The sequence below is a fragment of the Onychomys torridus genome, chromosome 6 (genome assembly GCF_903995425.1).
Source record: "Onychomys torridus chromosome 6, mOncTor1.1, whole genome shotgun sequence".
NCBI classification, from domain to species: domain Eukaryota; kingdom Metazoa; phylum Chordata; class Mammalia; order Rodentia; family Cricetidae; genus Onychomys; species Onychomys torridus.
The window spans coordinates 23,885,356-24,173,713 of NC_050448.1; positions in this window are offsets into that span (position 1 = coordinate 23,885,356).

The window sequence follows — 288,358 nt, forward strand, 5'->3', positions numbered from 1 at the left end:
GAAAATGATCAGTTATGATCAAAATCTAGTTTTTAAGGAGACCAAAATCTTGCCACAGAAGACAGATTGCGGACAGTGGCAAAAGGAGATTAATGACCCATCGTCTTCTATGCTGACTGTCCTCAACTCTCTATATGTTACTGGAGGGACCTATCTGTCCTGCTTATTATTACAAATTAAATCTGAACAGTACAACAGCACTTATAAACCACTTCACGCAATTCTTTTGATTATAAATAAATAAAAAAAAAAAGAATGCAAGAAGAAAAGTGAGCAAAACATTGGTAATTTGTTTAGCTGTGGTGCAGGCTGTTCTCCGATCAAATTTTGTTTCCCAGAGGAAGGCATCAGTTTTAAATTACACAGCAAGCAGGCACGAGAAAGGAGGCAAACAATCAAACCCTTCCCAGGAGGGGAGAGAAGAAGGCTACAGCTCCAGAGTTCCCATTTAATAAATAAACACCTTCATTTCTGTAAGTTAATTTCACCCCAGGAAATAAGTTTAGTTTTAATTATATTGCCTTATGTCATGTTTTATAAAAGGTACATGGGGTTCATTGACTTTCTCTTATTATTGCTTTGGCTCTTTCCAAAAATATTGCATGTAGATTAAGTCTCCGAGGGAAAGTAGCATGATCTGCAATTATTTGAAATGCAATATTTTCATCTTCCCCCATGTTTGTGGCAATTAGATGGATGACAGCAGCATGTTGTGTTTAATTTTCGTTAAAAACTGGGTTGACTTTTTGAGCTATGTAGGAAAGACCGAGCACTGTGTGCTGCTTGTATTGCTGTGACAGATACAAAAATGGGAGCTATTCATTGCCAGATTCAAGACAAGGCATAAGTACTGTTTTCAGAGTTCATTTTCTTAATATTCTTCAGAATCATGTAGAGATTTCATTGATATCTATTACTACTGGGATGTGAGTATGTCTATATTTTTACACTTAGGATTTTCTTAACCAATTATCTGCAACAATGGGCAGAGGATAAACCAAGAAATTATAACGCAATTGATTAGAGATACCAAGTGAGACCTTCAGAGTAATTGGAATATATGTTTTAAAGTATGTTTGTATTTCAAATAAAACTATATCTGGGGCCAGTGATGGCCATTTCCATCCCCACAGTTTATAGAGAGAAGGGAACAGACCTCATCCTTTCTCAGAAAAAAAAAAGTTGTAACATGTAATTTATAGGCTCGACTATTTATTTCAGTTATTCTTCTATGAGGTACAACTTTTTTTTTCATGTGTGCATTTGCCATTTGGTGGTCATTGAGGCATTCCTTAAGTGTAGAGGACGGAGTTAGCAGAATGACACAGATTGCTTAATGATTACTGCTTGATTTATAGATATTGTATTTGGTATCTAAGGAATCTTAATGCATATAGATGCTGAGAGTCATCAAATATTTCACCCATTTTTGCAAATTATTATAGTACAATTTTACAGGAACTATAGGTATATCTGAGTCTCTGCTAAAATTCTTTTTATTGTATGTGGCTTATCCTGGTTGTTTTATTTTTGTTTGTTTCTATGTTTGTTTTATCAATTCAACACGTTACAATGATTTTTATCCATAAAATTTACTTCGATGAAAATCTGTGGAGAATTTTCTTAATTAGTGATTGATGAGGGAAGAACAAGCACATTGTGTGTGGTGCTAGTTCCAGGCAGGTAGTCTTTGGGTGTGTAAGAAAACAGGCTAAGCAAGGCAGGAGGAGCAAACCAGTCAGCAGCCTGCATCCATGGCATATGCATTAACTATTGTTTCCAAGTTGCTCTCCAGACTTCCCGGGATAATGGACTACAAGCCATAAGATAAAATAAGCACTTTGCTTCCCAAATTATTTTTGGTCAAGGTATTTTGTCACAGCAAAAGAATCCCTCACTAAGACATGAGGTATTTTTCATTGTCATTGGAGTTTTATTATTTTTATTTTGGGTGAGGGTATAATATAAAAAGAAACCTCTCTGTCTAAAGTAGATACTGACACTTAGTAGGGGATAAATCAGGTTTATTTTAACTTCATAACTAATAACAAGTAAGAAAAAGAAAAAAAGAGAAAGAAAAAAAAACATGGATAATGGTAATTCTGCTATTCATGCACTGATATTTGTAGACTGATTAGTGAAATATTTTTGTGCAAATTATTCCATTGATATTAGGATTTGTATATTTTGGCATATTGACTGTATTTTACTAAAAGCAAGCATCTAAGACAAGCAATGCATATCCCAAGAAACAAACTGTCAAGGTATGTTGAATTTGTTCTCTTTGACAAAGTAACTCTGTGCTATACTCTTTAGTCAGGATGAGATCTGAAGGATGAGATATGAGGAGCTTGGAGCTGATACACATGTGTATTTTATATCCTAATTAAAAAATACCGGTCACATAATAACCAGAAGATGCATGTTTATTTTTCTTTTATAAACATTATTATTCCTGATTTTTATCCCTGTTCTGTTTGGGTGCACTGGGCCAATGTGGAATGATTATGTTTGTGTTTCTAGAAAATATAAATTGGTATATTAATATATTCACCCACTTAAAGCTCCAGCTGTGATGGGAAACATAGGACAAACAGTAATGTGATACTTATACATCATAGGAAATTATTTGAAAAGACACACTACTGAGAACTGATTTAGTCTGCTAACACTGGATGAGCAGATCTTTGAAGACCATGCTATCTATGTTCATGTATTACTGTGTTGGTCCAGGTTTCATCTTGTTCTGGTGAATATTTCAGGAAGGCAAAGAAGGAAACTCTGTGTAGCAAGTCAGTATACACTGGAATCCACTTTGTCTCTGCTTGCTTTTAATACTCAAGGGGACCACAGAACAAGGCAGTTGATGATATATATGGGAACAGGGCACAATCCATGGGCTACACGTAGACTGCATAGTAGCTATCACTTTTCTGATGTTGTGATTAAAATACCATGAGACAATAAAAATTACAGGGGGAAAAGTTTATTTTAGTTTATGATTCCCGATTACAGTCCATCAATGCCAGAAAGTAAATGCAGGGCTTGAATCTATCATATATGCAGTCAAGAGAAAAGGCTATAATGTATACAAGCTTAGTACTCTGTTTTCATTCTATACTCTATTCAGCCACCAATATCAAACCAGGAAATGGTACTGCTCACTTTCAGCAGTTGTATCCCCACATCAATTAAGGCAATCCTGAAAGCCTCCTTTATACATGACAACAGTCCTACTTTATCTAGAAGATCCAACATTGAGATGTTATCCCAGTTTTTCTAGGTTGTGTCAATTAAAACTAATAACCATATGTGCATAGATTTTCTTCCTCCTTTTAAATACATATATATTTCACTAAATTCATTAGACTCAACTGTGGAAGCCCAGCTGGGAGACTCTCACATTTTAAGATGGGGTACTCTTGAGGAGAGAGGGATAAGAGATATTAGATATAAGGAGAGAGGCAAGAGAAACAGATAGAAACACATGATAGCCTGAGGAGGGCCTGGCTCATTATCCACTGGCCCCTTCTGTCTCTTCTAAAGGGCTATTTATAGGAATCTCAAGTGGTGGAGCAAAAGACCTCCCCCTAGCACAGCCAAGTGCAAACCCTTCCATCACCTAGTAACCATGCACCTAGTACTAATACAGTTCTGCTGGGTAAAGCAAGATCAGATCTCACTAGGAAATCTTTGTGGGCCTCCACAATTAACTTTATAAGAAGTATGGGAAATAACATGAAAATAGCAAATGTAAGCAATATTAAAATTTCCAAATGGAAGTATATTTTGAGATTATAATATAATAACAAAATTTCTTACCTCCCTTTTCTACCTCCAAATCCCCACATGTGTCTTTCCTTTCTAATTTAGACAGTCTTCATTTAATTTCATAGTATCCCAATCAAGCCCTGATTTGAAGAGGTTGTAGACTCCACTTTGGAGTCCTCATTATGATTTCATGGTTATTATGAGAAGAGTAATTTAGCAGTAAATTTACTGTTTTCCTTCTACCTAAGAAATAGTTGGCCAGTTGATCTAACCCATAATCACATCAGCAATCGTTTTAATTATCCCCTCTTCTGTATTGCCACTTTCAACTAATGACATAGACACTTGGCATAACTGTCCTCCCTCCTTTGAAATTTTTAAGGAACTTTGGCTTTTATAAATAATTCATCATTTTCTGTCAGTTAGCCCCATTTTGTGGAGACAAGTGAGTAGATATGTGAGATTCTCTCATTTGTTTGTATTTGTAAGTCACCATAAAACATAATATGCTCAGGTCTGCAGATTAATTTATTATGGCATTGATGAGGACTTCACTTAAAATCATATTACAAAGGCATATTATTCATCAACATATATCCAATCCAACACAGGTTACATGCTCAAAACATTGTTAAACTCAGGAGTGTTCCAAAATTCTGTTTTTGTTCATTTGCTGTGTTATTTTGCACAAAGATATACTTGGGCAATAATTTTCTCAAGGTCATCGCTAAACAGCTTGCTCCACAAACCAAGTCATCAGAGTAGAAATCTCTCTGTCCATTTGTATTCTTACCTGTCTGTGACAAAGCAGAGAAATAGTGTGAGGAAAGCAAAGTTGAACTAGATCTCTGGATTTTGAAGGACAGCACTAACTTCCTTCTTCTCAACTTGCAACATACCCATTAATAGCTCTTCAAAGTCTCAATTTGCTTCTTTATAGATGATGATAAAAATAACTTAGCAATGATCCTAAGATCTGACCCTACCACTTTTCAATTTCTTTAGTAAGATATTGTAATGATCAGTGATTATAAAATTACCTTCTATTCTAGATGGCTTATGAGTAATCAAGTTGTCATGCCTTTATATTACTCACATTTTATTCAGTTTTAATAACTAATACTTTCTTGATTACCAAATAAAACATTTTGTCATGAACACATGCAAAGTTTTATAAAGTTCTTTTGCTACTAATGCTTATATTGAGTTGATCATGTTCTCCATTTTTTGTGTATGTGTATATGGTTTGTATGTGTTTGTGCATATAGGTTCACATGATTTTGGATGAACCTGTTGTGCATGGTTACATAAGTGGTTGGTTTAAGTTGATATTGGGAGTTTGTCATGATTGTTTTCTACCCTATTTATTGAGGTAAGTTCTCTCTATATGACCCAGAGATTCCCTATAATACAGCTAGTCTACTCAGCTAGCTTGATCAAAGGATCACCAGTCTCTACCTTCTGATGGCATGAATTTCAAATGTGCAATCCAATCCTATGAGCTTTTACATGGGTTCTGGGAACCTGAACAATTTCCTCATTCTTAATGTACATAACAAGCACCTTAACTGCCCAAAAATCTCCTCAGCCACTGATTTTTGTTGTCTATTCTAATGATGAATTTATTCTATCTTACTGACTTAAGTTGAATGATCTTAGCATCTGTAGATGAATCCAACCTTGTTAATAATGCCACATACACTGAATAGATAGCTGTAGGCACTCACAAGAACAAAAGAATTATATTGCCCTAATTAAGGTTAATATAAATAAAGAACATATATCAAGGATAGTATATATTAGGAGAGACAGAAGAAATCCCACAGAGCAATAGATTGATCCATCATCACTTTACAGCTAAGTAGATAAAATTGGAATGTTTGACTCATGTCAGCAACAGAAACTATGCCTTATTTTAACCTCCCTGGATTATCTACAGAAAAGTTAAAAGTCTGCTACAGAAGATCTCTTATGGCATAACAGCTCCTATTAGGAAAACTATTTAGAAACTCACACAATTTTTTTCTTAATTTCTTTGTCTTCTTTATTAAGAAATTTTTTATTCATTTGATGTACCAACCACAATCCTCCTCTCTCCCCTCCTCCTATGCCCCCAGGCTTCCCTCTCCCTCCAACCCATTCCCCATTCCCTCCTCTGAAAAGATAAGGCCTCTCATGGGGAGTCAGTAAAGCCTGGTACATTCAGTTGAAGCAATTTCAAGCTCCTCCCCCTGCATCAAGGCTGTTCAAGGTGTCCCACCATAGGTAATGGTCTCCAAAAGGCCAGATCATTAAATAAGGATGGATCCTGATCCCACTGCCAGGGGCTCCTTAAACAGACAAAGCTACAAAACTGTCTTGTTTATGTAGAGGGCCTAGTCCAGCCCCATGGAAGCTACAAAATTGTTGGTCTAAAGTTCCTGAATTCTCACTAGCTTGGTTTACTTGCCTCTGTAGGTTTCCCCCATCATGAGTTTGATGCCCTTTGCTTATAGAATCCTTCTCCTCTGTCTTTGACTGGACTCCTGGAGCTTGGCCAGGGGCTTGGCTGTTGATCATTGTATCTGCTTCCATCAGTTACTGGATGAAGGCTCTACTATAGAGCAATAGCAATAAAAACAACTTGGTATGGGCATAAAAACAGACATGTGGACCAATGGAATCAAATTGAAGACCCTGACAGTAATCCACACACCTATGAACACCTGACTTTTGACAAAAAAAGCTGAAACTGAACAATAGAAAAGAGAAAGCATCTTCAACAAATGGTGGTGGCATAACTGGATGTCAACATGTAGAAGATTGCAAATAGATCCATATCTTTCACCATTTACAAAACTAAAGTCCAAGTGGACCAAAGACCATAATATAAAAACAGTTAGAAGAGAAAGTAGGATGTATCCCTGAATGTGTTGGCACAGGAGATCACTTCCTAAATATAAGCTCACACCCTTTTATATCAAGATGGGCAGGATTTGGGCACTTCTATCTGCTAACATCCCTATAGAAAGTCAGATCTGCCTGAGACTCAGTTTTTCAATTTTTTAAAATATGACTTATGCTATATCATGTGAATTTTATATTTTGCCTTTTTAGTGAATGATACACTTTTCAAAATAGACCTAAAATGTATTCTTACTATAAATTATCATTCCAATCATTGATAGTCAATAATTTATTTCCTAACAGCAAGGAATGCTACATCTTGTAAAAAACTGACTTCTGAATTAATCATACATAAAATTTATAAAATACTCAGTAGTTTCATGGTTTGGCATTAGATTTGTGAGTTTCCTCAAGTTTATTGTACAAATTCCAATGATTTTTAATAGTATTTAAGTGACATTTTATTCAATATTTATTATGAAAGAAATATATGACTTGTAGGTTCTATTTTAAACAAAGTTCAAGAAAAATTATTTTCCATGTGTAAGTAAGCTCAATTCAGATTCATAGAATACATAATGTATGGAATAATAAACATAATCAATATTTTGATTACATATTTCAGATTAATATAAGCATATGCAGAAATCTTTTAAATTTAAGATTATCAGAATATTTTAGATTCAATTCTTAATACTTTAAAAATAATTGATTTTTCATCTTCAACAAATGGTGCTGGCATAACTGGATATCAGCATATAGAAGAATGCAAATAGGTTCATATCTTTCACCCTCCACAAAACTCAAGTTCAAGTAGATCAAAGACCTCAACATAAATCAAGCTACAATGAACCTGATAGAAAAGAAAGTAGGGAATAGCCTTAAAAGCATTGATATAGGAGACTATTTCCTGAAGAGAAGGCCAAGATCAACAATTAATAAATGGGATCTCATGAAACTGAAAACCTTCTGTAAGGCAAAGGACACTGTCTAAAGGACAAATTGACAGCCTGCAGAATTGGAAAATCACTTCACCAACCTTACATCTGACAACTGGCTGAGCTCCAGAATATATAAAGAATTCAAGAAAGCAGACACACACAAAAAAAATTAAATTAAAAAATGGGGTACAGACCTAAACAGAGAATTTTCAATGGAAGAATCTCAAATGGCTTGGAATCACATAAAGAATTGTTTAACATCCTTAGCCATCATGGAAATACAAATCAAACTGGTTCTGAGATACCACCTTGCATCTGCCAGACTGTATTCCATCTTATATAAATACACAAATGACATTTATGTTAGAGAGTATGGGAAGCAAGTGGGATACTCTTCCATTGCTTGTGGGAGTGCAAACTTGTACAATCACTTTGGAAATTAATTTGGCAGTTTCTCAGAAACCTAGGAATCAATCTATTTTAAGACCTAGTGATACCACTCTTACACATATAAACAAAGGATGCTCAATCATACCACAAGGACACTTGCTCAACTATGTTCATAGCAGCTTTAATTCATAATAGACAGAACCTAGAAACAACCCACATGCCCTTCAGTCAAAGAATGGATAAAGACAATGTGGTGCATTTTCACAAATCAGTATTACTCAGCTGTTAAAAACAATGACATCATGAAATTTGCAGACAAATGGATGGAATTAGAAAAATCATCTTGTGTAAGATAACCAAGACCCAGAAAGACAAACATGGTATGTACTCACTCATATGTGAACATTAATTGTAAAGTAAATGATAATCATGCTACAACGCACAGATCAAGGGAGACTACGTTACAAGGAGGGACCAAATGGGGAAGCATGGATCTCCTAAGGAAGGGGAAAAAGCAAAGATTTCCTGGGTTGAATGTGGGAAGTTGAGGATAGTAATCAGGTTGGGCTGGGTGGGTGGAGGGGTAGAATACTGAAAGAGATGACTGAAAATTGAGTGCTTTTTGGAGTCAGATCAAAACCTGATGCAGGAGAAACTCCCAGGAATATACAAGAATGACCTCAGCTAAGAATCCTAGCAATAGTGGATACATAGCCTGAATTGTCCATCTCCTGTGAGTATATTGGTGACTATCCCAATTGTCACGATAGAGCCTTCATCCAGTAACTGGTAGAAACAAGTGCAGAGACTCACAGTCAAACATTAGACCTAGCTGAGAGAAGCCTGCTAAAGAGAGGGAGGAAGAACTCTTGGAGCCTGAGGGATCAAGAACATCACAAGAAAATCCACAGAAACAATTTCCCTGGCTCATAGGAACTCACAGAGTCTGAACCAACAACCAAGGAGCCTGCATGTGACCAACCTAAGCCCTCTTCATGTATGTGATAGTTGTATAGCTTGGTCTGTTTATGGGACTACTAAGAATGTGAGCAGGGACTGTCTCTAAAGCTCCTTCTGGCTCTTGGGAACCAATTCCCCATACTGGGTCACCTTGACCAGCCTAAATACAAGAGGAGGTGCTTAGTCCTACTGCAACTTGATAGGCCATGCTTTGTTGACACCTATGGGAGACCTGCCCCCTTCTGAACAGAAACAGAGGAGGAGTGAATTTTGAGGGGGGGGGGCATGGGAGGAGAGGACAGAGGGAAAACTGGAGTCAGGATGCAAAACAAACAAACAAACAGACAGACAGACAGATAGATAAATAAATAAAATAAATGATTCTTTGTGGCAGTACAATACTGCTTTTCATATTGTTTTCATTACATGGCTGTTACACATCTTAAAATATGGAATGGTAATTACTCTAACATTGTTCTCTTTGGTCAGGGTTGCTTTGTATTTTGTTGTAACTGTATTCTAAATACTTATTTTACCCACAGATAGATGTAGCCTTTACCCCTCATCAAAGAAGCTCCTCTTTGTAACAGAGAAAGCATTCCAGCATACAACCATTGATCAAAACATTGAGCACCACAGATTGTGGGGTGCTCAGCCCTTGTGTATTTATATACAAAATAACTCATGAAGTGAAGGCATGGGAAACATCATGGAAGAGGGAGAAGAAGAATTTTAAGAGTTAGAGGACCAGGAAATCAATTGTGAGATTTTTATCTTCTAAACTTGGGAAGCTTCATCCTCACTACCACAATAATATGACTACCTAAACAAAACCTGAAAACAGACAATACCAATAGCCATACTAATGTGAAAGCTATAAATCTCATGGAGGTCATCCAAAGCTAAAGTAGTACAAACAACTAAGAAATGCTGAGAGCAAGACAATTAATCATCACCAAGCATGGACCCCTAACTGGCTCTCTAACACCAAGAGGTCAGCCCTGAAGTCATACACATACAAGTAATGCTAAATGGACTTTACAGTTCACATTTATATTTTTAGGTGTGTGTGTGTGTGTGTGTGTGTGTGTGTGTGTGTGTGTGTGTGTAGCAATAATAATTAAAGAAAAAGATGAATTTGAAAAAAAAGGGGCCTGTATGTTAGAGTTGATGAGGTTTGGTGATGGAGAAATAATACCTTAATTTAAATTGTTTAAAAATAAAATATTTGGTATTAATCAAATCTGAAAACTCTTGTGCTTTTAAAAAGATAATATTAATAGAAAAAATACAATCTATAAAATGAAAATATTACAGTATCATGTATCTAATAAAATAATTATTTTACTAGTATAGGAAATATCTCAAAAGTAAATAATACAACAAAAACAAAATAAAATGAAAAGTAAATGTTTGAAAGATAAAATTCTGCATGGAAAGAATCAGAATGTCAAGATAACTTGAAACATCAGAGCAGACTAAAGCCATAAAAATATATGCCAACATACTCATTAGAATAAAAGATCTAAGTGATAAATGTACTATGTGCTATTCAAACTATGAATAAACTTCAATTACTACCTGCTCACCAAGACTTTTCAAAAGAGGCTCCACACCTTTCTATGACTCATTAGTTTTGCTCTACTATATATTCTGTTTATGATAAATATAAAATATTTTCTAAATATAAAACATCATAAATAGACAATAATGTTCATGATAGTTCTATTTATGATAATTCCATAATAAAAATAACATAAATTACTTTATCACTGAGAAATGAATGTGTACAGAAACTGTGTTGAATCCCCAAGATACAAATTCTACTTAGCAACAAATACAAACTATTAAGTGATTAAGAACATGGGTGTATCCTAAAGCTGCCACAGAATTAGAGATATCACCCCCTAAATAAACCTGTCTAAAGTTTAATATCCTTAAAAATATGCTAACTGTAAGTTAACGTATAGTTATAGAAATCAAATCAGGGGCAACCAGGACTGTGGAGGCAGCCTCACCATACTTGTTATGATGTGTCATTTGTGGGTTTATACCCATGCAACGTTATATGAACCATCTTAGAATAATTTATTTCTATATAGTATCAAGAAAATTAAGTGAAATGCTAATGGATATATATCTATACATAAAGCAAGGATAAACATTAAAACACAATAATGCTTTTGAATTTAAACTTTTGAGGAAGAAATTTTGAGAGAGTGAAAGTACAGGAAAGTCAATGTTCAGCAGGGCGCTTATTACTGTTCTGTGTATATAGATGCATATATGGAGCTAAAGATTGATTCCAATGACTTATACAACATCATTAAATTTAATTGAGTCACATTACTGGCTAATTATTCCTCTTACTTTTTATTTGCATTATATCAGTTTCTTTATCTTGAATTAGTATTCTTATAAAAATTATTATGTTAAATTTCTATTACTATCCTATCAAAGTGAATGAATATTTGAAGATTGTTTAATTGTTTAATGTATCCTGGATTCATCCATGTTATCACAATGGCATGATTTCATCCTTTTTCAGTTAGCTGGTAACATTCAATGGTACATGTTATTTGTCTTTTTATCCACTGATGGCTCCATCATTTTCCTTCTCTTTCCCCTGTTGTAAATAGTTCTGCTATGAACAAGAGGTATGGGTATTGTATTGGGATTCTGTTTTCATTTATTTTAAATATCTTCTCAGAGGAAGAATTGCTGGATAGCTAAGGGCATTGCAATTAGATAGTGGGATGGAGTGTCAAAGCTGATAAAAATGGAGGTAGAGCTTTTGAAAGAAGGCAAATAAGGCTGGTGTAAAAAATATAAAAACAGACAAAATCTGTATGAGAGCATGTTCCAATGCAGAAAGGAACCATAACACCATGACTTTTGCCAATACTGACTCTAAGTGCCCTCTAAATAGGGAATGCTTACACCATACAGGAAGCATTGAGCATACAAAGTGCTTTTATGAAAGATGTTTTTCTTTCATTTCTCTAAGAACATCCAAATCAAGACCACTCTACAACTTACAGCTTGAAGTTAATAACCCTCCTAATCTATAGGTACTCAGGCTATGAAAAGGCATTGCCTTGCTTACTCTGTCATGCCTATTATTTAGTGTTATAATTAATTTTCACATCTATTGGGGAGCAAAGAGCTGGTTTCCATAATACTTCATTTAGAGGGTAACTCAAGAAAAGAAAAAGAAAAAGAAAGAAGGGATAGGGATGGAAAGAGGGAGAACAGAAGTGGGAGCAACGATGGCCAAGGCCTTTGCCATAGGAACACTTTCTAAGGTTCCATATTAACAGTTTCTGTGTGTTCCCCTATCTATCACTGGCAATTGCTTCAGGGGCTTTATTACTTTGGTAAAGGATGATAGGATAATTGGTATTAAAAACTCATTTGTGGGCACTGAAATTTGCTATTAAGATGTTATGATTTTCAGCTTTACAGCTACTTGAACAGCACAGTAGTATGTATACTAATTAATAAATAAACATATATCTAGAAATATCCATATGTTCAAGTTTCCAAAAGATGATTAAAATCTGAATTATTATTGATGTTATAAAGTGTGAAATTATGAATTTTTAAAATCTGCAGGCATAGCTGGACCTCACATCCTTTGTAAAAAAGGTCATGGGTAGTAACGGCTGCTCTTGAATGCCTGACTCTTATGTTGTAAAGCAATTTCTTCTGAGATGAAGATATTCATTTCAACTGGCAAGGATGCTTTGAGAAGACAAGGTATTCTAAGGGGTGATGAAGTATTTATTTGTATAGGGAAGCTCCTTCATACTTAGGGGAAAAAAAACTCAGTGGTTTCAGGAAGTTCCTGAAATTGACCAGATATACTGGACCCCTCCTTCTTCAAGCACATATAGACAATAAGAACTGATGGTATAAAATCTCAGATAACCTGAGCAGCCTGAAAGAAGCAGTGCCTATCTGAGGTCCCTGAATGTGATTCAGACCAACTAAGCTACTTGGAAAGGACACTTTTCAGTCTATTAAGCTGCCTTCAAGTTGTGTAGTCTGATACATATTTCCAGCTTTTATGAATTGTTGGGTTAGTAGTGATCCATGCAGCTGTCTTTGAATCATTTCTTCTTATGTAAGTAAATCCTCATCTGCATTCCGGTAACATTGATGAAACTCCTGGGTTCATTAAGTTATACTTTGGTGGTATTCTCACTTTGCTCTCTCATTGGTTTCCTGTCTAGGGGGACTAGATGTTTGTTCATGTATCCATAGGAATAGGGTTACACAATAGTATATAGAAAAATACATATTGGAAAAGAAAATCCAGTGAACATCTCCATTTACACTCACAACAAAGACTTGGCATCAGAAATACCGCATGTATTTCAATGCCCTCTAAGATAAATTCTCACCAATTATGCTTCTATAACTTCTGCATAGCTTCTGCCTGGTAATAAGTTAGTTTCATATCAGTTTCCCAATCTCAAATTATAAAACATGACCCTAGATAATCACAATTCCTTTCACTATATTCTAGTCAAAATGAGATTTCAATCCAATATAGTACCTCATTTCACTTCTCCAACTTATTCATATTCCTAATAAGCCCATGAAATGTGTTGCTCATCAAAATAATAATCTTCCTTTGTTAGTCAATTTAATAATAATAATAATAGTAATAGTAATAAGCTTAAATTGTTAGTCATTTAAAAATTAGATACTCTATGTCTTCCAATAACAGTGTATACTGTAGCTGAAGCTTTCCCTGGTTCTGCCCAGTCCCAGGGACTCTGCAGCTGCTTATAATATAACCACTCAGAAGCTTACATTAATTAAAACTGCTTTGGCATTAGCTCAGGCTTACTACCTACTAGCCTTTACACTTAAACTCAGCCCATTTCTGTTAATCTATATGTTTCCATGTGTTCTGTGGCTTTACCTGTTTGCTGCTACATGTTGCTCCCTTGACAGCGGGCTGGAGTCTCCTGACTCCTAATTCCTCTCCTAGAATTCTCCTTCTCTGCTTATCCCATTACTGGCCAATCAGCATTTTGTTTATCAACCAATCAGAGCAACACATTCACAGCACATGGAGCAATACCACCCATCAGTATATGGAGGGCAATTCAGAAGTATGATATTTGTTCATGTCACTGAGTTTCCTGTGTCTTATTCTCAAGAGTTCTGTTTTATATTGTTTTTAATTTGGGTTTATTGACTCCTTACATTCCTTTAATTACTCAAAAATATCTTAATATAAGTCATGTTATAAGCCATGTTTCTGATTATGTAATTAATGAACAACTTCACTCTATCCTTGTAAGAAATATTACAATTATTTGGATTATAATCCTCTTACCTTGGTACACACATGTGAAGGTCAGAGGATACTTTCCTGGAGTCAATTCTTTCCTCCACCATATGGATTCTCAGAGGTTAAATTCAAGCCATCAGTCTTATTGGCAAGTGCCTTTGTGTACTGACCCATTTTGCTGCCCCAATTTTTACATTTTTGAGAATTTTTTAAAAATGCTTATTCCTCTTATAATGTTTATTTTTCACACATGTAAATATAAAATACATATAATTTGGGCTATTTATACTTATACATGCATATATGCATACATACTTATGTAATTATACAATAATTTATATACAAACATAATGTACATATAAAAAGAACAGGGCTATTGGTACATCTGTTGCTTGTTAAATATAAGGCCTTTGATTAGATATCACCTCCACAAAACAAACAAAAACAACAACGAAACAGAAAGCTGTATTGATGTAACCACCTCTTTTCTTGGCAAACTTTTCTCCATGTGTGTGTCTATCCCGTGGCTAGTGTCCTTCCCCTCATTCTGTGCAAAGCCCTGTATTGAAACTATTCTTGTCTTTTTAGTATCTACATGGCTATGCACCACGTTAAACAAATGAACCACAAATTTCCCTTTCAATAAACGAATAACCTAGTCAGAGCTTCACTTGCAGTATCTGTTCCTGCTAATGCTTTCTTTGAAAATAAAACAGCAGAACAACAGCATGTGAATGCTCTTAAGATAGTAGTCTCTAATTGCTTTAGCTTATTGGTGAGAAATAAAAAGCATGGCAACATAAAGGAATTTGCACCATTGCAGGCTATAGACAAATTTGAGAAGAATGCCAAATTTTCAAAAGGCATAATGCAATTCCTTGTTTCCCACTAAATTGTTTCTTTTCCACTGAGATTTTCTCCTTTTAGATTAAGGTGCGTTTGTTTGTGTGTGTGTGTGTGTGTGTGTGTGTGTGTGTGTGTGTGTGTGTGTGTTTCATTTATTTTGCTCAAGCTAGACTAAGAAGAGTTAACTTCTACTTCTTTGTCTCCCAACAAAGGAAGTCACTTTCCAAGTGATGAAGTTCTGCTCACCGTGCTGATGGACTCCAGTCCTTTCAGTCCTCTATGTGACTATTGTTGCCTTGATAGTCCCAAAATCTATTCAGTCTTATCCGTATGCTCTCTGTCTGAAGGCTGTAGGAATAAACTTCCAGGAGACTCCTTAGTTTTACATTGTCACTTGTCTCTCCTGAGCCCTCCTACAATGCTGCTCAGGTGCACTATGGTAAGGGTTATTTTTGTTTTCCTGAAAATGAGCTCGATGATATTACCTTAATTGTTGCCTGAAGTAAAAATAAGCTTGATGTATATTGAGCTTCAACCACACTTTAGACTCACCTTCAAACTCTGCTTTTGACTAAATGTGTAAAAAGAAAGATATGCAGTCTATAATGGAATTAGTGCAGAGGCCATGAACAAAGACATGCAATGCCTCTACTTACATTCTCCAATGTAGAAAGAAGATTCTAGAAAGCCTGCAGGCAATCCTATATGTGCCATCTTATCTATTTCTTTTTGAGACTTATTACACATTCTATATCAAGAGTCATTTCCTGAGAGGATACAAAGTAGTGACTTCCATATTGTAATTTCCCAGTGCAGAAAAGACAACCTGGTTTCAAATGAGGGACATGATATTTGTTTTGAAATATTTTATTTATTTTTTGATTCATTTTCATGTGTCAGGATTTGACCAAAAGCATAAATGAGTAAGCAGTTGACTAAATGCTTGTGAACAAAATCTGTTTCTTCAAATGGTTGGAAGTCATTGCACTTTAAGTTATAATCAGACAATAAACCAGAGTTAGTGGCCAAAACATAGAGAAGATAGGACTAGGTCATTGCAGGGATCTCACCAGAGAAGAACATCATTTCCTAGCCTTCTCCATCCCCAGTGGCAGTGGAGGCCAGCATCCAGCAGCTCACAGATTGCTTTCTCTATTTCCTCCTGCATGTTCTACTTTATGCAAAGAAGTGGTTCTCAGAGAACAACCAGTTTAAAATGAGAAAAACAGAAAGTCAGAGTACCCATCGCTGTGCCTCTAGCTGTGAAACTGATGGATATTTTCAAGTCTCTCACCAAGCAGCTGCAGCTGCCTGTTCAAAACAGAAGAGGGAGAAGGCCAGGGACCTGGGGGGCATAATCACTTGCCCACAGCAAAGGGGGTAAGGATTATGTTAGGTGAGAACAGTACAATAAAAATAGTGGATCAGTGAAGGAAGGGGAGCAGTTAGGCCCAGGAGAGCTTGTGAGGGAGCCTCAGCCCACACAGAGAAAAACCTGCTGGACCCACTTCATCTTGCAGCTCAGAGATTTTCTTATCCCAGAAGACCTGTTTTCCTCCCTGCTGCCAATGAGCAATCACCACTGCTATTGCCTAATACTTAGAAGGCATACAGAGGCCTACACTTGACCCCAGGTTTCAGTCAAAAGACTTGAGGCAGGTGGAAAAAGTGGGCATTACAGAGAAGCAATCAGAGAGATGTACTTAAAGCCAGGATTTATAAGAAATGAGACTCCAGAAAAACTTATTTACTAAGGAATAAGACATATCATATAATGGTTGTAAGAAATTTATAGATATGGGGAATATTTTCGAACTAAGAGAAAATTTGATTTTAATAGTTTATCCTTTGGTTTAGTTCACCTGTTTTAACCGTGAATATTTAAATAAGTGCATAATGTCCTGATGCTAAAAATCCAAAGCAGTGGAATACACACACACACACACACAGAGAGAGAGAGAGACAGAGAGAGAGAGAGAGACAGAGAGAGAGACAGAGAGAGAGAGAGACAGAGAGAGAGAGAGAGACAGAGAGAGAGAGAGAGAGAGAGAGAGAGAGACAGACAGACAGACAGACAGACAGACAGAAAGATGGAGAGACAGAGACAGAGAAATTCCTGGTCCTGGTTCTTTATTGAAAAGTCCTATTTTATTTATATACATTCCACAGAAATAATTATAGCACAGAGCAGTATTATCCCTTAACTTACACTTTAGAGAAGATTTGACATATTTAATAAATTGGATTTCTCTGGGTAATCTGAACAAAGCAGAATTTAAAGCATTAATCTTTCAAGAAGATTACAGTTTCTAAAAGATGTATAGAAGCTATACAAGAGATGACTCATTTCATAAGGTGCACATACTACAGATTAAGCATTTGAGTTTGACAGCCTTGTGGTCCTATAGAAAGTCAAGTATAGTGATCCCATTAGTGGACAAAGGTATATTCTGGCATGTTAACTGAATATTTGAGGCTCAGATCTCAGGGAGAGACTCTGTGTCAAGAAACAAGATGCATAGCTTCAGTGAAATGACATCAAAGGATGACCTCTGGCCTGCACACATAAGTGTAAACACAGGCATTACTCCAAGTATATGAGGGTTGTAGGAATTCATTCCATTCACCCAATAGCTTTGGGGTAGAAAGCCCTAGGGCATTTCTTGACTACACACATGACCATTTAAGAGTAGAAGGAGAGAGGTCATGTGCTCTCATGGCTGGCTAGGACCGTGTCAAGCAGCATGGAGCAGCTTCTGCTTGGTCCCCATCATTCTTGGACAGGACAGCCGCAGCTGGACAAGCAGGATCAGCAGCAGAGTCTTTCTTGTTCTGTATTAGTGAGTCTATATTTCCACTGCACCTCTTAATAAATTATTAAATAGACTTTTGTGGGTTCACACTTCACATCAACACTAATTTATACACAAACACACAAAGGTATATAGTTTCTTTTATACATACTTATAGCTTCATTATATGTGTGGATATATACATATGTGAGGATATATATGTATGTCTATGTGTTCATAAACAAGCCACATATGAAAACAGCAAATGCTTCAGAAAAAAATGATATGGACTTTTGTTGAGGATTCCTTCACACTCACATTAATAATGGGGATTAGTGAAAGTTTTTAATGGTCTTGAAATTCTGTCTTAATTATTGTGAGTAATCTTATACAGATATGCCTTAGGAAGCAAAATGTGCTGGATGTAAATAAATTAGTCCATATATGACATCCAAAGTTCATGGTCTCAATTTCAAACAGATCTTGATTATAGTTTGCTTATATATAAGTACAGTGCTATGCAAAAGTTCTTCAAGGTGTAGTTGCCAAAAGGAATATTTCTTGAATTAAAATGTAGAATATAGATGTGGGTTTAATGCAAACATATTATTTTAATTAGGTAGAAATGAAAGTTAAAAAGCGGTGTGGAGATCCTATGACCCCTTTAATAAAGATTCCTTTCCTTCTATGCAAGAGATTGGGAAGTTATTTTTGTTTCACTTTATTTTGTTCAGTATTTTCTCTCAAATTTCTAACAAAGATTGTATATAATATATATCTGTCTCACTTATCCAGAGGGCCTGATCCAATTGGGGGGCTCCACAGCTTTTGGTTCATAATTCATATGTTTCCATTAGTTTGTATATTTGTCCCTGTGCTTTTCCAATCTTGGTCTCAACAATTCACACTCTTACAGTCCCTCCTCTTTCTCAACTCCTAGACTCCTAGAGCTCCACCTTGGGCCCGGCCAAGGATCTCTGCATCCACTTCCATCAGTTATTGGATGAGAGTTCCAGCATGACTGTTAGGGTGTCTGGATAAGTGAGACAATTGAATAGCTTGAACTGTTTAGGAGGCACCTAGGCAATGAGACCCAGACCTGTCCTTAGTGCATGAGCTGGCTGTTTGGAACCTTTGGCTTACACAGGGACACTTTGCTCAGCTTGGAAGGAGGGGACTGGACATGCCTGTATTGAATCCACCAGATTGAATTGAATCGCCAGGGGAGTCTTGGCCCTGGAGGAGATGGGAATGGAGGGGAGGGGCTGGGGGGCAGATGGGGGGGGGGGCGGGAGGGGGGAGGACAGGGGAACCCATGGCTGATGTGTAAAATTAAAACACAAATATAATAAATAAAAAAGGATATATATATATATATTCACTGGAAAAGTATTTGTTAAGAATAAACAAATATACAACCTAACATTTCATTAGCTTATTCATACTATATAAGGAAATATTTACATCTTCTGAAACATTTGCATGCAATGTTTAGTAATTTAAATGAGAAACACAATTATGAATAGATATCTCAGAATTTGAGAGGGAGAAGTTACAATAATTAAAAAAAAATCCCTACTTTAGGATAGTTGAGATCATTATAATTCTAAGAGCAAGGTAGCTTCTCCATTTTGCTTGAACAAGTATAAAGTGATTTATTACACAGTAGCATATGCCTAAAGTCAAAGTTATTGGACAATATAAAGGTATGATGTTTAATTTTTTAATAATCAGTTTAAATTATAATATAATTACATAATTTCCCTTCCATTTCTTCCCTCCAACCCCTCCCATTTATGTCTCCCTTGCTTTCTTTTAAATTCATGGCCTCTTTTTCTTAAATTATATATATATATATATATATATATATATATATAGAGAGAGAGAGAGAGAGAGAGAGAGAGAGAGATGTAGAGATAGATAGATAGATACATACATACATATATACATACATACATAATAGTTAGATGACAGAGTATTCCAGTATATGCAACTCCCCCCATGTGTGTGTTTGCATGTATGTGTGTTTGTATGTATGCATTTGTGTGTCTGTATGAGAGAGAGAGAGTTTTAGGTACAGCAGTTGTGTAGTAGATATATCAGTTGGAATTCGGCTCTACAACACTGAATTTGGATTGGTTGTGCTTTTCTATTATGGTCTCTATCTGTCGTGAAGAGGAATTTCCTTGATGAGGAATAAGAATGATGTGTGGAATTTAAGTCCACATAACTGAAAATACCAGGCACTTAGGACAAAGAGCACAGAGGCTTTCAGGTGGATCTGATGTGATGTTTGGATAGAGATTACATTACTTTCAAGTCCTATCAAGCTATGACTCCTATGAACTACAACGGTGGTCAGCAAAACAAAAATATCTTTAAAGCTGAAATAGTGGAATTCATGTCCTAGTGGTAACCAACAGCTATCCTAGTGGACTAAAGACCAAGTAAACTGAAGGAGTACCATGCATAGTATTGAAACTCGACCTAGCCAACCATTGGTGGCCAATGAGGTAACAAATCTCAGAGTAGAGCTTATTATTACACTTTCCTCAACCATTACAAACTCTAACTACAACATTATTCTAAATACTTCCTAAAGTATGTGATCCTCATGGACTGAATATAAACATTTTTAAGACAAAGAATAACAACAAAAATAAAGGCATATTATTAATATACTCATAAAAATAATTTAGGATACCTCAGGTGAATATTCTTTTCCTAATGCAGGCATGCTTAATTGATTTTTAGACTTCAGATTGTTGCTGAGATTATGAACAAGCCAGCCACAATGGGGTGATAGTGAAGTGCAACAAACAGTCCCCACTTTTCATGTCTCATTAGTTGGTCAAGTTGCAATTTCCCCTACCATCTTTATGTTTTCTATGTATACCTGCTCTGTAATTGCTCTCTCTCTATTCACTGTTTGTGCTATAGAATGGGGATACTGAAAAAGGTACCAAATGTGTTGGTGTGTTATCACAAGGTCTTTCCTTTACTTTTGGTGTAACTCTCCTTATCCACTGTGGCAAATTAACTTTGAAGTCTTATACATACTGTAGTGTGAATGAGATAATTCACTATTACATCTAGTGAATTGATATGATGCTATTCATACTTTCTTTATTTTCCCTACAATTACCATCCTGAATCCTACTGGAGAAATAATATAATGCATTATACATAAAGGTTTGCTTCTTTAAATGTGAAATACTCTGAACTTTGAAAGACAGCCACACCATATGGTTTCATAAAGTAGACCTGTACATATTAGGCAGCATTATAGTTAGCCCTTTAGAAATAGTTCCACTTACTTAGCACACATGCTGGGCTCTCAAATAGGAATTATATGCTGAATTCTGCTCTGCTCTTCCAAATCATACTGTATTGGTCATATATATTATAGTCTGTGGGCTTTAGGTTTGTGTTGGTTCATTATCGTTGGTCACAGTACAGGAAGGCACTATTTTAACAGCTTTTCTGGGATATTCTAAGAACTGATTTGCTGAAAGAGTTCTTTGAATAAAATATAGGGAATTAATTGGAAGGAAACAAGGCAATACAGAGGTACTATTTAATATTTACAACAGTAGGTGAATCAAGGTGAAGGGCAAATTCTACTTACAGGAGAGACCTTCTCATTAGAAAAGTTTTAACTCCTGCTGTCCTGCAAACCGAGATCAAATGCATCATCACATTATTGGTTTTCTTTCTGCATGCAAGGAGAGGTTGCATCTAGGCATCTGATTTATAGCCTGTGTTTGGATAACCAAATGAAGCAAACAACACAGATGCTTTATGAGATTTATAATTAAATAAATATGTGAAGTATTCCTGCACATAATGTTCTACATTAAAGTGATGACTTAAGTCTTCACTCTGTGCTTTCAAATGACTTATTATCCTCCTTTCAAGAGGAGATGTGAGAAACTGGGTGGTAAGCTCCATAATGATCAAAAATACCATTTTCTAGATGTTGCTGTGATCCCCAAAGGCACATTCTCTTCACTATCCTTACCCAGACAGTAGTTTTTGTCTCTCATTAGTTAGGAGAGACAGGAGTATTTTTTTTTCATCACCCGTTGGAATTCTCATCTCCACAAAAACAGGAGAGGGAGTTACAGGGCCACAGGTTAACTCTCGATGTTCATTAAAATACCAGGTTTGTCAGGAGAGTGAACAGTGATCATATACTCACTAGTAGGCTCTAGGGAGGAAGCCTTGCTTCAGAGAAGGTTGCAATGCTCATTAACAGCATGCCTGGCTAAGATAAACAGCCCACTCTGAGTGGGAAGCAGTTGCTTTTTACTCACTTATGCTCAAAGAACAGTAGTAAGAGTTTTGTTTCCTGAGCTCCACTTGAAAATTAAAGGCATTTATGTTAAGTATCAGGGAATGCTGTTCAACTCCATTGTGAATTCACAAGGCAATTACACCAAGTCTCTTCCTGTTGGATTAATAGATTCAGGAACCACAAAAGTCATTTGTTTTGTTTTGTTTTGTTTTAATGTAGCATCTCATTCCATAGCCTATATCAGACTGTAACTCACTATGCAACAAAGACTGAACTGGAAACAGCCTGGTCCTGGTACTGGGGCATTAACAACCAACCCTGGATCTACTGCCAATTAACACATTTTCTGGAAATGTGAAATGCTGCTAGTATAAGTATTTTCCCTCTTCCTCCACATTCAGGTCTTCCAGTGCTGAAGCATCTAACAAAATCAGTTGCTATGGTAAGAAAACATGAAGATATAGGTTACATATCCCTTCCTCATGAGCATTGTGGAATTTAAGAAGATGGAGTTCAAACTAGTAATAAACTGCATCCATAATTTTATTATTACCTCTAGATGCCAGAACATCCAGGATGTTTTGCTTGATTGATTTTTGTGATTGGTATTACTGTTTTATTTTTCTTATTCTTTCTTTCTTTTCTCTTCCTTCCTTCATTCCTTCCTTCCTTCATTTCCTTCCCTTCTTTTTTTTTTTTTTTCTTAAGGTCTTTTATAGCCCATCTGGCTTCAGTCACACCACACAGCAAAGACTGGCCTTATCAAACCCAGTTCTTTTGGCTTGCTTTTGTTGGTATGTTTGCTTGAAATACTGAATCTTTTCTATCTAAGATGTCAAATACAAAGCATAAACTCTGAGCTCTACTAGAGAGCAATGTGGAATTTGAGTCTTCTTCCAGTCTCACATATCTGCTTTTGTTCCCTTTCAGGAATTCATCTTAAATGGCCTTGCAGTAGGACACAGGTCATCAACGAAGTTATTTTTTGTATTGCTACCACTGAAAGAGAAATCAACCTTAGGAAGTTTAAAAGGAATGACAGGCTGATCTTCCAGTGATAAGATGCTTAGACTACAACCTAACTGATGAAAACCATTTGCCTGCATCAGTAAACCCTTATAATTACAACCTATCCATCCAAATTACTTGTGTTTCATTATAAATGCTCTACTGATTGGCACTCTGTAGTTATACAAACTGTTTTACTGCCATTTTAGAGAACTTTCACTGTAAACTTTCATATTTTAACAGATACAGAAAATTATATATTTTCTACATTTTTGAGTTGTATGCTAAATAACCCTAACCCTCACAATCATATCTCTCTTTCTAAATAAATGATGCCTAAAACCAACTATTTTTTAGGAGCTAACTTTAAAAGAAAGAAATAATTTAAAAACATAAGGGTATTTCCAGCAGTAGTCTTTCATTATTTAGGATTGTTTTAGCTATTCTGGTGTGTGTGTGTGTGTGTGTGTGTGTGTGTGTGTGTGTGTGTGTTTCCATATGAAGTGGAAAATTGTCCTCTCATGTTCTGTGAAGAATAAGGTCCTATTTCTGAGAAAACACCTACCTGACTCACTGAACATGAAGAAGTCAAGTTGATATCTACTGAGAACTTTCATCCCTACAGGCTAGTGTTCTTGGTACCAGAAGGTACTCTATACATTTCCAAAGGAGAAAGGTAAACACCAACCTACCTCTATACCCTTAGATCTACAATGCAATAAAACAATAATGGTAAAGCTTGTGGGAGTAATCTACCAATATCTGGTTGGATTTAAGGTCTATTCCATGAGATGGAACCCATTCCTGATAGTGCTTGTATGACCAAGAACCTGAGACTAAATTTCCTAAGGGAGACCAAATACTAGTGTTCTGCTAAAGAATCTCACAATAAAATGACTCAATAACATTCTGATATAATCATACATCAGTGTTTTGTCAGCTATCATCAGAGAAACTTTCTGTTGTAGTAGATGGAAACAAATAGAGACTCAGAATTGGACAATGTGCAGAGAGTGAGAGACCTTGAAACACTCAGCCCTAAATGAGATGTTTACATCAAATCCTCCCATTAAGTCTCCCAGAACCCTGAGGAAGAAGAGACAAATATAAGAGCCAGAAGGGATAGAGAACACACACACACACACACACACACACACACACACACACACACACACACACATACACATAAACAAAAACAATAACAACAACAACAACAACAACAAAAACCAGTAGGACCAATACACATATGAACTCACAGAGGCGGAGGCAGCATGCACAGGTGCTCCACTGGTCTGGGCCAGATAAGGTCCTACCTCTAAGACAGAAAGTGGACACAAGCACCTATCCCTCCTCCAGAAGCAATTTCCAATTGGTAACTTCTCAGAAATTAAAAAAAAAAAAAAAAGAAATTAATTTTCTCCAGAAGTATCACTGGGTATACAAAAACTTGTGGTGATATTGTGTTCCCCAATATATCATACACACTAATAAATTTATCTGGGGTCAAAAACAAAACAGCCACTAGACAGACATAGAGGCCAGAAAATGGTGGCACTCACACGTTTAATCCTAACCTTCGGGAGGCAGAGATTCATTTAGATCTCTGTGAGTTTAAAGTCACACTAGAAACAGTCAAGCATAGTGACTCAGGCCTTTAATCCCAGGAAATGATGGCAGAAAGCAGAAAGGTATATAAGGTGTGAAAACCAGGAACTAGAGCAGGTTAAGCTTGGAGGCTTTTGAGCAGCAGTTCAGCTGAGAGCCATTCTGTATGAGGACACAGAGGCTTCCAGTCTGAGGAAACAGGATCAGCTGAGGAATTGTCAAGGTGAGGTGATTGTGGCTTGTTTTGCTTCTCTGATCTTCCAGCATTGGCCCCAGTACCTGGCTCCAGGTTTGTTTCTATTAATAGGACCTTTTAAGATTTGTACCTAAAAACTTTTATTACCAGGACCCAGGCCCAGTAATAGACAGCCACCACAAAATGAACTCAAAGGCGTTTTCAGAGGCTCTTTATCTCATAATGCTTTTTCAGGGCTTTACTACCAATGTTGTTACTATCACTATTATCATATATTATTATAATTATTTAATGATTGATTGAGTGAGTGATTGATTTTACCTTACAAATCCTCTGAGTATATACTATGGTTTCCAGTTTTGTGTTTCTATGGAATTTCTGTGTGTGCATATGTGTGTGTCTAACTCTATATGCTTCTTGTTCTTTCTTTCTTTCTTTCTTTCTTTCTTTCTTTCTTTCTTTCTTTCTTTCTTTCTTTTTGTTTGTTTTTAGAAACAGGGTTTCTCTGTGTAGTTTTGGTGCCTCCACTTTGTAGCCCAGGCTGGCCTCGAACTCACAGAGATCCACCTGCCTCTGCCTCCTGAGTGGTGGGATTACAGGGGTGTGTCACCGCTGCCTGGCAGTTCTTGTACCTTCTTTGGTTGTATTTCTCCCCTTTGTTTTTGGATTCTGTTTTTGTTGTTGTTTCTATTCTGGTTTGTTTTCATTTTACCTTATTTTATTTAATTATTTTTAATATACCTCTTGTATTCTTTTTTCAAAGTTTTTATTGGTTCTTTGTGGATTTTACATCATACATCCAGATCCTACTCATCTCCCCCACCTCTCGCCTCCACCTTATGACCTTGTAACCCCTCCCCAAACACAAAACAAAATTTAAAATATAGCCTAAAAACAAAACAAACTAGAAAAAAAAGGAAGTTTTGGTACGGAAGCTTTCGTGTGGCCTAATGAGTCACACAGTATTCCCCTTAGCCTGTATATCTTTACTTATAAGTGTTCACTGCAATGGTTCATTGGTCAGGCTCAATGCCTGTGGCCTCTGCTACATTATAAAAACTGGGCACTCACTGGGATTTATCCTGGACATCCTGATATCCTTTGTTAGGGAATCCTGTAGCTTTGGATTTGCAGATCCAGCCCCTTCTCATATTCAAGGAGTTCACAGATGAGGAGGATTTGGGCTGCATGGTAGCTGGGTTGCTCAGCCCACCAGTTTTCCCTCATCATCACCACCAGCGAAAGCTCTTCTGTTTGGCTTAGGAGAGGTATATGGCCAGCTCTCCCAGTTGCTGCAGTTGGTGAGGGAAAGGGCCAGCTCTTATTTTCTCTTGACCCTGAGTCTAGCTTTCTGGACCCTGTTGCAGTTGGCAAGGGGTGGGAGCATGTGCAAAGGGCATATTTCCCCCACCCATGCTACCATATGGTGTGTGAGGGTGGGGCACTTGCTGTTCTCCTGCTCTCATGTTCACAAGACCAATGTTGATGTGCCACCAACAGGATCACTTCTAGTGTGCTCTCAAAATGAGGTGCAGGGACTACTTTCCCATGTACTGCAGCAGGTGAGGGTCAGGATCAGCTCTCTATATCTTGTGGTCCTGGGGCCAGCTCTCCTGACTGCTGTAGATGGCAAGAGGCAAGAGGGGGCATCTTTCCATTACCCATACCACTACATGGCTGACAAGGTGGGGTAGGGTCAGTCCTCTTACACTCATGCCCTCCAGGTAGGCTCACCTGTTACCCTAGCAAGGGGGTCAGCTCTACTGTGCTACCCAGGTGAAATGTAGGGCCAGAGTTTCCATTCTCCCACTCTCATGACCCCAGGGCCAGCTCTCCCTCCCACCAGAGGTGGCAAGGGGCAAGGGTGATCTTCTCACCTTTGCCTACTCCACCATATGGCAGATCAGGGGTGGGACCAAATCTATCATGTGCTTTTGAGGGAGTGGATCACTTGTGTCCCTGCAAACAGGGTCAGCTCCACTGTGCTTCCTAGGGTAGGTGCCGGGCAAGCTTTTCTTAGTGCTGCAGCCAGTGAGGGCCAGGATCAACTCTTGTGACTCTGAGATTAGCTTTCCTGCCTGCCATAGGTAGAGAGAGAAGAGGGGTGAGTGAGTTATCTCTCCCTCACCCATGCCACCACTGCATAACAAAGAGTGGGTCTAGCTCTCCAACTTTCATGCCTTCGGGGCATTCACAATACCAAACCCAACTCTACTCTGCTGCCCAGGGGAGTTGTAGGGCCTGTTCTCTCAAATGTTGTAATTGATGAGGAACAGGGCAAGTTCTTTCTAGTGCTGTCCTCACAGAGGAGCAGGATCATTCTTTAGCAACAGGAGCTACAGACCTCACCACTAACTGTGATTGGCAGGACCATGGACCCAAACATGACCTCCAATGGCAACCCAGGCCCAGGTGACAATATGGTCCCCAATGGCAGCTCAAGCCACTTGGATCTGTATGACCCTGAAAAGGCTCAGCTCTTGATCATAAGATGGCCCAAGGTGGCAGTAAGGTCCATGAATATCCACCCAGCCCCCTGAAGCACTTGGAACATAGAACCAGACATAGTCTTTGGCAGCAGGCTGGGCCTGGATGTCACCATGGCTCCAGCAGGCAGGGTCATTCAGAATGGCAAGGACCCAGCAGCAATATGGGTACTCAGCACAATGTGGCAATTCAGATCTTGGACCTCTTTCTGGTCTTTGGTGCCATCACAGGCTAAAGATGTCAACATAGGCTCAGGTCGAATTAGGACCAAAAACCTAGGCAGGGTCCTTGGTAGCAGCTTGGGCAGGGATGTCATCTTGGCCCCAGTTGGCATTATAGACCACCCAGAACAGCATGACCCCAGGTGGCAGCCCAGAACTAGGGAATTGCTTAGTTTTCCATGGTAACCTGAGCCACAGACAACAACATAGACGCCAACCCAAAGGAAAGCCATAGACTAAGACATGGCCTTCTGTGGCAGTTTGTGTTACACCACAGTCTGATGTGGCAGCTCAAGCCTCCCAAGTAGGTATGACCTCAGTGGCAGCTTGACCATTAAGACCAACAGGATCTCAGGTGCTGGCCCAGACCTTGTGCCTCGGCTCATCCTTGGTGGCAGCAGGAGCCACAGATATCAATTCAGAGCCTGGCTGCAACAAGGCCATGGAACCAGATATAGCCCCCTTCAGCACTCCTGGGTGGCATCACTGGCCTCCTGGATCAGCATGTCTCCATGGTCTTGGGTGGCAGGACAGCCCTCTTAGATGCCATGATCCCTGTTGGTGCACTTCCCTCAGACACCAATCTAGTCACAGGTGGTGGCACAGAACCTTTAGTAGTAACGGAAGCCACAGACATCAACACAGACCTCCACAGCTGCATTAGGGCAACAGACAAAGACATGGCCTTTAGCAGTAACCCAGGCCCAGACATAGCCATTCACTGGGATGGCAAGTAAGTTATCTGTATTATCCTGTTCTTCACAATCCTTGCCTCTCCCAGTCCACCTCTCTCTTTGCAGGAAATGGATCTTTCTGCCTCACTCTCTCTTATATTCCCTCACCTTGTGTTCACTCACCTTGAGGGTGATGTGGTTGGATGTGCCTCCTCTACCTCAGAACAAGGGGCCTGGAGGGGAGCCTTCTCTGTCTTCTGTCTGCTCAGGCCTGGAAGTGCTGAGTGGATTGTGGTTGGATGTGCCACTCAAGACCACCTTTTTGTATTCTGATGAGACAAAGAAAAGATGTGGGTTTGTGTGCATAGGTAGGTGGCGAGGTATAGTAGAATATTATTTGAAGGTGTGTTACTTTTGTTTATGTTGCATTTGTTTAACTCTGTGAAGCTGTGTTGCTGTGCCTGTGTAAAACACCTGTTGGTCTAATAAAGAACTGGCCAATACTAAGGCAGGAGAAAGGACAGGCGGGGCTGGCAGGTAGAGAGTATGTATAGAAGGAGAGAACAGGGAGGAGAGATCTGATCTAGGAGCCAGAGGAGGAGGAGGACTCCAGGGACCAGCCACCCAGCTACACAGCAAGCCACTGAGTAAAAGTAAGATTTATAGAAGTTAGAGAATGTGAAAAGCCAAGAGGCAAAAGGTAGACATGATAATTTAGATAAGGAAAGCTGGCTAGAAACTAAGTCAAGCTAAGGCCAGGCATTCATCACTAAGAATAAGCCTCCATTTGTGAATTTATTTGTAAGTTGGGTGGCACCCCCCCAAAAAAAAAGAGTAAAAAGCAAACTACAACAGGGATGGTCTGGAAGGACTGAGAAGAGGAAACCATAATCAGACCATACTTCATGAAAAAAAATCTACTTTTTATAGAAAAAATAAAAAATTATTTAAAAGTTCTTGTATTTAGATTTATGAAAGAAATTTACAGGTGTAGACAGACATGGAATAAAGAACATTTCTGGTTTTACTCCTTCCATTTACAATGTGTAACTTTTTTATATTTATCATCACAATATCTGAACATATATATTTGGATCAAGGTGCTAAGATTTCCCCATAAATAATTTTACCTATTTTCAATCTAGCCTTAAGTAGTGATCACTATTATTTTTATTCCATAGACATAAAAATGAAAATTTAGCTAGGTAATTCAGTTATCCAGTTAATTTCTTTTTAATGTTTTTATTATTATTATTTTTTTAAATTTAAGTATTTTTATTACATTCTTCCTCTTCCCCAAGTTGGTCTAAATCCTCTGCCTCTCCCTACCTATACTTCTTAAGTTCTTTCTCAAAAAACAAACCTAAAACCCAATACAATGCCCAAAGCATATGAAACAAAATACGGCATCACTCAAAAAGAAAACAAACAGCAGAAAACACCAAACTGTACCTAATAGAAGCACACACATAAAATATTGTATGTTGTTGATCAGCTGCTCCTGAACATGAAGCCTCTCTTGCACTGACTGATAAGCCCAGTGCCATTCTAGTGGAGAAAACTGATTTTCCCTCAACCAGAAGGTATAAATGACAGTCCCATTATTACCCTTTACCACAGTTGCTAGGTTTATATTCATTAATGCATGCATTCATTTTTTAAATAACAAAATAAAATAAAATAAAAACTATCACATCAAAGTCAGCTAAGAGAGACCAACTGGAGTGCAAGAGCCCAAGAAGGTTCAAGAGTCAGAGGTTTTCACACTCAGGAGTTAGTGCCATAAAAACATGGAACTGCCAAACAGTCCAAGCTATTCAATTGTCCTTAGTGCATGAGCTGGCTGTTTGGAACCTTGGGCTTACACAGGGACACTTTGCTCAGCCTGGAAGGAGGGGACTGGACCTGCCTGTACTGAAACCACCAGGTTTACATGAATCCCCAAGGGAATCTTGGCCCTGGAGGAGATGGGAATGGAGGGGATGGGATGGGAGAGTGTGGGGGGGGGGGCGGGGGGGGAGGACAGAGGAACCCATGGCTGATGTGTAGAATTGAAACACAAATATAATAAAAAATAAAATTAAATTAAAAAAGAACATGGAACTGGAAGCCATAAGATAAGCTCAGAGGATCTGATGCAGATTCGTGTGGGCCCTGTGCATGTTGCCTCAGTTTCTTGTGAATTCATATGAGCATTGCTCATGCTGATATAGAAGACCTTGTTTTCTTGGGGTCCTCTGTCCCCTCTGCTCTTACATTCTTTCTATTCCACTTCCACAAGGTTTCCTGAGCTCTGAAGGGAGGGATTGGATGAAGACATCTCACTTAAGCTGAGTGTTTCAAGATCGTTCACTGTCTGTATAATGTCTGGCTGTAGGTCCCTATGTTAATTCCCATCTGCTGCAGGAGGAAGCTTCTTGATGAGGATTGAACAAGGCACTGATCTATGAGGATAGCAGAATGTATTATTAGGAGTCATTTCATCAACGTATTTTTTCCTCTTTTTAAACCAGCATTTTCTGGTTTTACCATATGTCCCTAGGCTATCTAGTCTGAAATTCTTCATCACCCAAGCATTGTAAGGTGTGGGTTTCATCTCCTGGAGTGGGTCTTAAGTCAGATTAGTTATTGATTGGTTACTTCCACAATCTTTGTGCCACCATTGCCCTAGCTAAAATTAAGGGGCATCTAGTTAGAGATTTTCTGTCTGGCCCACAGTCAGGACAAATCTCTTTTACCCATCAGTCCCATAGACGCTCAGAACCAACCAAGTAAACACACAGAAACTTACATTGTTTAGAAACTGTATGACCATAGCAGGCTTCTTGTTATCTAGTTTTCTTATCTTAAATTAACCCATTTCTATTAATCTATACTTTGCCACATGGCTCGTGCTTACCATTACCTTACATCTTCCTTGTCATGGTCAAGGCTGGCAGAATCTCTCTCCAGCCTTTTACCTCCCAGAATTTTCTTCTCTCTTGTCCCGCCTATACTTCTTGCCTGGCCACTGGCCAATCAGAATCTTATTTACATAGAGCAATATCCACAGCAGGGGCATTTGAGGGGGTATTACAGAAACCTAATACAGTAAAGATTCTCCTAAAGATACACATATGTGAAAGTGAAGTAAATAAAATAGACAAATAATGGAAGAAACAGAGACCCAAACTGGGCATTTCTTATCACCAAATGAAGTTTCCAGTACTGGGTTTGGGTTACATCTGATTGAGATGTTGGTCAAAGAGGCCCCACCAGAATCCTCCAAACAACCCAAGCTGTTGTCAAGACAAGAGGTTGCTATCCACAACCTGACAGCAAGGCCTAATTGCTGAAGACAACCATATACAACTCACAGAATACAGTATAGTAGAGTTTTTCTGCCTGGCCCACAGTCAGGACAAATCTCTCTTTCCCACCAGTCCCACAGTCGCTCAGACCCATCCAAGAAAGCACACAGAAACTTATATTGCTTACAAATTGTATGGCCATGGCAGGCTGCTTGTTATCTACCTTTTCTATCTTAAATTAACCCATTTCTGTAAATCTATACTTTGCCACATGGCTTGTGGCTTACCAGTGTCTTTATATGTTACTTCTCATGGCAGCAGCTGGCAGTGTCTCTCTCTTCGCCTTCCACTTCCCAGAATTCTCTTCTCTGCTTGTCGCGTCTATACTTCCTGCCTGACTACTGGCCAATCAGCATTTTATTTATACAGAGTGATATCCACAGCATAGAGCTGGTGCCTACATAGAGCCATCAGCACTATGTTCCAGTATCTTCTTTATAGGAAGATACTCTGCATGTTACCAAAAGACCAACATAAATACCAACTACAATATCTTTATCTATAATGGTATATTACCCAGTTAGTAACCTTAGCATTTTGCAGTATTATGAATGTTCTTCTTCTTTAAGGTACATATTTTGTTTGCTGTTTGCTTGTTTTTTTGTTTTTGTTTTTGTTTTTGTTTTCCATAGAAAAAAAGTAAGCAGGAATTTGTGTTGAATCTTCAGAGATTAGTGTTGGTGTATTAGAGATTAGATGATGTGTGCTGCAATTGCTGCAGTCCTGGGAGCTTGCCCACTGGTGCTTAAAACTTCTCTTTACTACTCCATCTTCAGATGATAAAACAAAGCTAACTTAAGGAATATTTTTACCAAAAACTATTATTCTCAATGACAAATTATGCATGTGTATACCAACAAAACCACAACCATACATGTTATTAATTTACCAAAGCTAAATTTGATTTCATACTTGTCTAGAAAATCAAAACATAATTGTGTTTGTTATTAATAAATCAGCTGTAGGAGTCTGTTATAAGTCAATGAATTTATTAAACTTTCTTATAAATAATTTCTACTTAAATGTGAAAGAAATATTGATGATACACAATGGATTAGGTGTAACTCATTATGAAATCACAATATAGTACTTTATTGATAGCTAAAACTTGTACTAATCTACAAATGAAATATATCTCTAGATATATAGGTAGTGCCATTTTTATGAAAATAACTCTTAAACGTTTTAACAGCTGTAAAGAAGACATCTTGGGCCCACAAGCTGGCTTACCAAGTACTTGACATTAATCTTGACAACTTGTGTTTGATCCCCTGGACTTGTATGATGGAAGGAAAGAATCAACTCTGGTAAATTATCCTCTTACATTTACAGGGATTCTGTGTCATGTGTAGCATAACATAAATACACACACATACATTATAATTACATGTAACTTAAAAATTAAAATGAAGAAGTGTTCAGAAAATTGTGAAATGTCATAGGGAATAGCTGCACTATAAACCAAACTTTACAGCCAGTATTATTGAACACAGAAATATTTCTCAAAGTACATGTCCCAATGTTGGAGTTAAACTTCAAAGCATGAAGACATACTAAGGGGTCTCCAGTGGTGCTTCCAGAATTCCTGTGTCATCTTAACTTTGCATTATACCTACATTAGCTTTGACAGTACTGGTGCAATTCCAGGATCCAATGAAAATATCATTATAATCTCGTTGTTAGGTTCAGTGAATGCACACTAATATAAAATATTGATTTTCAAGACATATCAGGCTCTCTTTTCTGGATGCTGTTGATTCTGTTGGAGAGCTTGTGGCTTCCCAGTATTTAATGATGGACCACGTTAACAATGCTGTCATTCCCACTCTCATGGCTCAAGTTTCTCAGTGTTTATTTTTTGAGAATATTTCATTTTTAGACTTGAAATAAAAGAATCCAATAATTCTCTTCTTATTAGATAGATACAATTTCATCTAACGATCACTTTTCCCATGTATTTAAAATTGTTCTTTATATGTTTTGTGTTGTGTGTTGTGTGTTAATTTGGAATTTAAGAAATTGTAAAATTCCTGAAAAGCAAGAACTCAAACTTATGATATACACTTTAGTAAAATGGGTAGCTAATTTTCTCTTGGCTGTGAGCAATACCTGATTAAAAGCACCATAATGGAAAATCAGTTCATTTTGGCTTGTGGTTCTAAATAACATAGTCTGTCTTGAAGGGAGGGGAATGGCAGTAGAGAAGCTGGGTCTCTGGTGGGACCAGGAAGCAAAAGGAGTGAACAGCAAGTGCTAACTGGGTTCACTGCTTGTTCCTGTTCATTCAGTTGGGAAAGATGCTGCCTGCATTCGGGGTGGGTCTTCCCTACTCCATCAATCATCTCTGGAAACATCCTCCCAGACAGGTCATTCTCCTAGCTGATGACCCATCTAATTAACAATAAAGATTTATCATAAATCACTGTTTTATTATAGTAATCATATAATAATAATTAATAATAACTATCTTAATAACTTCAGTGGTGGGATAGCACATTTGATAATATCCTTTTATAGTTATGATAGCAAATTTTGTGTTTTCTGTAGAGTCATAAATAAATTAGTCCATTCTAAAAATATCAATTTGATAATTCTGAAAACAGTGTCAAATAGTAAAAGAATTCACTGTTTCTTTTTTCTTTCAGTACCTTATATATAGTGTGTGTGTGTGTTTGTATGTGTATGGTTTGACTGAAACAAACAAGAATGCAATTTCTATATTGTTCCTATGTGAAGTAAATGATAGCTATTTCTCACTGTACTCCTTTTGACAGAATTAAATTGCCTTTCTAATGTGTCATACTTGAGAGAATCTTTTTGACTTATGACATGGGGTAACACAGCACACATATAAAATACATCCAGTTGGGGGAAAAATGAGTTCTTTTCAAATGTTAAATACTAACTCTTAGTTCACACATTTTCACAGTAACAAGAGTTTTGGCTTTTAAAAAGCCATAAATGGAAAATGCCCTAAAGAGCATCTGGTCACAGAAAGTAGATTAATTTTTTGGTCTGTTTTAGCTTTGAAAGTCCACAAAACTCTTATTTTCATCCTTATTTAGCATTGTTTGCTATATAAATAATTATATTTCTCAATTACAGTGTTCTTACCCTATTGTCTCACCGTATTATCATTGTCATGAGGAATTGGCAAATTTAAATTAATAAGTTGCCCCCAATTATTTTTCAAATCTAAAACAAAGTATTAAAATGCTATAGCCATCTGGTATTTTGTCCCACATTAAATAATAAATCTGCATTAACAGCATTCTCATGGCTGATGAGAGTGGTAAGATCTGATCCTACATCCTGCTCTTTTGTCTGAACCAAAGATGAAATTTTGGAATTGAATCCCTAAGTTTTCCGCATATACATGTGTATGATCTTGTCTGTAGTATTAAAAGTCTCAACACAGGTAAGATTTTGTTGTCATTTAGTGTTAGCAGGACTGTGATGGTTTCCTTTGGAATTCTGTTTCAAACTTTTATGTCCATGTGTCTTAGATGATATTCATATGAGATGTATTTTATCTTAGATGATATTCCTCTAGAATTTTTGAATGTATAGTTGACATGAAAATAGATCAATTAATAATGTTGTACAACATCCTATAAAAATCGTTTGTGTACAGAACATGTATTTATTCTTGTTTGCATATCTCTGCTTCTGTTTTTTCTATACCTCCATATAAATCTAATTAATATTTAACACAAAGAGATCCAACATTTATCACTTACTAGAATCCTTTTCTTTATGATGTGATATAAAGCTTTAGTTTAAGATTAACTATCAGCCAATCATAAACTATTCAACATTAAAAGCCCAACTTAAAACACAGAGTTATTCTGTTCTGATGCCACAGCCCCAAATCCTTTCTTCACAAAGGAGGAGGCTGAGGTGTAGAACACTGAGGATGCATGAGGGAAATACATATAGACAAAAAAGTAATGACAAAACCAGTTAGCAAGTACTAAACAAAACTGGGTTGGTCAATACTTACATGAGTTTGTGAATTTAAGACTGATTTTGATTTACTTTTATGTGTCTATATGTAAGTATATACACAGGTGCCTTGAAGATCTGAAGAGGTTTTCGAACTCTCTAGACCTGGAGTTAGAGGTGATTGCAGGCCACCTGGCAAGGGGGAATAGGAATTGAACTCTGGTCCCCTAGAAGAGCAGCAAGGACTTTTAACCCTTGGTTGATCTCTTCAGCCCCAGTTTCCTAAATCATAGTTTGATATATTTTAGAATTCTATTTACACATGTACATGTGTGGGAGAGTGTGAAAGAAGAAAGGTGAAATCTACAAAAGAAAATAGAAAAAATATTCAAAATAAGATAATTAAAATGTATTTCTGTCTTGCATTTACCTTCTTTAGTCTAAAGGAAATAGAAGAGGAACAATGTAGAAGTTGCAAATTCAAATGCAATGAATAATAGATGTACCTGATAACACCTTATATCAGTAATTGTTCTTCAGAGAAAAATAACTTATATAATATATGTGTTTATGCATATAGTATATGTATGCATATATGTATATATATTCGTATATATGTATACCAACATATATACATGTATATGTAAATATATACATAGACAGAAAGCCTTTCACTAATCGGGTCCAATGACTTGGATGGATGTTTGAAGTTGGCACAGCAAGGGATTATGACCAATTGTTTCAAAGAAGTGAACCCCAGATAGCTTGGGACATTATTTTTTTGTTTATTATATTTTTTTTCAAGACAGGGTTTCTTTGTATAGTTTTGGTGCCTGTTCTGGATCTCACTCTATAGACCAGGATGGCCTTGAACTCACAGAGATCCACCTACCTCTGCCTCCCAGTGCTGGGATTAAAGGCGTGTGCCACCACCACCCAGCAAGCTTGGGCCATTTTAATTTATCCAAATTTATTAGTTTGCATGAACAGTTTTACAATCAGATTGTTTCTTTAAGTCTCTGAAATTAGTTACAATAATTACCAGTTTGTTCCTTTGCTTCTTTCTCCTTCTGTCCCCAACTTTCTCACGGGTAACCATTACCTATTTGATCGATAGTTCCAAAGTTAGAAGCTAAGTGGTATTGTAAGCAACAAAATAAGTTTTCTTTTTCTTTTTCTTTTTTTTTTGGGGGGGGGGCGGGGTTCGAGACAGGGTTTCTCTGTGTAGCTTTACACCTTTCCTGGGACTCACTTGGTAGCCCAGACTGGCCATGAACTCACAGAGATCCGCCTGGCTCTGCCTCCCGAGTACTGGGATTAAAGGTGGGCACCACCACCAGCCGGCCAAAGGAATTTTTCTAACTAGGCAAACCTACAGGAAGGAGAGTGTGCCCAGTTGGCAGCATTTGCGGTTACAGCGTCATGCAAAGTGAAGTACAGTTTTGTCTCTGATGGTTACTGTTTACATCTAGGAGGGCCCAGGTTTCCATAGTCAACTCACCTCACCAGCCAAAGCTGGATCAATTCTTTCTTCATTCTGTACTACTCTACCTCCTATGGGTTTTTTCCTATCATTCTGTGAGCAACATAACTTAGAAACCTACTCTTAGAAGTTGGCACTGCTTATCCTTTGTTTTCATATCACCTTCCTCTCAACTTCCTACAGTATTGGCACAGCTATCAGAAATAAGGGCATTGTGGGTTCCTATGATTCTGCTTCTTTCCCTGTCCTAGGCTATTCCCATTAACTCCTGATATCATCTATTTATTAGCATTTCTTCAAGACTCTTGTGGTTAAAATCATTTGCTCCAGAACTATTATGCAGTTATGTAATATTATAAGGAACCACTGTGACTCTTTCAAGCTAGGCATAAGGTGCTTTGGAAAGGCAACATCCTCTTCTTAAGAAGCTTGGGTTCATGGTCACACTTGAAACATCAAAGGCTTTAGGGGCTGAGTCAAGTCCATGGTATATTTTTAACAATATCCCCTCTGGCTCACCCAGAGGAGAATCATCAGGGAGAAGTTGTAATAGATATTTGTAGTAGATATTTCATCCATAACTCTGAGAAAATGAAACTAGAGGCAGCCAGCAATGTGGCTTGTAGAGCGAAAGCAAGGAGGGCAGGTAGCACATAGGCTCCTGTGCTCATGCCCAGACTTAGGCAGCCAACTGTCCACAGGCTTTGCCACAATGGGTCAAGATCTCCAGGGCCTTGGCACAAGAAAATGTATTTATACTATTCTCAGGTGCCTTGTCCCCCAAAGAAGTTACATGGCTCCATAAATATACGATTTATTATAGAATGGCTTACAGGCTATGGTCTAGCTAGTCCAACAAAACTGTCTACCAACCAAAGATCCAAGAATTCCATAGTGGTTCAGTCCATGAGGATGGATGTCTCAGTTGGTCTTGAGTACATGCTAAAATCTCAAAGAAACGGGCTTTAATATCATTTAAGAAATTGACTTGCCAACAAGGAAGAGAGCAAGCAGGAAAAGAGTGAAGCCCTTCTCACTTCCATGTTCCTTTCTATAGGCTGCCATCAGAAGGTGTGACACAGACTTAAAAGATCTGGGTTAAAGGTGTGTATTACTACCTAAATGATCTGCATTAAAAGTGAGTCTTCCAAGTTCAAATGATTTAATTAAGAAAAATTTTCTCACAGTGTATTCAGTCTCTTGCATTTTAGTACATTACAGATGTAGACAATTTGACACCCAAGATTAACCATCTCATGTATCTTACATTATTCATGATAAACTATTCATCAAACATAAAGTACTAATTTTATTGAAATTAAAGATGTATTTATAAAGTATATTTTGAAGAAATACCCAATATCCCTATGTAAAAATAAACTTATACCCAAATATGTAGTGAGTTGCATTTAAAAACCATACCTGGTATCTACCTTTGAGATTTCTGAATGCCCACAACAATTTAAGAATATGTTCACTATGAACCATTTTATCCCAGCAGGAAATAACAATATAGAACACATAACTCACCTAATGGATTTGAAGTGAATATTAGTTACTGAAATATAGGTAAGAGGTCCTTCCACCACACAGGGAAATCACCAAAAATGTACAATTGAATTACATATTAGAAGACCTCATACTCTCAAAAATAATGGTTAAGAAATATTAAATATGATGTTTCTCGATATGTAGAGTATTTTGGGACAGAGGCATAATGAAGTGAGAGACCATGAGACTGCAGCTTTATAAAATGTGGATCCAACAGAATCATGCAAATTTGAAGGTTTACTATAATCTTTATGGAACGTCAGAGATTGACCACCGCCTATGGAAAAACAATTGAACGCAGAAATTATGAATCTAATATTTTTACATTTTACTCATCTAAATTTCACACACACTCTAAGAAAAGTTAAAACTCTATATATACTAATATTTGAAAATAAACTCAAGTGACACATTGACAGAAATGCATACAGATGATCTTGATGTTAGTGAGTCTGTGCAAGCCTTTATATGACATAATGCACATACACACACACACACACACACACACACACACACACACACACACACTCACACATAATTTATTGCTTATTTTATACAAGTAAATTGAGCCATCTCTAAGATAGTATTTTGAAACAACATAGATTAGATTATTTGAATATTTAGTTGTATTACATACTGTTTAGGTCACATTTTCAAAATGTGAAAGAACAGGTGTGAAATGGAAAAAAAAAAAAAAGAAAGTTTGGCATAGGTGCTAAAAGGGTAACAACATATACTTTTATCAGGGTGCTTCAAAGCCAGAAAAAACTTAGAGACAATTTTACTTTACCACATATTAGTAATGTGGCCTTTGAAATGTCACTCTGTCCTTTCAGATTTGCTTTTTTTCTTCATTTACAAATTCTTAAAGAGGAGATCTCAATAGAAAGTTCTGAGGATTACAGTTTAATTCTTTACACTGTTCTTGCTAGGAATACTTATTCTCTGTTTAGAAACTATTACCATAAAAATAACGAAGTTAATGCCTAAACTAATGCAAAAAAAGTATTTTTCACATTGTTCACTGATGGAAAACATTATAACTGAATATAAGGGGTTTATGGAAATAGCCACCACTTCAGTAATAACAAAGGCAAAATCTTGTGTTTATAAATTGTACTTGGAAAGTTCCCTGTGTTTAAAGCACACCACCAGGCTTGCAATTGGCCATGGATTTTCATGAAATTATACTGTGCACAGGTACAGTACTCTTTTCAATTTTCAATGATGTAGTCAAGATGGTTCCATATCCTTCTTACTAATACAAACACATTGGCTGGTGTACCAGCGTGTATATATACTCATTGTGACAGTTACTTTTCCTTTCTCTTTTCCTGTACAATGAGATGACCTCAGAGATTTTTACATTGATGTCTTTTATTTTCTGACTTATACATAAATTTATTTTTTTAAAAGAACCACTTAGCTAAAATTTTAGGCTAAAAATTTTGATAAAGAAAAGTCTCAGTTGCCAGGTGGTGGATGCATGGCTTTAATCCCAGCACTTGGGAGGCAGAGGCAGGCAGATCTCTGTGAGTTTGAGGACAGCTTGGTCTACACAGTGAGTTCCAGGGAAGGCTCCAAAGTTACACAGAGAAACCCTGTCTCAAAAAACAAACATACAAACAAAGGCACAAACAAGCCTACTTCCAGGAACAATGCCCCAAACTCATCATCGAGCAGCTTTCCCATGGAGTATTTCCCTGCACACAGCACCTTCTCTCCATACAAACCTTTCCTTCTCAGTGCAATACCATCTGTTACTATGAAGAAGCAGTTTCTACAGATTAACCAATCACTTCTGTGTCTTGAATGGGTATGTGTGTGTGAACGTCACATTTTTCTCCTTAATATTTTATTTTATTTTATTTTAATTCATCTTAGAAGTATGTGGTGAAATATGCTGAAAATACCATGTACCCAATCTTAAAGAGTCTGTTTGTTTGAATACCATTGGTCTTTGGTTCAAGTTTAATGTAACATACAATTACAGAGGGGATAACATGGCATTCACTGAGTGAACTTTTTTTTTTAAATTTGCTTTTTGTTAATTATGTTAGGTGTCTGGCAGGGGAAGGGTGTATATGCACTTTAGCACAGCTAACAATGGAGGATATAAGAGGATATTGGATTCGCTAAAGCTTGAGTTACAGGTGTACATAAAGAATATAAATTGAACTCTGGTCCTTCATAAGAACAGTGCATACATTTAACTGCTAAGAAACTCCAATCCCTCACTGAAGATTTGTAAGACCTAAATTAAAAACAAAAAAAAAAAAGAAAGAAAAAAACCTACTTTTTCATTTTTTTCTTTTTTGAAATTTATTATATTTGTGGGTTTTTTTTTAATTATATTTGTGTTTTAATTTTACATATCAGCCATGGGTTCCCCTATTCTTCCCAATCCTGCCCCACACCCACCTCCCCCAATCCCCTCCCCTCCATTCCCATCTCCTCCAGGGCCAAGACTCCCCTGGGGATTCATTTAAACTTGTTTGATTCAGTACAGGCAGGTCCAGTCCCCTCCTTCCAGGCTGAGCAAAGTGTCCCTGTGTAAGGCCCAGGTTCCAAACAGCCAGCTCATGCACTAAGGACAGGACCAGGTACCACAGCCTGGATGCCTCCCAAACAGTCCAAGCCACTCAACTGTCTCACTTATCCAGAGGTCCTGATCCAGCTGGGGGCTCCATAGCCTTTGGTTCACAATTCATGTGCTTCCATTCATCTGGCCTTTCGTCACCATGCTTTTTCCAATCCTGGCCTCAACAATTCATGCTCCCAGAGTCCCTCCTCCTTCTCTACAACTGGACACATGGAGCTCCACCTGGGGTCTGGCTGAGGATCTCTGCATCCACTTCCATCAGTCACTGGATGAGAGTTCCAGCCTGCCCCTCAGGGTGTTTGGCCATCTGATCACCAGACTAGGTCAGAACAGGCTTTCTCACGACCACTGCCAGTAGTCTATAGAGGATGCATCACTGTGAACCTCAGGGGACCTCACCAGCACTCTGCCCACTCTTGATCTCATGTGGTCTTCATCCATCATGGACTACCATTCCTTGTTCTCCCTTTCTGTTCCTGATCCAGCTGGGATCTTCTGCTCCCCCAAGCCTCCCTTCCCTCAAACCTTGCCCTTCCTTTCTCCCAGTCTCGTCCAGGTTGTTCATATAGATCTCATTCATTTCTCTGTCATTGGGTGATCCCTGTGTCTTTCCTAGGGTCCCATTTTCTAGGTAGACTCCCTGGAGTTGTGCAGCAGTCTAGTCATCTTTGTTTTACATCTAGTATCCTCCTATGAGTGAGTACATACCATGTTTGTCCTTCTGTGAGTCTGGGTTACCTAACTCAGGATGATTTTTTTCTAGATCCATCCATTTGCCTGCAAACCTCATGATGTCATTGTTTTTCACTGTTGAGTAGTACCCCATTGTGTATATGTACCATATTTTCTTTATCCATTCTTCAGTTGAAGGGCATATAGGTTGTTTCCAGGTTCTGGCTATTACAAGCAATGCTGATATGAACATAGCTGAACAAATGCCCTTGTCGTATGATTGAGCATTCCTTGGGTATATGCCCAAGGGTGCTACAGCTGGGTCTTGGGGGAGATGGATTACCAATTTTCTAAGATAGTGCCATATTGATTTCTAAAGTGGCTGTACAAACTTACATTCCCACCAGCAGTGGAGGAGAGTTCCCCTTGCTCCACATCCTCTCCAGCATAAGCTGTCTTCTGTGTTTTTGATCTTAGCCATTCTGACAGGTGTAAGGTGGTATCTCAGAGTCGTTTACATTTGCATTAGCTGGATAATTATGGATGTTGAGCAATTCCTTAAATGTCTTGCAGCCATTTGAAATTCCTCTGTTGAGAATTCTCTGTTTAGTTCTATAGCCCATTTTTTAATTGCACTGTTGGGCATTTTGATGTCTAATTTCGTGAGTTCTTTATATATTCTGGAAATCAGCCCTCTGTCAGATGTGGGGTTGGTGAAGACCTTTTCCCATTCTGTAGGCTGTCTCTTTGTTTTGTTGACCATGTCCTTTGCTCTACAAAAGCTTCTCAGTTTCAACAGGTCCTATTGATTGATTGTTTCTCTCAGAGTCTGTGCTACTGGTATTATATTTAGGAAGTGATCTCCAGTGCCAATGCCTTCAATACTACTTCCTACTTCCGCTTCTATCAGGTTTAGAGTAACTGGATTTATGTTGAGGTCTTTGATCCACTTGGATTTAAGTTTTGTGCACGGTTACAGATATGGATCTATTTACAGCCTTCTACACATTGACATCCAGTTTTGCCAGCACTATTTGTTGAAGATGCTTTCTTTTTTCCATTGTACATTTTTGGATTCTTTGTCAACAATTATATGTTCATAGGTGTGCGGGTCTTCAATTCAATTCCATTGGTCCACATATTGGTTTTTATGCCAGTACCAAGCTGCTTTTATTACAGTAGTTCTATAGTAGAGCTTGAGGGCAGGGATTATGAAGCCTCCAGAGGTTGTTTTATTGTACAGAATTCTTTTCGATATCCTGGGTTTTTTGTTTTTCCATATGAAGTTGAGTATTATTCTTTCCAGATCTGTGAAGAAATGTGTTGGTAATTTGATGGGGATTGCGTTGAATCTGTAGATTGCTTTTGGTAAGATCGCCATTTTTACTATGTTAATCCTGCCTATCCATGAGCACGGGAGGTCTTTCCATTTTCTGACATCTTCTTCAATTTCTTTTTTCAGGGACTTAAAGTTCTTGTTATATAGGTCCTTCACATGCTTAGTTAGAGTAACCCCAAGGTATTTTATATCATTTGTGGCTATTGTAAAGGGTGATGTATCTCTGATTTCCTTCTCAACCTGTTTGTCTATTGTATATGTGAGGGCTACTGGTTTTTTTTTTTTTTTTTTTGAGTTGATCTTGTATCCTGTTATGTTGCTGAAGGTTTTTATTAGCTGTATCAGTTCCTTGGTTTAATTTTTGGGGTCACTCATATATACTATCATGTCATCTGCAAATAGGGAAAGCTTGACTCCTTCCTTTCCAATTTGTATCCCCTTAATCTCCTTTTGTTGTCTTATAGCTCTGGCTAAAACTTCAAGTACTATATTAAATAAGTATGGGGAGAGGGGACAGCCTTGCCTTGTTTCTGATTTTAGTGATATTGCTTTGAGTTTCTCTCCATTTATTTTGATGTTGGCTGTTGGCTTGCTGTAGATTGCCTTTATTATGTTTCGGTATGTTCCCTGTATTCCTGATTGCTCCAAGACCTTTATCATGAAGGGGTGTTGGATTTTGTCAAATGCCTTTTCTGCATCTAGTGAGATGATCATGTGTTTTTTCTTTTTCTTTGAGTTTGTTTATATGGTGCATTACATTGATGGACTTTAATATGTTGAAAAACCCTTGCATCCCTGGGATGAAGCCTACTTGATCCTGGTGGGTAATTGTTTTGATGTGTTCTTGGAGTCTTTTTGCCAGTATTTTATTGAGTATTTTTGCATCAATGTTCATGAGGGAGATCGGTCTGTCGTTCTTTTTCTTTGTTGCGTCTTTGTTTGTTTTAGGACTCAGGGTAATTGTAGCCTCATAGAAGGAGTTTGGCAATATTCCTTCTGCTTCTATTTTGTGGAACAATTTAAAGAATATTGGTATTAAGTCTTCTTTGAAGATCTGGTAGAATTTTGCAGTGAAACCATCTGGCCAGGGCTTTTTTTGGCTGGGAGACTTTTAATGACTGATTCTATTTCCTTAGGGGTTATTGGACTATTTAAATGGTTTATCTGGTCTTGATTTAACTTAGGTATGTGGTAACTATCCAGAAAATTATCCATTTCTTTTAGATTCTCCAGTTTTGTGGAGTAGAGCCTTTTCAAGTATGAACTGATGATTCTCTGGATTTCCTCATTGTCTGTTATGTCCCCCTTTTCATTTCTGATTTTTTAATTTGGATGCTCTCTCTCTGTCTTTTGGTTAGTTTGGATAAGGGCTTGTCTATCTTGCTGATATTCTCAAAGAACCAACTCTTTGTTTCATTAATCCTTTGTATTGTTCTCTTTATTTCTATTTTATTGATTTCAGCTCTCAATTTGATAATTTCCTGGCATCTGTTCCTCCTGGGAGATTTTGCTTCTTCCTGTTCAAGGGCTTTCAGGTGTGCTGTCAAGTCACTAGCATGAGATTTCTCCATCTTTCTTATGTGGGCCTTTAGTGCTATGAATTTCCCCTTTTAACACTGCTTTCATAGTGTCCCATAAGTTTGGGTATGTGGTGTATTCATTTTCATTGATCTCTATGAAGTCTTTAATTTCTTTCTTTATTTCTTCCTTAATCCATTGGTGATTCAGTTGAGCATTATTCAGTTTCCATGAGATTGTAGGATTTCTGTAGTTGTTTTTGTTGTTGAAATCTAACTTTAAACCATGGTTAAACCTGTACAGGATACGGACCATTATGTCTCTGTTTCTCCCCTACCAATTTTGTAACTCAAATCTTAAATGGTCTTATTAATAAAAAATAAAAATAAAAAAAAAACTCAGGAGTCAGGTGTTGGGGAGAATTCTGAAAGATCAGAGAAGCAGAACAAGCTACAGCCAACCTCACCTCAAAAACTCCTCATTTGATTCTGTTTCCCTGAATTGTGAGACTGAAAGCTTCTGAGTCCTTACCCAAATCTATCTCAGCTGAACTACTGCTAAAAGCCTAAAAGTTTAAATGCCTCTAGCTCCTGTCCTCATGCCTTATATACCTTTCTGCTTCCTGCCATCACTTCCTGGAATTAAAGGCCTGTGTCTTTCCCAAGCAAGACATGAGATCTCAAGTGCTGGGATTAAAGATGTGTGTTGCCATGCCTGGCTGTTTCCAGTGTGGCCTTGAACTCACAGAGATCTGGATCTCCGTCTCCCAAGTGATAGGATTAAAGGAGTGTGTGTGCCATCATTTCCTGGTCTCTATGTCTAATCTAGTAGCTGTTCTGTTCTCTGATCCTCAGGTAAGTTTTATTAGGGTACACAATTTATTGAGGACACAATATATGACCACAACATTTGTTCACCATAACAGTTCCTGTTTGCCAGGTACCACAAGGCATGCCTCATGGCGCTGGGCAGGACCATGCTTCTTCCTCAAAGCCTGAGGTGATCCAACACTTACATTTCTTAAAGGGGAAAAGGGATGTAGCTTGGTAGGTAAAGGGCTTGCCTGGTGCGTGGACCATATAAGACAAAGCCCATGATCTGATTCCCAGCATTGCCTATAATCCCAGGAGCTGAACTAGGTAGAACAAAAAAAAATCTAGGTAACCCAGGGCAATAACAATTCATAGAGGAAAACTCCCCCCCAGCATCTCTCTTCTGTGCCACCCAACCCTTCCCACGGCCAGGAAGCTCTTGTCTGGGTGGAATCCACAGCTTGTGCTTTTTTCCTGAATGTATGTTGATGGTCCAGGGCCCATAGCCTATTGTTGGTCAAAGTAAGCAGGAATGCTGGGGTGACATAGGAGAGGGAGGCTGGGCATAATAAGAGCTGGGGTTCCTGACCCTTCTCTGTGTCAAGTTGGAGATTTGCTTTTCTAGGGATTTGAATAGATTGGTTTGTTTAAATATTCAGCTGTCTGTTGTGGCTTTTGACACCTCAGTGCTTGCTTAAATATCCTCAGGAGTCATGGAGGACTAAGGACCGAGTTTGGCATCTGTACTTGGAGGTACCTTGAAGTGAACCTGGAACCCTCTTCTAGGAATTTACATTGAGGCATGGTTTCATGGCATGGATTCCTCCGAATTTGCTGCTCTCTCCTCACAGTTCCTAGCAGTGATCACAGGTTAACACCCATAGTATGTTTTAAACAATGTGTAATAACTGTATTCATTTCAACTTGTATATGGTAGTAGTTATGGTAGTAGGTAGAAATAATTATAAGATATTCTGTAAGTATTTGTTAAATTCCATATACTACATATTTGAAATATAAAGTGTTCATAGACCAGTTTCATTATTTGGGATGTTCTATTTTTTTCAAACTGATGTGTATTTAGGTAGTTAGACCAATATTGTTTTATCTTAATCATAATCAAGAGTTTTGACATCACTGTTACAAATTTTAAAAGTTTTATAATATAGTTTTCAATAGCATTTTAAACTTTTCTTAACTCTCATAAAATAATATCATAGTGCTGAAATCATTTGTCAAAAAAATGAAGACAGAATATATCAATGTTTGCTTTCCATATGACAAATTTATTTGAGGATTTTCCTGTTACAATCAGAGATAGTAGAGTATTAATAAATGCAACTGACCAACATGACACTCAGATATAAATTTCTAGTACTACACAGTCATTCCATTGTTTTCTTTATTGAAATTCAGTCAAAGCTATTACTTAGAGTTCACCTCTACTTCATGAGTGAGCATTATTCAAACCCTAGTATTTTTCATTAGGTAAAGGCTTATTCTAACTATCAGGAATATTGTACACATTTTTGCAAAGACTCTCCCATCACCAAATAGGTGTCTAAATTTTACAGATGAATGCTCCTGGTGCTATTCAATGATATTCAATTAATTCCTATCCTGGTTGTATTCTATTTATTTTAAACCTCTCCTCCAGTAAGAGTGTGTGAAATTTCATTTATACTGGAAGTCATGTATGACTTTAGCTTGAGACTAAGATGGAAGTATTGTTTCTGACATTGCAATGAGCAAAGCATAACAGATAATAACATGCCTGATTACTAAAGTATAAGATGTAAATTCTGCTACATTTCTATGCATTAGAAACATCAGAATCCCTGAATTTTAATATAAAATAAAATGAAGTATATCAAATGAGATTCCCCTATCTTGCCTAGTAATAATGTGGTTAATTCACAATATGAACACTTTAAAGGACAAAAAAGAATGTCTTTAAAACACACACACACACACACACACACACACACACACACACACACAAACTTTGCCTTGCTAAGTTTCAAGAATATCTCCTTGGATTTCAAAATACCGTTGAACTTTCCTACACATTCTTCCTTGACTGACTTTACAATATCAATGCCTTGGTAGTCACTTTACCTAAAGAACCAAAGACAAGGATAGTGAATGACCCCATGGCAAAATACAATCTCATAATTGGATGTGAGGAAAATAAAGATGTAGAAGTCCATTAAATAAAAAAAAAAAAAAAAAGAAATACCCTGCATTTCCACTCTGACAGGGCATCTGCTTAGCCATGGTCTATTCAGACTGATAGCTAGGGTGGCAGTCAACTAGCATAAGCTTTTAAAAACACAAAACCAAAGCCATCATTTGTCTCTGAAGTGAATTTAACATACAACATACTTCAATTTCCCTAATAAATGGTGAAACTGAGACATGATTGTGCCTGTGGGGCCTGACTTGATGAAGACATAAAATTTCACTGGACAGTTTTAAACAGTAAGGAAGAAGGCAGAATGGTCTTATTTTTCTTTCAATGATTCACGTCCATATCCTCTCTAATCCCAGGCAGATGAAGTGTGCAGAGGATTTTATTTTCTATGGTTATAGTCAAATAGGCCAGAGAAAACACAGTCCAGCGTTTGCCATCACAGCCTTCAGAGACAGGCTTTGGTGATTCAGTTCTGCTTCTCAGCTGACAACCTGTATGGTTTTTGGGTGTGCTTCAGAAAGATCTCTGTGGATCAATTTTCTCAATAGTGAAGTATGGACAATGTGAGCACACCTTTCATCAAACTGTTCTGGTATTCAGCTTTTTAATATTTATGAAAAAACATAGGAAAATAACTGTATTATGTAAGGCATGGGCATATTACACTTTTAATGAGGGGAAGGACAATTGTATTTTTTAAACACTGCTATATTAACATATGTATAATATACCATTGGGCTGGGAGAAAGTGTTTTCAGTGGAAGAAATGTCATAGTAAACTATCTATACTTGGAACTTTATCATTTTGCATCAGGAGATTGGCAGGGTATATAAGAGTTTGCTTTATGAAGAGACATCCTAGAAGCTATGCCCAACAGACTGGGAAGCACACTGCTATTTCACAGTTGAGATGACCCAGCATCATACTTGCTCTTCCATAACATCTGGATGCCTGAGGCAAAAGTTGTACAATAATGAAGACACCTTGAAGAAGTAACAAATGATTGATGTTAAGATTTTCTGGTCTCAAATTCCCTGAAAGTATAAAGCTCTAACAGGCCATTTGTTTATTTGTTTGCTTAGTGGCTTTCATCTGCCTGATTATACATCCTAGCTTACCAGGATGACTAGAGATAGAAAAGACCCTGTTGGGAAATCCCATTTTAAAACTATCTGGAAGTAATAACCTGTCAAACAAATCTTAGCAGTTCAATCCAGATGAGAAGTCATGTCCCAGTGAGAATAGAAAACTATGGAGTGTGTTGTAGGCTACTCCTCAGACTCCTACAACTGGCCTGCATGCCTTTGTCATCCTAGAAGTCTTGTGTCAGTGTGTTTTTTAGTCCTCAACAGCCCTGGATTGGAATTTGGGGAATTAGTGAAAGACAACATTCAAGGATTACTAGGTCTATATGTAGAGAGAGTGCCTTGAATGAATGGCATGGAAAAGTAGGCTACTTCTAAGGTACAGCTTGAATAGTCAAAATGATTTTATACATGTTGATTTTGACATACCCTTAATTGGGAGTGTAAAATGTGTGGATAATATATAAATAAGCTAATATCATTAATACTCTATGTCTGAAAAAATACAAACATATTTATTTAGGCGTATTCATATTTTTGAAACTCAGAGAAATGGCCTGAGTTTCAAAGTATGACAGAAATCAAATGAGGAGCATATGAAAGCAAGAATGAGAACATGGAACAAGAGGAAACTAGGTTTATATTGACATGAAATACAAGAGAAGATCGATTGTTTTAAGATTCTACAATAAAAACAACAAAACTGTGTTAAATATTTCCTGAAATAAGAACGATAATGTTCAAGGAGACTGTAGGATGTGGTTGCAGTTTAAAGAGAGATATTCATTGTCAGTGGTGAGTACACTATGTGAATTGACAGTCTGTATAGCTAATATTATTAAAAATTCCTTGTAGCGGTTCTAGGGAGTTTTGGTCTGCAGTAAAGCAAATAAATGACAGAAGAGGTTGTTTATGAATACTATAAAATTTCTTTGATTTATTAGAATATACTATTAGGATTGAAGCACTGTTAGGTCTAGGTTAGAGGATGAATAAGCAATAAGAGTGGGTCGTGAAAGAACTGCAAAAGGGGATTCCCTATGAAGTCAAGAAAACTAGACTTACAGGAACAAATGTAAGTGTTGATTTTGTATAGCAACAACCAACACCATGTCCTCCATTGAATAGGTCCTATGGGGTTAATAAGATCAATACTTATTACACTAATTCTTTAAATAATTAATAAAAACAAATGATGGTATTAAATTATCTATCACATAATGATAGTAAAAGGAGGGATATGCTTATAAAATCATCTCTTTCTTATCTTAGTAAGGAGGTATTTGTAAATTATCTAATCTTTATAATAGGTTTCCTCATGAGTCCCTGAAGGGATGACCTGAACTGTGGTATAAGATGATAGAAACTCTAGTTTAATGAAAGATTTTAAAATTAATTGTAAAATATATTGCTTTTATCTTGTGTGATTTTTCTTTACTTGCCACTTCCTTGCAGGACACTTAATATATAGATTACGCCAGTATTTTACTGATGCATACTCTGTGAAAATTGTCATTTAAAAATGTCCACTTGTCCACCGTGATGGCTATTGTTGTCAACTTGACACTATCTGGAATGAATTACAATCCAGAAATGGAAGGCACACCTGTGATCCAGATCTTGAGGCAGAAAGACAACAAGCCTATAATCCAGATCCTGAGGAGGGAAGACACATCTTTAATCAGAGCTCCACCTTCTGCTGTTTATGTAAGGACAATGGAAGAAGGAAAGATTCCTTCTTTTCCTGATTGCCCTTGCCTTGTCCAACACATCCATTCCTTCATTGGCATTGGAACGTATTTCTTTTGTGATTCCATCATATACAGAAGACCAGCTGAGACATCCAGCATCATGGGACTGAGCACCTACTACGTTCTTGTTTGGACTTTCCATTCACATGTAGTCACTATTGGACTATTGGACTGTGCCTTGTAAGTTATTCTAATCAGTTCCATATCTATGTTCTCTGTATCATCTATCATCTATCTCTTTTATATATATTTGTGTGTGTGTGTGTATGTGTGTGTGTGTGTGTGTGTGTGTGTATCCTTAAATTCTGTGGCTCTAGAGAACCCTGATTAATACATTCACTCTCTTCAAAAGATAACTGTTTATATTTGCAGCAGGTAGAAACAATGTAATCTGTCTCTTTACTTAGTTTTGCACATATCCCTTAATGGTTGAGGCTACATGCCAATAATATAAAGTATTGATATTGTTTGCTTATACATGGCAGTTAAAAAATGTTTCAAAAGTGATAAAAATCAATATTCCTTTGGTCATTGAAATGATCTCACTTTTAGATATGTTTAATACTTATTTTCTGAACATTTCATGATCACTGGCACTGGGATAGCCACTCTTTCCCATAAAATGACTTGGAAAAGCTGTTGACTGTGAAGAAGTACTTAGCTCAGAAGTTGGGGTGGGTTGTCACCATGATCCTTTGAATGGTGAAAGTTCTTTGCTAAAATCAGTGTTATGCCATCCTGCTCTCCCTCAAAATGCATGTATACATGAATATATGTATATGTATGTATGTATGTATGTATGTATGTATGTATGTATATCGGCCTTAATACAGTCAAATATGTCATGATGCTCAATCCGTGTCTCTTTTATCAGCATTAAAAATAGGCTATTCTGGCAGTTAATAAAGACTATTATCACAAGATACTTTGTTTTAAATAACTCATTTAAAAAGAAGGAATACCCTCACTAGAGGAGTTTCTGTTTACATTAGATTGTAATTAACACAGATACAATAAGTGAGTACAATGAAGAGAATAAGAGACTATGGAGAGCACAGACCTACATGAGATATCTGTATCATCTCTTGCCAAGGACCAGAGATTGTTACAGAAGAGGGGAGGGAAAGATTGTAAGAATCAGAGGAGGTAGATGACTAGGAGAAAACAGTCTCTGGCTACAGTAGGGTAGCTGGACGTGGGAACTCATGGCTCATGTATGCTCATTAAAAACAGCCTAAGCCGTCATATTAGGACCACACAAATGATGACAATGGAGCATCTCAGGGTCCAAAGCTACTTCTCTATTATAGGACAAAGGTGGGGAAATGTAAATGTGTTCTAAACATTACTATTACTATGTCTCTTATTTTTGAGGTTCTAATTAAATACCTGATTTCTCCCTTCACCTTCCTCCCTGCAACCCTCCCCCATATACCATCTCTTGTTCTATTTCATATTCATGGCATTTTTAAAAATTAATTCTTGTTATACAAACACCACCAGGGCATCCCTGGCAGAAACACCTAGGACACAATTTTTCTGAAATTCATTTCAACACATTAGGCTATTGATATAATCAGAGTCCATTGAAAGCCTTGATCAAGAGTACTTACACAGGATGCATGCTGGTTCAGATGTTCCCTGGCTCTCAGGCTATGGGAAGGAATCCAAACCACCATGAGGTCTGAAACTAGAACTTAAAATACCTGCTAAAAGGACGGATGGTATGTACTGAAGTTGGCAAGTCAGAGAGTTGGAGTTAGCCCAGTGCTAGGTCTTGTCCTATTCTCTAATATTCTCCAAATCCTGACCATGAAGATGTACAGATCAATATTTCACTTGCAGGTTTGGAGCTTGATTTGGTCTGATACATTTTGGTTCTTATTTTACACCTTTTGGAAGTATCATATATATCTAGATATAGATATAGACAGGTAGATTATTATGTTAAAATCTTAGTAAAATATCAATATTACACTTTTGAGCAATGCTGAAACAGTTTAAGTGTTAGGTTTCTGAGTATGTGTGAAGGACACACTTGCACTATAAAACAGAGAGATTGCTCTAGTTTTTCTCTCAAAATTTCCTAAGTCCCATGTGCTAGGAGCTTGGTTACCATAGAGGCATAGTGGAGAGACAGTAGATGCTTTAAGAACTAAGTTTTAATTTGATGACTTTGGGGTATTTATTTGTTGTACTTTAGCCTAAAATCATAAGATAAATGGGTTTTCACCTCCATGAGTGACTAGATTGAAGACTTACCTTGTTATACAACTCAAAGATATTGAACCTACTAATAACAGAGTGAAATCTACAAAATAGTGAGTACTCCCAAAATCTTTTACTTTAGATACAACTATGATTTCATTTACTCTATTATAATATTGGAAATTTTATTGCATATATCTTCTTATCAGTACAAAACATGAAAACATAATGTGAATATCACTATAATATTACAGTAATGTTGGAATAAATTATTATCCCAGTTTAAAAAATATAAATAGCATATCATTATTGACAAATGAAACATAAACAGTGCTAGATGATAAATACAATTTGAAAATTGAAGAGTCAATACACAAGATTTGTTTTGATCATTGACAGTCCAGATTACATGCGTCCTGATTACAACTGGAAGACAGTGAAGTATGGGAGGAATCAAACCGAAGCACAATGAATCTAAGGTAAAAAGTATTTGTAGACACCAAGATGTGCTTAGGATATTTATACACCATGTCAATCGATATTGCTTTGATTGGTTTAGTGAAGAGCTGAATAGCCGGGCGGTGGTGGCGCACGCCTGTAATCCCAGCACTCGGGAGGCAGAGGCAGGCGGATCTCTGTGAGTTCAAGGCCAGCCTGGTCTACCAAGCAAGTTCCAGGAAAGGCGCAAAGCTACACAGAGAAACCCTGTCTTGAAAAACCAAAATAAATAAATAAATAAATAAAATAAAATAAAAAATAAATAAATAAAATAAAATAAAAAAGAGCTGAATGATGAATGGCTAGGCAGGGGCTGTAGGCAGGACTTCCAGGCAAGAGAGGAAGTAGGATGAGGAAATCCATGTGCAGGAGAGAAATGCAGGGAGTCAAGGACAACAGGAGGTGTAAGATGGAAGAGATGTAATGCCACATGATAGAACATAGATTAAATAAAGGATTAATTGAAGTTATAAGAGTTAGTCAGGAACAAGCCTAAAGCTATAGGCTAAGCTTTCATGATTAATAGGAATTCTCCTTGTCATTATTTGAGAGCTGGATAGTGGGACAAAGAAGGACTCATTACATATGCAGTCTGAAGCAGCCATCTTCTATAACCAAGCAAGGCTTTCAGTGGTGGGACTGGGACATCAGCCAACCACAAAACCTTCAACCTACAATTTGTCTGCTTACATGGTGTACTGGCAAAATGGTGGCTCAGAATGTTTGGTGGTGGCCAAACAATGACTGATCCAACATGAGGCCCATGCCACAAGAGGGATTCCATGCCTGACACTGACTGAATGAACAGGAACCAGAGGTTAGATAGCTCAGAGAATGAGGATAGAACTGAAATGACTGGCCAAAACAAAACAAAACAGCAACAACAACAACAACAAAACACACACACACACACACACACACACAAAGAAAACATTCTATCAAATGATTTGTAATGATATTCTGATATTCTGCTATGCTCTTAGATCTGAGTCTATCCCAATCATCATTAGACAGGCTTCATTCAGCAACTGATGGGAGCACATACAGAGATACTCAGCCAAACATATGGCAGGGAATGTCTCTCAGGGAACCCCACAGAAGAGGGGGAGTTAGGACTGTAGGATCCAGAGCAGTCAAGGGCACCATGAGAACACAGCCTGTAGAATCAACTAAACAGGGTTCATATGGGCTTACAGAGACTGAAGCAACACTTATGGTCCCTGCATGTGCCTGTTTAGGTGGAATTTTCATGTGCTGGCAGCCACTCCTAAATAATCACTCAGAAACTTAATATTAATTATAAATGCTTGGTTGATAGCTCAGACTTGTTACTATCTAACTCTTACCTTTTAAATTAACCCACATTTCTTATCTGCTTTTTGCCATGTGGTTCATGGCTTGTTACCTCATTTTCTACATGTTCTGATTCCTCTGTGTCTCTCTGACATCTCCTCTAACTTTGTCCTTCTTCATCCCAGCATCCTTAGTTTGGTTGTCCCACTTATATTTCCTGTCTGGCAACTGGTCAATCAGCTTTTTATTAAACCAATTCCAGTGACAAATCTTCACAGCATACAAAAAGACTATTCCACATCAGGTCTGAGGTAGGTCCTATTCATATATGGTAGGGTACATAGCTTGGTGGTATTCTTGTGAGACTCCTAACAGTGGAAGCAGGGGGGTGTCTCTGATGCTTTTATCTGTTCTTGGGATCTTTTTCCTCATGCTGCTGCCTCATCTAGACTTGACATGAGGGTTCATGACTAGACTTATTGTAATTTGTTATGCTATGTTTGGTTGATATGCCTTGGGAGGCCTGCTCTTTTCTGAAGGGAAATAGAGGGACAATAATATATATATACATACACACACACACACACACACACACACACATATATATATATATATATATATATATATATATATATATATATATATATATGTTAAAAGGGAGGTGGTACAGGGGGTTGGATCACAGGAGGGAGTGAAAACTGCAGTCTGGATGTAATATATGAAAAGAATAAATAACAAAAATTAAAACTGAAAAATTATTTAAAAAAATAACATACAATTAACCTTTGCTATTATCAAGAACAGAATAAAACACTAGTAGTTTTTTCTACATATGGCAGGTAAGTTGCACCATTAATATCAACAATATTATTATCTAGACAACCTAAAAAATGACACCAATGATTGGCATGCTAATGTGGATGGAGATATCTCATAAGAGCTATAAGCTGCTGAGAGAGGAAGAATCTGTCTTCACCTGATAGAAGAGACTCCTGGTAGGTTATCAACCCAAATATATGAACAAAGCTAAATAGATTCAACCAGCTGTATATATACTGTGTGTGTGTGTGTGTGTGTGTGTGTGTGTGTGTGTGTGTGCAAAAAATAAAAAGTCATGAATTTGAGAAGAAATAGTATGGGAATGGGCAAGGAAGGATAGCGGGGTACCTAGCAGAAATTCAATATTCAAATATGAAATTATCAAAAAACACATTAACAAAAGTTAAATCAAAATGAAAAACAAGTACACATACATATTGTGTGTAAAGTTTATCAAAATGCACTGTAGGCATGTATAAAATTATTTAATTATGTAACAACACATTTTGAATAATGTATTTTATATATTATACCTAGTGGTTAAACCTAAAATCATATACATACAAGTAATATATAAAAATGCATTGTAGTAACCCACTTTTCACACAATTTTACTTTGCTATTACCAGAGTAGAATGAACTGAAGGTCAGAATATTGTAGAGGCAGCTTAAAGGCACAGAGCACAAAGATGAAAGAGTCTTATTTTCAGTTACAGTAGCTGATTTATGCCATCATTCAGAGTCTCTCCCAACTCTGGAGGGGATTTGAAGCCCATGAGGTCTCAATTTTTACATCTGCATCTCAGGGAGGAAACTAAGCAGAGTTTGCTCAGCATGGATGGGGGGTCTCTAGTCAGTGTTCCTCAGCACCTAAGTTTCCAAACATAGTAGTTTGAAAGAAAGGCTAAGAGTTCATTGTGATTGTGACTAAATAAGAGCCTTAGGCAGCTGTAACAAGAGTGATAAGAGTCTGGTCTGTATCCTCTGCTACCACACAAAAGGGGACATATACTGGCTTATAGTTTCAATGAAATTTTCAGAATGAGAGAGATGACTTGCAAGGACTTTGAACATGATAACATTCATTTAAATTATTGATTCAATCCAGGTCTAGATTCAAACTTTTAACTTTGGTGCAAAATTGTATAGTTTTTAAAAGTATCTTAAGGCAGACTTGTTCAACAGGCAAAATTCTAAAAGTATAATAATTGTTATAACTAAGAGATTTTAAACTTTGGGTTAATGAATAGTATAAGACCAGATGATTACAGAGTTTTTATGATGCTTAAGAATTACATCTACACATCATTAAGGTAAAACCTCTCAAGACTATATTTATAAAGATTATCCTTTCGAAAAAAAATTGTAGAGATGTTCAAATACATGTTACTTAGGTATTTCTCTCCAGAGGAAATTCTGTACAAAAATGGCTATAAATCATTTACCATTATCACATTTGTGGTACCTAGGGCCTGAATCTGATAAACTTTGGTTATTTTTTTTTAAATATGTTACTATTTTTGTTTTCCAAGAGAAATCAAATATTGGTAAAAAATACACAATAGAACCTGAACTGTATTCACTGCTATATTAAAATATCTAATTTACTTCCTTATGATAGAAAAAGGATGAAATTCCATCTACTATTTCTATTAGGATAAAAGAGTTGGGAAGTACATTAGTGCCTATAATTTTTGTATTAGAAAAGAGACCATCAAAATTCACCCCGAACCAATTATATTGTTCCTATTCTATTTTCAAGCCCTCACTAAGACATGAACATAAATGAAAATAAATGAACTTAAAAACCTATTAGCATAGTAATAATTATCCTTTACTAACATATACAAAACCAATACAAATACAGACTTTTAAATCTCACATTTGACTTATTAAATAAATATAATTTTATCTGCTAATCAAAATAAAATGAACTTTTTAAATTAACAAAATAAGCTAATTTAATCATAAATGGGGTTTCAAATTGTTAAGTGGAGAAACTTACTTTGAGTGTTAAAGTGTTAGTGATTCTAGTGTGTAAATACAATAAACACATATTTCTGATAAGTTGTGTATTCAGAAGCTGGAGGATATGTCTGGATTCATATTGCTATGCTTCTTTTTTTTTTTAACAATGTACCATAGGGGGAAATGTATCATAGCATAGATTAGATAACTATGTGAGCATAGGCGTTTCTTCTCAGAACCCATGTTTACAGGAGACAAGATATTGACTCTAGGAGTATAGTTAAAGATGATTGGAAAAGATGATAATCCTTTAAGTAGCAACAAAGGAAGGCAAATAAGAAAAGTGAGTCATTCTAATGAATTCTAATGATCCATTAATAATTTATGACATTTTATCATATTCACATCTAATCCAGTAATACATCTCTGTAATTCTGAGGGCTGTCTTTAAGAGCCTTTGAATTTTAAAGTATAAATAGAATGACAGGTATCTAGGCTTTGTTCTCAATGGCAGCTTCAAAATCTTGCACCTGTGTTTTGGTGAACAGACTAAGATTGTTCAACGTAAGTGAACTTCATGATTTTCTATACTGAATAGGAATAATATAAATTATTATGCATAGCCATTTTAATATTTGATTAAATGACATTAAATTTCACATAATGTAAATATATTGCAAGCATAGCTTTTACTGAGTTCAATAAAAACCCATGATTCTAATACCTGGCCTGTTTGTTTGTTTAAGACTAAATTGTTTTTTTCAAAGCAGACCATGGCACACCAGGTCATCTATGATGATCTTGTAGTTTTGATTTAATAGTTAATATACTACCAGTTTATTCGTCTCGTATCTGATATTTTGTGTATTACATGATGCCAAAGAAAGCCTGATACCAATTTATCCTGGTGTCAGCTCCATGAAATGAACCTTCACTTGTCTGTTGTTGATGATGTATAGTCATGCTTTCCTTCACCAAACAAAACCTAAATAAATGATCTAGTCTTCCTAATTCTATGTTAATACTTGGATTGCCTATTGAATTTGTAAAATAAGTATTATAGTTACCTTGCCATCACCAATTTTGTGGCAGGCCCATCGGCTTAGATTGCAGAAATCAGGATACTCCCTTCCAGGGTGTGTGCAGAGGATTGAAGTGCTCTTCTCAAACTTAAGTTAGAGAGAATTGATATAATCACTTCTTGTTTCTAGTTTTGAAACTGTAATGTTCTGTTTCCAAAAATACACAAATACATAGAGAACATGAAGTAGTGTCTAGCTTTGGTCAGGTTATAGATGGTGAGGGCTTACACAGGGACACTTTGCTCAGCCTGGAAAGAGGGGACTGGACTTGCCTGTACTGAATCCCAAGGGGAGTCTTGGCCCTGGAGGAGATGGGAATGGAGGTGAGGGGATGGGGGGGAAGATGGGGGGGGGGGCAGAAGGGGGGAGGACAGGGGAACCCATGGCTGATGTGTAAAATTAAAACACAAATATAATAATAATAATAATAATGATAAGAAGAATAAGAATAAGAATAAGAAGAAGAATAAGAAGAAGAAGAAGAAGAAGAAGAAGAAGAAGAAGAAGAAGAAGAAGAAGAAGAAGAAGAAGAAGAAGAAAGGAAAAGAAAAACACTGGGCAAAAGGGGAAAAAAAATGTTCCACAGTCTTATAAATTCAAATTAAAATTTCAGTCCCTTTATTATAGCCAGTCTCTTAAAATCCAAAGTCTTTTAAAATTCAGTTTCTCAACTGTGAGCTTCAGTTAAATAGTTTCTTACCTCAACAGGTAAAAATCAGGGCTCAGTCACAAACAAACTCCAAAGATCTATTGTCTGAGATCCACTCATGATGTTATGGACTCCTCCAAAGGGCTTGGATCATTCTCCTGCTCCACCCAGTGCAGCACACACAGCTGCTGTTCTAGGCTCTGGCTGGCTCCTCTCCATTGCTGCCTCTGTTCTTGGTGGTCATCCCTTTTAATGGCATATCCAATATGCTGATGTCCCTTGCTGCAACTGGGCTGCATTTTCACCAATAGCCTCTCATAGGCTCTCTTCCTGGTGCCACTCCTCAACTTCTTTGCATGAGCCCTTCAGTCCTGAGCCTTCAATTTCAGTTCACTGAAGCTGAACCTTAACCAATGGCCTTTCTAAGCCTTCACAGTGTCAAGCTGCTCCCCATGACCCCTTCATGCATTCAAAACCAATACCTCCTTGCTGACGCTTACACATTACCAAATTTGTCTGCCAGCAGGAGGTACAACCTTGGTCACCTCTAGAACATAACTACTTTGTGCTCTCAGAAAACACTTCCCAGAAGATTTGACCTCAGTGATGGTGGCCTCAATCACAACTAATTTCTTAGCTCCAACTGACCAGTATCAAGTATTACAGTAAAGCAGTTGTACTTTGGGTGTTCTGGCACCATGTCAATCCAAACTGATTCTTCAGCATCAGCTAACCAGAACCACAGAATCTCAATTCAAAACAACAAATATTCCCATTGGAGTCTTTAAACTTTCTTCTGAAACTTCACAAGCCAGGCCTCCATCCTCTGCACTGCTCTCAACATTCTTATCTTCCAGTCTCCCACAGAGCATCCCTCCAAGCTCTTAATACTCAATTATTCTTCTAGCCCTGTGGTCCAAAATCCTTCCACAATTCTCCCAAAGAGGTGATCAGATCTGTCAGAGTAATACTCCGCTACACTGGTACCAATTTATGGTTTCTATTACTGTGAAGGATTGCTCCAGTTTGATGTATGTAAACAAGTCAAATTAATTAGTAAACAGAGAATTACTGTAGCTATTATAATTTACTTTTATCTCACAAATATAATGCTAAACTAAGGTGGGATAAACATTTCTGAGATGTTCCTTAAGCAGGAAATTTCCATATAGTTTGACAATGAGGATGAAATGCTAAGGGATACTGTATGTTTACCTATCATTTACTCATCTATCTGTCTGTCTATATACATCTATCTGTTATACCATAATATACTTAACTATCTGTATATCTATCATCTATCTAGAAACTATCTCTCTATCTACCTATCTATCATCTATCCTGTCATTTATTATCTACCTACCATTTACCCATCTATCATCTTCCACCTATCATAAATCATCTATCATTTATATATCATCTATCCATCTATCTATCTATCATATTTCTACCTATCATCTATCCATAATCTATATATCTGTCTATCTTCCATTTATCCAACTATCTATTATCTTTCTCCCTATCATCTACTGATCTATCTATCTATCCTCTATCTATTATCTATCTACTCTTTAGTCTTACTATCCTTCTTGCCTAAGTTTATCTTTTTATGATATCTTAAAGTCTCTCCTCATTGAACTACACTTAGTTTTTCAATTTTGATAACACTTTTATTTGTACTGATCAGACAGACTTCAAAGTAGACATGATATTTTCAGCTACCTTTAATGTTTAGCTTTTTGAAATACTTACTTTTTGTTACCAGATAGTTTGAACTTACTTTGATTTGAATACAATTTTAAAATTTCTTCCAATACTAATGTATTAAAATATAATCACCTTTTCTGAGAGTTGAGTTTAGAATAATCTAATATTAGAAGTTACATATGGCACCTTTAAGAGGCAGTTGGGGTGACATAAAGTCAATAGAATGGGATTCAATGATGGAATCCTGGCGGCTACTTTAGGAGAGACAGACAGAGAACAAGAGAAAGAGAGAGAGGGGGAGAGAGAATATGTAGAACACAGTTGTACATGGATGTTCAGTCTATAGCCATTCGATGATTTATATATTGCATCCCCAAAGGATCACAAAGGTCATGTACCCTAGTCTTTCTTCCCTCAGCTAATCCCATCATTCCAACCTCCAACACTAATAGCCATGCACTGCTAACACACCAGCTATTCAGGACAGGGAAACAGGCAACACAGAGCCATCACAGTCTCCAAAAATCCAGAGAGGAAATAGAAAAAGAGGAACACAACACCCACTCAGCAGAGACAAATTCACAAATCAGCAGCTAGACCTACAAACATCCCAAACCCAGATGATTAAAAGCTGATAAAAACACAGTCAGTAACAGAGTAACACGGCTCTACTAGAGCTCAGCTAGGTTGCCAAAGCAGGCCCGAATATTCCAACATACCCAAAGCACAAAAATGACCTTAAAATCAACCAGGTGAAGATGAGAGGTCCTGAAGAAGGAAATTAAAATTCAGGAAAATACAAACAATTGAAAAGAAATGAATAAGTCCCTTAAAAAATGCCCCCCCCCCAAATAAACCACATAAAGTTAAAGGAATCAAATAAAACTGTTCATAACCTTCAAATGGAAACATAGTTAATAAATAAAATACAAACTGAGGGAATTCAGGAAATGAAAATTTTAAGAGTGCAAACAGCAACTACAGAGGCAAGGTTCACAAACAGAATACACGAAATGGAAAATCTCAGACATTGAAGGAACAATAGAAGAAATGGATACATTGGCCAAATAAATGTTAAATCTAACAAAAATTCCTGACACAGCACATTCAGGAACTCTGAATATCTAAGAATATTAGGAATAAAGAAATGGGAAGAATTCCAGATCAAAAGCCCCAAAAATATTTTCAACAAAATCATAGAACAAAATTTTCCTAACCTAAAGATGGAGATACCTATAAAAGTACAAGAAGCTTACAGAACAAAAAATAGATTAAACAAGGAAGGGAAGTCCCCTTGCTATATAATAATCAAAACATTAAACATACAGAACAAAGAAGGAACATTAAAAATGTCAAGGGAAAAAGACCAAATAACATATAAAGACAGACCTATTAGAAACATTCCTGAAGTCTCAATAGAGGCTGTAAAAGCCAGAAGGGCTGGGCCAGATTTGCTACAGACTCTAAGAAACAACAGATGCCAGGCTAGAATACTATACCTCAAAAAACTGTCAATTACCACATTCCATGAAAAAGTCAAATTGAGTAAATATATATGCATGTATATTTGCATATACATGCATATATATTTGTATGTACATATATATATATATATATATATATATACATATATATATATGCAAATTCTGCCATACAGAAGGGGGTAGAGGTAAAACTGCAACCTAAGCAGGTTAACTACACTCATACAAAACATGGTAGAAATAATCACAGACCAGAAAAATCAAAAGAAGGAATAATGCCCATACCGCCATCACCACCACCACCACCAACAACAACAACACGAAATGACAGGTAATGCAGAAAGTCCACAAATAACTGACAAAGAAACTATTTACTGAAAAATTATATTTAGAAATACTCACTAACATAGGATAAGACTAATTTGGCACAGACTCCTGGAAGGCCAAGAATTAGTCCCATGCTGCTTCACACTGCCTGAATCAGTCTCCACTGTCCAAGAACACAAGAGAGAGAAGGGGCCCATGTATATCTTCATGTCCTAAGCTAGCTACAAGGCCAAGCCCTAGGGGCTGTTACTCCAAGATCATGGGTATAATTAACACCCATTACAGACAGGAATCCACTATCATTGCTAATTGATATCTCTTAATATCAATGGTCTCAATTTCCCAACAAAAACACAAACTAACAGAATGGATCTGAAAAGAGAATCCACCTTTCTGATGTACCTACAACACACTCCAACATCAAGAATAGACATAACCTCAGAGTAAAGGGTTTGAAAAAGATATTCAAAGAAAATGGACCTAAGAAGCAAGCTGGTATACTCATTTAAATATCTAAAAAAAATAGACTACAAATCAAAAAATAACAAAAGAGATAGGCAAGGACACTACATACTCATCAAAGGAAAAATCCACAAAGATGATATTTCAAAATCCTAGTATCTATGCTCCAAGCACCAGAGCACCCACCTTTTTAAACAAAACACTACTACAGCTTAAATCACATATTGACCCTCACACACTGATAGCTGGAGACTTCAATACTATATTCTTATCAATGGCCAGGAGACCCAGACAAAAAATATACAGAATAAAGTTTGACATAACAAATATTATAAAACAAATAGACTTAAGAGATATTTACAGAGCATTTCACTACAACCCAAAAGAATATACCTTCTTTTCCTAACATCATGAAACTTTCACCAAAATTGATCATATACTTGGACACAAATCGAGAAGTCTCAACAGATAAAAGAAAATTGAAATAACTCACTTCATCTTATCAGACCACAACAAAATAAAGCTAGATATCATCAACAACAGAAACAACAGAGAGCTTCCAAACTATTGTAAATTGAGCAACTCTCTACTGAATAAAAAAAAATGGGCCAAGACAGACAGAAAGAAATTAAAGACTTTCTAGAATACAAAGAAAATGAATAAATAGCATACCCCAAATTTTGGAACATATTGAAAGTGTTTCTAAAAGAAAAAGTTCATAGAACTAAGTGTCTGCTTAAAAAACAAAACATCAACTAGAGAGATCTCATACTATCATACTAGCAACTTAACAACACAACTGAAAATCTAGGACAAAAATAAGTAATCACACCTAAAAGGAATAGACAGAAATAAATAATCAAACTCTGGCCTGAAATCAATAAAATAAAAAGAAAGAAAATGATATAAAGAAGCAGTGAAACAAAGAGTTGGTTCTTTCAGAAAATTAATGAGATAGACAAACCCTTTCCCAGACTTAGTAAAAGGTCAAGAGAGAAAGTATCCAAATTAATAAAATAAGAAACCACAACCAAAACAAAATGCACATAACCAAGGAAACCAAAGATACCAGAAAGATATACTTTAAAAACCTATATTCCAAAAAAACAAGAAAAAAATAAAGAAATGGATAATTGTCTCAATAGGTACCATTTACCAGAGTTAAATCAAGATGAGATAAACAATTCAAATAGATTCACTAACCAATGAAAAAACAAGCATTCCTTAAAAGTCTCCCAATTGAAAACAGTCCAGGACCAGATGGTGTTAGCTCAAAATTATAGAAAGTCTTTTCAAAGAAGAGTTAATTCCAATACTCCTCAAATTATTCCATAAAACAGAAACCAAAGGAACACTGGAAATTTACTTTATGAGATCACTGTTCTTCTGACAACCAAACCATATAAAGACTCAACAAATTGTGAATTACAGTCCAAGTTCCTTTATGAACATTGATTCAAAAATACTCAGTAAAATATTTGCAAAGCAAAGCCAAGAACACATCAACAAAATCATTCACCATGATCAAATAGACTTCATCTGAGAGATGTAGAGATGGTTCAGTATATGAAAATTAATGAATATAAGCCACCATATGGACAAATTGAAAGAAGACTATAGCATGCTAATATTGTTATATGCAGAAAATTCCTTTACAAAATTCAATACCTATTTAGGATAAAAGTCTTGGAAACATTAGGAATACAAGGCATATACCTAAACAAAATAAAGAAAATTTACAGCAAGCTCATAGACAACATCATTTTAAATGGAGAGAAACTCAAAGCAATCTCACTAAAATCAGGAGCAAGACAAGGTTTCCTTTCTCTCACAGCTGAAAAATATAATACTTGAAGTTTCAGCTAGAGCAATAAGACAACTGAAAGAGATCATGGAACACATATTTAAAGAGGAAGAAAGCAACATATTACTCTTCACAGATGATATGATAGTATATATAAGATACCCTAAAAACTCCATTGAGGAACTCCTACTTCTCATAAAGGATTTAAGTAAAGTAGCTGGATACAAAACTAGCTCAAAGATATCAGTAGCCCTCCTATATAGAAATGGCAAACAGACTGAGAAAGAAATTATGGCAACAACAACTTTCACATACCTCAAGTAACATAAATAACATAAACTAACCAAGCAAGTACAAGACATGCATGATATAAACTTCAAGTCTTTGAAGAAAGAAATTGAAAAAGATATATCAGAAGATGGGAAGATTGCTCATGCTCATGGGTAGCCAGGACTCACATAGTTCAAATGGCCATGCTACCAAAAATAATCTGCAAATTCAATGTAATCCTCATCAAAATTTCAACACAACACTTCACAGACATTGAAAGTACAGTTTGAGCTTCACATGGAAATATACAAGACCCAGGACAGTTAAAACAATCCATAATAATAAAATAACTGCAAGAGGTATCACATTCCCTGATTTCAATCTGTACTACCAAGCTTTATTATTATTATTTTCTTTTTTTGTTATTTATTATATTTGTGTTTTAATTTTACACATCAGCCATGGGTTCCCCTGTCCTCCCTCCTTCCGCCCCCCCCCCCACCGTCCCCCCAGCCCCTCCCCTCCATTCCCATCTCCTCCAGGGCCAAGACTCCCCTGGGGATTCATTTAAACCTGGTGGATTCAGTACAGGCAGGTCCAGTCCCCTCCTTCCAGGCTGAGCAAAGTGTCCCTGTATAAGCCCAAGGTTCCAAACAGCCAGCTCATGCACTAAGGACAGGTCCCAGTCCCACAGCCTTGGTGCCTCCCAAACAGTTCAAGCTATTCAATTGTCTCACTTATCCAGAGGACCTGATTCAGCTGGGGGCTCCACAGCCTTTGGTTCATAATTCATGTGCTTCCATTCATTTGGCTATTTGTCTCTGAGCTTTTCCAATCTTGGATTAAGAGCAGAAAGGGAGAACAAGGAACAGCAGAACATGATAAATGATGACCACATGAGAACAGGAATAGGCACAGTGCTAGAGAGGTCCCCAGAAATCCACAATGATCCATCCTCTGTAGACTACTGGCAATGGTCGAGAGAAAGCCTGATCTGACCTAGTCTGGTGATCAGATGGCCAAACACCCTAACTATCGTGCTGGAACTCTCATCCAATAATTGATGGAAGTGGATGCAGAGATCCTCAGCCAGGCCCCAGGTGGAGCTCCAGGAGTCCAATTGTCAAGAAAGAGGAGGGACTATAAGAGCATGAATTGTTGAGACCAAGCTTTATTATTAAAATAAACATGTTGTTTACACAAAGACAGAATCAATGGAATTGAATTAAAGACTCATACAAGTCCACACACCCATGTATACCTGATTTTTGATATAAAGATAAGAAATACACACTTGGGGAAAAAAACAGCATCTATAGCAAATGGTGCTTGACCAACTGATGGATGTCCGCTTGCATAAGAAGGCAAATAAATTCAGATTCATTACTCTGCACAAAACTCATTTCCAAGTGGATCAAAGACATCAACTTAATGCCAGATACATTGAACCTGATAGAAGAGAAAATGGAAAGTAGCCTTGAATGCATAGTCAAAGAACACAATTTTGTGAACAGAACATTGATAACATAGGCACTAAGATCCAATATTTAAGAAAAGGGACATTATAAACCTGAAAAGATCCTGTAAGACAAAATACACTGTCAACTGGATAAAATGTCAGCCTAATAAGCAGGAAAATATTTTAATAAACTCCACCCCTGATAGAGGACTAGAGGACTCATACTCAAAATATATGAAGAACTCAAGAAACTAGATATGGGTACAGATCTAAATAGTATTCTCAATAAAAGAAACTCAAATGACTGAGAAACACTTAAAGAAACATTCAATATTCTTAGCCATCAGGGAAATGTGTATCAAAACTACTTTGGGATTCCATCATATAACTGTCAGAATGGCTAAGATTAATAACACAAATGACATTTCAGGCTGGCAAATAATGGAGCAAGGAGAACACTCCTCCATTGCTGGTAGGAGTACAAATGTGTGCAACCACGTTGGAAATCACTATAGTGGTATAGTTGAAGTTTCCCTGTGTCCTGCTCAGTCCACAGCTGCTCAGATCCAATTAAACATACAGAGACTTATATTAATTAAAACTGCTTGGCCATTAAATCAGGGTTACTACTGAGTAGCTTGCACTTAAACTCAGCACACTTCTGTTAATCTATATGTCACCACATTTTCCATGGCTTTAACTGTGTGCAATTACATGCTGCTCCCTGGATGCCTGGCTGGCATCTCCTGACTTAGCCTTCCTCTTCCCAGAGTTCTCCTTGTCTGGAGAATACTTCCTGCCTGGCTACTGGCCTATCATCATTTTAATTATGAACCAATCAGCGCAACACATTCACAGCATACAGAGCACCATCACCCATCATAGTGGTTCCTCAGAAAGTTGGGAATCAAGATACGTCAAGATCCAGCTACATCACTCTTGGGCATATACCCAAAGGATAGTCCATCCTACCAAAAAGGACATTTTTTTTCAACCATGTTCATTGAATCTCTATTCATAGTAGCCAGAATATGGAAACAACCTAGATGTCCCTCAACAGAAGAATGGATAAATAATATGTGGTACATTTATACAATGGAATATTATTCAGCTGTTTAAAAAATAGCATTACAAAATTTGCAGGCAAATGTATGGAACTAGAAAAAAAGTCATCCTGAGTGTTGCAATTCAGATCTAGAAAGATAAATATGGTATGTATTCACTTACCAGGGTGATATTAGGTATTAAGTAAATGATAACTGAGATACAATCACTAGAACCAGACGACTTAAATAATGAGGAAGGGTCTAAGAGAAGAAAATAGGATAGATTTTACAGGTGGACTTGAGATGCATGGGGACAGAAATTGGGAGGATTGGGTGCAGATGGGGAGAAGAGATATCAAAAGAGAGAATATGAGGAGAGACAGCTGGAATTTAGGGGCAATTAATGGATGATATAGGAACATAGTATAGTAGAAACTTTCTAAAATATCTGAAGGTGATCCTTTTGAGATCTCTTAGTAATGAATGGTACAGAATCTCAACAAATAAATGTCACCAAATAAGGCTTCCAGTAGCAGGAATGTGTTGCATTTAATTGAGTTTTTGCCAAGAAGGGGGTCACATATAAATGCCCATGTAATTCATGATATTGCTAAGACAAAACATTGTTTTTCACAAACTGACAGCATGATGATATCTACATGACTGATTTAAATTGAGACATTTATCTGGAGCCTGCATGGAACCTTCTCCCCCATGTACTAATGTCTTTGGTGCAGGAAGGTATTGTGTAGGCTACCAAAAGAGAAATATAAACAGCAAACCATCCACGAAACTTTTGACCTAAAATCTGTTCTGTGTGAAACATATGCTAGGACAATGATAGCACAGAACTTGTGGGAGTAAACAACCAATGTCTGATTTGACTTAAGGCTCACTCCTTGAGAAGGAACACATACCTGACACTGCTTGGATAACCAAGAGACTGGATAGCCTAGAGACTTAAGGCAAAGCCAAACACTACTGGTTTAAAAAATATACCAATAAAATGACCCCTAATGATATTCTGCAATACTCATATAGATCAATGCCTTATTTGATTGTCATCAGAGAAACTTCCTCAGGTCACACAGGGGAATAGATACAGATACCTGTTCCAAACTTTCTTTGAACCACCAGCTCCCAAATAATGGTACAGTGATTTATCATTAATTCTGAAAGTTTGTCCTTAGCTTAAGTTTGTTCCCAATTAGCTCTTATAACTTAAATTAGCCCATTTATATTAATTTATAATCTGCCATGTGAGTTGTTAGCTCCCCTCAGTTTAGTACTTGCAACTACATTCACATCTAGCTGGTGAATCCTACACCTCAGATTCTTCCCCTGAATTCCTCTCTCTCCCTGGAAGTTCTACCTAGCTATTGGCTCTTTATTAAATCAACCAGAAGTTACCTTAGTCAGGTGAGATAAAAGAGAGACACATCTTCAAAAAGTTTGATCAAACATCTCACAACAGAGACCCATAGCCAGACATTATGTAGTCTAAATGGGATGTCTCCATCAAATCTCTCACCTCACAGCTCAGAGAAAACTGTGAAGGAGGAAGCAGAAAGAATGTAAGTGCCAAAGGGGATAATGGACACCAGAACAAGGCATTCTGAATCAGCTAAGTAAGGGACATATGAACTCACAGAGTCTGAAGTAGCAGGCACAGAGCTTATGGATCTGCACCAGGTCCTCTTCATGTACATAACTGCTGTCAGCTGCTTAGTGTGAGATCTAGTGTGTCTATGATTCTTGTGCCTGCTCTTCAGACTCTGGTCCTCCTTTTGGGCAGCCTTGTCAAATTTTGATATGATAGTTTTGGATTATCTTATTATATTTTATTTTCTCGTTATCAAGCCTGTTCTTTGAGATGCCTGTCATAATGAGGACAGAAAAAGAGTTGATCTAGAGAAGAAGAGAGATGGGGGAAAAAATGGAGTGAGTAGAAGGAGAGGAAACTAAAGTCAGCCTATATAGAAAAGTCAGCCTATGAGAAAAGAATCTATTTTGAATTAAATGAGGGGAGAATAGAAAAAGAAGAATAAAGTTATCTTGTTTTATGTGTTAGTAGGCAGGTCTAGATGCAGAGGAAGCTGTTCCAGAAGTTCCTCAGATGGTAGCACAAGTTAGTGATAGTGATGGAACTGCCTTGTTTTACAGCCCCAACATCACCATGTCACATTATGAAATTTTGGATCTCACTTGTTGTTATTTAATTTATCTCCATATGTATTATTCATCTTTGGTATATATATATTTCTAATAGTGCAGAGCCTAAACAAACTGAGTTGCTTTACCAATGTGAAATCCAAGCACAAGAGACTTCACCTAAGTTCCCCTCAAGTCCTGGAACACCCTTATCTTTAGATGGTCCAGTGTCCTTCATTTTACACTTCTCTTGGTCAAATTTCTGGTGAATTGAGAATGTACTCATTTCGTGTGTGCCATAGTGAGACAATTTCACTTCTGGTTAATGGAACTGAAAAGCAGAAAAGAAATGCACCTTAATTCTAGAACAATTTGAACCTCAGCTCTCTAGCCATAGCTATTTTCAATTCTTATCAGAGAAGCTTCTTTCAGTAGATGGAGATTAACACAGAGATGTACAAATGGCCAAAATGCAGACAAAAATAAACTATTTAGTCTTCAGCTCTAACTGGGATATCTATATCAAAGGCTGTCTTCCTGAGGCTCAGGGACAATCCCAGAAGATATAAGAACCGGAAGTAGACTCCAGCAAAACAGCATCTTTTTCTGGACACCACAGGAGCTCAACAACATCAAATGACAGATCTCATGACTTCCGGCAAAAGAGCTGCACAATCTATAACCAGATAATATCTCAGCATGGATAGGAAGAGCCAGAAAGTCCCACCCTGAAATTAGGAGCCACTGATAACAGATAACTACAGGGAAACAGAGCTTTCTTCAGGGATGAGTCCCCTTAGAGGCTAACCATGCTCCAGTTGATGGCCTTGTAGCTGGCACATACTGGCAGCAGTTAATTGCCTCTGACTTAAAAGGAGAGGATGAAGGAGGAGGAAAAGGACAAGGACAAGGTTGAGGATGGGATGACAAGAAGGATGAGGAGGGGGCGTAGAGAAGAGAAAATCCTTTGAAGTTGGGAGGGAATTTGTAGAAATAGAGGAGAAATTGAAGGGGCTAGAATGGAGGGCAGACTTGACCATAATATATTTTATACATGTATGGCATTCTCAATCAATAAAAATAGAACAGGGTAATACCTTTACCGGGCTATTGAACACTTACCTGCTTCTAAAGATGTACCTTTCCAATTCAAGTATACTTTCCCAGATGATATAATAGCAATGGCTAGAAATGAAACATAATTGAGTCATAGTGGCTGATTTCAGAGACAGTGTTGTTCAGGCATAGTGGTCTAAGTCTCAAACACAGAGGTGTGTTTTGTATGTTGACATTATTTGTCCAAGTGTAGTAGTTTGAATGAAAATGGCCCCATAAGCTCATAGGGACTGTCATTGTGGCCTTGTTGGAGTAGGTGTGGCATTGTTGAAGTGTGTCATTGGTGGTGGGCTTTGAGGTCTCAGCAGCTCAAGCCAGGTCTAGTATGGCTCACTTCTCTTCCTACTGCCTACCAATCCAGATGTAGAAATCTCAGCTCCTACTCCAGTGCCATGTCTGCTTGAATGTCACCACCATGATGATTATAGACTGAATCTCTGAAACCGTTTTCCTTTCTAAGAGTTGCTGTGGTCATGGTATCTCTTCACAGCAATATAAACATTAACTAATACAGAAGTCATGTTCACCTTATTCAGATTTTACCTGAATAAAAATTAAAAAAAAAAAAAAAACTTAGGCAGAAGATGTAATGAGGCTGACAAAATTATTACATAACATGTACAAAGCTCTGGGTTTTGTTCCTCACATGGCATGAATCAAGCTTGAAAGCATTTGGGAGATGGATGCTAAAAGAACACAAATTCAAGCTCATCCAGGCAAAGTTAAAGGCCACCCCAGGTTTAACGAGACCTTGGATTCAAACAGCAATGACAACAAAAAGCATATATACCAAATAGAAGATGGGGAATAGCAATCATTTTCCTGTCAAGTTTATATAAGAATCATTTTCAACATCTCTTTCCTCACAATCCAAGTATCATATTTCATACTACATTAAAAAAAAAAAAGTTTGTAAAGTCCTGGGAAGCAATTTTCAAGCTCACTTACATGTATTGTCTTCTTACCATAAAGAGCACAAAACCTTTTATCTCCACCTACAGTTAAGAAATATGTATCTGTTACAGTTACATTGTTTTTCTACATCTAGCATTTAGGGTAACAGCAAAAAAAAATGCAATAGCTGAAAATAAAACAATTATTCATCTGTAAGACTAAATTAACATATGTAAGATCTGCATTCAACATGTTTCCAAGATCAGACAAGATCGGGCACATTCAGGGAGGTATGGTCATAGACAGATCTGCATTCAACATGCTGTAAACATTTCAATTGTCCATAACTGTTTCTTCCTTTGAAAAATTTCTGCTAAAAACAATGAATTATGATTAGTGCTGTCAACTTGAGAGAATCTGGAATCAGCTAGAAGATGGTCTGGGTGTGCCTGTGAAGGACTTTCTTGACTGTTATTGAGACGGGAAAAACTACCCACTGTTGATGGTACCCATTCTCTGGTAATCTCTTAGACTCTGTTAAATAATAAAGAGAACTGTACAATAGTCACTCACTGTTTTCTGCTTCCTGACTCTGGAGGCAATGTGACCAGATGTTTCAAGCTCCTCCTGCTAGTATATTGTGCCTGCAATGATGGTCTGTATCCTGAACTTTAGGACAAAATAAACCATTTATTAAAAGTATTTTGTCACAGTAATCAAAGTAAAATCTAAAACAATTACATAATTTGCATCCCAATGTTAACATGCATTAGGGAAAAAGTACAAATCTGTAGACAACTATTTTATTCAGTATTATGTATTCACACATGATGGCTTTCTAAATAGGCTATGATGGATCTTGTTAAAATTTAAAATCATATTTTACATTATTAATAATGCCTGCTTATTTTCTTCAATGGAGTAAGTAAACACAATATAACACTATTCTAGTACCTGAGCACAGAGAGTTTACTCATACATCTTGAAAACTGATGCCATGTAGTGCTTTTAAATATCTACAGAATTCAAAAACATTGCTAGTAATAAACCCTTGCCATTAAAAGTAGTTAACAGTATAGTTGTTTTGGATGCCATATATTTACCATACAAAATAGTTCTTTCTCAGAAACACCCCATTTTCAAGGATTTGTTTTTCCAATAAAATGTTGCTTTCTCATGAACCTCACCCTAGGATCTCATCTGCATGGTCAATAGATGGCAGCATAGCTCTTCAGGAAACCACAGAGCTCCAGGCTAGCCTGAGATCACAGCTATTAGCATTCAGAAAATGGTAATCTTTATAAAGCTTGCTCAGTGCATCTTCAGCAATACCTTGCATCTCTGCTGCTGTTTATTTCAAGAGAAACTGATAAAGGCAGGTAAACCATGTATCATTTCTCCATTCTGTTTTCCTTTTTAAACTTTAGGATATCTGGATATATGATTTTGGTGTTCAGAGCTGTCAGGCAGTGGATGGGAGATAACTGCACATGAATGTATGAATCTCCCTTTACTATGAGATCTTGAAATTTTATTTTACCATGAAGTATTAGAGCTTTAAAACTGTCAATAATTTCTCAACCAGGAAGAGCAACAACAACTTAAAAAATTATATGAAAAATTTACCAATATTCACTCTCTCTTTCCTTGGAAGTTGAAGAGTGGACTTGTCCCTTTTGAGTGTCTTCTTTAAACACTTCTCTAGATCTGCTTCATTGGTGAGGAGGTAATCTGATCTGCCAGTATCTTCCATTATACTAGTCATGGATGAGGCAACTGTTTGCAAAAAAGCAGCAATATTACCAGACTGTTAGAAATTTACTCAAGGGTTCTGGGTGCCTGTAAACTTTAGGTTGATAACCCTACATTTATGTCTACAGAAATAAATACTTTGGGGGAATGTATGATATGCTAACAGACATAAGAGAAGAAAGAAGGAGGCACGGTCATATGTGATTTTCAATAGACAATATTTCCAGCCCCAGTCACTATCAGATAGATGTAAGAAAGCATCAGTTGTGCAGTACAAACCAGGAAGAGCCTTATAAATGGTTAAAATATTTCTGAACAACTTATAGGCACCGACTTCTTTTTCATATTACTAAAGTAATCTTTAACAACTTTAAATGTAATTTACTGAGTCTTCTGAATTTTCTGACCTCTTCATTAATTTGCTAATTGAGGAAAGTCCCAAATTTATGTAAATTCTGTTCTTTTTCACTGAGTATAAAATAAAAACCTTCATATGGACACACTTATAAGATATGTTCATAATGGAACAAGATTTTTGCATTTAAAAATACTCTTTTTTAAAAAAAAAAATGTTAAATTAACTGTGTTTAGAAGGCACCAGTCTAGGTTTCTGTGATTATAACAGTTTATTTTTCTATTGTGTTTAGTGAGTCACTCAGTGTACATACATTTAAAAGAATATTTATGACATTGAGACAGAACTGCCCTCTTCACGGATATTTACTTTCTTTCCTGTCCTTTGTCAAGAACAAGCATGAGAAAACAAGTAAATCTTACTATTAAGCACTATCAGCATCATGCCAAAAGTTATTCTGCAGATACGTCCACTAAACAAACCACTACCCCAAGAATGCAAAATGTTGCAATTGTTTAAGTGAAAATGTTGAGGGATGAACAGGAGCTGTTGCTGTACTGTACTCTTGTGTATTCCTGCTCATTCACTTCCCTACTAACAGACAAGGAGGTGTGTTAGTTTCTGTACCTACTCACAACAGTAATACTTGGGATTATTGACTGACTTGTTAAAATTTGATTAACAGACACAAACCAGCAAAAAGAGAGCTGCTAGTAATATTAAAAATTATGTTATGACTGAAATTTTTTAAAGAAATATGAAGAGAAGTTGACTAAGAACATTTTTCTCATAAAATATGGTACTAACTGAAAAAATTCTTTTTTAAAATGTATTCTTCTCTCACATATGGCATCCTGACTGTAAGTTCCTCTCCCTCTCCCTGCTCACACCTCCTCTCCTCCTTCATTCTTCCTTCCTGTCCCTTCAGGAAAGGATAGGCCTCTCAGGGATATCAGCCAAACAAGGCATTTCTAGATATAATTAAACTGGGCATATCCCCTCATATTAAGGCTAAAAGAGGAAACCCAGTAGGAGGAAAAGGGTCCCAAAAGGAGGCAAAAGAATCAAAGACAGCTCCTGATCCCACTGTTATGAGTTCCACAAGAACACCAAACTACACAATTATACCATATATGTGAAGGACCTTGCTCAGACCCTTACAGGTTCCCTGATTGACAACTAAGTCTCTATGAGCCCATATGAGCCCTCTTAGTTAATTTTTTTTCTAGTTCCATCCATTTGATTACAAATATCTTGGTTTCCTTGTTTTTAACAGCTGAGTAATACCCTGTTGTGTAAATGTACCACATATTCTTTATCCATTCCTTGGTTGAGAAACATCTAGATTTTTTCCAGTTTCTGTCTATTACAAAAAATACTTCTATGAAAGTGGTTGTGCTAGTGTCATTGTGGTATGATTGCGCATCCTTTGGGTATATGCTCAAGAGTGGTATAGCTACAATATCCATTAACATTTAAACACAATTCTTTACAGACCATAAAAGAATAATGTTCAACTTCATAAGGAAAAAAATAAGGATAGCTGAAATAATTCTGTATAATAAAAGAACTTTCAGGGGTCTCACCATCCCTGATTTCAAGCTCTACTACAAAGCTATAGTATTTTAAACCACTTAATATTGGCATTAAAACAGTTGGGTGAGTCAATAAAATCAAATCAAAGACCCAGATGTAAATTGACACTCCTATATACACCTGATTTTTTTAAATAAAGAAGCCAAAATTATACAATGAAAAAAAGAAAGTATGTTCAACAAATGTTGCTTGTCTAACTGGATGTCAACATATAGAAGAATGCAAATAGGTCCAGATTTATCACCCTGCACAAAACTCAAGTCCAAGTGGATCAAAGACCAAATACCTTGAACCTGATAGAAGAGAAAATAGAAAATTATCTTGAACACACTGTCACAGGAGACAACTTCCTGAACAGAATACTAATAGCACAGTCACTAAGATTGACAATTAATAAATGAAACCTCATGAAATTTAAAAGTTTCTATATGGCAAGGGACATAGTCAAAAGGACAAAATGGCAGCTTACAGAATGGGAAAAGATCTTCACCAACCCCACACCCAACCAGAGAGCTGATTTCCAAAAATGTATAATGAACCCAAGAAACATATCAAAACAAAGAATTCCTAACAAAAGAATCTCAAATGGCTAAGAAACATTTAAGATGTTCAATATCCTTAGCTGTCAGGGAAATGCACATCCAAACAACTCTGAGACTCCATCTTAAACTTGTCAGAATGGCTAAGATCAAAAACACATGTGACAGCTCATGCTTGAGAGGATGTGGAGCAAAGGGAACACTCCTCCATCGCTGGTGGGAGTACAAATGTTACAGTCACTTAGGAAGTCAGTGTGGCAGTTTCTCATAAAGCTGGCAATCAACCTACCACAAGACCCAGCTGTACTTTGAATTCTAACACATGTAATGGAGATGGCAGAGCCAACTATCTTAAATATTTCTCCAGTCAGTTGTGGTCAATGTGTGTAGGATCTGACATACTGTAAGTACAAGTGCCCTATAAAGTCCTAAAGGTAAGAGCTATTGCTTAATGAAGCATGAATATAAGAAGGTTTAAAGTAATTATTTTCTACCACGTATTCTTAAAAGTATCACAGATTAAAAATATAGGAAATTTGTAACTGGAAGTTTTCCTGTGCCCACCCATCTCCTGTATCCTCGCAGTCCCACAGCTACTCAGACACAAATGAACACACAGAGGCTTATATTAATTACAAACTATATGGCCTATTCTCTCAGGCTTCTTGCTAGCTAGTTCTTACATCTTTAAATTAACCCATTTCTATAAATCTATACTTTGCCACGTGGCTCATGGCTTACTGGTGTCCTTTCATCTTGCTTCTCACGGTTGCAGCTGGCAGCACCTCCTCTGCTCTGCCTTTCTCCTTCCTCCTCTGGGTTAGAATGTCCCACCTAACCTTATTCTGTCTCACCATTGACCAACGGCTTTATTTACCAACCAATCAGAGCAACATATTTTCACAGCATACAGAAAGACATTCCTCCATCAGAAATTTGTATTTTTCTTGAATTTTATCATTTTAATTTTAAACTATAATATTTACATATATATATATATATATGTGTGTGTGTGTGTGTGTGTGTGTGTGTGTGTGTATATATGTATATATAAGACATATCTTAAAAATAAATCAATGATTTATTACATGAATTTATTTTGGAAAATTAATAAGTTAGTTGGCTATAATAGTATGTATTTTTCAGTTTTCAAAAAACTTTCATGTATGAAAAATGGGGAAAATATTCAAATGGAAAAGGAGGGAGAAACCCATTCCAGAAGGAGAAGAAAGATTTAGGGAATAATAGCACCATGGTTGTTTGATAAAGCCTCAAGGAATCATATTATTTTATATTTACCTAAAATTATACATAACACATATTTGTGCAAAGAAAATTATTTCAATTTAGCTGATGATCTTCCCATAAGAAGGAAAGACTAACAAAAACTCCTATAGCAAGCATGAGAAACCTCCTTTCAAATGGCTGATCCAAACAGTCCACATAGGTTATTTTCTATATTTTTGTGAACACATACATATATTTATTCCACAATAATAAGCAAAAAGATGAGGTTAGCAGTAGAATATTGGGGTGACAAATCCAAATAAATTAGAGAGAGACTATCAATGTAGACCTTGATTGTCTCTCAGGTGTTGATAGTGGGCTCCTACTGCTGAAGAGACCACATACTTAGGACACAAGTCTCAGATGATTCAAGCTGGACATGACCTGAACTTCTCCTTCCTATGGCCTAGCTTCCATGCTACCATAAAATCCTGTACAAGTTGTCAAGAGAAGTCAGTAATTAAACAATTCTTCTCAGTTGCCATACCAATAAACCCCAAATCTGACCAGCATAGCAAGGTATCAGTAAAACTGCAGTAAGTGGCACTCACATGTTGGTGGAAACCAACAGCTATTTATGTAGACAAGACACACAATAGAAAGAAAAATCATATCCAGTATTGGAACCTAGTCATCTTAACAAAACTAATGAAGTCATAGAGCTTAGAAAATAATGCACTACTGCAATTTTACTGGACCAGCATAATTCCTAACTACATTCTACATTCTGTCTTTATATCAACAGGTAAGTGTAGCTAGCATCCCTCATCAGGGATGCCTCTCTACAGCAAATGGAGACCAATACTGAAAACCACAGCAATGCAGAGATCAACAGAGGATTGGTAGCCCAGCAACAATGGATATATCACAGCTCCAGTACTTTGGGCTCAGAGAATATCAGAAAAAAAGCTAGCAGAATGATTGCAAGTCCAGAATACTAGCAAATACACTGTGGAATAAGTCTGTCCTAGAAATGGCAGCATAAACAATACTGAAATAATGGCAATGCCAAATGAGAAACTAATGTAAAAGGGAGGAAGTTTCTCTGGGTCTCAACCCTAGACAAAGAACTGCAGGCAACTAATAACTGTTTTGAGAATGAGAATTAGTCTCTCCTAGAGAATAAATCCTTTACTGGTTGTTGAGTGCAGAGTGGTCAGTCTTATACCAAATACACACAAACAATATAAATAGACTAAGCAGGCTATTTTTATATATACTTATGAACATATGCATTACTATACATGTATTTATTCAAAAATAAATCTCCAGTAAGAGGTTGGGGTGGCATGACAAGGTTGGAGGGAGGGTACCTTGGAGGGCTTAAGGGAAGAAATGGAGAAAGGGAAAATGATGTAATTCTAATTCAATTTAAATATCTTTTGAAAAAGTTCATGCTAATTATTTCAAGAAACCACATGGCTAATGACCAAAGGAAATTAATTTGTATTACTTTCTTATTATTTTACAATGTTAGCATATATTATTTAATTTAGGAAATATACTTTGAGGGCATTAGGAGCTGAAGACTCAGGGAGGGAACCATCCTTGACAGGCTAAAGACTATGAAAGCATAGGGAGTACTATCACTTATAGAAGACAGCACTGGATGCTAAACAGAGAGCTAAGCCAGGAAAGACAATTCCAGCAAGATGATAGGCACAGGCCATCCCACAACTCAAGGGTAATTTGCAGACCCCATAGAGAAGCTTGAGCTGGCTCAGGAAAGTCTTAGACCATCAGAGGAAGTTTAGGTACATGGCCTCTGGCAATAAACTTCATTCTCACAGAGGAAAATGCCATCTAAACCCTATAATGACTAAGCCTTCTGATGAACATTGTATCCATATCCACAGAACGAAGAATGAATACTTTAATTTTAAATAATAGTTATCATAAATACAAATGAATGAATAGAAAACTCAACAAGAAACTAAGTCCAGATGTGCAAGTCCAATTGCATAAAAAAGCAAACCAGCATGAAAAACCAAAATCACATATTTTTTCTCAAACTACTAATATCATAGTCATATTCCTAGTCAGAATAATCTGGAATAGATGAAAAATATAGAAAAAAAATGATTAAAATCATTTTCAACCAACTCAAAGGAAACATGGATGCTTTCCAAGAGAACAAAATCAAAGATATAGGAAACATAAGTAAATCAATCCAAAATATTGAAAATAATTCAATAAAGAGATGAATTGCTGAAAATAACACAAATGGAAATAATGGTAGCAACAAAAAACTTCATAAGCCAAATAAAACTTTCACTGGAAAGCAGCCACTGAAGAACATATGGGTCAGAGTATCAGGAATTTTAAAACAATGTTGGGAAACTGCATAATTCATCAAAAGTTAGTGGTAAAAACAAAAACAACAACATAACAATGGAACATGAGTGATTTGGGACACAGGAAAAGACAACTTCAAAATATTTGCATAAATTAAGAACATCATATAAATGCAGAAAAAGAGCACGATTTTTTTAAATTTATTATATTTGTGTTTTAACTTTACACATCAGCCATGGGTTCCCCTGTCCTCCCCCCTCCTGCTGCCAACCCCACCTTCCCCCACTCCATTCATATCTCCTCCAGGGCCAAGGCACCCCTGGGGATTCATTTAAACCTGGTGGATTCATTACAGGCAGGTCCAGTCCCCTCCTTCCAGGCTGAGCAAAGTGTCCCTATGTAAACTCAAGGTTCCAAACAGCCAGCTCATGCACTAAGGACACGTCCTGGTCCCACAGCCTGGGTGCCTCCCAAACATTTCAAGCTATTCATTTGTCTCACTTATCCAGAGGGCCTGATCCACTGGAGACTCCACAAGCCTTTGGTTCATAATTCATGTGTTTCCATTTGTTTGGCTATTTGTTCCTGTGCTTTTCCAATCTTGTTCTCAATAATTCACACTCTTACAGTCCCTCCTCTTTCTGGACAATTGGACTCCTGGAACTCCACCTGGGGCCTGGCTGAGGATGTCTGCATCCACTTTCATCAGTTATTGGATGAGAGTTCCAGCACGACTGTTAGGGTGTTTGGCCATCTGATCACCAGACTAAGTCAGAGCAGGCTTTCTCTCGACCATTGCCAGCACTCTACAGAGGATATATCATTGTGGATTTCTGGGGACCTCTCCAGCACTCTGCCTATTCCTGTTCTCATGTCTTCATTTATCATGGTCTGTTATTCCTTGTTCTCCCTTTCTGTTATTGATCCAGCTGGGATTGGCTGCTCCCTAAATTCTTTCCCTCAAATCTTGCCCTTATATTACTCCCACTGTTGTCCAGGTTGTTCATGTAGATCTCATCCATTTCTCTGTCATTGGGCGGTCCCTGTGTCTTTCCTAGGGTCCCGTTTTCTAGGTAGCCTCCCTGGAGTTGTGTAGCAGTCTATCTACCCAAGGAATGCTCAATCATGCCACAAGGGCATTTGCTCATATCAACATTGTTTGTGGCCAGAATCTGGAAACAACGTAGATGCCCTTCACCTGAAGAATGGATAAATGAAGTATGGTACATATACACAATGGAGTACTACTCAGCAGAGAAAAACAATGACATCATGAGGTTTGCAGGCAAATGGATGGATCTAGAAAAAATAATCCTGAGTGAAGTAACCCAGACTCAGAAGGACAAACATGGTATGTACTCACTCATAGTAGGATACTAGATGTAAAACAAAGAGCACTAATTTTTATCAAAGAAAATTATTTCCCAAATCTAGAGAAAGTTATTCCTTCCCAGGTACAAGAAAAATACAGAGTACTGGATACCCATGAAAAGTAAGGAAACATCTCACAACATATTGTGGTTATAATAATAAAATATGGCAAAAGAAAAGATATGGTGATATGAAAAATAGAAAATTCAATTCACCTATAAAAAAAGGGCCACCAGAAAACCAATTTATTATATAACAGAAACATTTAAACCCATAAGACTCTGGGAAGATATATTCTGAGCTTTGAAAGATCAAAAATGTCAACAGTATCAACAAAAAGCTAAAAATAAATCAATATTTTTCAATAAGAGGTTAAATATTAATGGTCTCAATTCTCCAATAAAAATGCAAAGACTAGCAGATTAGATTTAAAAACAGGATCCACCTTGTTTTTGATATCTATAAAAACAAACTGCATACAGGAGACAGTTATATAGCTTGGGCTGTTTGAGGGACCCCTGGCAATGGGATCAGGATCTCTCCCTGGTGCATGAGCTGGCATTTTTTGAGCCTATTACCTATGGTGGGACACCTTGCTCACCCTTGATGCAAGGGGGAGGGACTAGGTCCTGTGTCAAATTAATGTTCCAGGATTTGCTGATTCCCTATGGTAGGCCTTTTCCTTTTGGAGGAGGGGATAGGGGGTGGGTCAGGGAGAGAGGTTGGCAGGAGGGATGAGAGGGAGATCTGTGTTTGGTGTGTAAAATGAATAAAAAAATTAAATAAAAAAAATCTCAGAACCAGTGATATTAGTACATTAGGCTAAAAAGGTGGAAAACTATTGCAAGCAAATGAAAACAATAAAGAAGCAGATGTAGCTATTTTATTACTTGAATAAATAACTCATATATAGTCAAAAGTGATAACAGTCCTTCCAATCTATTGGGAGGTCATGGTGAAATAACGTAATGATTAAAGTGGTCATAGACTGAAGAGGAATGGAGAGGGGTATATAGAAGGGTTTGAAGGGAAGAAAAGCAAAGGAGAATTTCTGCACTTAAATTATGATCTAAAAACAAATCACAAGATAAAAAAATAATAATAAACAAACATGCAACAAATAGAGGCATATCCTAATTTATAAAAGAAAACTACTAGAAGTGAGGGCATACATTAGTTCCAATTCATGGATAGTGGGTGACTTCAATGCCCCATTCACCAACAGACAGATCATCTGGGGAAAACTTAAATATAGAAATATTATATTTAAGTTATACAATAAATAAAACAAGACCCAACAGACATCTATATAATTTTTATACCAAAACCCTAAGGAATATACATACTTCATAGTAACACATGGGGTTTTCTCCAAAATTGTCTACCTGTGGGGACAGAGAGAAAGTCTCAAACATATGGATAATTGTAGTTCCATGCTAATTCCATCTAATTACAAAAGAAAAAAGCTAGATTTCATTAGCAGTATAAGCTACAGAAAGTTCAAAATTCATGGAGATTAATCAAAACACTACTGGATGGTAGATATCAAGAAAAATATTTTAAATTCTAAGGTTGAATGAAAATGAGCACAAGACAGTTCAAAGTTTATGAAATACAGTAAAGGCAAATATAAGAGGAAGTTTAAATTGCTAAGTTAAAGTGTCAATGTATTTGTGACATAACAAAAGTTGAATCAATGAATGCTGTGGAGTGGTCTTTCTGTGTGCTGTTAATATGTGTTGCTACCATTGTTTAATTTAAAAAAAGCTGCTATGGCCTATGGCAAGGCAGAATAGAGCCATGTGGGGAATCCAAGCAGAAAGACCTGGAGAAGAAGGTAGAATCAGAGGAGATACTGAGCGCTGCCAGGGAAGCAAGATGTAATGCAACACATGTAAAGCCACGAGACAGGTGGTAATACATAGATTAATAGAAATTGGTTAATTTAAGAAGTAAGTACTAGCTAGCAAGTAGCCTGAGCCAAAGACCAAACAGTTTGTAATTAATATAAGACTCTGTGTCTTTACTTGGGACTGAGCAGCTGTGGGACACAGAAAATCTTCCAGCTACACATGATAAACTCTAAGGCATTGTAAAATTTGAGCAAAGAAAATGCCAAAAGATTAGATGAGCAGAAATAACCAATATAGGTCAGAAATCAATTAAATAGAAATTGAGAACAGAAATACATTACATCATGACTGCCAAAACAAAATCAGAATAATAAGAACATTAATAGACATGCAAACATGGAACGCAGAAATCTTAAGGGTCCCCATCCATAGACAATTAGCTATACTCTGACAGCAAAGAGAGAATTAGTCTTTCCCAGAGATGATCCTCCTAATTTGTTATCCAGCTCTCCAATAACATACACATAAGAAACATTAGAGGTCTTCAATAAGTTTCATTTATACAAACAGGTAATAATAATTGAATAATTCCATTGGTTAGAAGAGAGAACAGGGCCACATTGGAGGGGTTGGAAGGAGAAATGGGGAGGGTGTATGATGTAATTATATATTGCTTAAAATAAAAATTATAAATAAACACTTAAAATCAAAATGGAAGGCATGCTTCTAAATTGTTTGTATGAAGCCAATATTATCTGGCAACAAAACCAGATAAGCAATAACTCATTTGAGCTTTGCAGTCATTCAATGTAATCAATTGATTAGATAATTTTGCTGTGTAATAATGCTTTTGTACACAGTATTTTAATAAAATGCAGATTGGTCAGTAACTAGGCAGGAAGTGTAGGTGGGATAAGAAGACAAGGAGAATTCTGGGAAGAGGAAGGCTGAGTTGGGAGATACCAGCCCACCATCCAGCAAGCAACATGTGATGGCACACAGGTAAAGCCATGGAACATGTTGTGACATATAGATTAACAGAAATGGGCTGAATTTCAGTGGAACAGCTAGTAAGTAGCAAGCCTGAACTTATTGCCAAGCAGTTATAATTAATTATATAATTATAAGTGCTTACTTGGGTCTGAGTGGCTGCAGACTGGGCAGGACACAGAAAAACTTCCAACTATAAATATCACCTACATGTGGTGGCAAGAGTTTCCACCTAAAATCTAAGAGAGCTTAAGAAGAAAATTTAAATGTAGCTAAGAGCACCTTCCTAGTTCATGTCACTCATGGTGGGCTGAGGTACAATGATGTGTCCCTGGCTATGGCGGGTTTACTGTGTGTGGGCTGGAGCTACAGCATGCTGGATTCCCGCCAAATTACACAGAGGTTTCTGCAAGCAGTGCAACATGGTGCATGGTGGACATAGCTTTTGCTAGTTAAAAAAAAAAAAAAAAAGTATATATTTCTGAGATATACACTGCTGTATGGAAGCATAGACCCACTGCTTCCTATAGTCAGCTGTGAGTTCTGCCATGTTGGAAAGCTGAGGTGGGCAGAGTCAGCAGCCAAAGCTGCTATTTCAATCCTAGTAATGCTGCAGTTTAAAGCAATAGATTCACAGTGAGTCAGATTCAGATTAAATAAACCTCTAAAGGGTATTTGGTATGTGTAAAAATGTAAGTAGACTTGGAAGAGAGAAGAAAAGGAATGCAGACAATTATATAAAGAAATAGTTTTTAAAAACAAAGTCTTTAATATAAAAAAATAAGCCACATGAAGATGAATATTGCAAAGAATGATTTTGGGACTTTTACCTGCAGAGAGACATTTGATTTTAAACTCTGCTGTTAAACCAACACATGTGTTTTAATGCTATCTTGACTTCAAAATTTGGATCTAAGGATAAGTTGCTTCGGGAAGGAGGCTCTGCTTTTGTTTTCACAGAAAGCAAGAGGCCATGGATTTGTTCCAGGTTAAGATGGATCAGATTTGACCAGCCAAGATCGCCTGACAGGTCTCTGATGACACCATGTCCCAGATGATCCAACATCCAAAAATTGCTTCAAGGCAACTGACTCAGACAATGCAGCCTCACAGACTATTTTAGTCAGGACTTGACCATAATTCTTAATTTTCCCAGGATCCCCTTAAGAATACAGCACCCATTTCCAGCAGTAAGTAGCCTGGAAAAATACACCCATATCCCTAAAAAATGGATTATGGATGTTTGTCTTTGTACAGGTTGTTGATTACAAATTGTTATTGGTCATAGTCAATATATATAAAAGAAAGGGGAATATGATATGGAAATATAGAATATAGATATGATATGATGAAAGGGTGAATTGTTGAGCCTACTTTTAAAAAGCAACTTGTTTAAAATGTTTTACATTGGTATAGATTTTAGTTTATTGCTACAAATGTAAAGTTAATTTTGTTATACTGTATACATATTTTTTCTTTTATTTTCTTTCCTTTTGGGTTTTTTTTTTTTTTTTTTTTTTTTTGAGACAGGGTTTCTCTGTGTAGTTTTGGTGCCTTTCCTGGATCTCACTCTGTAGACCAGGCTGGCCTCAAACTCACAGAGATCTGCCTGGCTCTGCCTTCTGAGTGCTGGGATTAAAGGCATGCACCACCACCTCCTGGCCTGTATGTATATTTCTACTCTTGTTTAAGGTATAATGTTTGGGCAGCTCATTAAATTGTAATGGGTAATTAAGAAATACAGATTAATAATTAGTCTTCTGTGATAGTCAAACTTATAGTCATTTTAAATTTTCTAGGTATACATAGATATAACTCAATTATGTAGGTAATCTTCAAACACTTCAAAGACTTACAGAATATGGCATTTTAAATGTTTTAAGAACTTTGACTTTCTGGACATTGAGACATTTCTGCTCCTTGCAACATCAATCTGCTTCAGAGAAGATAATGGGCATTGAAGAACCTCATTATGGGTTTTGCTTTCTTTTTGTTGAATGCTTGATGATATGTTGTATATACTAGACATGCAGGACACATAGGAAGGTGAGCATTGAATTTTGCAAGGTGAGATGGTCCTTCAGGTTCCTACTTTGCAGAATAAACTGCCAAACATTCTACAGGACACAGAAAAAAAATGACTGAGAGACTAGGCCTATGGGTGGATGTCCCAACTTTACAGAGCAACTTTGAGTAAATGTATAGGCAGAGAGCTGTCTCTGTCATTCCAGATTGTTGGAAGCTGCTTACAATGCTCTTCCTGTTTACTCAGGTAATATTGTATCCTTCTGATATCTTTGATGTAGTTGAAGACTAGTGATAATTTTCCTTGGTTATGATAAAAGATAAAATAGATATAAAACCTTAGACTCACAAATATAAGATAAATAGAATATTTTCTTTGAATTTGCCAAATATAAATGGACTAGATATTATAACTCTAATTCTTGCTTGATAACTGTTCTTATGTTTTTTTGAGGGCTGGTAGTGGTGATGCTGTCTTTTGTTTTCCATGTTTTGGGAGTATTATTGTGCTGTTTTATTTTCTTTTATTTATTTATTTATTTATTTATTTTTATTTATTTTTTTTTGAGAAAAAAAAAACTTAAAGTTTCGTGGATAGGGAAAAGGAGAGAACTTGGACACACTTGGGAGAAGGGAAATTGTCATCAAATTATATTTAAATTTAGAAAACCTAGGAAAGACACAGGGATCACCCAATGACAGAGAAATGGATGAGATCTACATGAACAACCTGGACAACAGTGGGAGTAAGGAAGGGCAAGATTTGAGGGAAAGAAAGCTTAGGGGAGCAGGAGATGCCAGCTGGATCAAGAACAGAGAGGGAGAACAAGGAATAACAGACCATGATAAATGATGACCACATGAGAACAGGAATAGGCAGAGTGCTGGAGAGGTCCCCAGAAATCCACAATGATACATCTTCTGTAGACTGTTGGCAATGGTCGAGAGAAAGCCTGCTCTGACCTAGTCTGGTGATCAGATGGCCAAACACCCTAACAGTCGTGCTGGAACTCTCATCCAATAACTGATGGAAGTGGATTCAGAGATCCTCAGCCTGGCCCCAGGTGGAGCTCCAGGTGTCCAACTGTCCAGAAAGAGGAAGGAATGTAAGAGCATGATTTGTTGAGACCAAAATCCACCAGGTTTAAATGAATCCCCAGGGAAGTCTTGGCCCTGGAGAAGGTGGAAATGGAGGGGAGGGTATTGGGAGAAGGTGGGGGTGGGTGCGGGAGTGGGGAGGAGGACAGGGGAACCCATGGCTGATGTGTAAAATTAAAACACAAATATAATAATAAAAATAAATTAAAAAAGAAAAGCTTTTAAATAATTCAAAATAAAATAGCACCTAGAAATAAAAAAATATATTCTCAGAAATAAACAGATGCATAGTCCCTATATATCTGTGAATTCTATATAGTTAGAAAAGCCATGATTTTACTATCAAATATACTTATCTACCACCAAGAATGAAAAGGATTTGCATTTCCCAGATAATTAGGGATGTTGGACAATTCCTTAAATGTCTTTCAGCCATTTGAGCTTCCTCTGTTGAGAATTCTCTGTTTGGAACCTTGGGTTTATACAGGGACACTTTGCTGAGCCTTGAAGGAGGGGACCGGACCTGCCTGTACTGAATCTACCAGGTTGAGCTGAATCTCGAGGGGAGTCTTGGCCCTGGAGAACATAGGAATAGAGGGGAGGGGATGGGGGGAAGTTGGGGGTGAGGGTGGGAGGGGGGAGGACAGGGGAACCCATGGCTGATATGTAAAATTAAAACACAAACATAATATATATATATATATATATATATATATATATATATATATATATATATATATATTTAATTAATTTTAAAAAGGAATGAAAAGGAATATCCATGACAGAGTTTGACTTAGAAAACTACGAGCTATATATCCTGTTTCATAACTTGTATCCATTCAATACTTCCATTTTTTCCCTATTGTAGCAATTTTTGCTCTTTTTTTCTACATGTTTTATTGTATTACATTTCCATTTATTACATATATGCATATGTTATCCACTTGAGTGAGATAATGGGTTTCTTTTCTGAGTTTGCATAACCTCACTTAATATTCTTCTTTAAGCCCATCCAGTTTTCTTCAGATTATGTGATTGTGATTTTCTTTTGAGATAAACAGTATGCATATAATCTCATAATAATGACATGTTATATGTGATATAATACAGTATAATGAATATTCTATAATATATAATATATAATGTATAACATATCCTATAAATAATCACATTTTTATCATCCATTTATTTGTTAATGAGCATCTATGTTGAATCCAGGTCTAATGCAATAATAGCAACATTTAATATATCTCCTTGAACTTCAAAGTTTAGTTTTATCTGTAACACATAAAAGAAAATGGGGCATAACTTTACAATAGTAATTTTCTTTACTTTTCAAATTAATTCACATTGTATTCTTTTTTACTTGTTATTCCTTTGGCCAGGTTGTCCTCCTCATTGGGATTAATAAGATCTTTAGTCACATCTTTCCCTTGACTGCTACAATTCATATAAATTAAACATTAAAATGTTGGAGGATAATAATATAGTGTATTGGCCACCCATTTGTTCATCTACTCATTCACACATCTATTTATTAATACATCCATTCAATATTCTTAACAATGATACAAAAATAGAAGCTTATTTGTTTTATGACACTGTGTATAACTAACTTACACTATTAAACTATACATACCCTAAAAATTTTATTTGTATATGTTAATCAATACACCCTCACATTATATGTTCTTCTTTTAAGATCTTGTGGAGTTCTGTGGTGAATCCACCTTGTTTGTTATCTCTTAAACTGGAAGACTTTTAAAAAATATTTGAACTTTTAATATTGATTTGGAGTTTTTATTTTAAGTAAAACACATGTGTGTATGTGAGCGTGTGTGTGTGTCTGTGTGTGTGTGTTTGTGTGTGTGTGTGTGTGTGTGTGTGTGTGTGTATACTATTGTCATGGTTTGAAAGAGAAGGGCCTCCATAGGCCAATGCATTTCAATGTTTGTTCCTTAGTTCCTAGTTGGTGGACTGTTTAAGGAGTTATTAGGAGATGTGGCCTTGTTGGAGGAGGTGTCTTACTGGTGTGGGTTTTGAAGATAAAAACTCACGACATGCAATCTATCTATCTATCTATCTATCTATCTATCTATCTATCTTGTTCTCGCTCTATGCTTTCCGTAGATCAGGATGTAAAGCTCTCTGAGCTACTCTCCTGGGGATATGCTTGTCATCTCCCTTCCATGATGACAAGCCCCCAATAAAATGCTTTATTTTATGAGCTGCCTTGATCTTGATTTTTTTTTCACAGCAATAGAACAGTTACAAACACTATCTTAGACTTGATATTATATAGAACTTTAATTTATTACTAAGGTATATTTGTAGCTGTTCTCTTCATGAGCTCATCAAGAACACACTAGGTCAATATAAGGTAAAACTTTTAACAAAAGTATTTAATTTAAAAGTCATGTACACAAAGTGAATAAAAACAACTGACTTTGATGTTTGTTTATAAATATGACTATTCTGAGATTTCAGTCTACTCACAGTGATTAATAGACAAACCATGGTTTAGTCTCTGGGAAGAGGAATAAAATGCTTTAATTGAAACCAAGAAAAACTTTCTTCCCAGCAAAGCAGACAGCTTGAGTTTGACATTTCCCTTAACCTTCTTTCTTTGCCCAACTTTACCAGGATGATGAAGAAGGGACATCTGTGGATGCTAAACCCAGGGTTGAACTGAGTATTAGAACAAGCAATATCAACCTGTAATATAGCTGGTAACAAATTTGTCAAAACTCTTCCTCTAGAGCAGGAATAACAGATGTCATAGGTTTTTTTTATATCCACCAATAAGATAACCATATCACAATATATAATATATGTATATTACTCATTTCAGACTTAAAAATGAAATGTTATTTTTAATAATGAATGTTAAGATAATTTTAGTCAAGTGTCTGTTACTGTAGCAAACCTCTGAGATACAGAATTCATAAGCAGAGATGGTTGGTTTGCCTCACAGTTTATAGGTTCCAATGCATGCTTAATTTGCCCCGTTTCTTTAATATTTGTAGCAAGGAATTACATGATACTTTTAGCTTATGTGAAAGCTTGTTCCATGGATGGGAACAAAATAACAGAGAAGAAGATGCCACAATGGTATAATCTCTGCTAAGGTCGTACAGCTAATTATACAAAAACCTTCTTGAAAAGCCATATTTTAAAGACTCTGACATTTTTGAACAGTGTCCAGATTGGGAAAATATCACTAATGTTATAGATAAAACTATACTGGGTCATGAGACTATACACCTTGTTCAGACATTTGATATAATATTTTTTAATTCACTAAAAATATAAAGAAAACAACAGAGACTATATTATTTTAGTAACTTTGTAGTAATAGGCTATGGCCTATAATCTCTCTAGCTATAGAGCTTTGTTATTTCTATGGTAGCAGGCATGTGTATTTCCTTGAATTGAATTGAAATTCCATTCTAATTAGTACAGCAGCTGTTGGTTACCCCAGACAGAAGTGCTACTATTTCACCATCAGGGTTTCTTGCCAGCAAAAATATTTTTTCAGGGCCTCGTGTATATTTCTGCTCAACAACACAAAATGGGCTCATTGCTTGCCTGGCACTTCAAAATGTGTTAGTCTATTGATTCTGGTGAACAAATACATTAAACCTCTCTCTCTCGTGTGTGTGTGTGTGTGTGTGTGTGTGTGTGTGTGTGTGTGTGTGTGTGTGTGTGTGTGTGTGTGTGTGTGTGTGTGTGTGTGTGTGTGTGTGTAATTTGTATTTTAGGTAAGTTTATAAAACAATAGATTTCAAGAAACACATTCATATGTTTTTCTCAATTTTTATAGATTCACTTACTCCATGAGGTTTCTTTAAGCCTCTGTAACTCTACCTTCCTCATTTTTTCAGATATGTTTAGAAATAGTAAAGGAACAATTGTACTATTATATTGAGAAGTATATATTCCATAATCTCCTTTTACCTTCAGTATTCAGTTCTAAGAATGGTGAGACATATGAAAGTAAAATGGTAATTAATGAAGGGCTTATTAATGAATTGACTTCCAAAGAAATCCACTGACCAGGTTTAAACTAACCTATAATTTTTTCAGCATATCAGACTTTCATAATTTCGTTTTCAGTATTTGAACCCTCTAGCTTTAGCTAGGTAGGTCAAAAGTAAGTATATCTCTATTTTCTTGCACTATTAAATCCCTGCGAATGCAGGTTAATGTCAATGACCTTCATAGATGAGACTAACAGAAGAGAAATATTTATTAGAATTAAAAAATGAGACTATTTTGATGTTGGGCAGGATGTTTGTACTATAATTATGTGAATCAACAAAGTCACATCCTTCAGGAAAGGGTGTGCATGAGGTAAGGGTTTAAATGTAGGTAAGCTGAAGATATGCAAGTCACAGCCTGGCATTTATATCAGACTTTAAGTTGAAGATCTGGAAATAAGTAAGTATGAAACAGAAATAGAATAAAAAGCAGCCTTCAGTCTGTACTTTGAGAGAAAAAAAATATTTTTTTGGTATTTTTGAGACAGGGTTTCTCTGTAGCTTTTGGAGCCTGTCCTGGACTAGCTCTGGAGACCAGGCTTGCCTCGAACTCACAGAGATCCACCTGCCTCTGCCTCTGCCTCCTGAGTGTTGGGATTACAGGCATGCACCACCACCACCTGGCTTGAAAAAAAAATATTTTAAGGGTGAGCTGAAGAACAAAAGTTAGTTAAGGGCTCTTAAGAGAGCATAGAGGGTCACAAATTTAAATGTGACTTCAAGGATGTCAAGAAAAGTTTTTTTTGTTTTTTTGGTTTTGTTTTTGTTTTTTCCTCCAAGGGGCTAACTGCAGTTCAAGCAAGATCACTATTTGAGACAATGTTGACCAAAGTCAAATAAAGTTAGATTCAGGTTAGCTTGGGAGAGAGTGAATGGAGCTGGGAACACTAAAGAAAACATACTCTCAAAGGCTTCCCTTTATGACAGGGACAGATTATATATCTTTGACTGAAAGTTTTGTTGAAAAATTCAAAGTTTTTTCTTTTCTTAATGAAGTTTACTTGGGTTTTTTTTTTTTTTAATTATAGGGAAAACTCATGTGTCAGAAGCACTTGCAAATACAGAAGGCTTGGGAATTGAGATTAGGAAGTGGCACATCCATGATCATGAGCACAGGAGAGGGTCTGTCCTTCACGAAGAAGACACAGTCTTTACAGTAATTATTAGAAGACTAAGGAATTGGACGACTGTGGGTTGTAGTAACTGTGTTCAATGAACAATGGGGAGTGGTCTTAAGTTGAATATCTGAGCCCTCATGAGTTCTTTCATCTCTTCAGCATGCATCCAGTAACTGTCCATAGTAAAAAAACATTTCTTGGTATTGTTTCCCATTTTATGTTTAAACATGCAACCACAAATGTACAAGCTGGATTTTCCTCTCAGCCAAACAAAACAGCCAGATATTCCTAAAACCTTGCATAATAATACAGAGGAAAGCACATGGTGATTGTTTATTGGTTGAAGGAGTAATATTTGGGAGTATTTTGGATAACCTGTATGATAAGCAACTGCTCTTCTTGTTCCTTTGACTTACCAGTTAGAGTTGTGAACAATTTTACTCAAATAAAACCAATAAATTGCCAATGTAAATTACTTAAAAATCATAAAGAGGATAATTTAAGCAAGATTACATCTTTTATTATTTTAACTGTTAATATATGAATATTGTTGGGGGGTTGTTTGTTTTTGTTTTTGTTTTTGTTTTTTGAGATAGGGTTTCTCTGTGTAGCTTTGCGCCTATCCTAAAACTCGCTTTGGAGACCAGACTGGCCTTGAACTCACAGAGATCTGTCTGACTCTGCCTCCCGAGTGCTGAGATTAAAGACATGTGCCACCACCACCTGGCCAAATATTAGGATATTTATCATTCTTCTGGAGTGCTAGTGTTGTTAACTGTGTCTGTGGGCATGCATGTGTGTGTGCATGTACATGTATGTTCATGTGTTTATGAAATAACACAAAATATAAATGTCTGAAAAGGATACTGAGAGCCAGAGGTTCTTAAACACATAAATACAAAATTCTTTGCTGTACAAGAATGAATCACCATGCCAGATTTGAGTCAGCTCTTATATTCAAGATCTTTGAATAGAAATTTGACAGCTGGAGAAGAATTCTTACTGACATCAAATTGAAAATGCTTCTCACAACCTGTTTATTATCATCTTTTGATGGGGCATAAAGACATTCAAAGGATGTTCGTGAAACTTGAAACTAAGAAATGATCCCAAAGTGAAAGAGTGAACATGACTTCTTAGCTTTGTGTTTGTTTCTAATCAAACTCTGATTCCCCAAGATCACAGAGCTATTGTCCTACATCATTGCAAATGGAGTCTAAACACATTTCATTACATCAGCTTCCTGTACCCTGGAGTCATCTGATAGTCACTGTTGCATTTCTGCTTTAGTTGAAACAAGTCACTTCACCATCTGAAGTATGACTATTTGTAAGTGAGTCCTAGAACAAGGAAAAATGTAGTCATAGAATTGAAATACCATTTAAAAATCTCTGCAATCTGTCCCACTACTGGTTCATAATGCATAAATGGTATGTGTGTGTGTGTGTGTGTGTGTGTGTGTATTCTAATAGGAAAATCATAAACCTTTGTTGAAAAAATGAAATGGACAGTACTCGCATATTCCCAGGATATAAGAGACATAATTCCTATGACAAGTAATGCCTGTCTTTTGCCTTTCTGCAATATTTGATATGCATAACACATCTTCTAGTAAATATAGTATATGCATAGAGATCAGCATAAGTTCATAAAAATTGACTGACTAGCTGTCCCAACTGTCTTTCACTATGGCATGCATTACTGGAAAATCTCCACTTTGGAATTCTAAAGTCCCACCTATATGAAGCCTCTCTCAATGGATGCAATTTCAAAACTGAAGCTCTTAGCTACTGTCTAGAAGGGAAAATCACCTGATGTACACATGGAAAGCTTAACTAGGGTGAATATACAAATTTGGAACAATGTGTTTTATTAAATTAACCAGTCCACTTACATAGGCTCCCTTCTATTATGAGCTAAGAATGACCATTATGTTTTGACAATGCATAGATCAAAAATATGTTAATTTGTACTTCTCTGCAGTCTCTTCCCCTTGATTATTTTTCTTCTTTTAGCAGGCTATTATTTTCTCAAGAGGATTTACAAGTAGCATTCATTGGACATGACAAACCTTCAATTAACTAGCTTTCACACATTGTGTATTATTATCTCATTATCAAGTTGTCTTTTTGTTCTTTCTTTCTTTTTTTTACTCTTTAAAGTTATTTATTTATTGTAATAGGCCCACACAAAATTTTCTTAATTATTTTAAATGACACTTTAGTTAGCCATGCACATTTTTTTGAAGAAGTTAACCTAGAAAAGAAAAGAATCCAATTTAAATTTGTTCATGAAAAGGAAAGACTGAATGAAACAACTTATGATGTGAGGAACGAGCAAGGAAGTTCTAGTCTCCTTTTGCTCAAATGTGCCTATTAAGATTTAATTTCCTTATTTGTAATGCTAAATTTGTACTTTGGAATATTTTGCATCTAATGTTGTGGGTTTCTTTGTCTGTGCTTCTATAAAATGAAAATAGTAAATGATTTAAAAGCTGAAATTTTACTTTAATTTATAACATTACTGAGTTCTTATAGGGATGAATTACCATTTACATCACAGTCTTCATTTGGCATAGATGTTTTCTCCAACCTTAGTTTTCCTAGAACAACAGTTTAAGGTTTTTGTGTAACATTTTTGTCACATATCGAAATCCTCAACAGTTTATTCAATGGTAATCATTCATTGTTGAATGACTGTATTGATGCATGGAAGCTTTAGGCAGGTTTCCTCAGTGCCCTGTCATTGGAATCACAGCAAACTGCAACTCTGAAAGCTGGAAAATATGGTACTATGCATTTTAAGGGAAGAGGGATTTCTACACAAATAAGGAATTAAGCACAGCGTAAAGTTCAGATGGGTGGTGAGAATTCTGAGAGGTTATTATTGCTATTCTCATTATCATTTTGCTATAATCAGCTGAGTTTAGGAAAAGTGACATCAAAGTGTTAATAAGCTCAAGTGTTAAGAAGCTTTTTGAGTTTGATACCAGATCTTGTTATTTAGTCAAGACTGGCTTTGCCTCATGAAGTTCCTGCCTCAGCTTCACAAATACTGAGATTACAGGGCTGCATTGTCGTGTCATCATAATAAAAACAGTATTAGTTTCATGGACCTAAATAAAATTGCAAGCATCTCATCCCCTTTTTAAAAGAAGAAAATGATATAAAACTCATAGATTTAAATAAGATACTTTGTGTAGTAAGAAAGTCAAGCACTGGGTGAAAAATAAGTATGTCATATTGGAGTAATAGAAAAGTTTTAAAAGAACAGATTTTAGAAAGTAAGAAAAAAGATATGAAATTCAAATAGTTGCTGTTGGTCTGTGAAGTGAGGCATATAGTCAAATCAGACTCTTACAAACTAATGTAAACTTATAAGGTCTATATGTGTGTAACATTCATGGCAGTGTGGGGAGCACAGAGCAACACTCTTTGTGTCTATGCCCACTTACTGTTTCATTTGAAGTAGGATTATTTTTATTTTGGAAGATTTTCCCCAAATTCCTTGATACATGGCTCACATGCTTCTAGGCAACTCTCCTATCATTGCCTCATATCTTTCAGTAGGAAAGCTGGGATTACTAATGGCAGCTATCACATCCTGTCTTTTATGTGAGATTGTAGAAACCCAACTACATTTAGGCACGTATATATGTCCAACATGTTCTCCATGAGCTATCTTTCTGGCCATATTTTTATATTTTTTATAAGGAATAGCACCAAATCTGAAAACTCTCTATGATTCTTTGTTTATATCACACCAAACCTATACTCATTGTGTTGCTTGGCAACCACAAAAGAGACTTTTATCCCTAGACACCAAATATAATTTCTTCTTAAATATGATACCTTCATGAGTCTTTCTAGATATTACTGAAAGAAAGAGCAAAGACATCACAGAATCACTTTGCCTGACAGCTAGGGAGTTTTACAAAGTGATTTCATTGTTCTCTGAAGATAGAGATAAGTTTTTCCCCAAGCATAAATAATCTCTTTCTGTTGTTCATAGTATTTTCAATACATTTGGTTGTGACTATTGTCTTTTATATCATCTTCTGTAATTTATATTTTATTAAGTATCTGGCCTATGAGATGACATACTTACTTAAAATTTGTTGTTATATGTTTCATGCTTATGTGTTTCTGGATGTATGGCATGTGTATTGATTAATAATCTATCTCTATGAATTCTAAACTTCTCAAAGAAAGAATGTATTCTAATTTTTAAGTATTTATTTTATTTAGTTATGTGCATGTGTTGGATGGTGCACTGGAATCAAGTGCTGAAGGATCTAGAAACATCAGCTACTCATGGAATTTGAGTAACAGGTGGTTGTGAGCTGTCTCATGTGGGTGCTGGGAACTGAGCTAATATCTAATACAAGAGCACTACATGGTCTTAAACACTGAGTTATCTCTGATTGCCAGAGGATTTTAATTACTTTGATCTTTTCTAAAGTTTCTAAAACCATAGCATCACCCTGGAAATGCTTCTGGTGCTAGAGTTCTGGACATAGTAAATTTAAGTGTACACGCTTAATCATAAATAGTGACCTTAAGAAGAAAGCACAGCATAATTTTACAGAACAATTGGGAATATTCTTATAGTGTACTGGACCAGACAGAATAGTCACTGTTAACAAACTGATGCAACAAATATGTCTGGAGCCCCTTATTTCTCACACATGTCTTTACAGCTACTTCTTCAGTCATAATTGATGCTGGGAATGGTTGCAGATTTGCCATTCATAGGCAGGGATAACTATGGAGTTCTACACATTCCAACTGGGTTAGCCATCAGCTAATTGATTATCAAAAACTGGAGTGAGTGATGAGTATTGAGAACAAGTGAATGATAAACATCTAAGTAAAAATATATGCCTATCTGAACATTTTATATTATTCATATGTATTAAAATGTCACATGGTATTGCACAAATGTACAGTTTTGGTATTTCAATTCATACATATATGAGTAAGTAAAAAACATAGAAAGAATATGAAAGCCATATAATCCATTATTTCTTGGAATAAAACTCATTGAAAATTTAAAGAATGCCTATGATTTAGGACTATGTCATTACTTGTGAGAAATGTTTTAAGAACATATGCTATCCTGCGAAAATATTTATCCTTTTCTCTGTTGTATGCCATTACCATCTTTTGAGCCAACAACAATCCACAAATGTGACTGTTGTTTTATACGGTCTGATTGTCTAGGGACATAGACTAATTAAATTTCCTATGTATTGTTAACACTGAGGAAATTTCTCAGTTAACACTACAATTCTTAGTAAGCATCCTGCTTCTTTAGTGATTATCAGAGTTTAAAGTTAACTCTAAAAATAACAAAACTTTTGAAGTCCACAATAAACTTGCCTCAAAGTAGTTTTTGAGATTTTACTAATGTCTCCAATTGTTTGTTAATAGTGGATCAGAAGGAATGCTCCATTAAAATATTGTCTTGTTCCTATAGATATAGGAATATGTCCTCCATTTCTGTTGTCTCCCTTCCAGACTCATTCACTTAATAAACTAAATTAGATTTTTTTATTCATCTAGTATTTTTAAGTGAAAATAGACACCAAAGATCATGCACAAATGCACGCTGAGTATAAAGAATAAAAGATAAACAAAAGTGAATTCTGCAAATATGTTGCAGTTGTTAACTGGGTGGTTTGGTTGGACTCCTAACAGTGTGACTACAGGTGTCTCTCACTCTTTTTGCTGCCACTGGACCCTTTCCTCCTCCTGGGTTACCTCCCCCAGCTCTCATACAGGATCTTATTGTAACTAGTCTTATTGTAACTTGTCATGTGTGTTTGGGTGATATTCCTTGGGAGGTCTCCTCTTTTCTGAAGGGAAACAGAAGAGGAGTGGATCTGAGGAAAGGAAAAGTGGAGGGTCTGGGAGGAGTGGAGGGAGGGGAAACTGTGGTCAGAATATATTGTACGAGAGAGGAATAAAAAAGGAAAAAGAAGAAAAACGCTTCTTGTAACACAATAACATATGAAATTTTCAAGAATGATTTGATTCTAAGCTGTGGAAACCTCATGATTCATATTGGTTTAAAGTTCTTTAAAGATGATACTTATTGACTTAAGACATAATAATACAAAATTTACTGTATGTTGATATTTCTGGTTTCCAAATATTCAGAATGTTAGCTCCTTAAAGATTTGTTACTTGGCCCTAAATGAATATATATTTGGCAATTGCAATAACATTCAGTAGAAACAGATATTTATTTGATTTTATTTTTATTCCATTTCAAACATAAGTAATTGTGATCTCTATATTTAATATTTCAGTATCCAGGATGTTATGTTAACCATTATTTGAAATATGCAGACTAATTAGTATTTTAAAATGTTTTTCTGTGTTTGTTCTTGTAGTGATATTATATATGGCTACTGTATTTCAATAATACTCTTAAAGATTCATCATGAAAATAAATTTAGTAATTTAATAAAAGGTCATCCATTGTTCTCTATTATTTGTGATCCAGAGAAAATGCATTAAAACACATGATAATATAAATAATGAAATAAGTAACAATAAATCTGTGAACAGATCACATTAACAAATAATGGAAAGATTAAATTTATGTACATAAACTGTTTTATTTTTTTTTTATTTTAACATTGAGAAGTAAAGTAACCATTCCAACAGAAATTTGCATTGGAATTGGAGCCTTTAATGGAAAGAGTAGGTTGAAAATTTCAGTGTTTGTAAATCCACACATTTTGATTTAGGTGTGAACCTCCACTGTGGACACCTGTATTTGAACACTCGTGTTTGTTTGGGAAGGATGCCAAAGCTTGAGAAGGTGGAATTTGGCTAGAGGAAATTTGTCATTGAGGGCCAATATTAAAGTGATATAGCACTGCCCAAATTGCTCACTGCCTACATCCTCACTGGAATGCAATGTGACAAGAAGGCTTTTTTTTTTCCCCTGTAGACATTGCTTGCCAGCCATTAAGGGATTATCATCCAAAACTGTGAGCCAAAGCAAACCCTTCCTCATTAAGTTGTTTCTTTTCAATTATTTTTGTCACATCAAGCAGAAAAGAAGCTAATTTACATTATCTATATCACTGTGTAGTACTAGAATGAGCTTAGGTGTCTAGATGTGTCTTATAGTCAGGGAAACAAATGAATGTAATTGTGAAAAAATTAGATTGCATAGAAACTAAAAGCTGCAATTAGAAGTTCAAATGGTAAGAGTCTTTTCCTTATTCTGTAGCATACCATTTTGTCTGCATGATGGTGTCTTTTGCCTTACATAAACTTTTCAGTTTCATGAGGTCCCATTTATCAATTGTTGTTCTTAGTGTCTGTGCTAATAGTCTTCTGTTCTGTCTTTTCCATCAGATTCAATGAATCTTATCTTATATTGATGTCTTTGATCCAATTTTAGCTGAGTTTTATGCAGGGTTAGAGTATGGATCAATTTGTATTCCTCTATAGGCCACCAACTAGTTTGGACACCATCATTTGTTGAAGATGCTGTCCTTTTTTCCCATTGTATATTTCTGCCATTTTAATCAAAACTCGGGTCTTCATTAGTCTGTGATTTCTTTCTGGGTCTTCAACTCAGTTCCATGTAAGTCTTCATGCCAGTACAATGCTGTTTTTGTTTTTGTTTTCTTTATTATTATGTGTTTTAATTTTATACATCAGCCATGGGTTCCCTTGTCCTCTCCCCTCCCGCCCCCACCCCCACCTTCCTCCACCCCCTCCCCTCCATTCCCATGTCCTCCAGGATCAAGGCACCCCTGGGGAATCATTTAAGCCTGGTGGATTCAGTACAGGCAGGTCCTGTCCCCTCCTTCCAGACTGAGCAAAGTGTCCCTGTGTAAGCCCAAGGTTTCAAACAGCCAGCTCATGCACTAAGGACAGGTCCTGGTCCCACAGACTGGGTGCCTCCCAAACAGATCAAGCTTTTAAACTACAGCTTCGTCATACAATTGAGATTGAAGAAGATGATAGAGGATTAATGTTTAAAAATATTTTAAAAACCCCACAAAAACTGAACGTTAAGAAGTAATAAATAAATAAATGAATGAAAGAATAAATAAATAAAAGTGGGGTAAAGTTCTAAACAGAGAATTCTCAACAGAAGAAACTCAAATGGCTGATAAACAGTTTTAAAACTGCACAAAATGCTTAGTCACGAGGAAAATGCAAATCCAAGCTACTTTGAGAGTCTATCTTACACCCATAAAAATGGCCAATAAAATGAATGGTAGCTCATGCTAGAGAGGCCGTGGATTTGATTTCAGGCTCCTTTTTTTTTTTTTTTTAGCACTTATACCTTTTAAACATTACACATTTTCCATGAGTTAGTCTCTTCCATGGTTATTTTCTAGTCATTTTTCATTTCATTGTTTAGTATGTTTTAAAGTATGCTTTAGTTGTAGATTTCCTAAGGCTAGGACAAAAATATTAAACCTAATTTTCTAGTAATTTAAATCTATAAAATCTCTGAGTTATCTAATTACTGTCCCAACATCAAACAATAATTGCAGGATGATGATTCATAAAACAATGCTCCTCTGATCTCAATTTATACTTTCGGTTTTTATGTCTGACTTTGGTATATTCCATTAATTTTCTCATCTGTGTTTCACATTAACCATTAAGTTAGGCACTAATGATAGAAAATTACAACATGTCCACACAGTTGGGCTTGCCTGGTGGACCGCCTAATTATTTCCGGTTCAAAATAGCCATTTCCAGGTCAGAACATCTCACATGGCTAGGACTCCATGGCTTTACATGGTTGCGTAAAGCTTGTGCGCCATGTAATCTACACGCCTGTGTGGAGTAGCCATGTGGTCCTGTACACATGCACAGCCCACTCTTTAAAAAGCCGGCACCATTTTGCACAGGTCTCTCTTCTCTTCTCTCTACTTCTCTTCTCTCCTCTCCTCACTCACATGTGTGCTTCACACAGGCCTGCCACGTCTCTTTCTATCCTATATTAATAAACAGCTTTTCTGTGAATTTGTCGTGTTTGGGACGTTTTCTTGCAGGGTAAGAGCGCCGCCTAAATAACTAACAACTAATATTTTCTTTCAAAGATGAAAAACTTGGCAATGGAACATTCTTTATTTGGTATATATCTTAATTACTGTGCATGAAGTCTGCAGTTTGTTCCCAAGCATTCATTCACTGGCTGTGGTGTGTAAAACTATAAGCCTAGCACTCAGGAGGTGGAAGGAGGGTGATCAGATGCTCAAGAGCATCCTCAAGTGTAGTGAGTGTTATGAAGGAGGTAGAATAATTGGGTCACATTGCAGCTCTTTTTTTCAGCAATAAGCTTGTACTGATAACAACCTCTGTGTTTCATTGAAGTATGTCTTTTAAGCAGAGGTCACTACTCATTCTTAGTGAGAAGTAAAGTGAGTATCTAAAGTTTGGCATTTTCCCAATTAATTTACTCAGAGCCTCTTAAGCCTTCACTCACTTTAGGGATGCTAAAATCTGCCACCAGCAATGTTGCACTTGAACGTACACTGTTATCTGGCCCTTTTGCAGCACTCCCTCTCATTGGCTTGTCCACACAGATAATAACCTAGCTCTCTTCTCTCATCTACAAATGTATCATGCTTTTCATCTTCTATTTCCTGTCCTAGTTGACAACACCAATGAAAACTGCATCAGATGTTATAAAGTTTTTTTTTTGTAATATCATTCCTCATGTTCAATAAGTAATAAAAATGTTCAATTTTAAAATATAGTGAGAGGAATTAACCCAATCCTGATGTCATTGGTAAACAGACTTCTTTGGGTTTAAAGGTATTTATAGTGGGCAATAAAGAGGATAGAGACAAAAGACTGGAAGAAGAATGGAGTCGCTTTCATGAAAGAATCTAGACATTAAAGAAGAAATGAAATAAGGTGATGTTTGGAGAAAAGCATAGATGTGACAGACACTTGCTGTGTGTTAATACATATTAATTTAAGAAGGTAGGATTGAGAGCCCAGAAGAGACAAGGATGTTCCGGAAAAGAGTGGATTAGATACAGAACATAGGTACAGGCAATAAATATGGAGCCACCAGGGAGCAAAGTGGCTGCATTTATGTAGGATATGTTTGCATTTGTGGAATCTCAGCAGGATGTCTCCCTTATATCAGTAAGACTGTCCACATGTGACTTTTCTCTGTTTCCAATGGCATCGCTTTCATTAATTTTTCTGTATGCTCACACAGAGATGATGGTGATACTCTTGTAACTGGTCTCCCTAAATTTTCCAGTGTGTGGATAGTGCTGACAAAACAAGCCTGTTCTTACACACATACACACACACACACACACACACACACACACACACACAGGAGTACAAACACATGCATGAACACATCCATCTGTAGTTGGAGAGCTTCTCTCCAGGTTCCACCAAGCCCCCATGGTCCCACAACCCAGTATAAAATAATCATACAGACACTTACATTATTTAAACTGCTTGGCCATTAGCTCAGGCCTACCATTGTCTAGCTATTACTCTTATATTTAGACCATTTCTGTTGGTCTATACTTTGCCACATGGCTTGTGGCTTACTGGTATCTTTACTTGTTTCTCATGGCAGCGGCTGGCAGTGCCCCCTCCCAGCCTTCCTGTTCCCAGCCTTCTTCTCCTCCTTGTCCCGCCTACCCTATCCTTCCTGCCTGGCTACTAGCCAATCAGCACTTTATTTACACATAGTGATATCCACAGCATCCATCCTTCCATCCTTACATACATACATACATACATACATACATACATACATATGCACATGAAAAGACACACACATGCACACATGTAAACACAGGCATATGCTTATATAAACAAACAAGACTCATGCACACACATATGTGCACAGGCATAAAAACACAAATACTTACACATATATGCATACATGTATATACACACATGTGCATACACACATACACGCATAATTGCACATACACATGCTTGTACCCACATACATTCACATGCACACATGTACAAACATTATATTTATCTGAACAATGCCTGAGACTGCAGTCTTCTTTATGCCATCTGTAGCCTCCTTGCTGATTTTAAATTTCTTTGGTTTTCTGGAACATTCCAGACAATGTATCACCATTCTTGGATAAAGTTGCCCCTGTGATTCACTTCCCTGGCTCCTTATTATTTTGCACCATCAAAGACACTAACTGTCTTTCAGGCCCCGACTACCTTGCTGGGGTCATCTTTGAAAGTGGCTATTACACTGGCCAGTATGAACTATTTTATGAGCCATTCAGAAAAATATCACTTGCCATATTGTAGCCTCGAGAAATGTTTCTTTGATACTTGTCATTGTGAGAGTTTAAGAACTCTCATATATCTCTGTCATTACTTAGTAGAATGACTTCCTTAGGGACACATTCATGATTACTAAGAGTTGTTTTGCCACCTTAACACACAGTTTTCTATGTACATGGATCTTGTGTATATATGAAACGGTTTAATAAATTCAGAGATGATTAAGACAACAGAATGCATTTTTTGGTTTATTTGATAATGTTATTTAGTGTTTGAAATATGTCTGGACTTTGAAAAACAGAAATCAAAATGTATATGTATTATAAAAGAAAGATGTTCTCAAATAAATTTTACATCATCAGTGAAACTGATGTGAAACTGTAGGTACCTGAGGAAAAATAAATATTTTAGAAGAGAAGTGTGAACACAGAAGCAGAGCTTCTAGCAAATGGAAGAGCATAGCTGAGGAGTCAAGAATGAGAAAGCACAGATTCTGGAGGTGGCTGGATACCACCAAAATACACAAAATACTTAACTTAAGATGTCTTTAGGAGTTATATTTGGTAAAGGAAGTATAAGGCAGAGGAAATAAAATAGGAGAAAGAAAACTGAAGGAATGATAGCAGAGATGAAGACTCTTCAAGTATTATCACACACTCAAAATGAATTTGTGATCAGGATGGATGAGCAGTGCTCTTGGACCTCTGTGGGCCTCTTTCCTTTATTGCTCAGATATGTCAGTAGAAGAACTTTACTTCCTAAAATGGATGTAGAGAAACCAGGAGCTCACTGATATCATTTTCTGCTTTATTATATACTGTATACTTTTACATAAATTAAATTAGAAACATAGAAAGCAATACAAAGAATCAATAAAACAAAGAATTGGTTGTTTAATATAATAAGATAAGCAAACCATTATCCAAATTAACTAAAGGTAAAGAAAGAAAAAAATTAACAAAATCAGAAATGAAAAGAGGAACATAACAACAGACATTGAGTGTCTGGCTCAAGATTCATTATGGTGAATTACTGGCCATAAAACAAATTATTAATTTAAGAAAATATTTCCTCCACTAAAAACAAATGGAAGTCAAATTTTCAATTAGTCATTAATTGCTTTGTGAATTTATTTTCAAATTACAAATTCTTGATTAATATTTTCAAATGGTAAATTTGCTCAATCTCCCAGAATGTCTTTCTCCATAATGATGTTTCAAATGACAAAAGATATGTGATGGTCAGTCTTAATTACCATCTTGATTACATTGGGGTTCTAGACATCTCTGGATATGACTGTGGAAGTATTTGCATTAACTAAAACCCAAAAAACTGACATGAATGTTTGCTATACTATATCATAAACTAGGTACATGGATAGGATAAATGTAGAAAATCATTAAAGTTAGCAATTATGCACCTTATGACCTCCTTCCTCCTGGTAGCTATAATTAGAGTTTCTCTGCTCCAATATTGTTCCCTTCAATGACAGCTCAATCCTCTGACACTCAGGAGTCAAAAGAACTATTGCCTCTCTCTAGTTGCACTGCTCATGTATTGTCATAGTAGCAATAATCTAACTAATGCATAGAAGGTATGCAATTCCTTTCTTTATTTGCAAGTGAATAAAGATTATATTTTTCATCTTATGCTTTAAATATGTTTACTTTTATTATGAGAGGGATATTTTATTATCAGATGAAAATATTAAAGATTTTATCTATAACAAATTTAGAAGCACAAATTAATTATCATTAGGAATGTTCTTTTCATTTTCTACTATATATTTTTCAGAAGCTGCAATATATTGGTTAAACTTGTATCTCTTTCCAAATATCAATTTTCCATTTAATCTTTGAGGTACTTTGCTAATCATGATGCCTCAATTAATTAACGGTCTGTATTTATATTCTTTAAGCAGAATTGTGCACATGCTCTCAATTAAGTGGGATTTATTTCCTGCACCCTACATTCCAGGTCTGTTTTAAGGCCTACTCCAGGAGATAGAAACAATACCTTGGGTGACCAAGAACCAGAGACTAGATAGCCCCAAGACCTAAGGTAATTTTTTTAAAGTTGTAAAATGACTCCTAAAGACATTCTCCTAATGACATACCAGTGCTTTACTCCTCTACAACCAGAGAAACTTCCTCCTAAAGCAAATGGGAACAAATACAGAGACACATTGCCAGATTATATGCAGAAAAAGAAAGAAACCTTGGAACACAAAGCTCTACATGGTATGTCTTCATCACATCCTAACCTTCAGAGCTCAGAACATCCTGTCAGAGGCATGAAAGAGTGCAAGAGACAAATTGTGGAAACCAGGAGAACAGAGCCTCTATAGCAACTGAGCAAGGCTCATATGAACTTACAGTGGCAGAAGCAACGTGTAGAGGGCCTACACATGTGTGCACCAGGTCACAGCCAACATCAGATTAAATGGAGAGAAACTCAAAGCAATACCACTAAAATCAGGAACAAGGCAAGGTTGTCCCCTCTCCCCATAGTTATTTAATATTGTACTTGAAGTTCTAGCCAGAGCTATAAGAAAACATAAGGAGATTAAAGGGATACAAATTGGAAAGGAAGAAGTCAAGCTTTCCCTATTTGCAGATGACATGATAGTATATATGAGTGACCCCAAAAATTCAACCAAGGAACTGATACAGCTAATAAAAACCTTCAGCAACATAGCAGGATACAAGATCAACACACAAAAAAATCACTAGCCCTCCTACATCACCCTTTACAATAGCCACAAATGATATAAAATACCTTGGGGTTACTCTAAGCATGTGAAGGACCTATATGACAAGAACTTTAAGTCCCTGAAAAAAGAAATTGAAGAAGATGTCAGAAAATGGAAAGACCTCTCATGCTCATGGACAGGCAGGATTAACATAGTAAAAATGGCGATCTTACCAAAAGCAATGTACAGATTCAACGCAATCCCCATCAAATTTCCGTGGTTATATTATGGCTTCCAGTTTAGTGCATGTAAGGGGCTCTTGAGCATGTGAATGGGTGGGTCTCTGATTCTTGTGCCTTTTCTTGGGCTCTTTTATTTTTCTGTTGGTTTTCCTTGTCTAATTCCAATGTGATGATTTTGTTTTAACTTGTTATATATTGTTTTATTATGTTTTGTTGTTATCTCCTAGAACTCTCTTTTTTTTTCTTTTTCTTTCTAATAAAAACCAGAAAGGGAGTGGATCTGTATTAGAGGAAAGGTGGGGTGGAACTTGGAGGAGTAGATGGAGGGGGAACTGTAATAAAGACATGTTCTGTGAGGATAGAATCCATTTTGAATAAAAGAGAAAAATAGAAGCAAATTTAACTTGTCTAATTGTATTAAAAAATCATTCCAAGTTATTAACATCTAGAGAAAGATCTTAAACATTAACCCTACACTATTGTCCAAAGAGTACTTTCAACCAGTATGTCTCAGTAGACATACATATAAAAAATAATTATAATAAACAATTATTATTGCCTGATTTTATAAATACTTCTACAGTTATAGCTAGTCACACCTCAAATTTTAAACATTCTACTATGTTATCACAAGAATTTGCATTGCTAGTTTATATTTGTTTGTATTTTATTTTATTATTTTATTATTTGATAATTACAGTTATGTAGGTTTTATTGCAAAGCAATAGTACTGAAAGGCAAGATTTATGCCAAATGCTAGCTATACTCTTTAATATTTGTATGATACAAGCATAAAAAGCAACAGTTTTGAATTTATATCCCATCCAAAACTGAGTTCAATTTTGTATTCTCTCAAAATTGCTATTATTTTGTTGATTAAAAATAGAGGCTTGGGCTCTGGAATTCTTGCATACGTTATTAAATCTGAAGGATGAAATAAAATATGTCTGTATACCATTCTGCTTATCAAATGAATGAGATAAGTTTTGGTGATTCCTAGTTCCTTGAAACATGCTTGACAAGAATATGAATGCAATCAAGGCAGAACCCCGGGCTTTCTGATTGCCTTCCATGACAGACAGGCCTCAGAACTGTTTAAAACACCCTGGGGAATTGCTCTCCTACTGTAATAGAATTCACCTTTCAATTGACATAAAAGCAGGTAAATAGGAGTGTGATTTGTTTATGAGAGAAAAATCCAAACTCCTCCCATTCTCTGTTCAGGTATAAAAAGCTCATTATTAGTATGTGTCCAGGTTTACAAACAAAATTCTATTAAGTATCTCTTACAGTCAGTTAATGTCTTTTCTCATTTTCACACACTGTTCAGTCTGTTTCTACCATGTTGTCATACCTGTGCAACTAGACATCTTAAAATAGGTAATATTATTGCTGTATTTATGTACAAAGTAAACTGATTAGATATTCATATGTACTTCTATGTAAATGAGAAATTAATGATTAAAACTCTGTGCTAAAAACTACCCATCAGTATTTTTAATGCTTTTGTAACTTCAGAGGTTATAGAATCATTCTAAAATATAAAATCATTGCATATTTAATTGCAAAGACAGAAGCTGCATTTCTCATTCTGCAAATTCATTCCAGAACTTTATTAGTGAGAATATACTCTCAGCTAATTAGGAATTATAACTTATAATTACTTATATCTGAAGAGTAAAGGATTAATATGTTTTTGAAAAATATCTCAAAATAATTTCTCTCTGGTTTTCTTCCAGCCTCTCCTCACATTCTACTGCTTAGCATTCTTTATGCAACAATGGAGACTGGATTAGAATGGCCTCGATTGCGATTTTCTCTTTGAAACGATATTTGTGCTCATTATGTGAAAATTTGTGCCATATTGCATATTTATGATATTCTCCAGTGGCTGCGCATATGAACCTCCTTGATAGCTATCAGAATAATATGAGTCTAATAAAGACTTAAATGTATGTACAGTGCAAGGTAGTTTCAGATTCTCTTCCTCTTGCTATTCTATCCATCTCCAGTATGAGTATTAAGATTGCTTATTTCACTTATTTCACACAGATTAATTTTGCATATAGAATAAGATAACTTTAGATTAAATTTAGGCAGCCATTATTTTTTCTTTAATATATTTTAAAATTTATTCTCTAAAAATTTCATCTGTGTAAACAATAGAGCTTCTTATAAATTCCCTGGGCTATACCATCCCCTTTTCTCAGACTTCCCTTCACTGAGTCCTCTCCACACTCCATGTCTTCTTTCTTTATATAATCTAATTAGCACTGCCCCTATATGCATGAGTGTAATCTCATCCACTATAGCATGGGCAATCTACAGGCTGACATCTCAGAAGCAAACTAGCCATCCCTCTTCCAGTACCTAGCAGCTGTCAATAGCCCTTTTCAAGAGAAAACAGAAAAAGGGGGTGTAGACAAATTTCTAAACAGTCTTACTAAATAAGAAACACAGAACCAAATACAGAGTTAGAACCTAAGAGATTAGAGCAAGAACCTTGACTACCTCTAACTTACCACTGGCTGTTGTCCTTCCCCTGAGAGAGAGACCTTTTTCCTATGTGTCTTGAGTTTTATTGCTTTCCTGTTCTGCCTTCTCATTGGCTCTAAGCCTACCTACATGACTTTCTCATCACTGCCTGTCTATACAGACCTCCTGGAATCTATGGTTGATACTGGGATTAAACACTCAAGGGCCACCATGCTTGACCCTTGACCACACAGATACTCTGCCTGTCATGTGATTAGATTAAGGGCATGTCTAAAATAATAAAAGTAGGCCACATGCATGCCTTTAATCCCAGCACTTGGGAGGCAGAGGCAGGTGGATCTCTGTGAGTTCAAGGCCAGCCTGGGCTACCAAGTGAGTTCTAGGAAAGGCGCAAAACTACACAGGGAAACCCTGTCTCAAAAAAAAAAATAAATAAATAAACTAAAAAATAAAAATAATAAATAAATAAAAAAGAAGGCCACAATAAATATAAAAAACTATATACCATAAGTACAATAAGTATATATACAATATATACAATAAAGAGTTACATTAACAATGTCAGTCTATAAACATTTAACAAATTCAGAGAAAATACTCCATTACCTATCCATTTTTGTAATTCCAAAGAGTTGTACCTAGTTCACATTCTATCCTAACTTGTATTACCAACCAAAAATATCTTTTGATGTCTTTCAATCCTATACACTTTACACCTCTTCAGTGAATAACAAGGGAAACAATAACTATCTAATCTTCAACTCCCTCACAGACCCAAGAAGGAAATAATATTAACTGAGTAAGCAGGAAATGCAAATAAGCAAATTCTTAAAAGTATGATAAATGACAGAAACAGCTGGCTGCCTGGACAGTCACCCAAAGTTTTGGCATCCAACTTTAGCCTACAGGCATAGCATTTCTGACAGACTTATCTGTGAGGCAGGATTTTCTAAAAGACCATCTTATCTTGTCTTGGCAAGGTTCAGCAGCCTTTTCTTTATGTTCTGCTTGTTCATTTGGGACAGCATAATGTAAGCAGTCAAAGCAAGGGCACTTTCTTGCCCAGTGGGTAATTTTTGCCACAAAGAAAGTACACTCCATATGGAGTTTCTTCAATGTCCATCATCTTCTCTGAAGTATAATGGGGCTGCTGGGAGCAGACATTCCTCATTGTCATTAAAAAAAAAAATGAATCTATGTTATTGAAACATCTTAAATACCATATTCTGTAGATCTCTGAAGTGTTTGAAGATGACCTGTTTATCTAAAATATATTTCTTTTTGACTTTGAAAACATACCTAATATGACTATAAGTTTGATTGCAATAGGTGACTAAATACTAACTTACATTTCCTTATATCTTAATTAGTCAGTAATAGTAAGTTTCAAGGACTAATACTTTGAATTACATTGTTCAATGAGCTGTGTAAGTACAATACCTTGAACAAGATTAGAAATTATATACAGTATTTTTAAAAAAATCAATCTCAAATTTGTATCCATATACAAAATTTATATACAATATACAAAAATCCAATCCAAGGTAAATATTTAAAACTAGTAATTGCTTTTAAAGTTTAGATTCAATAATCTCCCTTTTTGTCTTATCATATCTATATTCATTTTTGTTCTTTTTCTTATTTGTCTAAACAAGAACCCCAAATCTAATCTCCTTTGTTTATCTTTTCCTGACCATTTCCAATAACAATTTGTAATCCACCATCCTAAACAATGACAAATATCCATAACTCAGTGAACAACCAAAAACCACCCACCTCATGTGGACATCATGTTCTTAAAATTACTTCCTGCTGTCTGGGGATGAAGGCGTTAGGGGATCCTGAAAAAAAAAATTGGGTTAATGGTCAAGTTATTAGAAGGTAGTTGCATCTTTTGTCTATTCTCTCCATCATGAAAAAGTACAGGGCTTGTCTCAAGTCCTTGCTTGAGCAGTCAGTGAGGCTGGATCATCTCTGTTAGCCCTCTCGAAATTGTCCTGAGTAGTTTGTAGTCCAAAGCTTACTTTGGTTAGAGTTTGTCAGCTTAGTGGTATTATCATCATCCTGATGGAATCATTGTTGTGGGGTGCCATCAACTTTTTGGAGACCTCAGAGTTTGTGTTAGGCCTGATTTTACTTTTCTTGATAATTTTTTTCTGGGATAATTTTTTCTCTTCTTCTTTGGATACTTCTTTGTCCAAAAGTCTTTACATTTCTCAAGATGCTTGTTTTTATTATCCTGAAATGACAAAAACAAAAATACCGTTTCCCAATCCAAACTTTGGGGAGTATCTAGATCTAATCATTTTAATTTTGATTTATGATTTCTCCTGAATTTTTTGTTCTCTCTTCTATATCTGTTCTATCATCTAGAGCAGCATGGTATTTTACAATAGGCATTAAGTTCTTTAATTGCTCTGTGAAGGACTTTTTCCCATGGTGAAAGAAAAGAACTGATTGGAATTTGTCTTGGGGGCCTTCAAGAGGTCCCTCAGGAAGTTTCCCAATGGCAAAGGGTTGCCTTGTCTGTCTCTCGTTGATCTACATTCCTTAGTCTAATGTTTGCCTTTGCCACACTTTGTGCATAATGCAGAAGGGAAAGGTATTCTCTTGGGATTATTCCTGGAAAAAAAAAAACAAACGTTTCTAGGAGTGCCCTGTTTACAGTCCCTTTTTAGGTGACTTTTTTTTTAAACTACATTGGAAACATCTGACATTATGACATTACTATCTTTTTTTCTTTAAAACTCTGGAAATCACCTCTCCTATCCAAGTATCATCATGGTCATGAGATTTAAAATTCATTGTATCTATGATCTGTTCCTCCAAAGGTCCTGATCTTGTCTTTAACAGCCTAATTACCCTTATGTATTGTGCATTAGCATTTCTAAAAGCCAGATATTCAATTATTACTTTTCTAGCTTTTAAATTTGGTATCATTCTATTTACTGATGAAGACAGCCTTTGTAAGAAATAAGTTCAGATTTCTTTGGTATCCTGTGTAACTTTTGTAAATGACTCTATTTTCTCCCCTACATCTTCAATTCTGTCCCAATCATTCAAGGCTGTCATTTGGCTTAAAGCTAGGGTGTGGTCATCACATAGAAATTGCCTTTCTACATTAGCATAATCTCCCTCTCCAAGAAATTGATCTTGGCAAATTTCAATACCTCTATCCCTACTTCGTTGTTCAATGGTCTCAGCCTCATCCTTCTTGTAATTGGAGACCAGTTTCTAAGATAGCTGTAACCAAATCTCTCCAGTCTTGAGAGATAATTCTATTACAAGTTGACCATGAGTTTAACATCAGCTTCACAAACAGGTAATGCATACCATATGAGACTATAGATTCTTTGAATCTACTCAAATCTAACCTTTGCACAGGAGTCCAGTCAGCTCTTACACAGCCTTGAGCATTTGGCAGTTTCTGTAAGGTTACTGGATAGATTAAGGTTGGCTGTTTGAAAGCCTTAAGCTAAGATTGGTTCACCTTTAAATTCTTATGTCTGTGTCTGAATATTTCTATGATCCGTTTAAACAAGTTTTTCTAAAACTTTTATCTTGGCACTCATATTAACTAACTTTTTTAATGATAAAACAAAAATAATCAAACAAATAATATTTATAATTGGCATTGTATGTATCCCATCAACATTAATTTTCCTCTTATTTAATTGTTCCATTTTCAGAATGTCAACGTATTATCAAACAGAGGCCAAATTCCCTCCATTGTAAAAATGTTTCCCATTTTTTACTGTGGGAAAAAAACTTTCTTTTAAATAATTCCTCCCTTTAATTTAAATAAGAAATCTTAGTTGACTCACCAAATATGCTGACAATGACAATTCAGATGATGGTGTGGCTACAACCCAAGGAATGAGCCCAAGGAAAGCCAGAAGCTATGAGGAGAGAAAAAAAAATGCCAGCTTTCTGCACTAAGGAACATGTGAAAGCAGCTGATTCTGGGGTGTTTGGAGCTTGAGCCTGGGGAGTTTCTTGCAGAGAGGCTGCAATAGAAATTTAGCCAGTGGTTTAGGGACTCCAGCCCACCTGGTGTAGAGACTCTGGGCCTGTGCAGCTCAGGCCTGAGCCAGGGCATGCAAGGCCTGAGAATCAGGGAATAGATTAGCCAGATAGTGGTGGCACACACCATTAATCCTTGTACAGGGAAGCACACAGGCCCTTAATCCCGGAAGTGAGGGCAGAGTGGAGAAAGGTACTTAAGGCGTGAGGAAAGAGGATCTACAACAGTTCAGCTGAGACAGTTTCAGGTGAAGAAGACTCAGTGGATTTCAAGGATTCCTGGAGTTGCTGAGGAAAAAAATGGTGGATGTGACATGCTCTGTTTCTCTGGTCTTTCAGCTTTTACTACAGGATGTGGCTCCAGGTTTTTTACTATAAGGCCATTTACGAATTTAAACAACCCAATCAGAAAACTCTAGCTGGAGTTCTCACCTGGGGCATCGGGACTCTTTTGGCAAACATCTATCTTCAAAAATACTTACATTATGATTCATAAGAGTAGCAAAATTGCAGTTATAACGTAGCAATTAAAATAATTTTATGTTTTGGGGTCACCACAACTTGAGGAAATTTATTGAAGTGTCACAGCATTAGGATAGTTGAGAACCACTATGAGTGACTTCTCTTTCCTCATTAATGGGATTCTTCCGGTAGAGGATAACATAGTCAGCAGCAACTCACTTCTCTTCATTTCCCACTCAGTGCAAACTCACATTTTGACTTGGACTCCTTTCTTCTGAAATGAGAATAAATACAATCATATGGACAATGCAAAAAATGTGGATAGATACATAACCCCTTTTCCTGCTTCTTCAACTGTGTAGTCTCTTTTCCAGTCTAATTATCATAGAGGCTTACGGTAGAGTAGAATCAGCACTTTGCAATACTCAGCTTAGGTGAAAATGATTATCCATATACTTAGGTAATAGCTGTTAAAATATTTACTGCCATATAGATTACATGCAGTTGCTTGCAGATCTTACCACTGTTCATGTTGCTTGCTGTGCCCTTATCCCTTTAAAATTATTCATGAGTTTAAAATAAGATTTCATGAAATAAGAACTCTCCCATATCAGACTGAATGTATAGTCTGTCACTTTCACTATTTTTAATTTCTTGGCTTTTTTTTTATAAACTGAATTTTGAAGTCATTAAAAGGTTTCCAGACACATTTATTTCAGGTTGATTTCTAAATAATTAATTTTAGCCAGTAGGTAGAAAATATGATAATACCAGAAGTATCCAGAATCTTTGAACTATGATCATTAAGAAGCACCATATCAGAATTTGCATCAGCCCTGCAAAATAAGCAAATTTATATCTGAGGAATAAGAGCTTGACTCAAACTCTGGTAATATAAGTGGTGTTTTGTTTTCTTTTTAAAGGTAAACCATATTTGTGATAGGTCATTTATTTTAATAAGGAAGGCATATTATATAGGCATCGAACATTTAAAATTGAAATGCTGTAAGTTGCTTTCTTTAGAGAAAACAGAATTCTAATGGCTAAATAAGTACTTTCCTGCATTCCACATGCATCAAAGGGTCCCCTAGAAAATATGCTTTGCATGTGCAGGCATGCTACACAGAAGATTTGAAGAGATAAGTGATAATGCATGCTGCCAGTTTCAGAGCGGGATTCAGGTGCTTTACCGAACATTGAAAATGCAAAGAAAAACAGTATCTTCCCAATTCTTGGTAACAGAAATATATTTAGAGGTTGCATATCACTGAAAATCTGCTGTTTGAATTAACAAATTAAACATGCAATATAAATTTCATTTCAAAATTAGTGGTTCATGTTAGCCAGATGAAAATACAAACAACTGGAAAAAGGACATGTCTGTGCTGAATGGAACCTGTGAAACTAGATAATATTTCCTGTGACCAGACAATTGATACCTGTATTTGAGGTTTGCGAAACTATCCAATGTTTCTCCAGCAGCTCATAAGCAATTCTTTCAATTTTAGTCATTCACAGTTGCATGAATTTTGCAAACACCACCATCTTTTAAACAGGCTGCTGTCAAATTCCCCAAATACTTATAAAATTGTGAGCTTTGTTGAAAAATTCTATTCTTGTGCCATTTAAATTGCTATTTATCTCTATCCAGAGGAATAAGTCAGGTATCTACAGATCAACATTCTCAGAATCAAAATAACAAAGTAAATTTGGGGACTGAGAGCATAAAAGTTACAAGAAAATATGGTTGGGTTTTATGAGTGTTTGAAAATTAAATTACTAATCAAAACACTGTTAGAAAAATTGAATAATTATTTAGATAAGCCACTTAAAATTTGTAAACAATACTTAAATGTGTACCCTAAAGACAAAAATATTGTAAATTTATTTAAGTCTATGTACCACATCTGTCTCCAATAGTATCAATTATTGGTGGTTTTCCCAAAAACTAAGCATTTTAATTGCTTATTTAGTTTTATTAAAACATGGATATGTCCATATGTCAGTGACTGACATCAAAAATCCATAATGAAAGAATAGTTGTTGATAATAAAGGACTCAGATTTAAATCAGGATTCTTTTCACATTTGTAGGGCACATAAACTAAATTTTTTCAAATACAGTTATTTAATTTTTTAAAACTATGATTGCCTGTGTGATTAAAATGGCAAATTCACGTTTATTTGCAAAAGAATATGCAAACTGCAACAAACTTCAGTAAAGCATTTCTTTTATTGTTTTTAGAGTTTCTGCTGAGTATCATTTTTCACATCATGTATCATGTGTTTTCTATAATGGAATAACATTTAAGTTTATGGTCCTTTAGTATTTTGGCTTAAAGTTTTAGGTATATTCATTATTATCAAAGTAAAAAGAAAATGAAAATGTTACCTGATATTGAAGACAACTGCACTATCAAGTTTAAGGGCATTATATCTCTGCACAGTTTATAAAGTATGATAATAGTTTCCCCAGTGCGAAGTAATAAGAAAATATATTTACAAATACATTAAATATACAATACGTATATTTGTTCATATATTTTAGAACTTATATTTGGAGTATATGATGAAATTCCAGTGTATAAAATTCAATAGACAAGATAACATTAACTTCCAACTTTTTCCATTTCTAGTAAACATAGAACATTTAATTAATTATCAAAATACAAATTCACAATCCCTGATTTAGACATTTTGATAAAATATGCTTTATTCTTTTATTTTAGACCTCTTAGTGAGTTCGGATATATAAATTGTATAGCAGGCTCAGCAGAGACCATGAATATCTGCACCTTAATACCAAGAAACTGGGTGAGTCCTGTGCTTTACAGCAATAGGAACTCCTAAACAGGCATTAAGTTAAGAACCCTAAGGGACACAATTCACAGGACAGCCTGTTTGAGCCAGTGTAATCTCACAGCTAGGGAAATTCAGAGACTCACAGAGTTTTAGAGTCCTGCCTTTGCACATGGTGAAGGCTATGAGCTAAGGAATATATGAACTCTCCAGAAGTGGGAGAGAGAAGAATGGAGGCTTGCTTCTTAAGGTGCAATGAAGAATCCAAATTGTTATCACATTGACTTGAGTACCAGAGACATATTAACTAGCTTAGAACTGTAAATTTATACCATACCTAATTTAAGTCATTTTAAATTGTTGAAAGTGTATTAGTTTATTATAGCACTATTAGGGAGAAGAAAGAAAGGGAATTAGGTTAAGTTAGCAGACAGCAGGGAGGAGAAGAAGGAGGGAGGGAGTGAGAGAGAGAGAGAAACTGACCTTTAGATTAATCAAAAGAGCATGAATCAACAAACTCAAACCAGGCAAGATAAGAATCCAAAATTCTATATGCTTTTCAATGGAAAATAAATCTTGCAAGATGCAGAGGAACAAAAATTATTCATGGGAACAAAAGTAACCATGAAACACAAACCACATTTGGGGGATTCCAGATGTGCATTTAACAGAGGGGAAAACTGTGTGGTAGTTGTTAACAATGTGTTCAAAGTAAATTTATTAATGAACAACTTCAATGGTACAAAAATATAAGATGTGGTATAGCAGAAAATACTAATACAAAGTATTAAAGCTTGATGGCCAATGCCTACTATTTGAACTACTTAGAAAGGCCTTGTCTCAAAATCATTAACATATATGTGATTTCCAGGGTTAGTAAATACAACAATAGACATGAGACATGAACTGATGAAGATAACTCAGTGAAACTTAATGATCGGAAAATGGATACCAGAATATGGTGATCCCAGATGAATAGAGAAGATGGATAAACTAAAACAAAATGAAAAAGAAAAGACATAATCATAAGTAAAATTTGGAAGCATTAACTAAGCAATAATATACAAAATGAAAAAAAAATAAACTTTAGTTAAAGAAGAAAAACAGAAAGAGGGAAACAGTCAAACGGATTGTGACTCAAAATACTAAAATCTGAAGAAAATCAGAAATATGTCCAACCCGTGTTGGAAGAAAACACACAAAACATTCATGTATAAAAATGGGTAACAACTAGGGAAATGACAGATTGTTCATACCAAAGTTTCATAGAGATCGATAAACTGCTTGTGAAAGTAGCTACATAGACAAGGAAGCTCTGCAGACTATTTAATGGAAACAATGTCCACTGCACACTAGCAGGATGAGTTATATATATTAATGTGAAAACAAAGTCTATGTATTATATAACCACACCGTGCATGAACAATATAAAGCTGAAAATTGATACCATGTGTAAACAAAAGTCAAACTAATTTATTTCTAGAAGACCTCCATTGTAAGCAACGCTGAAAGTTATTCAGCAAACTAAAAGAAATATGCCAGTTCAATTTTTATCCGTGTCAAAAATGTAGAGAACAACATTAAAAAATCATAGGCAGATGGGTATAATAGTATCACTGCATTCTTTTGTTTTCTATAGATGGCATTTAAAAATAATAAAATATTCCATAAAACCCTATCCATAGAATTGTACTGCAGACACACAATATAATAACATAAGACCAGTTTCACAAAGGATGGAAACAGAAGATGCAGATAAATTAAAGAACAGAAATGACACAAAGTTATTAATTCAAGATTTTCAAAGCACTACTTTTGCTACAAACAGGACACACACGTTTTATATATATATATATATATATATATATATATATATATATATATATATATATATATATATATGAGAGAGAGAGAGAGGAGTTCCATGAACTTCCTGTCTTATGATCCTCCTTCCTCCTTCCATCTCTCTAGGATGGAGTTTATCGTTTCTTAGAAAAAAAAAAAAAAAATATATATATATATATATATATGAAATAAGGATAGACTATAACCTTCCTAATGCTATTACGTTTAATATAGTCCTTCATGTTGTGGTGACCTCCAATAATAAAATTATTTCTGTTGCTACTTCATCAATAGAATTTTACTGCTCTTTTGAATCATAACATAAATATTTTTGAATACCGAGGTTTCCCGAACAGGTTGCAGTCTACAGATTGAGAACCACTGAACTAAACAAAATGAAATGTGGATCAAACATATATGTGTACATATAAATATATATATGTATATATGCACACACATGTATCTCTCTCTCTTTCTCTCTCTCTCTCTCTCTCTCTCTATATATATATATATATATATATATACATATACATATACATAGATACACACAGACATAAATACATGTATATATAAAGAGAGAGATAAAGTTTCATGAACTTTGTCTTATGATCCTCCTTCATCCCCCCATCTTTCTGGCATGGAGACTATCACTTCACAGGAAATAACTAGTCATCATTATTAGAAATCAAGGTGTTCAGGAATGGGAGAAAATCACAGTAGCATTCCTGACTGTTGGTAAACTAGGAAGCAACCTTGACTAAAGACACTGGACTTACCTAAATGGAAGGCACAAAAACATGTCAAGTTACCAGGTAGGTCAGTAGACTGCAAACCTGAGAAAAGTTGAATCCATGACAAAATGATCACTGTACTGTAGAAGATTTAACCAAGACAAGGACTCTGGAAAACCATGTCTCTTATGGGGTTTGGAAAAGTTTAAATCTCTCTAGAAGCAGAACTATAAGGAGATCCAAGATCTATGCAGCAGTTACAAGGAGTATATTCCTACTTAGTTGTCTGGCTCATCTGATTAAATATTTTTAAAAAATAATTTTTAATTCTGTGTACTCATACAGTCTAAACACATGACACAATTGTTACACCCAAGCATATCCTATATATCATATTCTTGCAATATAAACAGAAACTTGGACTTTTGATTTTGCTTAAAAGTATAAAAACATCATTTCCTAGATATTTCTTGGCATCAGTATGTTTTGTGCTGCTGTTAACTGAAGTTTATTTGAGCTGATTTTATAAACTTGAATTCGTAGTTTGAATCACACAATCATTCTCCCCCAAAAACAAGTAACACTAAGATGGAACATTAGATTTTTCTGCTATTACTCACTAAAACAAAGGGGCTAATGTACTCAGCAACACTGAGACAAATGAACAGACTTAAAATTTCAAAGACTAAATATTCAAAGACTAAAAAGTGAATATTCCAATCTGAAGAGTAGTAAGATTAAGGAACTATGTAAATGTCTTTTTTTTTTTCCTTAGAGTGACTGCTAAACCCCTGAGCTTTTATGTGGTTGTCAAAACATCTAAACAAACTTCATTACTACATAATAAAACAACTCACTTTTAACATTGGTCAGTTTATTGATTTCAGTGGCAAGGGAGATGCATGTATTTTCTTTCCTTGCTATTAATCTCTTGCTTTTGAAACCAATCTGTTACTGTCAATAGAGAATAAAACATGCTAATGATGTTATAATTAAAAATAAAATGAAATGTGGACTCTTGAGGTATTCATGATGAATTGCAAAAAAAATGGCTCTGGGATTGTTTGCAAAATTTGTGATGTTTTTGTAAAAGGATTTTCTTCAAAATTAATGAATTTTAATCTTTTTCTAGTCTAACAACCTTCAACTAGGTAAGACTATTTTTTTCTCATGTTTTTCAACACATGTCAAGTCAGGATGGGCATTTCTCTGTCAAATTCTGTTTATTGCTTCTGTGAAACACAATGACTTCACATCTCTTGATTTAACATTTTTGCTGTGGTTACCCCAAAGTTGTTCAATGAACTTTCACCTTAGACAACCTGTCAACACATGGTTCTCTATCTATATGCCTTTGATGCCCTATTCTCCACTAAAATATGCATTGAGATTTCCTAATCAACCAATGTTTTCATCCTAAAAAGGGTTGTAGAACATTTTAGGCAAATCTAATATACAGAGCTTCACATTGGCTACTGTATTCCAAGTCCCCATTATGCTAGTCTTTATTCTTATCACAGTTAATTGACCTGGAAATTAAGCCAGCCTTTACTGTGACATTACTCAAAAAGGAATCACATCTGACTAATTCACATTTAAAATATTTTATGGAGGGAAATTTAAAAAGATGAAAAATGTGCTTCTTCAGTCAAATATTCTGTAAGTGGCATATCAATTCTGTATAATTCCATGTTTTTAAATTCTGAGGTGTTTTCTGAATCATCTTTTCTCAGTTACTCATGAGTAAGTACATCAGTAGTCAGCATTTTTATTGTTTCATTGGTGAATTTTTTTATCTAATTACATTGGAAAGTAAATTTCTATTTTGTATATACTACAGTATCTACATGAGTGATTAATAGTGTGAACTCAGTAAATGACTGTTGATTCCACTTGCTTTATCATAATCAGCCTCATGCCTGAGAGGGAGAGAGAGAAAGGAAGGGAGGGAAGAGAACTGGAGAGACAGAGAGACAGAGAGAGAAGAGATAAGCAACTATCATTTTGAACAGCATTAAAACAAAGTGCAATTTAGTGAATTATTGAATATCCTTAATTATCAGCAACTTATTATATATATATATATATATATATATATATATATATATATATATATATATAATTAAAATTAAATATCTCAGAAACAAATGATGGAAACTATGGGATAGTATAAGAAAATTACACAGCTATAGAATATTAGTAAAATTTCCAATTTTTTATGTTTATTCTTATGTACTCATTATACTTAGTATTTTGTTACATAGATAATCATTTTTAAGGATGTCATATATTTAGAGCATATTCATCTCTCTCCTTTTACTTCTCTCTCATACTTCTTTCTCCTTTCTCATATTATAAATAATTTGTAAAATAAATATTACATTATTAAACACCAAAGACATGTATTGACAATCTTAATAATTTGTTATTTGCAATATTACAGGGTACAGGTATTTGTGTATTGCCAGTAATGCTAATGAGATATCAATGTATCAGCCTTTTTAGGTGAAGTAATAAATTTCAGTATTTTTTATAAAATTAATGTAACTTTATATATTAAACAATTTACTAGATATATAACAAATTCTAGACAAGAATTACTCTAATTATTTTTACCATAAACTTAGAGGAACAGTTTAATATTGGTGTAAGTTTGAGTATTTGCCTTGAAGATTTTATTTATATTAGGTGTATGATCATTTTTGTGAATATAATTGCATTTTCTGTGCATTCTCTATGTGTTACCCATGTAACACAGAATAAAAGTTCATAAATACTTATATACATATTTTACCTGACTTTATGTTGGTGTAATTGGTGAAAAGTTAAATATGAAAAAGAGATGACATGAAAACAAAACAATAGGCTATTGATGATCATAAGTGTTCACATTCTTGAAAAATTCACCAACACCATATTTAGTATATGAAAGCAATAATAGATCATGGTTAAATGGTATTCATTCTAGACTGTAATGTTGTTTGAATGCTCATAAATAATGATAAGTCTTTATGATATTAATAGACTGAATAAGAAAAAAAATATGCCCAGAGTTAGTATCACTAGGTCAGATAGTAGTTATAGTTCTCATCTTTAGAGGAAACTGCAACGTGTCTGCCCTGGTTTACACATCCACTAACACTCCAAGGGTTTCTATTTCTCCACAACTATATCAGAATCTGCTGTCAATTGTTTCCTTGATGGTCACCATACTAACTGAGATGTGTGGACTCTGAAAATGATTTCAATCTACGTTTCTCTGGTGACTAAGGAAACTGAATGCTTTTTAGAGTATTCTCTTGCTGTTTGTGTTTCTTTTCACTCAGTTAACTGTTTTCTTTGCTACACAGAAGGTTTTAGTTTCATGGGTTCCCATTGTCTATTTTTAGTCTTATTTTATTGTTAAAAGAGCCCTATTCAGAAAAGGATTTTCTGTGTTTATACTGAAGGGTTGTCTGTATTTTCTACCTCTAGAAGACTGGGATATCAAGTATTATAGTGAGGTATATTTTTTGAAGTATTTATAGCCTATTTTATTTTAATAAAATATGTTTTTAGTTGAAATAGAATTGCATCACATTACTCTCTCCAGTTCTTCCCTACAGCCCTCCCAGAAGCCCCAAAGACTTCTCATGTCTTCCTCACTCTCAAGTGGATAGCTTCTTATTCTTTGCTTATTATTGCCAATATGTACACACACACACACACACACACACACACACACACACACATGTGCATACACAAATATATAAGTAAAACCTGCTTTGTTTTCTTGTTGGTGTGTAAATGATTTCAGGGCTGAAAACTGTGCATCTTTGATCTATTTTGTGTTGAGTTTCCTTCAGGATAAGAAATTGAGGTGAAATTATATTCATTCATATCTTGATGTATATCCAGGTTCCTCAGACTCTGGTGACAACTATTCTTATCTAAATTTCTAAGAGATCAATTTTCTCTGTTTACATATATAACTGTGAACATGGAATATTTGTATTTCTATGTTGACTTATCTCACTAAGAATAAAATGTCTATTCTTGAAGAAATAAGAATTCTTATTATTTTCATTTTTAAGCATTACATGCACATTAAAATCTTGTACAGTATATATAATATATAAAACCTGTGTATATATATATATGTACATAAAATATTTAATTACTTTTAATGATTCTATATTTTATTGTCTTTGAAAGATAATTATGTTATAATTTTGGAAATATTTGAATGTAATTCAATATTTTATCATATCAATAAGGTAATAACTTATAGTCTTTAAAGTATTCAAAAAAGGTAAGATTAAATATATTAATTTTCACATTTCATGGGCAGAAGTTAATTTAAAAATCATTTTGTGATATGTAAAGGTTTATAAACATGTTTTTGTTTAAAATATATTATAAAATGGTTCCTCATAATCTATAAACATATTTAGATTAGCAATAGTGTATTTGTTTGAATAGCTCTATCTGCTTTAATGTGTAAATGTGTAAACTAGAAATTAGAGTTAGTGGATTATATTTGCCAGCTCCATTTTAATGCAAATCTCAAGACCTTTATTCTGATAAAGGTAAATTTTGTACATCAAAATTGAAGAAACAATGGGTATTCTAACATCTTCTCTATATAGCTTAAAGATGTAGACAGTCCTAGATTGCAAATGTATATTAAAAAATTCTTCAAATAAACTTTGTGAGGCTTTGTTTAAAATCATAAGGAAATAGTAGCTCTTAAGATGAAGCTGTCTGTTAACTTTTATAGCTCTCTTTTCTTTATGATTGCTCTGTTCCCCACAGTGTGACTGTGAAGTGCAGAAAAAGTTCACAGCAGATGATTATACTAAGACACCAAAGCCACTGGAGTGTGAGATAATCTTTGGAGCTGAGAATTAGTGTCTCAGGCAACCAAGCAGGGGACCAAAGGGGAGCTATTCTTTCAGTAAAGTTTAACAGCTACAGCACACTGGAAGCTGGGAGGCTTATTACTACTCAAATCCATACTTCTGTGGTTCCTCGTTAGTTCACGCTGTAGTTTAGTCTGTCATGCTGATGCCTTCTTACTTCGTCAAATGTAAGCCCAGCACAATATGCATAATAGTTAATGAAATTACTGTAGCTTACAACATTTGAAGCTTAACACACAGATTAAACAAAGAGAATGGTTCTTTGTTAACCCTCTAAAGATCATTTTACTTTCCAAGCAAACTGTTCCTTTTTTTTTTTTTTTTTTTTTAATGTCAGATGTCAGTAAGGACAATTGTGATTCACATGTGGAGAAGAAGGACCATGTTTAGAAGAAAATTCTAAGTGAACAAGAGGTTGGGTATTCAAAATGATCTCTGTTTTTATTTGAACTTTATATTAGAAGATATTAATATGCTCAAAGATAATCAAAAGCTGTATTGCTAATGGAGTTAGAGACAGTTGATTTTTAACTTTTCAGTAATTTTTGTATATTTCAAATGACTACTTTATATAGAATTTTATAGTACTTACTTCTCTTTTATTTTTATTTATTTTTTAATTCCTCTCTCCTATATTATAATCCAACCAGTTTCCCTTCTCTCAAGTAGTACAGTTTCTACACTTTCATGTATCAAGTAATGTATCCTGATCAAATTCATGGAGTATGCATTGCTATTTTGAAATCTTATTATTTTTATGCTTCTGGAGTCAATTAAAGTTAGTCAGTTTTGTTTATGTCAACTTTAGTAAATGTGATTATGATTCATAATCAAGACCTGAGTCATAGTTAGATATTAGCATTTATAAAACTCTATTTTGCTTTTCAATGGTTCAGTGCACACTTAAAAGTAATTGAACTATATAGTTAGTGCTTTAGTTCACACCTAAATAAATACTTATCATTACTAAATAAATATCTATACTGAGCATGCAGATACACTTGCAACAGTACTTAAATAATTTTCTCTTTTATTTATTTAAGACTTAATATAATAAAACAATCTTTAAAACAATATAATCCCAAAGAGTAATTCATTCACTGAAATGCATATTATTATGGCATTAGTAAAAATCAAATGAGATATACTTTAAAAAAAATTGAAGAGTGGAAAAGATCTGGAAATTTGAAGCTGTCATTGCTGCAGCACAAATCCTGAGGACCACACTACCAAATCACTGTGGCTGAACTGTAAAGTTTAAATCACTTACCTTATATTTCTAATTTGAAAGTCTGTCATTGGAAATTTGACACTGAAAAAACAATTGTACTTTTTCCTTTTAGTCACAAGAAACTCCCTGTACCTGTGAGGTTGAACTTACAAAGATTCCTAGTAACAGGGGATATGGAACCTGACCTTGCCATCTTCTGTAACCTGAAAAGGCTTCCAGTAGTGGGACTGGGGAATCAACCCAGCCATAAAATCTATGACCTACCATCTGTCTGCATGCAAGATGAGCTACAGTAAAGATGGTACAGAACTTATGGGAGTGGGCAACTGGTCCAACAAGAGAAACAAATTAAACACCAACAGTGAGAGCGAGCCCATGACTGATACTGCCTTGGTGGCCAGGCACCAGAGGCTGGATAGCCCAGAGACCTAGAATAGAACCACACAGGATTGACTTTAAAAAAAAAAGTCAATGAAATGATTCCTAATGATATTCTGCTACACTCATAGGTCAGAGCCTAGCCCAGTCATCATCACAGAGGCTTCATCCAGCAACTGATGGGAGCAGATGCAGAGACCCACAGTTAAACAAACCCCACAGAAGAGGGTGAGAAAGGACTGTAGGAGCCAAAGAAGTCAAGGACAGTAGGAGAACATGGCACACACTAAGCAGAGATCACAGGAGGGACTCACAGAGACTTAAAAGGACATCATGGACCCTGTATGGGTCTGAACTAGATCCTTTGCATATATGTTATTGTTGTATAGCTTGGTGTTCTTGTGAGACTCCAGCAGTGTGACTAGGGAGTATCTTCGACTCTTTTGCTAGTTCATCGGACCTTTTCCTCCTGTTATGTCACCTTGTCCAGCCTTGATATGAGGGCATGTGCCTAATCTTATTGGAACTTGTTATGGCATATATGGTGGATGTCTCTTGGAGGACAGTTCTTTTCTGAAGAAAAAGAGGAAAAATGGATCTGGGTTAAATGGGAGGGGGCCGGCTGGGAAGAGAGGAAGGAGGGGAAACTGGTTGGGATCTAATCTATGATAGAAGAGTACGTTTAAAAAAAATTAGGAATTGGGAAAAAAAAGAAAATAAGCTATTCAGATATTTCCTATTTGCTCATTTTTTTCTACAAAATCATAATGTATGGAAATTACTGCAAGAGGTATATTATATAAGCATGCTCATAGTTTTTCCATAGTCTCCTATCATCTTTTCAAAAATACTTGTGACTTCTAATGTCTGTGTGGTATTTTCACAGCAGGGATTGTGATTATACATAACTTCAAGCATTAAAACACAAACCCAGGAGATTAGAGATATTAGTAGATAGAAAAGCATCTGCCATTCCAAACTGCCTTTAGATAAAAAGAGCTGTGTCTGCCTCTTGTTTATTATTGACCGACTAATTATGTTATGGAAATTACAAATGATATCCTGCTGTTATTAGAACTTAGAACTCAATACTGATTGGTCTTGTGAGAGCTGCCAAGATATAATAAGAAATGATTGAAGAGAATATAAAAAGAAAATGCCCATGCCTTTTGAATCTTTATTTCAGAATTCATGACTAGAATATCATGACAGAAATACATTACCATGAACTAATAAAGTATGTTATATATTGTCTTTTCTTTTCATTTCATCCATTGACATAAGTTGCTTTTGTAAATGAAATTAATTCATTTAAAATAAATAGAATATAATGAATTTAATCTCTACTATTTTAGTTAATTAATAATTTACATTGGGAATGTCATTCCCAAGTACAAATTATGTTAATCTAATTTAGAACTCAAAAAACATGCCACTTGCATTTTATTGTAATTGAGTGTGTATTTTCTGTATGTGAGCTCAGGTATTCTCATGCAGCAGCATCTATTTGGTGGTCAGAGTATGACCTAAGTTGTTGGACCTCACCAGCCACCTTGAATGAGGCAGTGTCTCTTTCTCATTCAGGTTGTGAATCAATCATGAAAGGTAGGAGCTTATATTTTATTCTGTTCTTCAATTCTGCTTTCTTCCCTGGATGTTCTTTTCAGCAACAATCACTAAAAATACCATATTTGTTGTGGTATCTGTTGGGACTGGGCTTCACATTTCTGCAGTTTGATTAGTTGTGCTTTTCTGTAATGGTCCTAATCAGTTGTAAAGGGGTTTCCTTGATGAGGGTTGAGGACTACAAAAATTTTGTTGGTATAAAGACAAAAGAATGCAGATTATTATTATGGGTTAGGCTGGTCTAGTAAATTAGTGGTTTTAGATTATCCTCCAATAACGATCCATTTACTGAGTAGTTATCTAGATTTCTAGTATCATGAACTCTATCCTTTCTGTTGAACAGTCCAATTACAGAGTTGTTGGTTGTTGCCAAGTTATACATGCCACTACTGTATTCTTAGTATTACAATGCCACTCTAGTCGTTGGTATGGTTCAGAGGCACCATAGCAGGTAGGACTATTGGTTGACTCCCTCCTTTGGAAGCTTTTTTCTTATGAACCAAACTGCAGTTCCCTTGAACTTAAACATTGAAACATCAACCACAAGCATCTCAAAATCTTACTAATTTAACACAAAAGCCTTTTGAAATATTTTAAGATCTCACTGAGTTAACCAGTCTATTATACAATCCATGATCACCCTGCCTCATCTTTTCAAGTGCTTCTATTATAAGCATGAGTTACTACATCTGTCTATAAATGGTACATTTCCAGAAGATATGAAGATGCTATTCCTACTCTGTACCCTGCCATAGATAAATTTTTTGTCCATGGTGGATAAGTAAATAAAAACATAATTGACAGTGGATGTACAAAAACTTACCCAAATCTCTGTGGATTCAGAATGGACATTGTAACTATCTAGAAGTTCACTGAGGTGCAAATTTGAGGCTTGTTCAAGTGCTTGAGTGTATTTCTTAAAGGGGCTGTGCCAAGGCTTTATCTGCAAGTTCATTACAATAAGGTGATTAATATTGGAAGTTGCACAAGAAAACATTGTATTATAAATGTTTAAGGTTTTAATCTAGTTATATCTTCCATATTTAAACTTTTCCACATTTTATCACAAAACTACCATAAATTCTCAGTTGATTATAAAGCATTCTATTAAAATATTGCCCCTATTTTCCAAAAGCCAATTAAGCTTGCCTTCATTTAAAAACATTTATTTATTAATAAGTTTCAAATAACTTTTTAAAAACCCTTTAATAAATTTCAAAAATAATATTATGCCATTTTCTCCCTCCACTTCCTCCCTTTATTACCTATTATCTCCCAGGTAACTTTTCAAACCCCACAAATGCCCTTCTGTTATGGTTAGTATTTATGTCAACTAAACACAAAAAGAGAGTCATTTGGGAAGAGGGAAATTCAAATGAGAAAATTACACCAACTTGTGGTGGATATTGCTCTGTATAAATAAAATGCTGATTGGCCAGTAGCCAAGCAGGAAGTATAGGCAGGACAAGCAGAGAAGAGAATTCTGGGAACAGGAAGGCTGAGTCAGAAGATGCTGCCAGCCGTTGCCATGAGTACCAACATGTAAGAAACTGGTAAGCCACAAGTCATGTGGCAAAGTATAGATTTATAGAAATGGGTCAATTTAAGATGTAATAACTAGATAGATAGAAGCCTGAGCCATTAGGCCAAACAATTTAAATTATATAAGATTCTATGTGTTTATTTTATAAGTGGGCTGTGGGACTGCTGGGGCTTGGCAGGAGCTGGAGAGAAACTCTCCAGCTACACCAACAGATTGGCTTATGGGCAATGTTGTACAGCTTCTTTCCTTCCTTCCTTCCTTCCTTCCTTCCTTCCTTCCTTCCTTCCTTCCTGCCTTCCTGCCTTCCTGCCTTCCTGCCTTCCTCCCTCCCTCCCTCTCCCTCTCTCTCTTTCTCTCCCTCCCTCCCTCTCTCTCTTTCTCTCTCTCTCTCATTCTTTTCTTTTTTTTAAAGATTTATGAGACTGTGTTTCTGTGAATTTTTTTCTTATTTGTGTGTTTCAGGGATGACCACATTGTATGGGATAAACAATAAGCAGGCTCATCTCTAGGGAAGGCTAATTCTCCCTCTTTCAGCAGTCATTAGTTCATGGTTTAGGATTAGGACCCTGTGAAATCTTCCCCATCCATGTTAGTATGTCTATTGATACTACCACTGTTCAAATCTTGTCTATGCAGTTATTTTTAGTAGAAACTGTTTAACAATCAGCTTCCTGTTATTCTGGCTCTTACAGTGTTCTGTACCCTGATCCTTGATCTTCCCTGAGTTTTAGATGCAGAATGGTGAACACACACACACACACACTGAGACTGCACTTCCTGTGATCTATTGATTTCTGAATTGTATCCTTTTGTGGTTTTCTGTGATGGTCTTCATTTGCCTTAAAGAAAGGCTTTTTTCAGATCTGGAAAGAATAATACTCAACTTCATATGGAAAAACAAAAAACCCAGGATAGCCAAAAGAATCCTGTACAATAAAACAACTTCTGGAGGCATCACGATCGCTGACCTCAAGCTCTACTGTAGAGCTACCATAATAAAAACAGCTTGTACTGGCATAAAAACCGACATGTGGACCAATCAAATCAAATTCAAGACACTGACATTAACCTGCACACCTATGAACATATAATTTTTGAAAAAGAAGCCAAAAATGTACAATGGAAGAGAGAAAGCATCTTCAACAAATGGTGCTGGCATAACTGGATGTCAATGTGTAGAAGGCTGCAAATAGATCCATGTCTGTCACCATGCACAAAACTTAAGTCCAAGTGGATCAAAGACCTCAACACAAATCCAGTTACTCTGAACCTGATAGAGAAAGTAGGAAGTACTCTTGAATGTATTGGCACTGGAGATCACTTTCTAAATATAACACCAGTAGCACAGACACTGAGAGAAACATTCAATCAATGGGACCTGCTGAAACTGAGAAGCTTTTGTAGAGCAAAGGACATGGTCAACAAGACAAAGCGACAGCCTACAGAATGGGAAAAGATCTTTACCAACCCCACATCTGTCAGAGGGTTGATATCCATAATATATAAAGAACTCAAGAAATTAGACATTAAAATGCCCAACAGTCCAATTAAGAAATGGGCTATAGTACTAAACAGAGAATTCTCCACAGAGGAAGTTCAAATAGCTGAAAGACATTTAAGAAAATGCTCAACATCCCTAATTATCCGGGAAATGCAAATCAAAATGACTCTGAGATACCACCTTACACCTGTCAGAATGGCTAAGTTCAAAAACACAGAAGACAGCTTATGTTGGAGAGGATGTGGAGCAAGGGGAACTCTCCTCCACTGTTGATGGGAATGCAAGCTTGTACAGCCACTTTGGAAATCAATATGGCACTTCCTTAGAAAATTGGGAATCCATCTCCCCCGAGACCCAGCTATACCACTCTTGGGCATATACCCAAGGAATGCTCAATCACACCACAAGGGCATTTGCTCAGCTATGTTCATATCAGCATTGTTTGTAATAGCCAGAACCTGGAAACAACCTAGATGCCCTTCAACTGAAGAATGGATAAAGAAAATATGGTACATATACACAATGGAGTACTACTCAGCAGAGAAAAACAGTGACATCATGAGGTTTGCAGGCAAATGGGTGGATCATCCTGAGTGAGGTAACCCAGACTCAGAAGGACAAACATGGTATGTACTCACTCATAGGAGGATATTAGATGTAAAACAAAGATGACTAGACTGCTACACAACTCCAGGGAGGCTCCCTAGAAAACGGGACCCTAGGAAAGACCCAGGGATCACCCAATGACAGAGAAATGGATGAAATCTACATGAACAACCTGGATGACAGTGGGAGTAATGAAGGGCAAGATTTGAGGGAAAGAAAGCTTGGGGGAGCAGGAGATCCCAGCTGGATCAAGAACAGAAAGGGAGAACGAGGAATAACAGACCATGATAAATGAAGACAACATGAGAACAGGAGTGCTGGAGAGGTCCTGAGAAATCCACCATGATATATCTTCTGTAGACTGCTGGCAATGGTCGAGAGAAAGCCTGATCTGACCTAGTCTGGTGATCAGATGACTAAACACCCTAACAGTCGTCTTGGAACTCTCATCCAATAACTGATGGAGGTGGATGCAGAGATCCTCAGCCAGGCTCCAGGTGGAGCTCCAGGTGTCCAACTGTCGAGAAAGAGGTGGGACTGCAAGAGCGTAAATGGTTGAATCCAAGATTGCAAAAAGCACAGGGACAAATAGCCAATCAAAAGAAAGCACATGAATTATGAACCAATGGCTGTGGATCCCCTAGCTAGTTCAGAACCTCTGGATAGGTGAGACAATTGGATAGCTTGGTCTGTTTGGGAGGCACCCAGGCTGTGGGGCCGGGACTTGTCCTTGGTGCATGAGCTGGCTGTTTGAAACCTTGAGCTTACACAGGGACACATGCTAGGCCTGGAGGGAGGGGACAGGACCTGCCTGTACTGAATCCACCAGGTTTAAATGAATCCTCAGGGGTGCCTTGATCCTGGAGGACATGGGAATGGAAGGGGAGGGGATGGGGGGAAGGTGGGGGTAGAGACGGGAGGGGAGAAAACAGGGGAACCCATGGCTGATGTATAAAATTAAAACACATAAAAAATAAGCTTTTTTGATGAGGAATGGTAGAAAAACTTGTCTGTGGATATAAGGATAAGATTTAGAATATAATAAGAAATAGAAAAGTGGTAGAATTAGACTTTTTTCTAATGTTCATTACCTCACTAGCCCCAGGAATCTGCCTAGGTTTCCAGTACCAGGTATGATTTCCCTCCTGTTTAGTGGGCCATAAATCCAATTAGACAGCTGTTGGTTACTATCAAAATGCGAGTTCCACTTATTGCACATTTCCAGATACCTTGCCATGTTGATAATTGTGCTCATTCGTATGTGTCAACAGTTGACTATGACTATTAATTGCTTATCTTCTCTGGCAGTTTCCGTAGTATTTTCTGGAACCATTGAAAGTAGACTGCAGGATAGAGGTTTCCAGGTTAGCTTCAGCCCATATCATCTGAGTATATATTAAATGAAGTATTTCAGCTAAAAGAGCCTCACTCACAACCTCTGAAATTCAACCAAGTGTTACATCATTACTCTATATTGTTTTGGGAGTCACTTGGGGCACCATGATTAGTCATTCAAAGGGAAGTTTTTCATGCGTGGTACTTGTGATTTGATTAGGCTATGTTCTTCTATAGAACAACTTTCATGCATACATACATGCATGTATATATTTGATAGATGCATAGATACCTAGATACCTAGAGAGATTGGTGGATGCCTAGATAGATACATGATAAACAGGCAGATATAAACTGTGTATAACTAGTTTTATAATTTCTGTAAGATAAAATAATATAATGAAACAAGCTTGGTATTATCTGTCCCTTGAGCCTCCTTCTGGTGGGGGGGGGGTTGCTTTCATTTTCAAGGTAAAATTTGAATTAGATTTTGGTTGAATCAGATGAGAACACACATATCTCAACCTCTCTTTGTGAGGCATGCATCACTGTAGCTGGTGATGGTTAGGAAAGACAGTCAAATTACTGACAGCTGAGGAAGAAGATCAAATAAAGCTAAATTGCCACTCAGCAGAAAAACAGAAATCAAACCACAAAAACAGGACCTGCAGTGCTTTTGCTGATTTCTCTGATGGAAGACCTGGCTGGTACTGGAAGATGTGATCACAGACACACCTGAGCAAAGATTGCAGAGCAGGAAACAATTTTTTAAAAAGCCTCGGGAACGTTGCTTACTTTTCCTTTTCAGGCATCTGAAATCATGACATTGTTTATTTTACCACCATTCTAATCCACTAAGCCCACCCTAGTCATTGCAAACTTATGCCTACATTATATAGGAAAACAAATGACACCCCAAAATTCATTATATATATATATATATATATATATATATATATATATATATATATATATATATTACACACACACACATACTACACACACATACACACACACACACACACACACACACACACACACACACACTGGAAACTAGATTTAGAAGAAAGGGTTAAACACGAGCAACAAATATAAAAAAATACTAAATGGGAAATACATAAAGTTACATTTCTGAAAAACTGTCAGTTGGTCTGCATATAGAAAATGAATGTCCATGTCACAAGTAATTCATGTCAAGGAAACCAGAATTCTGTAAAAGTGTATTCTTGAGGAACATTCTGAATTACAAAAACGAACATGTGCAATAACATCAAGAAAATATTGTAAGTCAGGTATAAGTTTTGGTGAATGTGTGTGTGTCTTTGTGTGTGTGTGTGTGTGAGAGAGAGAGACAGAGAGACAGAGAGAGAGAGACAGAGAGAGACAAAGAGAGAGAGAGACAGAGAGAGAGAGAAAGAGAGAAAGAGAGAGAGAGAGAGTTTCAGTGTGCATAATGTGACTATGTGTTTGAGTGTATGTGAGTGTGGGAGCAAAGTTGAATGTGAGTGTATATGTGATACAGTATGTATTTGAATGAGTGTATTGGTGACTGTGTATGTATTTGTCTCTATTTATATGTGAGTGTATGACTGAGTATGACTGTGTGTGTGTGTGTGTGTGTGTGTGTGTGTGTGTGTGTGTGTGTTTGTGCTTTGTAATGAAACTATTCTTTCTTCTAGCCCAGAGAGAAAGATGATTTTACTAGAAAGACAACAGTGAAGATTGTAAAAATCAGGTTATCAGGGAATGTGCTGTGAGACTGACTCCTACTAATGCCAGAAGCTACACTCATAATGCCTACCAAGATGACTGCCCAAACAGGAGTTGTACAAGGACAACAGCCATAGAGATGATAAAATGGACAGAAAAAGCCCTCAAGGCCTTAGTGCTACACAAAGAACTATAGGGAAAAAAGGAATACTGAGGGTCAAAAAAATCATCCTCCCCAGGAAAGAGCACAGTTGATTATCCAATACCCTGAAAACATGTGAAAGCATCATATGCAGACTGGGGAATATGTAGGTATATACCCATATACATGTAAGGATAATGAATTTAAAAAAAGGGGGCCATGAATTTGAAAAAGAGCAAGGAAGGGTAAATGGGGGTGGGTACCATGGAAGGGGAAAAGGAAATGATGTAATTATAATCTCAGAAAGTAAAAGAAGTTTATAAGCTGTATCAGTTCCTTGGCTGAATTTTTGCGGTCACTCATGTATACTATCATGTCATCTGTAAATAGGGAAAGCTTGACTTCTTCCTTTCCAATTTGTATCCCTTTAATCTCCTTATATTGTCTTATAGCTCTGGCTAGAACTTCAAGTACTATATTGAATAAGTATGGGGAGAGAGGACAGCCTTGCCTTGTTCCTGGCTTTAGTGGTATTGCTTTGAGTTTCTCTCCATTTAATTTGATGTGGAGCAAGGGGAACTCTCCTCCACTGCTGGTAGGAATGCAAGCTTTTACAGCCACTTTGGAAATCAATATGGCACTTCCTTAGAAAATTGGGAATCCATCTCCCCCAAAACCCAGCTGTAGCATGCTTGGGCATATACCCAAGGAATGCTCAATCATACCACAAGGGCATTTGCTCATCTATGTTCATATCAGCATTGTTTGTAATAGCCAGAACCTGGAAACAACCTAGATGCCCTTCAACTGAAGAATGGATAAAGAAAATATGGTACATATACACAATGGAGTACTACTCAGCAGAGAAAAACAATGACATCATGAGGTTTGCAGGCAAATGGATGGATCTAGAAAAAAAATCATCCTGAGTGATGTAACCCAGATTCAGAAGGACAAACATGGTATGTACTCACTCATATGAGGATACTAGATGTAAAACAAAGATGACTAGACTGCTACACAACTCCAGGGAAGCTACCTAGAAAATGGGACCCTGGGGAAGACACAGGGATTACCCAATGACAGAGAGATGGATGAGATCTACATGAACAACCTGGACAACAGTGGGAGTAATGAAGGGCAAGGTTTGAGGGAGGGAGAGCTTGGGGGAGCAGGGGATCCCAGCTGGATCAAGAACAGAGAAGGAGAACAAGGAATAACAGACCACGATAAATGAAGACAACATGGGAGCTGGAATGGGCAGAGTGCTGGAGAGGTCTCAAGAAATCCACAATGATACAACCTCTGTAGACTGCTGGCAATGGTCGAGAGAAAGCCTGATCTGACCTAGTCTGGTGATCAGATGGCCAGGCACCCTAACAGTCGTGCTGGAACTCTCATCCAATGGCTGATGGAAGTGAATGCAGAGATGCTCAGCCAGGCCCCAGGTGGAGCTCCTGGTGTCCAATTGTCGAGAAAGAGGAAGGAGTGTAAGAGTATGAATTGTTGAGACAAAGATTGGAAAAGCACAGGGACAAATAGCCAAATGAATGGAAGCACATGAATTATGAACCAAAGGCTGTGGAGCCTCCCAGCTGGAGCAGGCCCTCTGGATAAGTGAGACAACTGAATAGCTTGAATGGCTTGGGAGTCATCCAGGCTGTGGGACCAGGACCTGTCCTTGGTGCATGAGCTGGCTGTTTGGAACCTCGGGCTTACACAGGGTTTGCTCAGCCTGGAAGGAGGGGACTGGACCTGCCTGTACTGAATCCACCAGGTTTAAATGAATCCCCAGGGGAGTCTTGGCCCTGGAGGAGATGGGAATGGAGAGGAGGAGATGGGGAGAAGTTGGGGGTGTGGGTGGGAGGGGGAGGACAGGGGAAACCATGGCTGATGTTTAGAATTAAAACACAAATATAATAATAATAATAATAATAATAATAATAATAAATGCAAAAAATATGAACAAGTGCAACTCCATGGTCATGACATAAACTGTATCTGAGGGTAGAATTTTATTTAAATACACTGGAAATCTAAATACAATAAATAAATAAATAAATAAATAAATAAATAAATAAATAAATAAAAGTAAAAGAAATTATTTAAAGAAAAAGTATTTCTAAAGATAAAATATGTGAACAAATTTAATAACAAAACCAAATTCAAGGTGCTTAGGAATCCAGTTCTGCTGAGCATCAGTATTATTTGACAATAAATTCACAATATATTTAAAAAACAATAAACTTCAGTGAATGTGAAATAAATATGGCAAGGATGAGTAAACCCTTGAGGGGGAAGTGTGAAAATTCAGATTTCCGTTTGACTCATTCTCACTAGTGTGGTAGCCAGTACTGGTGGTTTGATGACGCCAGACCAATCAGTCAATTACAACCACTCTGCAGTTACAGACATATATTTTAGGAGATGGTTGTGTAGAAAGCACTGGAATCTGTTTCTCTCTGTGTGTGCCCACAGGAAGAATGATTGCATCAAAGTCCAAGCCCTTATGTGTTATAGTTATAAACTTTAAGACAGATGATGCTTTCAGATTACAGTTGACACCTAATGCCTGAAACAATGGGAAATGAAACTGCAGATAAACAAGGGAACCTCAAAGGACACAGAAAACAGACAACTCAAAAGATATAATAGGTTTGACATCATCTTGTTATACTGGGGTATAATAGAGTATAGCACTTTGAGTATAAACTTGCAACTTACAGGGCCTGTGACTGTATAATAATTTGATTTTTACATTGTCAAACCTCAAATATGTATACTATCTTAGTCATCTTTAAAGGAAATATGTATGTATTAATTTTCTCATAATAAAATATTCTGCAATTAGAATTCACATTTATAAAAAATAACAAAGTGGTATATTTGAGATTTAACATACCCTATTGTGTTTAATACAAAGAAAAATGAATTTTAAAAATAGCATAATGTTCATCTATCTGTCTGCCTTTAAGAATTGGGCATTTCTAGGACAATTAGAGGAAACCTAATTCAATGGAAATCTAAGAGAGTGACCCAAGCAAAGACTCCTAGCAATGGGGAATATGGAGCCTGAACTGTTCATCTTCTGTAACCAGACAAGACTTCCAGCAAAGGGACTAGAACACCAACCCAGCTACAAAACCTTCAACCTACAATCTGTTCTGCCTATAAGGTATGATGGGGTAGTTTTGGTGCAGAACTTGTAGGAGTGGCCAGCCATTGACTGGTTCAACTTGAGGCACAGGCCATGAGAGAGACACCATATCTACTACTACCTAGAGAACCAGGAACCAGAAGATGGCCCAGAGACCTAGGATAGAACCAAACAAGACTGACAAAAAAAAAAAAGTCAATGAAATAATTTGTAAGGAGTTTCTGCTATACTCATAAACCAGAGTCTAAGCACAATCATCCTTAGACAGGCTTCATCCAGACACTGATGGAAGCAGATGAAGAGACCCACAGCCAGACATTAGGCCAAGCTCAGGAAAGGGGAAGGATCGTAGGAGCCAGAGAGGTTGAGGACACCAGAAGAACATGGACTGTACAATCAATTAAGCAGGGCTTATACAGGCTCATGGAACTGGGGCCAAAATAATGAAACCTGCAGGGGTCTGACCTAGGTTCTCTGAATACATGGTGTGTTTGTGTAGCTTAGTGTTCTTGTAGTACTCCTAAGAGTGGGGCTGAGGGCTGTCTCTGACTCTTTTGTCTACTTTTGGGACCTTTACCTCCTACTGACTTGCCTTGTCCATCCTTGATATGGGGGTATGTGCTTAGACTTAATTGTCAGTTTTTCATGCTGTGTTCATTTGATACTGGAAGTCCTGATCTTTTCTGAAGGGGAGCAGAGGAGAAGTGGACTAGGGAGAAGAGGAAGTGGGTGCTGGGACTGGGAGAAATGATGGGAGGGGAAATTGCAGCTGGGATGTAATATATGAAAGAAGAATAAATAAAGTAAATATATATCTTTTATTTTTGGATATTATAATATAATTACATCATTTTCTCCTTCCCTTCCCTACATTCCCTGCAATATGAATTGCTAAATGGTCTTATTAATTGAAAACCCAGAGCCAGGTATTGGGGTGAAAGCTGAAAGATCAGAGAAGTAGAAGAAGCCAGCCACTAGCTTATCTCTACAAAATACTCATCCTCAAGAGCAAGACTTTCTATTTACTCACACCTTATATACTTTTCTGTGCCCTGCCATCTTCCTTCCTGCTGGTGTTAAAGGAATGTGAGCTTCCCAAATACTTGGTAGCAAAGGCAAAAGATCTCAAGTGCTGGGATTAAAGGCATGTGCCCCCATACCTGATTCTGTTCCCTGACTGGCCTTGAACTCAAGGAGATCTGGGTGGACCTCTGCCTCCCTAGTGATGAGATTAAAGGTGTGTGCCACCAGTGCTTCTATGTCTAATTTAGTGGCTGGCTTTTCCTCTGATACCCAGGCAAATTTTATTGGGGTACACAATATATCTCCACGCTCTCCTGATCCCATATCCCTTCCACACTAATGTTTGCTCTTTGTTTTTATTTAGAATCTTGAATTTAGCAATTCTGACCTTGTGAGAATCATTGTGCCTTAGCCTCTCATATGTTATAATCTACCCAAAACAGCTGTTTCACCTTCTCTTTTTTTTATATCCTGCCCCAGCCAGCGGGGTTTCAATGGGGGCGACCCACCTGTGGGAGCGAATGAAAGAACAGGGGACACGAGAGACGACAGCAAGACAGTATTCTGATCAAGCCATCAATCTTTATTTTTCTCTGCATGGCTTATATAGCATAGGAGGGGAAGGGGCAGGAAGGAGGGAAGGGGAAGGGACTTGGAAGGTGTGCAGAATGTGGGAGGTTGTGCAAATGCAGGAAGTCTGCTAGGTCACTGGTCAGGGGCCATTTGTTCTGTTGCTAGGCTACCTGACCATGGAATGCTCTTTACATTTGGTTGCCAAGGCGCCTGACTGTGGAATGTTCTTATCTTTGGGAGCCTCTGGTTAGTAAACAGGTGTTACTGCTCTGGGGAAGGGCGGTGGGCTTATGACTTGTTCTCTGGCTTAGCTAGTACTTTCCATGGTTCATGTTTGGTTCCTGAAATCTTGGTCCCTAACAATATCCTTGCTACCATTAAGTAAATTTCCTTTATTGAAAGCCCCATTCATGAATCATGAGCGTTTTGCTAACACAGGGATGAGTGATTAAGGAATAAAATCTATGCACACATTGAGATAAACTAATGTTCCTTACTTATAAATAAAAATGGCTTTAAAACAAAACTGAAAATGTTTTTGTATGAATTTTTCTACTTAAGATATGTGAACAAAAATCTATTGTCTCTGACTAAGACACCAAGAAACAGTTCTACCCAGGTGTTCCTGGGTGAACTAGTGTGTTTTTTTTGTACTACTTTCAGGAGTATGAGTAACTTACTGGCAGCTATACCACCTAAGAAAAAGTTCCCCTCAGCAGTTGCTATCTGTCTCTATACCCTTGGACAGGAGCATGTCCTTGTATACTCTTCCTCATAGTAACCATAAACATAAACTACCTATACATTTGGAAAAGGACTGGGCTATATGTGACTTCATGCCTAATAATGTTTGATTGTCTATAAACTCTCAAGGATTTCTGTTGGCTCATAGGTCCCTTTTCCATAGGAACTGTTGTCAATAAATGGTTACACAGGAGCAGAGTCTCATGAGTTCTTCCTCTCCTTTGATGGAAAGTCAATGGAATAATTGTGCAGGTCCCAAAGCAATCATAACACTTACAGTTCAAGGAGGCCACACTGGCCTGAAAGCCTTGTTCTACAAAAGTTGTAGAACTTTTGGAATTTAAAACACGATTTGATATTTAAAACAATAGTTGTCTCTAATTTAAGCAAATTTGATGAATAATGATAACAATTAGCAATGGTTAATATTAAATTTTACTTCAATATAGACTAAACTGATAATTTTGCAGGAAATATAATTTCATGTATTCACATAAATGGGGTAGAGAGGAATTCTTTTGAATTTGAAGGAGATCTAGAAAGTAACATCAATCTTTCATGAATTCCCTCAGACATGCTTTAGGAACACAAACCCTCACAATGTCCAAAGCAATGAACAAGTAGTGTTTAAACATATTTTTGTGATGTAATACCATTTATGGTCTTTACGCATATAGAGAACAAATATAATGCTGGTAAACAATTATAATGCAAATGTTTTTCATAAAGTCTGTGGGCATAAATATTATCAAATACATTTTAATTAAATGTTATAAAAAGAACAATTAATTAGATAAAATATACTCATTCCAGAAGAGTAGGGCATTGTTAATATTTATGGTTTTCCATGGTATTTGACAACTGGAAGATTACAAACATCACTTTAAGAAACACTGAGAATGCCTCAGGTTTTTTTTTTTTTTCTTTTTTTTTTTTAAAGCATGTGTGTCATCTGAAAAAAACAAATAATAAAATAAAAAATAAATGTCATTTCTTATTTTGAAAGAGATGTTATTTCATGATACTAGTAGGAAAAATATGCCCCAGGAGAAAACAAGCATTCTGCATAATGTGGTACACTCAATCATTCACATAATGCTCAAGGATGATGGGACATAATTTGTTATATCATAACGAGATTCTCGAAGCACAATGCTAAATCATTATTGCTTCACAAAGTGTTATTGTATGCCTAAAATACTTAATTCAGTAAACTTAAAACTTTAAAATAATAAGGCAGTTTGTATAGTGGTTGATAAAAAATGTAAACAGACAAAATAATGATATTCTACACACAAACTTTAAAACTAGTTTCAACATTTAAGAAAGACAATAACCTCTAAGCTATTGTACTATAGGAGAGAAACACAATAATAGAAATAAATATACTCATAATAGATTATAAACAGTTTATTACAATTTCAAATTCTGGATCCCATTCCTTAAATGTAATAATGCTTAAGAATCTTGGTTAAAAGATGAGTATGTTGCTTGTAGCAAACAAAATGAAAGTCACCGCTTGAACACTAATGTTTCATTGATTTTGTTTTGGAGAATTTTGTCTATGTAGAAGACAATAAAGAATTTTTGTTGGGCTTTTGAATAAAAGTGTACATGTATGTTTTATACATGAAAAATTCATCTGACATAACACTAGAGGCTGTAGCTGATCTGTATCTAGTGAAGAATGTGATCCCTGCCATTGCATGGCTTTGCTAGAAAAGGCAACAACTCACTGTCTGCTTTCAGATCTCTAGCTGACTACATATTTAAAATATAAATCAGCATTTCATGACTTAGCCAGATGTAAATATCACATTTTCCAAGGACCTGAGACAGATTTTTGGGCAATGCTTGTTCTAGAACAAAAGGTAGACTACTTAACAATGGAACAACATAAAAATTCACTCATGAATAGTAGAAAGCGGACATTGGGTAACTAAACTAGAAGAAACAAAGATTCTTATTAGTTCTTTGATATGAACATATATCTTTCAACATTCATGTCTCCACTATTTTTTAGAACTACAGAGTTCAACTCCCCCATTACATACATACATACATACGTACACACACACACACACACACACACACTCACACATTCACGTGTGTGTGTGTGTACATACATATTAATATGTATGTATATAATTTTTTTTGAGACAGGGATTACTTAGTATAACAGGTTTCACTGTTCTGGAACTCACTCTGTAAACCAGGCTGGCCTAGAATACACGAGACCTGCCTACTTCTGCTGTGGATATCGCTCTGTGTAAATAAAGTTCTGATTGGCCAGTGGCCAGGCAGGAAGTATAGGTGGGACAAGAGAAGAGAATTCTGGGAAGTAGAAGCCTGGGGAGACACCGCCAGCCGCCGCCATGAAAAGCAACATGTAAAGACACTGGTAAGCCACAAGCCATGTGGCAAAGTATAGACTAACAGAAATGCGTTAATTTAAGATAAGAAAAGTAGATAACAAGCATCCTGCCATGGCCATACAGTTTATAAGCAATATAAGTTTCTGTGTGCTTTCTTGGTTGGGTCTGAGCAATTATGGGACTGGCAGGTAAGAGAGATTTGTCCTGACTGGGCCAGGCAGGAAAACTCTAACTACATACTTCTGCCTCCCAAGAGTTGGGATTACAGGCGTGAACCCCCACTACCCAGCATTCTTCTTAAATTTTCAGATAGAGTTATCTCTAACTGATGAAAGAATATTGTTTTAAATAACTGCAACACTCTTTGAGCATTATTAGTTCCAGGAGATAAAGATGCTAGTCTCAATTTATTATGATTATGTGATACTGTTCCAAGTGTAAACAGTGTAATGAGTGAGCCAATCACATCTCCGTTTTAAATGTACAATATTGAGGGAAGAAGAATTGAGAGAAATGAAAGTAAAAATCAAACTAAATATGATCTCTTTGGTTGTAATTAAGTTAATAGGATAATTAATCAATATCTCTAGTACCTACTTGTTTCATTTGAACATTTCATCTTTCTTCTACATACTTGGTTTATTTAACTTTGTAAGATCTCTTTTCATTCCTAATTTAGTAAGTGCATTCAGGGGGCACTCTTATTCTGCATTAGTATGCATTGCTGAATATTTTAGTAATAGCATGGTATGGCATAATATCTATACTTGACTATTCAATTATAGAGAGTATTAATTCTTATAATATTTTGCCTGTGTACAAATATGCTAATTGTTATAATTTGAAAAAACACTTCTGACTCAGTAGCAGAAGTACCTGAAAATTTTATGGATATTTTTAGTGGAAAGATTCTTAACTTGAATTGCTTTACATTTAGTTGATTAAATAAAGCAATATTCCTGAGATATTCAAAACACACACTGTGATCTTTTCTTCCCCTACAGAAAATAGGTATGCCCAATGACCCAGGATATTACAGTGGAAGAATAGGTCATAATACTTATTGGTGCTCAGTTTATATGCTGCCTTCTTGAAGCCTGACTCTTCATTGCTGGATGGTCAGATGGTATTTCTGTCTTTCTTTCCTTCTTTCCTTCCTTCCTTCCTTCCTTCCTTCCTTCCATCCATCTATCTATCTATCTATCTATCTATCTATTTATTTATTATCTCCCTATTCATTTGTCTACTTTTGTTTTTGAAAAGTAACTATATATTAATTTATTTAATGATGTGCAATAATAGTGGGCAGGGTAGTTAAAGCATGGTCCTCATTGCAGATGCCATTGCAAGAAAACCCACAGTGTTGCTGATGCCCATGACAGAAGTGGAGTAACCCTCCTGCACAGCTTTTCCACTTGCTTGGCAGTAGCAAGGAGTGCAACTTGGTCTAAGTGCCAACAGAGATAGGGGGCCTGATCCAAAGAAACTGAAGAAAGTTCAAAGGAGCATCTACATTTACATGTAGCCATACCTGCCACAAAAGGATTGTACTGAATAACACAATAAACACTGGACCCAACTGACAAGGGAGCACATACCCTCCCACTTAATTGTGGGTAGTTAATCAGACCATTTCCAGTGCTGGGATACAAAGCATTCTCATGATAACACATGCTGGGACAGGCATTTGGGTGAGATCAAAGCTATCACAGCGCCAATTTTAATTGAATATCCTTAGACTAAAGTATTTTAATTGCTAATTACAAGTCTTCAAGCTGTAACTTTTTTAGGTTCCATAGTCCAGGTTTGGCATTGTAAACCATATTCCACTATCATAGTGAAATAAAACAAATTTCACATCAGTCTTACTCCAGTGGATACTATTTATTGTTATTTTTCTAAGATAATGTAAGGATTACCAGTGTCTTTGAGATACAGACAGCTGATTCATTGCAAAAAAAAAAAAGAGGCTATATTTATTTCGTATAATATATATATATATATATGAAATAAAAAGAAAACAACAATATTTGGGAAGAAAATTAAGTGTTATGTTTAATTTTGATGATTAAATATTTTCAAAATGAAAGAAATATCACCAAATGAATACACAGGCAATAAAACATCTCACACCAGCATAACCTAAGGAAGGAATACACACACACAAGCACACACACACACACACACACACACACACACACACACACACACACTGCCACCATCAACAACTGCTGCAAAATAATAGGAATTAACAATCATTGGTCATTGATATCTCTCAATTTCAATGGACTTAAATCCCTAGTAAAAAGACACTAACAGACTGGATATGATACCACAATTCATCCTGCTGAATTCAAAAAACACACCCCAACATTAAAGATAGACATTTCCTCAGAGCAAAGGGTTCAAAAAAGATTTTCTAAGCAATTGACTCCAAGAAGCCAAAACCAGCAACTGTAACTATTCTAATATCTAACAAAGTAGACTTCAAACCAAAATTCATCAAAAGAGATTGAGGACATTTCATACTAATCAAAGGAAAAATCCACCAAGATGACATCTCAATCCTCAATATCAATGCCCCAAACAGAAGGAAATTATATTTGTAAAGGAAATACTACTTAAGCTTCAATTACACATTAACCCTTACCTATTGATAGTAGGAGACTTTAATACTCCACTCTCACCAAGGACATATTATCCAGACAAAAACTAAAGAGAGAAATACTGGAGCTAACAGACATTATGACCCAAATGGACCTAGTAGATATCTATAAAACATTTCACCCCAACACAAGAGAATGTATTTTCTTTTTTTATTAAAAAAATTATTCTTTTTACTTACCAACAACAGATCCCCCTCTTGTCCTTCTTCCCAATCCTCGCCACCTAGCCCCACCTATGTGTCCCTCATCCCCTCCTCCAAAATGGTAAGTTCTCCCATGAGGAGAGTCTTCAATCAAGGGTATGTGAGTGGCTGTCCTTTTCTGCTTGAACCTCCAAAAAGGTCTCAAGAATTTACTTTCTTATCAGTACCTCATGGAACATTCTACAAAACTGACCATATACTCAGACACAAAGCAAGTCTCAACAGACACAAGAAATTTCAAAATAAGCCTCTGCATCCTATCATACAACTGTGGATTAAAGCTAGATTTCAACAACAACAGGAAACCTATGAACTCATGGAAACTGAATAACTCTCTACTTAATTGTCCCTGAGTCAAGGAAAAAATAAGAAAGAAATTAAAGACTTCCTAGAATTCAATGGAAATGCATGAACAACATACACAAACTTAGGGGACACAATGAAAACGGTGCTAATAGGAAATTCATAGCACTAAGTGTCTGCATAAATAATCTAAAGATATTTCATACTAGTGAATTAACAACACACCTGAAAGCTTTTGAACAAAAAGAAGCAAACAAACACAAGAGGAGTAGACAGCAGGCAATACTCAAATTAAGTGATAAAATCAATAAAATAGAAACAAAACAAACAATACAAAGAATAAATGAAACAGAGAGTTGCTTCTATCAAAAGACACAAAAACTGTTATCAAAACTAACTAAAAGGCAGAGGGAGAATATCCAAATTAACAAATTGTAGAAGAAAAGGGGGACATAACAAACACTGAGGAAATCCAGAGTATCACTAGCAAAAAAAAAGTAATACACAAAATTGGATAATCTACAAGAAATGAAAAAATTTCTTGAGAGATACTACTTACTAATCAGCTAAACAATTTAGATAGATCTATAATGCCTAGGGAAATGGAAGCAGTCCCCCCTCAAAAAAAAAAAAAAAAATCCCAGGGCCTAACATTTTTAGTAAAGATTTCTACCAGACTTTCAAAGAAGAGCTCATACCAATATTCCACAAACTATCCCACAAAATAGAAACAGAAGGAATATTGTAAAATTCATTTCATGAGGCCACTGTCACCCTGATACCTAACCCATACAAAGATTCAACAAGGAAAGAGAGTTACAGACCAGTCTCCCTCATGGACATTGATGCAAAAATACTCAATAAAATACTGGCAAACAAAATCTAAGAACACATGGAAAAGATCATCTACCATGATGAAATAGGCTTCAGCCTAGAGATGCAGGGATGGTTCAACAAATTAAGATTTGTCAATGTTTTCTTTGCACCAGGTTTCTACATGAAGTAGCTGGATACAAGATAGAAATTGCCATCTTATCAAAACAATTTACAGAATTAAATTCAATCACCATCAAAATCACAACACCATTCTTCATTGAATTTTAAAGAATTATGCTCAATTTCATTTGAAAAAACAAAACAAATATACCCAGCATAGCTAAAACAATTCTGTAAAATAAAAGAACTTCTAGAGGTACCACCATCCCTGAATTCAAAGTCTACTGCAGCTTTAGTAATAAGAATTGCATAGTATAGCATAAAAACAGACAGGTGGATCAATGAATTGGAATCAAATACCCAGAAGTAAATCCACGTACCTATGGACACCTGGATTTTGACAAAGATAGCAAAATTATAAAATGAAAAATGCATACTCAACAAATGGTTCTGGTATAACTAGATGTCAGGAGGCAGGACAAGACAAATAGGTTCATGTCATCCAAATTGATGAAAGACCTCAACATAATCCAGATACACTGAACTTGTTAGAAGCAAAAGTGGAAAACAGCCTTGTATGCATTGACATGGAGACAACTTCCTGAATAGAACACCAGCACTAAGACAAACAATGAATAAATGGGACCTCTGGAACTAAAAAGCTTTTTAAGGCAAAGGACTTCATCAATAGAACAAAATGGCAGCCTACAACATAGGAAAAATCTTCACCAATCCCTCATGTGACAGAATGCTGATATCCAAAATATAAAAAGAACTCAAGAAACTCAACATCAAAAAAACAAATAATGCAATTTAAAAATGGGATATACTATCTAAACAGATAATTCTCAACAGAAGAATATCAAATACCCAAGAAATACTTTTAAAAATGTTCAACATCCCTAGCTCCCAGGAAAATGCAAATCAAAAGGACTCTGAGATTCCATCTTATACTTGTCAGGATGGCTAATACCAAAAACAGAAACATGTCAGCTCATGCCTGAGAACAGAAAACACTCCTGTATTGCTGGTGGGAGTTCAAACTTGTTTAGCCACTTGGTAAATCAATATGGCAGTTTCTCAAAAAAATGGGTATTGCTCTACACCGTGACCCAGTTGTTGTTATACCACTCTTAGATATACACCCAAAGGATGCTCAATTATATTGCACACACACTTGCTCAATTGTGTTCATATCAACTCTATTTGTAATAGTCAGAGCCTGGAAACAACCTAGATGTTCCTCAACAGAAGAATGGATATTAAAAAAAAAAAAAATGTGGCACCTTAACACAGTGGTTCTCAGCTGTTTAGAACAATGACATCATGAAATTTGCAGGCAAATGTATGGAACTAGAAAAAGTCATCTTGAGGAGGAAAAAGACAAATATGTTTTGTACTCACTCATAAGTGGATATTAGCTGTAAAGTAACTATGCTGCAATCTACTGACATGGAGAAGCTAGTTAACAAGGAGTACTCATGGGAGACACTGGAATCACCTTCAGAAGGGGAAATAGAGATTTCTTGGGTGGACTGGGGGCAGGTGGGAATGATATTATGAGGAAATCAGGTAGGTGAGATAAAGAGGTGGAGAGTAATAAAAAGATGACTAGAAAGCTGTGGGGCATTTTGGGTGAGATAGAATCCTGGTGAAGGGGAAACTCTTAGGAATCTACAAGGATAACCTCAGCCAAGACTTCAGGAAATAACAGACATACAGCCTGAACTAGCCTTCTCCTGTGACCAGGCAAGACTTCCAGTTGAGGGATCAGAACACCAGCCAGCCACATACCTTCAACTTACAGTCAATCCTGCTTATGGGATGTGTTGGGGGTAAGGGTAGCACAGATATTGTGAGTTTGGCCAACAGATGTCTGTTCCAGCCTCAGACTGATACCATGAGAGTAAGCCCATTCCTGACATTGCCTAGGGGACCAGGAACCAAAGGCTAGATTGCCCCGAGACAGGATAGAACCAAACAGGACTGGAGGGGAAAAAAAGTCAAAGTAATGGTGTCTGTTGATATTCTGCTATACTCATGATTGGTGCCTTGCCTTATTGTCATCACTGAGAGTTCACCCAGCAACTTATAGAAACAGATTCAGAGACCCACAACGAAGTATTACACAGAGCTTAGGGAATCCTGCTGAAGAGAGGAAGGAAGGATTGTAGGAGCTAGAAGTGTCAAGGACACCACATGAAATCCCACAGAATCAACTAACCTGGGTTTATAGGGCCTCACAGAGACTAAACTGACAGCCAGTGAGTCTGCATGAGACTGACCTATTTTGTATATATGAGACAGTTATGTGCCTTGGTGTTCTTGTGGAACTCCTAACCGTGGGAGCAGTCTTTGACTCTTTTGCTCCCTTTTGGGACGCTATTTCTTATATTGGTTTATCTTGTCCAGCCTTAATACAAGGGGTGGTGCTTAGTCTTATTCAACTTGATATGCCATGTTTTGTTGATATCTATGTGAGAGTGGCCTTTTTATGAATATAAACAAAGGGCAAGAGGATGCGAGTGCAGAGAGGAGGAGGGTGAAAGGGACTGGAAGGAGAGGAGGGAGGCAGAACTGAGGCCAGGATTAAAATAAATAAATAAATAAAATTTGTATAAAAGAATATATGGGATGATAGAGATTTAAAAAATGAAGAAAAGCAAATAAAACAAAAAAGCAAATAAGATTTCAGATGAAAATCAAGTGTTGTATTTAATTTTACTGATTTAAATTGAGTAAGTGCTACAAAGAGAATCAAAGACAATGCTTTCATTGTCCTTCTTTCCCCTCCTTCCTACTATTCCTCTCTCCATAAAGTTTATTTTTTCTAAATAAGCACAACATTTTAGAGAGCTTAATTTATAATTATATTTTATTCTGGTTTTATTTATTCTTCTCGTATACAATATATCCTGACCTCAGCCACCCCCTCCCTCCTCTTATTCCCCTCACCTCTCCATTCCACCAGATCCTTTGTTGCACAGTTTCTCTCAGAAAAGAACAGGCTTTATTTAGATCTTTTGGTCTAAAATTTCCCTTGGAATTCTATAGCACACAAATGTATTTATTAGTCAAAGTAAGTACAAAGACTGAATGCTAAGAAAACTGGAAGTTTGGGATTAAACCATAATTTAAGAAAAAAAATGGATGATGTAGCAGACAAGTACATGGAAATACATTGTATATTTAATATAGTATTAATATGAAAACCCATTAAGCATTAAGCGGTGAGTAATGAAAATGAGATTAACATAACAATTCATTGTTGGGTCAATATAATAAAATACCTAATAGATGTAGATTGCAGTGCTAAGGGTGATGGTGATTTAGTACAACATAAATTATTCCAAGTGTTTCAAATATACAGTAGAAAAGCCATTTTGTTGAAAATTATATTTGCTTTCCTTTGTTGTTGTTGTTGTTTTTGTTTTTGTTTTTCAAGACAGGGTTTCTCTGTGTAGATTTGTGCCTTTTCCTGGAACTCACTTGGTAGTCCAGGCTGGCCTCAAACTCACAGAGATCTGCCTGCCTCTGCCTCCAAAGTGCTGGGATTAAAGGCATGTGCCACACCCACCTGACTTATATTTGATTTCTTATCACATTTAAATATTAAATAAAACAATATCATTGTCATGAGGAAGCTTTGAAATTTTAAATTTTATTTAAAAGCCAGAGAATAAAAAAAATACTCCCAGACTTGGTAAATATGAAATATATATGGTACATAGCACAAATGTTGTTATGATCTATAGAAAGTAGAAAGAATAATGATGAGGAGAAGTACCAATCAGACTCTGTTCACAGCACACAGAGGATAGACACTTGTTCAATATAATGTGCTAATACTTAAAAAGTTATGAGGTTATTTTGAAGACATTTTGAGAGACACAGGTAGTGTTTTTACCATGGCAGTATGTCTGTTACACATGGGAACAAACAGAAGCATGAGAATTGATAAAAGCAGATAAAAACTATAATTAATAAATGATATTTTCATGGTATTAAACATTCAATACTGAAATCAAGCTAAAGCAGGACTCTACAGTAAGATGTTCCAACTCTTTATTTAGAAATATGACTAAAATCAACCACATTTGAAAGTGTTGTGAGGCCACAGTGGTAACTGTAATCACCCCTATCACTGGGATAGAAGTCAGTCAACACCATCCAATATTCATGCTTGGATCACACTGTCTGATATTAAACAGTATTTACCAGTTAATCACCCTAAATTAGCATAATAAGTATCTGTCATCAAGACAGAATTCTTGAGAAATTTATTTTTACAAAATACATTGGACTTTCAATATTATAAACATTCAGGATGTCATGTATGTCTATTGAATGAGGCCCTCCCCACTAGGAAATATGAATTCCCTGAATATGAAAATAAAAATGCTTATGAAAATATGAGGGTATTTTTGCTTCCTATATTAGTAAAATATTTTACTTCAGTCTGAGTTAAATTGCAATGCCTTCCTTTGAATTCAAGGGCAAAGTCTTTTCTTGCAATCAAAGAGAAAAAAAAACTACACTGCTGATGTCAGCAAATTTTTAAATAGACCAATTACTTTGGAATGCTGATTGGCTTTTGATTCTTTTAAGAATAAAACTGTAAAAACTTGTAGAAATATGCAAAGTACCTTTTATGAATATCATTGATATAGTTAAAGTACAGAATGCCATTATTTTAATTGAATTACTGCCTGTAGCTAAATGACTAAGAGCATAATAACTTTTCATTTAATTAATTGCTGAAGAAATCCTTAGCCTAGACTAAAAGTATCCATCATGACAATTAGCTTCAGGGTCTAATATATGAAATAAGAGCTTGAGGTCTTAGGAAATGAGCTTGTACATAATAGGCATTCACACCCATCTCATTCCACAAATTCCATCTCCAAGGTACCCTCTGCAATCGTTCCAAGTAAAGATGTTTCTTTAAAAAGCAATTATACCAGTAATTTAACATTATCCAAGCACAGATCAGAGAAACACTGGTGCTTCCTGTGCAGCTAAATTTAGAGAGAGAGAGAGAGAAATTTTGGTGGGGGTGTACTAACTTAAGGCTATAGTTATATACTTTAACATTTCCAAGTGGACAATAAATTTGCCTTGGTAGTTTCGAGAATACCAATTAGGATAAAAATTAACCAATGCTTTGGAAAAAGAAAATATTTTCTCCAAGAGCATTTTATGTTCAATGGAAGACTTGTAAATGTATCAGTGTCAAATACATTTGTACACACTTGTTTACAAGGACTGTACACTGAAATGGCTTGGGGATCCAACATTGGCTCACACCCCTTCATACAGTGTCTTTAGACAAGCTGTGCAATTTTTCCTTTATTCATTTTATTAGTTACTTGTGAGTAGGGGTTTTCCTTAGACTTATAAACTTCAATCTCTATGTGAACCAAGACAATAAATATTTATTACTGTCAGGATATATCTATATATATCTATATAGATATATATATAGATAGATAGATAGATAGATAGATAGATAATAGATAGAGATATAGATATATATTATTAATATGTTGTGTACATAGCAAAACATCTGCAGGAATATGGAAAATAATTAGAAAACTGAAAGAGTTACAGATTTTTAGTTTGCTATAAAACTAAAAATGCTAAAAAACTAAATATGCTAAATAATAACAATTTATTATTTTATGTAATAATTTGCTATTACAAGAGACTATTTTATAGTGACTTGTCATAAAATATTGCATTTAATATTTTATTTAAATGACAATCAATAAATGAAAAATTATACATCATTTGTATAAAGCACAAAAGTCATATCATTATTTTCCTAAATAAAATGTTTTTATTTGATTTTTCAACTAAACATATAAACTAAGAATTTTCATTATGGTATTTTCATAAATAGTTCTTATTTACTTTAAAACATGACTTATTTTTCAAGTACATCAAATATTTGGTAAATTTTTTCTCTTTTAATTCAACAAGGAATTTCGATACTTATATTAATATCACAAAGGTGGTGTTTATAAATACACATTTTGTATGTATATACATGTCTAACTATTTTATTGAATGTATATGTTTTCTTTTTAATGTGTAAAGAGTTATGATAGATAATAGAGACATTGGAATTGAGTTCTGTAGAAAAGTCAACTAAGTATGGCAGTATATCCAGTTACTGACTTTCAAAATGTGTCTTATATAAAAATAAATAATGAGAAAAACAGTTGTTGTATGGATCCTAAATGTTCTTAATAAAAACCTGGAGCCAGATATTAGGGTAAATGCTGAAAGATCAGAGAGACAAAGGAATAAGCCACTAGAGAAATTTTTCACCCCCACCGAATCCTCAGGTCTAATGGAAGGCGAGATTCTATCTCCACGAATCCTCTGACTGAAAGCCTCTGAGTCTGCAGTCAAATCTTTATTTGATACACAATATATCACCACATTTCTCCTTTTTTTGTCTAAAATAATAAAAGGTTATAACTAATGTAAGAAAAACTATATACAATAAGTATATAATAACTATATAATATATACAGTCAAGAGTTACATTAACAATGCCCAATCCATAAACATTTGAGAAATTCAGAGAAAATATATCATTGTTTATCCTATTTTAGTGACTCCAAAATACTGTACCTAATTCACGTTCTATCCTAACTTATATTATCAACCCAAAACTATCTTTTGATATCTTTCAAACCTACATACTTTACATCTCTTTAGTGAATTTCTTTTTTGAATTTACTAACAAGGAAAACTATAGCTATAATTATCTAGCCTTAAGTCCTTCAGAGGCCTGAGAAGCAAATAATACTTCCTAAGTAAACAGGAAGTAAACAGAAGTTCAGGCAAGCGACTTCTAAAAAATGTGAGACATGACAGAAACAGCTGGCTTCCTGGACAGTCACCCAAGGTTCCTCTGCAATGTTGGGGCTTCCATCTTCAGCCTACAGGTTTAGCATATCTGACAGACTTTATCTGTGAAGCAGGAATTTCTGAAGGGCCTTCCCACCTTGTTTTGGCAAGGATTGGCAGTCCTTCATTTTGTGTCCCGCTTGTCCATTTGGACAGCACAATGTCAGCAGTCAAGCCAAGAGCACTTTCTTGCCCAGTGGGTAACTTTTGCCACAATGAAAGTAAATTCCATATGGAGTTTCTTCGATGCCCATCATCTTCTCTGAAGTAGATTGGTGTTGCCAGGATGAGACGTGTGTCATTGTCATGGAAACCTATGCTGATAAAACATCTTAAATATCATATTTTGTAGATCTCTGAAGTATTTGAAGATGACCTGTCTATCTAAAATATATCTATGTTTGACCTTGAAATCAAACCTAATATGACTACAAATTTGATTGTAATGAATAAATACTAACTTGCATTTTTTTAATATTCTAATTAGTTGGTAATAATAACTTTCAAGTACTAGAAATTTGCATTGCATTGTTAAATGAACTTGTTCAATACATAGAACAAGATTATAAGTGTATGTACAGTATTTTCTAACAAAATCAATTTCAATTTTGTATCAATATACACAATTTGTATACAATATACAAAAATCCAATCCAATGTAAAACATTTAAAACTAGTAGTTGATTTTTAAAAGTAGATTTAATAATCTACCTTTTTATCTTATCACATTCATGTTCTCCCATTTTTCTTTTCAGAGTAGATTCAATAATCTACCCTTTCTCTTATCATCTCTATATCCTCTGCTTTCTTTTTGAAAGAAAACCCCTGAATCTAAGCTCCTTTGTTTGGCTTTTTGACTATTTACAATAACACTTTGTAATACACCATCCTAAGCAATGACAAATATCCATAACTCAATGAACAACCAAAAATCACCCACCTCACCTATTGGGAATGTGGACATCATGTCCTTAAAATTACTTCTTGCTGTCTGGGGATGAAGGCATCATTAGGGGATCCTGAAAAGAAAAATTTGTGGTTCATGGTCAAGTTATGGGAAAGGTAGATGTATCATTTCTTGTCCAGTCTCTGCATAACCAGAAAGTGCAGGGTTTGTTTCAAGTTCTGGCAATAGCAGTCAGTGAGGCTGGATCATCTTAGCTGGCCATCTTGAATTTGTCAGGGCAGCTTGAAATCGAAAGCCAATCTTTGGGTGGTGTTTGTCAGCTTAGTGGCATTATCATCATCCTGATGGCATCATCATTGTGTGGTCTCATCATCTTTTTGGAGACTTCAAGTTTGCATTAGGTCAGATTTTTCTTTTCTTGGTAATTTTTTTCTGGGCAGTTCTCTTTCCTTCTTTGGATTCTTATTTGTTCAAAGGTCTTTAAATTCTTCAAGATGGATGTTTTTATTTTCCTGGGAAGACAAAAACAAAAACAATCCCCAACCCTAACTTTGGGGAGTTTCCAAATCTAATCTTTAACAATTTTGATTTATAGTTTCTCCTGTTTTTTTGTTCTCTCTTCTATAGCTGTTCTATCATCCAGAGCAGTATGGCTTTTTATAATAGTCTACAAGTTCTTTAATTATTCTGGGAACAGGTTTTTTCCATGATGACAGTAAAGGATTGAACAGAAATTTATATGGGAACTTCTGAGATGCCCCTCAGTATGTTTCCCAATAGCAAAGGCAAGGGATTACCTTGTCTGTCCCTTGTTGACCAACATTTGTTAGTCCAGTGTTTCCCTTTGCCACACTATTCTGCATAATCCAGAAGAGAAGGGCATTCTGTTGGGATTGTTTCTTGAGAAAATATTGTTCTAGGAACACCCTGTTTACAGTCCCTTTTTAGGTGACCTTATGTATTGCAAATGGAACTTCTGACATTACTATTTTTCTTCAAACCTCTTGAAATTACCTTTCCTATTCAAGCATCATTATGGTCATGAGATTCAATATTGATTGTACCTCTGATCCATTTCCCCCAAGGGTTCTGATCTTGCCTTTAATGGCCTAGTTACCCTTCTGCATTGTGCATTGGAATTTTCAAAAGTCAAAGATTCAATTATTATTTCTCCAGCTTCTGAATTTGCTATCATTTTATTTACTGCTGAAGTCAGTCTTTGTAAGAAATTAATGTAGGTTTCTTTTGGGCCCTGTATAACTTTAGTAAATGGCTCAAATTTATTTTCTACTTCTTTAATTCTATGTCAAGCATTCATGGCTGCTGTGTAGCATAAAGGTCATCATGTAAAGATTGATTTTGTATATCAGCATAATTGCCCTCTCCAAGAAGTTGATCTGTCAAATTTCAATACCTCTACCACTAATCTATTGTTCAATGGTCTTAGCCTCATCCTTCCACAGGTCCTCCTGTGTAATTGAGAACCAGCATCTAAGACTCCTGTAACCACATCTCTCTAGTCTTGAGGGACAATTCTATTACAAGTTGATCATGACTTTAACATATGCTTTACATACAGTGAATGCATACCATATGAGACTATAGCTTCCTTGAATGTCCTCATATCTAACATTTCCTCAGGAGTTCAATCAGATTGTACACAGTCTTGTGGATATTTATCATTTGGTAGTTACTGTAAGGTTACTGGATAAATTAAGGTTGGGTGTTTGAAAGACTTAGGCTGTTTCATTGTAACCTTAAAATACACTGCTGAGATTGGTTTTCCTTTAAATTCTTCTGTCTGGCTCTAAATATCTCTATGATCTGTTTTAACAAATTTTTCTAAAACTTTTATCTTGACATTAATATCAACCAACTTTTTAAATGATAAAACAGAAATGATAAAAATTAATATTTACAATGGACATTATGTAAATTCCATGAAAATCTTCTCATTTACTTGTTCCATTTTTAGATTATCTAAAGTATTATCAAACAGAGACCAAATACCTTCTATTGTAACAATGTTTCATTTTTTTTCCTTTGTTTTTTTTTTTTTTGTTTGTTTTTTTTGTTTTGTTTTGTTTTTTTTTTTTTTTTGAGACAGGGTTTCTCTGTGTAGCTTTGCGCCTTTCTTGGAACTTGCTTTGGAGACGAGGATGGCCTCGAATTCACAGAGATCCTCCTGCCTCTGCCTCCCAAGTGCTGGGATTAAAGGCATGTGCCACCACCACCCAGCTCCCATTTTTTAATGTAGAAAAATACTCTGTATTTTTTTTAACTAATTCTCCCTTTTTGAGAAATCCCAATTGACTCCAAATCTGCTGACAATGATGATTCAGATGACAAGGTGGTAGCAGCCCCAGGAGGGGGTCCAAAGAAAGCCAAAACAAAGAGACCAAAGAGCCAGCTGTCTGCATGGGGGAAAGTGTGAAATCTACTAATTCCCATGTGTTTAAAACTTGAGTGTAGGCTGGAGCCTGAGCCTGAGCCTGAGTCTGAGTATAGGCCTGAGTTTGAGTCTGGATCTGAGCCTGAGCCTGAGCTTGAGTCTGGGCCTGAGCCTGGGCCTGAGCCTAAGCTTGGACCTGAGCAGGATAGGACTCCAGCCCAGGAAGGATGCAGACTCTGGCCTGAACTAGTAGCTGCAAAGCCACAGGCAAGTTGCTCCCTGGACGGTGGTTTGGCATCTCATCTTCCCTGCCTCTCTTTTCTCCTTTCACTATCTCCCTTGGATTTTCCTGACTGGCTTCATCCTGACCTGCCATAGGCCAATGCCGATTTATTTATCAACCAATCAGAGCAATACATATTCATAGTGTGCTGAAAGATATCCCGCAGCAATGAATGAAATACAAAATACTGACCTCTTTTAGAAGCATTTTAGTAGGTTTGGCTAGATTGTTGTCGATCACAATTTATAGATAATTGAGATTATACAAATTTTATCTAAAATTTTGCATTTCCTTTCATTTCTGTTTTTGCTTCTATGGGCCACACTGAAGAATTCTAAGTATCTCTGAAACAATATATGATTCTTTTCAAATCTTTTCTCAGCCTTAGAATCTGTGGCTCTTTGAGGCTGGGAGGCAGGTCTGTATCTCTTTTCCTCAAAGGAGCTTTCCCAGTACACCCTTCTGTGATAACAGTGCTGCTAGGTATTTATATTCATGGTTAAAAATCCCTGCCCATTCTGGTGCTCAGGAGCTTCCCTGAGAGTTCTTCTCCGAGAAGATTTTATAAGACTACAGAGCCCAGCTTCCATGTTCACTGCTCTTACTCTTCTGTAACAGGAATGACTCACTCCCTCACTCCTCTGGAGTCTTTGGTTAAGTATCATATTTTCAGCATGGATGTTAAATCAATTACTCATACACAAAGACTATAAATACAATCTCATCTCTTGTTCTCTAATTCCTTGCTTTGTGTATTTTACGATGTTTGTTAATATCATTTATTTTGTGTAAAATACACTTTTCCCTTGCATACCATTACAAAAAAATTCCAGGGAGGTAAGATTTTCTTTGTGATGGGTACTAGGCTTGCTTTTAAACAGAAACAGGTGAAAATGTAAAAGAATTGATTCATATCTTAAGAATCAATTCATTTAACTATTCTGCTGTGATCTTTACTTAACAATTTTTAATGATTAGTAAATGCTAGCAGTGCTAAAATGTATACCATTATTTAATATAATGAATAAGAATACTACTTTGATGACAAAGGGTCCTAGAATTTCCTTTTCATATAATCAAGTCCAGAAAAATCTACCACTATCTTCAACATGAAGTGATTTTTTAAAATTCTTCTTCAAAAATATGGAGCTAAACAGGCTGAGTTGCTAAATGTGATCTTAGCATTTGTTGTTCTTATGCCAGGAACAATTTGGAAAGTTTTGCTAATAATGGTAACTATAGACTGTCATTATTGCGTATATCAAGGTTAATAGGGGTTATGTAGGATTCTGTTTTTTAGTAAAATATCTGTTTTTTTTTTAATAGTTCTAGACTTTTCATACAATTCTGTCAATTCAATAAGATGATCCTTACTTTTACCATGTTATCATTGTACATTTTTATAAGAAAAAGCAAGCTGGCATCAAGTCTGCCACTTTATCATGTAAGATTCTGCTAAAAAAAATTATATTTATTACTATCTTAACAAAATATTTCAGGCTTTTCATGATTAGAACCTTAGTTAAATATAAGTGAATAAAATAAGAAAAATTTAAATTATGTAATCACCACAAAAATGCAGTACTACTGTGTTCTAAAACAACAATGTAATTATTTACATACATTAAAGAACACTTATTTGTGTGGCACACAACACATTGCATATCAGAATCCATCATCAAACATATAGAGCATATGAGTCGATCTGTATATAAAAATAGAGATAGTTTAATATTCTACACCTGCAGCACAGGAGACAGTCTTCAAAGTTTCTTGGCAGAGAATATGTTCCACTTCATAGACCACTGATCTATGCTGAAGGCATCTGAGGAAAATACACAATAGCCCATTTTGTGGATCAATAGAACATAACAGAGTAGCAGGTGTGAAATAGAGGTATACAGATAATAATTATTTATTGAAGAAATATGTTTTAACCTGATCATGCAATATCACTTCAAAAAATATTTGTATGAGTAAATCATTTTAAAAATTAAGAATTACCACTGAGAAATGAGTATAGAAAATAAAAAATAGTTTGTTCAAGGTCAAAATTAATTTACATAGATAAGCCTTGAGTCTAATTTCTTGTGAAATTTATGTCTGTTATATTCTATTTAAAAACTAAACTTCTGATTATTAGATAGATATAATAATAGTATAAAAAGAAACACTATTTAAACAATTAGAAGCAAATAAGTTAGCTATAAATATTTACTAAACATTTAATTATTTTAAATGTTTTTAATGGGAATTTTTTCAAATTCAGAAAGTATACTTTAATCACTTTCAAGATCTCTCCTGTGAATTTATGCATTTTTCACAGAAAATAATCAGATTTTTTTTTCAAATTTGCAGCCACTTGAGACTCTTGAAAGATGCAATCTTCATTGGCAATTGAAGTCTTTTATTTATTGAACAGTGGGACAGGATGATGACATCAATGCAGTTCCTGCCAATATACTTTCCTACAGATATTAAAACTGGAGTGTGCATGGATGGAAATAAACCCCGACATGGAGCTATCTCCATAGTTTGCCAAGTTCCTCGCAGGCTACTAATCACTACCTGACATTGATTCAATGGAAAGTGAAGTCAGAACACCAAATTGTTTCCCATGTCATAGCCTATTGACTGGCTGCCAGACGTTAATCACCAGATGTCTTTATTGACCTAGGCTAAAATGGGAGCCCAGAATGCACATCACTGAATCTTTCATGGGAAGTTTCCTAAAATAATTTATCTCAGATAACTATATATTTATAAAGCTGCTTGGCTGTAAACATAATTACTGCAACTTATCTCTATATTTATGTTAAAATTCACATATCCATATACTGAGTGTCCACATGAATACAAAATATCAATCTATGCTATTCATGACTGTCTCTAAACTATATGAAGAAGGTTAACTAAAGATGAGGTGATAGGGCTGGAGAGGTAGGCACTTAGTCAGTGCAGGAGTCCCTCATAAACATGAAAACCCAGATCTTTTACTCTTACACAAATAAAAGTGAAGTGTGATGAAAACGTCCACATATATGAGCAAGCACATACACAAAAACATACATCAAAAGAAAAAATAGAAAACAATCACATAAGATAGAACCATAATATATATTTCAATGCAAACATTTATTTGTCTGTGTTTGGAAGTATAAAATTAGGTGTATTAGTTATTTGTCTGTTGCCGTGATAAAATACTATTACCCAAAGCAACTTCCAGATAAACAAAAGGAGATTTTGACTTATATTCTCAGTGTATAGATTTCATCCTAGTGGCTAGTGGCAGACCTAATGTGATGTCACAAACAGGAAGCTGGCTGACCCCATTATTATTCATACATGGGAAGCAGAAAGAGAAACCTCCTAAGACATCCTCAGTCATTTACTTCTTCCAGCAAGGCTGAATTTTCTAAAGCCTCCATCACACCCCAAAAGAGTGCCACCAACAGGGGACAACATGTTCAGATACATGAGCCTATGTGGAATATTTATCATTGAAGCCACCACATGAGGAAAGAGTTCACTCCAAATATATGCATGCATGCAGGCATGTACAGAAGAGCTGTCTGTACTAAGAAATACAGCGATGATATATAGTATACAATGCATGTAGAGATCTTCAAAAATACATAATACGTGAGCTTGGCAGATGACTTTCACAGACTGAATTTCTATTGCCAGATAACATGAAGAGCTATATTCTGATACTATGTGTAATTATATATGAGATATCTGGACCTATAGAGAAACACAGCAGAAAACTTTGTCCATCTTTTCTGCAAATGTGTCTGCCATTTCTTCAGCCCCTGTTTCCTCAGCCAGGTCAATCCCAAAGCTGTGCAGGCAATGGCACTTCTTCCAAGCATTAGGGTTACAGACCTGTGATGGCGTACAGGTTCTACATTTTATTTTAAAGTAGTTTTCAGATATGAATATATTAAATTTTCCTTGGATTAAATATGACAACATATATTAGAACAAATGAGTCTTGCAAATATGAAGGTTGCTTTTTGGTTTATCAACACAAAAACTAAAATAGTGTTCCATATTCAGTCTAAGAAATGCTCAAAAGCTTGAAGCTGCTTTCCTTATCTTGATACATTGTCCTGTTTTGAATGGTATGTATTTTTTCTGTTGTGTTTTTTGTTGTTGTTTTGTTTTGTTTGAGGCACAGTCTTACTCTGTGAGCCAGGAGCCTGTCCCAGCATGTATTATATACCCCAGGCCAGTCTTGAGCCAACAGTGAACCTTTGGCCTCATCCTTCTGATTATTGGAGTTACAGGTGTGAGCTATATACATGTCAGAATTGAGCATAGCTGACATTGTCATAAAGAGTCCACAGCAGCTGTGTCAACTACATGGTGGGTGTCAGCAGTGGAAAAAGGGAATGTCTAGTGTTGAATGGGACATATACATGCAAACTGCTCTACTTCTGGGTTCTGGGTTATAGCTCAGGACCATCCTTACTGTGGTAGAATCATGAGAATCTCAATATTTCCACAGTTCATGAGATTTGTGGTTTAGGGAAAGAAGTCAGGCTATAAACTGGCTTCACAAAATAACCTTTGGATCCTTGTCACTAACCTCATATTTACAATGTAGTAAAATGATGTGGATAAAAGTTAATACTTTAGTTCTACATTCTATCAACAAAACCAGGATAAATGAACTATTTTGTAGATGAAACATGCAATTCCATAAAATTATTTCACTTCCAAATGAAAATCATCCTTCACTGAAAATTTATACATACTTTCTGAGGGATACTTTTGATCTAATGTCAAATATAAATTGTCTCTGTTACATAACTCTTTATCGTTAAAAAAGTGCTGGCAGTTTTTTTAATTATATTATCATTATAACAAAAACTTAATAAGGCTGCTATAGAATAATTTGCAGAATCATATTTCATGCTGTAACAATCAAGGCAAACTTGGGTATCAATTTCCCCCCACTGTGTTTGGGACATGGTCTGTTTATAGTTTTGACCCTGTGCACACCCAGCTGAAAGATCACTAGCTTGAAGGGCTTCTCTTCTATCAACTCCTTTCTTTACAGAGGACCACTGAAATTACAAGTCATACTACCGCACATACTACAGAGGTGGGGTCACATCGTTTTTTTGAATCAAGCTCAGGTCCTCACACTTGTGAAGTAAGTAACTTACCTACCATGCATTCTATGCAGTCCACAAATAGCTATGTCTTTAAAACTGGTTCATCAGGCCTTGTGCTAGTTGTGACCTGACCTAGGGGTGCATCAGCCTGGCAGAATTTTACTGTAGCATTTTTCACACCACTTAACCAATGCAGGTAAAATGAGCTAAGTCATATGAGGCTCTGGAAGATACGGCTTTGTACCACATGCCAATTAAATGTCTGGTATGTCCAAATAAGTCATATGCTTGTGTCTAATCTAACAATGGTTCAAAAATGCAATACAACCACATGCTGGAAAATATGAACAGGATTCTTATATTCAGGTCAGAGCCCATTTGAAAACTTATTTGGGAAATTACCTTGTGATAAGTAAGACACATTTCTCTAAAAATAGTAAACTAATTGTGCTGGTTAGGTTTTATTGTCAAAGAAATAGAACATAAATTGCGTGGAAAGAGGGAACCTCAACTGAGGAATTTCCCAAATTAGATTGGCCTGTGGCCATGACTGTTGGAAATTTACATGCTGATGATTGATTTGAGAAGGCTCAGTCCACCAATCAGCGCCTTCACTACACAGGTGAACCCAAACTATATAAGAAAACCGAATGATTGTCTAAGAGTGAGTGAACCAGTAAGCAAGATTTACGGCTTCTGCTTTAGCTCTTGCTTGAATTCCTACTCAGACTTGTGACCTGGAAGTATAATCTGAAATAATATCTCTTTCTTCCCTAAATTGATTTCGGTTTTGGTGTTTATCACAGAAACAGAATACATATTAAAACAGAAATTAACTGAATAATTTTCTTCTGTTGTATTTATCCTAGAGAGTAGTAATTATGAAAATCTAAATTTGTATGATTGATATTGTTTATAACAATAATAATATATAGTATAGAACTAACTAAGTACAATATAACATTTTTGTCTTAAAATACTGAAGTTTCTCTCAAAGCAGAATAGCATATTGACAAATTCTTCTGATTCAGTGAAAGTAGATCTGTGAAAAATGCAAGAAATGATTTAAAAAATAGGGGTGTCAAATTATATATGTGTCTGACACCTGATTTCTAAACCTCAATTATGATTATAATATGCTTATGGAGAGAACTAAGAGCTATGTAATGCCCACAGCTCTGAGCAACTGAAACCATAGAATTCTCATTCCCTCCAGGGATTGGAACATTCTAATCCAAGGAAAGTGAAGTGTAATGGAAATAACAAAACAGTAAAAGAAACCCTGAGAAGTTACAATGCACCTCTGACACCTCCCAAGCCTGAACTCTAACACAACACCCTCTCTTCCATCTGGACTGAGTTGAGACAATTATCTTCTAGACAGTGGGAAACCAACAACACTCAGACTGGCAAATGTCAAAATATCTGAGATCTTAGTGATTTGCTTAAGATTGGAGGACAGCCATTAGAAGTACAGACCCCATCTCCATTAATATATTTTGTTTAGAAAGGGGATGTAGATGATTCTTTTCTTGGAATGTTTAAAAGCAAAAATAAATGCGGACATCTTTGCTGGATATTCTTAAGTATTTACTAGATGTGTGTCTAACATTTTATGAAATATTAAAACCATATAGTACTGCTAAATTATATTTTCTTGAGTAGTTTTGACATGTGTATAGTATTCTTCTAGTCTTTTTACCAGGCTTACTCTATGTGTAAGCTCATTAGGTATTTAATTCATTCATAATATTATATGGTTAATAAGAGTATAACTTTAGAAAACCTTGAATCACCATAGTTATTGTGTAACTACCATACTCTCAAAATATTTAAACCCAAAGAACTCCTGATTCATGTTCTCTTTTCTATTTCTCTTCTCTTCTCCTCTCCTTTTCATACAATTCCAACAAATTGAGCTTCCCCAATACATAGTATTTAGCTCATGAAGAGATGTAATTTTTAATTAAATTTTCAATGATTTTTATTGATATTTTGTATTACTTTCCATTCACTCATGTACTTATTTTGCTTGCAGAAATGTAATGTCATGTATTTTCATGGTGATAATTGCCAATAATAGACATTCATGTGTTAAACTTAATATCTAGAAGCAAAAATGTATGACATGGTGTTTGAAAACAATTCTCCTTTTAGCTATTGTACTCTCCAGTGCAATGAGCAGGGAGAAAATTTCTACTGTTTTTAAGTCCATCTCTGAACACAGTGCCTCTTTGCTAGATCGTCATCCTTGACAATTGTGCCATGAGTGCATTGGACTGAAAAGTTTGATCTGAGTTTTCATCTGGCTTACTTGATTCAGAATTTACCTTGATTCCTTCCTTTAAACCCAATTTGAAGTACACTTGACATAGTGTATGACTGGGCACACGCCTGTTGGGTAGTGCAACCATTTGTATCTACTTTAAGACTTGCTTCATTCTAGCCTGATATTGGCTTCACCACTTGACTGGCTGCATATTGTTGTGTGTTCTGGGAGATAAACTGTGGTCCTATCTAAGTGATGTTCTTTTTCTGTGTCTTGTATATTTCATTTATGACCTTTTGATGACTCCTGCAATACAGTCGGATGTGAACATGAGAAAACAAGGCAATAATATTTATTGCCAGTTTCAATTCAGAGCAACATAGTTTATTTTCCTTTTATCAGTAACACAGTTAAATAAAATATTACTTCATGACACATAGTGATACATATACTTTAAAAGTCAATGCTTGTTACATTTGTAAATGTAATATATCCAAGCTTGTGCTCTCTTGCCATAGTCTGTTGCACTGAGTATAATCTATGGGTATACAAATCCATATATTCTCAGTCAATCATCTCTAAAACATACACGTGTAGTAAAGTGTGAAAAACTAACGTACTACATTGGATTTTCAGTGGTGATTTATTTTTTTCTGTAGTTATGTTTTCATTGTCTTTATCTCCTTTCTAAAGTACACACACACACACACACACACACACACACACACACACACACAAACACACACTTTTATATATCTACTTGATTTACTTCCTGCCTTGAAAACACATATTCTATTTTCTCTCATTTTCTTCACTGTTGTTTAGTGTAGTTTCCCATAAGTATTTGAGAATTATTTCTTTCAGGCAATGTTACATTCTGCTTAGCCTCTCTATTCCTAGTTCCTCTTTGGTATAGGAGTTAGGAGCAAGTTATTATTTACATTAATAGTATGAATGCTCAGGTTGAACTAAATTTGCTTAAATTAATTTCCAATCCTTTATATGCTGTGAAAAGTTTGGTAAACTTAAGTGTAAGTATGAATCTTCACCCTTTACACATTGTGCTCATATCAAAATTGTTACAATATTAGCTATTGCAATGAATTTTCTTAAAGGTACACATAATGGCACTAACACACACACATGTATCAACAGTAATTGACACAAAGTAATTTTCTAAAAAGAAAACAAATTCAATGAATTTTATTGCATATGGAATTTTCTGAGTTATGTTCATTTTGTTTACTTTTTAATACAATTGTTTTATTAAGGAGAAATTTGCTTCTTAAGGATTAATTAATTGTCTAGATATGCCTCTTGATTTAGTTGTTCAGTCAATAGAAGATAAATGCACTGGTAAGTATTCTACTACACAGTCTAAAATATCCAGTGAAAATAATTATCTATGATTCAACTACCAATGATGCCAAGACAGGACACACAGGCATAAAGTTAGATATGTCAATTATTTTGCTATAACCAGCAAAAGACGCTTTGAAAGACAAGGAGAGATAACATAGTGGTTTAGAGCAATTTCTGTTCTTAAAGAGGAGTACAATTTGGTTCCTAGAACTCACATCATGTGGCTCAAAACCACCTCTCATTTGAACTACCAAGGATCTGACACTCTCTTCTTGTCTCCTCAGGCACCAGCATATACTTATAATACATAAATAAACATAAAATAAGTATTAGTAAAATACCATGAGTGATCAATAAAATTAGATATAGGCCTTTCTAAAATAAATATGAATAGTATAACTTAAACTAGTAATCCCTTGTGGAGGGAAGTTTGTTAATTGCAATTTCAGTTTATGTACATTTTTGCATGTTGTTGGAACTCCAGATTTAGAAAGAAACCTCATAGCTTCAAATTCATTAGAAAGGGTTTCTAGCCAGGCCTGGTTGCATACACCTTTAATCTCAGCACTCAAGAAGAAAGTTTTCTTTCTCAAAACAACAACAACAATATCAAAAACAAAACAACAACAATAAAAGAGGAAAGAAAGAAAGGGGCTTCCTTAATAAAATCGCACTTGTGGACATTTCTTTTCCAACTATATATAATACAGTTCAGAAAAATAATTTGTTTCAAATAAACTTAACATATTAATAGGTTAAATGTAATTCCATGTACATGGCTGTATTAACTTGACAATATTAGTGCTAAAAAAGATATTATGAAGAAGGTAGATTTTTCTGGTAATGAAGGAAAATATATGGACCAGTATCCTAAACTGAAGAAACAGTTGCAATTCATGGAAGTGAAATGAATAGATTTACTAAAAATTGAAAATAAAATGAAAGATAGAATTGATTAACATATTTCAGACACAAAAGAAATCTTATAGTTAGTATTCTAAACGTCCTAAACTGCCTATGTTCTAGAGACTTTGTGTTGATCTTATGATGCTTGTGGAAAGGTGTGAAAGCTTTAAGAGTAAGAACTTAATGTAAAAAATATCAGATCACCAAATGTATGGCTCTGAAGGACTTATTAGGATGACAATTCCTTTCTCTTGTTCTATCTTTAGTTCCTCAGAACTGCAAATTAGAAGAAACTCAACTAGCTGTTGTTTAAATCAGCACTGCTGGTGGCTGGCCACCTCTGCACAGTGGCCAGGCAGAGGAGTGTGCTGGCAGAAGAATCAAGAGCCATGGTTACCTTTCTAGAGCTTCATTGGGAGGGAAGGGGAGAGAGGGAGAAAGAGAGAGAGACAGAGAGACAGAGACAGAGACAGAGAGAGACAGAGATAGAGACAGAGAGAGAGAGAGAGACCTCATGGAGGGAAGAGAGAAGGGGGAAGGGGGAGGGGGCACAGAGGGCCCGCCCGCTTTTTAGGCTGGCCCACATTCCAGGATGATGGCGTAATTAAGGACAAAACCCTTACATATGCTCCAGACTAAGGAAGATTATTGGGGTCAAGCTCCTTGATAGCCCTCTTCCAGGATCAATGGAAGAAATCTACAACCAGCTAATATTCTAATCTTTGACCATAATAAATGAATCTGTGTATACAAAACTCTTTAGTTCATTCACTTTATTTTTCTGAGTGATTTCTCTCTCTACACTGCTTCAATTCTGCTCTTTTACTTAGCTCCTTTCCCTCTATGTGCGATCTTAATTCTTTCATCTTATTTCTTCCCCATCTGGTTCTTCCTCATCTTCCATCAAGTGCTGTTAGGGTCGGCGTCCAAAACAGAGAGCTTCACTCTGATATCGGGTCACAAAAGAAGCTTTATTAGCAAGAGCTCGTGGGACACCAGCGCGAGAAGTAGCCGGTGACTCCGAGTCTAAGGCTCGCAGGCCTTTTAAGAGGCGGTTCTATCAGGGCGGGGGAGCAGGGTCATCCAGAGTGCAGACGTCTCCATGGTCTTTCTCAGAGTCTGGGTGGGTAAATGAATTCCAAGCTTATCTAGCAAGGGGTTATTTTGCAAGCATTCTTCTCAAGCAATTTATCTTGCAAAGACAACTGCAGGCGGTCATCCTTCAAGCATACTGTTATCACAGCATGATGGGCTAACTTTTCTGGTATGGGGCGTGGGGGCAGAGTGCAGTATTTTCCACTGAATCTACAATTAGCAGAGCTAGTGGGGGGGGGGTCTCCTTATTTCTCTTACAATGGTCTTTCATTGCTTCCAGTTCTCATCCTCCAATCTAGTTTTCCTCACTTTATTCCTCTGAGATTATGTTCTATCTACACAACTTAATTTCTGTTCTCATGCTTAGCTCTTCTCTGCCCCTTCACCTCCTGTCTTCTCACAGTCCTAGTTCCAGCTAAGCTCATTCCATCTTGACCTTATCTTTGTCTCAGTCCATTCATCCAGTTTTCTTTCTCCTCCACCTCTTGGGGAACAGGCCTACTCCTCACAGCAGTAAATGTTACCATACAAAAGCCAAGCCTTCAAGGTCCCCATCAGTCATGATAGTCAGCTTCATTTGCAACAAAAGGGAAATGAATAAAGGAGGTAGAGTCAGATAAGGGCTAGAATAAATTGGAAAGGGAGTTTATGTGCTCAAAATATATTCTTATAAGTGGTTAGGTGAAATGTTATGACTCCATCATAGATGTGCTCAAACTACAATCTTATAGGCAGTTAGGTAAAAGAGTTTATAAGTCACTAAAATGTAACAGTCTCTATCTCTATGTCTACATTACTGGCAGGGTGGGGAAACTTTGCTCAGAGCTGGAAAACCTGCCTCATAGCTACACTGCACCTGGTATACAAAGAACCCTTTTGTTCTAAGTCAGTTGTTCTGGAATGCCATTTGGGCTGTGAGAGAAAGGAGAGTCTGAGCTTCATTTGCACAAGAAACAAAGCTATGCAACTAACTTCTGCCTGTCTCCTAGGGAGACAGGGAACAGGTTGTTTCTCTGTAGGGTGTTTACCTCAATTCAAATCAGCTGTTGGTCTGAAAAGCTTATTCTGTCTGCCATTTTGGCCTAGGATGCAGGAGAGGTATTTCAGAAAAATATATTGTTAGTATGAGAGCATGCATGAAATTTATAACAGGAAACAGCTAATGTATTAAAAGCCAAATAACACCAAATACTCCTTGAGATTTGAGTTCCTCTGGAAGAATTTCTTGATTCTTTTAGGTATAGGTTTACCATATACAGCTGAATTTCTACTTCATACTCTTGTGGCTCATAGCACCAGATATGAGGCATGGTGCTTTCTCATGCTCAAGCATCCAACCCAAAATTTCTAGGGTTGAATACTCTAAATCTATGAGCCAAAATCCACCTTTTCTCTATGTACATTGATTATCACATGCATTTTTGTCATAATCACAGAATTCTGAATAATATACAACATTGGTATCAATCAATAAATTGAATTGTTATTTATGGTAGTTGATAAAACTTAAAGATCATTAGAATTCATTTAAATACAGAATTGAAAATGCTGAGGGGATCAGTTATAGAATGCTTGGTGTTGTGTATGTAAAATGTAACAGGAAATTCCAATGATAGTGAAACATATCTGAATGCTGATATAAATACAGATAGAAGGTAGTGATAATTAAGTGGCAAAGGGAAATGATAGATTAACTGTGAACTAACTGCTTGAGGCAATACTCACATTACATTCTGACAAAGGACATGGGCACATTCTGTCTGTGCTATGTGACTCCATCCAACTTTGAATTTTATGATGATCTAATAAGGAAGGAGGGGGATCAAGGCAAGACAGCATTAGGCTGTGAAAATGACATTGCTGGCTTATTTTAGCCAAAATTAAATTAATAAGATGCACAAAGATGACATGTAAATTTTGATTTGTCCAACAAGAAGCATAAGTAATTTTCAGAATATTACAGTAGCTAAAACAAAACAAACAAAAAACAGTAACAGAAACAAGCACACAAAAACCAACCAAACAAACAAAAACTAGCAAGATTACAAAGAAGTCATAGGATAATATAAGGACAGTATAAATCATTTGACCAGGACATCTCAGAAATTTGCAAGACTGTACAGGTCTGCTCTGTCTCAAATATATAAAAATAAATAAACATATATTATTAAAATTATTTGTTTTAGATGAGATGCTCTGGATGCCTTAGAATGTGCAGGCATGTCAAAAAAACATTTTAGAATTCTTAGAATTATCTTCTAATTCAATCATCAAGGTACTCAAATGATATTGCTCCTATGAAATGTGGGTTACCATACTTTCATGTGGTATCAGACTTCAGCACTGTCCATGCTAGATTTTCAAGCATGCACAATTTACTAGCTTGTGATTCATTAGGTTTGAACAATATTTCAAAAGAAAGCATGTAAATTCAAGATACTAGGAATTTGGGAAACCTACCAAGAAAAATTAAAAGGTAGAAGAGATGTGAGACTCAGAGACTGGCATGTCAGTTACAGACACTGATCTTAGGGCCAAGTCTATGAAAGGGCATTAGAACTTAAATTCTGCTAGCATGTGGTTCAGGTATCAGATATTTCAATGTTTCTTTTAATGTTTGGAGACCTTATGGTGGTGACTCTGTCTGTTCTGTGGACCTATTTTCAAGTTTGGATTAGAGTTGTTTATGTACTATTGTTTTATATTGCAAGGGTACAATTTTCTTTATAAATTTACTGTAACTATTTGATAAGTAGCCTTGAATTTCAAAAATAACTTTGGATTTTAACTCATTTCTGGGCTATGATAGCTTTGAAAACCATTAAAGAAAAATCAAACACATTTTATACTGTAAGCCATACAATTATCTTTACAGAATAGGAACAGAGATTTCAAGTTTGTTTCAGAAGTGACCCACTGTCTCACATATTAAAAACTTCTGTAGTCCATAGTGTTATTGAGAAATAATGGAAACCTCAAGGTACAGAACGTGCCTGAAGAGGTGTATTTTGTGACCATTGTAAGGGTTCTGTCCTTTATTATGTCATCAGCCTTTTTTCTTTCTGCTCTTTTTCCTCTGGTAGAGGAACAATCTTGCTGTCACACAACCCTACTGTGTTGCACTGTGTCACCACTAGCTAGAAGCCATAGTGTCACATGAACACATATTGAAACTTTGGATGTTGTGATTCCAGATAACACTTTCTTCCAGAGAAGATACTTTTCTTGGAGGTTTTTGTCATAGTAACAGATGACTAACACAATAGTGGAGAGGAATTATGACGATTTCAGTTCTCATAGATATATAAATGCCCATTATGAAGAAAAGCCATTTGAGAGACAAGTTACCTATATTTTCAAGCAAAGGAGAATCAGCCAAGTTTGAGTCAAACAAAACAGTTGATGAAATTATGAGTATTAATTTTAAAGAATACAAATAAATGAGAAAATGAAATGCAGAAGTAAGAAAAGGTGCCATAGGAAAGAAAGTGTGATGTAAGTTGTACAGGACACAGTGTAGGCTGAAGGCTCAGCAGTGTAGGCTCCTGTATTCTGATAGCTATCACAGGATATGTTCCAACCCTTGATCTTGGAAATGGAAAAGTCAGCATTCACCCATTTGTGATAGAGACACACAAACATTGTATAGCATCCCTGAAACAAAAGCAATACATCAAAAATATCTGAAAGTGGAGACTATGTAAGAAGAACAAAGGACTAGAAACCCAGGCATCATATCCCTTACTGTGTTCCTTCTGTGTATCAGCTTGAGCCTACCATATAAACTCTATCACTTTGTTTTATGTTGAAAAAACACTGAGCAAAATGTCAAAAGCATTATTTTGATTATGCAAGAATCCAGTGTATTTGAAGGAAACTCCTTCAACTCTCACAGAAAAATAATTAATTCAATCAACAATCTACTGAAATGACCTCTGGACATTCATTAAATCTCATTAAATATACACATTTATTGATATAAGGAATCTAATCATAAATATGGTATGTATTTTCCAGAACCATGTGATTTATGTATTCAAAAGAAATATATTTAAATTTGTATTGCTCTCCTTAATGAAAAGAAGGGAAAATAAGGGCATGAAGTCCTTATTTTGATGTAATTGGTAATTGTTGTGGTTTAAATGTATAATCCCCTAGAAGAGTTCATGTGTTGAAGCTCCATCACAAATCATCAGTTTTTATAGGTGGGATCTCTAAGTGTCTCATAAGAATAATTTAAAGATCATATATCTATAGACAATATTTCTCAGCAAGCTGTCCCCCATTAATTGCATATCTTGTTTTTCTGTTACTTTTGTTAATTTGAGAGAGGGTCTCTTAACAGACTTGAGGCTACTTTCTAACTCATAATCTGCCTGCATCATCCTGCCATGTGGTTAGTTATGGGACCATACTACATATTTGAATCCCAGCTATTAAATCTTGGTTACAACAATTACTTTTGTAATTACAAAATGCAATTTATTTATCATAAATGAGTAATCTCTATTGAAGAACTGTTTATCATTATCATCATCATCATTATTACTATTTAAGAGATGATGCTTGTTTGATTCTATAGGCTTTCTGACATGAAAATGTATAACTTATTTCATTATCTTTTGTTTACATTAAGACAGAAATTAACAAGATTGTTTATTTGAAATTTAGAAATTGGACATTTGGGATTTCAATTTGGAAGTGTAGTGAGAAAGAAGAAGTGTAAAATGGAGAAAATATATGAGAGACTCTTCTCTGAAGAAAATCTTCCATTAATGTGGTCATAGGTTGTGTACCCTAAATAAAATTGCCTGAAGATCAGAGGACAGAATAAGCCACTAGATTAAACATAGCTGCCAGGCTGCCATTTCACACTCCTTTAATTCTAGCACTCAGGAGGCAGAGATCTGTCTGGATATCTGTGAGTTCAAAGCCACCCTGAACTACATGATATTGACTCAGTCTAGGAGAGAAAACAGAGCTAGGCAGTCATGGCACACACCTTTAATCCCAGTACTGGGAAGCTTGCATGCCTTTAATCCCAGGAAGCAATGGCTGGGTGGAGAAAGGTATATAAGGTGAGAGGAGACAAGAACTAAAGGCTTTAGGGCTGAGGAAGCCCTTTCAGCCAGAGGCCTTTGACTGGAGCCTTTTCTGCTGTGTAAGCTCATTCCACTAGAGCTCTGTAAGCTGAGAATTTTCACGCTGAGGAGTCCTAGAGGAAAAACATGCCAGTGGCTTGTTCCTTTGTCTCTCAGGTCTTTCAGCATATACCCCAATATCAGGCTCTGGATTTTTTTTGTTAAAAGACTGTTTAACATTTCTGTTACACCTGGCAGACAATGTGGCAATTTGTGCTACATCTGGCTTTGCCTTCTAAGATGGAATAAATAGTACTTTACACATTAAATGAACTTAAAAATATATACAAATTGAAATGAGGAGACTCTGGGTATGTTCTTTTATTTAATTATTATTTTTTACTTATTCCTCTCTCACACAATATATTCTGACTGCAGTTTCCTCTTCCTCCATTCCTCCCAGTTTCCCCTCCCCCAACATCTCCCCTCTCTCCCAGACAGATTCCTCCAGTTTCAATTCAGAAAAGAGAAGGCCTTCCAGGGATTATTAACTGAACAAGGCATAACAATTTACAGGAACATACCCTTGTTTCAAGGCTGGGAGGGACAATCCAGTACGAGGTGAAAGGGCCCCAAGGGCAGGCAAAAGAGTCAGACATATTCCCACTCCCACTGTTAGGAATCCCACTAGGAAATCAAACTACACAGTCATATTATATATTCCCAGGGACTATGCAGAGCCATGCAGGCTTCATGGTTTTGCCTCAGTCTTTGTGAGCCCCTAAGAACCCCAGTTATTTGATTCTGTGTGATGTGTTCTACTGGTGTCCTTAACCCCTATGGCTACTACAATCTTTCCTCCTCCACTTCTTCAGGATTAGCTCTGCCTAACATTTGTCTCTGGGTCTCTGCATCCGCTCCCTTCACTTGCTTGATAAAGACTCATTGGTAAAGATTGGGCTAGGCAGTCATCTATGACTATAGCAGTATATTATTAGGAACAATTTCATTGGCTTTTTTTGTCAACTGTGTTTGTTTTAAATTTTAAGTTTATTTGCAAGTAAATATTGAAAATCAACCCATCATCTTAAGTATATATTTATATATTTCTCAAATTATTACCATTGGAAAAGAAAGTGAGGAGAAAGTAAAACAGGAACATTGCCATAATGTCTTAAATATAGATGAGGTTTTCGGAAACAAATTGTACTCCTTATATTCTATAAAATATAAAGAAGACTAAAAGAATAGAAAATGCCCTGCATGCTACTTTCTGAGACACTTGTTTTCAAACTTTTTATTACAGAATAGATTGTAAACTTATTATCTTGAATACATTTTAAGCATCTTCTCCAATAAATATATGGCTTTGTTTTTCAGTATGACACTTTAAATATATGACATGAAAATCCTAATTAATAATACACATGGGAGTAAAGTAAGAACTTATAAATAGTTGACACATTATTTCTCCCAAGTGTTTTGTATTGATATCAGTCTTTAAATCAACTCATTTGAAGTATGTGGAGTATGTATGCATATAGATAGATAGATAGATAGATAGATAGATAGATAGATATAGATAGATGTGTATTAATTCAAATGATAGATAAATAAATAAATAGAAAGATAGATAGAGGTGTATTAATTCAAATGTGTATGGACAAGATTGTGCACTATCTAAATTTACTTATAATACTTATGAAAATAGAGAGATGTAGTTTTGTGACATATTACATGGTTAGTTTAGTAAGTTCTTCTTCAAGTACCTAGAATGTTCTCTTCTTTTCTTTCTTTCTTCAGTGTTTAGTACATTTATTCATACGGTTTTACAACTGCCTTGAAGTTTACCCTTTATTTTTTCTTTTTATTCTTCTCTCCTACAATATATCTCAACTGCAGCTCTCTCCTTCTTCCCAGTTTCTCCCCCACATTCCCTCTCCATCAGATCCCCTCTTCCTCCATTTCCCTTCAGAAAGGAGCAGACCTCTGAGTGATATAAATTGAACATGGCATAGCAACATGTAATAAGCTAAGCATAAACGCTCATATCAAGTCTGGAAGACTTGACTCTGGGTATGTTAAGTGAGTAACAGAGTCACTAGCATATAAAATAACAAAGAAAAAAATGACAGACATAGTGAACTTTGAAAGCAGTATTTGATTATGTATAAACTTGACAAAGACAAAAATATGTAAATATAAACTTGCCAACAAATACAGAATCTAATTTGATTTTCTAAGGTTGGTGGTTTGACAGTACAGAAATTGCATTAAGCATACTATGTCCAGAGCATGGAAATAAATGCATTAGGTATACCGGAATTTTCTTACTGTGACAGAAATGTTCCAAACACTGAACAGGGGAAAGCTAGAACTAGTCCAGAGTTTTGTACTTGACATATAGCAAAAATAAATAAATAAATGAATAAGTGAATGAATAAATAAATGAATAAGTGAATAAATAAATAAATAAATAAATAAATAAATAAATAAATAAAAACATGGTCTTTAGTTTGTATTCCCAGTGCAAGATATAGCTCCTAGTAAATGTATAAAATCATATACACATTCATTTCTGTATATACATAGGACATATAATTTGTAATAAAATATGTGCAGTGTATCTGTAAGAAGACCAAAAATGCTCTGTGTATGACAAAGCAAGAAAAATTGAGATTCTACTAAGAATAAATATTTTTGCGGTCAAATATTTTCTATACATTATTTCATGATGAAAAGTGTGTACAATGCTATTTGTTGTCTGGATTTACACTCTCATTTTAATAATTATCATTATTCTGAACTCTTACCTTAGAGAGCTGTAAAATAACAAATCACTTTTTTCCTTTAACTTCCTCCCTACAGTACCCTTACTAGGTTCATTCCCTTCCACTCCTCTTCTGTCCCCAATATAAAATCAGTAGCCTTTTTTATTTTAATGACTGGCACAGGATCACATACATGTATATGTATTTACAAATATTTAAACAGAATCTTCGGAATGTACTTTTATTGTCTCTGTGTTTACGGTTTCAAGATTGACCACTCTGTACTGGAGAATCAGTAAGGAACCTCGGTCCTGGAAGAGGCTGATTCTACTTTTCCCAGTAGTCATGACTTCTCTCTAGTTCTTTATTCAGGGTTGGAACCCCAAGCCATTTTCTGCCTTGCATACTAGCATGTTTGTTGATACTGCCATTGTTCCAATCTTGTTTATGGGGCTACTTCTGACAATATTTTAATGCATTCTCTAGCACATTTATGTTTATAGGAAAAATTTCCTGTCAAAATTCATTCTACCTTTAAAAAGTCTCTCATTCTCATGTAAACTCCAATGGTCTGCTACTTTCTCTGCCGTGAGACATTCTTGTTCATTCTCATCTCATTTTATGTAAAAAGCCATCATGCAAGATTTTCAAGAATAAAATTTATTTCATTGCTCCAACATTGTAATGATTGACATGACTTCCCATTGTCCTTTGCTAAAAACACAAAATATGGGCTTTTAACATGTACATGAATAATGAAAATACACTATTTAGCTAGATTAACAAATTGAAACTTTTCCTACTGCTTCCCAGCTGAGTCTTTAAGCCAGTCAACAGCCCAGTTCTCAAATGTTGTCTTGGTTAAGTAGTCCATACACATTGAGTTACTTGGAGATTAAAGAAGTAGGCTGCATTCTCTATGGACAACAGTTTACCTTACCACAATGGTGTGCACATATTGAATATTTCACATGCTGTCACAGCAACAACAAAAGGGCATTTTCAGAGTCCATAAATCTCCCCTTCTTTAACCTACATTATTCTCTTCACATTTCTCTACACAGTTGGCCCTAGACAGATCTCTTCCAACTTATATTCTTCTCATACTTATCTTCCTGAAACTGTCTCTTCTTTTCTGTCCAGTGCATACTCAGTACCTATTCATCTTTTATTTAAGTGACTATGATTCTCTATGTAAAGTCACACACACACACACACACACACACACACACACACACACACACACAATTTTTTCAGAAATACTGTAACATGTAATAATATCCATTCCTACAAATATTTATTTAGCAACCACCTCTTTCTCAGAGTTATTTTCCATATGAGTTGTAAACTTCTTAAACATATGCTTATAGCAATTCTATGTCATAGACATAAGTGTGAATCATAGTCCATCACAAAATAGAGCAAAAACTTAGATTATAAACTGAATAATCATACAAATGCAGTCATATTTGAATCCCCTGGAATCAAATGATGAAAAGGAATATATGAAGGGTGATAGAAATGGTTTGTAGAGATTAAAATTTCCGTACACAAACATGTAAATATTGCAAACAAAAAAATCTTAATAAAAGACAAAAATGTTTCAGGAATAAAGAATAAGGAGATTTTTAATTTACCAGTACAAGAAATGATTTGTTAAAATCATAAGATCTCACCATGTAGCATGGAAACCACTGAAAATGTCATAGTGGAAAAACTTGAGGGATTTATCTAGGACCAAGAATAAAGGTGCGCCTGGCGATGGTGACGCATGCCTTTAATCCCAGCACTTGGGAAGCAGAGGCATGCGAATCTTTGTGAGTTCGAGGCCAGCCTGGTCTACCAAGTGAGTTCTAGGAAAGGCACAAAGCTACACAGAAAAATCCTGTCTGCATAACTAGGGTGGTGAGAAGTGACCAGCATTTGTAATGATGCTGTCAAATGCTTTAGTTTGCATCAGATTTGAGATGTAAGAGACGGCCTAGAAGAATTACAGAGGAAACAACTCTGTCTTTACAAACTGTGAGGGGAGTCAAAATTTGATTAAATAATCTCAATTTTTTTACTTGGATGAAAGTCGACATATAAGCAATATATAGATATATAGTTTTTTAATGTAATAATGACAAAAATTTAGAAACACCACTAGGTATTGAATGAGACTACTTTCTTGGGAAAATCCAGAAAGGAACTTTTATGACCACTTCCATTATATCAATACACTCCTGTGCATATGAGTATGTAACTTTTGTGCAAATGACAGGAGAACACCTAATCAGTTCAATAAATATAACTTAGAAATAAAATAATAGGTATTCTCTATTTTCCTATTATATTTAATTTATTATATGTATCTTTTTAATACCTTTGTTTTTATTTGTCATTCTTAAAATGCTTGAAGCTTTATTATGCACATTATCTGTAAATAGCCAAACAGGAAAATCCTTGAATATATTTTAAAGTTATTTACCAGGTAAAATCAATTTGTTTTATCTCTGATATTAAATCACCTGCAGCAAATTCCAAGGTAGATCATTAAAATTACATTTTTATCCCTAAAGATAGCCATAATTACTATATATGCATGTGGAATGAAGCAAAATAGCTTTGAATAAAAATTAATGTCTTAAAGATATTAAGACAATAATATCATTTAATGTTGTGAATGTCTCCTATCAATATGTCTACATGAAGTGCAGTTATTAGGCTTCATTTTATTGTTCTCATCATTTCTTTTAGTTAAAAATAACAGACAATTCTACAATTGCTGAGGAAGCAAATTTACTATTTTTAGGCTCCTAACACACAAAGATCATTTGTTTTTACAGGATTTTAAGAAAACTTAGAAAATTATACACTATGGTTTAGAACTATCTCCATAAGCAAAATGCTTTCTGAATGCACATGGAGAACTGAGTTTAGATCTGCAGCATCCAGTAAGGTGCAGTAGCATGCTTCTGCAGTCTCATATCCAGAATGACAAGATGGGAGGTGGAGGCAGGAGAATTGTGTGGGCCAGGGAGCCTGGCATAATGACTATAAAGAGATCCTATCTCAAAAATGATGAGAGCAAGACCAACATTGCAGGTTGTCCTCTGATGTCAAGATTTGTGCTATGGCATACATACACACCCACAAACCTGAACAAGAACATACATACTTCATGTCAACATACACAAATCCTACACACACAGAGACAAAAGTAAATACAACATCTAAAAGGCCTACTTTTTATGACATTTGCTTCATTATAGCTTTGAGAAAAGATGTTTAACATGACAAAAACATAACAAAAACAACAAATCAACACTAATACCAAAGGCTTTTCCCTTTGTATGTATAAGTATATTTTTCAGTGTGTCTTTAGAAACTGTTTTTCTTAGCATAGAGAGAAGAATGTCACCCACAGCCTAAACTGAAACAAATATAATACAGCTGCCCCCATACACACACACACACACACACACACACACACACACACACACACGTGTGTGTGTGTGTGTTTGGTGTGTTTTAGATATAAATTAATAAATCAACATTTAAATTAACCCATATTTCTTATCTACACTCTGCCATGTGGCTTGGTACCTTTTCTTAGTACAGCATTCTCATCTTGCTTCTCCCTGTGTCTCTAGCAACTCCAGATTTTGCTCTTCTCCTTCCCAGCATTATCAGTTTGGCTCTCCTGCCTAACCTTATCCTGTTCAGCTATTGGCCAGTCAGTTTCTTTATTAAACCAATCCCAGTGACAAGTCTTCACAGTATACAAGGGGTTATTCCACAGCAGTAGTGCACATAGGGACTCACAGAGACCAAATTGATGACTACAGAATCTGCATGAGTCTGGACTAGGCCCACTATACACACTCTGATTGTTTATCTTGGGGTTTTTGTTGGACAAATGATAGTGGGAGCAAGCATGTCTGAATGTCTTGCCTGCCTGTGGAACCCCTTTTTCCCCTACTTTCTTATCTCATCCTGCTTTGATATGAAGGTTCATGCCGAATCTTCTGTTTTAAACTTTTTATTCATACTTTGTGGCTTCCATATCATGCTTTTCAATCCCATTCTTCTCCCCATCCCTTCATCCCTTTGTATCCATCTTCTGCCTTTGTAACCTCTTTGCCCCCAAATAAAATAAAATAAAATTTAAGAGAAAATAAATGAAAAATCCCAGTTGTAGAAGTTGTAGTTTGACACAGTGATTCACACAGTATAAACTATAGTCCTTATATCTTTCTTGAAATTATTAATTGCAAAGAGTCATTGGTCTGGTTCAAGGCCTTTGGTTTCTGTTACATTATAGATACTAGTCCCTCACTGGGACTCTACTTGGATTTCTTGTTGTTGACCTATATTTCAGAGATCCTGCAGCTTTGAATCTTTAGGACTAGTCCCTTCATGTGGTCCAGCCAATTATACATGGGGTGGGCCAACTCATAGCCCTGGTTCTGGGACTGGGTGGTTGTAGGGTGGGTCAGCCCATCAGTTCTTTCCTGTCCTCACTAGGGTGAGCTCTCCAGCACTGTCCATCCTTTGCAGCAAGGAGAAAGAAACATGCTGTTTTTACTGTTTTCTTGCCATCTGGGCCAGCTCACCCACAACCTATACCACTAGGCCCAGCTCTGCTGTGCTGCCCAGGAGAGGTGCAAGTACTGCACTCCTGAGTGCTGCAGCTGGTGAGAGGTCGGGCCAGCTCTCCCTTTCTCATGATCTCAGGGCCAATTCTTTTTATGCCATGTTCTGTTGATATCACTAAAAGGCCTACTCTTTTCTCAAAAGAAAAAGAGAAGGTGTCAACCTGGGGGATACTGGGATAGTAGGAGGGAGGCTGCAATAAGGATGTATTGTATGAGAGAAGAATAAAGGAAAATAAAAAAATGTTTGCTTTCATAGGGACTGAGAATGTAGCACAATGGTAGAACATTTGCCTGAAAATCTTCAGTAACTATAGCACAGGAATACAGCATTTACCTGGAAACCTGTCTGTCTGTCTGTCTCTGTCTCTGTCTTTGTGTGTGTGTGTTATTTATTTATCATAATTACTATTATTTTACATCTTGACTACAGTTTTCCTGCTCTCCTTTCCTCCCATTTTCTTCTCCACCCTTTTCTACTCTGCCTTCCCTCTTCACTCCTCTTCCATTTCTCTTTGGAAAGGTGCAGACCACCCAAGGATATCAACCAAACATGACAGATCAAGTTGCAGTAAGATGAGGCACCTCCCTTGTATTAAGTCTGGACAAAACAACCCAGTATTTGGAAAAGGGTCTCAAAAGCCAACAGAAGAGTCAGAGACAGCCCCTGCTTCCACTGTAGGAGTCTGACACGAAGACCAAAGTATACAACTGTAACATATATGCAAAGGACTAGGTCAGTGCAGTGAAGGCTTTCTGGTTATCAGTTCAGGCTCTATGAGCCCAGGTAAGTTGATTCTGTGTGTTTTCTTGTGGTGTCTTTGACCCCTTGGGTCCCTATAATCCTTTCTCCTCCTCCCCTTCCACAGAATACCCCAAGATTAGCCTAATGTTTGGCTGTGGGTTTCTGCATCTGTCTCCATTAGTTGCTAGATGAACCCTAGAATTCTTAAGAGCACATATTTGATCCTTAGTGACACAATATACGGCGTCTGTATTGTCAAGATGACATCACCTAGGCTAGAGTCATGGCTCAGCTCTTAAGAGTGCTGACTACTCTTCTAGAGGACTAGGATAAAGTTCCTAGCATCCAAATGGCAGCTAACAACTTTCTGTGACTCAAGTTCCAGGGGACCAGATGATCTCTACTGACTTCCATGGGTACTGCATACATTAGGTACAAATACACACTTGCAAACAACACACTTATACACAGAAAATGAAAATTCTCAAATCCTAGAAAGACTTCACTAGAATGAAGAACTATTCTATTCTAATCTCTAGCTGCATAACTAGCAATTATGATGGTTTGCATTCAGAGGAATTATTAGGCACCATACTTACCTGGCAATTATGTCTATAAGTCTCACATTTCAGTTTTTATATATTTTGGGACAAATTGAAAAAATGGCAATGGAAAATGGATTTATTTTTAGTTTCTCCAAAATTAGTGTGTAGAAGGGTGGAGTATTAAGTTCCCTCCCATTTTACATTTGTGTGTCTTCCAATTTATATAAATCCAGGAAGCCTGCTAGACCATTTGTAACTTTTAACTGTGAGGCAGGCCCACTTGTCTTTTGCTGGGCAGAAAGAAACCCTGGCTACAGGTTGCCTGTCCTCTTTGTTATGAAGAATTTTGATCACTCAACATAGGCCAATATAAATGAGCTCTTAAAGATGCTCCTATTTTTTTAAATGTAAAAGTTTCTGAGGTTATTTTCATTTGTTTTACTTGGGTGGGAACATTGTTGTTATTTGTTTCTGTCCTGCTTTTCCTGTACGTGACTGTGCATTTCCTCTTTGACAGTTCCTTTGATAGCTTGAGAACACAAGCCTTTATTATCTTTTGTTGAAGTCACCTTCAACCATTTGCATGTTTGTCAAGCACAACAATTTTGTAAGTGACATATGGTAATAATATAATAACCTAGGGGGAGACACATATGTCTTTTTAGAATATATCTTCTTCCAGGTCATCCCTGTAGGATTATAGTAGTATCCCCAGGTAAGTGAAAATGAAATAATATGATGTTTTCATCTTATACTAAAGCATTAATAGCTTTTATCTACTTTGAGATTTATCTTCTCTCTCTCTCTCTCTCTCTCTCTCTCTCTCTCTCTCTCTCTCTCTGTATGTGTGTGTGTTTGTCTCTCTGTTGTGTGTGTGTGTGTGTGTGTGTGTGTGTGTGTGTGTGAAAGAGGCCAGAAAGCATGAGATTCCTTGGATCTGTGGTGACAAATGGTTGCCAGCTATCCAATATGAATTCTGGGAAATATGGTCCATTGCAAAACCAAGTATAATTAAATGCTTAGCCCTCTTTCATCTCCTCTTGTCCTCTTTCAAATGTCTTGAGCTATGCTAAATTGTTAACATTATTTGGAAGATAGATAGATAGATAGATAGATAGATAGATAAATGAGAGAGAGATTCTATTTTCCATGTATGTCTTCTCATCCTTTTATCCAGTCTCTTTGAAAAAAACTTTATTTCACTAATATCTGTTGGTAAGGCTTATATGGCTTATAAGTGATTACATGTCTCAAAGCCGTTTCCATTTTGCATTCAGCATGCATTTTCAATTGCCCCTGACTGAAAGCAAACTCCACTCTGAGCACAAGCCTGGGATCCCATTATTCAGCAGTAAGATTGGCAAGTCAACCCTGAAAGCACAGGCCTTATTCTTTTAAGTTTTATTAATAATTTCTAATATATAAGCCACCAAGTAGCATGAAAAATGCCAAAAAAGGTCTGGGATAACCTGTCTGAGTTCCCTGGCCAATCTTTCTCATATCCCATCAGGCTATATTTCTTGGACATTAAATAATGCTTGCAGATTACTTGATACACTAAGATATTTGGCAGGTTATCAAATGTTTCCATTGTATAACAAGATTACTGTGGTTCATGGGGCCTAGAGTGGTCCATATGTCATAAATCTGAGATCACAGCACATCCAGTTAGTACTACATGACCAGAGAGACATATTGCTGTGAGATTTCCATAGGATACATCTCTCTGCCTAGCAAAGGTAATTAGTCTACTTACTGAGAAAGCTGTTTGCTTTCCCCTGGGAGGATCTGCCTTACTAACGAGGACAGAAATGCCTCTTTCTCAGTTCTGTTGCTTTAGCCATTGTTCGCCACTGACAGAGAATGGAGGCAAATTGTATGAGCCATACACATTTTCACACATCTGTGGAATTCTCAAAAATTCTAATCAATGTAGAGACAATATTTTGGCACTTACATGCCTGATTCTTTGAAGCCTAAGTAATAATTTCTCACATTCTTTCTTTTTTTTTTTTTTTCAATTCTGTGATTCTAAAAGAAAAGGCATTTCTACCTCAAAGAAAGTGTTTTATTATGAACTATTCTGTCCAAGGCTTTTCATTGTAATTGCTTCCTACTCACTTATTTGAAATTACAGGCATATGGAATATTCATTGATTTACAGCATTAAGATATTACAAACTTCTGAGCCTACATAGGAAGTATTAAATTTTTCCACACTTTTATAAGATTTAAAATTTATTTATATTCTTATTACATGACAAACATTTTCACTCATGATGTAGTGTAAATGTTATATACTGCTGTTATGTGCCTAAAGGATGGATATCGATAGCCTATTTATATTTCTATTTGAATTTGTTTTTCTAGTAGGTAAGGATATATGAAGATATCCATCACACAGTATGAGGAAGTTAATTTCATTTATTCTAAAAAACACCATTTACTCAATGCTTTTACTTTTCCTGTGATATTCAAGTTTTCCAATTTTAGTTGGATATTATTGTTATTAAAACACACTAATCATGTTTAAATGTTAATGTCATAAAATTAATGTTTACAATTTAATGGCTTAATTGCTTGTTTTTCACATATAGGAAAATAGATTTCTGAAAAGATTTAAAAGATGAAATTGATCTGAATATAGGAAATGAAAATTTAAATGTAAATAAAATGTTCAATGAAAGAAATATTAAACTCTGATTTTTCCATGAATATCAACTTTTTTATTTTTGTACTTCATCACCTATCTGTAAGGAATATCAAGTGATTTTCAAAATCATATATCAGCTTACATCCCTTTCATTCCATCTTGCAGCACTCAGAAGTGTGCAAGGGTTTTTTGAATATTTAAAGGAGAGTTGCTACCATTTAATTAATATGATTTACCCTAAACTTTGCCCTCTCTCATGAGCTTTAGATTTCATCGTCCCTCCAGAGTATTTTTCATTGATTCCACAACAAAGGCACCTAAAACCTTTTGTCTATGTGATACTATGTTATTTTAAAACACTGACTTATAAAAATTAGTAACACTAACTGCTTATCCAGTCTATCAATTGAGAGGAAAACATTGGATACAAATGAATTAGTGAAGTATAATCATGTTGGAGTCACTTAAATTATTATTATAAATCATAATAAAAGAGATGTGTGTGACTTTTTATAGATTTATGTTTTTTAAAAATAATATTAGGTAAGAAGTTTTGTTAATGGAACTGGTTTTATATTGAGGTCTTTGATCCACTTGGACTTGAGATTTGTGCATGGCCGAGCTCCAGCAGTGAAAGAGAGAGAAGAGGGATTCTAGGAGAATGGGCCTCAAGACCATGAGGAAACCTACAGAGACAACCAAACCAAACTAGTGGGAACTCATGAAATTTAGATCAACACCTGTGGAGCCCCCATAGGACTGGACTAGGTACTCTGCAGTTATGCAGCTTGATCTGCTTAAGGGGTCCTATGCTGTAGGATCATATCCAATCCTTGTGCATGAGCAGGCATTTTGGAGCCCCACTACCTATGTTGGAACACCTCACAGTGCTTTGATGTGTGTGTGTTGGGGAGTGGGGCTTGAACCTGCCTCTACTTAATGTAGAGGGCTCTGCTGACTTTCCATGGGAGGCCTTACCTTCTTGTAAGAGGGAGTGGGGAGGTGTTTGGGGGATGGGGAGGGGCAGTAGGAGGGAAGAGAGGGATCTGTGATTGGTATGTAAAATGAATAAAAAACTTCTTAATAAAAAATAAAACTAACTAAATAAAATAAAGTTTTATTAATGACAAAAAAAGATACATTGCTATTTTTTATGAAACTGAGAGTGATTTATCTTTACAAATTATCCTTTGAGGGGCTGTGGAGTTGTCTCAGTGGCTAGACTATGCACTGCCTTTGTAGAGAACCCAAGTTTGGTACCTAGCATGGATTTCCATGGTTCACATGATTGGTGTCTCCTGAGTTTATTGAAAGTTACCTTCCTGGTTTTGAATGGTAAGCACATCTGTACCAAATACCACTAAGGTTCTGGATTAGAGTTTGATCCACCTGCTGGTCATCAGAACCATGGTGAACTGCCACCATAAGGTGTTTCTTGTTTTGGCTTTTGTTTTCTTACACCTCATTCACTCACTGCCTTGATCAGGAAATACTTTCTAAGCACTGACTCCACCCTCTTCCACCAAAATAACAGATGTGGACAAAGAAGTTTTGAGATGTACTAAAATTTTAGTAGCCGTGTAGCAATAATAACACTTCATCTCTAATTGATGCACAGTGCTAGACAAAGTAGCAACCTCTCTTTAATAGTTATATAATCAGTGAAAATGGAAGGTCAAAAGAGAATGCATTTTAAGAAAAAGATGAGGAATGAAATCAGGTTGGAGCCACACCTCATATGCACCTATCATTCTAAATGCCATATAGACATTTGGTTTTATTGCAAAGTGTCGAAGAAGAGACGATTCCAAAGTAGAAAAGATCCACAGGCCAAAACCAATAAAGTAATAAAAATAACCAATTATTGTTGTTAATTTCCTAAATTTTATTGAATACTGTTTTTATTGTTTAGCATCTCATGCAATATATTTTGATCATATCACCTCTTATCCAATTCCTCTCAGATCCTCCTCCTCTCCCTAACTTCATTTTTCCTGTTCCTGTCTGTCTGTCTGTCTGTCTGTGTGTCTCTCTCTCTTTATATATATATATTTCACCCAGACTCTTGGGGTTCACTTGATTCTGTTTTCCACATATCAGATATCAGATGCTCTTTTTGGAGTAGATGATATTGGTTGTGTTTGTTTAAATGCAAAATATGGTGCTGAGCATGTTGGCATATGTTTATGAGGCAAGGAAAGTCAGAACTCTGAGTTTGAAACTAGTTTGATGTACATAGTGATTTCCAGATCAGCTAAGATGACATAGTGTGGCCTCATGCCAACAAAATGAAAACAAACAACAACAACAAATAAATGCTATTCTAAAATGTGAATCCAACTTACTACATTTCCAGATAAATTTCCAATACATTTTATACTTAGTTTATGCACCTTTTCCCCAAAACAGAACACTGACTTCCCATAAGCTTCACATTTATTTCAGTTGTAAATCCAGATGTTCTAGAATACGAACTGTGAGGATTAAAATGATTTTGTTTGTATTGGTTGTTTTTATTGTTGTTATTTTTCTTTTTAGTGAAGTCATGACCCAAAAAGCCTTATTATTTGGAAGAGCATTTAGATGTAAAGTGATAAAGACAGAAAACATGGAAAGCATACAAAACTTTAAAATATATATGTATTATGTATAAAAATATATAGACACAAACATGTGAGAGAAAGAGAGAGAGAGAGAGAGAGAGAGAGAGAGAGAGAGAGAGAGAGAGAGAGAAGACAGGGGCAAGTGTTTGATAAGATCTGTAAATAACCCAGATTATAAGAAAATTCTTCAGAATGTCTGAAGACAAAAGCATAAATGTTAGTGATTATGTACCTGAAATCAAGAAAATGTGATATTCAAACAGAACATCTACACATATATAATCCAAACAGGATAACAAATTTCAAACTTAATAGGATGGCATTGTTAGAATTTGCTTCAAAAAACACACAGATAACACACTCCCACACACACACACCCACACACACACACCCACCCACACACACACACACACACACATACACACACACACACACACACACAGAAAATATGAGATGATTACTTTACATCAAATGTTAAAATGTTAGAGAAAAAAAGTTTTAGAAGTAGGTAAATGGTATCATTAAGATTAATAATACAGTGAGTTTTAAGAAAGTATACATATATGTATGTATATACTGTGTATACATATATATTATGTATATAAAATAAAATGTAACAAAGCACAGTATTTCATACAGTTGTCAATGCTTACAAAATGGTGTAGAAATTATTAGCAAAACAACAACTTGGTTTTCAGGTTGTGCCAAACTCCCACCTCTTCCAGCTCACACAGGCGGTAAAGAAATATTCTTTAGACTAAGGAGAAAATGTTCTAAGGGAGATGTTGCTAAGATGAAATCTATTGACACTCCAATTTAGGAATCACTGTAAGTAGTTTTCAAGACCTAATGCTGAGTAATAGACACAGAGGTTCTCTGGTAAAACAGGGCAGCAACCCTTTAATCTTAAAATTTTGCAACTGGATACATTGGAGCCAGACAAATTTGTTGATTACTGTCTACTTTGTCATAATTGCGGTTGTTTTCTCTACCTTCACATGACAGTCTTAGTTCTCCTTGAAAATTGCCTGACACTGTGGAAAAACCATGTGATCTTCATTTGAAACCACAAGAAGGTTTGCTTTTATAGCCCAAGTCACTCTCTGGTTAAAACATTAATTGGGAGCCTTCTACAAAACAAGAGAGTAACGTGAAATGAAAATAAATTCTGCCATTACAAACTGGGGCATCATAGGATTAGAAGACAATATGTAAAGGGGCTGAAACAGCAGGCAAATGCACATTCCAAGTCAGAGTGTTATAGTGCCAAATTAATAATAACCTTAATTTTGTAACATAATTTATATGCAATGTTTTAATGCATAAAGTAGAATAGAATGAAAATAAATTGGACATAAATTACTTTATCAAACTATTCCTTCTATTGAACATTTTTCTTTGACTTCATGAGAAAGTGGCTTAAATATTTCATTATTATTAAAATATCTAAAGCCGATATTGGTTAAGGAGATATTAATGTTTTAATGTTTCACATACACATATAAAGTCTACTCAATATCATTTATACTTGCTTTACTATTAAATCTTATCATTACCATCTTGTTTAATTTGCATATACATATTAAACCTATCTATTTTCTATTCTAATGGGATATCTTTCATAAATATACTCTTAAAATTAGAAAATATAATAAAAAATAAATGACATATGATCCTTAAGTTAACTATAATGTTGATATGTTCTGTAATAGGAAATGCTTCTATTGGCAACAGATAAATAGGATATATCAAGTCCTTTATATACATCACATACACACACACACACACACACACACACACACATATACATGCATTAGCTGTAGAGAGTGCCATGGTTTATATTTTTATAGTCGTTCAGAATAAAATTATTCCTACATCAGTGCTGTAATTGTTTTGAAAGATCAATTATATAATTTTTGTTACTGACAATAATCATCAAAATAATTTTGGTGATATTTTTGAAGTATAACTTATGGAGAGAACTTCATGTTAGGAAGATGAAAAAAAGGGTAAAAATTATATAAAATGAAGGTTCTATTCTAAAGCAAAGTAAGGTTTTTAAGTCAAATGTAGGTTGCTGCTAGAATATTTACAAAGCACATTGTTGACCTTTGAATGAATTTATAGTACTGTCCTAATAGAATTTGTTGAAAATCACATGTGAGTAATCACAAATCCCTGGTGTAAATACAGAAAGCTGAAGATTCTCTGGTTGCACATAACTGAAATCTCACTATCTCCAGGTAACCAGAGAAGTTGCCTCCTGAAAAACTTCCATGTAACCTAAACTTGATAAGCAGGCATCAAATACAGTAAGAACACTATGGATACAGGCTACAGGTTATGTGAAATCAAAATATTTGGAACATACAAGTCTACAAAATCTCTTTGACTCCCAAGGTCACATAGATGACCAATATTTAACTTAGGGGGTCACAAAGCAAAAAGACTTGAGTGTGAGAAAGGAACTAAGGGATGAGAGGGGTGTAATAAAAAAATTTCCTGTGCCCGACCCAAGGTCAGGACAAATCTCTCCCACCCACATCTCTCAGCTGCTTGGTCCCAAGTAAACACATAGAAGCTTATATTACTTGCATGGTGTATGCCCTACAGTTAAGAATTCTTGCTAGCTATTTCTTTCATCTTAAGTTTATTTATATTAATGGCGAGGCCATGCCATTACAAGTCTGCTGGCATGTTGCTGTTCCTTGGGTTGTAGGCTGGCATCTCTCCTGCCTCTATCTTTCTTCTTCCTGTCTCTCTCTTGGATTTCCTGCCTGTCTGTAACCTGACTTACCATAGGCCAAAGCAGCTTCTTTATTAACCAATCATAACAACACATATTCATAGCAAACAGAAAGACCATCTCACAACACTTCCCCTTTCCTGTCTAATAAAGAAGGAAGGTTTTAACTTTAGCATAGCAAAATTAAATATAATAGAGCAGTTATCAACAAGAATTATAGTTACAATATTTGGTCCATTTGTACTTGGCAAAATTAAAGAAAATCTTCTATCAGTATCCTAAATTTATGAGTCTAAAGTTTTCTATCTAATTTATCTCTTATCATGACTAAGGAAAACTATAATTATAATTATATAGTCTACAACTATATCAAAGACCCCAGAAGGATATAGCATTACCTAAGTAAATGGAAGTGCTTCGTAAGCAACTTCCAAAAATCTGGAAATGACAGAGACAGCTGGCTGCCTGGACATTCATCCAAAGTTCATCTGCAATGTTGGGGCATCTATCTACAGGTCTACAATATCTCAGTCACTTCTCCCTGTGTCATGTAGAAAGTCTGGCAGTCACCTTTGCAAAGCAGGAACCTGAAGGTTCATGTTGCTTTGTTTTGCCAAAATTTAGTGGTCATTTTCTTATGAGTTCTGTATGTCATGTTTATACATATTATCTAGAAGTTCAGGCATGATCAGTTTCTTGCCCAAATGGCCAGTTTCGCCAAGAAGATAAACTCCATATGGAGTGTTTTTGATGTCCATCTTCCTTTTTGAAGCAGATCAGTGTTGCCAGGAACAGACATGTCTCATTTTCCAGAAAAGTCTAAGTTCTTAAAGCATTTTAAATGCCATATTCTGTAGGTCTTTGAAGTATTTAAAAATTACCTACCAAACTGAAGTATATCTATGTATACCTAGAAAACTTGACATTACTATATGTTTGATTATCATAGATGATTAATTATGAATTTGTATTTCTTAATTATATATTACAATTTTAAATGAGTTGCATAAACATATCTTAAACCAAAGTAGAAGTATATATATATAAACTTTAAATTTGTATCCATAAATTAAAATCCATAGAAATGTAAAACATTTCATATAAGTTGTTGCTCTTTAATAGTAGATTTATTAATCTATCCTTTCATCCTATCATATCTATATCTCCTTTTCTTCTTTAGAAAGGGATTGTATTCATAATCAACATCCTTTAAATAAAAATGAACATTTATAAACATTATAAGTCTCTCTATATTTTTACATACATTGCAAACTGTTTAGAGGTTTATTCCATCTGAATCATTCTTATTATGAATCTATTGGTTTAAACTGCAGTGTGGCTGGAACTGAAGCTGTAGCCTTGACTGCTGAATCTGCCCATCTCACCTTCCCAACATGGAGGAGGTAACTTCCTGCCAGCTCTGGGATCCATGCTCATCACCAAGTCAGGGATGCACTGGGTCTATGCCTCGATCCAGCAGTATGTAGCCAAGAAACCTGTTTTTGTCTGTACTAGCAAAAGCAAAATCCACCATGTAGTGCATTGCATGGCTTGGAGATACCTCTTTGTACCACAGCAAGAATTCACCATGCTCTAGATCAAGCCCATATGCCTTGAACCCATAGTACTATAGCTCATGGGTTGCCTCCAGACATAACTAGAAAGTTGTTTTTAGTTCCATTTTACAATCTTTTTTTTTTTAAGTTTTCTAAGGTTTTAGGTGAAAATTCCTGCTACCATGTTGAGTGTCAAATTCAGCTAAAATATTCCCTGTGTCCCATTTGACCCACAGTAGGGACAAATCTTTCCTACCTACATCCCTCAGCTGCTTGGTCCAAAATAAACACATAGAGGATTACATTATTTACAAATTGTATGGCCTGTGGCTAAGAATTCTTGCTAGTTAGTTCTTCCATCTTAAATTAACCCATTTCTATTAATCTCTGTATGGCCACATGACCATAGCATTACAGGTCTGCTGGCAAGTTGCTGTTCCTTGGTCAGCAGGTTGGCATCTCTCCTGCCTCTGCCTTTCTTCTTCCTATTTTTCTCTTGGATTTTCTGCCTGGCTATAACCTGACTCATCAGAGCCAAGAAAAGCTTATTTATTAACCAATCATAACAACACATATTCACAGTATAAAAAAGACCATCCCACAACACTAATGTAGCTGGAAGTTTCTCTGGTTCTGCCTAGTTACACGGTCAGGACAAGACTCTCCCATCTGTGTACCAAAGCCATTCATAAAATAATTACATAGAGGCTTATAATATTATTTACCAACTGGATGGCCTATGGCTCAAGCTTTTGACTAGGTAGCTCTGATATTTTAAATTAACTCATTTTTATTAATCTATGTATTGTCATGTGGCCATGGCAGTATCAGTCTGCTGGCATGTTGCTCCTTGCATGGTAGGTTCTTGGATTTCCTACCTGGCTATAACCTGACTCACCACAGGTCAGAGCAGCTTCTTTATTAACCAATCATAGCAACACATATTAACAGTATACAAAAAGACCACCCTGTAGTTAGAGAGTTTTCTCTCCAGGTCCTGCCTATCCCTGGCAGGCAGACAACCCACTTACAAAATAAACACACAGACACTTGTATTATTTAAACTGTTTGACCTAATGGTTCAGGCTTCTTGCTAACTGTTCTTATATCTTAAATTAACCCATTTCTATTAATCTATAAGTTGCCACATGGCTTGTGGCTTACCGGTATCTTTACATGTTGCTTGTCATGGCAGGGGCTTTCAGTATCTCTCTGCCTCAACCTCCCACTTCCCAGAATTCTCCTCTCTGTTTGTCCTGCCTATACTTCCTGCCTGGCTACTGGCCAATCAGTATTTTATTTATTAACCAATCAGCGCAATATCCCACAGGACTTCCCCCTTTCTTTTTTTTTCAAAAAGGAAGGTTTTAACTTTCACAAAGTAAAATTACAGATAACAAAACAATTATCAAGCAAAATTATCTATATATCTATATCTAGTCTATTTATAATAACTAGTATATTTGGCAAAATTAAAGAAGATATCCTACCTATGGTATTTGTGAGTCTAAGGTTTCATATCTAACTTATTTTTTTTATCATAACTAAGGAAAGTTACAACTATCTCTGGTCTTTCATATATTTCAGATAGACAGATAACCTTCAAACTACATCAAAGACCTTAGAAGGATAATACTACCTGAGAAATGGGAAAAGGATACAAGCAACTTTTGGGAGTCTTGCAAGAGTAGACAGAGACAGCTGGCAGCCTTGACAGTCATCCAAAGTTCTTCTATAAAGTTAGGGCATCTGTCTTCAGCCCACAGGACTAGAGTCTATTGGTCACTTTTTTCAGTGTCCTGTGGAATGTCTGGCAGTTTCCTCTGCAACGCTGGAACCTAGAGGACCATTTTGGCAAACAAAGTTCAGTGGTCACCTTTCTATGGGTCCTACATGTTGAGTCGATCAAGCAGTCCAGGCCAGAACAGTTTCTTGCCCTAAGGCTATTTTTCCAAGGCAAATATAAACTCCATATGAAGTGTCTTCAATGCCCATCCTCCTCTCTGAAATTAATAGGTGCTGCCAGGAGCAGACATGTCTCACTGTCCAGAAAGTCTAAATTTTTAAAACATTTTAAATGACATATTTTGTAGGTCTTTGAAGTGTTTGAAGATTACCTGTCTATCTGAAATATATCTATGAATACCTAGAAATACTATATATATATATATATATATATATATATATATATATATATAAAATAACAAAATTAAGTCTAAACTAATTAAGTCTGAACTTGTATCAATAAACTAAAATCTATACTAATGTCAATCATTTCAAATAAGTTGTTGCTCTTTAAAAGTAGGTTAATTAATCTACCCTTTCATCCTATCATATCTAAACTATCCCCTTTTCTTCTTTAGAAAGAGATTGCATTTATAATCAACCTGTTTTAAATAAAAATATTGTTTTTTCTCTGACTCACACCAGAGGGCTTTCTGATTTGGGACACAAGAATCTCTGAACCTTTTTTTCTTTTTTTTAGCAATATGCCTGGGTTTAGAGAAGGAGTGAGCCTATTTCATCTCCAAAGCCAGCTTGATATATTTGGGAATTTGGGCACAGCTTCTCTTACTACTTCCTGCTGGAGGGGGCAAAGAAAAATTTAGGATTATAGAGTAGTCTGTGAGGGTGTATCATCTGAGCCAGTTGCCTTGAAACCATTCAAGATGTTGGATCATCTGGGCCATGGTGTCATTGGAGACCTTTCAGGGGGTCTTGGCTGGTCAAACCTGATGTATCTTAATCTGGAACAAATCCATAGCCTCTTGCTTTCTGTAGAAACAAAAGCAGAGCCTCCTTTCCAAAGCAACATATCCTTATTTTGAAGTCAAGGTAACTTTAAAATATATATATTGGTTTAACTCAACAGCTTTTATGATCAAATGTTTTTCTGCAGTTAAAAATCCCAAAGACAACACAATCCAGATTCTCTGTGTAATATCCATCTTTATGTGGCTTATTTTTTATACTACTTTTACTGTCTCTTTTAAGACTTTATTTTTAAAAACTATGTATTTCTTTATATAACTGTATATATTCTTTCTTCTCTCTCTTCCAAGCCTACATACATTTTTACACATATTGTAAAGCATTTAAAGTCTTGTTTCATCTTAATCTGCCTTATTGTGTTAATAGTTATTGATTTAAACTGCAGCATTTGTAAAACAAAAATGGCCACTGTGGCTTGTGGCTCCACCCACCTCAGCTTCCCAACATGGTGGTGGTAGAGTTGACTGCCAGCTTTTGGTCTGGAGCCATGCATACCATCAACTATCAGAAGCAGTTCTATCAAAGCAGTGTGTAGCCCAGAAACCACTTTTCTTTTCTTTTTTCTTTCTTTCTTTTTTTTTCTTTTTTGTACCAGCAAATCCACCACACAGCATAATGTGCTGCTTGGAGACACATCTGTGTGATGTAGCATAGGCCAAGCCTGCATGCATGCCACAAACCCGCCATAGAGTAGCTCAAACACACAGGATGCTGTTAACTCGAGAAAGACAACTAGAAAGCGGTTTTTAGCTCTGTTTTGGAATCTTCTTTTTACATTTTCTCAGGTTTTAAGTGGGAATTCCTGCCCCACCTTCTGGCGCCATTTGTAGTTAGAGAGTTTTCTCTCCAGGTCCCGCCAAGCCCTGGCAGGCAGACAACCAATTATAAAATAAACACACAGATGCTTATATTATTTAAACTGTTTGGCCTAACAGCTCAGGCTTCTTGCTAACTGTTCTTATATCTTAAATTAACCCATTTCTATTAATCTATAAGTTGCCACGTGGCTTGTGGCTTACTGGTATCTTTACATGTTGCTTGTCATGGCAGTAGCTGGCAGTATCTCTCTGCCTCAGCCTCCCACCTCCCAGAATTCTCCTCTCTATTTGTCCTGCCTATACTTCCTGCCTGGCTACTGGCCAATCAGTATTTTATTTATTAACCAATCAGCAAACACATTTAACATATAGAACATTCCACAGCACCATCCCACAGCAGAGGGTTTAGGAGTAAGTTAGGGGATAACAGTAGGTAGGGATGAAGCAATCAGAAATCATTATATAAGTATGTAAAACTGTCAAATAATAAATTTAATAAAATTTAGAGCAAATAGAAAATGGAATGATGAATATTTTTTGTTTGCTCATATGAATAACTGTTGGAACTTTTGAAGATTCAGCACTAAATTTTGGAAAGATATGAGTATAATTTACCAGTATCTGAAATAGAAGAGGGCTTAACACTATGGTAATAATGATTGTTTAAAGGAAAGAAAATTGTATTATGAACAATTCTATGACTACTCATCTGATAAAAATAATGGGTAGTAGGAAATCACATAAGGAAAAGTAGACTACTTAACCACCACACATTAAATATTAAATAAAATAAAGAATAATTACACAAAAAGCAACAAAAAAAAGAATGTTTAAGACCTATTATCAGTTCATTTCATTAAGTGATTGTAACTTTTAAAAACTGTTTCTACATACAGTAGAATTAAACTTCCCCTTCATTGATATACCTGGCATATTTTGAACTTAAAGAGAGTTTACTAGGACTGAACTAAGAAAACCGTGCTTAAAGACATTTTGTTTTCTGTATCAGGAAATTACTGCTGCCTAATTAATAGTCCTTCCTGTTATTCCCATATAATGTGTTCTGTTTTTCTTTAAAGTTACTGGCACTGATCTTGGAAACAACAGGTGACTGCCAGCAAGTTGAGCTGGATCCCAAGCACATTATTCCTGTGTCATTCTGTAGTGTATCATGGTCTTTCTTGAGTACTTCTATGAAATGTGCCCAGCAATGCTCTGCATTCTGACATTCTCTCCTTGCATTGAGCTTAGAGCCTGCTGTGAAAAGCAGCAGTGTGCTTTCTGCTTCCAAAGTGCAAGCAAGCTTCCCTGACAACCAGGCATTGTATGCATCATTAGCCCAGGGACACAGGCTTACCAGCATTCTAAGGAAATTCAAAACACTCTCTCTTGCTTTGAAAATGGAAACAGGTACTATTTAAATATGTTTAAGGAAATGGTTCAAACCCAAATTGTCTCATGCTTTTAAATTGTCTAATGACACAATAAAGTGAAGAAATTAATTTATTAGAGCTTGTAAATTTGTTTATTGTTAAATACAAAAGAGGTTATTAGGAGAATCCAAACCATTTTGCTATTTCTTCACTTACTATAATTTTAGGAGTATACCTATGCCTTATGTGTAGCACTTAAGGGTAGAAAATTATTTTTAATATAAACAAATTGAATAAATAACATTTGGCTGTGGGAAAAATGTGTTCATTACTTGAGGGTTGGTCATTTATTCAATAAATAAACATTTACAAATAATAATAAGAATGTATTCTGTGTGTCAAATATAGATTTAGCTTCAGAGAAAAGATACAGAAAAACTCTGTATCTTCAGAGAACTCAAATTCTGTAAAAGTGAGACACACAAGGCATCAGATGTAAGGTGTAATAAATGGGATATTTATGGGAAACTGAAGATGTGTTTTCAGTAAAGGTTAACAGGTAGACAGATGTGAAAGTATTTCAGTATCTTTCTCAACAGACTGCAATTTTAAATGCTTGTTTTTATTATTACAATGTGTATTTGTGTATATCTGTTTATGTAAGTATAGATACAGAGTTCAGATGAGTGTATTGGGTCCTCTCGGGCTGCAATTAGAGCCAATTGTGAGTAACCTGACATGGGTGCTGGTAACCAAACAAATCTTCTGCAAGAACAGCATCTGCTTTTAAACACTGAGCCATCTCTCCAGCCCCAAGATTGTACTTATACACAAACAAAACATATTTAAGACATACCTCTTTGAGGAAGAAAATAAGTGTAAATACTTTAATTAGATAGTTATTTGCAATAAGTTGTCTGAACTGATGATAATCCATAGAAGGAAAAGGCAGGGCAAAGTTCAGAGGCAGGAGAGTATTTACTGAAAGTTAGGACCAGGTAGGACCTGGTGATTGGGAAAGACACTTAGGAGACAAAGGAATGTTTGACTGAAGGCATTGGAACTGACAGCAGATTAAGGGTTAGGTTTTGACTGACTGATGCTTTATTGATAGTTCTGAGATGAAGAGTGGCCTCACCTCAGAGAAGAATTAAATAGTACCTTCTTTGTTGAAAATAAAGTATATAGGGAAAGGACAGAAATAGCAACGCAACAAGTCAAAGATGGTGGTGATGTATTTGGTTCCTGGAAGCAATGGTGGCAACCAGTGGTTAGAATATGGATGTATCTTCAAGTAAATCCTGAGAAATTTCAGCTGGATTGTGTATAGGATATTGGAGAAAATTTTTACATGTGTATTTCAAATTCCTGTTTTATTTTGAGCTATGAGAGAGACTATATTTACATCAATTACATTGAGGGACACAGAAAGAGAAGTCATCATTGACCATGTTCAGTTGAGATTAATATATATATATATATATATATATATATATATATATAAAATTATATATATATATATATAATATAAATATATATATAAATGATATATATAATAATAATTGTCATAATTTTGATATGACAATTTGGATATAGCAAAGTATATGGAGATACATATTTGAGAATATTAAAAGAGAGCATACAGAGAAGAATCATATTTAAAGGTTCCTTCATCATTGAGTCAGTAAAAATGATGTGGTAAGGTGAAGTCAAAGATGGTGACATTTCTCGTAAAGCATGGAAAGGAATCAAGCAGAGGTTAGTAATAAAGGTAGTCGAGTATTCATGACAGCTATAGAAATTTGGGTTAAAATTTGTCTTTGATTTTAGCAAAGTTTAGAGATATAGTTAGTACATTAAAAATGTTTTAACATTTAGCTTTCAAGTGTTTTGCAAGTTTATCTTATGTGTTGTCAGTCTCTTTATTTAATTTGTTTTAGTTTCATTGCCATATAAGTGAATTAGATGATGTTGAATTAGTTCAGATATTGGCATTTCAAAATTATATAGTCAAAATTATATTAAAGAACTATGATAATATAGGCACAGTCTTATATGTGAATTATATATTTAATTCTATTCTTTTTCTGTGACACATTTTTTTTCTGCCAAACATCTCTCATTTCCAATATCAATCACAGAGTTCATCTATATTTTGCATCAATTATTTGATAATATACAACATTTACTTCATTGTTCTGCCTTAAATTATAAGCATCTTTACTTTAGCATTCTTTATGTTTTTGAAAAACAAAAGCAGTGAAATAAAATCAAGTCCTAAGTAATCTATAAAGCCAATTTAGTTGAACTGAAAAATCTGTAGAGAATCTATTGTGTGACAAAAATTTTATTTTTTTCAAGTATACAAAAGGCAAATTTAGAAAAGAAAAAAAAAACTGAATTTCATTGCTTCTAATTTTGCCCATTTTATGGCAACCTAAAGCAGACAAATACATAGAAAAGTGAAAACACTGGAATAATACTAACACCTTGAGTCAGGTTAATTTTTTTAGGATAACAAATGTTTTCTTTTTATCATGTAGATTTTGCTCACTTATAAATTTTGAAGTCTATTTAACAAAGGACAATTTATATGAAGAATCTTAATCTAAAACTGTTGCTAGATATAAGTATATTTAAGGGATCTTAGCAAACCAGTTAATTGGGAAACCAATTTAAAAATTTCTTCTCATAAAAAGCAACTAGTATGAAAATTTTGATAAGTAAAATGTCATCCTTTTAGTGTTCTGAAGTCTGTGGATCCTCTGAATTTTCAACTAGTCTGTTATTTAAATCTATATCACATTTACAAGAATATTTCCTAATATTCTTCCCTTTTGGTCAATTGCAGTTAAAATGAGAAGGTTGCTGCATAGTTTACCTTATATGTTTATTTATTGTGGCAAATGAACATAGTAAAATGAGGATAATTTAAACAGTTTAAAGTAAGATAATGTCTTTAGAGAGAAATGTTCCCCATGCTTTCAAATATTAAAATGAGAATGTAATGTTGTTAGACACAGGAGCAATGGATCACAAGCCTTTTAACATTGGGGATTGTTTATCTACGGTGACAATTATCTCAAAACAAACGAATAAAACAAACAAACAAACAAAAAACCCACTGCACTTCTTTTCTTTCTTCCTTCCTTTTCTTTCTCCTTCTCTTCTTCCCTCCTATCCTGCCATCCATCCTTCATAAAATCTTCTCACAGTTCCTCCCAACTTTTCCCCTTCCCTCCTTTCTCCTTTCCTTCCTTTGTTCCTTCGTTCCTTCTTTCCTTCCTTCCTTCCTCCCTTCCTTCCTCCCTCCCTCCCTTCCTCCCTCCCTCCCTTCCTCCCTCCCTTCCTCCCTCCCTTCCTTCCTCCCTCCCTCCCTTCCACCCTCCCTTCCTTCCTTCTTTACTTCCTGTCTCCCATCATTTCTTCCTTTCTTGTTCAAATACACACACCATATTACTATCTGAGTTAGATTTTTTTATTCTGTCTTATGAGAAGAGCTATTTCTTCTAAGTAACATAAATTATAAAACTTTTTACTTAATAGTAAGATTTTATTGTTATTTGTATGCATTAGGTAACTGAATCCTATACAACCACATTGCAAGCCTTTTAACTTGCAAAAATTTTACACTAAACTTGACACTTTGATTTATAAAAAATAATCATACACCAATGTAATTTTCCATTTCATGTATTAGACTTATTTTATAAATTGGTAAAGGATTGGCAGAGATTGGACAATTCAAGTGCATATATTTCTTTAAATGTTGTTTCTTCATATTTGTTTTCTATACTATCTAATGGGAAAAAATTGTATTACAAAGTATAGGAAGCAGATAGGAAAGCTCATGTGTTCAGTTACAGAGAAGAAGTGAACATCTGAAGGGACAAAAGAGGTAGGAGAAGAGAGAAAGACAGTGATAGAGAAAGGGAAAGAGAGAAACAGAAAAATCAAACAGAATTTATAATAATGTCAGTGCATGTTGTCTTACATATAAAATAGATGATTTTAAATAGAAGCTATGGTGGCACATTTTTTTAAAAAAATCATCAAAATACTTGATTAAGATTAAATGTATAAATGTACCCCTGCTCTTTGCTTACTCATAATGTGATGCATATGACACACAAAATTTTAACTAAAATAAACTGAGACTGTTCTGATGAAGAACGTGTGGCATTGCATATCTGTTAACACTGTCTGTGATTGGTAAACATTCTAATGCTATGTAATAGAATATATGTTATATTCTCTACAGTGGTGGATCCTTTCAGAGTCTTCTACTTATCTGTTGTGTCTTAGCCTCACATACTCCTTTTCTCAGAAGTTTGGAGCTTTATAGTGTACTTTAACAGTTATAAAACAAATAAAAAACAAACCAACCTGTATTTCATGAGACCTGAGCCTGGGAGTGAGACCTAATTTAGGTCTGTTAATTTTCTCACATGATATTTTTTCCTTATTATTACCTCAAAATATAATGTTTGTGTCCTTACTTAAAAGAAAATGCCCATGAATACTAGCAAGTAAATCACACACACACACACACACACACACACACACACACACAAATTTCCCACATATTTACAAAGCCAAACCTATTATGGGAAGCTCTGCACTTTCATCTCTATTATATTCACTTTAATGGCTGACCATATTTCATCTTCACTGTTATAGATGGACTTCAAAGGAAACAGAGGAATGGTAAAGCAGATTTCAGCTGTATTTAACCTCCAGCCTTAATGTGGATGCATTTTTGGTAAAGTGTAGGTTGTGAACATGTATTAATGTAAAAGCTATTCACAAGGCAAAATCATTCAAGTGGAAAATATGTAAGCCAATCATGTGGTGGGAAACTCCATAAGAAAGCTTATACTCTGCTTCACCTGCCAGCCAGACTAACTTTCTGGCTTTAGATGCTAACATTCTTTTCTGATAATAGAGCATCTTGACATATCAAGTGTGCCTCATTTAATGGTAGGGTAGAACGAACAACTTATGGATTTGTAAGAACCACAAAACCTTTTAAATCAAGAAGTGATTATCTTAATTGCACACCATTCCAGTCCTAAATCTTGCCTACAGTTGTGCAGTGTTCTGCTCAGCAAGAGATCAGCAAATGAAATCTTAGCAGTCTTTTCTGGAAACCAGGAGCTTCTAGGAGATTTTTGAAAATAAAAAACAAAAACAAAAAACAAAACAAAACAAAACAAACAAACAAAAAACAAACAAGATCCATGGCAATATGCAGTTAAAACAAAACAGGATTGACAATTTCAAGATTAATAGATTATAAATTGTTTTATAAATTTTCATTTACACCTTCCAGAACTGAGTGATTGTCTTCTGTGTTTTTGTTGTTTTGTTTTGTTTCATGTGTATGTCTGTGTGGGGGGGAGTGTTTGGGTGTGTTTCATTTCCTTTATTTTTTATTTTGTAATCTCTTAAGTGCACATTCCTTCCAAGTAGAATTGGCTTTACAATTTTAAGGATATTGATATTTAATTTTCCTACTATCTTTTTTAGGGTTACTATTACTATGAAGAGACACCATGACCATGGCAACTCATATGAAGGAAAAATTTAATTGTGGTAACTCACTTTCAGTTCAGAGGTTCAGTCCATTGTGATCATGTAGGAGAGCATGGTGACATGCAGGCAGGCATGGTGCTGGGGATTGAGTGTCTGACATCTTGCAGACAATAGGAAGATAACTGATTCACACAGAGTGCAACTTGAGAAAAATTTCCCAAAGCCCACCTGCACAATGACATACTTCCTCCAAAAAGACCACACCTACTCCAACAAGGCCATTGCTCCTAATGGTGCCACTCCCTTTGGGTACCATTTTCTTTCAAAACACTACACCTACCTTCATCCATGTAGTATGTTGTGTAGTTTGTACATCTAATGATCATTACTTCAATAGCTGCCTAGAGGTAATCAAGTCCTGCATGTTGGTCAGTGTGGATGAACAAGCACCAGGACCTAAAGAGTCGTAAAGAACTGTGGAATGAAATGAGCTCAAGAGGACAGTTCTAGATTGGATCTTCTAAATGTTTGGACTGAACTTTTGCCTTACAAAGGTGTCTCTTTCAAATCCAATAGTTAAAATAATAGGGTCTAAATGAAGATCAGAGTCCATTCAAAACCATTTGCTATTTCAAACCCAGCCAAAAAGTGATTGCTTGTGGGAAAAAGCAAAGCAGAATCCTGTATCTACCACCTAACTTCAATATCAATGGCATGATAAAAATTAACAGAAATGAAAAGCAAGAATTATGATATATTTGCAAGTGCACAGATGGCTGACAGAATCCACAGCTAATGGAAACTGATGTGGACAGAAGGCAACCATTTTTAAAACCTTCCTTACCATGCTCAGTAACACATGGTTTGCCTGAGTCCGGATCTCAAAAAGACACTGTCCACTCTAAAAGGAGGACAGGATGCAATGAAAAAGAGCCCAATAAACATCCCTGCACTGAAATATAAAAATGATATTTATAAAACAATATTCAATTGGAAATGGAGAGGATTGAATAAGACCCTTGCCACTTTTGCAGGAAAACTAGCTGAGGTCGGATAGCAATGAGATGCAAATGCAATTGTACTTCTGTTTGCAGAAATGAGTTTTCAGACAAGACTTTGCACAGGAAACCTGTGTGAAAAGAAAGTTAACAACAAAGCTTTCTCTTACTAATTTGAATTTTGAAGATATTGAATAAAATAAGAGCACTGTTTAGTTGAAAAATATTGAAAAAGATTAAAAAGACAAGATAATGAAGTAATTCAGTTTTCTCATTAGACATAGCTTCACATGCAAGACTGAACATAAGTACATATTTATCTTTGAAAGATGTCCACATGATAAAAAAAAAATCTGGATGCATGTGAATACAAAGAAACAAGAGTAAGACTACATCAAGTCACACATGACAAGCATACTTTAATTTTAATGATAAGAAGTAGTTTGTAGGAATACAGATGACAGACATCTCTTATTAGTTTTAGAGTGGGCACTTAAAAGGACTATTAAAAGAAATTCTAGCCATTCTTCATAAGCATAAAATTTGTGTCATTTTTAGAGATCAGAATACTGAAATGTGTTAACTGTCAAATAAAAAATGCATTTAATACTCAATATTTTGTTATTCCTTGTTCTCCCTTTCTGTTTGTTCTTGATCTAGTTAGGATCTCCTGCTCCCCTAAGTTTTCTTTCCCTCGAACCTTGCCCTTCATTACGCCCACAGTTGTCCAGGTTGTTCATGTCTGTCCATTTCTCTGTCATTGGGCAATCCCTGTGTCTCTCCTAGGGTCCCGTTTTCTAGGTAGCCTCCCTGGAGTTGTGTAGCAGTCTAGTCATCTTTGTTTTACATCTAGTATCCTACTATGAGTGAGTACATACCATGTTCGTCCTTCTGAGTCTGGGTTACCTCACTCAGGATGATTTTTTCTAGATCCATCCATTTGCCTGCAAACCTCATGATGTCATTGTTTTTCTCTGCTGAGTAGTACTCCATTGTGTATATGTACCACATTTTCTTTATCCATTCTTCAGTTGAAGGGCATCTAGGTTGTTTCCAGGTTATGGCTATTACAAGCAATATACATCCTCTGTAGACTACTGGCAATGGTTGAGAGAAATCCTGAGCTGACCTGGTCTGGTGATCAGATGGCCAAACACCCTAATGGTCATGCTGGAACTCTCAAACACCCTAATGGTCATGCTGGAACTCTCATCCAATAACTGATGGAAGTGGATGCAGAGATCCTCTACTGGGCCCCAGGTGGAGCTCCAGGAGTCCAATTGTCCAGAAAGAGGAGGGACTGTAAGAGTGTGAATTGTTGAGACCAAGATTGGAAAAGCATAGGGACAAATAGCCAAACGAATGGAAGCACATGAATTATGAACCAATGGCTGTGGAGCCCCCAGCTAGATCAGGCCCTCTGGATAAGTGAGACAATTGAATAGCTTGAACTGTTTGGGAGGCACCCAGGTAGTGGGACACAGACCTGTCCTTAGTGCATGAGCTGGCTGTTTGGAACCTTGGGCTTACACAGGGACACTTTGCTCAGCCTGGAAGGAGGAGAGAGGACCTGCCTGTACTGAATCCACCAGGTTTAAATGAATCCCCAGGGGAGTCTTGGTCCTGGAGGAGATGGGAATGAAGGGGAGGAGTGAGGGCGGGAGGGGGGAGGACAGGGGAACCCATGGCTGATGTGTAAAATTAAAACACAAATATAATAAATAAAAAAAGGGAAAAATACTCCATATTTTGAAAAAAATAATTTTCATTGTGTCATTACACCCAATACCATGGTTTCCTCTTATCCTTGATTTAAATTAGTTTTTGTCCCAGTGATACTGAATTTTTTTTATTTCTATTTCATACATATATATGTAATGTGTTTTGATCTTATCTACCTCTCGCATCCCACTTCCAACCCCTACTTTCCCAATCTCATGTCCTTCCCCACTAAATCTACTGACTTCAATTAATGCTATTGATCTGTGCATGGAATTAGAGGGCTTGATCCTCCACTGGAACACAGATATCTTACTAAAAGCAGTACTCTCAGAGAAAACTGACTCTTCCTTCTCAGATGCCACCAATTGCAATAACTCCTCTGCTAGAGACTGAGCCTCGTTTTCCCTCCCCATCTACAAAGCTTGACTGGCTCTGGATTTTTTCATGTCTCTTATGCAGATAATCACAGTTGCAACAATTAAAACCTTCCTAGGTTTCCTAATATTCCTGTAAAAAATCTCAGTGATACGAGACATTTCATGCATATCAGGATTAGATCTGCATTCATTTGTCCACCAAATGAGGCCATCATTGGGAGGGATAATAAAAGACTCATGTCCCTTTAGTTAGAGACCCAGGTAGGTCCACCTGGGAGTGGGTTACTAATTTAAGGCTCGCAGGATGAATAAGGCTGAAAGCTATCTTCAGTTAGTACTCATTTACTTTGTAAGAAGGAATGAAGTCCCAGATCTTTGATGTATGTGGAGGTATGAAAAAACAAACAAACAAACAAACAAACAAACAACTAAACCACACCAATGGGGAAAAAAAACAAAAACAAACTACAAAAAGAGAAACAAAGAGGTACTCAAATTATCTAACTGCTGGAGAGATTTATTGCATATCTTAAGGATATATGACTTTTATTTCTAGGGAGATCCTCTTTACTGATTAGTGAATATCTCTGAATCCAGAGATTTTCTGAGTATCCTACTGTAGCCAGGAACTCTGTGCTGGGTCAGAATCAGACATCCTTTCACTAAAAGCTGTGCCTAAAGGAATGTGTCTCCTGGTACAGCTTCAGTGACCCTTTCAGATGTAGAGTAACTTCCTCCATTCCCATTACAAGGAAACAAAATCACATGTCTAAGACCTCGACAGTAATAGTGTATTCTATAAATCATTAATGATATTTTACCCAGGGCTTATGGAACTATCTCAGCAGGATTGAGTTCCACATCACCATTTTACTTTTCAATGTTTCCAAGACTGAAGTTAGTTAATTATTGCTCTTCCTCCATAATAACAACTTTCTCATAACTCTAACAAACATTAAAAGAAAATTGTTTAAATGTCAGTACTACTTATGAAAATAATTGTAAAACACTAGATAGTGTTGTGGAGTAATGGGCTTAAAATTTTTGAATCCCTAGTAAGACAGAGCAATAAAGAATACTAAGAAGAATGGTCTAACTGGGGTGTCCAACCTTGTGACACTGTGATATAACATTATCATTATAAATATATTGGACTATAAATAATGCTACCATGACACACATGCAGCCCATCAGTTACAGGTTGGACACATCTGTTTGTGAGATTTAAAAAGAGAGAGAGAGAGAGAAATAAAAAAGATTGACAGAATGAGCATAAGTGATGAGTTTATAAAAGTAATAATAAATAATAAAAATATTTAATACTGAACCCAGAGTCAAATGCCCTAGGATAAATGTATAATAGACAAAGAGATATTCATAAAACACATTTTACCTTGCACTTGGTAATGCAGAGAATCAAGATTTAATTTCATATTTTATTGCTGTGAACTAACATACTTTCTATCAGAATAATATAAACATGACATGATAACTGATTGAATTAACAAAACATTTTAATGTGTATGTGTTGAACATGTATATGCATATCTAAAAATGTATATAGAGGGTAAAAATATTAAGAATCTTTTTCTAGTTTTTAAGACAAACCTTAGCATGCCTACAAGGACCCTCCAATATTGAAATAGGAGAAGATAGCTCTGTTAAGAGTGTATTTGGACATAAATATTTATGTTGGGAATTATCCCCAATGATCAAAAAGAAACTGAAAATACTTATTCAGTCAAATATAATTTTTCAGTCTAAAATCTACTGAGGAAAAACAAGTACCCCCCAAAGTAATTGTTAAAGAATAAATTCTAGGCTGCTGACATCACTCAGTTGGCAAAGACTTTTGAACTGAAAGCCCCTGAGCCAATTCCTAGTCCCACATAGGTAGAAAGAGAAGCAACTTTCTGAAGTTGTCCTCTCACAGCCAAACATGTATTTTATCTCACTCATTGGTGTATAGATGTGCACACACACACACACACACACACACACACACACAAACATACACACTAACACCTTAAATAAATAAATACATGTAATAGAAATTCTTAAAGCACAAAATTCACAACTAATACCAGTGTCATAATAGGCTGAACTTTGTTGTACAAGCATGGCTTTGGGCTTTGAATATACTACCTGCTTTCTGTATAAATCGTGTATATTACTGCTATCATTTCCTCTCTGTCTTCTTTAGAATAGGATATTGCAGGTAATTCACCTTGATAACTTAGCCTCAGCAGAAGATTTTGGTAGCCTATATTTCTGTTCGGATATTTACTCATGATTCCTTTTTTTGGTTTGTTTGTTTGTTTGTTTGTTTTGGTTTTTCGAGACAAGGTTTCTCTGTGTAGCTTTGCACCTTTCCTGGAACTCGCTTTGGAGACCAGGCTGGCCTTGAACTCACAGAAATCTGCCTGCCTCTGTCTCCTGAGGGCTGGGATTAAAGGCGTGCACCACCACCGCCTGGCTCATGATTTCTTTAGAAAGCCTGACTATTAGAAGAGTACCTTACAGAAAGACTTGGAGTTGGTTTCAGCACTAACCTATTACAGATGAATAAACCTTATTTTTTCCATAATTGGGTCTGAGGTTAACTTGACTAGTGTACATAAAAATAGCAATATTCTACCTGCTTTTCCTGTCTGCATGCCCACCATAATGAAACTGTAGTAAGAATAAATAAGATCAAGATTTTCAAAAGTTCCTTCAATTTGTTATGCATTCTTGTAAAGTATTTGTCATTGCAAATGACTTTAAATAAAACAATATTTTCCAAATGCTAAATAATACCATAAAGCTCTCATGAATGTTTATTCTCTAATTTCATACATTTGGTGGTGAAATCAGTACTTAATGCAATATAGACATATTGGTTCAGTGAGGAAAAAGCTTATTTCCACACATCTGTGAGATTCTTAATAGTCCCCAAATTGGGATTTTAATTTATTTTTATTCATTTTTCATTAATGTATTTAATCTCTATCCATGTGTATACATTTTAAATATGAAAAGTACAAACACCTACATGGAAATTTTACAGATTAGAGGAAGAGAAGGATATTAGGGAGAAATCTATTACATATTACACACATCTTTTTATCAACAGACAGTGTTTCAAAGTCCAGTGCAAATGATTGTCTTCACTTATTTTATATATATATATATATATATATATATATATATATATATATATATATTCATTTATTTACAAAATATATGGTATATATATTAATTTGAACTACATATGTATACATATGAACAAAAGTTTGTATGTATAATATGTTATTTAGGTAAATAAATAACAATACCAATCCTTATGGCTTTTCAGACATTCTTAGTGTTATTTAAACCCCTTTTGAATTTTTGTTCTGGAGAACAAGACATTCCCCAAACAATAAGGGTTACTGCTGTTGCCCTATTCTACCTCCCAGAGGTGCAAGGTAAGTCTCTGTTGCTTAAGACATCATCCACTTCAGAAACAAGTCCTAGAGGATCTGAGCTGGATCTAGCTTGGAATTCTTTTCCCCGTGGAATAGCTTTCATTGTACTGAAGTTAATATGCAAGCTTCCAAGTTTGGAAAGCCAACAGTAGTCTTATTCAGCCGCAACACCTATGAAATACAATGATGACCTGCAAAGGAAAGTAATTTTAATGGTTCAGTTCTTGCATGCTTAACTTGGCAGTATATAACAGCTTTCTAACAAGAGGGAAATCATGACAGTACTCCAATCAAGACAATGAATGACCCAGGGCTAGTGCAACTTTGGATCTTAAAAGAGAACCTGCTGTCACCAATTTACTAAACCAGGATAACGCATAACTACAGTCGAAATAGCTATCCTTGTGAGTATAGATAAAGTTGCTTCCATTCTTTATCAAAGAAACTTCTCTTACCAGCAGGAGATCATTACAGAAAACCACAATTTAACAAACAAACAAACAAACAAAAAACAAAAACAAACAAAAAACAGAAATTATGTGATCATGGTGAGGCCAGCTGCAATGGATACATTACAAAACAAATCTTGTACCAAAGTCTTAGAGAACAAAATGGAAAAGGAGGCAGAAGACTATAAGAGCCAGAGGTCCAAGAACTCTGCTGTGATAACACATCTCTTAGAAATGTCAGCAAAGCTACAACCATAACACCTCATAAACCTGGCTAATTAGACAAGACCTGAAATTTCAATCATGATAGATATGTTAACACTGAAGGATAAAAATCTCATGAGAAAAGTGTATGTTATCAACCCTAGACATAAAACACAGGCAAGTAAACAATGCTAAGAGTGGGAGAAATAGCATTCCCCAGGGAAGACCTCCCCAGTTGTTTATCCAATACTAAATAGTGAGCACTCAAATTTTATCAGATACATGCAAGTAAAATTGACTGAGCAGATTCTATTGAACATTTAAGTATGTGTGTGTGTCCATGTAACAATAACAACAAAAGAAATTATGCCATGATTTTAAGAGGGTATGTGGGAAGGATTAGCAGCATGGGATGAAAAAAGTAAAATGATATGATTATATCTTAGTTAAACATGATCTGGTGCATAAGTTACACCATAAACTAAATATTCATAAAGCATTCAGTTGATCCAAACTTCATTCAAGTTTTAGGGAAATATGTCATATTTGAAAAGCCTTGAAATTTCACAGGACTCACAAAATGTTTATTAAACATTAATCTGACAAGGGGACTTGGCATGTGCTCATGTTCATGATGTTACATTGATTCAATGAAGAAAAAAGAAAGTCTTACATAAGAATCAAAAGGGATACAGGGCAAGAATGAGAGAGAACAGTCTCTCATTTATTTTTTCAGTTTATTAGTTTCAACCTATTAGAGGCTCCACAGTAAATATGAATGTAACATATTTATTATTTCCATACTGGGTAATTTTAGTTAAAATATACATAACAAAATTTGTAAGAGCAAAACAACCAGGATGACTGCAGAGGATGCTGTCTTCTATATATGAGAGGAAGTTTCACCCTCGAAATCTCAACAACATGGTCACCTGAAGGAGACTCGCATGATGGCGACACCAATTGGTAGGCCAATGTGAATGGAGGAAACCTCACAAGGCCCTGGACCTAGACAGTTATGGGCAATTAATAGCTGTGGAGAGAGGGAAAAATAAATCAGTGCTTTCTACAGATGAGACCCTAATAGCTTATCCAATCTCAAATTGTCACCCTGAAACACATGTACTATGATAAAAACTGAATGGATTCAAGTTTTATTTGGGTGTTTGTGTGTGCACATGTGTGTGAAATGGCAGTAATTAAAGAAGAGGTGATAAAATTGAAAGAGAGTGGGAGTAAGTTGTAGGGAGACCTAGAGAAGTAAAAGGGATAGATTCAATACTCATGCATGAAATTCTCACAAAGAAATAAAGGCGACAACAAAGTTTTTGTTTATTATCTATCTATCTATCTATCTATCTATCTATTTATTTTTCTGTTTTGGCAGCATAGCTTATCACTTGGTCACGTACTGACCTTGTAGACATTGCTAATGGCTCAGAGCAGCAATAGTATGGTAGTGTTATAGAGCTATTAGTGAAAATCTTTGTAATAAACTAAAACCAAATTTCACAGGCTTGTTCAATAAGGACTAAACCAACACTACAGATCCCTGAATTTATTGTCTCTCTCCCTTCATTCCATTTTTGAAAGTTTCCATTTCAAAGTGAAGCTGCCATTACTAAAAATTCAAGAGGTGGCTAGGCTAGAGTCAGCTCACTGGTAAGAACACTTACTATTCTTACAGAGTACACATTAACTCCTGTAACTCCAACTTCGGGTATTTCAAAACCCTCTTCTGGCTTTCACAGGTATCTGGAATCACTTGAAAAAAATCTACTCAAAGACAAACTTACACAGAAATTATTAAGAATAGTAAAAACTTGCCTCTAGGACCCAGGCCCTGGGACACATCCGGTCCCTGGGAACCCCCACTCAAGCCTGCCCCAGTTAAAAAAAAATGCTACATTTCATCTTAAACTTAAATACCAATGTGCTTGAAAACTATCTCAGTTTTTCTTCATATACGTCTTTACAAAAGAGAGGAATAAGACAACTCTGAGAAGTCCTAAGAGCCTATACCCCTATCATGTGTGAGAAGGTATGTGAAAGGTTTCTCCAGAAACATACTAATCTAGAAGTGTGTGTTCGGTTTTAATATATTTACTAAATGAAGCTTTTAGACCTGTCAGTCAAATAAAATTAAGCATGCAATTCATAGTAATAATTGTCTATTTTTCATAAAATGGTGCATTAGCTGCATTTATAATTAACTATACTTCATTAACATAATGAAGCTGATCAGACAAATTTTAGTTCATCCACCAATTATGCATATAAGGATCTATCATATTAGGGCTGTTTCCTATGATAAAGTAGTTTTATGTGGTCACTATACTACTCCAAGTCTGCCTACATCAGTATTTTTCAGACATAAACATCTAATAATTTTCTAGTAAATTTGTGTATCTGAAAACTACAAGAAAAATCTATCTTTTTTGTACCCTGATAACATAAGCCCTTGAAACATTTGTCTCCTCGGTGTCTAATGTCGTGACTTGCTAGGGTTTTCATCAAAGTCCCAGAAGCTACATGTCACAATTAACAGATTACATGCAGAAAATGTAATCTCCCTTTTCAAAAGGAAGTGAAACACTGGATGAATAAATTTAAATCATGGAAATAAAATCTCCATGGTCCTTATTTTAGATAAGGTTACTTTCTGGAGTACTGGTAACAAAAATTACATGTAGGAATTTTGTGAAAGGGATGCATCCCAACATGATATTTTTCAAAGCCATTTATAACAAGGTTATAAAAATGCTTTTTTTATTTTTAACTTTTTGTATATTAGACATGTCTCTTTTTTTAAGCCACATTTTCTCTATTGCATGCATATAATGGATTTCTCTTGCTTCACTATATTTTTATATTAACAACCTGCAATTGCAAGTCCAATGTGTAGTCTCTAACTTTTAGCCATCTTCAGAACCAATTCATGTCAAGAGAGCAACACCCAAAGACTGCATGAGCTGCTTTAAGATCATGTTTTATTTGATCTAATCAGATAATTATAAGACTTTCCCCCATGCCCTCCCCTCCAGTCCCATGTCCTCCAGGGCCAAGACTCCCCTGGGGATTCATTTAAACTTGGTGGATTCAGTACAGGCAGGTCCAGTCCCCTCCTTCCAGGCTGAGCAAAGTGTCCCTGTGTAAGCCCTAGGTTCCAAACAGCCAGCTCATGCACTAAGGACAGGTCCAGGTCCCACAGCCTGGATGACTCCCAAGTAGTCCAAGCCACTCAACTGTCTCACTTATCCAGAGGGCCTGATCCATCTGGGGGCTCCACAGTCTTTGGTTCACAATTCATGTGCTTCCATTTGTCTGGCCTTTTGTCCCCGTGCTTTTTCCAATCCTGGGCTCAACAATTCATGCTCCCACAGTCCCTCCTCCTTCTCTACAACTGGACACACAGAGCTCCACTGGGGCCTGGCTGAGGATCTTTGTATCCACTTCCATCAGTCACTGGATGAGAGTTCCAGCCTGACTGTCAGGGTGTTTGGCCATCTGACCACCAGACTAGGTCAGATCAGTCTTTCTCTCGACCACTGCCAGCAGTCTACAGAGGATGCATCACTGTGGACCTCAGCGAACCTCTCCAGCACTCTGCCCACTACTGTTCTCATGTGGTCTTCATTTATCATGGTCTACCATTCCTTGTTCTCCCTTTCTGTTCCTGATCCAGCTGGGATCTCCTGCTCCCCCAAGCCTCCCTTCCCGCAAACCTTGCCCTTCATTTCTCCCAGTCTCATCCAGGTTGTTCATGTAGATCTCATCCATTTCTCTGTCATTGGGTGATCCCTGTGTCTTTCCTAGGGTCCCGTTTTATAGATAGCCTCCCTGGAGTTGTGTAGCAGTCTAGTCATCTTTGTTTTACATCTAGTATCCTCCTATGAGTGAGTACATACCATGTTTGTCCTTCTGAGTCTGGGTTACCTCACTCAGGATGATTTTTTCTAGATCCATCCATTTGCCTGCAAACCTCATGATGTCATTGTTTTTCTCTGCTAAGTAGTACTCCATTGTGTATATGTACCATCTTTTCTTTATCAATTCTTCAGTTGAAGGGCATCTAGGTTGTTTCCAGGTTCTGGCTATTACAAACTGCTATTTTTATAGTGCAGTCTCTATAGTGTCATTCATTTGAGAACATGCTCCTCTGTTTCTTACCACATTCCATAGTCTATCATAAAATTTATGTGCAATTGTGATGGTCTTGTGTCTAATACCACCTGTGGTGTAATTTCAAATGTCAGACTCATTTTCAGCATGCAAAGGTATTGAGCATTTAAAACATTTCTGACCATATCTCACTTCCCTTACTGTATCTAAGCTGCACATTAGAACAGGGCTGGGGTGATTGGCCAGTTTGTAAAGTACCTGAAAATCTACGGGCAAGCCCCAGAACCTATGTGAAAGTGTTCCAGCATTAGTGCACACTTAAAATCCAGAAGCTTACAGGGGAGAGAGAGGCAGATCCCTAAATTCAAGGGGCAGCCAGGCTAGCATGTTTGATGGTTCCCACTGAGTAAGAGATTTTCTTCTAAAAAAAAAAAAGATGACACCTGAAGAACTAGAGCAGAGGTCAACTTCTGGCTTCTATGTGCACATGTACCTCAGTGCATTCACGTGCGTACACCCATGAGCATTCACAAAAGCAAAGAGAAGTTTCATGATCATATATTGGTTTGTATTTCTAACATCGTCTCATAAAATGAAATATATATACATATACATATATATACACATATATGTTTTTTTCATGTGTGTGTGAATAAAATTATCAGTCATGCCTTACATCTTCTTAAAACTCTACTAAAGTATAGCTTAGAGATGGGATATGAAAATTTCCGGTAGATATACATATCTACAAGTTCAAAACAAACATGATGGCAATTTTTGAAATTTCACATCTCTTTTAATCATGTGTGTTGTCAATTCATGTTACACAACTCAGGTATGTGAAAGTAATTCTGAAAACAACTTGCCTCAGGTATGCTTTCACATATTGGAACAAGAAAATGGCTAATAGAGAGTGCATATGTTTGTAATTAATATGTGGCATACTAAATGTAAACGTCATTGTGCCACTGTGTGCAATTACTAATCTCTGATAAGGTTTTGAATGTGTGGCTGTTGCATGTACAAATGGATATACATTTGGGAATATGCATGTATACACTTGGAAGCCATAAAACACCCTCTCAATTTCTGGTGTGAACTGACCACTGTGGCAGGTCTGACTTTGTATTTTTAAGGCCTGAGATCTGAATTCACATGCTTATTCTTGAACAGGTGTTCTGATCCATTGAACAATCAAACCAGCCTCCCAAACCTCCTAATAATTACTTTAATGGGAGAGTCATGCAAGAATTACATTCCGTAAAACTTGCTTGCTATGCTCTGTGTACTAACTTGAAGTAATATATGACCCTCACTTTTATAATAATTTGGTACCATGTTTATTTTCATCTAATGGGACCTCATTAGTGAAATTAGGAGTCTCTTGTTGTTTTTTTTTTTTTAAATTCAGTCATACAAAATTATTAAAAAAAAATTCAACAAATTAAGCTGCAAACTTAGTTAAAGTTAATTAAGAATTCAGTCTACTTGATAAACATATAAATTGTGACAGAGAACATATGTTTGACACTCTTTGACATAACAATTTTTTATTTCTTGTTGTGCTTATTTTAAAATTAATATCTATAAATTTCAAGGCTGAGGAATATTGTCCTAAGAAATAATATTTCATATTCTACTCAATACCTGATACTGACTTGATATTAACCCTATGTAATTCAGCAATGCTTTGTACTGAACTCACATCTCAAACTATCATTATGCACTCTGATGTGTACATACAAATAACATATAATACAATTTACACATTTAAACACATGCTTCTGTATATGTAAATACTCACTTTCTACAGATATAGAATATATACATGCAGAAATGTGGCAAGGCTAAAATACAGAAAAACATGTGCACTACAAATTTTAGTGTATAAAGAATATGCATTGTATAAATGACACGCATTATCATTGTATATAAATTATTTATATCCACATACAGTCTTTTCTCTAAATTGATATCAAGTTTCACTACAAATAAGAAATACCTCACCCTACTGAGAGCTTCTTCTTCTATGTCTGCATCCACTTAAATAGGAATCTTTAAAAGTAAGAAATAGTGGATCACACATTGACAAAAGAGAATATATAATTCAAAATTTTGGTATTAAAGTCTTTTATTATTTAAGACAGATTTTACCCATATGTTTAAGATCATATTTCTTTATCACAATTTAAATAAATAAACTTCTCTTCAACTGAACTTTTTGTTCAGTGGTCAATGAATATTTCTCATATGTGTAGTGGCCAATATATTCTTATTCTATTTGGCAAAATCCAGTTAGTCATTCTAAACAAATAATTAACTTCTGAATGCTAAAACTGAACACCAATATATCACTATACAAACCAAGCTTTTTTGAACACCTGCCTTTACTTTATTGCATCCAGGCTACATGTTTATAAAAAGGTAATTTTATTATCCTCTGTGGTAGTAAGGCTTTGGTTTTTCTAAAAATATATAACAATAGATCATACCAACCCCAGTGGACCTGTGTGACTCAGGAGCAGGTCACATCCTCTGAACAGGTGAGTGACCTGTCTGCAGCAGAAGATGCCCCTCTCCCTGAATTAGGTTGCCCAGGGCCCTTCTGACAGCTCATGCCACCCAGCTCAAGGCTGGCCCAGCTGTGCGACCTCCCCCAACCCCAGAGTACATTTGCCACTTAGGCATAGGCCATACCAGCCTGAACCTATGAGTAAACTCTCTGCTAGCAGAACCGACTGATCCCTGTCCTGCAGTCTGCTCTGTCCCACCTCATCACTGGCCTGCTGCTGGGCCCTGACCCCAAACCTAGTGGTCTTTCTCCACTCAGGAGGAAGCAGAATCACACAGAACAGGGACAGGCCACATCAGTCAGATGGACAGGGACCACCTGCTGCACCAATGGCCAAGCTAGTCTCCAGAAGGCAAGATCTCAACTTGGACAGACTCCCTACCAGATCAGAGGCAGAGCCAGTCACCAGAAATCCAGACCACAAAGACTAGAAAACCAAAGAGGAAACAGAAACCATGGAACAAATACCCATCCAACAAAATTAACTCAGAAATAAGGGAATAGAGCTAATCATTCCAAACCTAGGTGCCTAAATGCCATTGTAAAACTACAGTCAACAACAGCCAGGCCAATATGGCACCACCAGAGCCCAGCTATCCTACTACAGCAAAACCTGAGTATTTAAAAGTAGCTGACACACAAGTAAAGGACCTAAAACAAAACAAAACAAAAAACAAAAAACCTTTGTGAAGATGATAGACAAAAAAAAAAAAAAGAAAAAAAACAAAACCAAAAAACAAACTTGAAGAAATTGGAGAAAATCAACAAATCTCTTAAAGAAAGCCAAGAAAAATACAAACAAACAAGCAGGAGAAGGAAACTATGCATGGTATGAGAATGGACATGCAGACAGGAAAAACCACAAACTGAGGGGATTCAGGGAAAAGAATCCTGGGTAAGCAAACAGGAACTACAGACCAACAACAACTGCAGAACATAAGAGATGGAAGAGAGAATCTAAGGCATTTGAGGTAAAATAGAAGAAAAAGATTCATCAGACAAAAATAATATTAATTATAAAAGACTCCTGACATAAAATAGCCAGGAAATCTGGAACACCATGGATAAAAGCATACCTAAGAAAAATAGGAATGGAAGAAGTATCTCATATCAAAAACACAGAAAACATATTTAACAAAACCATAGAAGGAATTTTCCCTAACCTAAAGAAAATATGCTATAAAGCCACAAGAAGCTTACAGTACACCAAACAGTCCTCTCATGACAAAACACTAAATATACAGAACAGCAACAACAACAAGGAATATTGAAAGCTACAAGGGGAAAAGACCATGTCACATATTAAGACAGACTTAAAAAATTACACCTGACTTTTCCACAGAGACTCCACAAGCCAGAGGAGCTAACACAGGCTAACAGGATGGATACAAAACCAAGGTCCATCCTTCTGCTGCATACAGGAAGCATCAAAGATAGATATTATCTCAGAGTAAAGGGTTGGAAAAAGATTTTTCGAATCAAATGGACCTAACAAGCAACCTACTGTAGCTATCCTAATACCCAACAAAGTAGATTTCAAATCAAAATTAATCATAAGAATTGGAGAAGGATATTTCATACTTATGAAAGGAAAAAATTAATCAGGAAGATGCTTCAATTCTGAATATATATGCTCAAAATACAAGGGCACCCACATTTGTAAAATAAACATTACTAAAACTTAAAAACACATCTAACCTCACAAATCAATAGGGGGAAACTTTAATATCCCACTCTTATCAATGGATAGGTCATCCAGAGAGGAACTAAACAAAGAATTGAAATAATAGATGTTACTCAAATGATCCTAACATATCTCTTTCCCCCAAAAGAATATATCTTTCCCTCAACACCTCCTGGATCCTTCTCCAAAACTGACCATTTACTCAGTCATGAATCTTGGTTAGAAGTCAAATATTTTCTTCAAGTTATATGGAAAGAGCATGTTTTTGACATAAAACCAGACAGCTTGGTCAATGGAATCAAATCAAAGAACCAGAAGTAAATTCACATACCTATGGACACTTGATTTCTGACATAACTTTCAGTGAGATTATTTCTAGTGCTATATTACTGAATAAATGTATATATATTTATTTAGACTGACATCTCACAAGTTCTTCTACTATATATTTTAAATAATTTACACAATTATTTTCACATATGAATAAAATTCATACATTTATTTAATCTCAAAAATTAAGGTTTCATCACCTTGAGTGCCAGTATATATAATACATGTTAACACATAAGTAATATAAAATTATACAAAATAAGAAAAAGAGTTTAAAATGTTTCTGATTTACAGCAAAGGAATTTCATATTTTATCATAAAGTAGTATCTTAATTTAATTTTGTTGCAGTAATAAAATACCATGAACAAAACACTTTAGGCAAGGAAGGGTTCATTTGGCTATGATTCCAGCTTACAGAACATCATGGAGGGAAAGTAAGGACACACAGATCATCACATACTCAGTTAAAATAAAAAACTCATTAAAATATACATGCTGAGAACTGTCCATTTTGACCATTTTCCCTTGGGATTATGAGTGTCTTCAGGATGAAGGCAGTATCTAGCATAGTATGTTTATATGAGAACAATTCTTCTTAAATTAGTAACTCAACTAATATCTTATTCACTTTCCTCTTGACTTTAATAATTTTAGTTAAGACACATGAAGGCCAAGTATATTAGGCACCGTCAATAACTTCTTCAGCTCTTGCAGTGACCCAGTGAGCTAGGTTTCATTATTACAAATGTACCAGTAAAGAAAATATGGCAGGATAAAGTCACTATCAAGGCCAAATGCCTAGAGAACAGAAGAGGCAGGAATTGAAATTACATTTCCCAACTACAGAAAGCATTAGTTCATCATTAGTACAGGGTAGTAATACACCAAATCTCCCATCTCACATCAGGTATCATGAATACAGAGAATCTGTGAAGATATTCTGGACAATGTCATTTAAATTTCATCTCAAGAAAATTGGAAGTTTCTAAGTCCATTCACAGATGCACATACTGAGGCAATGTTAAGGTCTACAAAGGCACAGTGAAATCTCCTTAAATATTATGGGGTTATTGTGAAATGACTGGGTGCTCATAACATCTTTAAATTTAGAAATGACATTTCCAAGGAGTCCATGATGCACTTTCTTAGGAGTTTTCACCCATGGTACGTGGGACTTTTCAATAATGCTGTATGTTTGGGTTAACCCATGCTCCTGAACATAAAAAACATTTTCTCAGCTTGAAATAAACAACTTCAAGCTCAAGTGAGAGGTAGGGAGATGGAAAGGAAGTCGGGGAGGAGAAGGGGAGGAAAAGACAGAGACACAGAGAAAGAAAGGCAGAAACACAGATGGAAACCCATAGACAGAGAGAGAAAAACACAGAAAGACAGAAATACTAAATTAGTTCTTGTTTACTTGCTTATTCTCTGCACAACTAGAATACTATCATAGTATACAGTCCAGGTTTATAAAATGGTGACCCCTAAATTCAGGGTGGATCTTCCTGCATCAGTTACCAATTAATAAAGTCCCCCACAAAATGTCTATAGTTCAACCTGATCAGGAAACACTTCTTGAAGACTTCTTTCTTAGCGGTACTATGTTATGTCAAATTGAGAGGCAAGGTGAGTATTAAACCTAACTAGCAAGGAGAAAATAACAAACACCAGTGTGTTATTGGTATGGGTACTTGTTCCCTGCTATTTAATAAGGTAAAACTCCAACAGTCATTTGAATTTCATATTTTTTCCTTGGCAGGATTTTCACAGGTTATCTAATTGTTTTGAGGGTTTTATTCAACTATAATATGTAATTCCAAGTATAATCAGCTGTATTTAATCTAGATTATATATACATTTTATATTTGGTGTATTTTAACCAGAAATGTTATAGTTTGATAACAAGTTGGTCACCAAGTCAAGGGTAATTTCAGAAGTAGAGTGTTTATTTAAGTTACACCAAGTTTATTTTCATACATACACCCATTTGTCTGGTGAAAGCAAATATTTAAGAGGGAGACCTTTCATTTTTCTTTCGTTTTGATGCTACATCATGGTATGTAACAACAATAATGGAATCTACTATACATTTAAAGAATGATTGTTAGTGTGAGGAACAGAAAAGTGGAATGTAGGTTGCTCTTACACTCAGAGCTTAAAAAACAGATACAGGCATGTGACAAGAATGAGCAGATAAATGTACTTGCCACCAAGCCTAAAGTCCTGAAATCAAAGTCCATCCTATACCCTACAGCTCAGGGACAGTCAAAAGACTCCTGAGTGTTGTTTTCAGATGCTCATGTTAACAAGTAGGAGGTAAAGTGGGTATACATAAGATAAAAAGGAAGGAAGGAAGGGAGGGAGGAAGAAAGGAAGAAAGGAAGGAAGAAAAGAAGGAAAAAAGGAAAGAAAGGTGGAAAGAAGGATGGATGGAGGGAGGACGGACAAAGAAAGAAGAAACAGACTTGTATAATTATAGAAAGAAGACAGTAAATTTTTAAAAATTATTCTGCTTTATAGAAGTGAATTGATTCTTCGTTTCTAATAGAATAAACGTCTGTGAAAATATCAAATATGGTGGCATAATATCTTTGTAATTTAAAAACATCTGGAAAATTGTTAGACCTCTGTATTTAAATAAAAGAGAAAATTATTTACTAATCTCTGGAACCACACATCGATGCCATGACAGAGAAAAGTCTCTTTACCAAGCCAGTATTCTTTTGCTGCTTCCCAAATAAACTTACAATAAGGTAAAATCAATTGAAGTTAATAGAAATTTGAAGTGAGGAAAATAGAAAAAGAAAGCAAAACAAATCAAGTTTGTCTTTTTCTTAAAGAGGATGCAAATGACATCCAGTTTGCTCCACACATTATTTAAGACCCCAAACAGAAAGTGGTATTGAACATGGTGATGGCTAGCTTTGCATTCTGTGGATACGACCCACACTTTCTTCAGACTTACCTTATAAACCACAAAAATTGACAGATTATTTCCAGAACTTTTTTCCCACTTAAAGTAGGCATGGACATTGGCAAATTACAGAAAACAAAACTTAGATAGCTGATAGATATACAAGCAAAGAAAAACAATTTGGAAAGAGTTACAAGTACAGTATTTTATACTTATGAAAAGCATTTTACATTTCATTATATACTTATAAATCATTAAATTAAGTGCTAATCACACATGGTAAATATGCATTTTTGCAGACTTTAGTACTTGAGAATGTGTTACAGTGTATCTTTAATAGTGAGAACACAGATGACAAGTTAGACAGGATAGTGAGTCTGATGGGGATCTTACAGACTAAGAACTAACGACTCTTTATGATTTCTACAGACAAAGAATACAACTAGAGATATACAAATAAAACTTGAAATATGAAAATATACTATGTTGAATATCTGGCATCAAACAACGGCCTCTGAAATCAAGTATGGCACAGACTCAATCAAAGAAAAAAATTCATTAAATATTCAAATACTTTTAAACACTATTTCTAAAATTTTATTTCTATTTTTGCTATTGTTGCTTTTCCAATAAGTACATTCTAAATCCACTCAAGAGCAGACAGTGAAGACATATTCCACTCCTGCACTATGTTCATGGTTGCATAATTTGGGTAGATTGACTAAATTACAAAGTTGTGACATAAAACTCATAACACTATATTTCCTAAAGACTAAGTGACATAATGGATAACCATGCCTATGTTTGCTAGTACTGAGGTGAAACAATCAAATTACCCCTGTAGGATGAAACGTGGAAGACACATAACCGAAATGTTTAAGCTTTGGATTTTCAGGTTTTGTCTCCTAGGAAAGAAAAAACTGGCATTATCTTAGATCATATTCAATAGAAACATTCATTTTGTATGGAGTAGCAGAAAATTTCAGTAGTAGTATTTCGTCATTCATAAATTTTCAGGTAATATCCCTATAGAAATATTAGGCACAGTAGCACAATCTCCCCCGAGATGGCTAGGAAAGAAAATTCTTTTCATAAATACATTTTTGAATCTTTTTGAAGGTGATATATTTTGACTATAGACTTCCAAAGTCTACGTAAATGTCTAAAATCATTAAGGGCTGATTCCTCTAATCCACGTTGGAAAGACTCAAAATTGTATTTTGTGTCTATACAATACAGCAGAATAATAACACTTAAACAGTTGTTTTGAGAAATGTTTAGGCCAACATATTCACTGAATACATTTTACATTACTTATCTTTCCATTCAGACAGTTTGATCCTGGGCAATCAGCTCCTTTGCATTTTACTGACATTCTATGTTTTTATTTATATCTTTACCAGGGATGGTTCCATGATAGATTCTGTGCTGTGCAAAATAGTTACACTTGTAGATCATCACACATTATATTTCTTTATTTCAAGGAAGAAGATTCCAACCTCATTGTTAAACAAATATTTTACTTGTTAAATTTGGGATCAGATTGAAACTTATTAAGGCTAACAATTCAACAATCAGGTCAAAAAAATAAAAAGGAAGCGGGGAAGAAAACAGAATAGATATCTGAGTTTCTAAACACGTGTTTGTAACAGTAGCAGGATAGACCCAATAGTAATTTCATTACTCACCGTATTTTCCAAGGAATTCTTCAGATTTGAGTTAAGAATGTTCAAAAATTTTCATATTTCACTACAAAGAAATCACCCACTGATGAGAAGCCGAAATAAAGAATGAACTAAAAGAATTTTTTTCTCAGTGTGAGAGTCACTTGCTGTGGCACAGCATGATAGAAAACAATCTCACTACCACAGTTACAACAACAACAAAGGAAAGCAAAATAGACACCTGGGCATGTTTTCAGTGATTTTAAGAATTGTGTCAGGTTGCAGAGTTCACAAATACAAACAGTTACCTGGTCACTGGAGTGGGGCTGTTTTCGTTGATGTTTTGCCACAATTACTATGGTTTCCTCCAAGGAACTAGATATTGGGGCTAGAGTTGTTTAAGCATGCTATTTTAATGACATCAACCTTGGAAGATTCAAATATCAAATTTGCTCAGCAATATACTGATGTTTACCTTCATGAAGAAGGAAGAGAAAATCGCCCCCAGTGGGGGAAAAACGTTTTGGTTAGAAGTCAAACGCTTCCTTCAAGTTATGTGGAAAGAACTTGTTCTCTTTCAGATTTATCAGCAAGTAGGATAAAGATGCAGCACATACTTCCTAAACAAAGGTGGAAGAAGGTGCTTATACTATTGCTGTCCCTCAGTTTGCAGAGGGTATGGAGTGACGATCAATCAAATCCTAAATTACCACCAAGCAACAAGACAACAGAACCATTCTTTACAGGAATTCAGCAGCCATTGGGTATAGCGTGAACAGTTGGTTTTTATGGATTTCCCCATGTTTGGTTAATAACAAGCTACTGTCAGAGATTAAGATAGAGTAAGATTTAGACTATTTTAGAGATGTCACCAAAAATGAACCTAAAACAAGTAAGCTGAATAAACACTATGTACTGATGTATTTGGGTGAAGAGTTCTGGGAAGAGGACATTTCTTGTGTTATAAAGAGGGATGCGATACACCTCTAAAAGTTCACTAAGTTCATTCCTTTAGATGGACAAATGATTGAACATCCAGGAAACAAGGAAGTCCTGAGTCCAGGAGAAGTTTATCAGGTTTATCTCTTCAGAGTCAAAGAGGCCCTTTACCTATGACTCCAGAAGTTCTGAAAGGAAAGGATTACCTTCAGCAACAAAGAGGAGATGTTATCATAAAGCAAGCCATGTGATGAAGAAACATGTTATGGGTGGTGGTGAAGTGGTCCAGATAACACACTGACCAAAGTGAGCACTGGAGTGGAGTGCAGAAACCTAGGCCTGTGTAACTGGAGCCTGTGTTGAAAATCAGCTTCCTTTGTGGATACAGAGGCTTAGGGAGATTCCACTGTGTAGAAAACACTTCCTTCAAAATTTCTATTCCTTTGATACCCTATTTCTGAAACGTTTTGGGCAAGATGCTATTTTTCTGAAGTAATAATGTGTTAGGATTATAAGATTGATGCATTGGTGGGCTCTTGGTTTTAATAATTTATTTACTGCCCTGTACTAACCAGTCAAGCACTTAAATACTCAAAATGTTTAAATCACAAGGTATTTATTACATATGTGGTTCCACTGAAATTTTCATAGGAATTAATTGCATGAATTTTAAATGTATGGAATATTTTTATTCTATTAATACAACATTTATGATATATTTCAAATATTAACTATATTAAATGCCAAATGTTTAAATTTCTTTTAAAGAAATTTCTTTTAAAGACCATCTTGTCTCTAATATAAACTTATAATTAAACATTCAATTATCCATACATTAAAATATTTTATGTTTCCATTAATGAGAAAATAATTACTTTTTTAATTGTACTGTAAGATATCTTTGAAAATTATAATATTTGCATTAAAATTAATATTAGTTCCAAACCATTTAACAAATTATAAACTCAAGGATCTGTGCTTAACAAGTTATATACCTTATGAAAGGATTAATTAATATCTATGTGTTTATTTTATAAAACAGAATCAAAACCTAAATTCAGTACATTCAGGAATACTATACCCTTTAATACAATACTAAATATTTTATAGAATAAAAATAAATTTGAAATTCTCTCTTGCAATTGGAATTAGTTGATGGAAATATTGATATAAATATTTTGTAATAGTGAGAGTTTAAGACATCAGAACACTTGTTTTAAATGAATTTTTGATCTAGGTTCATACCCAGTTTATATTAATAGTACAAATACTAGAATATTAAATATGATTTAAGTATTGCTTGAAGAGAGACCAGTAGGTAATGAAATGTTTGAAGTAAACATGAAAGCAAAGTCCTTAAATAATACTTGAGAGGAAAAAAAGTATTATTCATCATTGTGAGAAGTAGACAGAATCTGGGTTAATTCAGGTTGAATAAGACATAATGTCTTCTCAGCCCTTGCCTTATGAGGGGCACTGCATGGAAAACCTCATGACCCAAGCTCTCTGTGCCATATTGATGATGATTCATAGCTATTTGTGAATGTACCTGCCAGACAATGTGATGCTTATTATTGCTATGAACCACTAAAGTAATTTTCCAAAGAGTTATTATGACATTTTAGCTAATTATTTTACATTTGGTCTTCATTTTTAGTTTCTAACTAATTTTCTCTTCTAGTACTGGTTCCTGTAATAATTACCATGGCCATTTTGCAAGGAACTTTAATGTTTTTTTATCTAATACAAGACTAATGGGAACAGCAGGCTCTCCTGTGGATTGCCCTTTTTGTTATGTTCCCCTTTTAATTACTCTTAATAAATTCTATCTTTTGGGAGATAATAAATTAGCAGCTTTTCTACACAAATCACTTCTCAAGAAATGAATACACTGAATTTTCTTTATGTTATTTAATGATAAAACATATACTTAGCAGAGCTAATTTCAGCATTTTGAACCATTGTTTTGTATTTTTAAAAATGCTGTAAATAACATAAAGCATACTCAAGTATCTATGTCCCAATCATCCATCCATCTACTCCATCCATCATGTCTCTCTCTGTCTCTCTGTCTCTCTGTCTCTCTGTCTCTGTCTCTTTCTCTCTCTCTCTCTCTCTCTCTCTATATATATATATATATATATATATATATATATATATATGTCTGTTTATCTATCTATCTATCTATCTATCTATCTATATCATCTCTCTTTCTATAATCTGTCTATTACCTCTCTATATCTGTTTTAGTTTGAATGAGAAATATTCCCCTAAAATTCTGAGATAGAACACTGGTCCCTGCTAGGGACCTTCTTTGAGACAGTTACAGAACCTGAAGAGTTGGAGCCTTTCTTGAAGAAGTGTGTAACTGAGGGCAGGTTTCACTTCCTGTTCTTCTTCTGTTTCCCATCCTGGAGAGGTAAAATGTGATCTGCCAGCATCACATTTCTCTTCCCTTGCCTTTGTGATCATGATCAAGTCTATCCATCAAAAATGGTATGCAAAAGTAAACCTTTTCTCTTCTGTGTGTTGCTTTTTATTAGGGTATCCTGTAACAGCAAGAGAAAAACTAGCCAATATAATATCTATTTGTATTGATCAGTTACCCATCTATCAACTATCAATATACCTACCATGTATCTATTATCTACTATCACCTATCAGGTATTTGTCTATCACTTATCTACCTATGTATCCATTATCCATACTCATAACAAAACTTTTATGCTTATAACTGTGTATTCTAATGAATAAATATCATGAAATCATTCCATGGATAAAAGGGAGTTTTACTAAACTCCAATGTCCCACTTCACCGTCATGGCAAAAGGCTCTTTGCTAGTACTCAAACAAAATCACTAATTAACTTACCAAGAAAAATTAACACATTAATCTTTTACAATGCATTTATGTGCAAATGAAATTAACAAGCATATTTTCCTCTGTCTTTTTTACTAAATATCATTTTTGTGATTAAAATGTATGATATGGTTTTGTCTTTATTACATTAAGGTGGCAGATGAAATTTGCAAACTTTACTGAGACTTTGTTCCATTCCTAAGTCAACTATATCTATCCCTCCCCAGACCCGACTAAGCATCATAACTCTGGATCTAAACTTCCCTACTGCAATCACCTCAGGGTGGGGATCAGATTACCAGGAGTATTTCATTTTACCTTTGCTTGGTGAATATATTTAAATTATACAGTTCTCATAAAGTCTGTGAGCTATTCTTCTAGCTCTAAATCAAGTCCCTGAGGTACCCCACATGATCTGTTTGCCTTTCTTCTCTCACTTTGGGTCCTAAGCAAAGGAAAGCTCTCCTTCGCAGTTAGTTCATTTTCAGTGTTTTCTTTCTCAACATTGAAAGAATCAGTAGATCCTACAAAAACTATTATTGCAAGCATCCAGACTTTAACTGTTCTTGCTTTGTATATCATTTATGAATTTGTCCCAACTTTCGTGTGTGTAATATCTATATTTTGGGGGATTTTGAAACAATTAAAATATTCTTATAAGCACATTTTTGCATAGGGTATCATGACACATATGTGTATTCATCTCTTACCGTATACCTACCAGAACATTATCATGGAAGTATACACATGTAAACTTCATTTACGTTTTCTTCATTATCACATTACCTCTTTTCATGTAATTACATTAAAGTGGGTATTATTCATAAAGTACCTTCCCAAACTTATACAACTGTTTATTTCCAGATATATGAATTTGGGAATTATTTAATAGTGTTGTACAAAGAAAGAACGAACTTTTATTGGGTGTTATTTGTAGTTATCTCTCCCTTTCAACAGCATACCCTGGCATTTTCATTCTAACAAAAGAATTTACTGAGTAACAAAAACTCTCCATTTTGATGTAGGCCAATTAATATCACTTTTCTATAAATTTACTTTAATGATCTTATTTTAGAGAAAATTTTAACTTCATCATGACCTGAAAATACCTTCATATAGTAGCTTTCAGTATTTATAATACTTTCTTTATATTAGAATACATGGGCTGCAGAGAGTCATGGAGTTTGCTTTGTCAACGTGCCTTGAGAGGCATGTGTCATAGTGTTTTTAATTTTTGACTCTGTAGCTTCTGTGGTAATTTGTGTGTCTTTCAGTTCCTGAGAATTCCAGGCACTCCCTCAGGCAGTGAAGCATACAGGCTTCCCATGTGATTCTGTGTTCCATAGAGCTTGAAGCATGCAGAATGTTTAACTGAACATTACCATTAGACATTAATCTTGTGTACCCTATCAGTCTTGCAAATTGCCATCATTTTCCATTATGGAAATGCAAGTGTATAAATAATCCGATTGCTTGAAATAAACTTGGTTCAGTTTCAGTCTTGCTGAGATTCCCTCCAATTTGCCTGATTCATTCCCACTGAACCTTATCAGGTTACCCAGGTTCAGTTGGTAAGCGCTGGCACTGACAATGGGCAGCATCACTTAGCCTTCATCTATTGTGTCATACAAAACAGGTTGTCTTCATTTTGCCTTCTATTTTTTGGGGATCTAACCTAGGACCTTTCTTTGGAAAGAACTTTTCTGTACTTCTGTGTAATAACTTTTTCATCTCAAAACAAGTGTCCTTAAAAGAACTGATTTCACTTACTTGATGTTGACCTAGATTTTCATAACATTTTAATAGAAATAATTTAGTATGCAACTTGATATTTCACAACATGAACAGGTCAGTATTCTTTGTTGCCTGATTCTCTTTACTGTTTTTGATCATTTATTTAAATTTTATTCCAGAAACACTGTGGAAGTTTAGAGTTCTATGAAATCAAAAGAAGCAGATTTTTTTTTTCACCATCTTTCCTCCTGAGTGCTGGCAGCCCTCACCCTGAAGGTCAAGCTATATTAGTCAGCAGACACAAGTGGCCCCAAGCGAAGGACCACCAGGAAGGTTCTTCAGTTTCTTACTGAAAAATGTCAGTCTGCATTCTGCTCCAAAAGGAATCCTAGGCAGATAAACTGGACTGCCCTCTACAGAATAACACACCAAAAAAGGATAGCTGGAAGAAATTCAAAGGGGACTGTTGTGCAGTCAATGTCCTGTGGACCAACACTGGCACAGCTCTTATAGAGGTAATGTACAAGAGGAATCAGAAACAATGGAAAGCTCAGTGGCTGCAGGCTCTCAGGGCTGTCATACAAGCAAAAAAGGTTAATAAAAGGAATCAAAGAAGTCAGCAATGGCTGCTCTCAAGGCCTCAGCAAAGGCAGCATCTAAGAAAAAGATTGCAAAGACTGTGAAGGTCTCTGGCTCCCAAGTCAGTGAAAAACTCTCTAACTTTGTAGATCAGAGTTTTAAGTACGATCCATCTTTAACTATAAAACATACATGCATACTTTTGTTTTTATAATAATAATTAATAAAACAATATTCTAATGTCCACATTTTTATTACTAACTGTATTTTATATTATCAACTTAAAAATGCTCTTATATGGCTGGGCAGCAGTAACACACACCTTTAATCCCAGCACTCTGGAGGGAGAGCCAGGCAGATCTCTGTGAGTTCGAGGCCAGCCTGATCTATAGAGCAAGATCCAGGACAGGCACAAAACTACACAGAGAAATCCTGTCTCAAAAAACAAAAACAAAACAAGCAAACAAAAAAGTCCTTATATGTAATTTTCCACATTGGTTATTTATTGCCTTTTTATGTAAAGGCATTATATATTTTACTAATTTTGTTAGGTGCATGTTTTATGATGCTACCATGATTGTTTTTATGTTCAATTTGTCACTAGCATGTGGGAATACACTAAATTTTATTGATTTTATGTGCTTTGTATCATGTACTTTATAAAATATTATGACAGTTCTGTATATGAATTAATAGTCTACAAGTATGACATTAGATATGGAAATAAAAGTTTAAAATCTTATCATTTATCCTAAAGTGTTATGCTCCTGTGTGAGATAATGTGAACCATGTCCTTTCAGGGGGCCAAAAGAGAGTGTTGGGCCCAGTGGTGTTATAGTTATAGGTGGCTCCAGGCTAACTTCATGTGTGCAGTTCTGTGGAATAATCCTTCTATACATTGTGTAAATTATGTTGTGGATGGATAGGATAAGGTTAGAATGGAAAACCAGACTAAGGACACTGGAAAGAAGAAAGGTGGAATCAGAAGAGTAGTCAAGGATAAACAGAGAGAAAGAAAACAGGAGCTACAAGATGAAAAAGAGGTAATGCCAAGTGGCAGAATATAGATTACCATAAATGGGTTAATTTAAGTTGTAAAAGCTAGTTAGTAATAAGCCTGAGCTTATTTGTAATTTCCGAGCATTTGTAATTAATATTGAGTGTTGATGTAGATTATCTGGGAACTGGCTGGCAGGAAAGAAAATTCTGATTGTCTTAGAGAACAGTCAGCTTGATCATCGTGGCTCACTTTGCACAGCTTTGGGGCAAGGGCAGGGGCTTTGACCTGCCTCTACTAAATGTACCAGGCTCTGCTGACACCTCATGGGAGGCCTTACCTTCTTGTAGGGCAGAATGGGGGGTGGGTTGGGAGAGGAGGCTGGAGAGGCGGGAGGAAGGAAGAGGGGGATCTTAGATTGGTATGTAAAATGAATAAAAAAATTTTCATAAAAAAAGGAACAGCTAGCACTCTTAAGTACAGAGTCATCATTATAGCTTCTGACAATAGTTTTATTTCATTTTTCTTCCTTGCATTTGTTTATCATATAATGCTTTCACATCAGGTTGAATACATCTGATAATGTTAGCTGTATTAGTTCACAAATAAAACTCTCACAATTCTATAATAATTAACCATTTATTTTGTAATTTCTTTATCGGTAGAATTTGGAAAGGTATAGATTACCTTCAATTGTATCTCAATGATTTGTATAACATTCTCTTTTATTCATTAAATATAAAAGATGCTAACTTTTTAAATATTGTATAATAGCCATTTCTAGAAAGAACACAAGCTGGAGAAGATGCATTTTTTTCATTTTTTATTTATTAAGAAATTTTCTATTCACTCCACATATATCCACAGTTCCCCCTCATCCCTCCTCCCCCCCCCCAGTGCTCTTTCCCAAGCCACCCCACATCCCCACATCCCCAAAATCAAGGTCTCCCATGGGGAGTCAGCAGAGCCCAGCACATTTAGCCTAGGCAGGTAAAAGGCCCTTCCCACTGCACCAAGGCTGTGCAAGGTGTTACACCAAAGGCCCCGGATTCCAGAAGTCTGCTCATAGACCAAGGACAGATCCTAATCCCCCTGCCTGGGTGCCCCCCACACAGTTTGAGCCAAACAACCATCTTGCATATCCAGAGGGCCTAGTCCAGTCCCATGGGGACTCCACAGCCACCAGTCCACAGTTCATGGGCTTCCACTAGTGTGGCTGGTCATCTCTGCATGTCCTCCCATCATGATATTGACATCCCTCACTTGCAGTATCTCTCCTCTCTCTCATCAATTGGATTCCAGGAACTCATCCTGGTGCCCGGTTTTAGATCTCTGTGTCTGCCTCCATCTGTCACTGAACAAAGGCTCTATGATGATAGCTAGGTTATTTGCTAGGCTGGTCACCAGAGTAGACTGGTACAGGCACCCTCTGGACCACTGCCAGCAGACCAAGGTGGGGTCAACCTTGTGGTTTCCTGAGAGCCTCCCCAGGACCCTGCCTCTTCCTATTCCCATGATGACCTCATTTATCATGGTATCTTCCTCCCTGCCCTCCCATTCTGTCCCTGTTCCAGCTTGATCATCCCGTTCTCATCCCCTACTCTGCCCCCCCCCCCCCACTTAGTCCATTCATGTAGATATCATCTACTTCTCCTTTACAGGGATCATTCATGTGTCCCTCCTAGGGTCTTTCCCTATTAGCTAGCCTCTCTGGAGTTGTGGGTTACAGTCTGACCATCCCTTCCCTCCCATTTAGTATCCACTGATGAGTGAGCACATACTATGTTTGTCCTTCTGAGTCTGAGTTACCTCACTCAAGATGATATTTTCTAGATCCACCCATTTGCCTGCAAATTTAATGATATCATTGTTTTTCACTGCTGAGTAGTACTCCATTGTGTATATGTGCCATAGTTTCTTTATCCATTTTTCAGTTGAGGGCAATCTAGGTTGTTTCCAAGTTCTTGCTATTACAAATAATGCTGATATGAATGTAGTTGAGCATGTCTTCTTGTGGTAAGATTGAGCATTCATTGGGTATATGCCCAAGAGTAATATAACTGGGTCTTGAGGAAGACTTATATCCAGTTTTCTGAGAAACCATCACACTGATTTCCAGAGTGGCTGAACAAGTTCGCATTCCCACTAACATTTGAGGAGTGTTCCCCTTGCTCCACATAGTCTCCAACATAAGCTGTCTTCAGTGTTTTTCATTTTAGCCATTCTGACAGGTGTAAAGTGGTATCTCAGAGTTGTTTTGATTTGCATTTCCCTGATGACTAAGGATATTGAGCAACTCCTTAAATGCCTTTCAGCCATTTGAGATTCTTCTATTGATAATTCTCTGTTAAGCTCTGTAGACCATTTTTTAATTGGGTTGCTCAGTATTTTGTTGTCAAGCTTTTTGAGTTATTTACATATTTTGGAGACTAGCCCTTTGTCAGATGTGGGGTTGGTAAAGATCTTTTCCCATTCTGTAGGCTGTCATTTGGTCTTATTGACTGTATCCTTTGCTCTACAAAAGCTTCTCAGTTTCAGGAGGTCCCATTTATTAATTGTGTCTCTCAGTGTCTATGCTACTGGTGTTATATTTAGGAAGTGGTCTCCTGTGCCAACTCGTTTCAGACTATTCCCTACTTTCTCTTCTATCACGTTCATTGTAACTAGATTTATGTTGAGGTCTTTGATCCACTTGTACTTGAGTTTTGTGCATGGCGACAGATATGGATCTATTTGCAATCTTCTTCATGTTGACATCCAGTTATGCCAGCACTATTTGTTGAAGATGCTTTCTTTTTTCCATGGTACAGTTTTGGCTTCTTTATCGAAAATCATATCTTCATAGGTGTGTGGATTAATGTCAGGGTCTTCAATTTGATTCCATTGGTCTACATGTTGGTTTTTATGCCAGCACCAAGTTGTTTTTATTACTATAGCTCTATAGTAGAGCTTGAGGTCAGGTATCATGATGCTCCCAGAGGTTGCTTTTTATACAGGATTCTTTTAGCTATCCTAGTTTTTTGGTTTTCCTTATAATGTTAAGTATTGTTCTTTGCAAGTCTGTGAGAAATTGTGTTGGGATTTTGATGGGGATTGCATTGAATCTGTATATTGCTTTTGGTAAGATTGCCATTTTTACTATGTTGATTCTACCTATCCATGAGCATGGGAGATCTTTCGTTTTTCTGATAGAGATGATGGATTTTCATTCCTTTTCTCTTAGTTTTTTTTTTTTTTCCAAAACTGGGTTTTTCTGTGTAATTTTGGTGCCTGTCCTGGATCTCACTGTGTAGACCAGGCTGGCCTCGAACTCACAGAGATCCACCTAGCTCTGCCTCCTGAGTGCTGGGATTAAAGGCATGCGCCACCGAAGCTAGATGTTTCAATTGGATTTTTTTACATTGTTTTTAATTACATCTTTTTAGATTATAATATAATTATAGCATTTCCCCCCTTTGCTTGTATATTCAGTCTCTCCCATATAACCCTCCTTGCTCTCCTTCAAATTCCCAGCCTTTTTCTCATTAGTTTTTGTTACACACAGCCCAACACAAAGGACTATGGGCAACTAAGAAATGCTGACACTAGAGGTATTCTTACCCAGGCAAGTTAGTCATAATACCAAATGTTCAGTCCTAAAAACATATATACATATAACATTATATTAACTGAGCAGGTTGTATTCATGGGTTTTCTGCTCTATGTTATTTGATTAGACAATCACCTGGAACACCTCTGTCTGGGGCACTCCTGGCAATACTCATCTACTGGTAGAGCACTGTTAAATACTATAGCATCACTGCTAATATTATTTCATTTGAAACTACATATCAGTGTTCCACTTGAATCAATTTTCTCAGAATTATTTTTTCCTTATATCAGTGTAAATAATGAGTGATGTGAAATGAAAGCAGACAGGGGAGAATGTTTTACATGTTGTTAATTGTGATAAGTAAATAGAGAAGGAAATACATAATATAATATAACATGACTAGAACACTCATGTACACAATGTGCAATAGACACTATGTACTATATATTTATAATATATATTTGTGTAGTATATTTTTTAAGTAAAATGAAGGAGCCATGTATGATAAGATACATCTTGCATATTTACTCTTTTACAGCTGATTTGTGTTATTTATATTTTGTGTAATTTTAGTATTAATCTTCATAAAAGTATTTATGAAGTTAAGGTAAATAGTCAAGAAATGTTCTATTAAATTACTTATTTTTTAAATTTCATTAAGTGTTAAATATGTATCTCTCAGGGGACTTTCACAGATAGAAATGTAATTACTGATTTAATATGAAAGTTAAGAAAATGAGGGGATAGTTCTCAAATATAACTCATCTCCTTGCTTAAAATGGATTGATTCTTAAATAATTTTTAAATGTATCATTACAGATATGTTCAATGAATATAGCCTAAAATTTATCTTTCTAGAAAAAATTGAATGTTATTTTTACAAAAAAAAAATACAAAAAACAAAAAACAATGCCAGAGATTTCTAGTAGTCTTCAACAAGAGGCAAAATCATCATTAAATATATTTGGGTTTGGCATCAAAGCAGCTGGGCTTGCACAGTTCAGAATTATGAAATCTCGAGGGTATATGGATTTTAATTACTTTTTCTATATTCATTCTTTTGAATATACTGCCTTTCCCCTCCCACACTACCCTTGTTTTCCCATTATTAGTTTGTCAGGCTCAAAATCCTTATTGAAAAAAGAATAGTCCAGGGAAACTTAAGTAGTAGCTTGAAGTAAAAAACGTTAATAAGAATGACCACAAAAAGCAAAAACAACAACAACAAAAACAAACAAACAAACAAACAAACAAACAAAAAACTGGTGCCTGAAAACTCAGACTTAATTGCTCAGGGACTTTAAGTCACAGAGAAATTACCTCAGAATTATAATGTTTAAAAGAAAAACATATAAATGAATCAAAAAACAAGAAAGTGATAAAACTACATCAGGAATTAAATTCTTAAATTTAGTCATCTTTAGTACAGTGTTTATAAAAAGAAGTTTTAAATTTTAACAATTTAAATAAAATATATACCATTTAAAATCATTCCATCATTATCTTTTCTTCTATTTTGTCACATCACATTAAAACTGTAATTCATCTTCCTTAAGCATTCTTTCTGTCCATTTAAAACAATAATCTTATACTTTCCTACAGCCTGACTTACACAGAGTAGCCCTTTATCTAAAGCTTTTACCATTTAGAGTGGCTGTGCATAGCTTGGAGATGTAGGATGATAACTTCAATGTCATGTGTTTGTGGTCACCAGCTTCAGAAGACTACCCATTTCTTGTCATTGAATTTTATGTCAGTCATCATGATGGATGATTCCACAGAGAAAAACCACAGCTCACAACTTTACTTAAAATGTATGTCCGAATAATGCGACTATATTTCTGCCAATAATGTCCACTTAAAGAGCTTTTTGGGAAGTTGTGCACGTCTCTCTGACTGGATGAGTATTTGAAGACAGAGAGAGGTTAAGATGAACTTAAAATTTTGAAATGGAATTGACCACCTCGCCTGGCTCTGAGGACACTATCCTGCAGCACTGCTCTTCAATTCCAATTTCACTGTGATTTATTTCCTTAATTTTAATGGAACATATAGGTATTATTTGAGCAAACATTCTTCTAAAAGTGACTATACTGTAATTATTGCATTTTATTATTTCTAATTTATTATTTGAAAAAATCTTCAATCTTAAGATACTTCTTAAATGTTAATAGTAAAAATTTAGGAACATTTTTAAAGTTTCCAAATGTTTTACTCACAGGATTAACACACACACACACACACACACACACACACACACACACACACACACATACATTTAGCTTGGAATTAAGAAGACATCTTTTATAAGTCTTTCTTCTACAACTTTGAAGAACTATCATCTGTTCAGCTTCTGTTACCATGTTGATGTCTGAAATCAATTTCTTTAAAGAAAATAATTATTTTGACTTAACAGTTTTCGAGATTTTAATTCATACTGGGTTAATTCTGGTGTTTTATGGCCTGTTGCAAGATATCATGGTGCAATTGGGGATTTAAGAAAAATCAGTCACTTCAGGCCTATAAAATAAAACAAAACAAAACCAAAAACCAAAGAGAATCTTCCACAATACTACCCATTTATAACACTGTTACAACTATACCCTCCAGAATTAATCAAGATGCTTTCTGGCAGGTCATAATTCTTACAGGTTCCACCAATTCCCAATACATCTAGCCTGGACAACTGTGTGACATTCAAGGTCCAAATGGTAACACCTATTAAAAGAGACCACTACTATTAGCAGTAGATTGGGGGGAAAAAAAGGAATCAGATAGTATATAATCACACTATATTAGTTACTTGTATTGTTGTGGTTTCCATATTTTCACAAGATGTAACTCAGGGGAGGACATGTATATTTTGGCTCACAGTTCCAAAGGTTTACTCCATTTTGATGGGGAAGTAACAGCTGAAGGAGCCTGAAGTGACTAGTCAAACTGGCCTATCAGAAAGCAGATATGAATGCTTCAGCTCTGCACACTTTCTCTTGCAAGGGTCTGAATATTGCTGACAAAGACCCTAGACTCATATAGTACACAAAAACAAAGCATTTGTTCTGCGGAATCAACCAGTATTCAAGGTCAAACACTTACACAATATGGCAACCATGAGAGAAGCAAGCAAGGTCCTTTTGAGCATAGTTAGGGGAGTTCTAGAAACAATTAGGTCATCTTAAATGTGATTGGTTAAACAAGCAGGAGTTATATTAGTACATTTTTGATTGGCCGGGGTTTCAGTTTTTCCAATTTCGGACATGCTTGCACAAGTCTGGGCACACTTCAGGGGAATTACAGGCACTGTCCTTTTTTGATCTTATTCTTGAGATACTGTGGGGCCTGCCTCTGACCTTCTACATGCCCTCTCCCTCATCCCTACTGTCAGGGGTATTTTTGACTAGTGATCCTTTGAAATAAGAAACCTTATTTGCACTTAAGAAACTGAAACTTAGATCTTATTTAAAATATGGAAGTTTGGAGCTCTTACTCCTTTCTCCCAGCCTAGGGAATAACACCACCCACATTAGGTTGGATATTCTAATGTAATATGGATCAACTCTCACAGCCATGCTCCTTAGGGCTTATTTCCCAGGTTATTCTAGTTCCTGCCATATGGTGATCTTTTATTTGTACTGAAATGTGATTTTATTTGTATGTTAACAAATAAAGTTGCCTGTGGGTCAGAGCTTATAGCAAAGCCATAGCAGAAACTGGACATGGTGGCGCATACTTTTAATCCCAGTCACATGATAGACAGATCTCTGTGTGTTAAGGATACAGCCAGCATGGAGACACATGCCTTTAATCTCAATAACAACCATAGAAGACCTGGAGGTCTGTATAGATAGGCAGTGACAAAGAGGTCATGTGGTTGGATTTACAACCAATGAGAAGGCAGAACAGAAAGTCAATAAAAACACAGGTACACAGGAATTAGGTCTCTTTCTGAGGGAAAGGTTGACAGCTGCAGTGAAGGGTAAGACAGGTTTTTAGTCTCAGCTCTTAGCTACTGCTCGGACTTCTTGGGCTTTTAACTCTGCATTTAGGCCTGTGTTTTTTTATTCAATAAGACTGTTACATATACACCACCAAGTTGACAATCAATATGTATTAACACATATACATACACCATGACTTAAGAGTTGTTAATGTTGAATTGTTACTTCAAGTTGTTATTTGAAGAAAATCCTTAGGTAGGGAATGTAATGCTGCATACCTGCTCTGAGGATCCATGACTGGAAGGCTTGAGTAAACTTAATTATTTTATATGGATTTTGTAATCATTAGATATCTTCAATTTCATATTCCTTTCCTCCTAGTACGCAGAGCTTGATTTTTCAATCTTCATTCCATCATTGTATTCTTCAAAAGGAGTATTGTGTGACAAAAATCCTAGCATGATATTAACATGTGATAAATACTAAGTAAATAATAATTACAAAATCTTAATGCTTCTAATCAAAAGTACACAATACAATTTCACTATTATATACTATCATTTAAAAAATCTATGAATAACTTAATGAAAGAATTTGCTGAGGAATAATGTTTTTAAATGATTCTTTCTGGTATGTGGCTCAAAGCAGTCTCCAGTGGATACCTGTGATTATAAAACTTCAAAATCTCTCTAGTTTGAGTATATTGTAGATTTCAACACAAAACAAAGCAAGAAGTAACTCCTTTAAAAAAAAGATGCATTAATACTCATATTAGTTTAGTGAATCCAAAGAAGACATGAATTCAGATTGCTACTTTTAAAGTATTTCGAAAGTAAAATATTCACAAATTTGTTAATATAGAATTCACCAAGGTTTGATCTAATTATAAATTTATCATTACATGTTACCATGTTTTATTGACTGCATCCACTGTTTCCTGGTCCCATCAAACATTCTATGTGTTAAGTCCAGGTGATAAAAGGGCTATACCATGGTGGCTTAATCAAGAAATGTACCTTTCATTAATGATGCAATTGAATAACTGATGCTAACGAATTTCATGGGGAACTTACCTGCAATAGATCTGTTTCTTTATATGTAAGAAGTTAAGATGATGTCCATACGGTGTGACAAAACTTTGCATGCAGAGATGTAATACACAAGTCTTCTCTTCACAGATAGGGATCCTACCACAGATCAAAGTCCAATTGGTGGACCAGTAGGTTTTATTATGGTTAATTATAGGAAAGTGGGTGAGGGGTTGCTTACAGGCGCAGAAATGACTCAAAAGTACATCCATCATCAAAGTCCACCCTCAAAGGAAAAGTATCAGCTCATGACCCCCAAGACTGAGTTCTGAGCACAGAGGAGATTTATTTGCCCAGAGGGCAGAGATGAAGACAGAAGATATAGGACAAGCGAGAAAGGGAAGAGAACAAGGGAAGGAGGACAGGGATATTTGTCCTGGAGGGACAAGGCACTGCCTTGGAATAGAGGGGACACAGATGGAGCACACAGGAAAATGTCAGTTTATGAAGGTACAAGAGGAAATCCTGAGTTAGGGTGAGGTTTTGAATTTTAATTAGGCATGTTAATTAGGTGAGCCAAAGGAGGCTTTTGATTGTTACATTGATAGCTGGGTGTAGTTAGATTTTCCTGCCTGGCCCAGTTAGGACAAATCTCTCTTACCTGCCAGTCCCACAGTCACTCAGACCCAACCAAGAAAGCACACAGAAACTTACATTGTTTACAAACTGTATGGCTGTGGCAGGCTTCTTGTTATCTACTTTTTCTATCTTAAATTAACCCATTTCTTCTTATCTATACTTTGCCACATGGCTTGTGGCTTACCAGTGTCTTTACATGTTGCTTCTCATGGCAGCAGCTGGCGGTGTCTCTCTCCAGCCTTCTACTTCCCAGAATCCTCTTCACTCTTGTCCCGCCTATACTTCCTGCCTAGCCACTGGCCAAACAGTATTTTATTTGTACAGAGCGATATCCACAGCAGCTGGGCATTGCTAGTCAGTCTCAGGAAGTGGCCATATAAAGGAATAGATCTTTATGGCTAGCTTTAGGAACATAATCTAACATTCTTAGTAAGGCAGAGGGAATCGAGAAGGGCAAGGCCTTCCTGAGCCACGTCTGTCAGGACAGGGCTCTCTAGAGTCCCTTAGCACCCCAGCATGGGTAACATCTCAAAAAGCTGGGAACCTGGAGCACATTGCATAGCCTGAAGGCAGCTCAACAGGTTAGACAGTGTCCTTTACAGGTGCATCAGTCTAAATGTCGCCCAGGTAGTTTGCCTCATTTCTGCTTGTTTCAGCCTGCTCCTGCTCATCTAGTCTCAATCCTCTTTGCAGCTTTTCTTCTGAGAGTCTTCTGCTCAGCCCCACTTTCCTTCATCTGAGGGGGGTGTTTACTTTGGTAGGGAGGGGCCTAGTGATTCTGGTAAATTTCAGGGACTATTTCAGGAAGCTATTTTCAGTTGGTTGCCTTTTTTAAGCAGCTTCCCTACAGGATGGAATGTTTCAGTTCCAAAGGAAACCCTTACACAACAGCCCATGTTTCTTGCATTACTTCAATCACTACCAGTGTTGAGAGGCAGCTCAGCTCACAGGGCGTATACAGACTTGTTTATTTGCTGTGTTGATTCAGAGCTAAATACAAAATACTGTATTGTCCTGTGCGATTTCTTGTGTCAAAGTTTGGTCTCCGAAGGGCTCCAGCACTCCCGAGAATGGCCAGCACAGTCATGACCACGGCAAATATGTTTCAGACCATGAAGAGATTCTGGCCAGCTCCAGTGTTGCAAGCATGGCTCTGGTAGACTTTGCCCTTCCCTCCCATTCCTTATGCCTTGATTAAAACTGTTAAATTCCATTCCTGAATCTAGACCCCATGGGCTGGTCCCTTATTTGGGCACTTCCTCTTCCTGAGACTAACCACCAATGTTCAGCTATCAAAGTATTGAAATCTCATAATGAAAAGCCCCCTTTAGCTTAGCTAATTAACATGTCCAATTAAAATTAAACATTTCATTGCTAACACAAGTTTTCCCCTTGTAACTTTGTACACCACCATTTTTCTGTGTGCCACATCTGTCTTCTCTCTATCCAGAGGCAGTCCTTTGTTCCTCTGGAACAAATATCCCTGCTCTCTTTCCCTTATTTTTATCCTATATCTGCAGTCTTTGTCTCTTAGTCCCTGCCCTCTGTGAGTCTGAGCAAATAAATCTCCTTTGTCCTGGGAATCTGGCCTTGGGGATCCTGAGCTGATACTTTTCCTTTCAGACAAGTTTTGCTTTTTACTCTTCTCCCCAATTCCATCTTCCTTGCTAAACTATTAAATGATATTCCTAGGCGCTAGCCTCCAGGTTCCATTCCTTTATTTGGCCACTTCTTTCTCCTAAGGCTGACTACCAATACTGAGCTATCGAAGTATTGAAGTTCAGCAATCAAGAGCCCCCTCTGTCTCACCGCATTAACAAGCCCAATCAAACTTAACCAACTCATTCTAACATGGGTTTTCTCCTTTCTCATTATAAACTTCATTTGTCTATGGGCCACATCTGTCTGTCTCCTCTCCTATGTTCTTCCCCTTCTCTCTTGTTCCTTTTCCTTTCTCCCTAGTTCTTTGTCTTCTGTCATGTCTCTTATTCCTGCCTTTGTCCTTCTGGAGCAAAGAAATCTTTTTGATGCTGAGAACTCGGTCTTAGTGTGTCTTGTACTGACACTGAGTTCCTTTCAGTCTCAGCATGGTGTTACTGAAAGAGAATCAAATCTTTGTGTGAAGTTTCTAGTTGAAGGCCGTGAGGGCTCTACCCCCATCCTGATTTGGATATGAGAGTTGAGATAATTTAGTATCTAAAACTCATGTTTAATGAAATACGAAAAGGCCACTAGACATGGGGGAATGATCTTTTAGTCCACATGCTGGGGAGGTGGAAGCAGGAGAATTTCTGACGTTGGCTGGCTTGCTAACCTAGCAATGTCCTGAGTTTCAGGACAGTGAGAGATTGATTCAATAATAATAATAATAATAATAATAACAATAATAATAATAACAGAACAAGAATTGCTCCCAGAACCAATAACCAGAATTAGTTTCTGACCTCCATGTGCATTTGCCTCTGGACACCTATACATTCATGTGTGAATACACACACATGAATATACACACACACACACACACACACACACACACACACACACACATACACACACACACATGCACACACACAGGAATGAGTCATATCTGAAAGGAGCAGATGAATTCCTGCAAGCATGGATTGCTATACCAAGGCTGGTCTAGCCTGGATCTCCTGCATCCTGCTTTCCTCCTCTTTCCCTCGACATTAGGTCAGTTTACTCTCAGCTTCTCTACCATATTCTGTTGCAACCAGGAGGCCCACACAAAGCTAGTCATGTCTTTATAAATCTCTGGTTTTCTGTATCTGTGATAGCATCCTTTCTATCAAATGTCCTTCCCACAGAACATCACACACACACACACACACACACACACACACACACACACACACACACACACACATACCAGTGTTTCCTTCATCTCATGTTAATAGAATCAAAAGAAAAAGAAGCTAAAATCACAGAAAACTTAAAAGCATACATGCAATTCATGAAATAGGACATGAATATGAATTTCTTATTGGTACTAACTCTGTTTTGTAGGACTTTTTCCCTCCAAAAGAACTCAAACTAAAGAGAAATAAAAATAGTTGTGTTAATGGGATGGCTATCAAACTTATAGCTAGCTTGAAATTACTAACTGCTTTCATAATATGCTAAGTAACAATGTTTATTTTCTGAAGAGAAAGTCACAAGAATATGTAGTACTGAAGAATAGATAAATACACTTATATTTTATATTAGTGGCTCTATATAGTATGGACCATTTTATACTCAGGATGAACTAGAATGCTAGAACACTATTTTAATGTTTCTGATTTGAGATCCTGCAAGTAGAAAGTTGATCACTAAAATTTCTAAAGAGAATTTTTGCTCACAAGGTTTATTGTATGATTTTTTAGAACATTGGGAAAATAATATCTTAGGCAAATTTAGAACACTAAATATACATTTCACTTCAAGAGAGGACATATTTTTAATCTAGGAGTATTTTAACTTGGCCCCCAAGTATGCATACCTTTTAATGTCAGATGTGTGTTTAAAAATTTCTCACTGATTTTCTTGACTTTTTGCCTTTGTTGTGGAGCTGACCGAATCACTTTAGGGTGTCCCAATAAGCAAAAGGGAACAGAAATTGGTCACTAGTCAGGACATTTTTCAAAATGGTGTTTAAAAATTGACAATATTGCTTGGCTGTTAGCAGACTGCTTCTATTATGAACTTATTCATTATTTTAATTAATGTAATTGTCATCATTATTTGAGATGGTAAAGATTAAACCCAGTCTCTGCTACATGGAAGGCAAGAGTTGTGTCTCTGAGCATCAGTCCCTAACTTTTTCATTGTGCTACAGAGACAGCATGTGCCACTGAGATTCTCAGACTATCCTTGAACCTGTGCTTGTTGCTCAGGTGGGTAGTAAGATCTAGAGATATCACTGCCACTGCCTGAGTCTCCCAAACAGCCAGGATGACAGGCCTGAACCAGCATTCCCTGGTAGGAAGGCAAATCCTGACAGGTAATTTCTCTGTTCCTATCATAGCCATCTACAAAATTTTAGCTAGATTATAATACATAATAAAAGTTCAAAATTTTGAATAGAAATGTACAAATGTATACTGGTTACTTTCAGAAATTCTGTTTCTCAGGCTCATATAGAGATATCTGTATTAGACATAATTTGTTTCCAATTGTGTCAACTTAGTCACTTTCTTTGAAGTTCCCTTTCAAAAGTGGAATTCCAATGTAGCAGCCTCGATTTACAAACTTATTGAATTTTATTGAATTCCATTGTATATCATTAATAAACTTATTTTGTTTTTGAAACTTGAATGCTATCAGAGGGGAACTGAGAAAATGTGTTTTAAGTGGACACTATCAAATGAAAATTCAGCATCAATAGAAATGACCCAAAACCCCCTATTTTCTTTACTGTGCACATAGTAAATGAGATGCAGTGACACTAAGGACGCTTAATTCAGTGACCTAATCAAGAAGGGCTTTTAATTCCCTGTAGCAGCAGCTGAATCAGCATCATTATGATGATCCCAGTGAGATAATCGTATCTGATTATGTCTTATATTTATACTTACAACTACACACACACACACACACACACACACACACACACACACACACACGGTGAGTATTAATGAAACGAATAAGCCATTTTGTTTCTCTTGAGTGCTTTTCATTTTATTTTTTACAAATCAGCATTTTTCAGTTAATTTTCTTCTATTGGTGATATAAAGAAAAATGTAACCTCTAAATAGAATGGATATTGATGACATACAAGCAAATGTTTTGAGATTTGTTAATTTAAAAACAAATATGTTTTCAGAGAGTTTTACAGAATCAAAGTTAAAAGAGGATGAAAGTAGAATTTAAAAACTTTTCCTACATAAAACATTTTTATAAATCAAAAGGGACTGGCAAATATGTCAGAGAGTTTCCATGGTATGACCACTGTGGCCATTCTGCTGTGATTGACCTATGATAGGTGTTGGATCTCTATCAGTTGTCCAGTACACTAAATTAATGGAAATGTCTTTATTCTATTTTAGTCATGGCCATGAATGATGATAAGAAAACAATTCTTTCAGTCCTACCTGCCAAATATATCTCAAACAAAATATCATAAGAACGAATGTCCAAGATTTTATTTTGTTATTTTATAAAGTAAACCCAAGAAACTAATATTGTTTTCTTTTATTATTTTATTGTTCTCTCTCTCTCTTTCTCTCTCTCTCTCTCTATCTCTCTCTCTGTCTCTCTGTCTCTCTCTCTATATATATGCCTATGTAATTTCTCTTGTAAACATATACATGTATATATATGAGATACATTATATGAGAATTATCCCATATTATCTCATATTATCATACAGATTATGAGAAATTATCTCTAAGAGAAAATTTTATTTATCTCAGATTGGAAGTTCCAGTCTATTTTTCCAGAAGATTCAACCATTAATCACCTTGAAGACATGTCCTCTATTACGTAAATGTTCCACTTGTCTCCATATTCCTACAATTCCTCCCTCTTCTAGCATCATCAAGACTGGGAACAAATTTTGAAATTACATTCTAGAATGAAACTATAATAGTTCATTTTAATCAAGAGAATTATTCTACTGTGAAAAGGTGAAACTATAGAGAAAACCACATAAAAACAATATGGAAGAATTTCAAATAACTAGTACTAACTGTAAATGTATTGTGTGTGTATGTGTGTGTGTGTGTGTGTGTGTGTGTGTGTGTGTGTGTGTGTGTGTAAATCCCTATATAATGGAAGGATTTAAATTTTGAACAGTTTTATTTCAAGTATGGAATTACTTGGCAAAAGTTTAGGTAAGAATTTAATACATACATAATACAATTTGCAGTTTTAAAGCAGTTTATTTCTAAATTTAAAAGCAGAACATAAGCCTTTAAAAATCATCTAATGAATAAAATCGATATCTAATACATACAATGTGATCACAAATATGTTCTTAACCATAAAAGATATGTGATCTCTCTGTTCTCCCATATCCAGTCTCTCAGGCTCTTCCCTAGCACTATGGTTCCCACAGACCATTCCCTCTGGGCCTCCCTCCCCTCACTCATGGCTGTGCCCCAGCCCCCATCTTGAGTAGACATCCCCTGCTCAACTACAGACCAGGCCTGCCAAAAACAAAAGAAAGAAAGAAACAGGTAGGCTGTTCTCCACTCTTTCTGTTCCTTCCGATCCAGTTGCTCATGCCTGTCCTGAGTCCTGAAACAGAATGCCTCATGCAGTCTTCCTTCCCAACTACCTACATCTCCTATAGACCATCCCCTCCTATACTCTCACTCACCACTAGTCCCTATATGCCAACCCTAAGTTGAACAGACACCCCATGGTCTACCTCAGAAAATTAGATGGGCTTCCACAGACTTTCTCCAAACTTTCTGCTTCCCAAGAGCCAATCCTTTTTTCTCTATCCTAATACTAAAACAGATAGCCAGCTGCAGGGCCTCCCTTCTTCCCTGTGCCTGTGGATCCCACAGACCATCCTTTTCTGACCTCCTTCCCCAACTTGTCATTGCATACCAACCTCTAAAACAGGAGACATTCCCTGTAAACATTACAGCCAAGCAGGCCAATAAAAAAGGTAATACACAACTGCTGTGGAATGTTCTATATGTTAAATGTGTTGTTCTGATTTGTTAATAAATAAAACACTGATTGACCAGTAGCCAGGCAGGAAGTATAGGTGGGACAATCAGAGAGAATTCAGGGAAATGAAAGGCTGAGGCAGAGAGACACTGCCAGCCACCGCCATGACAAGTGAGATGTAAGGTACCAGTAAGCCATGAGACATGCGGCAACTTATAGACTAATAGAAATGGATTAATTTAAGATATAAGACTAGATAACAAGAAGCCTGCTGCAGCCATACAGTTTGTAAGCAATATAAATCCCTGTGTTTTTACTTTGTTGGGTCTGAGCAACTGTGGGACTGGCAGGTAAGAGAGATTTGTCCTGACTGTGGGCCAGGCCAAAAAACTCTAGCAACACACAACTATCACACTGGTCATTAATTTATCTCAATATCAATGGTGTCAATTCACCAATAAAAAGATACATATTAACATTAGCAGAACGGATGTAAAAACAGGATCCAACCTTATGCTGCATCTGAGAAACACAACTCAAAATTAAGGATAGAGATTATCTCAGTGTAAAAGGCTGGAAAAAGATATTTAAAGAAAATGGACCTATGATGACAGCTGGTATAGACATTTTAATATCTTATATAACAAAACAAATCAAAAGTGATGGAGAAGGACACTATATACTTATTTATCAAATGAAAAATCCTTTGGTTTTTTTAAAGAAACGTTTTCAAGAACATTTTATGTCCCAAACACAAGGGCACAGACTTTTGTAAAAGAAACACTAAAGAGCTAAAATCACATATTGTCCCTCACATACTGTTGGTGGAGGACTTCATTACCCAAGTCTCACCAGTGGAAAGATCATCCAGACAAAAACTAAGTAGGAAAATTCCTGAGCTAACAGATGTTATAATCTAAATGGACCTAATAAACATTTATAGAACATTTCATACAAACACAAAAGAATATACCTTTTCCTCAGCAACTTACAGAGTTTTGCATAAATTGATCACATACTGTAACACAAAGCAAGTCTCAACAGATACAAGAAAATTAAAAAAAAAAAAAAAAAAAAAAAAAAAAAAACCTCCCTGCATCCTATTAGAACATCATAAAGTAAAGCTGGATAACAGCAATAAGACAAACAAAAAAAACTTACAAACATGTGGAAAATGAACAACACTACTGCATGAAAACTGGATCAAGACAGAAATAAGGAAAGAAATTAAAGACTTTCTAGAATCATTGAAACTAAAAGTAACATGCAGAATATCCAAATGTGTGGGACACAATGGAAGTTAAAAGGAGAGCTCACAGCACTAGGGGTAAAACACTGGAGAGATCTGGTATTAGCAACTAAAATGCATACCTGAAATCTCTAGAACAAAAACAGATAAGAACACGCTAGATGAGGAAAAAGCAAGAAATAACCAAAGTAAGGTCAGAAATCAATAAAGTAGAAAAAAAAGAGACAAATACAAATAAACAATGAAACAAAGAGTTGGTTCTTTGAGAGTTTCAGCAAGATAGACAAACCCTTCTCCAAACTAAGTGAAAGACAGAGAGAAAATGTTTCAAATTAATAAAATCAGAAATGAAACAGTTGGTCTTTCTTGTCAGACCATCATCTCTCCAATGACATGGAGACTTGTATTAACTGTAAGTTTGGCCTTTAGCTTGGGCTTATTCCCAACTAGCTCTTATAACTTAAATTAACTTGCTTCTATTAATCTGTGTTCTGTCACGTGGCTCTTTACCTCTCCTCCAGTTGGTTTGTATGTCTGACTTGCTCCATATCTCATGGCTTCTCTCTCATATAACTCAATTCATTCTGAGTTCCTCTCCCTGCCTGGAAGTTCCACCAAATCTCTCCTGCCTAGCTATTGGTCATTTAGCTCTTTATTAAACCAAGTCAGGGGCCTTATGCAGGCAAGGTAACAAAGCAACACATCTTTACACCGTTTGCTCAACTATCTCACAACAATTAAAAGGGAAGTATGACAAGAGACACTGTTGAAACACTTATAAAATCATAAAGACATGCTTTAAATCATGTACTCTATAAAATTGGGAAAATAATGAAATAAATAGACAATCTTTTTCAATAGGTACCATTTACAAAATTTAGATCAATATCAGGTGAACAGTTTAAACAGACATATAATCCCTTGCAAAATAGAAATGGTCACTAAGAGTCTAAAAAAAAAAAGGCCTGGGAGTCAGCCCAGCCTGGTAGACTCAGTTGAGGAAGGTCCAGTCCCCTCCTACCTACACCAAGGCTGTGCAAAGTGTCCCAGCATAGGCCTTGGGCTCCAAAAAGCCAGCCCATGGACCAAGGACAGGTCCTGGCTCCACATCCTGGGGGCTTCCCAAACAGTTCTAGCTAATCAACTGTCTCACTTATCCAGAGGGCCTGGTCCAATTCCATGGCGGCTCCTCAGCCATTGGTTCACAGTTCATGCCTTGGAGGAGATGGGAATGGGGAGTGGATTGTTGGGGAGGGCTGGGGGTTGAAGGAGGGAAGATGGGGGGATCCTTGGCTGATATGTGAAATTAAGTTGATTATAAAATAATAATATTAAAAACAAACAAAAACAGTTCAAAGGGAAAAAATACAAATAAAAACAATTAAAAATAGTTGAAAAGCCAAACACAAGAGCACATAATAAAAGCATTCACTATGATCAAGTAGATTTCATCCCTGAAATGCAGGGATTGTTCAATGTATGAAAATTAAAAGAAAACAACCCACCATATAAACAAATTGAAAGAAAAAAAAAAGATCATTTCATTAGATGGAGACAAGAACCTTGACAAAAGCCAACACCTCTTCATGACAAAAGTCTTGGAAGCATTAGGTATACAAAGGACATACCTGAAGACAATAAAGGCAATTTATAGGAAGCCTTTTGCCAATGTCAATGAAATGAACAGGAAATCAAAGCATTTCCCTGAAAATCAGGAACAGGTCAGGGTTGAATACTCTTTCCATTTCTATTCAAAATAGTAATTCCAGTCTTAGTTAGAGTAAGAAGACAAGTGAAGGAGATAGAGGGGATACAAAAGGAAAGGAAGAAGTAAAAGTATTGTTATTTGCAGATGATACGTTATTGTAAGTAAGTGACCATAAAGTCCCACCAAGGGATAACAACAGCTGATAAACACTTTCAGCAAAGTATCTGGGTAAAACAATTAACTCACAAAAATCAATAGCCCTCCTATAAACAAGTGAAAAATTGACAAATAAACAATTCAGGGAAATACTGCCTTTACTGATAGTTTCAAATAATACAAAATACCCTGTGGTAACTAACCAAGTAGGTTAATGACTTGTATGCAAAAAACTTAGTCTTGAAAGAAGTAAATTGAAGAAGATATCAGAAGATGGAAAGATCTCCCATGCTTGTGGATCAACAGAATTAACATTATAAATGGCCATCCTACCAAAAGCAAGCTACAGATTCAGTGTAATCTCCATCAAAATTCCAACACAATTCTTCACTGATCTTGAAAGGACAATTCTCAACTTCATATGGAAAAGCAAACAAACAAAACAAAAACATTGTAGTAAAAACAATCCAGAACACTAAAAGACTGCTAGAGGTATTACCATTCCTGATTTGGTTTGAATTTGCACTATGGAGTGATAACAATTAAAACCACATAGTACTGGCATGAAACCAGACACAGTGATCCATGGAATTTTCTTCCTGAACTGCTTGACTGTACACTGTATAAACTGAATATACAGGACCCATAGGAAAGTGACCACTGAACATTGCCAAAACAAGGTGAGATGGTTCTTTAGCTCCTGCTTCACAGAAGATACTGCCAGACATTTTGCAGGACACAGACGAAAGTGACTGATGAACTTTGCCAATAGGCAAGACAATCCTTCAAATTTCCTGCTTCACTAAAAAGTTTGCCAGAGACTCTAGGCTTGTAGGCTGAAGATGGGATGTTCCAATATTTCAGAGGAACTCTTGGTGATTGTCCAGGCAGCCAGATGTCTCTGTCATTTCTAGATATTTTGAAGTTGCTTACCATGTACTTCCTGTTTACTTAGGTAATATATCTTTCTGGGGTCTTTGATGGAGTTGAAGGCTAGATACTTATAATTTTAGTTTTCCTTAGTTATGGTAAAAGGCAAATTAGATATAAAACTTTAGACTCACCAAGGTAAGATAGATAATTGAATGTTTTCTGTAATTTTGTCAAATACAAATAGACTAAATATTATAACTGCAGTTCTTGCTTGATAACTGTTTTGTTATATATGTTTACTCTGTTAAAGTTAAAATGTTCCATTTTGATTACACAGAAAAGGGGAAGTACTGTGGGAGGTCTTTTTGTATGCTGTAAATATGTATTGCTATCATTGTTTGATAATAAAGCTGTTTGGCCAATGATGAGGCAGAATAAGGTTAAGTGGTACATTCAAACTGGAGATGAAAATAAAAAAGGGTGGAGTCAGAGGAGAAGGTGTGAGCTTCCTCCAGGAGAAAGATGAGAGAACAGGTAATGCCATGAAGCCACATGGTATTGCTGTGGATATCGCTTTGTGTAAATAAAGTTCTGATTGGCCAGTGGCCAGGCAGGAAGTATAGGCGGGACAAGAGAGAAGAGAATTCTAGGAAGTAGGAGGTTGGAGAGAGACACCGCCAGCCGCTGCCATGAAAAGCAACATGTAAAGACACTGGTAAGCCACAAGCCATGTGACAAAGTATAGACTAACAAAAATGGGTTAATTTAAGTTAAAAGAAACAGATAACAAACAGCCTGCCACGGCCATACAGTTTCTAAACAATGTAAGTTTCTGTGTGCTTTCTTGGTTAGGTCTGAGAGACTGTGGGACTGGCGGATGAGAGAGATTTGTCCTGACTGGGCCAGGCAGGAAAACTCTAACTACATGGTATAACATAGATTAATAGAAATAGGCTGTATGAGCCATAGGCCATACAGGTTGTAATTAAAATAAGCCTCTGTGTGTTAACTTGGGACTGAATGACTACGGGACCAGGCAGGAAACAGGAAAACTTCCAGCTACATTCTTGAAGACCCAGACATAAATCCACACACCTATGGTTGCCTGTTTTTTTTGTTGTTGTTGTTGTTTATTTTTTGTTTGTTTTGTTTTGTTTTCATATTAAAAAAAGCCTAAAATACCCACTGGAGAAAATATAGCATCTTTAAGAAATGGTGCTGTGAAACTGGATGTCTTCATATACACAAATACAAAAAGATTTAAAACTATCATCCAGGACAAAACTCAAGTTAAGTGGACCTAAGAGCTAAAGCCAAGCACACTGAACCTGATAGAAGAGAAAGTAGCAAAAGTCTTGAATAAAGTGGTACAGGAGACAACTTTCTGAACAGAACACTGAGAACACAGGCACTAAGATCAACCATTGGGACCATATGAAACTGAAAAGCAAGGCAAAGGACACTGTCAATTGGATAAAGTGTCACCTTACAAAATGGGAAAAGATTCTTACTAACTCTACATCTGAGAGAGGTCTAATATCCAAAATATATAAAGAATTCAAGAAACTAGATATCAAAATAAAAACAAGGAATCCTACTAAAAAATGGGCTACAGACCCAAAGAAAGGATTCTTAGCAGAGGTATCTCAAATGGCTGAGAAAAATGTAAAGAAATGTTCAACATCCTTAGCTACTAGGGAAAGTGACAGCTCAGCCTGGTGAGGATATGGAGCAAAGAAAAAACTCCTCCGTTGCTAGTGAAAGTATTAATTTGTAAATCCACTATGAAAATCAATATGGCACTTCCTCAGAAATTTGGGAAATGATCTACCTCAAGACACAGCTATATAACCCTGGTGTGTATACCCAAGGCTCAATACATCCTATCATAAAGACATTTGCTCCACTATTTTCATTGTGGCTTTGTTCATAATAGCTAGAAACTGGAAACAACTTAGATGTCTCTCAACAGAATAATGGATAAACAAAATGTGGTACATTTATATGATGGAATATTATTCAGCTGTTAAAAATGACATCATGAAATTTGCAAGCGTATATAAGTAATGAGAAAAAAAATCATCCTGAGTGAGGCAACCCAGACCAAGAAAGACAAATATGGTATGTGTTCACTTATATGTGTGTATTAACAATTAAGTAAATTATAAACAAGCTGCAGTCTGTAGACAGAGAGAGGTTGGGTAAAAAGGAAGCCTCTAGGGGGAATGCATGGATCTCCTTGGGGAGGGGAACTGGAAAAGATTTTGTTAAGTTTCCAGAGATGGGAGGAGATAGAATCAGGTGGTGAGGAAGATGGAATAGGAGAATATGTGAGCAAAAATGATGGGAATTTGGGGGAGTTGGGGCCAGTATAGAAGCAGAGTACAGTGGAAACTTCCTGGAATCTAGGAGGGTGATTCTAGCAAGGAATCCTACTAGTAGGGCTACAGAGTATCAATTGGCCATCTCTTATAGCCAGGCAAGAAGACTTCCAGTGTCAGAGCTGGGTTGCATTCAGCTGAATTATTGCCCAAGGGTGTCCTGTGGAAATCCCCAAACAATGCAGATTCACAGTCAGATATCGGGGTCAATCCTTAAAGAACACAGAAGTAAAGAAGCAGCCAAAGTCACCTCTTACTTTCATGAGTCCTCAGACAGAAAAGGGGCAGAGCTCCTGTCTCTGCCTGCCATATAGTCCTCTCTCTGCCCAGCCATATCACTTCCTGTCTCCTGTCTATACAAACCTCCAGACATCTATGATTAACAAAATGACTAGCTCCACCCTCTGATATTCAGGCAAGCCTTACTTGTTAGAGCACAAACAAAATATCAGCACATAGGACAGAAGGTCGCTAGCTGAAAACTGACAGCAGGTCCCCACTGCAAGGACAACAACTTGACAGCTCCTTTAGTATAGAAAGGCCATGCTGGTGTCTGCATAGAGACTTCACCCCTACATTCTAATGTCTTTGCTACAGTAAAGAGAAATCTGGAACCCAGGCCAAGAATAAAACCTTTGATTAACAATCTGTCCATCCTGCAAGGTATGTTAGAACAAGGGTGGTACAGAATTTGTGGAAGTTATCAACCATTCTCTGATTTAATTGGAGGCCTACTCTGGGAATGGGAGCCTGTGCCTGACACTGGTTGGATAGCCAAGAACCAGAGACAGGATAGCCCAGATGCCTGGGGTAGAACCAAGCATGACTGGTCAAAAAAAATTAATAAATGAGAATCAATGAAATGATTCCTAATGATATTCTTTTATACTCATAGATTGATACCTTTTCCAGTCTCATCATAGAGGTTTCCTCTGGCAGCAGATGGGAGCAGGAGCAGAGATCCCCAGCAAGGCATTCTGAGAACAGTCTAATTTGAAGGTCTTTCTCAGGTGCCTCTTATTGGAACTTGAGGAATCCTGCAGAAGAGGGGGCAGAAGGTTTCTAGAAGTCAGATGGGATGGAGGACACCAGAACATGGGCCACTAAATCAACTAACCAGGGCACATATGTGATCTTTGAGATTGAGGTGGCAAGCTAGGTATCTGAATGAGTCTGCACCAAGTTCTCTACCTATATATTGTGGCTATTAGCTTGGTGTTCTTGTGTGACTCCTAACTCTGAGTCTTTTGCCTGCTCTTCTGGCTCTTTTCCTCCTATTGGGTTGCCTTGTCTAGCTTCAGTGTGAGGGCTCTTGCCTTGCCTTATTATACTTTGGTTTGTCATCTTTGGTTGCTGTCTGTTGTAGGCCTGTCCATTTCTGATGGAAGACAGGGGTAGGGTTGGGGGAGGGAGTGGATCTGAGAAAGAGGGAAAGTGTGGGGGGGTGTGGAAGGAGGGAAAGCTATTTTTTGGATGTATTGTATGAGAAAATAATCTGCTTTCAATAAAAAAATAAAATTATAAACAAAGATATGATGTATACTTCTTTTACTAATTTTTCCCTGAATATTTATCAAGTTATCACAATTTTCAGTCAGATTACTAGTGACATTTACTAAATTTCATTTGCTTCAAACTAATATTTTGATTTATTTCATTTTATTGTTGTCTTCTATTATAAGTAGTTTTTCAGCATTATTATTATATAAGAAAATTCAAGTGCATCAGGTATTTATTATATTTGCTGCAAGTCTGTATCAGTGTAGTATGCATCCAGAATCACATACTATGCTTTATAATATTATATACAATAAATATAACTTTAATATAATGTTAACTGTATAAAACTATGGGGTGGTTTATGCATTATAATAGAACCTTCATAAAGGTAGGAATATAGGACAGCTTTTGAACATCTCCATTTTCAGTATGACCTACCTTTATAAAAATTGGCCATCAGGAACTGTCAGTCTATTAATTCTAATGCCATAGCAACAATTCTGCTGCTATCCATTGGAGAACATTGTGATTGTTTATAATTTTTTGTGACAATGAAGTGTGTATATGCATGGGTTTCCAACTTTTAGGATGATAATGTATTTACTTTATAGGTTTGTCTTCAAGTTTTCTGACCTTTTCTTGCATAATACATACTGTTATCATATTCCTGTCTGTCCACTGCCTTTTCTTATTGACTTCCCATTTCTGTGCACACCCCTTTCTTCCCAATAGTCCCTGTCTCATCTCCATGTCTTCTGTTTGTGTCTATGTTGTATCAGTTCTTGCAGTTCTTGACCCTGACTGCCATAGCTATATCATACCCAGAGACAGTGTTTTAAAATATTCTTGACCATCCAATGGCCCTGAAATTTCTGTCATCAGCCCTTCTGCAATGTCTCCTCAACCTCAGAGTAGTGGACACAGATGTTCCATTTAGGGCTGGATAATCACCAGTCTTCTAGTCTCTGTCTTTAAAAAATTGATAGGGTTTTTATTTGACCATAAAATTTGTACTTCTGTGGGTATCCACAGAAAGTGGAGTAGCTAGCTCTTATTATTACTCTATAATTATCTTTGAAAGAGTATAATAAAGAACAAATTACACCATCTTTACTCCAGCACATCTTGTAGGCAGGAAAAGTTGTAGATCAAAGGGTTTGTGACTGGGTTGATGTCCCTGTTGCTGTGCTAGTCTTGTTACAGGAGATAGCCAGTTTAGGCTCCATATCCCCTGTTTCTAGGCATGTTAGCCAGGATCACCCTCATAGATTCCTGGGGGTTTCCATTGATCTAGGTTTCCAGCTCATCCCAGAGATGCCCCTAGATTCCAAATATCTTTCCCAGTACTCTCTCCATCATTTCCCCACCTGATTCCTCCTGTTTGCATCCATATCCCCCACCCCTGCATGTCCTTCCCTCCATCCACTGACAATGTCCTTTCTATTTCCCCTTTCACAGTGAAATTCATGCATTCACCCCTCTCTTTGAAATCTCTTTTTACTTAGTTTCTCTGGGTCTGTGGGTTGTAGCATGGTTCTCTTTTACATTACAGCTAATGTTATTTATGAGTGAGTACGTATTAAGTTTGTCTTCCTCCGTCTGGGTTACCTTACTTAAAATGATCTTTTCTAGTCCCATCCATTTACCTGCAAATATCCTGATGTCATTTTTTTTACAGCTGTGTAATTATTGTGTAAACTTACCACATTTTCTGTATCCATTCTTTTGTAGAGGGACATCTAGGTTCCTTCCAGTTTCTGGCTATTACAAATAAAGCTGATAAGAGTAGAGTTGTGCAAGTGCCCTTGTATTATGATGGAGAGTCCTTTAAGTATATGCTCAGGAGTGGTATAGCTGGATCTTGAAGTAGATTGATTTCTAATTGTCTAAGATACTGTCATATTGATTTGCAAAGTGCCTGTACAAGTTTACACCCCCAGGAGCAGTGGAAGAGTGCTCCTCTTGATCTACTTCCTCTCCAGCATGAACTGTCACTTGTGTTTTTGATCTTAGTCATTATGTCAGATATAAGATGGAATTTCAGTCTAGTTTTGATTTGTATTTCCCTCCCTGATGGCTAAGGATGGTGCATAAACTATGGGAGTGGCCAACTAATGTCTGACACAGCTAGAGACCCCAGAAGCCTTATATCCCAATGACCTAGGGTAGAACCAAACATGAATAGGGAAAATAGTCAATGAATGATTTGTAATATTCTATTATCAGAGATTGGTGCCTTGTTCAACTGTCATCAGAGAGACTTCATCCAGTAATGTTGCTGGATCCTAAGGGCTCCCTCGGGGAGGGTGTGAGAAGGCATAGCATCAACAGCACAAACACTGGGAGTCAGTTGAAAGGCAAACAACAAACACATTTATTCAATAACTGGAAAGGCCTTATGTACCCTCCTCTCAGCACACAGTATATGTCCCAATCTGGTGGTATTATGTGGTCATTCCTCATTGGATGTGCATGATCAGGAACTCTGAGTGCAATCAGGAACTCTGAAAGCACCTGATGCTAGGAACTCAGGCATACTTCAGGTTGGCTCATAAGGAAGTTATGTGCATGCTTTGGTAACTGATATGAGCCAATTTACTTGACCCTGTTGGCCTGTCCTACTACATAGCAACTGATGGGAACAGGTGCAGAGACCCACAGCCAAACGTTAAGTAGAACTCAGGGAATCTTGTGGAAGGATGAGGAAGGATTGTAGGACCTAATAATGTCAAGGGCACCATAATAAGATCCACAAAACCAACTAACCTAGGCTCATAAGGGATCAGAGAGACTAAATGACAACCAGTGAGTCATCATGAAACTGATGCAGGTCCTCTAAACATATGTTATAGCTGTGTAACTTGGTTTCCTGTTTGAGACTCCTAACAGTGAGAGCAGGAATAGCTCTGACTATGTTGCCTACACTGGATACCCATTCCTTCTATTTTATTGCCTCATCCAGCTTTAATAGAAGAGGAGCTGCCTATTCTCACTGCAGATATCCATGGGATGTCAGCCTGTATCTGAAGAGAAACAGTGGAGGAGGAGTTGTTTGGGAAGTGCTGGGGGGATGGGAAGTGGGGGTGGAGTGTGGGGGTAGTGGGTGCCTGATGGGGTTGGTGGGAGGAACTGGGAAGAGGAGAGGAGGGGAAACTTCCGGTTGGGATGTAAAAACAACAACTTAAATAAATTACAACAGCAAAAAGTAGCTATTATGTAATTACTCAAAAAAAAAAATTGCACAACCTCTCTGATCTTTTTGAGTTTCAGTTTTTTTTCCCCGTCTTGCTTCTACATGTCATTATCACTTTAAATAGTATTATCATTTGTATACATATACCTTGCTGTGATTTTAACTTTCAATTCTTTGATGGTTAGTGATTGTGTTGCCTAGATTTTTGTCATCATGACACAATTGGAATCTTTTAAAAGTAGGAACCTCAGTTGAGAAAATACACCTACTATGCAGATTGGCCTATAAACAATCCTGTTAGGCATTTTCTTAACTGATGATTGCTGTGCAAAGCCCAGCACACTGTGGGTGGTACCACCACAGGTGTAGTGGTCTTGAGTGCTATGAACAGCTTTCTTCTATGGTTTTTGTCTCAGTGCTTGCCTTTGGGCCTTCAGGCTCCTGTCCTGAACAAAATTCCTCCTCAGACTTCCCACTGATGACTGTACTGTAGACTGAAATAATCCTTTTCCTCCCCAACTTGTTTATACTCATGGTGCTTATCACAGCAATTGGAAATAAACTAAAACACCAATCTTAATATTTTGTCACCTTTATTTGCCACGAATGCATTTACTTCAATTACTTTTCAATATCAATCATCTATCTATCAATCTATCTATCTAATATATATCATCTATCTATCTATCTATCTATCTATCTATCTATCTATCTAACATCTATCTACCTAGACATTTATTTGTGTGTTTGCATACACACATTTGTCACATTGTTCCTGTGGAGCTAAGTGAACATTTGAGGAAGCTGGCTCCTTGTGTCCACTGTTTTGTAGGTTTCATGTATCAAACTCAGATAGGCAGGCTTGGTGGCATGTCTTTACCCACAAGATAATCTCCAAGGTAGCTGTTTGCAACATTTCTCAAGTGTCTCACAGTACTTTTTCTATGTATATATTTTTCTTCTTACATTGTGTTTTGACATGTACACATTATAGATCCTATTCGTTTGTCCACCATGTGACTTGTAGTAGTTTTGTCTCAGATTGCAGCTTAGGTGTTTTCAGTTACATTTTTTGTCTCTATCCCCATACTCATGCTCACAGGCCCCAGAGAGGTGCATTGTGTCTGTATTTTGGGTTGTGTCCTCAATTTAGCTTTATGATAGCATGGGGACATATTTGCCTGGCAGTTGCATTACAGACTATCATTCCATAAACTGCAAACTTCTTTCATTGTGATGACGAGGTATCTCTGTACCTACTCCATACAGTTTGGGAAAGTATCCTTCAAAGGCTGAACATGTTGATTACAATCCCTTCAAATACTGGAAATTGTTGGAGTCTTTGAGAGATCAACTTAGTATGGATAAGATATGGAAGCATATCCTCAAAAGGGATTTGGGTCTCTGTTCTCTTTGTTTTCTGTACCATAAGTCAAGCTTCCTCACCATGTGCCCTCACCAGGGCAGGCAACCTCAGCACAGGCCTACTGTGAAATAGGAATTTGTTTAATTATGTAAAGATGTGTTGCTGTTTTACCTTGCCTGCCTAAGTTACCTGATTTGTCTAATAAAAAGCTGAGTTGCCAATAGCTAGGCAGAGGAGGGATAGGCAGGGATTGCAGGCAGAGAGCAGTGGGGATCTAGCTAGCCAGCAAGAGGTCATCCATCCAGGGGCCAGACAGACACACATACACACAGAAGAAGAAGGGAAGCAGGATAAGCAATTTGTACTTGAGATAAATGAACCTCAGGGTAGCACATAGATTAGTAGAAATGGGTTAATTTATGTTTAAAAAAAACTAGCTGGAAACAAGCTTAAGTTAAAGCCAAGCATTTACAATCCATAATAAGTCTCCGTGTCATGATTGTGGGGGCTGACAGTCAAAGAAAGCCCACTACTCAGGCCCCAAAGACAGAGGACACACTTGCATTGACAGTATCATCTGGAACTATGCCCAGAATAAATCACCTTTCCTTCTTCCTGGATAATCTATGCAATTTTGTCACAGTAATGGAAAGCAGACAACACAATACATAAGTTTATACCAACTAGGTTGAAGTACAGGGTAAATTTTAATCCATGTTGTTACACAGTTTTCTGTGGCTAGACCTCTCATTTAATACATAAGAACAACCCCATGTATTGGATCTGAAATATCAGGAATCAGTTCATGGTGATGAAGTTGTTCTCTGAGTATGAAGAAGTCAGGTGTGGAATGGATTCAGCCCCACTGTCTCCTCCTCCCATGTAATGTTGTGGGGCAGTATCTAGTAGTGTAGGCCAGATAATGTTTAATAATGACTCTCCATGGACAAAATGGTAACTCCAGATGCAGACACTGCCTCACATATGCGTATAACTTACCTAATTTATCTTCTGCCTCCTCAAATCCTAACCCAACTTGTTTCTCATCATAGCACTACTTTTAATAGGAAAAATGTCCCCTATCTGTTCATTTATTTTCCTGTTTTCTTTCTGTGCTCTTCACTCTTAGGACCAGAAATTTTATTTGTGGCTGACATCAGCAATATATGAACCTTACTTCTTGTTAGCTACATGGTTGCTTCTTTCTCCACCTCTACTCCACAGTAAAGTGATCTATAACCATGTGATGGGTACTGGCCAAGGAAACATTGCATATTGATGCAAAACACTACATTATTGGCTTTGGGTGTTTTTTGTTTTTGTTTTTGATTTTTTTTTTTTTTTTTGGTTGTTTTTCCTGTTTGTGACATATCATAGCAATCTCTGTGTCTGGTTTTGGGAATATAGTATCACACTGTGGTAAAAGGTCCAAAGACTAGTGGGCTGAAATAAGGCTGGTGTGAGGAATATGCAACATGGATGAAGAATATGCCATTTCATTTAGAATCACTGAGATGCTGGAGTTTATTAACACCACCTAAGAACTTTAAAGACAAAACTTGCCACAAGACTTCCTGAAATGAAGGGTGGTTTTTGCATAGGATTATTTTTTATCACGTAGAAGATTGTGAGTTTTCCTCTTCCCAGTATCCCTTTGTTTTAGAGAGAGAATACAATATGTACAAGCCTGAAATCTGGTGGTTTGAGAATTTTATGACAAAATATCAGGGCTACGAGTTAAAGTTAAAATAGAAGAGTTGAATTTATATCCCAATTATTCGAATAGATAACAATATAAGTTTATAGATTGAGATGATGTAGAAGGTGACATTTACAATAAAAAAGAAATAAAGTATGAAGACAAGACCATTGAGAAATAATTGCTCACACAGTTATATGATTCTTGCAAAATTGTTAAGAAAGTAATGGGAAACAGTTTTCAGAGGATAAAAGAGATACATTACATGTGTTGTTGTATTTAACCTTCACAATAATGCTAAGATTTCATTAATCCTAGTATTATTTTATACATGAAGAAATAGAGCCAAATAGAATCACACAACCTTCTACTAGTTTATCGTAACAGCAAAAGCAGATTTTACGAACCAATCATAAGTGCTATTTAAAACCTGAAACAGAGTTAGTGATGCTGCCTATTTTTTCTAATGAGTCTAGTGATACCTTCAGCATAGTAAAGGAGGCTTAATTCTCAAACATCTAATTTGTAAGTATACTTATTAAAATATCAGTGCTGATAGACATCTAATATGAAAAATACTACTCATCTGACCTATTTTGTTAGTAGTTTATTTCCTTTTACTATTTTTGTAAAAAATAATAGTCGTCTGCTGAGATACAGACATGTCCATTAGCTGTGATCACGAGAACACCAATTGACATTAAGCAAAGTATAGTCATGAAAATATAGGTTGTAATTTTACTGTCAATAGTTGTATACTATACACTATAGCATTAGACTATGCTATCATGTATATTACTGGAGCCATTATATAGTCAGTTTCCATTGATCTGATGTTTCAAGGTTGATGACTTATTTTCTCTTCTACATCTCATATAATTATATTTACTTCAAAATATTTTTGCTCTTAAAAGTTGTACAATAGTTGCCATTGACAAATGAATTCCAATAATTCTAATTATTTTGAGCTCAGAAAGGATAAGGCCACTACACTTGAAGTACTACTCAAAATGTACACACAGTTCTGTTTCTATTAAACAGGACACTAGCTTGAAAGATTCGTGCTGCTAGGCTCCTTCATCCCCACCTTGATAGTCTTCTAAAGTTAAAAAAAAATGCTGTTAAGAGATTTACATTTTCCTAGTGAACAATGGCTACATAATTGACAACATACTGTAATCATTTTTAAAACCCATATTTTAATTTGAGGCTTTAGAATCATATGTCACAAATGTGTCCTTCATGAGTGAGGAAACTACAATGAGTTCTTCAGTGTCTCTTAATGTCAGGATAACCATTCTTTGTAAGAGACCATTATAAGATCCACCACTATTGACTAACCAAATTTCTGAAATGCAGTTTATTTAAGTGATGATCTTATTTGGAATATGAAATAAAATTAAACTATTTTATGACATTTTGAGCCTTTTTATCTTCAGCAAAGGCAGGAATCAATAACAATATCATTTCTTCTTGTATGGCTATTGCATAGTTCAAATCATATTACAGGTGCAGAGCTCTTGCATGAATTAGATTATAATATATCAGTGCAAGACATGGGGGCCTATTAAAGGCATCTTTCTCCCTGAGACCCTGAGGTAAGAGTTAAACATTGTTAAAGACTATTCATTAATCCTACTAAATTCTATTACAATGGATAGTTCTGTGTTAAAGTTTTATTGTAAGGAATTAAATACCTTCTGAAAATAGTTAAAACAGCCATGACTGGGGCCATTTGATGTGGCCTCCCTTCTGGTGTGCCTCACGGTCTCCCTAGGGAGGGTTTGTCAGAAAAGAAGCCTCTTTCTTGGCAACTGGTGAGAAGTCCCCCTGGCACCTGTCTGTCGAACACTTTGCAACTACCCTAAGGAACAATCTAGCAGTTGTAGACGATCACTGTGACTAGAGCTGGAAAACTTTTCTAGTCAGCAACACCCCAGAGAGCTTGTATGGCACTTGGAAAGCAGCAATGTAAACACAGTGGCTTCAGGGGCCATTAGAGGACACTGCAAACTCTGTTGACTCCAGTCAGAGGCAAACTGCTTCCCCTGGTGCAGTGGAAAAACACTCATTTCCATAAAGCACTCTGTTGTGATCAGTGTTTATGTGAGTCCTGTGATTGTTTTCTGTGTAATTCTAGTAATTGGTAAGCCTAATAATTGTCCCACTGTCATGTCACACTGTGTGTGTTACACCCCCTTCTACCTGTAAAACCAGGCTGCTTCACAGATGTGGGGGCCTTGTCAGGAGCTCACCTTCATCTCCTTCTCAGAGTAGTAATATTAACTTTCCAATGAAGACATCTTTCTCAGTAGTCTATAACTTTCATTCTGTCACAATTGGAAGTGGTGACATGAGGAGTAATGGGCAAGGGTAGCAGTGTCCCAGTCTGCTGAAGAAGCCAAAAGGAGACAGACCAAGAGAAAGCTGGTTTTGTGGGAATATGAAGGCTGGTTGAAATATTCAGGGTGAAGAGGTGAAGGCTCTGATGGAGAATCAAATGTGAGAAGGAGCTCATGGACTCACAGACTCCCTAGTCTCTGAAGATGCTCAAAGCATGAACAGTACCACTTACTCACCAGTTCCTTCAGTACTACCTACTCTTAGGAACCAAGTGCTCAACAAAGCTCAGGTGCAATAAAGATAATCAGCACTGCTGGCAATTCCAGGTGTTGGTGATAACTGAGTTTTGGGGCTGCTAGCAGCCAAAGTTCAGAGATAGATGTTGTTTGAGTATTTATAGCTGTTTCTGGTCTCTGGATCTAGAAGCCATACACCTCTAATCTTCAAAGGTGGGAACTGTGAAGCTAGATGCCTATTTGTCTAGCCAAAAAATAAATATGATACTAAAAAGCTATTTGTCCCTGTGCTTTTTCTAATCGTGGCCTCAACAAATCTCGCTCATACAATCCCTCCTCTTTGTCACCGATTGGACTCTGAGAGCTTCACCTGGGACCTAGCCATGGATCTCTGCATCTGCTTCCATCAGTCATTGGATGAGAGTTCTACCACAACAGTTAGAGTGTTTGGCCATCGGATCACCAGAGTAGGTCAGTTCAGGCTTTCTCTCGATGATTGCCAGTAGTTTATGAACCAATAGTTGAGGAGCCCCCAACTGGATCAGGCCCTCAGGATAAGTGAGATAGTTGATTAGCTTGAACTGTTTGGGAGGCCCCCAGGTAGTGGGACCAGGACCTGTCTGTCCTTAGTGCATGAGCTGGCTGTTTGGAGCGTGGGCTATGCAGGGACACTTTGCTCAGCCTGGATGAAGGGAGGAGGGGACTGGACCTGCCTCCAATGAACCTACCAGGCTGAGCTGAATCCCCAGGGGAGTCCTTGCCCTGGAGGAGATGGGAATGGGGGGTGGGTGGGTTGAGGGGATGGCTGGGGGGGCACGGTGGGAGGAGGGAGGACAGAAGAATCTATGGCTGATATGTAAAACTAAATTAAATTATAAAATAAAAAATGAGAAAAAAAAAGATACTAAAAAGCATTCAAAGTGATGATGGCGTTGATAATAAGACTTAGAATAGAAAGTTGATGATTTAAAGCCATAAAAATATATTAATAGTTTGGTCCCATGTGGAATGGTTGAATGCACGCCATTTCACTTATGATAATGTCTAAAAATATAAACTGATCAATATAACTTTGAAAATACAAAGATAAACACCAGGTTTAAAAACATCAGGCTGAGTCCACTAATTGTGCTAAGTGGATTTTCCTCAGTGACCATAAACATTTTACAAAGCATAAATTTTATATGAAATGTGTAGTTTATAATAAGGGCTTGCTTTGCCCTGTGGATCAGGAATATCTTGATTATGTTAACATGAACTTCTGCCAGTTGAAAAATCAATATTTGCCTTTGTAGAAGTTGAATAATTTGGTAACATTTTACAAGTTTGTCTGTCTGTGATCTTATATCTAAATAAGGTTTTTTAGTGGAAATGTAAATATTTGTAATCCTTCTGTGTTCTGTTTCACGTAGGACAATTAACAGGAAAAGTATCACTGATAAAAATAAATTAGAATGAATAAAGAGGCAGTCCAAGAGCTGCTATTCATCAGGTCATCTCACTATCTCAGCATAGCTAAAGTAACTTGAAAGCTTGAGAGCAAGAAAGATTCAGAGGCATGCAGGAAATCAGATGTTGAACTGAGAGATTTTTTTTCCTATCAGAGGACTTGTGAATTTTGTGGATTTTTGCACCCTGCTGATCATTTATCCTGCAGCTAGGGCAGAAAATCGCTAATGCTGTGGAGCCTGATTCTTTTGCAAGTCCCTCCTGAGGTTTACTCCTGACTAAGTAGGGATAATCTAACTAAAACAGAAAATGGGAAATGGTATTTTCTGAGTCTGTACTAGCAGATTTCTTTACATAGGAAGAAAACGGACTTTATTTGACAACTGGTGATTGCTGTGTGATCACAGGAGTGAATCCTTGAGAAATGTTTTCCTCATAAGGGACATTGAAGCCAGAGGTTGTGGCACACACCTTTAATCCCAGCTCTTGGGAGGCAGAAGCAGGCAGATCTCTGTTAGTTCTAGGCCATCCTGGTCTACAGTATGAGTTCCTGAAAAGGCACAAAGCTACACAGAGAAACCCTGCCTCGAAAAAAAAGAACCACCTCCCCCCCAGGACAAAAAAGAAAAGAAAAGAAAAAAGAAAAAAAAAAGGACACTGGAGACAATAAAATGGCATAAAGTTGTATGTACAGAAGGACATGCTTTCCAAATAGTACATCTCCTTACTCAGCAAATAATGCTTAAATTATCATTTTTATTTAGGCTCATTGATACCTCAATCACATATTACTCAAATATATTTCAAGAAGTCTTATTGTTTTAAGATTTAAAAGTACTTTTGCTTTAGGAGTGCTGTTTAAGTATTGAGCACTGAGCCCTGCTTGCTATCAGGGATTCTGTGGCCATCACAATAGGCAAGGACACTGGTGGGTCCTACATTTCTACCTCCTCCATTCAGGACACCCTAGTTCCAGTTGTCTACCAGAGCTAGTTTCCTCCCCTTGCCCACCCTTACTTTGGGACTCATGGTTAAACCCCACGTGCACTTGCTACTAAGGGCCATATCCAGACAGAAACATTAGGCTTCTGACTCTAGGACTGCTTCTCTCTAGTGAATGGCAGTAATCTACACTGGTAATTCCACCCCCAACCTTTCAGATCTGCTGAGAGACATATGACTCTCACCTACTCTTCAACCCCTCCCCCCCCCCATCACCTCTTTTCAGGTATGAATCCAAGACTAGCAGTGACACATCTACCTCTAGCAGTACTGGTTTCTTGAAGTAGAGTCCTGAACACCTCTTCAGAGTCATAAAGATCAGATAAGAATCTCTAAATTTACAGGAGGACTACTCCAGGATTTAGAAACCTCACTTAGCGGGAGTTGAGTCAGTACTACTTCTCATACCAGTTTGAATATCAATACTTGATTGTCCAAAGCTGGATCCCTGAATTCCATACATCTGGATAACCACCTGACGTGTTTAGGTAACAGGAAACAAGAAACAGCCAGTCAACAAAGCAAAGACAAGAGTTCCTTTCCAAAACACAGTGTCAATTATCCATATACCCACAGTAAAAAGATGATGTATAAAACACTGGATTTAAAATAGTAATAATAAGGAAGTCAAAGATGGTATGAATAAATGGAGCAATGAAGATTCCTAAACTTAGTTGACTGAAACAGTGAAAACAGTTCAAAACTGAAAATAGGATTCAAAATTTAAAGAGTTTGGGGTTTATAGGTGTACATTGACAGCAGCTAAACTTCACTTTGTTTTAAAGGGGTGTAATGATATCTGATACCTCATATGCTATGCCCAGAATAGAAAACACTAAATTATAAATTTAAATAACATAAGGCACTAAAATATACCAACAAATATCTAACCCAAAGAACCTGTTATTTTTATATTGTATATTTGCTAATTGGTCATGTTTGTGTTGCTTAGCAGAACTATTAGAATGAATCAATAGAGTCTATCAGTATGAAGAGGGGTAGGGGAGCAATTTGAGTGAGGTGGATAGGAAGGACTAGAGAAGGGAAAAGAAACAGGGAAGTGGCATAATTGCATATTGATAAAAATGTAAAATAAATAAAGTAGTAAAAACATAAGACAAAGGCTTACGTGTGTGTGTGTGTGTGTGTGTGTGTGTGTGTGTGTGTGTGTGCAAGAGAGAGACAGAGAGAGAGGATTGATAAAGCTTACAAATTAACCAGCTACACTTTATTTATAATTTAAAAACTCTAGAATATATTCTATTACATGTCTAAAACATAATGACTCATTTCTGTGTTTTTGCTTCATTTTTAATTGAATATTTGTGACCTGCTAAAACTAAATTGGAGCACATATTTTGCATTAATGCAACGCTAACTATGTATTTTATTTTGTATTACCAATTTATTCTTTGTTCATTTGTGGAACATATCAAAGAGTAAAATAGCTATTCCCCATAATCAGTTCCTTTGTGTGTGTTCCAAGTAAGGCATCTTATACATGTTAAAACCCCTCACAAGCAGAAAACAAACCACACAGTAGTTAATGAGAATCCCCCCAAAATTAATAAAATGGAATGCTTAACCATCTATATTCCTGATTTTGGTAAGTGAAAAAAAAATGTGTCTTACAACAAGATATCCAAAGGTCATTGGAAGATTTGCAGAAGGACCAGTATGTAGAGACCAGAAGTCATGTAAATACTGGGTGGGCATTGAAGCTCACATGTAATTTCAAGTTCACCATGGGAGAAAGGAAGAACAGTCCCTTAAGCGAGCTGACTGTTGAGATTGGCTACATCAGGGAGCTCTGTGTTTGACTGGATGACAATGTCTCAAGTGATAAGGTACAAGAACAATTGAAGAAGACTCTCAATATTAGCCAGTGGCCTCCACATGCACACATACAGATACACAGACATACACATGCACATGCACACACCCATACAAACACAAACCTACTTTCAGTTACTTACTACTTTCAGTTGAGTTTTTTGATTGTTTTCTTTCATTCATAGACAAAACTATTGAAAAACAAAAACAAACAAACAAAAAAAACCATACACACAGCAAGAATAATAATTACACCTTGTTTGCGATGTGTTCTCAACACCAGTCCAAGTGTTTGAGACTAGGAAAGAGGTGAATGACTATTAACATTACTTCTTTTAAGTCAGTGAAACATTACGCAAATGAAATGATGACAAGATATAATTTAAATTTGAATTGTTGAAACTGTTTGAGAAGTAAAGGGCATCTTTAAATGCATTCATTGGTAGCTGATTTTGATGCTGGAGACAGAACCCTAAACCATGACTGGCTTATACAGATGAATTTGCTTCTCTCTCTTGCAAAAGTGTGCCTAAGCTAAGCCTCCTCCACAGTGTATTGACTGAACTGCTTGCTCTGTGTGTTTTACCTTCTTCTTCATATTCCTGAGTTGTTTGTGTTTCACTTCAAGGGTAAAACAGTCCATGCCCTGGTATAAGTGAGAAGGGAAGTGGGAGCACAGTCCCTTTCTCTTTGTAAGGGTGTCATATCATTTGTCCTCAGATCCCAACAGCCAGCATTTTGTCATCTGAATAAACCTGTTGACTGGAACTTCAGATTTTTATTTTTCACAAATGCATACTCCTCAAAAAGCATACAGATCATTATTGTGAAAATTGGAGCATAACAGTCTTGTCATATACCTAAAATAAGTAAATAAAACTTCAGAATTCAGCTTCAAGGTACCCAATTTAACAAAGTGAATTAATTAATATTTAGCCACCATTAACTAAAAATAACAGCAGCAGCAACATAAACAACAACAAAAAAGGAAGGTGTCTATATATTAGACATTTGGAGATGCAGGTTTCTTTAATGTCTGAGGAGGAAAAGAAAACAAATATTAAAAAGTCCAAGACTTCCCAGGAGACCTGTTAACCTCAAGAGCCTGCGCTGTGAAGAGCTCCCTGTGATTGGTCAAGGAGAGCCAACTGATTGAGCACTGGAAGGTGAGAGGCTCCAAATAGAAACAAACATAAAAAAGAAGGAGGGGTTTTCATAGAAAAGCTAGAGACCCAGTTTTCCCCCTCTTCTGAATTAGAAAATTATTGACAAGCAATGTTAGAATACAGAATTAACCGAATCCAGATAACTGTTATGACTTATCTCTGAAAGACAAAGATTACTTAAAAATATCTTCACAAAAATGGAGGAAAATGACCAATTCTATTTTTTTGGTCATTATTAATTTATCCAGTTTATTCATAATCCTCCAGTTATTCAATGTTTGGGGAATGAGTACTGAAATTAGCAATCAATGGTAGTTTGAGATCATAGAAAAATAAAGTATAATTAAACCTGTGGGAATTTGACAGAAGTAGAGAAATGAATAGAGCAACAGATGAATATGCCAAACATAGCAATATGAGATGAAAATTCTAGAAATATGTCAGTGAGTTTGTTTTGTGTTTGTCATCTACCCATGGGCATGAGACCTATCATAAGATGTGGTTAGTATACCCAGTGAGACTCCTTTGGAGAGAACTAATTTTTCTTTTGTAATCAGATGTCAGCTGAAGAAAGACTTCTTTGTTAGGAAAGGGGTCTGTGTCCATATCTCCCTTTCAGCACTTGGACTCCATCTGGACAGAACCCGGGTGCAGGTCCTGTACATCCTTCCACAGTGTCTGTGATTTCCTACTCACTTCAGTCCTGCACTGTCTGGGAAGCACCTTTCCTTGAGTGTTTGTGTCTTGTGCTTCATTTAATTCTTTGATTATTTCACTGTTGTTGTTTGCCTGTTTGTTTTCTAAAGAGAGTTTAGCTTGGCTTGTTCAACTTCAATATGATGGTTTTCATTTTATCTTATTATATTTTATTTTGTCATGTTTGGTTGTTATCTCCTAGAAGCCTGTTCTTTTCTAAAGAGAAAACAAAAGAGAATGGATCCAGATGGGAGAGAGGATTTGGGGAGGAACTAGAAGGAACAGAGGGAAGAAGAGAAACTGTAAATAGATCATACTGTACTAGAAAAATACTCTTTAAAGGGGATTTTTTTAAGAGGAAGAATGGATATGGTGGGGTGAAGAGTTACGGAGAATCTGGAAGGATTTGGGAAACTAGAAAAACATAACCAGAATATATTATATGAAAACATTGATAAAAATAAGAGATTAAATAAGAGAGGGGACATCTTGTTGGCCAAATGGCTTATCAAGTAAAAGCTCTGACCATTCAAGACTGATGACTTGAGTTTGAGCTTTGAAAAACAAATAAAGAGACTTGTGCATATGTTATATCTGCAATTCCAGCACACGTTCAGGAATATGAGTCAGACACAGGACTGTCATCTGCAAGCTAGTGGTTCAGCTAATCTGAAGTACATCTGCCAGCTGAAACAAAGAGATCAGCCCATCAACATAGAAACAGAAAAGAACTCTTGAAAGTTGTCTTCTGATCTTCATACCATGACCTAACCAAATGCCTACAAGAAACATAAACATACACACACATTAAATAAAAATTTAGCAAGATAGCTCAGCTGATGTGAGCTGTTGGCATTGAACCTGTTAATCTGAATTCAATTCACAGAACCCATGTGGTGAAACTGAATCACACATATTGTCCTCCACTACATTTTCATATATGTGTGTGTGTGTGTGTGTGTGTGTGTGTGTGTGTGTGTGTGTGTGTATAGCTCTGGATCTATTTTGTAAAGAATTTTTTTTCAGTTATGTGTATGTGTGTGTGCATCTGAGTGTTTGTATGTCATGAGAACTATGGTGCCTACTGAGGCCAGAAGTTTCTGTAGGAACCCCTGTAGGGTGAGCTACCTGACATGTGTCCTCCGGTCAGGAAGAGCAGCAAGGCCTCAACTCCCCAGTCACCTTTCCAGCCGGGGTCAATGTATTCATAACAGCTAATTGAAAGAGAAGTTTCCATGTGTCAGAACATTCTCTCACTTTTGCTTGGTCTCACTGAGAACTAAATTTTTAATGATAGGTTTACTAAATAGGACAGATAACTACATTAGATATCACATGGTGTTCCACTGTTCAAAAGATTCAACACATCTTTTTTCCAAATTTACACTGTGAGGTTTTGAGACACAGAAATATGTGAGAAATGTTTCTTTGGTTTGTTAAACTTAAGAAATATATCTTTTTTGTTTGTTTGTTTGTTTGTTTTTGTTTTTCAAGACAGGTTTTCTCTGTGTAGCTTTGTGCCTTTCCTGGATCTCGCTTGGTAGACCAGTCTGGCCTCTAACTCACAAAGATCCGCCTGTTTCTGCCTCCCGAGTGTTGGGATTAAAGGCGTGCGCCACCACCGCTGGCGAGATATATCTTGAAATGCCACATGACAGAGGAACCTGGAAAGTTAATTGGCAATGAAACATTGGTAATTCCATAGCTTCATCCCCCAGCTTACCACACATATAACTTATTGATGCTTCCTTAAATTTGTTATTATCATCATATCCAGTAGCATTATGGCCCCAATTCCATGACTGATGAGATTTTATGTGTTGCTGGCAAGCATATGTCATTACAAGAGTTGAGAACACAGGCAGGTCCCTCAGACAGGAAATGAAAGCTACACATTTACTCTGCTAGTGAAAACAAATGGAATCCTAGTGGTCATTGTAAGTAAATACAGATCATCCAAATAAGTATGGAGGCATATTGAATGACACCTGTCTTTATCACAGTGCAGTCAATAGCTGTAATCCAGTACAATAAAAGGGAATGGCCATGCTTACATGTTGACAGGCTAATAATATTGTACCTGAACTCTAAATACTGAACAATCTAATACATTGTAACAACAAATTAGCATATATCATTAAGTCTCCATTCCTCAAATAAGTTGAATGAATGGATGTTGACTAATTTTTGGGTAGGTCTAATAACATTTTACTTTTAATTCAGCTATGATACTGAAAGTGACATAGATTGTGATCATCATAAAAATTTCTTTTCAGAAATAAAAATAACCTAAAATTCATAATGTGTACTAAAAAAAGCAGAATAACCAAATTAACCTGAGCAAAAGGAACAATGCAAGACTCATCAGCATACTTGATTATATATTATGCTTCAGATAAATAATAACAGAACTAGTGTTAATTGGTACAACACAGATATCTAAACCAACAGATTAAACCAGGCCACTTCAAATAAACATATACTATTATGCTACCTGATTTCAGCAAAAGATAGCTTCTTAAAATAATGATAATAGGGGACTAGAGGGTTGGCTCAGAGGTGAGATCACTGGCTGCTCTTCCAGAGGGCCTGGGTTCAGTTCCCAGCACCCACATGGCAGCTCACATTTTTCTCTAACTCCAGAATCCAACACCCTTACACATATATGCATGAAGGTAGAACACTGATTCACATAAAATAGAAATAAAAAAAGGAAATGATGATAGGAAAACTGAATATCCACATTCAAAACATTGAAACTACATCCCTTTCTATCTCTCCCGTACAAAAGGAAAAAAAAATCAAATCAAATTGGACCTAAGAACTTCAAATGAGACCAAAATTTTGAGACTGCTAAGGGAAGAAAATAAGGGTAACACTTCAAGATACAAGCACAGATATTCTGAAGAAGACGCCTTCTCTCAGAAAATAATTTCAAGAGCTGATGAATGGATTTTTGTACAATTAAATAGCTTCTACACAGCACACAGTGAAGAAATCCCATAGAATTTGCACTGATGACAAAACTGTTAAACCTGGAAAAGATTTAACATCTACTATAAGTAAATCAAAAAGAAAAAGAACAACATCAGACAATAACCCAGTCAATCAAATACACAGAAAAGGGACAGATGATTTAAAAGATGAGTTACAAATGGCCAATGGATACTTAAAAATATTGCAGAAATCTTAGCTGCCTAGAAAATTCAAATTGTTACTGATATTTTATCTCACTTATTTTAAAATGGCTATTTTGACATGTACGCAATGACTGTGTGACCTCTTTCCTGGTGGACACCACCTCTTGTGCTCCCATCTCTCCTCAGTTTCCTGTAGTTATCTTTGTAGGGTGAAGTCTCACAGGCTTCTCTCTATTTCATTTGGGTTATTCATTTCCCTTGTCAGCTCACACTACAGGGGTAACTTAAAAAAGAGGCCATGAAGTTGAAGGAAAGTGGAGGAAGGGTGTATGGGAAGATCTGGAGGGAGGGAATAGAAGGGATAAATATTGTAGCTATGTCACAATCTAGAAAATCAAGTAAGAAAAATAAAAGGACAGCCAATAACGTGGCTGAGTTTATAGGGAAAAGAAAGCTATAAAATTTTGATTATGTAACTTGGAATAATCACTATGGAAACCAATAATGTATTGATTTTCCTAAAATTTAAAAATAGTTACCATATGATCTAGCTGTATTATCTTGGGAAAGTAATTGTAGGCTCCCTATCAAGGTACTGAAAAACATACATATTTATTGTTCACAACATCCAAGCTCATATTTCATGTTCATTACTAGAAAATGTATAATGCATACACACTGATGTTTTGATTAGTCAAAAGAATAAATTTGTACTGTTTTTAAGAAAATAGTTGCAATTGGAAATTATCAAATGAAGTGAAATACTGCAAACTCATAAAAAATATAAGGTATTTTTTCTCATACATGGAACCTAGGTTTTCTACAATCACAGAAGAAAACCTTGTAGAACACATCAAAGAACATGCTGTACTTGAGTGAAAATGTCATTAAGAAACCCCTTGCTCTGTAAGAATACAAACTAGTAAAATCTGAGCAGAATTAACTCACCATCATATTCAAATAATCTGCCCAAAGCTAACAGAAAAGAAAACAAAAAGGATTATGAGAATAAACACTATATCCTGGTTTAATAAATTGCAGATCCATGCTGTGAACAGTTCTATATGATCAGCCTTCAGGCTCCCTTCCTCCTTCCACATGTTATCAGTGTGAGTATCTGTGTAGGGTGTAAGACTGGCAAAGTGACATTGTATCCATTCTGAGTTCATCTTAACAGACTCCTTGCCCCTTTCCTTGCCCTCTATCTTCCAGTTTATCTGCTATGAGGCCCAAGTCATGAGGATCTGAATCGCCTCGCTAACAGCTCCTCAAACTATCACTTTCTGAGATGTTAGTTCTGGCCAGTATTTCCAATTCAATCTATTGTACACTAAAAGCCTTAACTGTAATCTGTACTGTCAGTAGATTTCCGAATCTCAGAAAATACGTGACACAATGTGGACTACAGGGCTGTTATATTAAGGGTTATTTTGCTTGTGTATATGGAGCTCACCTTCATGGTCTCTGGGCACACTAAAGCCCATAGTGGGAAGAGTGCTGCATTTGTTTTCAACTTTAACACTGGACTGCACTAATTATTGATCATTGTTGAGTGAAAATGTCATTAGGAAACCCCTTGCTTTCTAATAAAGCTAATGCCATGGTCATTACATGCATCAGGTTCTGATATGAACAATAGAGCTTGTTGACTAAGAATAAGCAAAACTCAAACAAATAAACTATATTCATACATACTCACAGAAACAGCCATTTTTTCTTTGTGAAATTAGCTTTTTTAAATATATTATTAGCTCTGTCTTTGCTATGGTTACAATTGCTGTGCTTAAACACTATGACCAAAGGAACTTGGGAAAAAAGAGTTTATTCAGCCTGTGCTCCACATCTTAATTTATCCTCAAAGGAAGGCAGGACTCAGAACAAGAACTCAAGCAGGGCAGGAACATGGAGGTAAGAGCTGATACAGAGGCCATGGAGGAGTGCTGCTTAGTGGTTTGCTCCTCCTGGCTTCCTCATCCTGCTTTCTTTTTTTTTTTTTTTTTTTTTTTTTTTTTTTTTTCTTTTTTCGGGGTTTTTTGAGACAGGGTTTCTCTGTGTAGCTTTGGAGCCTGTCCTGGAACTCACTCTGTAGCCCAGGCTGGCCATGAACTCACAGAGATCCACCTGTCTCTGCCTTCCAAGTACTGGGATTAAAGGCATGTGCCACCACCACCCAGCTCATTCTGCTTTCTTATACAACCTAGGACCACCAGCCTGAGGAAGGCACCACCCACAATGATCTGGGCCTCCCCTATCAATCACTAATAAATGCCTTACAACCAACCAGATCTTATGGAAGCATTTTCTCAATAGAGATACCCTCTGCTCAGATGACTTAATTTGTGTAAAGTTGAAATAAAACTGTCCAATGCAACATTTTTTATTATTAATATTTGTCAATGCAAACACCACAGGCAGAGTCAGCAAATTAAATTTATTTTTAATTTTTCTTCATCAAGAACCCTGAAAGTGAGGTAGTTGGGCTTCATGCCAATCATGTGGCATAGCCTGCCTCTGATGTTAGCGTACTGGGAGAAGGATGGACTTGGGTCTTTTCATATGCCTAAGTCCCAGTTCAGCTTGCTAATGACACTTGCCACCAATTAACAGTCCACAGACTTGTTTTAAATGAAATGCACACTGGAAGTAATAACTGAATTTTCAGAAAAGTTCAAGCCTTTGTTCATTCTTTATTTCTGAGATAACATGGAGTATTAGAGCAAAAGTAAACAGTGACAAGAATTCAGTTCTGAACATTGATGCTATACACTTATACATGTAATGACAAGAAATGCCATCCTGGATTCGGTTGTGGTTTATGAAAGGAAAATAGTAAATATGATGAATGCCAGGTTACATTAGAGAAGGAGAACTGTAACTTGACAGGCTAAAAGCAAGAAATGAAATAAATAAAAGAACAAATAAATTGCTGGAAAGAGTGTGGCAAAGTTGTAAAGATTATGAAAAAGGCTTATGAACTAAATATGGAAACAAAGTGAACAAGCAATTTCTTTTCTGTAAAATAAAAATGGAAGAATGATTAGTAGGTTCAAAAAACCCATCACATACATAAAATATAATAATTGAATCCTAAACATTTTAAATTATACAATTTAATTTATATTACAATTTAAAATATATACATTTAAACTATACAAATTAAGACAAAGTTTCATTTAATACTGTAGTCTGAGTAAATCATACTTATCTTGTACTCCATGAATTAATAGTCAATCAATCAATCAAACAATAATATAAATAAAAAATAAAAAGTAGAAAATTGGTTCAGTTTCAAAATTAAGTGTTTATTAAACATAAAATGAATCATGATGTATTGTAACCTGAATTTTCTGTGGATTTCATTTGGTAAAACACATAAATACTCATTTTAATTAAAATGTGTGTTTTGGTATAATTTTACACAACATTTTCATATATGAATGAACTGTTTAACCTCATTTATCACTCTTCAGATTGGATGCTTTGTAAAACTTTAACCAGTATCACATAAGTTTTAATTTGCAGAAAACTGATCCCACATAAATATTCCCATTGCATGTCAGAGGGAATTTAATCATTAAGTGTTCGTTATGTCAGGGACCATTTTGAACCTCCTAGTGTCCATGTAAGAAGCTTGGTTTGTGTGCTTGGATAGCAACACTGAGGATGCCAAAATCAGGATCTCTAAGTCTCTCCTCCAGAACACCTAATCAGTGAGTCCCAGATCCCAAAGAGTGATTCTATCTCAAAAACATGGTTGGCAGCCTTCTGGGAAACAATACTCAAGTTTGACACACACACACACACACACACACACACACACACACACACACACACATTGCTATCATAATGTTAAGTCTAATTCAATTTTGAGAATATTTTGGCACAGAGAAAACATCAATTTACTATGGAAAGATGAGAAAAAAAAACTTAATGTAAGATGTTTCAAGGTGAAGTAGCTCAGTTTTGAAGATGTTCTACTACCAATGATGAAAATTCTGAAAAATGTCATGGCAAGCTAATACACTCTTAGGTTCTACTTCCAGACTGATTGATTATTTTGATGCTGCAGATTTGCTCTTGATATAGGCATTGGGATATTTTCTCTTGCTTTTTCTGTTTATATATATTGTATATTTAAGGTACAGCCATGGGGATGGGAGGATAGCAGAATGATTAAGAGCCCTTGCTAGTCTTTCAGAAGATCCAGGTTTATTACCAGAAACCACATGGTGGCTAACAGCAATCAATAACACCGCTTGCAGGGGATACTATACCCATTAGAATGCTGAAAGCATCCGGTACATATGTAGTACACATAAACACATGCAAAAAACCCATCACATACATAAAATATAATAATTATATCCTAAATATTTTAAATTATACAATTTAATTTATATTACAATTTAAAATGTATACATTTAAATTATATAAATTAAGATGAAGTTTTATTTAATACTATAGTCTGAGCAAATCATACTTAATTTGTACTTCATGAATTAATAGTCAATCAATCAAACAATAATATAAATAAAAATAAAAAGTAGAAAATTGGTTCGGTTTCAAAATTAAGTGTTTATTAAACATAAAATGAATCATGGTGTATTATAACCTGAATTTTCTGTGGATTTCATTTGGTAAAACACAACAAAAGTAATAGTTGTTTTAGCCCAATAGTTCAGATCTGCATTCTGCCACATAGTAGTAGTGCTTGATATTTTATGATTCTCTATAAAGTAAGGGATTTGGTCATCCTTTTCAAATACATTCCATCACTGGAAGGGAAAAAAATCTAAATAAATAAAAACAAATAAATGAAAGAATAAAAGCCAATAGTTTATTACTTCCCTAATGAAATTATGAGACAAACACAGCAAATGAAGAGCTAGTAGAGGGTCCATGTGGTGATTTTTATTTATAAGAAGCAAAATTTCCATTTCATGGAGATTTTAAATTAAAATGCTCTCGAGATGATTCATAGTTCACTGACAGCTGTTTACCTTCCAACACACCTTAGATAATTTGCCCTTCTCTCTGGTCGCATTTGAATTCTATGAAAACAAGCTCAGTAAATTCTCCTGCTAATAAGTTAAAGGTTATATTGTCTTCTGATAGTGAATTTGCAATCAGTTGGAAACCAGAGAGCCAGGAAGTACCAAGGGCAAAGCTAAAGGTGGGTGTTTTTGCTGGCTTCAAGGTGTGATAAATATTGACTAAATTCAAATCAAATGGCATAAAATACATTTTACTATAACCTAATTATTCAATTCTCCTTTTTCCCAATTTCTTTATGTATGCATAATTTTAGATATTATTCTTGATCTATTAAAATAAGATCATTGTACCCCAAACTTAGCACATGATCTAGTTCACATTTTCGATGTAGGTTAAAATGTTTTTTCAAAAAGTTCAAATAATGTCTGATATTTAGTCATATTAGAAAATATTTGTAGGGTTGGGGATTTAGCTCAGTGGTAGAGCGCTTGCCTAGCAAGCTCAAGGCCCTGTGTTCGATCCTCAGCTAAAAAAAAAAAAAAAAAAAAAAGAAAAGAAAAAGAAAACATTTGTAAAAGACATGAGGTGTATTTGACTTTTTATTAATATTAAATATAATTCATACAATTTAGAATATATATTGAACTTAATAAATACCCTCTCGATACTCTGTTAATGATGGATTATTTCTGTGTAAGTATGTGTCACTGTGTGTGTATGGCTCAGATATGACTTTGTAGAGTCTCTTCTTCCATTCCTCCTTTACGTGTATTCTAGGAATTGAACACTATTCACCAAGCAGGTGAGACAAGTACCCTTACACAACCAGCTCATTGGCTTGACATTCTTATCCCTGAGAGAATCAATTACTATAACTCTGATCAAGTTGCTTGATAGTGCCAAACACTGCTTGTGACAATTCTCATACACAGCCCAGGTTGACAGTATGTGATGGTTCAGGGAGATTTTGACAACTTAAACTCACTCGTTAACACAAAAATGGGGCATCTAAACCACTGAACTTTGATTTCATATTAGTATTAGATGGTTTTTCTATAAAATTAGACATTCAGATTTATTTGTAAGAATTACATAAAACACATAAAATTGAATTAGTTATCAATAATCTCCAGTTTTGCATATATTTAAAAACTGATTTTTTCTCTTCCTATTTAATATAATAAAAAAATCGGGAAATTTGAATTGATTTGATTGAAGGAAATTTGATAGTACAGTTTGAATGGGATAAGTGTAGAAGAGGTGAAAGAGAGGACATCTATCTACTAAAAAACAGAACATTACTTAAAATTCATTCTACCTATTCTTATATAAAATCAACTTTCTCTGGCAGTTTTATCACAGCCCTTCTATCACCATTAACCATTTCTCTAAGGCTTGCTCTCACTCCCTGCAAATCTGTGTCAATACCTTAACCTCTCCTTTCTTTTATATCTTTCATAATTCTTATAACAAAAGGTGAGAATTCTGTAGCAGAATTTGAGGAAACAGACTGGAAACATAAACTCAAGTTTCTCCCAATACCAGATTTCAATGTGGTAAAAGATTCATGAAATTTTTATCATTTTAAAACAGAAAGACAAACTTAAACACCTTTCAATTATATGGAGGGCGTTACATAAAAGGAGAGGATTTCTGTTAACTTCCTCTGTCCTATCTCATGGTATTCTTGGTTGCTGGAAGCCAGTTGTCTATAAGAACATTACAGAAGTATGTACCTATCAGTTAAATGTATAGTAAGTAAAAAACAGAGGTTGGCAAAGAATGACTTTAGTGTGGGCTAAAGATAGCATAAGACAATTTTCTTCTTGATATAAAACATCCCAGCTCTCCACAATCACGTGGTCCTGAGTCCAAGTCACAAGAATAGACAGACAACTTGAAGGAGAGAGTATTTAGTATGCCTCACATTTCAAAGGGTTCAGTCATGTGAAGAAGGCTGGGGGCCTTCCAGTGTTCCTGTTTTACATTAATTATTTCATTTTAGAATTAAAACAATTAAAAACCTTGAATACCAAATGTCCAAGCTTAAAACAAATGTTCAAAGCTAAATCACAGTTAACATCAAAAATTAAATTTCTAATATACAACAGTAATATATTTTATTTTATAGAATCAATTCATATTGTATGTTTGATTCTTTAAATCTAGAGCCAGCAAGATGCATTTACTATACAAACATGATGGCCTGAGTTTCTCTGAATCCTATGGTAGAAGGTTAATACTGACACCTAAAAGTTATATAGTGACTCAAGCATGGGTGTGGTAATATGTACATACATGTGAACACATACAGCCACAGGCACACCACACCACACACACACACACACACACACACACACACACACACACACACACAGGGAGGGGCCATACAAACACAAATAATAATAAATATATTCATCTTAACTTTTTTGTCTTCTGTTATTTTCTCTATATTTTAGATGGACAATCCTTCTGTAATATTAAAAAGTAAAATTAAATACTCTACCTTTAATGATTTTATTAAATTTCTTTGAAAATGCAAGTAATACATCAGTAAATGTTCAACACTTCAAATGCTATCTTACTGTTATATTCATCAATAACAGGCACAATATTTAATCAAGAGTTCTATCCCATTATTCCTCTGCTTTTTGTTATTACATAAAGGGCTATAAACATTAATTCATCTTTAAAATATTTCTAGATAATATGATTTATGGTAGGGCTCAGTCTTTCTACTCTATGCTTAGTTATTTTAAGTTGCTTAAAATTTTCAAATATTAAACATGAATTGATGTGTGATTTCAATTAGTAACCCATAGACATCACACAAGGAGTTGCCCTAAAAATCTACCTCTCCATTTGCCGTCTAGTTCCAAACATCACTATAGCTGTTAAAAACAACTTGAACTATAGCTGTGTTTATACAAAATGACATTATATAAGCAGATAATATGTAGGCTTTGTGATTCATTGAAAAATTTATGAGTCCATTAAGGAGATAAAAGCAAACAGAAAAAAACATGCTTAGCTATCGATATTTATGGTATCTTAAAATATATGTTGAGATCTTTATTTGCATTTTAACCTCCTCATATTTTGCATTTATATCATAATGTGTATTTTTTGGAGGAGAAATCGAAAGAACAGAGCATGTAGGAAAAACTTGATAGTTTGAGACTTTCTTTTAAATATCTCATTTAATAAGCCATTTGTGTTTACAGTGTTGTCTATCTATAAAACACATTGATGTGTATATGAAGACTGAAAATTAATGCCGATCATAAAAACAAATAGATGAATATTTCAATATCTTAACTATTCTGTTATTACTGATCAAAATGAGTTACAGTAGGCTCCCTTCTTACAGATAATGCAGTAGTCAACACATGAGGCTAGATTGTTCTGAGAGTTATCACAAGACAGAATTGAAAAAAATAATCTATTTAAAGAAATCAGAAAGAGATCAACACAGGTAGAAATTGCTGTGAAATAATCCATCTGCATAGGGGCAAAATGAATTGCTCTCATTGTTCATAAAAAGCTGACTGGCCAATAGTTAGGCAGAATTTTGTAGGAAGAGAAAATACTGGAAAGAAGAATGGCAGAGTCTGAGGAGTCTTAAGCCAATGAAGGAGAAACAAGATGAGAAGTTCATAGATGAGGTAAAAGAGCCTTGGAACAGCACATAGATTAATAGACATGGGTTAATTTAAGTTGTAAGACCTGTCTGGAGACAAGCCCAAGCTATTGTCCAAGCATTTAACAGTAAAAATAAGTTCCTGAGTGATTATTTGGGAGCCAGGTCCTGACAAAAGACTCTGCCCACAAGAATGATAAAGTCTTAGTGAAAAGATAGCATACTGATTATAACTTCTATATATTAAAATTTTATAGGGGTTGGGGATTTAGCTCAGTGGTAGAGCACTTGCTGAGCAAGCAGAAGGCCCTGGGTTCGATCCTCAGGTCAAAAAAAAATTAAAAAAAGTATATAAGGTCTTGGAACTCGCATCTGGACCAGAGGTGAGTGCCTGGGTTATAGTCAGAGAGGCAACTGCACCTGGGTCCCACCACTGGACACATGCCACCACTGGAGGACCTGACCAACTTGGCCCCAGTTGCCTGCCAATCAGCGAGCCCTGCAGGAAGGCTCCCCTTTTTGAAGACTGCAGGCAGATACTGCAGTCTCCATGCCCTGCCCCCATACCCATCAGCTGGAGACCCCAGCCACTTCCTGAGACTCAGAGACCAGCTCCTAGCTCTCATCCTGCCCTGGATCTCCCATGTGGACAAGAGACAAGAGGAACTCCCATCTGGACAAGAGGAGCTCCCATCTGGACAAAACAAAGAGGCATCAGGAACTTCCCGAGACTCAGAGTCCAGCCCCTCAGCTCCTATCCAGCCAGCACTCTCATCTGAACCAGCGCTCCCATCTGGTCCAGAGCTTCCATCTGGACAAGAGAGAGGCTCCCTAAATCTATCAACTCTCTCTGGACCAAGTACACTCATAAGACCAAGAGGAGATGGGCAGACGTCAAGGCAGAAGTACATACAACAAAATAAAGAGCAATATAGCATCACCAGAACCTAGCCCTTCTCCAACAGCTAGACCTGAACATAACGGAATGGAAAAAGAAGGAGAAAACAACCTTATAAGTAACATCATGAAGAGGCTAGAGCCTTATATAGAAGAAATCAAAAATTAAGTAGAGGAACAGATGAACAAAAAATGGTAAGAACACTATAAAAAACTACAGGAAAGCACAATTAAAGCAGAAGAAAACAATAAATCTTTGAATGAAAATCATGAAAAAGCAAGGGAGACAATCCAAGACCTGAAGAGGGAAATAGAAAAAATGAAGAAGACACTAGCAGAAGGAATGTTGGAAATAGAAAATCTCAGTAAACAAACAGAAACTTCAGATACAAGTATAACCAACAGAATGCAAGAGATGGAAGAGAGGATCTCTGGTGTTGAAGATACAGTAGAAGAAATAGATTCATCAGTCAAAGAAAACACTAAAACCAACAAAGTCATGACCCAAAATGTCCAAGAAATTTGGGACACCATGAAAAGACCAAACCTACAAATAATAGGGATAGAGGAAGGAGAAGAATACCAACTCAAAGGCACAGAAAATATATTTAACAAGATCATAGAAGAAAACTTTCCCAACTTAAAGAAGGAAATGCCTATAAAGATACAAGAAGCCTATAGAACACCAAACAGACTAGACCCCCCAAAAAAGTCCCCTTGGCACATAATAATTAAACAACTAAAGGTACAGAATAAAGAAAGAATATTAAGGGCAGCAAAGGAAAAAAGTCAAGTGACTTATAAAGGTAAACCCATCAGAATAATACCCGATTTCTAGATGGAGACTTTGAAAGCCAGAAGGACCTGGACAGATATAATGCAGACACAAAGAGGCCATGGATGCCAGCCTAGACTAATATACCCAGCAAAACTTTCAATCGTCATAGATGGAGTGAACAAGAACTTCCAAGACAAAACCAGATTTAAACAATACTTATCCACAAACCTAGCCCTACAGAAAGCACTAGAAGGAAAATTCCAAACTAAGGAAGGCAGATACACCCATGAAAACACAGGCAATAGATAACACCACTGCAGTAAACCCCAAAGAAGAGAAGCACACACACACTACCACCAAAACATAAAAATAATAACAGGAACGAAAAATCACTGGTCATTAATATCCCTTAATATCAATGGACTTAATTCAACTATAAAAAGACACAGACTAACAGAATTTATACGAAAACAGGACCCATCTTTTTGCTGCATAAAAAAAAAAAAAAAAAAAAAAAAAAAAAAAAAAAAAAAAAAAAAAAAAAAAAAAAAAAACACCTCAAATTCAAAGACAGCCACCTCCTAAGAATAAAATGCTGGGAAAAGACTTACTTTCCAATCAAATGGTCTTAAGAAGCAATCTGGTGTAGCCATCTTAATATCCAGCAAAATAGACTTCAAACTAAAATCAATCAAATGAGATGAAGGAAATTACATACACATCGCAGGAAAGATCCACCAAGATGAAGTTTCAACTCTGAAAATTTATGCCCCAAACACAAGGGTACCCACATATGTAAAAGAAACATTACTAAAGCTTAAATCACATATAAAACCACACACATTAATAGTGGGAGACTTCAACACCCCATTTTCACCTCTAGACAGATTGGCCAAATTGAAACTTAACAGAGACATAATGGACTTAACTGATGTGATGGCTCAAATGAACTTAATCGATAACTACAGAACATTCCACTCAAACAAAAAAGAATATAACTTCTCAGCACCCCATGGAACCTTCTCTAAAATCGACCACATACTTGGCCACAAAGCAAATCTCAACAGATACAAAACAATTGGAATAACCCACTGTGTTCTATTAGACCACCATGGTTGAAAGTTAGATTTCAAAAACAAAAAGAACTACAGAAATCCTACAATCTCATGGAAATTGAACAATGCTCAACTGAATCACCAATGGGTTAAGGAAGAAATAAAGAAAGAAATTAAAGACTTCCTAGATATCAATGAAAATGAATACACCACATACCCAAACTTATGGGATACTATGAAAGCAGTGCTAAGAGGGAAATTAATAGCACTGAATGCACACATAAAGGAGCTGGAGAAATCCTACGCTAGTGACCTGAGAGCACACCTGAAAGACCTTGAACAGGAAGAAGCAAAGCCTCCCAGGAGGAACAGACACCAGGAAATTATCAAATTGAGAACTGAAATCAATAAAATAGAAATAAAGAGAACAATACAAAGAATTAATGAAACAAGGAGTTGGTTCCTTGAGAAGATCAACAGGATAGACAGGCCCTTATGCAAACTAACCAAAAGACAGAGGGAGAGCATCCAAATTAACAAAATCAGAAATGAAAAGGGGGACATAACAACAGACAATGAGGAAATCCAGAGAATCATCAGGTCATACTTCAAAGACCTCTACTCCACAAAACTGGAAAATCTAAAAGAAATGGATAATTTTCTGGAAAGCCACCACATACCTAAGTTAAATCAAGACCAGATAAACCATTTAAATAGTCCAATAACCCCTAAGGAAATAGAATCAGTCATTAATAGTCTCCCAACCAAAAAAAGCCCTGGACCTGATGGTTTCACTGCAGAATTCTACCAGATCTTCAAAGAAGACTTAATACCAATACTCTTTAAATTGTTCCACACAATAGAAGAAGAAGGCATATTACCAAACTCCTTCTATGAGGCTACAATTACCCTGATTCCCAAACCAAACAAAGATGCAACAAAGAAAGACAACTAGAGACAGATCTCCCTCATGTACATTGATGCAAAAATACTCAATAAAATTCTGGCAAATAGACTCCAAGAACACATCAAAACAATTATCCACCATGATCAAGTAGGCTTCATCCCAGGAATGCAAGGGTGGTTCAACATATAAAAGTCCATCAATGTAATACACCATATAAACAAACTCAAAGGAAAAAAACCACATGATCATCTCACTAGATGCAGAAAAGTCATTTGACAAAACCCAACACCCCTTCATGATAAAGGTCTTGGAGCGTTCAGGAATACAGGGAACATACCTAAACATAATAAAGGCATCTACAGCAAGCCAACAGCCAACTCAAATTAAATGGAGATAAACTCAAAGCAATACCACTAAAATCAGGAATAAGACAAGGCTGTCCCTTCTCCCCCTACTTATTCAATATAGTACTTGAAGACCCAGCCAGAGCTATAAGACAACATAAAGAGATTAAGGGGATACAAATTGGAAAGGAAGAAGTCAAGCTCTCCCTATTTGCAGATGACATGTTAGTATACATGAGTGACCACAAAAATTCAACCAAGGAACTGATACAGCTTATAAATACCTTCAACAACATTGCAGGATACAAGATCAACTCAAAAACATCAGTAGCCCTTCTATATACAGTAGACAAACAGGCTGAGAAAGAAATCAGAGGTACATCACCCTTTACAATAGCCACAAATGTTATAAAATGCCTTGGGTTTACTCTAACTAAGCATGTGAAGGACCTATATGACAAGAACTTTAATTCTCTGAAAAAAAGAAATTGAAGAAGATGTCAGAAAATGGAAAGATCTCCCATGCTCATGGATAGGCAGGATTAACATAGTAAAAATGGCGATCTTACCAAAAGCAATTAACAAATTAAACGCAATTCCCATCAAATTACCAACAAAATTCTTCACAGATCTGGAAAGAATAATACTCAACTTCATATGGAAAAACAAAAAACCTGGGATAGCCAAAAGAATCCTGTACAATAAAACAACCTCTGGAGGCATCACAATCCCCGACCTCAAGCTCTACTATAGAGCTACTGTAATAAAAACAGTTTGGTACTGGCATAAAAACCGGCATGTGGACCAATGGAATCGAATTGAAGACCCTGACATTAACCCGCACACCTATGAACATATAATATTTTACAAAGAAGCCAAAAATGTAGAATGAAAGAAAGAAAGCATCTACAACAAATGGTGCTGGCATAACTGGATGTTAATGTGTAGAAGGCTGCAAATAGATCCATATCTTTCACCATGCACAAAATTTAAGTCCAAGTGCATCAAAGACCTCAAAATAAATCCAGCTACTCTGAACCTGATAGTACAGAAAGTAGGAAGTACTCTTGAATGCATTGGCACTGGAGATCACTTTCTAAATATAACACCAGTAGCACACACACTGAGAGAAACAATTAATCAATGGCACCTGTTGAAACTGAGAAGCTTTTGTAGAGCAAAGGACATGGTCAACAAGACAAAGCGACAGCCTACAGAATGGGAAAAGGTCTTCACCAAGCCCACATCTGACAGAGGGCTGATATCCAGACTATATAAAGAACTCAAGAAATTAGACATCAAAATGCCCAACTGTCCAATTAAGAACTGGGGTATAGAACTAAACAGAGAATTCTCCACAGAGGAAGTTCAAATGGCTGAAAGACATTTAAGGAATTGCTCAATATCCCTAATTATCCGTGAAATGCAAATCAAAGTGACTCTGAGATACCACCTTACACCTGTCACAATGGCTAAGATCAAAAGCACAGAAGACAGATTATACTGGAGAGGATGTGAAGCAAGGGGAACTCTCCTCCACTGCTGGTGGGAATGCAAGCTTGTACAGCCACTTTGGAAATCAATATTGCGCTTCCTTAGAAAATTGGGAATCCATCTCCCCCAAGACCCACCTATAGCACTCTTTGGCATATACCCAAGGAATGTTCAATCATACCACAAGGGCATTTGCTCAGCTATGTTTTTATCAGCTTTGTTTGTAATAGCCAGAACCTGGAAACAACCTAGATGCCCTTCAACTGAAGAATGGATAAAGAAAATATGGTACATATACACAATGGAGTACTACTCAGCAGAGAAAAAAATGACATCATGAGGCTTGCAGGCAAATGGATGGATCTAGAAAAAAAATCATCCTGAGTGAGGTAACCCAGACTCAGAAGGTCAAACATGGTATGTACTCACTCATAGGAGGATACTAGATGTAAAACAAAGATGACTAGACTGACACACAACTCCAGGGAGGCTACCCAGAAAACGGGACCCTAAGAAAGACCCAAGGATCACCCAATGACAGAGAAATAGATGAGATCTACATGAACAACCTGGATGACAGTGGGAGTAATGAATAGCAAGATTTGAGTGAAAGAAAGCTTAGGGGAGCAGGAGATCCCAGCTGGATCAAGAACAGAAAGGGAGAATGAGGAATAACAGACCATGATAAATGAAGACCACATGCAAACAGGAATAGGCAGAGTGCTGGAGAGTTCCCCAGAAATCCACAATGATATATCCTCTGTAGTCTGCTGGCAATGGTCGAGAGAAAGCCTGATCTGACCTAGTCTGATGATCAGATGGCCAAACACCCTAAGAGTCGTCTTGGAACTCTCATCCAATAACTGATGGAAGTGGATGTAGAGTTCGTCAGCCAGGCCCCCAGGTGGAGCTCCAGGTGTCCAACTGATGAGAAAGAGGAGGGTCTGTAAGAGCATGAATTGTTGAATCCAAGATTGCAAAAAGCACAGAGACAAATAGCCAAATGAATGGAATCACATGAATTATGAACCAAAGGCTGTGGTTTCCCCAGCTGGATCAGGCCCTCTGGATAAGTGAGACCATTGAATACCTTTATCTGTTTGGGAGGCATCCAGTCTGTGAGACCAGGATCTGCCTTTAGTGCATGAGCTGGCTGTTTGAAACCTTGGGCTTATACAGGGACACTTTGCTCAGTCTGGAAGGAGGTGACAGGACCTGCCTGTACTGAATCTACCAGGTTTAAATGAATCCCCAGTGGTTCCTTGATCCTGGAGGACGTGGGAATGGAGGGGAGGGACTGGGGAGAAGGTGGGAGTGGGGGCGGGAGGGGGGAGGACAGGGGAACCCATGACTGATGTATAAAATTTAAAACACATAATAAGAAAGAAAAAAATTATTTATTTAAAAAAAGTATACAAAGATTATAATGGGTAAGAATGGTGTAATATTTGCACCAGGGGCACTGACTAAAGGTGACAAATTTATTTTCAGAGCCACTAAGTAATCAAAATCAGAGGGTTAATATTTAGATAAAGGAAAAACTAGAAAACTCAAAATCTTAGTGCAACTATCTTTCTTTTATGGAACATTAGATTTCAGTAACACCTACCAATTTCTTCCAAAACTCTTTTAAAAATAACTAATTTTAATCATTCTTTTATGGAGTACATTATATAAGGTATATGTGTGTGTATATATATACGTATATATATATATATGTATGTGTGTATGTGTGTGTGTGTGTGTGTATATATATATATATATATATATATATATATATATATATATATATATATATACATGGTGTGTAATGATCAAACATTTACAATTTTCTATAAAGAAATTTGCTGATTCCTAAGTCAGAAATGCACAGGTGAGAGGTGAATATTTCAGATGTAAATAATTTTCTAGAAGACTAAAATGCTAAGTGGAAATTTTGGCACTCTGAAAATGATGGTATCTTCAAAAATGGGCCATCAGCATTTTCCAAAGGGAAGAGATAAAGTATACAATTTCCATACAGAATATCTTTGTAGAAAGGTCAACCTCTAGGCCAAAGGGAATAGAAAAGAATCAGATATTCTTTCTCAGTGTTGAAAATATAGTATGAGTAATTACAATGCCTGATAGGGTCAAGGGAATTTGCATAAGTTCCTACTCTTTCAGAAGAATGTTCAATTTTTTTCTGAGCAAATTAGTATTACTAGTATTAGATATTGTCTGACAATTATTCAAATAACACTCATAAATTTCAAGTTATACCCAAAACAGTGTGGTGAATTGAATGAGAACTGTCCCCCATATGCATCGATATGTCCATATTGAATACTTGATTCTCTCTTAGTGATGTTGTAGGAGGTAGATCATTGCTTCAAGAAATAGGACACTGTGGGTTGTCATTGAGTCTCAGTCATGACCTACTTCCTGTTCTCTCACTGCTTCTTGCATGTGATTGAGCTTGTAAGCTTCCAGTTCCCTGTGTCAGACAACATTCCCACTACATGCAGCTGTGTCTGCTATGGAATAATGCCTTTGTACACTGGTTTAATAAAATGCTGATTGACCAGTAGCCAGGCAGGAAGTATAGGCAGGATAAGCAGACAGGGAAAATTCTCAGAAGAGGAAGGCTGAGTCAGGAGACGTCAGCCTGCCATCCAGGGAACAGCTTGTAAAGGCACATAGGTAAAGTAACACATAGATTAACAGGGATGGGCTGAGTTTAAATGTAACTACTAGTCAGTAGTTAGCTTGTGCTAGTGGATGATCAGTTTTAATTAATATAAGCCTCTATATGTTGGCTTGGGTCTGAACAGTTACAGGACCAGGCAAAAACCAGGAATTTTGTAAGTGGCTTTGGGATCTTGGTGCCAGGCAAGCACAGGAAAACTTATAGCTACATGTGTCTCCCTGCAAACATGGAATCTTTTGTCCCTCTGAAATCATAGCTCAAATTAACTCTTCCTATATATTGTCTTTGTCAAAAATGTTTTATCATAGTTATATAAAAGTAACCAATAACAAAATAACAAATAATGTGAAAAATTATAAGTAAATAAGGCTAAAAATATTCCTAAAATTTGAATTATGAGATATGATTAAAAATAGCTGCTATTAATAAAACCAATATGCCCTAGAATTACACTATGAAAATATCATGCAAACTACACTTGGAAGCCCTGATACAATGAGGTCACTGAGAATGACCTAGCATTACTTCTGCAGGATTCATGCAACAACAACAAAAACAGTCAGTAAAAGAAGGAGCCAATTTCATGATGAAGAAACATCTCAAGGCAATCTTCCATATTGTTATCAAGATAAAAGAGCAGGAAAAATAATTATTGTTTTGTTATTAGTATTACAGCACTCATTGCTACTTTCAGGGATGGTTAATATGATTATAAACTTCATAGGGTCTAAAATCATCTAGAAGAATAATCTGTGGATGTTTCTGAAAGGGCAATTTTAGGTTGAGTTAACTGAGAAGAAAACACTGACTATAAAAGTGGGTAGAACCATTGCATGGGCTTGGGTTCTGCACTAAATTTAAGGGGAAAAAGAGTTGAACATCAGCACTCACCTCTCTTTTATTCCTGACGGTAGATGCAATGTGACAAATGTCTCACAGTCTTGCTTCCGGGACTTCTCCACTATGATGTGTAGTTCCTTCAAGTTGTGTGCCAAATAAGGCCTGCTTTTCTTGAGTCACTTCTGTAAGTTATTTTTCACAATGAAGGGGGAAAAGAGGAGAATTTAAAAAAAAATTCAAGCCAGTCTGACCTACCTACAAAGGAAGAACTTGTTATACATACCCAGGCACAGAAAAAAGAAACATGGTAGGGAACTTGAAGAGTCATATATAATGACATCTTGAAGTTAAAAGGTACTTAGCTGTCTCATAGAGAGTGATACCTCTTGTAACTATTAAAATTAGAAGAAGCAAAGCAGTTCTTAGAATTTCAAATCCCTGTAGCATTAATATACATGCAAT